Here is a 288358-nt window from a genome sequence, read left to right as displayed (position 1 = left end):
ACTGACGAGCCGCGGTTTTGTCTCACCAGGGGTGATGGTCGGATTCGCGTTTATCGTCGAAGGAATGAGCATTACACCCGGCCCCCGGATCTCTGGTGCGGGATCAATTTGGAGGTGGAGGGTCCGTCATGGTCTGGGGCGGTGTGTCACTGCATCATCGGACTGAGCTTGTTGTCATTGCAGGCAATCTCAATGCTGTGCGTTACAGGGCAGACATCCTCCTCCCTCATGTGGTACCCTTCCTGCAGGCTCATCCTGACATGACCCTCCAGCATGACAATGCCACCAGGCATACTGCTCGTTCTGTGTGTGATTTCCTGCAAGACAGGAATGTCAGTGTTCTGCCATGGCCAGCGAAGAGCCCGGATCTCAATCCCATTGAGCACGTCTGGGACCTGTTGGATCGGAGGGTGAGGGCTAGGGCCATTCCCCACAGAAATGTCCGGGAACTTGCAGGTGCTTTGGTGGAAGAGTGGGGTAACATCTCAAAACTGGCAAATCTGGTGCAGTCCATGAAGAGGAGATGCACAGTAGTACTTAATGCAGTACTTAATGCAGCTGGTGGCCACACCAGATACTGACTGTTACTTTTGATTTTGACCCCCCCCCCCCCTTTGTTCAGGGACACATTATTCCATTTCTGTTAGTCACATGTCTGTGGAACTTGTTCAGTTTATGTCTCAGTTGTTGAATCTTGTTATGTTCATACAAATATTTACACATGTTAAGTTTGCTGAAAATAAACGCAGTTGACAGTGAGAGGACGTTTCTTTTATATGGACAGTGCATCATAAATAAGTCATAAACAACGAATTGGCATACCCCTAAATCAGTAAATATGCATATCAATGTAGTTAGTGATAGAAGACGTCGTTTGTAATTAGCATAGTTGGAGCTTTGCCTTAGTGAAAGGATATCTTGACTGCTAGATAATGCTTTGCATGCTTGTCCAAAAATATTGTTGCTCTTTTGATGTTGTTGCTAATGGAAAATTATATCAACTTCAGTTCTGTTAATACAATATAAAAAATGAGGAAATGAAATGGAACACATTCATTTTTTTTTGTTTGTTTCCTGATAAGAACCTTTTCTTTTTAAGCAGGACCAGTCAAGTTCTCATCGGAATGTAGAACACATTTTCATAGACTCTATCACAACACAAGGGATTGTTCAAAACCAGCATGTATGTATTCATTTTTAATATCATAATACTGTGTGTATCTATATTTGCGATCAGTAACGTTGGTTTCTGATAGTCATATACACCATGTTTCTGGCTGCCTTACGACACTTTATTGTAGCCTGGTCCCAGATCTGTTTGAGCTAGAACCCAAATACTCATTATGAATGAATTGAATGTCTAGGTGCCTTAACATGGTGTCTTGCTCTAACGTTACTCTCTTCGATGACCTCACATTCACCGTTTTTTTTACACCAACTTAACAATAGATTCACTTGTCTTTGAATAGAAGCAATAAGTGGACACTTGAATCAAAGCCTATAACATGTCAGTGTTCCACAGCATGTGCCATTATGTAAATATTAATTTTAGCGGATCTACTGAACAATCATGTTGTCATTGTAGTTTTATTGGAAAAGGGACAGATGACATCAGACAGTAAGTAGTGAATGACCTCAGTATGTTCCCAGATTGTGTGTTAGTTTCTCAGATGGCTGCCTGAACGGAGCTGTCTGAGCAGCAGCCCCGCCACCATTGTGGACCAGTGAATAAGAGCACGGAGTTTTGCTCTCCTCTTTTTCGTTTTGTCAATAAAGCAAAACGCAACCACAACAGCCTCGTAGACTACTGAAACTCAGTTTGGTGAAACACTGGTCGTACGTTACAGTGTGTTGGCTTTGTTCACCAACAACCCCTTTGCTATTGAAAAAAAAGATAAATGTATCATAGAAGGCCCTCTCTCTTTAGCCCCCCCTATTCCCCTGGCCTCCAGGGTGGTGCTCAGGCCAGGGAGGGAGAAATTGTGAAATACTCTGACGCTTTTTAAGTTCAACAGCGTTATGAACTTTACCAAGTACCAGGACATTTTAGCCAAAAACCTGGTTGCCTCTGCCAGCAGGTTGACACTTGTCCGCAAGTGGATCTTCTAGCAAGACAGTAACCTCAAGCACTCAAAATCCACAAAGAAATGGTTAATTGACAACTAAATCAACATTTTGCAATGGCCATCTCAGTAGACCCTGGTTTGATTCCAGGCTGTATCACAACCGGCCATGATTGGGAGTCCCATAGGGCGGCGCACAATTGGCCCAGCGTCGTTAGGGTTTGGCCGGGGTAGGCCGTCATTGTAAATAATAATTTGTTCTTAACTGACTTGCCTAGTTAAATAAAGGTTAAATAAAATGAATGAATTAAAGTCTCTGGATTTGAAACCCATTGAAAACTTGTGGTTTGAATTGAAGAGGGCAATCCATAACGGCAGATGAAGGATATCAAGGATCTTGAAAGATTCTGTATGGAGGAATGGTCTAAGATCCCTCCCAATGTCTTCTCCAATCAATTTTTTTTTATAAAGGTTCAGTGTCGTTATCCTTGCAAGAATAGAGTGCTGGAGTACTGAAAACGGGTGGCAATCATTTTGACCCCCTTTGGAGATTTTTTAAAATGAATTGAAAAAATAAAAATATTTCTCTGAGAAATTGTATTAGTATAAAATAATAGAATTTCCAAATTTCTTTGAGCATACAATATAGCTCAGTATTTGTATTATTTTGTGATTAACTGTTTTCTTTATCATTTTACAGATTACAAAAGATGTGCAAGATTGCTAACACGGCTAGCAATGAGTCCACTCTGCACACAATTGTAGACTTTGCATGTGAGTATACTTTCTTTTTAGGCATTAAACTGTCACAGGGGTTAGATTAGCATATTTAGGCTTTATGTTGATTCATACACTTGGTCTAGCATTGTATGACTCCTTGCTTGACAAGTAAAGATACATATACATTATTGACAATATCATATTTATATTGTGAATATTTAACTGTGAAGATTGACAAGGAGCAATCCTGTAATATTTTCCTCGTAACTAAAAACGGTTCCAAAAGGGTTCTGTGGCTGTCCACTTAGAAGAAGAAGCCTTTTTGGTTCTAGATAGCACCCTTTTTTTTGTGCGTATGTATTGAAAATACATGTATAGTGTGGATGGAGATTCACATGCTGTACAGCTCCACCAGAGTATAGTTATTATTTGTGATACTAATCACAGGAAGAGAGAGCTATGTTGTTGGTGTGTCAACGTTATTGTAATTTGTGTCTGTAACATCTGCAAGTGATCTGTAGTAAGGCTTGAAAATAACTCATGTTCACATAATCAGATCCATGTGTTCCCAGAGTTTCTGTCCTACATTCATATGTTCTTAAAGATAATGCTACTAGGCCCTTTTGTCATTCCAACTGTATTCCATCGAAGAGCAGGTCCTAATGTAATATACGTTCGGCAAAATACATTTATGCTTGATTATTTATAGTCTGGCTTATTCTTTTGGAAAACGAAAAGATGAGAGCAAGTATTTGTCTAGCTGAAATAATTTTACGTTGACAGTCATGACAAAGTTACATGTGAGCGATAAGTTAGGGCCTGCATATGTACAATGAGCATTGTCCTAGATGAAAAAAGTTCAACCGTGAAAAGAGGATAATTTTGAAGCGCGACCAAGTGTGTTAACAAGCTGTCAGTCACACAATGTAAGCTACTCACCACTTGGTCAGACAATGAAAAAGGAAGGACCCGATTGTCTTGGTCCAGCTAATTTGCTAGATTGTCATTGTTGTTAAGTTGATAACCCTTTGTTACACTTGTCTATTGCCTCCACCTGACGAGGCTGACGACAGCAGGGATGATGATATCTGTGGCCTACATTTGTGTTCAGGCTCACTTAGAACTGACTCCATGTCAGTTGATGGAATCTAAGGGCCTTTAGATGGTCTAACATGAATGAAGCACCCATTACAAGCGCCGCTTTAGTTGGAGTGTCATTGGAGTTCATTTGATTGGAAAATTGAGGGGGCTGGCACATTAGCAGTTTTTCAGTCTCTCCAGTCATTGTTGTTTTTGACTCGGAGAATGTGTTCTAGTCAGAACCATAATGAGAGGCCTACTGCCACTGGGGTGTCATGAGGGACTTATTAGGTGAATCATCAATTGATTCATCCAGCTCTTTAGGAAATAAGTCATGAAGTGCCCTTTAACATTTAGTCCCTAATAAGGAAATACGGAACGGCAGCTCAAACTCTTCATATTCTACCTCATAAAAAATATATATATATATATATTTTTTTTTAATCAATGTCATCACTCATAGGAGCAGAATGTCACAGGACACAGGTTGTGTCTTTCTGCTAGACGGGAGATCCCGTTGCCTATTTTATAAACTGAGAATGTAAAGAATAAAAAATGACATTACAAAAATATGTAAATGTTTGTAATTTGATTTTGCTGTGTGTTTCAGGTTCAAAATGTTGAGAGGGATCTATGTTTTGCCAAGGAAGTGCCTTCAATTTGCAGCAGTCACATTAAGAACATAGTATTGTAATTGTTTATAGTATTTTTATTTTTGTTGATACTGTATGTATATGAAAATGCTGACAGACTTTATTGGTTTTATGAAATATTTTAGCATTTTATTTTCATGTATCATGTATTTTTAAGAAAACCTTAATTTAATATTGAATACACCTATTTATTGAAATGTATATAATTATTCACAATAATTATGAAAATATTCAATTATTTTTCTTAAAGTTCTCATCTGATGAAGTGTGTGAATTCATCTCACTAAATATTATTTGCTTTGTCAATATTACATTTTGAGACGGTCCTACCATGGTCGTTTAGATATGTCTTTCACTGTCATTGTCTACATTGCATTTAATTTGGCACTTGAATGATTTCACACAATGAAAACATATTGAATGATGATGATGGCAATAATGCAATGCAGTAGTGAACAATAAAAAAATATTCAAGCTCAGCCTATTTGCAATTATTATAGAAGAGCATGTTGAGGGAAACATTTCTGAGGTTTCTGCTGTTAGGACACTCAATAGGGAAGCTGCAAGCAGTACTGTATCCCAAATGGCATCCTATTCCCTATGTAGTCTACTTCTTTTGACCAGAACCTCATGGGCCCTGGTCAAAAGTAGTGCACGACAAAGGAAACGTCTACCAATAGGATGATACACCATAATCCAAACATCAGCATGTGACACACACAACTATATTTCACTCAAGAGTATGCTGTTGGGAAGACCATGAGGGTGGAGAAAAGCAATTGTTCAGAGGGTTATTTCAATTCTGTCTGCACTTCATAACCCCTACAATTTTGAAAACAACACAAGTTTTAGGAAAAAGAGTGCATGCAAAATCCTTTCCTCAATGTCTTAGCAAAGCCTATATTGAATTTCCCAATCTGTAGCTGACTTGGTTTCAAAATCGCTGGCAAACTTAGTTTGTCCCTTGAGAACCCAAACGCATTCCAATCTTGGACTATTGGACAACAGAACGTGAAGCAATTCAAACTCGACAAAACCAAATGGACTGGAAAAGAGTCTCTTTTTGATCCTGTTCTGTTTCAAATTTTAGGATTCTTGACAGAATTGTTTACTTGGTCTTTGGGCCAGGATGCATCTGACCTTTATTTGAGCGTGTCTTTCACATTGACCTGCATGCACCTGGTATTAAACCTCCAGTGATATATCTGGCAGTTACAATAACTTGACAAGTGAGATCAGTGAACAAAAAAAACCTTTATATTATTATGGCTCAGCAATCCATAAGTTCAGTTATCGTAGAAACATGCAACACCCCTCCCTTTTGGTGCATTGTGGACAATGACTTGATCGCTGGTATAACATGCTCTTGCAGTTGCCTGCTCAGACGTCACAAGAACATTAGAAAGAACATTAGTGTTTATTTTCTGGAGTTATCCAGGATGTGGCCTCTGTAAAGGTCCTACATGTTGGTATTGTCATTTAAGACTCTTGCACAAGAACGACAAACAACAAATAAAAGGAATAGCTAGAGACTTTAGCAATTGAAGAAAAAACAAGCTGAGACTTGTTGTCATTAGAATTTTGAATATAAATACATCTAGAAATGAAAGGGACATTACACCCCAAAACCAAGTTTGTCTGGTATTGCTGAGGAATTAAAACATATTTATAGCATCTATAACAGAAATATCTTTACAAAATAAACAGTATGATTACTTTTTTATATATTCCTATTGCTATCGTCTCCTATCGTCTCGTTCAGACACGCCTGGGGAATAGTTGATCGTCCATTGTTTTTATTTTGGAGAGTGATAAAAACAAACAAATTTAACCCCTCACATATAAGGAGGACTGGAATAACTTAATCTTAACCCAATGAGTCCCACTGTAACACCGGCGCCTTTTGGACTTCTAAACATTGTGTTTTTAAACATGTTTTTAGCCCCCTTTTAAACATTGTGTGTTTGTGCTACAGACCAACCATTAGTCTGTGTGATTAACGCGGGATGAGCTAGAGCGGTGTTTGTGAGATGATCCCGGAGGGGCCCAGGCCGGGTCTTTTATACAAAAACATCCGAATGGAGTCCGAATGGAACCTTTCCAACAAGTCAGTTCAGTTTGTCAAATTTCTGCCTTGCTAGAGCTGCCCCAGTCAACTGTAAGTATTGTTATTGTGAAGTGGAAACGTCTAAGAGCAACAACGGCTCAGCCGCCAAGTGGTAGGCCACACAAGCTCACAGAACAGGACCGCCGAGTGCTGAAGCGCGTAGCGAGTAAAAATTGTCTGTCCTCGTTTGCAACACTCCAAACTGCCTCTGGAAGCAACGTCAGCACAATAACAGTTCGTCGGGAGCTTCATGAAATGGGTTTCCATGGCCGAGCAGCCGCACACAAGCCTAGGATCACCATGGGCAATGCCAAGCGTCGGCTGGAGTGGTGTAAAGCTTGCAGCCATTGGACTCTGGAGCAGTGGAAACGCATTCTATGAAGTGATGAATCACTCTTCACCATCTGGCAGTCCGACGGACGATTCCGGGTTTGGCGGATGCCAGGAGAACGCTACCTGCCCCAATGTATAGTGCCAACTGTAAAGTTTGGTGGATGAGGAAGAATGGTCTCGGGCTGTTTTTCGGGGTTCGGGCTAGGCCCCTTAGTTCCAATGAAGGGAATACTTAACGCTACAGCATACAATTACATTCTAGATGATTCTGTGCTTCCAACTTTGTGGCAACAGTTTGAGGAAGGCCTTTTCCTGTTTCAGCATGACAATGTCCCCATGCACAAAGTGAGGTCCATACAGAAATTGTTTGTTGAGATCGGTGTGGAAGAACTTGACTGGCCTGCACAGAGCCCTGACCTCAACCCCACCTTTGGAATGAATTGGATCGCTGACTGCGAGCTAGGCCTAATCGCCAAACATCAGTGCCCGAACTCACTATTGCTCTTGTGGCTGAATGGAAGCAAGTCCCCGCAGCAATGTTCCAACATCTAGTGGAAAGCCTTCCCAGAAGAGGGAAGGCTGTTATAGCAGAAAAGGGGGGGACCAACTCCATATTAATGCCCATGATTTTGGAATGAGATGTTCGACTAGCAGGTGTCCACATACTTTTGGTCATTAAGTGTATTAAAAGCTATCTATGAAAAGCTGAGAACGAACACGTAACATGTTCGGCTCTATGACGCTCACAAGCTACACAAGAGTCATTAGAAGGTAAGGGGTTCTTCGACATAAAAGATCATAGGAAATCCCAAGACATAGTGTCTATTGTACTGTAATAAGCTCACATAGTTGGATTTTCATTTCTCAGTGAGCAAATAATTTCTCGACTTACAGCATTCATATAACTTAATTTGTTTCCGTTTTTTTGCTCTGGCCGACCTTATTTTGTCGTTGACATTTGTCAATAAAACACACGAATGCAACTGTTTATGTCAAATTGTTTTGTGTTCTACTTGTAGCCCTGGTTGTCCTGAAAAGAAAATGGTAAAACACTTCACTGTGAGGCTAAATATAAGGGCTGGACATGCAGATAAATGGAAGTCAGATACATGAAAAGCCCATTTTTGCTGGAATCTCGGGACTGATGGGATTAAACAAACATTTACTTGGCCAAAGATTACAACACTACAGTTCTCACGCCAGCATGTCTCTATAGAAGGTTCATAATGATTTGGAACATTAGCTGAAGAAAACCAAGACGAATCACTAGGCTCTCTTATGAGCAATCTCCCCTTTTTCACTATTAGATAAAGAGATATCAAACCTCTCCATCAATGACAGACGTGAAAAGAAGCCGTTCTACCACTTCACCGTAGTTTCACAACAATGAATGTATCATGTGATATGGCTCATGTTTCCTGACTGCGTTACACCCCACTCTGAAAGCTGGCCTCCACTTCTAAAGCTTTGAAAGTGGAGAACAATGCGACCACTGCAACTTAGATCTGAATGTAGCAATGCTTTTAGGACGACATTTCATACAGACACATTTCCCATTCTCCAGAAGCGTGGATCGTACAATATTTACACGTCCATATAAAATGGATGTCATTTTCATTGGTCCTGAGGGCTCATAAGCCTCCGTCATACCACTGCCTTTTCACAAATCACACCCCCATCACGAAACACACCATCAATACACACTCTTTGGAAAGAAGGACACAAAAATCAAACTACGGAAATTATGCTTCCACACGATTTATCATCAGAGCTCTTTATGTATATATTTTTTATCATAAATGGCACTATCGATGATAATGATCTTTATATGGCTCATCGTCATTGTATCATGATTACCCGGGACAATTAACACAGGAGTGGTCCGGTGTTTTTTCCAACACTATAAAAAGATTAGGGTGCTATAAATAAGGGGTCCGTCCTCACGGGGGTAAGGTGGGGGATCCCTTTCTCAGCGGGTGGGTGGGCAGAGACACTGGATCCTTATATGAGGAGGATATCACATCTGGAGACAAACAGTGCAGATTAAGGAAAGAGACAGAAGATGCACTGGGGATGGAGTGTGGGAGGGCCCTAACACAATTACACACAACCCTACTGAATGCCCCAGCGCCTCTTCTAAGAGGCCCTGAGATAAATAGAGCCAAAGCCAGGTCATTTCCCATACATCTGAAGAGCCAGAAGCAGCAGTCAGCTGAGAGACAGTGGCGGCATCCCAAATGATGCACTATTCCCTACATGGAGCACTACTTTTGACCAGAGCCCTTATGGGCCGTGGTCAAAAGTAATGCACTATATAAGGAATAGGGTGCCATTTGGGACACAGGCACAGAGGGGAACAACAAGGCCCAATAGGTTTATGATGCTGCCTCAAAGTCTTTCTGATTCTATTTGTGATGGCTTTCCATTCAATTGGTCTGTATGGTACCCCAGTATGGTCACTAATGATATAGAATAGTAAAAACACACTTTATTAGTCCCTGCGAAGACAGAGATCATTTTTTTAATTCTCAGCAGGGAGTGATACATTTTCATTTTCAAGCCTGGTCTCATAGAATAGACATAGTAAATGTAAATCCGGGACACTGGATTACATAAGACAGAAGGCTACTTAAGGCAAAAATTCAAGTAGCGTGGTTGGTCAGGGTGGATGGGTTGTCGTATAACACAAACGTCTAGCAACCCAAAAGTTGCGTGTTCGAATCTCATTAGGGACAACGTTAGCATTTTAGCTAATTAGCAACTTTGCAATTACTTACAACTTTTAGCTACTTTATATCTACTTAGCATGTTAGCTAACCCTTCACCTAACCCTTTAACCTAACTCCTAACCCTAAACTTAACCCTAACCTTAAACCCCAACCCCTAGCTTAACATCAGCAACCTAGCTAACGTTATTAGCCCACTAGCTAATGTTAGCCAAATTGGAAATTTATAACATATTGTATGAATTGCAAATTCATAACATTTCATACGAATTGTAATTTGTAAAATATCATACGAAATTGATGATGGACATCCAGAAATTAATATCATACTAATTGGGGTGTCACGGATTTACATTTTTACTATGTTAAGTCTACCCCTGAGTCCAGGTTGCATTTTCTGTATCAACCCTATGGCAATGGTGATACAGAATGGAGAAACTGACGCACCATATATTCTGTAAGAGATTCTGAATAACTCAAAACATGGCTCCATGTGACGTGCATTAGAAACCAGCCAAAATGATTTTTTTGCATCAAAAGTAAACACTTTAATCCAATTAAATAATCCTTGTGTAAGCAAACTACCTTTATTTATAGCTAATGCTATAATTATGTAGATGGCTGCATGACATTCTCTTACTGAGGTGCCCACACACGTTTCTGTAATAGAGGGCCCTCGATTCATTTTGTGTGGTCTTATGATTAATTCATTGGTCTCGTATCTCGTTTTGTGAATGCACACATCCCTACATGATGATGACTAATACGTCAAGCATTTTCAGTAGAACCTACATCAAATTCCTTGAGAAAGAGATGTAAACCTTGGTTCCTCACAGTATGTCTTTGTTTTTTTCGAAAGGAGAGCGGAAAACCACTCTACCTTTAGTATTGTTATGCTTTTTAGGGATTGAACCCTGGTGCATGTACAGTGCCTTCAGAAAGTGTTCACACCCCTTGACTTTTTCCACATTTTGTTATTACAGTTTGAATTTAAAATGGATTAAGTTGAGATTTTGTGTCACTGGCCTACACATAATACCCCTTAATGTCGAAGTGGATTTTGTTTTTGATTTTAACAAATGAATTAAAAATGAAAAGCTGAAATGTCTTGAGTCAATAAGTACTCAACCCCTTTGTTATGGCAAGCTTGAATAAGTTCGGGAGTAAAAAATGTCCATAACAAGTCAAATAATAACTTGCATGGACTCACTCTGCGTGCAATAATAGTTTAACATGCTTTTTAAATGACTACCTCATCTCTGTACCCCACACATACAGTGACAAAGTATTTCAGATTTTTTTCCTCTCTATTTTTGCATATTTTTTATACTGAATGTTATCAGATTTTCAACCAAAACCTAATATTAGATAAAAGGAACCTGAGTTCACAAATAACATAAAAATATATATACTTATTTTATTTAACAAAGTTAGCCAAATGCTTCCTGTAGTTGATCAGTCTCTCACATCACTGTGGAAGAATTTTGGCTGGCTCTTTCATGCAGAACTGCTTTAACTCAGCAACATTTGTGGGTTTTCAAGAATGAACTGCTCGTTTCAAGTCCTGCCACAACATCTCGATTGGGATTAGGTCTGAACTTTCACTAGGCCATGGCAAAACTTCAAATTGTTTGCTTTTTTTATCATTTTCATTTAGACTTGATTATGTGTTTTGGATTACTGTCTTGTTGCATGACCCGGCTGCGTTTCAGCTTCAGCTCACAGACGGATGGCCTGACATTCCGCTGTAGAATTCTCTGATACAGAGCAGAATTCATGGTTCTTTCTATTAAGGCAAGTCGTCCAGGTCCTGAGGCAGCAAAGCATCCCCAAACCATCACACTAGCACCACCATGCTTGACCATTGGTATGAGGTTCTTACTGTGGAATGCAGAGTTTGGTTTTTGCCAGACATAATGTGACCCATCTTGTCCAAAACGTGGACTCAAGTTTGCAAAAAGCACCTGAAAGCACATGGATGATCATCAACTCTTGAAAGAATGTTCTATGTAAAGATGAGTCAAAAGCATAACTTTTTGGACGACATGGGTCCCATTATGGCTGGTGAAAACCAAACAATACATTCCACAGTTGGAACCTTATACCAACGATCAAGCATGGTGGTGGTAGTGTGATAACATGGGTTGCTACCCAAGCCGGCTGGTCGTTTGTTCTATCGGTTCGGTTGCCTGAGACGCAAGCCAGTCGTTCAGTCTTTTTGTTCTGTATCTATGGACATGACCAAGTCGTTCGTTCTAAATGTTCCATTGCCATACTGTCTGGCAACATTCTTAACCCTTGCTTGCTAGCTAGCCAACTACGGCTAACTTAAAGTCACATCAAAAACTGCAGCAAGAATAAAAGCAAAGTAGCTGCATTTGCATAAGCTGTTTTCTAGTGACATTTATTTGGATACATCCATAACAATGAGCTAATAAAGCGCGATTTCGCCTGGCATAGAAAATGTGCTCATTCATCAGGACACTGTTGTTCAGAGGAGCTAGCCAACAACACGGCTAAAACAATCACATCAAATTGAAGCTGGAAAGACTGCAAACTAGCTGCACTTTGTTTCATTTCAACTTTTTTCAATTGACATTTCTTTGTATATATCCACAAAAATGGTGCCAGCTGATTCATGATTTCGACTGGCTGAGAAACATCTGTCTGTCTCATCCCGACACGTTCATTACTATGGAACAGCTATAGTTGAATATTGAAACAATGTTGCAAATGTAGGAGAGACAGATAGCAAGGTTTATACAAATCTCCACTGTTGAAAACAAAATGTTAGTCTAAAAGAATTGTGAGAATGTCTAGATGCTTTTTATAGTGGATATCAAGTTTATAAGTTGCCTGGCTGGGCTGATGAGACAGTGGATTGCGCAGTCAGATGGAAAAGAGTAAATAGGCATTTTAGCCGGTGGTAAATTGTGGAATAGACACCCGCTGCATCGCGGTTTTAGCCAATCAGCATTAGACCCACCTGTTGTATAATTCACAATAACAGCACTTACAGTTGACCGGGGCGGCTTTAGCAGTGCAGAAATTTGATGAACTGACTTGCTGTAAAGGTGGCATCCTATGTCGGTGCCACGACGAAAGTCACTGAGCTCTTCAGTAAGGCCATTCTACTGCCAATCCACTAATTTGACGGGGTGTCCTCATACCTTTGTATATATAGTGTATTTTCAAGCATAGTGGTGGCTGCATCATGTTATGGGTATGCTTGTCATCTGCAAGGACTAGGGAATTTTTTAGGATAAAAATGCATGTAATAGAGCTAAGCAAAGGCAAAATCCTAGAGGAAAACTTGGTTCAGTCTGTGGGAGACAAATTCACCTTTCAGCAGGGCGATAACCTAAAACACAAGGACAAATCTACACTAGAGTTGCTTACCAAGACGACATTGAATGGTCCTGAGTGGCCTAGTTACAGTTTGACTTAAATCAGCTTGAGAATCTATGGCAAGACATGAAAATAGCTGTCTAGCAATGATCAACAACCAACTTGACAAAGCTTGAAGAATTTAAATATTGTACAATCCAGGTGTGCACAGCTTTTAGACACTTACCCAGAAAGACTCATAAGACACTTACCCAGAAAGACTCATAGCTGTAATCGCTGCCAAAGGTGATTCTAACATGTATTGACTCAGGGGTTTGACTACTTACACTTCCGGTCAAAAGTTTTAGAGCACCTACTCATTGCTGCATTGTAAAATAATAGTGAAGACATCACAACTATGAAAAAACACATATGGAATCATGTAGTAACCAAAATAGTGTTAAACAAATCAAAATATATTTTATATTTGAGATTCTTCAAATAGCCACCCTTTGCCTTGATGACAGCTTTGCACACTCTCACACGCTTAAAAATAAAATTAAAACTCTTGAATTAGTAGTGTATGTAAATTAGATATTTCTGTATTTCATTTTCAATAAATGTGCAAACATTTCAAAAAACATGTTTTCACTTTGTCATTATGGGATATTGTGTGAAGATTGGTAAAGAAAAAATCGATTTAATCCGAATTTAATCCGGCCTGAAACACAACAAAATGTGGAATATGTCAAGGGGTATGAATAGTTTCTGAAGGCACTGTATATGTACTGGCCAGGAGTTTTAACCACTCGACCACAGCTCTGCACACAGTAGGTCTTTCTATATACCAGCTGCAAGTGAGCAAAGAAGTAAAATGACTACATTTTAGAGAGCTAAAATCAGATACTTAATACTTTGACTGACATAGTCAAGAAATGCCTTCCTGTTCCACCCACTTCCATTGCCAAGAGTGTTTTGGCACGGTATTGACCCTTCCACTCAAAATGGCTACTCTGATAACACAACGGTCTGTTGGGTTCTTAAAGGACAGGAGCCCAGGGATGCAGCATAATACAGTTGAAGTCAGAAGTTTACATACACTTAGGTTGGAGTCATTAAAACTTGTTTTTCAACCACTCCACAAATTTCTTGTTAACAAGCTATAGTTTTGGCAAGTCGGTTAGGACATCTACTTTGTGCATGACAAAAGTCATTTTTCCAACAATTGTTTACAGCCAGATTATTTCACTTATTATTCACTGTATCACAATTCCAGTGGGTCAGAAGTTTACATACACTATGCCTTTAAACAGCTTGGAAAATTCCAGAAAATGATGTCATGGCTTTAGAAGCTTCTGATAGGCTAATTGACATAATTTGAGTCAATTGGAGGTGTACCTGTGGATGAATTTCAAGGCCTACCTTCAAACTCATTGCCTCTTTGCTTGACATCATGGGAAAATCAAAAGAAATCAGCCAAGACCTCCACAAGTCTGGTTCATTCTTGGGAGGAATTTCCAAATGCCTGAAGGTACCACGTTCATCTGTACAAACAATAGTACGCAAGTATAAACACCATGGGACCACGCAGCCGTCATACCGCTCAGGAAGGAGACGCCGTATGTCTCCTAGAGATGAACGTACTTTGTGCGAAAAGTGCAAATGAATCCCACAACAACAGCAAAGGACCTTGTGAAGATGCTGGAGGAAACAGATACAAAAGTATCTATATCCACAGTAAAACGAGTCCTATATCGACATAACCTGAAAGGCCGCTCAGCAAGGAAGAAGCCACCGCGCCAAAACCAACATAAAAAAGCCAGACTACGGTTTGCAACTGCACATGGGGACAAAGATCGTAGTTTTTGGAGAAATGTCCTCTGGTCTGATGAAACAAAAATAGAACTGTTTGGCCATAATGACCATCGTTATGTTTGGAGGAAAAAGGGGGAGGCTTGCAAGCCGAAGAACACCATCCCAAACGTGAAGCACAGGGGTGGCAGCATCATGTTGTGGGGGTGCTTTGCTGCAGGAGGGGCTGGTGCACTTCACAAAAGATGGCATCATGAGGGAGGAAAATGATGTGGATATATTGAAGCAACATCTCAAGACATCAGTCAGGAAGTTAAAGCTAATGGGTCTTCCAAATGGACAATGGCCCCAAGCATACCTCCAAAGTTGTTGCAAAATGGCTTAAGGACAACAAAGTCAAGGTTTTGGAGTGGCCATCACAAAGCCCTGACCTCAATTCTATAGAAAATTTGTGGGCAGAACTGAAAAAGCGTGTGCGAGCAAGTAGGCCTACAAACCTGACTCAGTTACTCCAACTCTGTCAGGAGGAATGGGCCAGAATTCACCCAACTTATTGTGGGAAGCTTGTGGAAGGCTACCCGAAACATTTGACCCAAGTTAAACAATTTAAAGGCAAAGCTACCAAATACTAATTGAGTGTATGTAAACTTCTGACCCACTGGGAATGTGATGAAAGAAATAAAAGCTGAAATAAATCATTCTCTCTACTATTATTCTGACATTTCACATTCTTAAAATAAAGTGGTAATCCTAACTGACCTAAAACAGGGAATTGTTACTGGGATTAAATGTCAGGAATTGTGAAAAACTGAGTTTAAATGTATTCGGCTAAGGTGTATGTAAACTTCCGACTTCAACTGACTGTAGATATAAGTGGGTCTCACAGTAAATGAAGACGACATCGCTCTCTATCTTAGTGCCAGTTGCAGTGTCTTTGATCCTTGGTGCTTGAGGTGTTGGCATAGGGATCCTTCTTGCCACCCCCTCCCTGCCTGCATTACATCCCAGAACTGTGAACCCTAAAAAAAAAAAAGAGAGCAATGGATGATGTGATACAATAAAAAAGTATGTTATTTAAAGAAGAGAAATAGATACATTTGAAGATAAATCACTTCATACATTGACATGTTACTGTGAGAAAAATTATTTGAAGGGATTGAAAATGTCAAAGAAATGCCAAAAAACACAAAGGCATCACTCTCACATTTGCAATTCAATGACATTTTATCAGTGTGTGATATGGCTATGACCTTAAGTTGAGGAGACATCTACTCCAGCCAAAAGAATGAAATAAACGATTTGGCCCCGGCTAGAGGCCCATGCTCATATAGTATGTGACGTTATCATGAGTGGGTGGAGATGTTTCTGCAATCACTCAAGCTTCAAATACATACAATAAGACGACCACTACTAAACTGACTGGGCTCCACCTTTGTGTATAGTTCTTGCGAAATGAAGAAAGAAGTACCAACGTTCATAAATATTGTTGTATTTCTTTGAAATGCCACTATTTACTCAAATTCTGTACATAAACTACATAGATACATTATAGGTGTTACACAATCCACTGACGTCTGACTTATTTCGAGTAAAAAAACAACAACACTATTGTTGTAAATATTCTGGAAAAATAAACATTTCATATAGCTTCTCTTCTGTCACTGGAACCAGGAATGAGTAGTTGACTGCATTCAGGACACATTTACAACTCAACAGCGGCAGCGTGAGGACAGTCAAGGCATTGCATGTGTCCCATGAGCAGTAGTCCACAGAAGACAAAAGGCAAGGTACAGGTGATCCACAACATTTATCTTAATAAAAACAGATTACTCTGACCAGTCATATAAAATATTTACAGTCAAAAATACACACCACATATCATAATACATTATGGATATTGTAATACATTACGACTAATGGTCTTGAAAGCTGCATGTCATAGGCTATGACAAATCCAAGGCACTCCTATTTATCTTGGGCATGTCCATGTAAGATACAATGAGGTAATGACTCGTTTTAAGGCGTATGCATCAACACTTCCTGCACCACTTACTGTAACATCTTCAAAAACAATGAGGAAAATGATGTGGATATATTGACGCAACATCTCAAGACAGTGACATGGATAAAAATGGCTTCCATGATCGTGTCAAAACGTGTGGTTGTTGATAAAAGACAATACTATTAATACAATACAAATAATATACTTTATACAATACAAATATATACTTGTAAGTACATCTATTTAATAACAAAGCAGTATATTTTGTCTCCAGCCATGGGGAAGGCCTAATCTCATCTACTGTCATCACCTTCTATCCACCAGCCAATCAAAGTATGGGCTTGGTGTCATTCCAATCGACAATGGCATCTTTCTATATAGGAAAACAAAACACAATAAACTTAGTCAAAGAGCGGACTATAGTAAATGTTAACATTCATGATTATATTTCACTTAGTCCTGCATGTTGGAGCTCGAAGCCTAAGATTTTCACTGTACCCTTCAATCACACCTGCAACCCTGTACATGTGACTATTAAACATTCAATCGGAATCGGAATACTGTTACATAAAAATGTTGTACAACAAATGTTGTTCAAAGTATCACTTGAAATATCAATAGGCAGCAGTACAAATCCTTCAATAATAACACATTTGTATTTGACAGGCGCCTTTCAAGACACTCGCGGACACGTTACAAGTACATAATAATCTAAGTGGAAGTCAAATGAAATCCTAGTGCAATTCAAATAAACCAAACAGACCAAATGAAAACAGGACAGATTACATAGGGATACTGGCAAAGGCACACAAGTGGGAGTAGAACAGAGTCAATCATAGTGCATAGGCTCACTGAAAGGTGTGTTTTAAGGCGTTTTTTTAACAAGAAAAATGTGTTCACTCACTTTGTCCGTATACAGTGTTCAAGAGGAGGAATGAGATCAGTGTTGATATCTTGGCAGCCGGCAGATATTCCTGTGGTACCTCCAGCTGGAAATAAACACAAGAATACAAACTCTTCATTAACTTGATATGCTTTATGATTAGCACCGCAAGTCATTCATTTGTGATATGTGAAGAATGAATGGGGCTGATCATTTCACATCAATAACCAAATAAATCAAATCAAGAAGCAAATAGCCACATACAAAAGGGATGCATTTGTGTCTGGTTCTCTAGCAGATCAAACCAACCCATCATCAGTGTTCTATACGTACAGTGAGGCAGATTTCCTCCTGCTGATTGGCTAGGCCATCGTAGTAGTATAGGTCAAACTCCCCGAGCCCACACTGGTCACTCAACAGCTCCTCCTGCACACCAAAGAGCACGCTGAAATGGCTCTCGCTGCACACCACCCAGAGAGGGAACTTGGGAGTCTTCAGGTTGGAACCAGCCTTCAAAACATATCAAACCATATATGATCATAAAAACAAAAGGTATCTGGAACTGGAGCACCTTGGTTGACGAGATTAGACATGGGCATTGGTTAAGTCAAAAAGACTAAAAACGAAAACTCATTTGGTTGTTAGTGTTTCTCTATGCGGCACGTGTTACTAACTAATTAGTCGTGATTTTAAAATAGTGCAGGATTGATTAGAGGTAGACTCAGCGAGATGACGTTGCAACGAGCAGCATGGCAGATATTGAGGTGAGTGCGTTGCAAGACTTTGCTCTCACACAGTCGCACAGAGTATCTGCACATGTGCACTGGTCCGCTTCACGCTACTACAATGTGGTAGCTACAGGACCAAAACAGAGGAGAAGTTTAGCTTCGCGCTTTAACGCTCTTAGTTGTTGCGGTAATTGACCCACCATGTGTTTACTTCGTGCACGCAACATCATCCCGTTGAGTCTACCTTTAAAGGCGCAATCTGTAGAATGTACAGTTGATCTATGGCAATTTCAATAGCAGAAGATGTGTCATGTAACCATGTGTTTTAACCTTGCAGATATTACAACGTTCAAATAAAGACAGCATTCTAATGTCACTGCGACCTCTTGTTCCCTTGAGACGGTTCAGGTTTCCAGTGCCTGAATCGAGCTCCTTGTGGTTGTTGAAGACATTCAATACAGCCCGTCCACACCGCAATAAATTGGCAAGCTCCTATAGAACAATAACCACAATAAATGTCACAGTTGATAATGTTGAAATTATTACACTGAACATATAAAGTAATATAATATTCCCCTTGCGCAAAGAAAAACATTGTCCAAGCTTAATACAACAACACAGCCATTGGATCTCAGCAGTGGCCAACTTGAGGCACCTTGTTCTCGCAGCACCGGAGGGTCTTAATCTTCTGGTGACAAAATGCCATGTGAAGTCAAGACGGAATTAAATACTGGAACTTACAGAACATTCTATGACTTAATACTCACTGATGTAAATCAAGAAAGCACTCCTAATGTTAATTAATGGTTGGTGAAGAACGTTTAATTCACCATAATAAGTACTACGTCCCAAATAGCACCCTATTTGTATAGTGCACTACTTTTGACATATAGGCCCTGGTCAAAAGTAGTGCACTATATCGGGAATATGGTGACATTTGGGATGCACTTCTGTCTGATTGATGTGTTATCTCTATGCAGGGTGGTATAACTATACCATTACAAAGGTGATCCAATCCTACCTTCTTCTGTACAATCCCATATCCCAGATCCGGTGTATCTGAGAATGTGAAACTCTGACACCTCCACTCGGCACTGCAAAAAACTGCTGCTAGATCCAAGAATGAGCTCTTCAGGGTAGAAAACACAGAAAGACATCATCACTAAACATCACGGCATTTTAACTCAAACCAGGCCAAATATTTGAGCTCCTGTCCAGTAATCAAAAACGAGTCAAAAGTAGCGACCATGTAAGGAATAGGGTGCCATTTGGGATGCAAACCATGGGTTGACTATCAGAACTGGGCTGAGGCAAACTGGAGGAGTGGAAGGACACTCTGGAGAGCTCACTTGACTCGTCCTCATCATCATCAATGTCTGCAATCAAATATATGGTTCACGTCATCCAATACTGCAACAGAAGTATCATAATGATAACAATGGACATTGAATGAATGTTGCATTCAGCTTGATAAAATTGTATAATTACCCAAAATCTTCTCCGACATGTGCAGATCATCATTTTGATTGGTCATTGATCTTGTTTTTGAAAATAAATAAATACAAATATATTAAATAGGCAACAGTAAGAAATGTGAAATTCTCTGATCATGAAAACAGTTGAAGGAAACTCAGAGCTCCTTACTTGTTTTTTTCCTACTCTCTCAAACCCATGTCCATCTTCATCACTTCCTTTCCCCGGTGTGCTACGTGGCTGTTGGCTTTCTCTCAGCAGGGGAGAGCTCGGTCAGCCCCGTAACCATTCTCTGTGACTGGACAAGCAATGGAGGCCCATCTCTGCTGTTTTTGCTGTCTTCGTCATTTACCAGAAGAAGATTAGGGTGTTGAGTCTGGCATTATCTATTGGATTCCTTAGAGAAAACACAATTCAAATCACCAAATAAGGGAATAAAGTGAGCTTTCATCAGTTGTATGTATCACAAGTGTCAGTTCAGTGAAGATGCTGTATCCATGATTATGAATATACAAATCCCTTATACCAATACAGGGTTGTATTCACAAGGCACCAAACTGAAGAAAACAGCCAAACAGGGAGGGACTGAACTTCTCCAATAAAAAAACACTCCTTTTTGTTTTCCGTTGTGAACCGTTTTACTACAGTGTGCACTAATGAATACGACCCAGGTTTCATTTAGTCAAACACTGTACCTGGGAAAAACTAGCTATGGGACCTGCAATCGTGCCTTGTCTGAGGCGGCTTGTTTTCTTCTTATGAGTACTCTCTGAGGTGACAACAGTATTTTTGTCTGAAAGGGATTCCCTCTTAGTGGAGATGTCATTATCTAGGAAGGAATGTAGAGGCTGTTGGTGCTGCTGGCTCTGGCTACGTTTATGGCTCCAGATACTTCTCTGGGTAATTGTGGGGTGAGTATCTGATGCTTCAAATGATGATAATGTACAATGTGATGGACAGACAACCTCTGTAAGCGACCTGTGACAGAAACAAATCACAAAGAAGACATCAACACAGAACCCTTGCAAATAATCTAACTAACATGTTGCCTAGTTCCTTATGACAGCTGAGATCTAGTTATGGTTGCTGAGAGGATCTAATAAAATGCCTTTAGTTTATGATGAATACCTTGACATTTCAGTTTTGTTGAAAATCAATTTAGTAGTGTTTTTCTGTGCTGGAGTTGTCATCATACACTGTTTGTGTCACTGTTGGAAACTTCTGTATAACGTTAGTTGATTTGGTCTGGATGGCATCGCTGTTGAAGCCTGTCCTGTCATCTTTATGTCTAATATGATGTCTTACAATGATCTCCAACATTGATTTTAAGGGACTGTCTTTAACATTGAATAAATATATTACAATCAGCATATTAGTTAATACATAGTTATGTTCCATTTTCACTCTCAATACATTCAAACGCATCTTTGTTTTATTAGCTAGCTAGCTAGATTACCTTGTTTTTCTTAGATAGACCGCTCAGGTAAAACATTTGTTGCAAGTCGGATCTATTGCTGATGCTGGCATCTGATGCTCTTGACTTTCTCCATGCAAGCAATCGTTTGCTCCCCGTAACTTAGTGTGTGCAGGTAAACAAACATGGACGGAGCCTGTTGTTAGCTAGCATAACTGTAACGTTACCCGTTCAAATTATGGCTAATAATGACTGTCTAGCTACATTATCTAATATTATCTGTTTGTAAGCACACTTTACACAAATCCAGATGATATGGTGGTGTTGTTTAGACGGGCTAACGCGTTAGCCAGCTGAGAGATAGCGTTTGCATTTTATTCCTATTTCAAATGTGCACATATCTCCACCTACCTTCCGACAGAGAAATTCCCGCACAAGCGATGCAGCAATTTGTTCAACTCCTACACACATAATTTGTCATGGATTACAAATTCCTACGCGAAAATGTTGCTAGCTAAACAGCTACACTAAACAACAGTGTTTCTATGGTAACAGGCCATGCGTGATGCTGGCTGGGCCAAATGAGGCTGGCTTTGCCATAGTCTTTATAACTTTTTGATAGAATGGTTAAATACAGCAAAGACCCTGGTAGGCTTATGTTTATGTTGTGTCAAAAGCAGCAAGAAAACCAAATAATGTTGCTCAAACAGAAAGGGGAACTAACAAAAAGTCACTGACAACAACCAAAACGAAACAGGTGGGGTTTTAGGAGGGGTTCTGAAAGACACTCATGGGATGTCCACTGAAAGTTGTCTAGCAACAACTGGGACCTAAAAGACAGTCACCACGGGCTAGGGTCAGTCTGTTATATCTGGAGTACTTCTCCTGTCTTATCCGGTGTCCTGTGTGAATTTAAGTATGCTCTTTCTAATTCTCTCTTTCTTTCTCTCTCTCGGAGGACCTGAGCCCTAGGACCATGCCTCAGGACTACCTGGCATGATGACTCCTTGCTGTCCCCAGTCCACCTGGCCGTGCTGCTGCTCCAGTTTCAACTGTTCTGCCTGCGGCTATGGAACCCTGACCTGTTCACCGGACATGCTACCTGTCCCAGACCTGCTGTTTTCAACTCTCTAGAGACAGCAGGAGCGGTAGAGATACTCTCAATGATCGGCAATGAAAAGCCAACTGAAATTTACTCCTGAGGTGCTGACTTGCTGCACCCTCGACAACTACTGTGATTATTATTATTTGACCATGCTGGTCATTTATGAACATTTGAACATCTTGGCCATGTTCTGTTATAATCTCCACCTAGCACAGCCAGAAGAGGACTGGCCACCCCTCATAGCCTGGTTCCTCTCTAGGTTTCTTCCTAGGTTTTGGCCTTTCTAGGGAGTTTTTCCTAGCCACCGTGCTTCTAAACCTGCATTGCTTGCTGTTTGGGGTTTTAGGCTGGGTTTCTGTACAGCACTTTGAGATATCAGCTGATGTACGAAGGGCTATATAAATAAATTTGATTTGATTTGATGTGCGAATGTATATACAGTTGCAGCTGTTTGAGAAGGCATGCAACATTTAGCAAAAATGGGGAGATTTGATTAACCAATTTCTAGTCCTAGCTGAAGGAAATCAGATACACCTCCTTCCCCTGAAACACACACACACTGGTTCCCCTTGTGACCATTTTCCCAAGCATAATTTGCCCCCTCTCTGATTGTCCGAGTGTGACCACCTCCCCATGGGTTACTGCAGCTAGTGTTGCCAGCACTGCCACTTACTGGGTGGGGGCACCCCACCGGAATCCCCACCGGCTAGGTAAAAGGTTGTCAAGGTTCTCCTTAACAGCTTTGAGAAATTCCTTGTATATTATTCTCACCCATCAGGGGGCTTTGGCTTTGTAGGACCAACTCTACTTACAGTAAACCGATAAAACATAATTCCACTTTGAGATTATGGGTTATTGTGTGTAGGCCAGTGACAAAAGAAATCTAAATTTGATAAATTTTAAGTTCAGGCTGTAACACAACAAAATGTGGAAAAAGTTAAGGGCTGAATGCACTGTATCTAGACCATCAACATTCATTTGACATACAGTGCCTTCAGAAAGTATTCATACCCATTTTGTTGTGTTACAGCTTGAATTCAAAATGGATAAATGTATATATTTTTTCTCACCCATCTACACACAATACCCCATAATGACAAAGTGAAACCATGTTTTTAGAAACTTTTTCCAATGTATTGAAACACACCTGGCTGGTGTGTTTACGGACATACTCAATCGCTCCCTATCCCAGTCTGTTGTCCCCACATGCTTCAAGATGGCCACCATTGGTCCTGTACCCAAGAAGGCAAAGATAACTGAACTAAATTACTACTGCCCCGTAGCACTCACTTCTGTCATCTTGAAGTTCTTTGAGAGACTAGTCAAGGATCATGCTTCTCTCTACCACATCACCGGATTCCTGCCGCTCTGGAGCATTACACCGGATCATCGCAGCTAGCTAGCTGCAAACAAGTGGCTACTGTTAGCTAACGCCTCTGTTCCGAAGAAAGCACCAGCTAGCCTTGAGCTAGCCTCGAGCTAGGCCCACCAGCTAATTCTAGGGCTACAATACCTCCTTTGCCAATTGGCCTGGACCCTTTATTGTCAACACGGAGCCCCGCCGATCCATCACGACTGGACAGCCGGCATGATCGCCCGATGTGGTCTCAACAGGCTATTCTGTTACGATGTCACTGAAGAACCATTTAATAGCCCCGGGCCGCTAGCTTTTCTGAATGCTGTGTCCCCTGCTCGCCTAGCGTAGTAGTGACTACCGAACGGCACCCTGACTCACCTATTGCTGCTCTTTTGACCCTATGATCACTCGGCTACACAGCTGATGCCCCCTGGACTGTTTCAATAACACAGTACCTCATTTTGTTTACCTGTCGGCCCCAGCCTCGAACTCAGGTCCTGCATATACCTAACTGATCCGCTCTGCCCATTCATTTACCAGTTGTTGTCTTAGCTCTCCTGATCAACACCTGTGATTGCTTTATGCCTCTCTCTAATGTCAATATGCCTTGTCTACTGCGGTCTCGGCTAGTTCTTATTGTTTTATTTCACTGTAGAGCCCTCAGTCCCGCTCAAAATGCCTTAGATAGCTCTTTTGTCCCATCCCACACACATGCGGAGACCTCACCTGGCTTAATTGGTGCCTCCAGAGACGAAACCTCTCTCATCATCACTCAACGCCTAGGTTTACCTCCACTGTACTCAAATCATACCATACCATTGTCTATACATTATGCCCTGAATCTATTCTACCACGCCCAGAAATCTGCTCATTTTATTCTCTGTCCCCAACGCACTAGACGGCCAGTTTTTATAGCCTTTAGCCGTACCCTTATCCTACTTCTCCTTATCCTACTCCTCCTGGTTAACCCAGGCCCTGTAGCCCCCAGTTCCACTACTCCCCAGGCGCTATCATTTGTTGACTTCTGTAACCGTAAAAGCCTTGGTTTCATGCATGTTAACATCAGAAGCCTCCTCCCTAAGTTTGTTTTATTCACTGCTTTAGCACACTCTGCCAACCCTGGTGTCCTAGCCGTGTCTGAATCCTGGCTTAGGAAGCCCACCAATAATTCTGAAATTTCCATCCCCAACTACAACATTTTCCGCCAAGATAGAACTACCAAAGGGGGTGGAGTTGCAATCTACTGCAGAGAGTGAGTTGCAGAGTTCTGTAATGCAATCCAGGTCTGTGCCCAAACAGTTCGAGCTTCTACTTTTAAAAATCCACCTTTCCAGAAATAAGTCTCTCACTGTTGCCACTTGTTATAGACCCCCCTCAGCTCCCAGCTGTGCCCTGGACACCATATGTGAAGTAATTGCCCCCCATTTATCTTCAGAGTTTGTACTGTTAGGTGACCTAAACTGGGATATGCTTAACACCCCGGCCGTCCTACAATCTAAGCTAGATGCCCTCAATCTCACACAAATTATCAAGAAAACTACCAGGTACAACCCTAAATCCGTAAATACGGGCACCCTCATAGATATTCCTGACCAACCTGCCCTCTAAATACACCTCTGCTGTCTTCAACCAGGATCTCAGCGATCACTGCCTCATTGCCTGCGTCCGTAATGGGTCCGCGGTCAAACGACCACCCCTCATCACTGTCAAACGCTCCCTAAAACACTTCAGCGAGCAGGCCTTTCTAATCGACCTGGCCCGTGTAACCTGGAAGGATATTGACCTCATTCCATCAGTAGAGAATGCCTGGTTATTCTTTAAAAGTGCTTTCCTCAACATCTTAAATAAGCATGCCCCATTCAAAAAATGTAGAACTAAGAACAGATATAGCCCTTGGTTCACTCCAGATTTGACTGCCCTTGACCAGCACAAAGACATCCTGTGGCGTACATCTGTAAATAGCCCACCCAACTACTTCATCCCCATATTGTTATTTTTTTTTCTCCTTTGCACCCCGGTATCTCTACTTGCACATTCATCTTCTGCACATCCATCACTCAAGTGTTTAATTGCTAAATTGTAATTATTTCGCCACTATGGCCTAGTTATTGCCTAACCTCCATAATCTTACTACATTTGCACACACTGTATATAGATTTTTCCATTGTGTTATTGATTGTACGTTTGTTTATCCCATGTGTAACTCTGTGTTGTTTGTGTCGGACTGCTTTGCTTTATCTTGGCCAGGTCGCAGTTGTAAATGAGAACTTGTTCTCAACTGGCCTACCTGGTTAAATAAAGGTGAAATAAAAAAATAAAAAAATGTAAGAATGCTGTTCATTGACTACAGCACATCATTCAACACCATAGTACCCTCCAAGTTCATTATCAAGCTGGAGGTCCTGGGTCTCAACCCTGCCCTGTGCAATTGGGTCCTGGACTTTCTGACAGGCCGCCCCCAGTTGGTGAAGGTAGGAACCAACATCTCCACTTCGCTGACCCTCAACACTGGGGCCCCACAAGGGTGCGTGCTCAGCCCCCTCCTGTACTCCCTGTTCACCCACGACTGCGTGGCTATGCACGCCTCCAACTCAATCATCAAGTTTTCAGATGACACAACAGTAGTGGACTTGATTACCAACAACGACGACACAGCCTATAGGGAGGAGGTGAGGGCACTCGGAGTGTGGTGTCAGGAAAACAACCTCTCACTCAACGTCAACAAAACAAAGAAGATGATCGTGGACTTCAGGAAACAGCAGAGGGAGCACCCCCCTATCCACATCGAAGGGACAGCATTGGAGAAGGTGGAAAGTTTTAATTTCCTAGGCGTACACATCACAGACAAACTGAAATGTTCCACCCACACAGACAGTGCGGTGAAGAAGGCGCAACAGCTCCTCTTCAACCTCAGGAGGCTGAAGAAATTTGCCTTGTCACTCAAAACCCTGACAAACTTTTACAGATGCACAATCGAGAGCATCCTGTCGGGCTGTATCACAGCCTGGTACGGCAACTGTACCGCCCTCAACCGCAAGGCTCTCCAGAGGATGGTGTGGTCTGCACAATGCATCACCGGGGGCAAACTACCTGCCCTCCATGACACCTACAGCACCCGATGTCACAGGAAGGCCAAAAAGATCATCAAGGACATCAACCACCTGAGCCACTGCCTGTTCACACCGCTACCATCCAGAAGCCGAGATCAGTACAGGCGCATCAAAGCTGGGACCGAGAGACTGAAAAACAGCTTCTATCTCAAGGCCATCAGATTGCGAAACAGCGATCACTAACACAGAGAGGCTGCTGCCTACATTGAGACCCAATCACTGGCCACTTTAATAAATTGATCACTAGTCACTTTATACAATGCCACTCTAAATAATGGCACTTTAAAAAATGTTTACATATCTTACATTACTCATACCACATGTATATACTGTATTTTATACCATCTATTGCACCTCGCCTATGCCACTCGACCATCGCTCATCCATATACTTATATGTACATATTCTCATTCACCCCTTTAGATTTGTGTGTAGCAGGTTGTTGTTGGGGAATCGTTACTGTTAGATATTACTGCACTGTCAGAAATAGAAGCAAAAGAATCTCGCTACACTCGCATTAACATCTGCTAACCATATGTATGTGACAAATAACATTTTATTTGATTTGAAAATGGAATGGAATGCAGAAATATCTCATTTACATAAGTATCCACAACCCTCAGTCAATACAAGTTATCATCACCTTTGACAGCAATTACAGCAGTCTTTCTGGCTACATCTCTAGGGGCTTTGCACACATTGATTGTACAATATATATACACTACCTTTCAAAAGTTTGGGGTTATTTAGAAATGTCCTTGTTTTTGAAAGAAAAGGGAAAAAATGTGTCCATTAAAATAACATCAAATTGGTCAGAAATACAGTGTAGACATTGTTAATGTTGTAAATGACGATTGTAGCTGGAAACGGCTGATTTTTAATGGAATATCTACATAGGCGTACAGAGGCCCATTATCAGCAACCATCACTCCTGTGTTCCAATGGCACGTTGTGTTAGCTAATCCAAGTTGATCATTTTAGAAGGCTAATTGATCATTAGAAAACCCTTTTGCAATTATGTTAGCACAGCTGAAAACGGTTGTGCTGATTAAAAAAGCAATACAACTGTCCTTCTTTAGACTAGTTGAGTATCTGGAGCATCAGCATTTGTGGATTCGATTACAGGCTCAAAATGGCCAGAAACAAATAACTTTCTTCTGAAACTTGTCAATCTATTCTTGTTCTGAGAAATGAAGGCTATTCCATGCGAGAAATTGCCAAGAAACTGAAGATCTCGTACAACGCTGTGTACTCCTCCCTTCACAGAACAGCGCAAACTGGCTCTAACCAGAATAGAAAGAGGAGTGGGCAAGAGCAAGAGGACAAGTACATTAGAGTGTCTAACAAGGACTTAGAAATGTCCTTGTTTTTTAAACAATAGTTTGAGAAGAAGTCCTCAACTGGCAGATTTGTTAAATAGTATCTGCAAAACACCAGTCTCAACGTCAGCAGTGAAGAGACGACTCTGGGATGCTGGCCTTCTAGACAGAGTTGCAAAGAAAAAGTCATATCTCAGACTGGCCAATAAAAAGAAAAGATTAAGATGGGCAAAAGAACACAGACACTGGACAGAGGAACTCTGCTTAGAAAGCCTGCATCCCGGAGTCGCCTCTTCACTGTTGACGTTGAGACTGGTGTTTTGCTGGTACTATTTAATGAAGCTGCCAGTTGAGGCGTCTGTTTCTCAAACTATTGTTTCAAAAACAAGGACATTTCTAAGTGACCCCAAACTTTTGAACGGTTGTGTATATTTTTCATATATATATAATTCTTACGTAACTGTTGATCAATGTACATCAAAATATATGCACCTTGATAAAGGTGCAACTGAAAATAGGATCTGTCTTACAACATTGTAATAAACTACAAATGCCCTAGAATAGAATGGAATAAGTAGAAACCCTCCTCCCCATCCATCCCTCCATCCATACATTAACATTACTGTAATTACTGTAAAAAATTATAGAACAGTTGCACAGAGACTGGTATTTAGCACATTTTATTAAAACTTTTAATAAACGTATCACAAATATTTAGGCTAGCATAAAACCAATTGTGTCATTATATTTCAAACCATACAACTATATAATGCATATCATGTAGAGTTGTATTTTAGCTCAACATGAAAAAAAACTTCTGGGATATGAAAAATCTTTATGTACCTTTTTAGATTAACAAAATATTAAAAAAGAAAAACAAAAATCCTAAATAGATCATTATTTTTATTAGTAACCAATGTTTCAGATAGATTGTGCATACTGCTGTATCTATTTCACAGGGATATCGAAAGGCTTTAAATTGGGTTGCACCATATTTTCAAATGAAACTTTCTGAAATTTGACCTTTGAAGGGACAATTTCCCAGATGCACAGGCGTTGTGATCTATGATATGATCACAAAATCAATCTGAACGTCATTCATGGCAGCAATCACTCATGGGACCAATATGTGATTTGGCACAGATTTCATCCTAAACATAATAATGAAAGGGATGAATGATGAATGATGAGCAATACATAAACAACATGATCTTGCACTTTTCATTTTGTGTGTATCCATAGAAGGAATGGCTAGCATACTGCTGTTTCCTCCTCTTTTTGGCTCTAACATGAGATATTACGTTATACAAAAAAGAGTGAGAGAGACAGGGAAAGTTCCAGAAAAAGGAAAGCATCAGTAGTCCTCAGCTGGAAGAGAGAAACAGAAAAGTGAGGTGTTACCCATGTATGAACCAGCTGAACCAAGCCAATGAGGAAGAGGAGCATGCGATCCCATCCAATCATAGGAAGATCAAAAAACTAAAACAGGAAGTGGTATCATGCAGGCATGCAGTGGCAGTCAGACGGACGATTGCTTACTTTCTATCGTTAGGATACAGGTGCTGGCAGCGGTGCCTCTGCTGTTGACAGCTTTGCACATGTACTCTCCCTCATCCTCAGGGAAGGTCTCTGGCAGGTAGAGGCAGAATGTCTCCCCTCTCTCTATGTACTGATAGTCCTCACAGTCCTGGAGCATCTCCCCCTCAAACCACCAGGTCACCTCCGGCTTGGGCTCCCCGGTGATCTTCACCGTGAACCGCACTGGCTCGGCATCCACCACCGATTGGTTCTTCAGGGGCTTCTTAAACCACGGAGCCCCCGACCTGGCGTGGTCCTCCTCATCCTCATAGGCTGCCGAGCCATTGATGATGCTTCCCTCTTCCTCCTCCTCATCTTCCCTTTTCTGCCAAAGACATGACACGTGATATCACATTTTAGATTTGTGGAACCCCTCCCCCTCTCACATTACCACTTCGGGCTGAACTGAACTGTCATGCGTTTTTAGAATGTCATGCGTGTCAAGGATGCCCACAGTTTAACAACGAGAAACCCGATGATTGAACCCGATGAAAGAGGGATTTACTTTTTGGAGAGCGGCGTCAATCTCTTGCTGCTCGAACTGCATCCTCTGCAGCTTCTGTTCCTCCACCCTTTTCCTCTCCTCCTCCTCTCTGGCTTTGGCCATTTGTTCGAACCGTGCACGCATGTCCACCTTCTGTCTGAACGGAGCCTCCTCAGCCCCCTTCTCTGTGTCCTTTTTGCCTTCATCATCCTCCTGAAAAAACAGCCCTCACAAGTAAGTGATTTCAGAAGAACATGATACAGACCAACACGTTGGCGTTCCTAAGCGATTCTGAAGGACCATGCTCAAATGTATACCTCCTGGATCCGCTCTTCTTCCCTCTCTTTGATTTCCTCGTCTACGGCCTTTCTCTTTGCTCTCACGTCCTCAATCTTTTTCTGGATCTCCTCGTCTTTCAACTGCTTGATCTTCTCAAACTTGGACTTGAGGTTCTTGGCCTGGATGGAGCCGGTCCTCTTGAGTTTCTTCAGCTCCTCATACTCCTTACTCACTGTATCAGAGCACTCATTCACTTCATCCTTTGGGAAGAAGCACATTGAACTGATTAGTGATGAGGATACGATCACAATAGAAGCATACAGTAAGCTCCAAAAGTATTGGGACAGTGACATCTTTTTTTTGTGTTGGCTCTGTAGTCCAAACACTTTGGATTTGAAATGGTACAATGACTATGAGGTTAGTGCAGCCTGTTTTTAATTTGAGGGTATTTTCATCCATATCGGTTGAACCATTTAGAAATTACAGCACTTTTAGTACATTTTAGGGGATCAAAAGTCTTGGGACAAATTCACCAATATGTGTATTACAGTAGTCAAAACTTTAGTATTTGGTCCCATATTCCTAGCACACAATGATTACATTAAGCTTGTGACTCTACAAACTTGTTGGATTCATTTGCTGTTTGTTTAGATTGTATTTCAGATTATTTTGTGCCCAATTAAAATTAATGGTCAATAATGTATTGTGTCATTTTGGAGTTTATTTAACTTTTATTGTTAATAAGAATAGAATATGTTTCTAAACACTTATACATTAATGTCAATTCTACCATGATTACGGAAAGTCACAAGCTTGTGGTAATCATTGCTGCTAGGAATATGGCACCAAATACTCAACTTTTGACTACTTTAATAAACATATAAGGGAATTTGTCCAAATAGTTTTGGTCCCTAAAATGGGGGGACTACGTACAAAAAGTGCTGTACTTTCTAAACAGTTCACCCAGTATGGATGAGAATACTCTCAAATTAAACAGTCTGCACATTAACCTGATTTTATCATTCAAATCCAAAGTGCTGGAGTACAGAACCAAAACAACAAAACAACTGCTACTGTCTCAAGACTTTTGGAGCTCATTGTAGGTCTCATGGTTTAAACTGTATGTACCAAGCGTCTCAGAGTAGGAGGGCTGATCTAGGATCAGTTCCCACCTGTCCATGTAATCTTGGGATTGTGATCTAAAAGGCAAAACTGATCATAAATCAACACTCCTACTCTGAGACGCTTGATAAATACGGTCCCTGGTTCTCCTCGTCTTGTCATCAATCTCTGCAGTTGGTAGTTCCATGCCAATATCCATGAGACTTCCCATGTGGGTTTTAGTTAACAGCATTGTGAGACTGATACCATGTTGATGACTGACCTCTCCCATCTCTTGTCTGAGCTGCTCAAACTCCAGTTTCTCCTGCTCCATTTTCATTTTGCGCGCCTCCACCTTGCGCTTCCTATCGGCTTCCTCCTTCTGCTTCAGCAGCTCCTCGAAGTTCATCTCTAGTTTCCCAGGGTGCAACGCTTCCTGGGACTCACTCTTGAACATCCCTTCCTCGTCCTCGTCTAGCACCTGGCGGAATACAAACACAGAGCATGGTGTCATTTGACATTTCACTCGAAACCAATCAGAATCAAATAGCACAAATAATCTTTAATCACAAATCAATCGTCATATCAGCTTCCAAAAGCAATTTAATCCACCGGTTTAACCCTCCCAGAATGATTCACAAACAGTGAAGCACCCAATGAAAAGCAAAGCTAAGCAACATAGTCACATTGAACAGCAAAGCTAAGAGAACCAAATCACATTGATCTTCTCATCAGATACTGTAAAAAGCCCTAGAATGAGATGAAGATTTTGAATCTCGTTCTAGTAAGTCTTTCAACATCATTGTAGAATCAGCCCAAGTAACCAGGACACACTATTACACACTGACGGGGAGCCACTTTTAAAGCAAGCCAGCAGTGTTAGTATGCCTACGGAATATCCCATTCATACAGACCATTCACATCCATGCATAACCTTTGACTTACAATAAGAACTTACAGTATTAGCAGTTCATGGGAAACACTGTGTTATTTCTTCTCAGTCAGTGTACAAATACAATTGTCATTTGAAAGTGAAAATATCTTACTTCTCCATCTTGATATGAAGTCTTAGATTTTTCTCGATCCAGGGGGCTCTTTAAGAAGATAATTTGAAAGTAGGAACAGCAGTGGCAAGTGTGGTGTTTCAGTAACGTTACATCATCATGTAGGATTAATCCATGTCCTATTATAGACCAATTAGAGATTGAGTTCTTACATTAAATATAGGCTACCTCAAATGTTAATGTTGGGGTTAGTTTTCAGTAGATTGGTCACACTTGAAACAAACTATAACTTAAAATTAACTATGGGGTCATACTAAAGCCTTCGTAAGGCCTACACAAATCATTTATTAGCAAATGTCATTTGTAGTTTGTTTAAAGTGCGAGCATCACATTGGATGTGTGCTCAGATGACACGGCTCAAGCAGGGTTCAAAATATCGCACAGCGTGAGAAACTGTAGGTATTCATCTGTGACATACACACGCAAAACAAGTTACAAAAAGTAACTCACTGTGGCTCTAATCATGATGAAAAAACAGGAATAAATGATTCATCAAAATAATTTCAATCTTTTCACATGCTCCTTCTGAACCTAGCCTACTATAACATACATGTTAGCGCAGGGCTTCATAAGCAACATGCTGGTGCTGCCTGCAGAGGTATGTTCATAGAGATCCTATGATTCACAAATGTATTGTTTTATACCATAGTTATACCATATTTGATCTGTTTCTAAAAAAAAAAAATCCTGGCAAGATGGCAGATTTTTTATCATGTTGCTAAGATGCCAAATTCCTCTAGTGAATTGTAGGATCTCTATGGGTATGTTACCCAGTCCTACCATATTCTTGCGGGCCTCTGCGAAGAGCCTCTTCTCCTCCTCCAGCCTCCTCTTGGCCTCCTCCTCTGCTTTCTTCTCCTCCACCTCTCTCCTCTGACGCTCCTTGTCCTCGAAGCTGATGCACAGCTTCCCTGGCTTGCTGCCCTCCAGGTTCAGCATGGCCAGCAACACCTCATCGTCATCATCCACTATCTGGAGAAGGGGACAACAACGAAAGAGCTCAAACTAGTGTCTGACATCTCTGGGTGGGATCAGTATGAAAAAGGAACTCTAAACACAATGACCAGGCTAGGGGCTCTGCCTGGTCCCACATCAGTTTGTGCTGTATAGCCATCTCCTATGACAAGGCAATGACCATAGGAGATGGCAAGACGGCACAAACAGATCTGGGATCAGGTGAAGTGACCATTATATTACTCTCACTGACCATGCTTTTCCTGGCCTCGGCGAAAGCCCTCCTCTCCTCTTCCATTCGTCTCTTGTACTCCGCCTCTGCTGCCTTACGCTCATTCTCTACCCTCTGTTTCTCAAGCTCCTCGAAGCTCAGCCTTAGTTTACCAGGCTGGATCACCTCTCTCTCGCCCTGAGCTCCTTGTGAGTCCTCCTCATCGTCTCCCTGCAAGCACATCAACTTCCAAAATCACACAAGGCACAAGGCTGGGAAGTATAGCTCAGTTGGTTAGAACACAGCGCTAACAACAACAACAGCACAGGTTCAATCCGGGAAGAGCCTCAAAGCACCTTATCGAAGCTTGATTGTACGTAGCGCTAAATAAATGCTACTGTTAAGAATGCATTGGCTGTTTTATACAGGTTTTTTTCCCGGGGTGTTTTCTTGTTCAGAAAAGGTGGATCGTTTTAGGCCTCATCCCATGTTTACGAGATTATGTTCACCTTTATAACTACATTATACACACCAACATGCAAGCTCTGACAGATTGAGATTGCTTCTTTAAAAGTCTTATCAAGACCTAAAGACGGCACAAGTCAACTTGACACTTCAAAAGCACAAGAGAAAAGCTCTGCAGGACGTATGAAGGGGATATGCAGGGTTGGTACAGAATGGCCACGCTGATAATTTACCTCCAAGGTTTACAGTATCTAGCAAGTCGGAAATATCTCAGCTCTCACAAGGAAAGTACAGGACATTGAAACGTAATGTGCTAATAAGCTAATAAGGAATGAGCTAATAATGTTTTATAAGATCAGTCACCATTTCCAGCTTGGCCACTTCGAAGGCTTTCTTCTCCTCTTGCAGACGTCGTTTAGCTTCCCTCTCAGCCTGCTTCCTCAGCCTTTCCTGCCTCTCCTTCTCCGCCTCCTCAAACGTCATCTTCAGCTTCCCAGGAATCACCTGTTCCTTCTCCGTGAGTTGCTCCTCATCCTCATCCTGCGTTGACAAAGACAGTCTACCTTAGAGACCACCATATCCACATGAAGTATTGACACAGACAGAACAGAACGGCTGTCATGAAAGATGAGATTTTCCTATTTTCCTAGAAACACCTACAGTGTCTTGCAAAAGTATTCATCCCCCTTGGCGTTTTTCCTATTTTGTTGCATTATAACCTGCAATTTAAATAGATTTTTATTTGGATTTCATGTAATGGACATAAACAAAATAGTCCAACTTGGTGAAGTTATATGAAAAAAATTACTTGTTTCAAAAATGAAAAAATAATTACAAACGGAAAAGTGGTGCGTGCATATGTACTCGCCCCTTTGCTATGAAGCCCCTAAATAAGATCTGGCGCAACCAATTACCTTCAGAAGTCATATAATTAGTTGAATAAAGTCCACCTGTGTGCAATCTAAGTGTCACATGATCTCAGTATATATACATCTGTTCTGAAAGGCCCCAGAGTCTGCAACACCACTAAGCAAAGGGTACCACCAAGCAAGCGGCACCATGAAGACCAAGGAGCTCTCCAAACAGGTCAGGGACAAAGTTGTGGAGAAGTACAGATCAGGGTTGGGTTATAAAAAAAGATCTGAAACTTTGAACATCCCACGGAGCACCATTAAATCCATTATTAAACAATTGAAAGAATATGGCACCATAACAAACCTGCCAAGAGAGGTCCGCCCACCAAAACTCATGGACCAGGCAAGGAGGGCATTAATCAGAGAGGCAACAAAGAGACCAAAGATAACCCTGAAGGTGCTGCAAAGCTCCACAGCGGAGATTGGAGTATCTGTTCATAGGACCACTTTAAGCCGTACACTCCACAGAGCTGGGCTTTACGGAAGCGTGGTCAGAAAGAGCCATTGCTTAAAGAAAAAAATAAGAAAACACGTTTGGTATTCGCCAAAAGGCATGTGGGAGACTCCCCAAACATATGGAAGAAGGTACTCTGGTCAGATGAAACAAAAAATGTTCCCTTTTTGGCCATTTGAAAACGCTATGTCTGGCGCAAACCCAACACCTCTCATCACCCCGAGAACACCATCCCCACAGTGAAGCATGGTGGTGGCAGCATCATGCTGTGGGGATGTTTTTCATCGGCAGGAACTGGGAAACTGGTCAGAATTGAAGGAATGATGGATGGCGCTAAATACAGGGAAATTCTTGAGGGAAACCTGTTTCAGTCTTCCAGAGATTTGAGACTGGGACGGAGGTTCTCCTTCCAGCAGGACAATGACCCTAAGCATACTGCTACAGCAACACTTGAGTGGTTTAAGGGGAAACATTTAAATGTCTTGGAATGGCCTCGTCAAAGCCCAGACCTCAATCCAATTGAGAATCTGTGGTATGACTTAAAGATTGCTGTACCCCAAGAGACTTGCACCTGTAGTTGCTGCAAAGGGTGGCTCTACACAATATTGACTTTGGGGGGGGGTGAATAGTTACGCACGCTCAAGTTTTTAGTTTTTTTGTCTTATTTCTTGTTTGTTTTACAATAAAAAATATTTTGTATCTTCAAAATGGTAGGCATGTTGTGTAAATCAAATGAAACAAACCCCCAAAAAATCTATTTTAATTCCAGGTTGTTTGGCAATAAAATAGGAAAAATGCCAAGGGGGGTGAATACTTTCGCAAGCCACTGTAAGCTGTTCCTTTGTCCTACCAAAGCTACTTCTCTGTGGGCTGCTCCTCATCCTGCTTTGATATAAACAATCTACACTTAGACCCCCATATTACCACAAAGTATTGACACAGACAGAATAGATTTCATTAAAGATTTTCCTTGAAACACTTAAGCTCATTCTTTGTCCTGTGGGCTGACATAGACCACCATATTCCCATGAAGTATTGTATTGAAGTATTGACACAGATTGACATGGATATAATGGCTTCCATGAAATATTCGATTTTCCTAGATTTCCTCCTAAAACAGCGACGCTGCCAGTCCTGCCAAAGCCTATTGGAGAGGTCCTCCTCAGCTCACCTGTACAACCGAGCGCCGCTTGGCCTCGCGGAAGGACTGCTTGTTCTCGTCGTAGCGCTTCTTCTTCTCCTCCTCAGTCCTCCTCTTCAGCTCTTCCTCACGGTTCTTCTCCAGGTCCTCAAAGTTCATCTTGATCCTGCCTGGAGGTCGCGACGGCTTCGATGGCACCACGCGGACCAGGATGCTGTCATCTCCCTCCTGACATAAGTGGACAAAAGCCATTGTGAGAAAAGGAAATTACATTTAACATGAGATAAGATATGATAAGACAGTACTTTATTGATTCCCAAAGAGGGTTTAGCACATAAAACATCAGCAACACAAACCATTTCCTGGTCTGTGAACTTGACAAATGCAGAAGTGGTTGTGTATAACCAAGTAATGGGCTAAAGCTATGTTATACATTATGAAATTACTAGTTGATACCTGCCTATGTTATGTCAAAATAGAGAGAAAAATCCCCACTAACAAAACACACAGAGAGAGAGAGAGAGAGAGAGAGAGAGAGAGAGAGAGAGAGAGAGAGAGAAGCTAACAGCCCATAAAAGAGAACATTCTTTCGCCTAATGGCCACCATTTTCAATGGGTCAGTCTGTGAATGTCAGTCCTAAAATAGGAGGGGGGGGGGGGATAGGGGCTAATTTAGTCAGTGGTGTGGGAAACAGTTGCCAGTCACATGTTGTCTACACCTGGCAGTGTATGTGGCTCATGCAGCAGCAGAACTTGTAAGCCCGGTGGCCCAATTGTTTATAGCTCATTCGGTCAGTACTGGCTCAGGTTAAAGCTACCTCCCACCCTCAATAAAGACTTCCCCAAGTTTTTCCTCACTACTATACAGTAAAGGTACATGCAGTAGGTTGCAGTGAAAGGAGACAATGAAGATTGAAGTCTATATAGCTTTCACCATGTTCAAGAAACAAATAGATCACTGGAGTAGAACTAAGATCAACAACGTGTGTACAGTAAGCACTGAATACAAGCAGTAGGCATAATGCTTCCTAGTACTTCCTAGTGTGTGTTGTCACTTTATCGTATCTAGGTCAACATAAATTTGGAGAACTGGCTTCGGTCCAGTTTGGCATGGTTATAGCTACAGCTAGCGTCAATGCATAACACGCCATTGCAACTAGCGCTGAATGCCTTCGAAGCAGCAATTTTGTTTGTGATCCATTCTAAGGGTACTAAAGCCACTACGTGATGACTAGTGAGGAAAACCTTGTTCAACTTGACAGATACACCGAAAATTCATAGCATATGACCTGAATATGTGTTCTCAGAGCTGCTGTGGCTTGCAGCTCCACTGGACTCCACTGCAGGATTTCCCTCCAACCTGCACCAACTGTTAGCCTTTCAAATGGCACTTAAAATAACTCATCTGGGTGGCAGCTGAGGATTACCTGACTGATTACACATAGATGGAGGCCAGTCCCTCAATAGAGGCAGCGACTGAACAATCCAGCCCTACTGTCCCACTTCCCCTATAGGCTACACTACAGTATACCTGGAAGGAATCCCACAAGTTTACCTCTGCAGCTTTCTTGGCCAGCTCCTTCTGCATCTTCGCTTTCTCCATGATGTCCTGGGTGGCGCGCTTCTTCCTCTCCTCCTCCATCCTCTTCCTCTCCTCCTCCTGTCTCTGCTTCTCCATCTCAGCAAACTTCCCCTTCACGCTACCTGTAGAGTGTAGAACCCACATGTAGATGATGATGAAGATGAGACCACAGCACAAACAACAGGGCCGTGTTCATTAGGCATGCAACGTTTTAAAACGTTTTGCAACTGGAATTGAAAAGGAGCGTTCCTTATTGGATGAGTCCAGGTAGTCCCTCCCTGTTTCAGTCCGTATCCTTAAGTTTGTTGCCAAATGAATTTGCCCCATGGGGTGAGATGAGAATTAGAACAGAGCCCTCTTCCTCAGCCCTCTCCCAGCCCACCTGCCCTCCTCTACACCCTCAACAATACCCCCATTTCCTACCTGTGATCTTGGGGACGTAGGATTTCTCTACCTTGGCTGGCTTCACCTCCTCCTCCTCATCACTGGAGGCGAGTAGTTCTTTTATCTGTGGTGAATCAGAGGGAAAGCTTTGTTGAGAGGTTATCGGTTTATCTGGGATCATCTGCTTTGCACGCTCAGGAGCCATGCTGGTCCCAGCAAGTTCTCAAGCCCCTAATCCTGTGTAATTGCACATGCATGTGACCTGCAGGGAGGCCTCTGATTGGATCATGTGGTTGTGACATGGGGGGAGATCAGCATGTAGGCATCCCGTCTCAGAGAGTTGCCTACGATAGTACAGGGTGTTTTCTTCCCCCCTCCTGAGTATCAATGTGTTAATCCCTCGTATCGGACACTGTTTGTTTTACCACGCTGCATCCTGTGATACAGCTTGTGATAAAGGACAACATGCATAAAATGCACAATTGATTTAGTACATTATCAGTAAAAAAAAATATATAATAATCACTCTAGATGGATAAAAGCACAACCCAAACACAACTATAAGGTATTTCAATTAAATAGGTGTGATTTTTCTGCACACTGTGGTTGTTGAGGCTAGTGCTCCATACCATGCAGGTCACAGTTAGTTGGGGTTATCTCTGTCTTGTTTGACCTCCGACCTGTTGCTTCCTGCGATTGTATTCCCTCTCCTTGACATACTGCTCCTTCCTCTTTTGGTGCTCCTCCTGGCTCCTCCTACTGTTGCGCTCCTCCCTGGCCTTCTGCATGGCCTCAAACTTGTTCTTCACGTCAGCCTTACCAATCTGGGGCACGTAGCTCCTGGCCACCGGCTTTTTGAAGCGCAGGAGTCTCTGGAGAAAGATGAAGATACAAGTGTCAACGTAACATTTTTGTAAAGAATTGGGAGGTGTGCTAAGGGAAAGCTTCATAGGAGTGAGATCCATAGGGCTGAGAGTCTAAGAACTCAAACACATTTTGAATAGTGCTATTCAGTTGAACGTTGCAGAAACTTTATGAGCGATCTACAGGCACACTCCCTAATGTAACATCAGTAATTGTCTCAACCACCTACTATATTTCATATTGAACATGTCCAGAAGTAAACCTTATTATTAAGTAAGCTATTACATCAACTCCAACAGGATAAACTCACAGATATGGCCGTGCCTCACCTCTTGTTTCAGTGCCACTTCAGATATGTTCTGTAACTGGTCTTCCTCTTCTTCCTCTTTTTCATTGTCCATGTCATGAGCCACACCATTTTGTGCCACCTCATTCTTGTCCTTCCTCGATCTTGACCTTTGCATTGGCTCGTCCTTTGCCGTATCATTTTCTCTGTGCTCCACCTCACTCATGTTGTGTGCCTCGTCTTCCTCATCCACCTCGGGCTCTGTGTGAACCTCGTCCTCTTCGGTGTGAACCTCTTCCTCATTCTCGCTAAGTGCCTCATCATGCTTGTCATGTGGGGCATCGTCCTCTTTGTGTGCCCCAAGCCCGTGCCACTCGGTCGCGACGTCGCCATGCGCTTTAGCATTCATATCGGGTGCCACGTCACTCATGTCGCGTGCCACATCAGTCATGTCGTATGCGACATCAGCAACATTCTGTGCCACCTCAGTCATGTTTGCGCCACTCTGACAAATTGACAAGGTCCTCTTCAAATGTTACCTGTCAAAAAAAGAAAGGTAACATTACGGTATCGTACAATAACAACCTATTAATCTTCACATAATCATTTTATGATTTTTTATGCATATCGCTTTAACAATTTTATTAAGCTCCTCTGCCCCATATTCAAACTTAGTCCACCAAAAAATGCTAACTAAATGTAGTCTCATTCTCCTCAACCATCATCAAAGATGTAATGGTATGACAGATCTACCAATGATGGACTTCAGATTGAGCTAATTGAACAAACTATATTGAATAGGCAACAATTTTACAGGTAAACATTACAAATTGCCCTTTCTGAAATGTGGTGTGGTAAATGACTAGCCTATATGGACTTCAAGAATGTGTGTAACTTTGAATATCTGTAATTGTTTTACTACCCCACATATTACACTGTAAAGCACTTTGTGGCAACTACTGTAAAAGGGCTCTATAAATTACATTAGATTGATTAATTAATACTCTCCCTGCACAATATCACATTATAAATAAGCACATTTGCTGAGCATCTGAAGTCTTGCGAGTGTCTGTTTGGGGAGGCAGGCACCTCATGTCTGCTGCAGTTTAGGGGAGGAAAGGGTTGCCCCCCCCCCCCCCCCCCCCCCCAGTATGCTGAGCCACAGCACAATGTGCAGGGTCAGAACGCTAAGTATAGCCCACTTGTATGTCCAGGCCATGTGATCATGGCTATTTCTGATGAGTGATATGCGGTGGGACAGAGCTAGCGTCGGCAGCCGCATGTCGCCCAACAGACCCTTGACAAAACGGCCAGACTTAGTCCCAGACAATCGGATGAGCAAGAGATGTTTGGGCCATAGAGTCATCAGACACTAAAAAGGTTACTGTTGCGCCGTGTGTTAGAAATCTAAGCTTGGCATCCAGCATGGCTATACATTTTGAATCTGTTCTCATCAATTCACTTGGTAATAATAGTGAAGTAAACAGTCAGGGGTTTGCGGTGAACAAAGTGCAGTGCAAAGTACTGCTAAACATGTACGTGACCAATACGATTTGATTTGATTTGAATAAAAAGAGATGGGCCAACAAACACAGTGTCATTGATTTGACTGATTGGTGGATTGAACGCTTGAAAGGTAGGCCTAAATGTACCAAATGTTGATTATGTGTTGTACAACATTTTGTCAAAAGGACCACCTGTTGCAAATTTGACTTTGAGTTCAAGTTCAGATCGATTTGCCATTACACACCTGATAGACAGCTGTGTTGGCACATATCACATCAACTACGGTGAGTACGACAACTACTATGACGTTGATGGTATGGATTACCGGTTTGAGAGTAACAGGTAATTAACCGGATTCTAACAATATATGAATAACCCAAGGCTTCTTTCTAAAAACCGTATCTCAACCAACGCACCATTAGACTGGGATCAGTACATCTGTTACAGCTGTGGATTTGATCATCAGAATACACTGCCCTCTTCAATCCAGCTGTGATAACCAGGCATGATAATAAAGGTTGATGATTCATGTAAATGTAAAAACTTTTTTTTTTTAATTATACCCTTTTTATCGCAAAATTGTCTCTTTGCATATCACAAATGGACACTAATCCAAATGATACAATATTGGGATGCAGTAAGCAAACACAAAGCCCAAGTCACCATCTCTCTACAAAGAAGTTACAAGCCTTTGCTGAAACACAAATACCAATAGAAAAATATAATTCCAGGCATATTTATAGTATTGTTGAAGCACTTCCATATGGTATATAAACTTAAGTAGCCTATTGTATCAATCATGACCTCATATTTAATCATTTAGAGTATTACATATTGGCAAGAGGAATAAAAAGTTAATACCCTAAAAATGATCTACAGTCTATTGAATCACAGTTACACCCATGAATACTTTTCTTGACCCCACATTTCATGCAAGGATTTGCCTCGAATAACTTGAACTGCCATATCATAGTTAACCAACACATTTAGGCCTGGCAAGTGAAGTCCTATTTTGGTCTAACAGTATATACTCAGCTGCCACTAAATACCATGACAATGTGCTAGAAGAATCTGTGTGTTCAAATCAAAATAATCTGTGTTTTAAAAGAACATATCTGGGTTTCTTTGATGTTTGGTCATGTTAGACTGACATTAAAAAGTAAGAGTACCAAACTAACAGAATATTTTATTTTACAGCTAAACAAAACATGTTTTTGTGTATTTTTTTGATACCCAACAGCTGAATGACAAAGCAAAGTCAACTAGGCCTTACTGAAACATTACTTTCAATATTTCACCTTTTTTTAATACTAAATTATAGTTTGCCTAGCATTCTTTTTTTCATTTACATTACAAATCTCAATTTAAAGATCAACAATTGAGGGGCAAATTTGAAACTCTCCCCAACAGGTGAATTTTAACATCCACATAACACACATTATCTTCAACTAAAGTCTTGCAGGGAAAAAAACGTTTACCTGTTTCAGTGTAATATCCTCCGTATCATAGGAATTTTCTGTACAAATTGTGGATCAAAACAAAAGTAATGTCAAGATGAGAAATCCCAACTTGTCAAAGCACGGAGATGTGTGCGCCCTGTTCACTGTCAGACGACTCAAAGTCGAATGGGTGAGGTTACATATCCGTAACCAGCTTCCATAAAAGTACTACTTTTGCCGCCCAACGCATTCCGCGCGCGCCAGCTTCAGCTGTCGCCTCAAATACGCATGGTGCTTTCTGCTCCCTCGACGCAGATACAGCTGCAGTTCTCTCAGCCAGTCTCCCTGAATATGTTTTTATTTGTCAAATGATATATTCCCTGCCATTATAACAACATTGCGTGAGTTAAGGAAGGCTACATTTAATAAACGATTTACCATTTCTTGGCATGTTGTCTTTCAGCAATTAGGCTACTACTAGTCCTATGATTGACCCTTTTCCACCAGAACATACAGATTGTCTTTTTAAATTTTTTTTTACTGACAGTGTGGTAGGCTCGCTATTTGAACATGTCCAGTGGAGGCTGCTGAGGGGAGGACGGCTCATAATAATGTCTAGAACGGAGCGAATGGAATGGCATCAACTGATGAGTTTGTTGTATTTGATACCATTCCACCAATTCCACTCCAGCCATTACCACGAGCCCGTCCTCCCCAATTAAGGTGCCACCAACCTCCTGTGGTTTAGACATAAACATGTGTGAAACTTGCACAATACTGAACTCATCATTAGGCCTATGTCAAATGCAAAAAATGGTGTTTACATGAGAGACTGGCTCAAACTCATGATAGGATATGCCTACTTCTCAGGACGCCTTCCAAGTTCCACTGTTCATCCCTAACTTTTATATGGAATACATTCATAATCAGCTCAGGACACAGCCGAAGGTGGCAGGTATCCTGGTGGTTAGAGTGTTGGGCCAGTAATCAGAAGGTTGCTGGTTCAAATACCTGAGCTGACACAGTAAAAAAGCTTGAGCAAGTCACTTTTTTTTTTTTTTTCCAAGGTTGCCATACTACTATGTCTGACCCTGGAAAACAACACATTTCACTGCACCTATCTGCTTGTTGGTGTTGAGAGGCAGGGTGGCTTATCTGTTATGAGTGAAAGCAGGTTGCCTTTGTTTTCCCACTGCAGCCCAGCAATAACCCAAATATCACTGTCACTGTGCTATGCAATGACGACTAGCTGCCTAGGCTACATATCAGTGTCTCAAGGGCCATACAATAACAGGTTTACAGTCTTACTTTGTCATATAATAACCCACATATTCCATATACAGTATCAGTCATTTAGGGTCAAGCATTACCATTCTGTATGATATTACTAACCCCACTACTCCTCATAGTAGGCTGATGCCTCTGAAGTATGATGAGAAAGTAGTTTCACCAAGGGCAAAATTGTGGTGTAGATTTTGGGAGGGACGAACAGTAGCCGGGGGGTCCTCCCCTGGAATTGTTTTTGAGATTTCCTGCAATTTCCTGCCATCCTATACAGTTTGGCATGACTTATTAGGCTTCTATTGGGGTTTTTTGAGAGGGATATGGAGGGGTATTTTGAAAACACAGTATAAGTGGAAAAACCCCACCTCAAATCTCAACAGACTGTTTAAAAAGTGCTCGCTATGTCCTCATAGAGGATGATGTCAAATCAGATCAAATCAAGTCACATTTTATCGTGACATGCTTCGTAAACAACAGGTGTGGACTAACAGTGAAATGCTTGCTTAGAGAAATAATAGAAAAGTAAAACACGTAATAATAAAAGTAATAATAGATACACAATGAGTAACGATAACTTGGTTATATACAAGGGGTACCAGTACCGAGTCAATGTGCAGGGGTACAAGGTAATTGAGGTAGATATGTACATATAACTAGGAATAAAGTAACAGATAGTAAACAGTAGCAGCAGTGTTTGTGATGAGGAGGATGAGCTGGCCAATTAGCGGTCTACTCGCATGAATATCTTTTACGACCGGTATACCATTCTGTTGTTGGGGTAAGCCCACACCATTCCAACACAAAAAAGCTGCTTCATAACATACTTAACTACAATTTTTTGAAAGGAAAACTATTTCACCCATATTGGAATTAATTATAGGTCATCTTTCATAGAAACCTGGAAACACTGGACAGTTACTTTAAAGGTCGACTTGGGTCAAAAACACAAAAAGAACAGCTTTAAACTGTATAACTGATCAATCCACCATCATACCAGGTCATTTAATGCTTACATTTATTTTTTGATGAATAACATATTTGGCTACAGAAGTGCCATTTCTTACCGATCTCTACGGCTTCCGTCCAAAAACAAATCCTGTGAAATGACGTCAACACGTACTGGAGGAGTTACTGGCTGGCTAAAGTGGCTAACGAACTAGCTTCGTTCGTCACGGTGCGCATGACCAGAACGACACATCGATGAACGACCAAAGGCATACCTAATTTCTGTTTGAAAATTGAAAAAGAGAAGAGTTTGAATTTTTCTCTTTAAAGCAAATTTCCTGCAATTCTAAACATTTTGCCATTGCTTATGACGCGTTCATATACTATCTTTTGGGGGATTTTAAAGAAACTAACAGGGGGGGATTGACCTATTCTGAATATTGTAGCAATTTTAACCTATGGTGCTCACCATGGTGAAGGATGTAATAGAAACCCTGATTCAGACACATTTGTCAGCTCTTATTAGTCTCACTAATGGCAGTCTTACAGCTGCAGACTCACTGGCCAGTCTGGCCTCTTCTTCACACAGGGCATGGCACTGGAAATCATTAGTAGCATGTTTGTGAGCAGTACACTGGCCAATCACAGGAATGTATCATGTATCATGGCGCCGGAGAAGATGGCTGACGTTTTACTTGCTCCTAACCAATTGTGCTTTTAGTTCGTTTTTTTGTGTTGTTTGTAACTTATTATTGAACCCATTCTGTACATGATGTTGCTGCTACCGTCTCCTATGACCGAAAATAACTTCTGGACATCAGAACAGCGATTACTCACCACGAACTGGCAGAAGCTTTTTTTTCATTTAACAAGTCCGACGAGCCCGATGTGAAGGACATTCTGCTTTCCCGGGAACAGGCCCAAATCCCCGTCATTTGCGTGAAGAGAAGACGGAGAAAAAGAGGACAGAGGTCGGGCTACCTTCTGAGAATTCATAGGCGATCGAATAAACCCCCACTACAGTGGCTTGCGAAAGTATTCACGCACCTTGGCATTTTTCCTATTTTGTTGCCTTACAACCTGGAATTAAAATAGATTTTTGTGGGTTTGTATCATTTGATTTACACAACATGCCTACCACTTTGAAGATACAAAATATTTGTTGGGGTGAAACAAACAAGAAATACCACAAAAACACACAAAACTTGAGCGTGCATAACTATTCACCCCCTCAAAGTCAATACTTTGTACAGACACCTTTTGCAGCAATTACAGCTGCAAGTCTCTTGGGGTATGTCTCTATAAGCTTGGCACATCTAACCACTGGGTTTTTTTCCCCCCACTCTTCAAGGCAAAACTGCTCCAGCTCCTTCAAGTCGGATGGGTTCAGCTGGTGTTGTCACGACTTCAACCGAGGCAGGCTCTCCTTCCCGTTCGGGTGGCGCTCGGCGGTCGTCGTCACCGGCCTACTAGCTGCCACTGACTCTTTTTCCTCCCCCTCCTTATGTGTTTATTTGTATCACCTGGTTTGAGGGAATTGGTAATTAGTGTGGCTTTATTAGTCAGCCAGCCTGTCTGCTTCTTTGTGCGGGATTGTTCGTCTGTTACTTTGGATTTCGGGAGTGGTTCGGTTATTATGTACTGGTTTTGTCTCCGTGTTTGTAGACAGGTGTTTATGACACCCAGTAAGTCCGTGTTGGACATTTTGGTTTGCCGGTTGGGAATTAAAATCACCGTATTGAAGCTCTGCTGTTCCTGCGTCTGATTTCACACCCCCCGACACCTAGAGCGTTACAGGTGTACAGCAATCTTTAAGTCATACCACAGATTCTCAATTGGATTGAGGTCTGGGCTTTGACTAGGCCATTCCAAGACATTTAAATGTTTCCACTTAAACCACTCGAGTGTTGCTGTAGCAGTATGCTTAGGGTCATTGTCCTGCTGGAAGGTGAACCTCCGTCCCAGTCAAATCTCTGGAAGACTGAAACAGGTTTCCCTCAAGAATTTCCCTGTATTTATTCTTCTTCATTCTTTCAATTCTGACCAGTTTCCCAGTCCCTGCCATTGAAAAACATCCCCACAGCATGATGCTGCCACCACCATGCTTCACTGTGGGGATGGTGTTCTCGGGGTGATGAAAGGTTTTGGGTTTGTGCCAGACATAGTGTTTTCCTTGATGGCCAAAAAGCTACATTTTTGTACTTTCTTCCATATGTTTGGGGAGTCTCCCACATGCCTTTTGGCGAATACCAAACGTGTTTGCTTATTTTTTTCTTTAACTTCACTAGGGTAGGGGGCAGCATTCGGAATTTTGGATGAAATGCATACCCAAATTAAACTGCCTGCTTCTCGGGCCCAGAAGATATGATATGCATATAACTGGTAGATTTGGATAGAAAACACTCTAAAGTTTCCAAAACTGTTAAAATAGTGTCTGTAAGTATAACAGAACTGATTTGGCAGGCCAAAACCTGAGAAAAATCCATTCAGGAAGTCGTTTTTTTTGTTGGTTTTGTAGTTTTCTATTCAATGCCATTACAGTATCCATTGACTTAGGACTCAAATTGCAGTTTATATGCCTTCCACTAGATGTCAACAGTCTTTAGAAATTGTTTCAGGCTTGTATTCTGAAAAATGAAGAAGTAGGAACAGTCTGAATGAGTGGACCCTAAAGTGAGAGAGCTTTTGAATGCGCACGACCGAGAGAGTGCGTTTCTTGTTTACCTTTTAAATTGACAACGTTATTGTCCGGTTGAAATATTATAGATTATTTAGGCTAACAACAACCTGAGGTTTGAATATAAACATCGTTTGACATGTTTCTATGAACTTTACGAATACAATTTGAATTTTTTTGTCTTCCTGTTTTGACTGCGTTTGAGTCTGTGGATTACTGAAGAAAACGTGCGAACAAAACGGAGGTTTTTGGATATAAAGAGACTTTATCGAACAAAAGGAACATTTATTGAGTAAATGAATGTCTGCTGAGTGCAACCATATGAAGATCATCAAAGGTAAGGGATTAATTTTATCTCTATTTCTGACATTTGTAACTGTTCTACTTGGCTGGCTACTGTTTGTAATGATTTGTCTAGTGGGCTATGTTCTCAAATACTCGTACGGTATGCTTTCGCCGTAAAGCATTTTTTAAATCTGACACCGTGGTTGGATTCACAAGAAGTTAATCTTTAAATCTATGTAAAATATGTTTTGTTTTCTGAATTTTTATAATGAGTATTTCTGTATTTGAATTTGGCGCCCAGCAGTTTCACTGGCTGTTGAAGAGGTGGGACGCTACCGTCTCACGTGCCCAAGAGAGGTTAAGCAATGGCTTTTTTCTGGCCACTCTTCTGTAAAGCCCAGTTCTGTGGAGTGTATGGCTGAAAGTGGTCCTATGGACAGATACTCCAATCTCCGCTGTGGAGCTTTGCAGCACCAGGGTTATCTTTGGTCTCTTTGTTGCCTCTCTGATTAATGCCCTCCTTGCCTGGTCCGTGAGTTTTGGTGGGAGGCCCTCTCTTGGCAGGTTTGTTGTGGTGCCATATTCTTTCAATTTCTTTAGAATGGATTTAATGGTGCTCCGTGGGATGTTCAAAGTTTCAGATATTTTTTTATAACCCAACCCTGATCTGTACTTCTCCACAACTTTGTCCCTGACCTGTTAGGAGAGCTCCTTGGTCTTCATGGTGCCGCTTGCTTGGTGGTGCCCTTTGCTTAGTGGTGTTGCAGACTCTGGGGCCTTTCAGAACAGGTGTGTATATATACTGAGATCATGTGACAGATTACACACAGGTGGACTTTATTTAACTAATTATGTGACTTCTGATGGTAATTGGTTGCACCAGATCTTATTTAGGGGCTTCATAGTAAAGGGGGTGAATACATACGCACGCACCACTTTTCATTTTTTTTTTTCATTTTTTTTTTTTTAAACAAGATATTTTTTAAATTTCACTTCACCAATATGGACTATTTTGTTTATGTCCATCATATGAAATCCAAATGAAATCCATTTAAATTACAGGTTGTAATGCAACAAAATACAAAAAATGCCAAGGGGGATGAATACTTTTGCAAGGTACTGTACCTTCCATTCTACTAGCTAACATGCAATCATTGGAAAATAAATCAACAACCTACGAGGAAGATTAAACTACCAACAGGACATTACAAACTGTAATATCTTATTCTTCACGGAGTTGTGGCTGAACGGCGACATTATCAACATACAACTGGTTATACGCTGTATCGGCAGGATAGAACAGCAGCGTCTGGTAAGACAAGGGGGGAGGGGTGCGGACTATGTATATTTGTAAACAACAGCTGGTGCACGATATCTAAGGAAGTCTCAAGGTTTTGCTCGCCTGAGGTAGAGTATCTCATGGTCATCTGTAGACCACACTATCTACCTAGAGAGCATTCATCTGTATTTTTCATAGCTATCTACATACCACCACAGACCGATACTGGCAGTAAGACCGCACTCAATGAGCTGTATTCTGCAATAAGCAAACAGGAAAACACTCATCCAGAAGCGGCGCTCCTAGTGGCCGGGCACTTTAATGCAGGGAAACTTAAATCCGTTTCACCAAATTTCTATCAGCATGTTAAATGTGCAACCAGAGGGAAAAAAACTGTAGACCACTTTTACTCCACACACAGACGCATACAAAGCTCTCTCTCGCCCTCCATTTGGTAAATCTGACCATAATTCTATCCCCCTGATTCCTGCTTTCAAGCAAAAATTAAAGCAGGAAGCACCAGTGACTTGGTCAATAAAAAAGTGGTCAGATGAAGCAGATGCTAAGCTACAGGACTGTTTTGCTAGCACAGACTGGAATATGTTCCGTGATTCTTCCGATGGCATTGTGGAGTACACCACATCAGTCATTGGCTTCATCAATAAGTTGCTTCGATGACATCGTCCCCACAGTGACTGTACATACAGTGGGGCAAAAAAGTATTTAGTCAGCCACTAATTGTGCAAGTTCTCCCACTTAAAAAGATGAGAGAGGCCTGTAATTTTCATCATAGGTACACTTCAACTATGACAAACAAAATGAGAAAAAAAAAATCCAGAAAATCACATTGTAGGATTTTTAATGAATTTATTTGCAAATTATGGTGGAAAATAAGTATTTGGTCAATAACAAAAGTTTATCTCAATACTTTGTTATATACCCTTTGTTGGCAATGACAGAGGTCAAACGTTTTCTGTAAGTCTTCACAAGGTTTTCACACACCGTTGCTGGTATTTTGGCCCATTCCTCCATGCAGATCTCCTCTAGAGCAGTGATGTTTTGGGGCAACACAGACTTTCAACTCCCTCCAAAGATTTTCTATGGGGTTGAGATCTGGAGACTGGCTAGGCCACTCCAGGACCTTGAAATGCTTCTTACGAAGCCACTCCTTCGTTGCCCGGGCGGTGTGTTTGGGATCATTGTCATGCTGAAAGACCCAGCCACGTTTCATCTTCAATGCCCTTGCTGATGGAAGGAGGTTTTCACTCAAAATCTCACGATACATGGCCCCATTCATTCTTTCCTTTACACGGATCAGTCGTCCTGGTCCCTTTGCAGAAAAACAGCCCCAAAGCATGATGTTTCCACCCCCATGCTTCACAGTAGGTATGGTGTTCTTTGGATGCAACTCAGCATTCTTTGTCCTCCAAACACAACGAGTTGAGTTTTTACCAAAAAGCTCTATTTTGGTTTCATCTGACCATATGACATTCTCCCAATCTTCTTCTGGATCATCCCAATGCTCTCTAGCAAACTTCAGACGGGCCTGGACATGTACTGGCTTAAGCAGGGGGACACGTCTGGCACTGCAGGATTTGAGTCCCTGGCGGCGTAGTGTGTTACTGATGGTAGGCTTTGTTACTTTGGTCCCAGCTCTCTGCAGGTCATTCACTAGGTCCCCCCGTGTGGTTCTGGGATTTTTGCTCACCGTTCTTGTGATCATTTTGACCCCACGGGGTGAGATCTTGCGTGGAGCCCCAAATCGAGGGAGATTATCAGTGGTCTTGTATGTCTTCCATTTCCTAATAATTGCTCCTACAGTTGATTTATTCAAACCAAGCTGCTTACCTATTGCAGATTCAGTCTTCCCAGCCTGGTGCAGGTCTACAATTTTGTTTCTGGTGTCCTTTGACAGCTCTTTGGTCTTGGCCATAGTGGGGTTTGGAGTGTGACTGTTTGAGGTTGTGGACAGGTGTCTTTTATACTGATAACAAGTTCAAACAGGTGCCATTAATACAGGTAACGAGTGGAGGACAGAGGAGCCTCTTAAAGAAGAAGTTACAGGTCTGTGAGAGCCAGAAATCTTGCTTGTTTGTAGGTGACCAAATACTTATTTTCCACCATAATTTGCAAATAAATTCATTAAAAATCCTACAATGTGATTTTCTGGATTTTTTTTCTCGCATTTTGTCTGTCATAGTTGAAGTGTACCTATGATGAAAATTACAGGCCTCTCTCATTTTTTTAAGTGGGAGAACTTGCACAATTGGTGGCTGACTAAATACTTTTTTGCCCCACTGTACATACCCTAACCAGAAGCCATGGATTACAGGCAACATCCGCACTGAGCTAAAGGCTAGAGCTGCCACTTTCAAGGAGATGAACTCTAACCCGGAAGCTTATAAGAAATCCTGCTATGCCCTCCAACAAACCATCAAACAGGCAAAGCGTCAATACAGAACTAAGATCGAATCATACTACACCGGCTCCGACGCTCGTTGGATGTGGCAGAAAGCATAGCCGAGAGCTGCCCAGTGACACGAGCCTACTAGACGAGCTAAACTACTTCTATGCTCGCTTCGAGGAAAATAACACTGAAACATGCATGAGAGCACCAGCTGTTCCGACGACTGTGTCATCCCGCTCTCTGCAGCTAATGTGAGTAAGACCTTTAAACAGGTCAACATTCATAAGGCCGCAGGCCCAATGGATTACCAGGACGTGTACTGCGAGCATGCGCTGACCAACTGGCAAGTGTCTTCACTGACATTTTCAACCTCTCCCTGTCCGAGTCTGTGATACCAACATGTTTTAAGCAGACCACCATAGTCCCTGTGCCCAAGAACACTAAGGTAACCTGCCTAAATGACTACCGACCCGTAGCACTCACGTCTGTAGCCATGAAGTGCTTTGAAAGGCTGGTCATTGCTCATATCAACACCATTATCCCAGAAACCCTAGATCCATTCCAATTTGCCTACCGCCCTAACAGATCCACAGATGATGCAATCTCTATTGCACTCCACACTGCCCTTTCCCACCTGGACAAAAGGAGCACATACGTGAGAATGCTATTCATTGACTACAGCTCAGCGTTCAACACCATAGTGCCCTCAAAGCTCATCAATAAGCTACTCTAATTGGCCTACTGTATACTACGATGTAAGATTTGAAATCGTTGATTTGACAGATAGGACACAGTGAGACTTTGCTCAGGTTACAGAGAAGAAGGACACTGGGGAGTTGTGGAGATTGTCTTTGACACAGGTCCACTGAAGAAGTTATGTCATCAAAGCTAGGACAACACCAAATAGTGTTTCAAGAGCACGGATTACTATGATGTGAAAAAAGCAACGGGTGCCAGTGTCATACAGCTGCTCTCTAGTGTTCACCCCACCTCATCCATCCACCTCCTCTCTTGGGACAGAGGGTAGTGTGAACGGTGGAGTCAGTTCCTTGAATCCCAAGACTGAATGGTATTGGTCCCAACCAGAGACCCTCAAGCCATCAGGGACAACAAGAAGACTGCCTTAAATAGCCCCACAGCTGTGGGAACTAATCAAGTCTGGCGACAGGTCGTTTGAATCAGGCCAGGCCTGAGCCTCAGCTGCTGTGGCACGGCCAAACACCCCTTCGACCAGCCTCAGAATGGTACGGCCCACACACCCCTATGTCTGTCCAGCCCTGGAGTGGAACGTCTCGTCAGACTTTCACTATGCTGGGTCAGAGGCACTGGTCTAGTGATGGCCACTACCGTAATAATTCAATTAACTTTAATTGGTAAGTGTGATATAATATGATACCCCTGCCAAAAGGATACCCAAGCTAAGATACTACTTACTATATGTACATCGCTTTTCCCTCAAAATATTGGTATATCTTGTCTCACAAGATAGACCAATACATCAGAATGTCTTTATGTGAAAACAACATAAGAGAGATGTCTGTATCGATGAGTAGCTTGCCTATCTATAATTGGCTCATCTGCTGAAACAGACAACACATACACGTGTGTAAAACGAGATGAAAGTTGTGGATGAAAGCTGCCAACTGGTGGCAGGTCTGACTGCGGGGCAGCAGTATCAGACTGGACTAGTGTCTTGCGACACGGCCGGCATGTCACCCCCTGTGACCTGGTGGGGCCTCTCCTTTCCAGGAGCTGCCTTGTCCGTGCGGTTAACTGTGGTGGCACACAGACAAGTGTCTTGCTTTTGAAGTGGCAAGATAAGATCCCCCCCCCCAAACACAAACGTAGAGAGCAAATCAAGTCATTTCTGGTGAATTTTTGCTACTGGGATCGGGGACTTACTGTCATTAGACTTCTCCCTTTAAAGGGGTAACCTGAAGTTGCTACATCAATTTTTGGACTTGTAAATTAATAATATTACCCATTGATTCTTGAAGAATACGGCTCATTATAACTTGTTTTGCTCTAATGTTGTTATACACAGTAAATGTCAACGAACACTGTTTAGCCTCAAAACATATTTAAAACTAGAATTTCGATATCGTGGACGGTCAGTCATTGCATCCATAGCGCTGCCTATGAATTTGAGAGTGGATACATTTCTCCAGCCCTATCCCTCAGCTTTTTACCAAAATGGGAACGGGGAGAACGTTTTGTTATTGTTTCAACTGCTGATTGCCGCTTTAAAGGAAGGATGTGTAGAGGTCCACTGCTGTAGACCTTTATTTTTTACAGGAGTCCAGAGATTGGCGCTGTGCTCCACTGAACTACATTATGGCCACTACAACATCCATGGGAAGGTGCTGTTTCAGGGGAATGTCACAGAGTCCCAGCTGTGGTGTGTGTGAGCTCAGCTGCAGGGGGACTTGACAGGTGAGAGGCCACTATGACAGGTGTAAGTCTCTGGTTAAGTTGCTGCTAGCATAGAGAGCCTACAGGAGATCATTATAGCTATCATTCAAGGACTATCATTCAGCTATCATTCAAGGACTATAAACCTTTCCAACACAGAGTAACAAGTTATGGAATAGTTGCAATGGAATAGTATTTTTTATTTTATTATTAGTTTGTGCCTACATAGCCTTGTTAATTTAAACTATATTATTGAGAGACACGAAAAATGGGAATTCAAGATTATTTTTGAAAACTTTTTCTGCCATTCCAGATCCTTCCAGACAAATCTTGGGCACATTTTTGAACAGGGCACAAGGGTGAAATCTGGTTCCAATGATTTGCACGGTGGGACCAAAAATATCTCTGTTTCCTTTAGGTGTCTCTGTAAGTAGATGCAAAGCCTTCGGAAAGTATTCAGACCCCTTGACTTTTTCCAAATGTTGTTAGGTTACAGCCTTGTTCTAAAATTGATACAATTGTTTTTTCCCCTCATCAGTCTACACACAATACTCCATAATGACGAAGCAAAAACTGGATTTTAGAAATGTTTGTTAATTTATTACAAATAAAAAATGTAAACATTACATTTACATAAGTATTCAGACCCTTTAGTCAGTACTTTGTTGAAGCACCTTTGGCAGCGATTACAACCTTCTTGGGTATGACTCTGCAAGCTTGGCACACCAGTATTTGGGGAGTTTCCCCATTCTTCTCTGCAGATCCTTTCAAGCTCTGTCAGGTTGGATGGGGAGCGTTGCTGCACAGCTATTTTCAGGTCTCTCCAGAGAAGTTCGATCGGGTTCAAGTCCAGTCTTGGCTGTGTGCTTAGGATCGTTGTCCCGTTGGAAGGTGAAACTTTACCCCAGTCTGAGGTCCCGAGCGCTCTGGAGTAGGTTTTCATCAACGATTTCTCTGTACTTTGCTCTGTTCATCTTTGCCTCAATCCTGACAAGTCTCCCAGTCCCTGCCTCTGAAAAACATCCCCACAGCATGATGCTGCCAACACCATGCTTCACCGTGGGGATGGTGCCAGGTTTCCTCCAGAAGTGACGCTTGGCAGTCAGGCCAAAGAGTTCAATCTTGGTTTCATCAGACCAGAGAATCTTGTTTCTCATGGTCTTAGTCTTTAGGTGCCTTTTGGCAAACTCCAAGAGGGCTGTCATGTGCCTTTTACTGACAAATGGCTTCTGTCTGGCCACACCATAAAGGCCTGATTGGTGGAGTGCTGCAGAGATGGTTGTCCTTCTGGAAGGTTCTCCCATTTCCACAAAGGAACTCTCGAACTCTGTCAGAGTGACAATCGGATTCTTGGTCACCTCCCTGACCAAGGCCATTCTCCCCAATTGCTCAGTTTGGCCGGGCGGCCAGTTCTAGGAAGAGTCTTGGTGGTTCCAACCAAACGTCTTACATTTAAGAATGATGGAGGGCACTGTGTTCTTGGGGACCTTCAATGCTGTAGAAATGTTTTGGTACCCTTCCCCAGATCTGCGCCTCAACATAATCCTGTTTCAGAGCTCTACGGACAATTCCTTCGACCTCACAGCTTGGTTTCTGCTCTGCCATGCACTGTCAACTGTGGAACCTTATATAGATAGGTGTGTGTCTTTCCAAATCATGTCCAATCAATTGAATTTACCACAGGTGGACTCCAATCATGTTGTCGAAACATCTCAAGGATGATCAATGGAAACAGGATGCACCTGAGCTCAATTTCGAGTCTCATAGCAAAGGGTCTGAATACTTATTAAGTAAGGTATTTCTGTTTTTATTTTCATACATTTGCTAAAATTTCTAAAAAACTGTTTTTGCTTTGTCATTATGGGGTATTGTGTTTAGACTGCTGAGTTTTCCCCCCCCCCCCCTCCATTATAGAATAAGGCTGTAACGTAACAAATTGTGAAAAAATCAAGGGGTCTGAATACTTTCCAAAGGCACTGTATAATGTCAGCACTATCAGTTAACAGCCACTGGCTATATTTAGGCCCATGACAAGTGAGACCTGGCTCGGTGACCAAGTGCCCAGAAGCAGAGCAGTTGACTTATCAATTACAAATAACTTTTCCATGATCCACAGCTCTGATCTGGGTCAGCGATTGACTCTGGTTTACCCATTTGAAAAGCGTGAGCAATTTTGGTAACCTGAGATTCTGTCGCGATCTTATATTGTGGACCAGCTTCTTTTATTTATGTGCTGATATAATTCAGTAAACACTTGTCAACTTTGAACTCAATGACCAATACAGTGTAGTAGTAATATTATGCCAACATAGAAATCAGGTTCACCATTTATCAGTAAACTGGGATTGTTATGTTTTCACACCATTCTCCTGTTTAAATATATGCAAATCTTCTGTTCCATAATTGATCCATTCTCCTGTTTAAATATATGCAAATCTTCTGTTCCATAATTGATCCATTCTCCTGTTTAAATATATGCAAATCTTCTGTTCCATAATTGATCCATTCTCTTTGGAAATATACATATCAAAACAAATGTTGAGTTACTAATCTTCATATGTACCCCTCATTTTTTCGATTTGAGGGAAACAAGTGGATGTTCTTATTACCTACTGTAATAATTCATGATCCAAAGCTTTAGTAACAGTCACTGCTGCCCTCTAGTGGTGATGGATAAAGTTGGCAGTGCACCTGTTTTTTGTAAAGGGAATGAATTACACAGTACATAGAAGGTAACACAATTATAACTTTTCCTATGTATTAGTTTTAGTATGTAGTATTAGTATTTAGTATTAGTATGATACGAATTAGTGTAACCGATGTGCAATGGCTAGCTAGTTAGCAGGGTGCGCGCTAATAGCGCTTCAATCGGTGACGTCACTCGCTCTGAGACCTTGAAGTAGTTGTTCCACTTGCTCTGCAAGGGCCGTGGCTTTTGTGGAGCGATGGGTAACGATACTTCGTTGGAGGCAGTTGTTGATGTGTGCAGAGGGTCCCTGGTTCGAGCCCAGGTAGGGGCGAGGAGAGGGACGGAAGCTAAACTGTTACATTAGCATAGAAAATGTAAATGCATTTAATGTAATACCATTATCCTCTGTTTCAACAAAATCTCTGCAAAGCCAACCCTCTCACCATCTTGGAGAGGGCACCATCTGTGGAGAGAAAGACATTCAGGTTAATACAATACAACATACAGTCATCCACAATGTCAATGCAATCTATAATCTATAATGCTCACAAATGGCTGTTATTTAGTCACAATCATTATGAGATGATAATAAGATATTATAAGGGGGTCATACATACTCGTGACAAGTTACAATGCATTATAACCAGATCATAAGGTCTTATACCTGCATGCTTGAAGTAAGGTGTTCCTGAATTAAATCTCAATTTGGGATTTTCTGAATCAACATGAGTCAACATGATAGAAATAGCCTTGATCCTCAAACCCTGGTTATCAGGTCATAGTCTGGCTGTTACTTTGCATTGACATGACTGACCTCTTTTTCCTCTGCTGGACCACCAGGGGCTTAGTGGGTGCCAACTCTGGAGGGGTCAGGTAGCATGTAGAGCTGGACTTCCAGGGGTGCGATGGAGGTAGGGGGGTGGTGGAGGAGAGCTGGTTGCCTGGGGTGATGGATCTTCCCCTGGGAGGAGATGACTCGGGAAAGGAGCGGCCAAGCCTGGTCCCACTGCAACGTACCATACAGACCGACATATTCATCCTGCACATCAATTCTGTTCTCATAAAACTGAAGATCTAGGTTCCCCCACATAAACCACATCATAGACAAATCAATCACAGTCAATCAATCAATCAATCACTTCATTATCCCAGTTGGGAAAACAGTTTTTTTTAAATCAACTGATGAGCTTGACTCTAAGAGCTCAACTCTGGCGTTGTCCTTGCAGGACTTACTTCTGACTTGGAAGGGGCCTTCTCGACCCTTTGACCCTAAATGGATTAGCCTTATTGTTTCCTTTCTTTGATGAAGAACTGGGAACATCAGGGAGAGCGGCGGTCTGCATGGAAGAGGCCTCTCGATAGCCGTTACACCACACCACGTTGTTTTTGAATGTTGACAGGGAGATGCCCCCTAAGGTGGCACTCTTATTGGCTCGTGGGTGCCTCCTGGTGACAGCGCTGCTCCTGAGTCGCTGGTTCCTCCGCAAGGCGTCCAACGAGGTGTGTGTTTGTTGCACTGTCAGCAGCTTAATGCCCATGTTGTTGATAGGTGAGTAGACTGTGCCAATTGGCTCATAGTAGGACAGCTCCTTGTCTCCACAATTCTGAGATTAATGGAAAAAGAGATAAAGTATAGGTATAGGAATAGGACACCATTTGGGACGTAACCAAGGTCTCCAGATTCAATCTCGTGGTTCTACAGAGCATTCAAAGTGTTGTTGAGCAATATGAATCATTCTAGTGTGGAAGTAAACTGGGAAGGTAAAACTTAGATGTAGGTTAACTCACTTGAAATGACCTTAGCATAGCGTGGCAGGTAAAACAGAGCATTTCATCATCTTGAACACTGTTGGGAAATCAGAGTTTTTCCTGAACTCAGTAACAGTGGCATGTCTTTTAGTAATAAAACCTTACATAAGATTTCGCATGGACAGACTTTCGCTGGCTCTAATCTGTATCAACCAAAACTAGACATAATAGAATAGAAGAGAATGATATCAATTTTGGTGTGAAATTTACATCTGTCTTTTGCCTATGATATGTATTCCAGGGTTTCTAGAATAAAGTGTAGCCTATTGGAAATATCATTTTTGAGCACGCCTCTAAAAGTTCACATCATCAGACTGATAGTAGCCTTTTTGCTTACCATGCAGAAGATAACTTTTTACATTCATCCGTCTGTTTGTGTTTGGATAACGTGTCTCTTTTTTCAGATATAAGTGCATATTGTTGCTCCAAGTAGTCTCCAGTAGCGCTGTTGTTTTTACCTCTGATTTGTGGCATGGTAAAATCGAGGGGCTCTTCCTCGCAGCTTTTCAGCACCACCCATGTCCCCAGATGTGTAGGGATATGTGTGTGACAGGTGAAACGGCGCAATCTGTCACTTTTGTATTGTTCAATGAACCGCTCACGGTCGTTGTAATGGTGAGATTGCGATATGACATCACATTTATTCTCTGCACACTCTCTTCTCTGATACGACATTATTTTTCTGGACAGTTTGCCCTTGGTGCAAATATCAATCCTGTAACTACATGCATCTTGCGACCAGGCACCGACTCCGTCATTGCTCTCTGTTTGATCATAGTAATCAACACAGTCATCACCGACCTCCAATAAATGTGCAGTTGAAAGTCGCTCCTGTTCTTCTTTCGCACAACATTTAATATGTCGTTTCATGACACTTTGCTTTTATCATAGCCTATAACTTCATTAATTGTAGCGTGGGATTTTGTATGCCCATGTTCATGACATTGGTCCACATTGTTGCGTAAAAGACTCCAGTCCGGTTACATGGTAACCACCGCATCAGCCAACATGACGCCGTACAACTATGGACTTTTTAACTATAGTACCATTTTTTATTAGCTCGTTTTTAAAATTATTAATTCAACTTTTAAGCTATTTGATAACTGTCAATAAATGTGTCTTCAGGGCAGGCTATCAATTAGGCAATATTGCCTTAAAAAGAGGAGTGTCTTGCATAATTTGTTGCATTGAATTTTTATTGCATATTTGTAACACATAGACGGAACAACCTTTCCAATATGCAATCAATAGGCCTAAGAAATATAATGACCCAGGGCCTATATGCTATAGCCTACAATACTTGGGCAAGCTTGGCCTACACTGGCTGGACTGTGTCCGATAATAACCTAACTCGTCATGACGCCCTTCCCTTGGTCACATACACATATTTAACAGATGTTATTGCGGGTGTAACGAAATACGTGTGTCCCTTGTAAGAGGAAATTTCAAATGACACATAATAGGATTCGCCTCACAAACAGTTATTACAATTACTGTACTTAAACCACATCTACATATGTATTAAGGAAAGAAGGGAGGCTCAATTGGACGGGGCGCAAAAGACAAGCATGCGCAGTACCAACAACTTAGATTTATTCCACTTCCTGCTCCGAAAAGTTGACTTTTATCGCGATAGATCCAATTTCTTACGTTGTGTAGACGACGGCCTTGTCTTGGAATGAAACATAAATCGCTTTATCTATCAAGAGTTAAATACATATTCGTCTGCCACTTTCGGAAAATATCAGATCAATGGGCTTTCTCTGAAACTGTAGCTATAATGGTCCATGACAAGAGTGAGTAATCTCATGGTAAGTCGAAGTAACGCTAGCTAGCTAAATCTTGGTTTCGATACAATGTGAGCTGGCTAGCAAACTAGTGGTAGTCGGCTCACTAGCTAGCTAACATCTGTAGATTCGCTGGCTAGATACGTTAACGTTATTAGCTTCTCTATGTCAGATTACTTGTTGGTGTGTGCCTTTCTGGTCAACGGCGCTTTAGTAAGAAGTTGTCCGCTAACGTTATCGACGTTAACATTAGCTAATCTCTAACTCGATACTAAAGATTTGTTTTGTGTCGATACTTGATGGTTGCTAGCTAGCTAACGTTAGCAATCAACATACTTGCCTATTTGTCTAGTAAACGCGCTTATCCAAAAACGACAATAGTAGGTAGCCAACTAGTTTAGTTAGCCAGCTAGCTGGTCACTCTAGTTACTTAGCTAAATTAGTATGTGGACGGCGCGCTATTTTGTTTAGGTTGTTAGCTATTTAACGTTAGTTTTTTCCCCCCCGTGTAAGTAACGCTAGCTAGTTAACGTGCTAAGACCAATAAGAACAACTAACGTAACGTTTGTCAGTTGACGTTATAGCATGATTGACCAGAAATTGAGTCAGATCACTATTATCAACTGCAGCGGGATAATGTTAGGTAACTTAGATGGCTAAAATGCCACAGATGCTGATGCGAACGCTTTGTTCGTTTAGTTAGCTTGCAAACACGTTAGTGATCAGTATGAATTAGTTGGCTGACGTAGGTAACACTTGTCAATGTGACGTGCATGTCGTGTTATCTAGCTAGGTAGCAAGCTGTCTTGGATTTTAGGTCGTTGCTTGGTGCATTGAGATGACTAAACTAACACACGAGACAGATACCATGTCTGTCTGTTGCAGCCAACCCCGTCTGTTGTGTGAATTGTCGGATGGGGTTATTGACCAGTTTTAGCCCGGCTAACCTCTCCTTGCTGCTTTATCGGCCTGTCTGTCTGGTCATTAGGGCCCATAAACTGTCCGTAACATATGTGTCGCCTAATTACATTGTTTCTGCAGAGGAACCGCTGACCAAAGCTGCCAAAAATCCTCCTTCCGTTTGTAAGCACGTCTTCTAACCCATGTTGCTATTTAAAGCACTGATCTGGCGACAGACTTTCGTGGTGCAGACTTTTAATGGTGTCTGGCTGGGCTGATGTGATGCAATGACGACTGAAGATTGTTTTGAGCTTTTCATGATGACGTGTGTGTGTGTGTGTGTGTGTGTGTGTGTGTGTGTGTGTGTGTGTGTGTGTGTGTGTGTGTGTGTGTGTGTGTGTGTGTGTGTGTGTGTGTGTGTGTAGGGGATGAGAAGAGCACAGGTGCAGCAGCAGCGTTCAGGGCTGTGAGCTCAGTGACTCTCTCTGTGGGCTCAGGATGGCGCAGGGAGGCCCTCAGTTAGACTATCACATCCTGCAGGACCTCAAGCAGCGCTTCCCCGAGATCCCAGAGGGAGTAGTGTCCCAGTGCCTTCTGCAGGTATGCTACCGTAGCCAGACAGCTATGAGCACACACATTATAGTGTGTGTCCCAAATGACACCTTATTCCCTATAGTGTATTACTTGACCCTGGTCAAAAGTAACATTTAAGCCCTGTTGCCACTGGCTCTTAAAATTAGGGCCAAATTCGAACTGGCTCGAATGGAATTCTCAACTTCGAGCTGGGTCTAAGGAAATCCGAGTCAGCACAGCCCAGTTTCACAACTGACTGGTGCCAGCTCGATTAGAATTCGGGTTGGTGATGCTGTTACTATGCAACCACCAAGCTGATCACTGCTGGATGCGGACAAAAATAGCTAGCTCTTCTGGGCACATGGACCAGCAGTACTGCAGTAGTTAGACATGAAACAAATTACCACCATAGCTGGATCCTTGATTCATTTTTTTCACTAAACAATAACCTTTATGAGAACAGAGCCCTCAATGCTAGCTAGCTACCTAACATTAGCTAGCAAATCAGTCTAAACAAGCTAACGGGTATTTTAGCTGGCCAGGCTGTATCGAAAGCTAGCTAGCTGTCATCTGGTTTGCTTGGATAGCTAGCTAGCTAATAGACCATGGCATGCGAGGTAGGAATTAAGCTAGCTAGCCTTTTATGCTAACGACAACGCTAATGTCAGCTAGCTAAATACATGGCTCTGAGTCTGGCTGGCACTGGCAGGAGTATGGGGTAATGTTAGTTACAGCATGGTGAGGGTGAATTTCATTCTTCAACATCTCGCTAGCTAGAAGCCAGCTGCAGTCACATATTGGCTGCCTAGCAACATTATATAATTTTGCATTTCTGGAGGCAGTGGAAACGCTTTGAAGTCAACCTAGGTTGGGCCCATTAAGGCCAGTGGAAAGGGGCTTTAGTGTACTGCATAGGGGATTAGGGTGCCATTTGGGGCTCACACAGGCTACAAACATGCACTGATTCTCTCATTGAAATGCCTGTATGCTGCTTCACTGATCTAGGCTTACACATATATGCCTATATATGAAGTTGTCTTTGTACCCTGATGAAGACAGCTTGCCTGTCGAAACGTTGGTAATTAAATATTTTTGCATCTGAGCTCCTAGAGTGTGCGGCTCTCCTTTATTTTCTATATATGAAGTTGAACATCGCCTCCTGAGTGGCACACTGCATCGCAGTTCTAGCTGTGCCACTAGAGATCCTGGTTCGAGTCCAGGCTCTGTCGCAGTCGGCCGCGACCGGGAGACCCATGGGGTGGCGCACAATTGGCCCAGCGTCGTCCGGGTTAGGAGAGGGTTTGGCCGGCAGGGATGTTCTTGTCCCATCGCGCACTAGCGGCTCCTGTAGTGGGCTGGGCGCAGTGCACGCTGACACGGTCGCCAGGTGTACGGTGTTTCCTCCGACACATTTGTGCGGCTGGCTTCCGGGTTAAGCGAGGCATTGTGTCAAGAAGCGGTGCAGCTTGGCTGGGTTGTGTTTCGGAGGACACACGGCTCCAGACCTTCGCCTCTCCCGAGTCCATACGGGAGTTGCAGCGATGGGACGAGAAAGTAACTACCAATTTGGATACCATGAAATTGGGGAGAATAAAGAGTTGAACTTCTTTTTTTACATTGACAGTTGTTTGTGTGGTCTAGTTGATCTGTTATGACCCCAGGAAGTTAGTATGCCTCTGTAAATCCACAGAGCAGTGACCCCTATAGGGCTACAGCATCAGTCTGGGCCCCATCACTGAACCTTTTATGCTGTCTCCTGTCCTCCTCCAGAACAACAATAACCTGGATATATGCTGCCACCTGCTAGCTCAGGAGAGTAACAGATACCTCTATGGGGAGTACCAAAGTCCGGAAGAGGTCCGCCTGAGCCGGAACCACATGCTGCACATCCAGCTAGGGGGCTACCCCCCCTCGGAGGCGGGCAAGGCCAACGGAGGCGGGCGCTCCCTGGTGCACAGCTCCAGTGACGGTCACATCGAGCCCCAGCGCGTCGGCTTCACGGAGCCCCTCTCGGCCCCTGCCACCATAGCCCCCTCGCTGGGATACAACCCCTTCTTCATGAATGACCACGGGGGCCGCACGGCCAGCACCCCCACTCCGCCTCCCGTGCAGGGTATGTCCCCTACCTACTCGCCCGTTCCTCGCTACACCATGAACCCTATCACTGTCACTCTGTCACAGAACCTGCCCAACGCCCCCCAGGCCCTGCAGATCCCCGCCGGTCACTATGGCAACAGTGGTGGTAATGCCCTCTACATCCGGCCCTCCCCCTCCCAGAGCCCCCAGCCCTCCCCCTGGCCCTCGTCCGGGCAGCCTGTGTATCAGCCCTCGCCCTACACCACTCCCACCTACCAGTCCCCCTATAGCTCGCCCCAGCACCAACCCCAACAGCAGGTGCAGCCCCAACAGCAGGTGCAGCCCCAACAGCAGGTGCAGCCCCAACAGCAGGTGCAGCCCCAACAGCAGGTGCAGCCCCAACAGCAACCCCAGCACCAGCAGACCCATGTCTTCCTGCCCATCAGCCCTCCCACCCTGGCCAGCATGCCCTACCACCACCAGCAACAGCAGCAGCAGCAGCCCATCTACCGGCCGTACCTGCCCAAGAGCTCCCTGAAGAACCAGATTGAGATCACCCTGGAGGGCCCGCGCACCCGCAGCAACTCCCCCGTGCACTGCCCCCCGGGACAGACTCTCTACATGGCTACCAGCCCCTCGCCCAGCTCACCCCAGCGGGGCCTCAGCCTGAGCGGGGGGAGCTCTGCTGCCTTCCACCCCGGGGTCTACCTGCACCAGTGCCCCGTGCGGCCCCGGCCCACCTCCTCACCCCAGCCAGGCAGCCAGGCGGGCTACACCTTTAAGATCAAAGTGTCCCCAGGCCAGGCCCAGCAGCAGAGGCCCCTCTCAGGGTCCCCTCCAGTGGCCTCCCCTCCTGAATCTCTGCTCAACATGGTGGACCAGGGGGAGCATCATGCGCTGGCCCCGGCACCCATCCTGCCCATCTCAGCCCTGCCCGGTAACATCGTCAGCCACATCGCCAACCGCATGCCGCGCCGCTCCAGCTCGGGCTCCGACGACTACGCTTACACCCAGGGTAAGCACGGCTTATGAACGGATACGCTTGTGTGTGTGTGTGTGTGTGCCTGCGCTCACAGAACCACAGATGTATTCATTCCTGCACATCCGCCCGCCGTTTCCGGCCCACCTCCCAACCCGTCCCACCTGTTTGAAGCCCTGTCTTCCCACCACTGTGTCCCCCAGCTCTCCTGCTGCACCAGAGGGCCCGGATGGAGCGTCTGCTGAAGGAGCTGCTGATGGAGAGGCAGAAGCTGGAGCAGCTGAAGGCAGACGTCAACGACATGGAGTACGACGCCCTCCAGAGACGCTTCAGGCGAGTCAACAGCAGCAGCCTCATCCCCCGGGTAAGAGGGGGGGACACACACACACGGGGGGGAGCAACAAGCAGATGTGATTGCATAGGCACAAACACATCGGTGAAGTTTAAATGCACGATCACGTGCACACATACACACTCCTTTTGAAGGCATTGTACATAACATGTTTGTTTTTTTGCACATACACACACACCTTTGAATGCATAGGCACACAAACACGTTTGAAGGCACACATACAAACACACGCACATTAGCTACATACATGTAAAAAAATATATATATATATATATATTCTGTGAAATTTGTATACAAACAGTAAATCAATGCAGGGTATAGAGTTGTCTCAATGCAGAGTTGTCTACATTTTGTTGTCGTCTCATCCAACCCACCGGTGTTTTACGGCTGTTCCAGCCTGAAGAGATGACCCGATTGCGCAGTCTGAACAGACAGCTTCAGATTGATGTCGACTGCACCCTGAAGGAGACGGATCTGCTGCAGTCTATAGGTACACACACACAAACGGGCTTTTGAAGATGCAATGTACAAGAGCACACATTCAGGTGTCAAACAACAGGTGCTGTATGAGTTGTGTCATTTTTCACCAGGGAAGTTCGATCCACAAGCCGAGAACAACTTTTATAAGAACATTCAGACCGGTCCGGTGGTACCGCCCAAGCCAGGAAGAAAAGGTGAGAAACGTGATATCGTCTGTTTTACCACTGTAAACATTGGTAGGACTTTCTTGTGGTTGGTACATCAGTTTTTGGACTTAAATGAATTATATATACCCTCTGTTTCTTGAATAATATAAATTATAAATGCTTCATGATCTTAGTTAAACTGTCGTACCCCATCCAGAAGCCAAAATATAAGCTTGTTTTTCTTGTAAACCACGTAATTGTAAACCAACACTGTACAGCAGGGCTGCCCAACCCTCTTCCTGGAGGTCTACTGTCCTGTAGGATTTCAGTCCAACCCTCTCCCTGGAGGTCTACTGTCCTGTAGGTTTTCAGTCCAACCCTAATTTAGCAGTTTTGATTCAGCTAGTTAAGGTCTTGTTGAGCGGCTAATTAGTAGAATCGACAGGACGGTAGATCTCCAGGAAAAGGGTTGGGCAGCCCTGCTGTATAGCCTCAAAACATGGTTAAAACTATAATTTTGGTTTCATGGATGGTCAGTCCTTGCATCTATATCTCTTGAGTTTGAGAGTGGTTCCATTTCTCCAGCCCCGTACCTCAGCTGATTACCAAAACAGTGGTGGGGTGTCTGCTTTGTTATTGTTTGAACTGCAGATTTCCCCTGTGCGGTATAGCCTAGCGCTTTATAACTTGTTTTATGCATGTATGAGCCTTTTATAATGCCTTGTATTACATTTTACAGAATATTGCTTGTTTTAGTTTTTTCCTCAAATTTTCTCTGATCACTCCCCTTCAGCAGACCAAATGTGGTGAATGATCGAGTGACCATGGCTTTTGTTGATTTACTTTTGTGTTGCAGAGACTCCCTGTGTGGACATTCTCCAAATGTTTTTGAAAGCATTTCCTTCTCAGAAAGGTCTTTTAAAATGGTGCTGTGTATTTGTATGATTGGTGTGTGTGTGTGTGTGTGTGTGTGTGTGTGTGTGTGTGGTGTAATGACCTTAATTTAATTTTGTGCTTGATATTGTAATATTGGGTTAACTCGCCTTATTCACCACGAAATAGTCTCACCCTCATTGGTGATATACGACAGCCATTTTGCACCAGAAGGGTCACCACCACACACCAGCTATAGCAGTGGAAAGGGTGTGGCAATTTGATCCTGTATGTGACAGTAGTAGGATAAAGGAGCAGGTTATGAATTTAGCCATGACACCAGTGTGGACAGCACCCCTGCGCTTGCCATGAATGCCTATGGGATCCTTGCTGAACACAGTTAGGCCCTCTGTTAACATCCCATTGGAAGGACTTTTTCCCCCTGTTATGTTTGGTAGTGTGTTGATGAACCGGACACGCCAGTTTTGCAGAGGGCGAGACCCGCCTATTCATTTGGATGAAACCAGTGGGTAAGCAGCGCGGTTCCGTGCGAGGCTTGCGCTGCTCAGAGTAAAATTGCACTGGTTCAATTTCATTGCGCGGCTCATGGCCGAGAACACTTGATAAAGTGGCTTGCTGTCTACTCCTGCCGGCAAAAAGCGGTGTAGCGGCTAAAAAAACCTACTGTTTTCCCGACGCCCAATGTTTAGCTTGTAGTATCTGCTGTGTTTGTTGGTGCGATACTAAGTAGAGCTGGGAATTGCCAAGGACCTCACAAGACAATATTATCACCATACTTAGGCGCCGATACGATATGCATTACGATTCTCACGATTCTATATGTATTGTGATTTTTATATTGCAATTTGATGTTCTAAACATATTGCTGAGAGAACAAGTTTTGGTCAGTTAGGGAAATAAATGTGCTGAAAACATGTTGCCTCACGATTGAGAACAAGCTATAGGATGAAAAATCCAGGAGTTTTGGCGCAGGAACAGCTGATTAGCGCTAGTTAACGCTAAGTACTGAAGTAAAAAAACAAATATATATATATATATACTTGGAGTCGAATATCTAAATATTATCGTCCCAAAATAATATTGCGGTATGTACAGTGAAAAAATGTTTGCCGCAACGTGTAAAGTGTTGGTCCCATGTTTCATGAGGTGAAATAAAATATCTCAGACATTTTCCATATGCTCGAAAAGCGTATTTCTCTCAAATGTTTTTACGTCCCTGTTAGGGAGCATTTCTCCTTCGCCAAGATAATCCATCAACCTGATTGGTGTGGCCTATCAAGAAGCATGATCATTACACTAGTGCACCTTTTAGTGCGCCACTCTAAAATGTGCACTTTTGTCACACAACACAATGCCACAGCTGTCTCAAGTTTTGAGGGAGTGTGCAATTGGCATGCTGACTGCAGGAATGTCCACCAGAGCTGTTGCTAGAGAATTCAATGTTAATTTCTCTACCATAAGCCGCCTCTAATGTCGTTTTAGAGAATTTGGCTGTATGTCCAACCGGCCTCCCAACCCGCAAACCATGTGTATGGTGTCGTGTAGGAGAGTGGTTTGCTGATGAACCGAGTGCCCCATGGTGGCGGTGGGGTTATGATATGGGCAGGCATAAGCTACGAACAATGAACACCAATTGCATTTTATCGATGGCAATTTGAATGCACAGAAATACCGTGATGAGATCCTGAGGTCCATTGTGAGGCCCATTTTCTTTTAAGGTATCTGTAACCAAAAGATTCATATCTGTATTCCCAGTCATGTGAAATCATAGATTAGGGCCTAATGAATTTATTTAAATTGACTGATTTATGAACTGTAACTCAGTAAAATTTTTGAAATTGTTGCATGTTGCATATTTATATTTTTGTTTGGTATAACTATCGATCATTTTATCCCCCCCACCCATTACTAATGCTAAGACTGTATGCAGTGCATTCGGAAATGATTCAGACCACTTGACTTTTTCCACATTTTGTTACGATACAGCCTTATTCTAAAATGTATTAAATAAAACATTTTCCTCATCAATCTAAACACAATACCCCATAATGACAAAGCAAAAATAGGTTTTTAGAAATGTCTGCAAATTTATTAAAAGTAAAAAAGAGAACTGAGAAACTTCCAGAAGAACAACCATCTCTGCAGTACTCCACCAATCAGGCCTTAATGGTAGTGGCCAGACGGAAGCCATTTCTCAGTAAAAGGCACACGACAGCCGCTTGGAGTTTGCCAAAAGGCACCTATAGGCCTCAGATCATCAGAAACAAGATTCTCTGGTCTGATGGAACTCTTTGGCCTGAATGCCAAGCGTCACGTCTGTAGGAAACCTGGCACCATCCCTACGGTGAAGCATGGTGGTGGCAGCATCATGATGTGGGGATGTTTTTAAGTGGCAGGCACTGGGAGACTAGTCAGGATCAAGGTAAAGATGAACGGTGCAAAGTACAGAGAGATCCTTGATGAACACCTCAGTCTGAGGTCCTGAGCAGGTTAAGGTTCACCTTCCAACAAGACAATGACCCTAAGCACACAGCCAAGACAATGCAGGAGTGGCTTCGAGACAAGTCTCAATGTCTTTGAGTGAACCCGATCGAACATCTCTGGAGACCTGAAAATAGTTGTGCAGCGACGCTCCCTATCCAAGCTGACGGTGCTTGAGAGGATCTGCAGATTAGAATGGGAGAAGCTTCTCAAATACAGGTGTGCCAAGCTTGTAGCGTCATACCCAAGAAGACTCGAGGCTGTGAAAGGTGCTTCAACAACGTACTGATTAATGGGTCTGAATACTTATGTAAATGTGATGTTTTTTAAAAATGTTTTGTACACACATTTCTACGCCTGTTTTTGCTTTGTCATTATGGGGTATTGTGTGTAGATTGAGGGGGAAAAATACGATTTAATCCATTTTAGAACAAGGCTGTAAAGTAACAAAATGTGGGAAAAGCCAAGGGGTCTGAATACTTTCCGAATGCACTGCATGTTCTTTGTTAATGACGCTAAGCCTGTATGTGTGCCCCTCTCCCAGAGGGGGAGCGGAAACCCAAGCCTGCTGTCGCGGGGCCCCAGAGGGACGAGGACTTTGAGGGAGCCCAGTGGAGCTGTGAAGAATGCACCTTCCTCAACCACCCTGCACTCAACCGCTGTGAACAGTGTGAGATGCCGCGCTACACCTGAACCTTGCCCAGCCCACACCAACACTGTCCCGGACAGTAGTCCCCCCCCCCCCCTCATTACTTCCTTTTCCTGTAAACTCCTCTGCCCATGTTCCCTGTCAATCTATATATAAGCCCCTCCCACCTGTTGAGGAAGAGCCACTCCCTCATCCCCCCCCCATTCCTTTTTGTCTCATTAGAGGAACTCACCCATGCACTTTGACCCTTGTTTCCATTGGTGGGAAACATTTTCCCAGGATGAGGACAGCAGGAGACTATTTCCATGGCAACCCAAAGGGGAGGGACTAGCTGTGTGGACAGTGGCTGTGGCTACAGAACAGCCAATGGAGCGTTGTTTTTAGAATACGGAGGCGGCGTGGTTTATCCAGTGAACATTCCGTTGCAGAATGAATGAGATTGTCCTGTTTACACGACTGAGCCCATTCCCAAACCCCACCGACGGGCGGACGTTCTTTCCCTTCCAAATTACCAGGGCTGCACTCTCTGACAGTGGGACAATGCAATGGCAAAAAGAAAGGGTCTGATGAACTAACCCTGATGTAGATTATACACTGTATCAGCTCTGTACCAAGAGCTCCTTCTTTCATCGAATGAAGAACACTAAAGAGGCTTGCATACAAATATATTCCTGGTACTTTTATGCATATTATGCCCACACTGTATTCCATGTTAAAAAGATTTCCCCGTGCAAATGCCTCAAGTTGCTGTACTTAATAAAGGAGCTGATTCTATGTGACGGATGCTTACACCTGGAATATATATATATTTTTTGTGGCATTTCATTTAATGCACTACTGCTTGCTCTGACGTGGTTGCTCCCTTTTCGCAAATGAAAAGCACACACACACACTTGTCTTTTTCATTACCTGTTTTATTGTGTTAGTGAACAAACTAATAGGCGTCAGCCACGCAGCAGCAATCCATACTCATTCACTCCCGGCACACACACACCTCGCTACTCCTCTACGCACACACTTTCTACCTCAAGCACACATGCATTCCTACACTCTCCATTTTACCTGTATTGTTTTTAATATAAAGGACAACTAACTTTAGTTTTAAGATGTTATGGATCAGAAGCTATAGTATATTCTAGACAAATATACTCTTGTCTTGAATACAGAGTATATATTTAAGATGTTTTCTATAATACTGCGTAAGATCTTTTGTTTTATCCCAAGTACTGCCCTATTCCCTACATAGTGCACTAGCCCTATGGGCCCTGGTCTAAAGCGTTACATGAAATTGGGAATAGGGTGCCGTTTGGGATGCAGATCCCAACAGTTTGAACCAATAAGAGGCATCGAGTGTGTGAGTGACTGATCATATCGCTCCAGGGCCCACACACACAATGGTAATTTGCCTTCTTCACACACATCATTGGAGAAAGTGGCTCAACGTCAATGTGGGAACAACGGTAGCGATGTAATTCTCCACAAAACTAAACAAACAGGCTTACCCGGACATACTCGTCCACAGTTGAAATATTTGGGCATTGACCTAGACCCTACTTTGAACAACAAAAAACATTAAGGTGTCCAGCAAAATCGGATATGTCTTTCCAATTTCTGATACGTCAGGAACTCACTCTACAGAGGCAGCCAAGATGAATTTACATGCAATGATCTTCTCTCACCTATTGTATAACCAGCTGGCCCCAAGCCAATGAAACAAAAATTAAGCCCCTTCGATCTTTATGTAAACAAGCACTGAATATCCTTGACGGGAAATCACATTACCATCACCATAGTAATCACCCCAAATACAATCTGTTCAATTTGGACAACTTTGTTTTCTAAGTTGTCTGTAGTTTATAGGATTTATCAACTATGTTGCACCCCCACCTCTGAAAGATTGTGTCATATTAAGCTCTGAACACAGCCTGGTCTCAGACTAGGCATAACATAGTAACTATAAATCCGGGACACTGAAATGAATATGATATGTTATGTTTGGTATGGTTACATAAGACAGATGGTTACTTATGGCAAATACGAAAGTAGGGTGGGTGTTTAATGCGAACATCTAGCAACCCAAAGGTTGTGTGTTAGAATTTCATCACGGACCATTTTAGCTAATTAGCAACTTTTCAATTGCTTACAACTTATTTAGTTAGTTTGCAACTACTTAGCATGTTAGCTAACCCTTCCCCCAACTCTAACCTCAACCCTTTTAGCTAACCCTTCCCCTAACCTTTAACCTAACTCCTAAACTTAACCATAACCCTTTAACCTAACTCCTAAACTTAACCCAAACCCCTAGCCTAGCTAACGTTAGCCACCTAGCTAGAATTCGTAACATATTGTACGAAATGGGTGATGGACATTCACAAATTAATACATACCACACAAAACCCAACATATCAAACATATCAAATCAAATTTTATATGATACTAAATGGAGTGTCACGGATTTGCATATAGAATTAAGCAAAATGCTTTGAGACCAGGTTGCTGAACAAAACAGCAGCTACCTGAACCTCAACAAGAGGAGACTGTGTCATTCCTAAAAAGGAAAACCACCTTTGGAAAGTCAGCATTCTCCGCCTCAGGCATCAGAAGATGGAATTCCTGCACGTCTACCTTAAGAAGCACTAGCGACTTTAAATCCTTCTCCATGGAGGTCAAATCAAAGCTTGGATCAAGGTGCATCAATCCTGCACACATGGACTAATTCTTAATGCACAAAAGTCTCAATGTGTTTGATGTATTTATTCTATTAGTTGTATTTTATGTTTCCTGCATTTGTTTTAATCCGTTATATCACATATGTCAAACTCATTCCACAGAGTGCCGAGTGTACTTGATTGATGGATTAAGGTCACTAATTAGTAAGGAACTCCCCTCACCTGGTTGTCTAGGTCTTAAACCCAGACACTTGGCCCTCCGTGGAATGAGTTTGACACCCCTGTGTTATATCGTAGTATACCACTGTATGAGTGATGTGTGTGTGTATTTAGCTATGTTTATGTATTCCGTTATGCTTAGTTAGGGACTGTGGATTCAAATTAGCTGTGTTGAGCGTATTCTGGTGCAAGCATCATATTTCACTGTCTGAAACGTGTTTTTATTTGCACATTGTCCCTTTAAATAAACTACTACTACTTCTCTAATTTACTGTATTAGAAATGCATTTACCACACGAAAGCACGTCGAACTACTCTATTTACATATCATACAACTGCTGCTATTTGAAGCAGGCACAGATGGGGTTAGGCCGCAGGGTGCAGTTGGTTTTAGATTAGGATTGGGGGCCACAAAAAATCTGAACTCATCATGAGGGGCAGCAGTGGATCGCAGGTCTGCGTACCCAAATCCACACCCATACCCACACAGGCAGTCAGAGTCACCTTGCGAGCATTTTAGCGTCCCCTCTTGACAGTGGAGAGAAAAAATGTGACTTTTAGAGTCAATTTCCTGCAATTCGACAAATTTTGCCACGGGGCGTAGAGAAAATGTTGCAGTTATAAAGCAAGTTTGTTGCAATTCTACACATTTTGCCATGGCGCGGAGAGAAGATTTAGCAAATTTATAACAAATGTCATGCAATTCTACTCATTTTTCCATGGGTGGAGAGAAACAAGAGTTTTACAACTAATTTTCTGCAATTCTACACATTTTGCCTTCCCTTCATCTGCACTGATCTAGAGGAGCAGTATAGGTAAAAGGAAATTACTCTATGCTGCCTGCCTTAACCAATCCAATCTTCTTTTAGATTAAGGCACAAGCAAAGGTAATCACATATATGAGTGGGGGCGATGTCATGCATCCTTGATTCCTTTTCTTAGGTGAGTCACCTTCCTTTCCTCCTCAAGATCAATCTGTCCATCTGGCCCATCCCTCTGCTCTCTGATTGGTCTGTGTGTCCGTCACTCTCAGCTGTCCCTTCTCCTCCCTCTCGTCTCTGTATGAGATCAGCTAATCCATCTGTTCTCTGTGGTTTATTCATGACAAAGCATTGTGCTGCCAATTCCTACTGGAGTTCCTATATTAAAGGGGACCTACTGTTGGCTCAGAATGTGGACATGATTTCACTGATGAATCTGATTGGTAATTAGTATTCCATTGAACTGTCTGATTGGCTCTTTAGCCTCACCACTTAGCCTATGGCAGATGTCGGTCACAACACAGGCGGAGATGCCTGTGGAGACCACAAGCTCATACTGTGCTATACCGTGTCCCTTTAAGTCTGGTATAGTACAGTATTGTAAAGGTTTGAATGTATAGACAGACACTACTGTTGTTGATTCTCCAATCGATGTGTGTGAACATGTGTTTTCTCTACCAGTTCTATAAGGTTCAGTGTTTCAGCTGCTATCACAGCGAGCGTGGGGGAACATGAAGTTGTGTAGAGGCCTCTCCTCCTCTCTAATCTTGCAGGGTTTAGTAGTAGTCGTCATAGTTCTTGGGGTTGAGGCAGTAGAGAATGGCCCCTCCAAAAGAGAAGATGGTGGCCCCACAGGCGAGGCCATAGCCCCAGTTGAACTCGTGGTATATCCTCAGGCTGACCGTCTCAATGAACTTAACAGGGTAGAGGATCAAACTGCAGACCTGGAGCACCACTGTTAGGGAGAGAGGAGGAATGGGAGTGAAGGAGAGAAATGGAGCACATGAAATGACACAGAAAAGGAGAGAATAAGGCAGATTCAATAACGTACCTGCAGCGAACAGCATGACAGCGATGGGTCTGTAGCAGTGGCTCCTGGAGCCGACCCACACTGACACCAGGGCCACCAGGAAGGAGAACAGGATGAGGGCTGCACCACCCAGCAACAGGACCAGCGTGGCAATCTGCCAGTCTGAGAGAGGGAGAGAGAGAGAGAGAGAGAGAGAGCGAGAGAGAGAGATAGGGGGTTAAAAAAACATGTTCAGTTATGGGGGTGGTGGTTGGGGGGGGTCACACAGCCACAGTGAAAAATGCCACAGCCACCGACATGAAAGTCATGCAGGTGAAAAATCACATTGCACACACACCATCTGGTAACAGAGGGCTTCCTATTCCTCATGGGTATAGGAAGAGTATTCTGAGAATTTGACAGAGATTTACAAAGAAAATGTTTTCGTGGGGGTTATAAGCCTAGTGATCCATGTTTACAGTGTGGCGTATGGTTCAAGAATGTTAACCCGGCACTAAAATCAGATCTTTACCCAACACAGAAGAATGGACGAAAACGAACGCGCGCATACTTTCTCACACACGCACACACACACACGCACGCTCTCTCCGTCTCTTTCTCACACACTCTCACTGCTAGGCTTCTTAATGAATACCAGTGCAGCAGCAGAAGTAGACAAAGCAATTATCTGGGTGACTCCGGTAATAGGTATCCATCCTGCCTGCCCGATGCAAAATCAGCAGCAGTCTCAGCCTTTCATTCAGAAGAACTGCAAAACATTCAACTCAAGTAGAGACTAGAAATAGCACTCGCTGGAATGCTAACAGGGATAGGGGGCGGGCGAGAGGGAGAGCGAGCTACTAGCTAGGTCTACTATATTGATCCACTTCTCTGCATGTATGGAATGAAAAATAACCTCGGTAGAATAAAAATGTTGGTGGGTTGAGGAATAAGGGATAGAAATTCTCTAGAATGTAATAGGTGGTATTTGGGGAGAAAGCTGGGATACAATGTGCTCTGTGGTGAAGTTTCCCCTCTGTGCAGATCTAGGATCAGATCTACCATAAGTGGGGGAAATGCAAATTGACCCAATGACCCAAGATCAGCGTCTACTTGGGCCAACTTCACCCAGCGATAGAATGTTAAACAAGCTTAGTCTCACATAGCTAGCTGCTAGACACTCTTATCTAACAGGCTAGACTGTGTGGGGGGTGTACTGGCTTCTAGGCACATCATCTTAGTAGACTGAGTGGGCTATCAAGACTGATGGACTGCTGAGTGATATAACTATATAATTGTTAGGAGTAACAGTCTAGACTCTGGGTGGGGAAATGGTATATGTAAACAAACAAGGGATGTTATGATGGGGTTGTTGATTACCTATTACAAATATATGTTAACAAAGTAAATACCCTCACAGAAAGGGTTTGGTTTCTAATGATAAAATATGCTCATCGTTAGACATAAAAGAAAAAGGCAGATCTAATATGTAATCACACAATGTTCATTACAATCACAGCTAAACAGGTTGATGCATGGCAAATTATTTCCCCTCTATAGCAATACGAGAACCATCAAACCATTCGACAATGAGAGAATGTGACAGCGTGTAAGCCACTTAAACTACAGTTCCCGTCCTCGTCGGAGGGAAATTCATTCCATAGGCCGAGCTGCTCGAACATAAACAAACATTCACTTCAAATATGGCTTCTACGATTTAGAGTTTTAAAATGGTCCTGTCATCCATCACAGGAAGCTGGAGGGAACCCACAAAACGCAGAGCTCCCTGCGGCCTCAGTGCTTTCATAACATGCGGTACTGACTTGGAACGACCCTTGACCTCTCATTTGCAGCCACCTCACTGGCTGCCTCCCCGACCGCAGGAGCTACACTAACTCCTGTCCGTCTGTATCTAATCATTCTAGTCATCTTCTAGTCATTTCGGTCCTTTTTTCCCTATCAGACTGCAACTGAAATTGCAGGAGCTACTGAGGTTCTTATCAGTCTCTATCAGTTGTGTAACAGCAGGATACAGAAACTCATCTCAGCAGCTCAGAGATTTGGAACGGACCCACATGTTCTGTGCGAGAAATACAGCCAGAAGTCTCAGTGCTTGAAGGACAGGAAGGGCTAACTATTAATCTTGGGTCTGAGTCCCAAATGGCACCCTATTCCCTATGCAATGCACTACTTTTGAGCTCTGGTCAAAAGTAGTGCACTATGTAGGGTTATGGTCCCATTTAGGATGCAACCTAGGTCCTGTATGATGACAGATGGAAATGGTGATATGCAAGATCCAATCTGATCGGTAATTACATCTCCCTGTGTGTATTTCAGGAGCAGCCATCCCTGTTAATCGAAAAATCTGTATTGGCCTTCAGGGCCCATCTCAGCCTGAGACAGTAGAGGGAATGTGTCATTTTTGTTGTGGTCCCGGACAGGCACACCTGATTCTACTTGTCAACTAATCGTCAAGCCTTTGAGAAGTTGAATCAGATGTTTTTGTCGGGGGCTACAACTAAAATGTGTGCTGTCGGGGGTACTCGAGGACCGGAGTTTGGAAACACTGTCAAAGGAGAACCCTTTTTGGTTCCAGGTAGAACCCTTTCTTTCCCCTTCTGTGGTAAGGGTTATTTTAGTCGTTATTGTTATTCGTTATTCACTGTATTTATTTATTGTGTCACTATTTCTATTAAAAAAAAATATATATATTTATCTTTAACTCTGCATTGTTGGAAAATGAAATCAAATTTTATTTGTCACATGCACCAAATACAACAGGTCTAGACCTTACTGTAAATGTATTATTATAAAAAAATATAAGAATATTAAAAACATACAATATACTTGTAGTGAAGACGCTCAACAACTACATCACATTAGTCATCTAACAGACTCACATCCAGAGCAACCCACAGAAGCAACCAGGGTCAACGCCCTGCTCAAGGTCACATCGACAGATCTCCCACAAGGTCAAAAAAGGGGACCCGAACCAGCGATCCATCAGCCACCGGCCCTCCAAGACCCCCCCACAGTTCCCCAACAGCTGCCCCTCAACCATCCGAGACCCCCCACATTTTCTTCACGCACAACAGTATCTAGGGTTTACTGAGAATTGTGCGAGAAACAAAAAAACATCCAGTCAGGAGCAGTCCTGTGGCCGAAAACAGCTGGTTGATGAGAGAGGTCAAAGGAGAACGGCAAGAATCGTGCAAGCCAACAGGCGGCCCACAAAGAAGCAAATAGCGGTGCAGTACAACAGTGGTGTGCAGAACGGCATCTCGGAACACAAGACATGTCGGTCCTTGTCACGGATGGGCTATTGCAGCAGACGACCAGAACCGGGTTCCACGCCTATCAGCTATAAACAAGAAAAAGCAGCTCCAGTGGGCACGCGATCACCAACACTGGACAATTGAGGAGTGGAAAAACATTGCCTGGTCCGACAAATCCCGGTTCCTGTTGTGTCATTCTGATGACAGAGTCAGGATTTGGCATAAGCCCAATCCTGCCCGGCGTCAACGGTCCAGGCTGGTAGCGTTGGTGTAATTGTATGGGGAATGTTTTCCTGGCACACGTTAGCTCCCTTGATACCAACTGAGCAACGTTTGAATGCCACAGCATATCTGAACATTGTTGCTGACCAGGTGCATCCCTTCATGGTTACAGTTTACCCTTTGTCACATGGATACTTCCAGCAGGATAATGCGCCATGTCACAAAGCATGTATTGTCTCAGAATGGTTCCAGGAACATGACAGCGAGTTCAGTTTACTTAAGTGGCCTGCGCAGTCCCCAGACCTCAACCCAATAGAGTATCTTTGAGATGAGATGGAACGGGATGTTCGCAGCGTGAATGTACCGGAGTCAAATCTGCAGCAACTGCGTGATGCCATCGTGGCAGTATGGACCAACATCCCTGTGGAACGTTTCCGACACCTTGTCGAATCCATGCCCCGAATAATTCAGGATGTTCTGGAGACAAAGGGGGGTCCGACCCAGTACTAGATGGATGTACCTAATAAACTGGCCACTGAGTGTAGGCGATCATTTGCAAATGTAAGCAAGGTTTGAAATTATTATACAGTGTATGTGAGGAATAATATGGTGCCATTTGGGATGCAGCCTGAGTCTCATATTCCCCCATCATCACCTCTGACTGAACTAGAATCAGTGCTAATAATGATGAGTACTGCCTGCGTAGTGCTCACACACTCGGTCCACATTCGTTGCGTCCCTCTCACTGGACTGGCATCAGCACAAAACGTTCTCACAGAGACACTCCATATTCCTGAGACTGTGTCAACCCCTGCATGTTTTGTATCTGACCCGACCTCTGCCCTGTGTGTGTGTGTGTGTGTGTGTGTGTGTGTGTGTGTGTGTGTGTGTGTGTGTGTGTGTGTGTGTGTGTGTGTGTGTGTGTGTGCTTGAGTGTAAAAAAAAGAGAAAAAGCGTGGGTGCTTGAGTGTAATATCCAAACGTCACCCATTTCCATTTGTCATCTGCGTTAATAGAATGTTCTTTGGCACAGACATATAGGACGTCAACAAACATGCACAACAACCCTGCAGAACTCATTATTGAGTGTACCTACCTGGTCATTTCAACACTAACACAATTTGTTTAATGTCCTGGGCATGACACTGAGAGAACCTGGATATTGGGAGAAGAAACTGACTGATTACTGTGAGTCAAATCAATATGTAAGCCTAGTGCAAGGCCAGCCTGACAAAATGAGCAGTTTGCTGTGTGCAGTTAATGTGGTATGCTGGCTGCTGCTGACATGGAGACTCCATGTCTTTATAAGGAATCAAGCTGCACTTTGTGTCAGAGTGACAGTAGGAAGAAGCAGGGACAAAATGACCTCCAGTTACTCATCACAGAAACAAAACAGTGTTGTCAGACAAATAAACAAAAACGTACTTTCTGCCTGCACAACACACAGGACAACAATCAGCAAGCCAAAAATAACTAGATAAAAAGACACATTAAACACACGTGGTGGAATAATCGAAATACAGATTGTTTCTACAAAAGCTTCTGTGCTGGATGAAAAATAAGTCCCCTTTTCAGCGAGAAACACAGCATTTCTCGAATGCGGCACTTGTTGCCCTGGTTACACTTATCTTCCGGCAGGATATTTGGATCTCTGGGAAGTATTTGGATCTCGTTTCCCTTACTCCATGTCCGGCGGAGGAACCCCAACAATGGCTGATTTTGTCGGCAACAAAAGCCCAATAAAACACCAGCTGGACCACCGCTCACTCGCAAGGCAAAAATACCCACATCATTTAGCGGCATGCTCGGCAAATAGAAAATAGGGTAACTGAGAACTTTATAAAGTCTCATATAATTATATTATAAGTATTACGTTGAAATAAACTATTTTTAACTTAGAAAAGACAGCTGTTTTAGAGTGCACACATCTTAAATGGGGAATGAGGAAAATCTATATTAAGAAAATTATGCTCCTGCTATTTCCTTTTAGCCTCATCATAAATTGTTACTGAGCAGAGAAAAACAATGTTTGTGCTGATGCACCAGTGGACTCAGCAGCAGGGGGCCCATTGTCATTTCTGACTTAATATGCATCTCAATGGATGCTTTGAATATGACTGTGGGTACCAAAAATATCCCTAAATCCCCCAAAATAGAACCCTATCACATTTTCCCTAATCACAAACACAATATAGATGCATACGGGCAATTTGAACAGTTAAAACACTGTAATAACTGTTGACTTTAGTAAGCACGAGGAAGGTCTCTCTCACCAGTCTCGAGTGTGGTGTTGCACTGCCATGTGTCCGAGGTGACGGGCTTCCAGCAGGACTCCCACAGAGACAGGTAGTACTGGTTATCCGCCGTTACCCACGCGGGGCTCAACACAGCCCCGACATCCAGACAGAGCGCGAGGAAGACGCAAACCAAGCCCACCAACTTCAGGGGGGTCAACGCCGACACGCGCACTTCCTCCATTCCACTCCCGGATGAAGCCATGGATGGCGGATGATGGGGTGCTAAACAAAAGTATCTTTCTCCGAGGATCGTGGGTTTGCGGTTGGGTCGCAAACCAAGAATTTGGGGATTATCCCCCGCGGTATGGAGAGTGGGCAGCCTCTGCGCGTCAGGGACGCTGCTGCAGCCGTTCCACAACTGCTGATGTGACTGCACTGCACATTGCTGAAATATCACAGAGCGGCACCTGCAGGGTCACCCCCCCCTCCCATTTTCTCTCTCTCACTCTCTCTCGCTCTTTCTCCCTCCCTTTCTCTCACTCTCTCTCCCTTTCTCTCAGAAGAAAACAGGGGCTATGTAATCTTATTTTTTATAATTGAACCTAACCGATTCTTATTTCTTCAAGGAAGTTTCCAGTAATTTGGTATTATATATTTTTTTTTATATAGGGGAAAAAGTCTGTCCCACTCCTACACACATTTGATACTTTGAGGCCAGGCACCACACCCTAACAAGGTAATTTTCCTTTAGCCTAATTCTATCACAATCAACTTTTACCAGTTGAATGTAGATACAAATATAGCTTTTTTGTATTACAATATTCCTGAAATATTGTATTAAAATATGCAAATTAGGTGATCATTCCTTAAATATTCTCATATTTGCATATAATGCAAATAAAATTATGCTCATATTTGCATATTATGCCAACAGAAAATTGTAGACACTGGATGAAGTCAGCCTAAATATTTTCTTCCATTTTGTTAAAACACTCCAAGACCGGATTTATACATAGCAGATTGTGGATAAATACACGTTCATGTTTCTATATCTGTAAAACACTAAAGGCCTACCTAAAATCCATTTTTGGCAACAACAAAAAAATGAATAAATTGTATAAAAATTGTATGCCATATCAACAATTCCCGATGTCTAAGTCTGGAGAAAAAGTCTAAGGATACCCACACAACATTTGGTGAATGCAGATGCTTCTGAGGCTGAGAAAAATTTGTTGGAGTGTGGGAAGAGTCTGACTTTCGGGAAATGGCAGTTAAAGACAACTACCCTGAATTTAGACTACCAAACGCCAAACACCTGTTTAGCCCCAATCAGCATCTCTTCAAAGTAAGTTACTACATATAGTCCAGTTGGTAACATTCTCTATGAAATGGGCTTTAACATGGTGATTCAATGTAGTGAGCTTTGAAGCTTTGAAATTCATATGTCCATTTAAAAGTGGTTCGAATTCATTACATTTTGATGGCGTAGTATGATAAACTGACGAAAATATACATTTTCATCAACTCTTTGAAAGAAATACTGGCCCAACGCTCTAACCACGATGCTACCTGCCGCCCCATTCAATGAACATGGGGGTTTTCTGACATTTGATATGATTCATGGTTAATTTCAGTCTCATGTAGGCTGTTAGACCTATAGGTGATGTGTTCAGTGTTCATTTTAAACTACAGTCAAATCTGATCATAGACTGGAGTTTGATTAGACATTTTGAATTTGATATTTTGTGACAAGTAAAAAAAAACATCCCAAAATTCATTGGTTTCTCCTAAACTTGTATGCTGCATACGCATGGATGATACATCCCATATCTACTCAGTTCGTGGCTTGCTCTTCAACCGATCGCTGCCCGCACCTGCCCGCCCGTCTAGCATCACTACTCTGGACGGTTCTCACTTAGAATACGTAGACAACTACAAATACCTAGGTGTCTGGTTAGACTGTAAACTCTCCTTCCAGACTCACATTAAGCATCTCCAATCTAAAATTAAACCTATTTCGCAACAAAGCCTCCTTCACTCATGCTGCCAAACATACCCTCGTAAAACTGACTATCCTACCGATCCTTGACTTCGGCGATGTCATTTACAAAACAGCCTTCAACACTCTACTCAACAAATTGGATGCAGTCTATCACAGTGCCATCCGTTTTGTCACCAAAGCCCCATATACTACCCACCACTGCGACCTGTATGCTCTTGTTGGCTGGCCCCCGCTACATATTCGTCGCAAAACCCACTGGCTCCAGGTCACCTATAAATCTTAGCTAGGTAAAACCCCGCCTTATCTCATCTCACTGGTCACCATAGCAACACCCACCCGTAGCACGAGCTCCAGCAGGTATATTTCACTGGTCATCCCCAAAGCCAACACCTCCTTTGGCCGCCTTTCCTTCCAGTTCTCTGCTGCTAATGACTGGAACGAATTGCAAAAATCACTGAAGCTGGAGACTCATTTCTCCCTCACTAACTTTAAGCATCAGCTGTCAGAGCAGCTTACCGATCACCGCACCTGTACACAGCCCATCTGTAAATAGCCCACCCAACTACCTCATCCCCATATTGTTCTTTTTTTGCTCTTTTGCACCCCAGTATCTCTACTTGCACATCATCATCTGCACATCTATCACTCCAGTGTTTAATTGCTAAATTGTAATTACTTCGCCACTATGGCCTATTTATTGCCTTACCTCCCTAATCTTACCTCATTTGCACACACTGTATATATACTTTTCTATTGTGTTATTGACTGTACGTTTGTTTATTCCATGTGTAACTCTGTGTTGTTGTTTGCGTCTCACTGTTTTGCTTTATCTTGGCCAGGTCGCAGTTGTAAATGAGAACTTGTTCTCAACTGGCCTACCTGGTTAAAAAAAGGCGAAATAAAAATTTTAAAAATGAAAAAAAAAATTTTTTAAAGCCCCTAGCTGTACCTCTATTCCAATTATAATGCATAGGGGTATTGTTTTTAGGCCAACGAAAAGTTTCAACCAATACAACAGAAGTGGAAAGATGACTCGACAACAAAGAGGAGTTTATGTCGCTCTACATTTGGGTCATAGCAAGATAATAGGGTTTCAACCATCAAAGATCAAGCAGAAGTGTGCATCGGTGGGAAAAGTACTCAATTGTCATACTTGAGTAAAAGTAAAGATACCTTAATAGAAAATCACTCAAGTAAAAGTGAAAGTCACAAAGTAAAATACTACTTGAGTAAAATTCTAAAAGTATCTGGTTTTAAATGTACTTAAATACAGTGATGGAAAAAGTAGGCCTACCTGTCATACTTGAGTAAAAGTACAAAAGAAATGCTATACATCAAATTCCTTATATTAAGCAAGCCAGGCAGCACATTTTGTAATTTTTATTTATTTACGAACAACCATGGGCACACTCCAACACTCCAACATAATTGACAAAAAAACTCAGTATTTGTATTTAGTGAGTCCGTGTGTGTGCATGCGCGTTCACGCTTGTCTGTGTGTGTGTGTTCCTGCATCTCTGTGTGCATTTCTGTCTTTTAGGACTGTAGGACGACTGTGCCTCGTGGCAAAGTCTTTCTACATAATCACTGATGATTACAGATTCTAATCAAGAGGCTCTCAGGGGAACAAGAAGGCACCGAGTGGATCATCACACACTAACACAACACCCCCTGAGCCACACCAACACAATAGATCAATCACATCACTAAGAGACATCACACACTCACTCACACACACACATACACACACACATACACTGTGTACATTGCAGCAAATTTGCCAGTAAGCCTAAGCAAGATCCAAATCTACAATTGTGTGTGAATCAGTAAGTGGTGTAAAGTACTTAAGTAAAAATATTTTTAAGTACTACTTAAGTAGTTTTTTGGGGTATCTGTACTTTACTTTACTACGTATATTTTTCACAATTTTTACTTTTACTCCACTAATTTCCTAAAGAAAATAATGTACTTTTTACTTAGCAGGACAGGACAATTGTCTAATTCACCACACACTTATCAAGAGAACATCCCTTGTCATCCCTACTGCTTCTGATCTGGCAGACTCACTAAACACAAATGCTTATTTTGTAAATTGTGTCTGAGTGTTGAACTGTGACCCCGTAAATAAAAAAAAACAAGAAAAGTGTGTTGTCTGGTTTGCTCAATATAAGACATTTTAAATGATTTATACTTTTACTTTTGATACTTAAGTACATTTAAAACCAAATACTTTATTATTTTACTCAAGTAGTATTTTACTGGGTGACTTTTACTTGAGTAATTTTCTTTTAAGTTGTCTTTACTTTTACTCAAGTATGAAAATTGGGTACTTTTTCCACTTCTGGAATGAGTCCACCATCTAAGCCATGTATTCCAAGATATCTGAACCTCTTGATGAGCTGGTGTTGTAGTCCTACTAAGTGGATGGTGTTCTACTAAGGATCCTACATCTACACTACCTCCATCATCTGGGAAACATGCCTGGCCCAGCGCTCATCCCTATCTCTAGTTACTCATGTGACTCCTGGGCACGCCTCCAATGGCTTCAGGGAAGTGGCATCCTACTTCTGACACCAGTGCAGTGAGTTTAGGAGATAGGATTGAATAGGATTGAAACCCACAACCTTGGGTCTGTCAGTCAGACATCTAAGCTATTATACCAGTCAATATACAGTAAATGTGTTTGTCAATGGTGTTGTGCTATTGGATGTTATAATATTTTAGGGACCTTAACCCAGCACCTAGTGACATCGCCAAGAGGTTCGAACCTCTTGGCATAACGGTTAAGGTGTTGGCTTGACAGTCACTGGATCTGGGTTTGAATCCCGGTCAGGGGCACCCCCTGATTTCAACAAATTGGTGTCAGAAGTGGGATGGCGCAAAGGCGGCCATCTGAGAGGCGTGTACACGAGAGGGACATACTCTCCCGAAGGAGGGGAGTAATGTAGTGACCTTAACCCAACACCTAGCGACCTCCTCAAGTGGTTTCGAACCTCTTGCATAATGGTTAAGGTATTGGCTTGACAGCCGTTGGACCTTGATTCGAGTCCCGGTCAGGGCCACCCCCTGAATTTGTCACAATATTGTCAACTCTTCAGGTTAATTGTTTGATAGTCTGATGCTACTGAGTGATGAGACTAACAACCCATCTTAAATTGTACTGTGCTATCTATTCTTTTATCATTCAAGAGATAATTTAGATAATATGTAATTTCAGTGCACTGTGCAGCACACTTTTTTGTTAAATGACAAAATGCTTAGTGTCTAGGCCCTGGCCTAGACTATGGTAAGCTAAGTACCAGACCAAGTACAGACTGCAGTAATTACATTGGAACCTAAGGACCAAACTCCATGCATTGATTGCTATTGACTCACGAGTCAATGCCTTTGACAGGCAACGTTTCCTGATGCATTTAATCATTAACAAAATGTGGTCTACATATCTCCAGGATGCCTAACTGTGCACCGTTAGTAGCTTACACAGTCTCTTTAATTCTTGCTGCACACTCCCAATGATATAATGTGAAACAAATAATGATATTGTGTAGAAATAGCACATAGCCTTCTAGGGATTTGATGCCAGTCACCTGACTGTCCCTTTAAAATGGAAAAAAAGAGAAAACGCCTATCCAACAGGCTTTTGCGCGTGCGTAGAAACATTTTGGCCATTGAGGCGTTAGTGGAGCTTAGAGCGCGTTCGGGAAGGAAACAGGTAAATAAACTTAAATTATTTACCATTTTCATTTGAAAAATAAACGCTTTGAATCTTACGTTTATTCTTGAAGCGGTTAGCCAAAAAACCTTTGCTCATTGGAACGATAAGAGTCGCTCCTTAGCCTACAATGTAGCAAATCAGTCAGCGAAATTGTTACAAATCATCCGATTGTCAGCGAGCTAAACGTCAGCCAGCTTCAATCTCAGATGTCGTCCATCTCACTGTTCACACATATAGGCAGCTGTGATAATATCGCCAAAAATTAAAGCAGTTTTTATTGTTCTAATAACGGTTTCGCATCCTGTGCCGCTTTTGAAGAGATGGAAGGAACAGGGCAGGGCGGCGCTTTGTTTGTTTGTTACATTTCTGCTGGTGTTCTATTTCGGTCATAGCGGTAACATTCCTGTATAACCCTGGTCAGCGTTTGGTCATTCGGTTTTTAGCTGGCCACGGATGCCTGGAATTTACAGTACACTGTGTGTGACGGCCATTTCCGTTAATACGTCTGTCAGGAGTTCAATAGGAATGACAGGATTATGCGAACTCCGATGCTCTATGGGAAAAGTAACGTTAGCCTAAAACACTGTGGCAATTATGAGCCTAGGCCTACTTTATAGTTTGTATATTTAGAATGTCTGAATCACCTGTTTTTTTTTATGACTAGGACTACTATTGTCCTGTTTCCTCTCATTGACTTTGTCCCAGTTAAAAACATGGAACTGACTGTTTCTGGTGAATGTTTTTCTGCCAACAGACACCGTCACCCACCCCAAACAGACCAGCAGGAATCATGGGGAGTGGTACGTTTGTTCTCTAGGCTATTCATAGGCCTATGGCATGTGCTTTTCGGCATGTACATTTACGTAAATGCACTACCTGCAAGGCTGGTCCTTGTTTATTAAACAACTACTCAACACTGTGGTTTGTCTAGGAAAATGTTAGTCGACTCTCCCTTCTGTGAGTCTAATCAGATGTTTTTAAACACAATATGGTTCCTGTCCATGGAGTCCCAAATCAGTCCTACAGAGGGCTGCTCTGTGCCCCTCTCTTGATTCCCAGAGTTAGTTTAACTTATACTGGCCAGGATTGGCCGTTCTAATCAAAGAAGCTTTTGTTTTATACAGAAATGCAGTTAGTAGGCAGCTCCCTCTTTTCTGCTGGCTTTGTATTATCCTCTGCCTCTTTTTCTCTCTGCATCTCTCCCTCTCTCGCGTCTCTCTTTGTACTCTGTTCTCTCCCTACCATTTTTGAATCTTTCATCACTTTTTCTCTTTCTTCCTCCCCTTCTCGCTCTTTTCTCTTCCCTCCATCTCCCTCTCTGACAGTGTTCCTGCCGTCGGACCTGGCGAACTCAGTGTTGAGCCGGCAGCGCAGGGACAACAGCTACCTGCTAGAGGAGATCCGGCAGGGAAACATCCAGAGAGAGTGCAGGGAGGAGATCTGCACCTACGAGGAGGCCAGGGAGGCCTTTGAGAATGACGAGAAAACTGTGAGTGAGACACTCACGCAACACACGTGCGCAACCAGGTTTGGGGTCAATTCCATTTCAATTCAGTCTAATTAGGACGTAAACTGAAATTCAAATTCCTTTTTTATTTTTTATGTTTCTTATATGGGAAGCATTGAGGAAAATTTTACCTCGTTTGTTTACTTCTGGAATTGACCCCAAACCTGTATGCAACACTCGCACACACAATGCTCTTTGTCTCGCTATTGCTCCCTCATTGACACACACGCACTCGATAACAAAAACACTTGTAATCCTACTCCGAGTGTGCTGGCCTGTGGAATGTTCCTGCTTTTCAGGAAGTGATGATAATCAGCAGGAAGGGTAGCTGACTCTCTGAGTGCTGCTCAGTAGGGAGAGGGTCATTGCTGCGACTATTGTCAGGACAGGGAATGCACAGTCCGTCGCGCAGAGGGATGTGCAGCACGCACATGTGTGGACAGCTTTGTTTTTATTTTGTATGCGTGTGTGTGCTTTCTGGAGTATGGCATTCAGAATGTTGCAAATGGCATTTGTAGATTTCACATGTTTCTTTTACTTTAAATGTCCAGGAATTGATAATTCTGCCCAGTAATTGGTCTGATGTAGCTCTCTGATTGGCTGCAGCAACGGTTCTGGGAGGAGTATGTGCGGGAGAGCAGCCCAAGTGGCGGGCTGCCGTCGGTGGTTGGCGGAGTCCACTCCCTCTACCTGATCCTCCCCTTGCTCCTGGTTCTCCTCCTCATCGCAGCAGTGGCCATCACTGTGTGGCGCTGCCACTCCCGTAAGCGTTCGGAGCGCAGCCCCGCCCTGGGGGGCTCCCACCGGGACCCCACCCTATCGGTGGTCTCCATGGACCAGTGGGGACGGGACTTCCACGACCACTCCGAGCTCAGCGTCCACAGCAGCCCTGCCTACCCGGGTTCGGATGTCACGTCTGCGAGGGGAAACAGGGGAGAGCCACCGCCGTCTTATGAGGAGGCGGTTGGCCACACGGATGTGCACATAGAGACAGAGCCGCCGCCTCAGTATGAGGACATCATTGGCCATGGGAAGTGAAGTAACCCCCCCCATGCTCTGTCTTACCCGATGCTCCCCTCTCTCTCCAGCACCCATCCAGCTATATCATCCTCCTGGTCACAGCATACACCTCACCTCCCTTTAACTGTTACGTTACTGCACTAACAGAGAGTTGCTGGATGCAATAACGTCGAAGCTTGCACTGACCATCGGATAGGAGTTGAGTGATAGCAGAGACGATACCAAATGTTTGATCTCACAAAACCAAAAAAAAAATTTTTTTTTTTTTTTTTAGCTTCCTCCATACTACCATAAATTTATGTTATGACTACCCAGAAGGTTTTGGGCTGGCAAATAAACGGTGCATGACAATTGTGTGGTGTAAAGGAGATAACAATTCTAGAGTTGTTTTGAATGTGCAGGAAGTGAATTGTTAAAAAACAAGCAATTTTGCTGTCGTTTTAGCCATATGTTTGGGTAAGCCAGTATTGGCTATGTACACGTAGACTTACTGGATCTATGCCAGCGTCGTATGAATTGTGGAAGACTGTCCCAAATGGCACCCTCTTTATACAGTGCACTACTTTTAACCAGAGCCCTATGGGTAGTAGTGCACTAAATAGGGTAGTTTGGGATGCAAGCCTGTGTGTCTCTCGGAGTGACATTATCTGAGCTGTGCTGGCATGGAGCGCGGAGTGACCTGCAAGGGAATATGGGCCAGGAAGCAGCAGAATATGAAGCAGCAACGGCCCATTTTCACTCATGGTGATAAATGCCACTATGGACAGTGTGTGAGTGCACTTGAGTGCTTCTATTTTTTTTTTACTGCAGATAACAGCAGTGACTACATTGATACTAATGTAGTGGATATATGTGGCGTGACTGAAGGCACTTTCTATTAAGGCTCAAACTGAGCCGCTTGCTAATGAATTCTAAGGCAGAGTCTGTTTGGGTCTATTCAGCACAACTCCACAATAATGTCACAACGGTCTATTTTACATGCTAATTATGCAGCTGGGGGACTAATTGCAGACATCCTAAGCACCAACTATCTGCCTAATATTCATTATCATAATACGTCGATGGCCCTGTACACACTTTAGGATGTACAACTGATTTACAACGCATTTGACACCATGGTTATAATACAACACAGTTTGGCCGGGATTCAATCTTATCCACGTTATTTGCGCGCTTGCCCTTTGAAAGTAATTTCCATTAAGCCGTCATCTACAGTGTTTTGTTAATGCAGGAACATTGCCTTTTAAAAAGGTGCATTGTCGACTGCGTTTTACCGATTTTTGAATCCTGGCCTTTGTCTGCACAGTAATGTTTACACACTAATTGTGCAGTGTCTTGACAACGCTTGTAATAAAACATTTTTACAAGAACTTTCTATTGTGCCATATGTTGTAGAACTAATGTACGGGGCCTGTGTAATATGTACATTACAGATTGAGAGCACTTTTTCTGTTGACCTGTGGATCTCAGCACTTGTCCCAATGCTATATGACCGGGATGTGTTGATGGTCTATTGGTACGTCCAAGACAACTCGGAAACTCATAGGACGAGGCCCGAGTTTCCCACTTGGAAATGATCAGAATCAACAAACAAAAAGCTCCTACGCAAATAACTACTGTTAATTTCAACTTGAGGTTCCGAGTTGCCATGAATGCGCCATATGGCCGTGTCCAGAAATAACCCCTAGCCCCTACCCACTTGAAAATGATACAGTGTATGGTGACATACAGACGAGGTGGAATTGTTGCTAAATTGCTTCCACCTGTCCAATCATTTCAGGTCTACACATAGGGGGCAAGGAATTCTGGACAGGGCCAATTGTACTGTTACCTTTTGAAATCCAGTTTTACGCCTTAAGCAAATGTAAAAAAAACTTTGAATATGTACTGAGCTTGAATTGTAATTTATAATAAAATACTTAAACATGCGGGGTGGTTGTCAGTGCCTCAATTTATCCAAAACGGAAAAGCATGATGACTCTGTCCTTCTGGACATTCTATTTTAAACGGCTGTTCAAACTTGAATAGACCTTAACATTTTGTGAAAGAGACTTTATTTCTCTAAAGCCCTGTTGCTCTGACCGTGTCAACATTCAGGAAGTAGTCTGGCATAATTGATATAAGATCAGTGGGCATAGTGAGTGGAGTTTACAGGTGAGTCAAATAGAAAAATGCCTTTGAGGTGAATGGAGGGCATTAAAAACACAGGTTGCCAAACAATCACATTTATAACTGACATATGTGAAAAAACAACTGGTGCATTCCCCCTGTCTAGCGCAGTAGATGAGGTACTGGGTTTGAGACCAGAAAATCACAGGTGATGCTGACCCCCTCTCAATTTAATTTATAAATGTAGTATGACATGTACAAAGTGCTAGACATGCTAGGATATAACATCTTTAATTATATTTTACATCAATGGCTTATCACATACCCTGAGTGGTTCAGTCCACTTTCCCTTTGTGTCCTGGGTCGGTTTGAAACATGAATTCTCTTTCAAAGTGCCTTGCCTGGTGAACACAACCCTGGGTTGCGTTGGAGACCAGAGAGAAACAGATACTAGCAGAGCAAGCCAGTCTAGACCAGTTGGTACACAACATGTATCTGAAGCAGGCAAGTTAAAGCAATGCAGGCAGTTGGGCAGAAGGCAAAGGGGGAGCGTTGGGCCAGCTACCGAAAAGGTCACTAGTTCGAAACCCCCAAGCCGACTAGGTGAAGAATCAGTCTGTGCCCTTGAACAAGGCACTTAGCCCCAATTGCTCCTGTAAGTCGCTCTGGATAAAAATGTTAAATGGTAGTGTTAAGGCTTATCTGACAGACAATATTATATCAAGCAATAACAGACAGCAAAAGCAAGTGTGCATTTTCCAGTAACAAAAAACGAGCTAATCGCATCAGCGGCGAGTTGGCCAATGACAAAGCGACAGACGCCTGTTCCAGTCAACAGCTCATGGAGGCTCCTGTTCTGAAGGCTGAGTCAGGTTGGTATCTCCATGGTAACGGCCATTTCAGACCCACTCCTTGGGGTTTCGTAACACCTCCAGCGTATCGGCCTCCTGGGAACCTTTAGGAGGTTCATGCATGTACTCCCACCTGTGAAGAGAGTCAGCATGAATGAGGCGTCTGGGGCTATTTCAGTGAGTGCATATAGAAATGTACACAGCTGACATTAGATGACTCCACAGGGCTCTGGTTGATGCTGTGGTGCAGCTCGGTCATGCACAGTGTGTGTTCCACAGGGCTCTGCTCAATTGTTTTATTTAACTAGGCAATAAGAACAAATTCTTATTTACAATGACGGCCGAGGAACAGTGGGTTAACTGCCTTGTTCAGGGGCAGAACGACAGATTTTTACCTCGTCAGCTCGGGGATTTAATCTAGCAACCTTTCAGTTACTGGCCCAACGTTCTAACCACTAGGTTACCTGCCACCCCACGAACACAGGCTGTAAAACAGTGATCACTAAGGTCATTACAGAAATGTGGAGCACTATGTAGGGAATAGTGTGCCATTTGGGATGCAGCCTCTGAGCAATGTCTGCTTGTCTCAATGGAAGCAGCCAGCTCTCATTTCCCGCTAGCACTTTGATAATTTAGAAGACATTAGCGTTTCACTCTCCACACAAGTTGCTATGACTCAGGTATAACACCAGAGGTGACATGACTCCCTATTCTATGTGACAGTCAATTCAGTTCCACTCTACACATTTCTACCTGAACATATTAGAAGCCTTCTGAATAAGCTCTAGAGCATTCACTTCGATACAGGCTGTACACAGTACTACACACACACACACACGTACTACACACACAAACAGGCTGTACACAGTACTACACACACACACACAGGCCTTACGCAGTACTACACACACAAACCATAAGCAGTACTACACACACACAGGCCGTACGCGGTACTACACACACACAGGCCGTACGCGGTACTACACACACACACAGGCCGTACGCGGTACTACACACACACAGGCCGTACGCGGTACTACACACACACACAGGCCGTACGCGGTACTACACGTACGCGGTACCACTACACACACACTGTACGCGGTACCACTACACACAAACAGGCCGTACGCGGTACCGCAACACACACACAGGCCGTACACAGTACTACACACACACACACAGGCCGTACTACACACACACAGGCCGTACGCAGTACTACACACACACACACACAGGCCGTACGCAGTACTACACACACACACACACAGGCCGTACGCAGTACTACACACACACACACAGGCCGTACGCAGTACTACACACACAGGCCGTACGCAGTACTACACACACAGGCCGTACGCAGTACTACACACACACACACACACAGGCCGTACGCAGTACTACACACACACACACACACAGGCCGTACGCAGTACTACACACACACACACACACAGGCCGTACGCAGTACTACACACACACACAGGCCGTACGCAGTACTACACACACACACACACAGGCCGTACGCAGTACTACACACACACACACACAGGCCGTACGCAGTACTACACACACACACACACAGGCCGTACGCAGTACTACACACACACACACAGGCCGTACGCAGTACTACACACACACACACACACAGGCCGTACGTAGTACTACACACACACACACACACACACACAGGCCGTACGCAGTACTACACACACACACACACAGGCCGTACGCAGTACTACACACACACACAGGCCGTACGCAGTACTACACACACACAGGCCGTACGCAGTACTACACACACACACACAGGCCGTACGCAGTACTACACACACACACACACAGGCCGTACGCAGTACTACACACACACAGGCCGTACGCAGTACTACACACACACAGGCCGTACGCAGTACTACACACACACACACACACAGGCCGTACGCAGTACTACACACACACACACACACAGGCCGTACGCAGTACTACACACACACACACACACAGGCCGTACGCAGTACTACACACACACACACACAGGCCGTACGCAGTACTACACACACACACACACAGGCCGTACGCAGTACTACACACACACACAGGCCGTACGCAGTACTACACACACACAGGCCGTACGCAGTACTACACAACACACACAGGCCGTACGCAGTACTACACACACACACACACACAGGCCGTACGCAGTACTACACACACACACACACACAGGCCGTACGCAGTACTACACACACACACACACACACAGGCCGTACGCAGTACTACACACACACACACACACAGGCCGTACGCAGTACTACACACACACAGGCCGTACGCAGTACTACACACACACACAGGCCGTACGCAGTACTACACACACACACAGGCCGTACGCAGTACTACACACACACACACAGGCCGTACGCAGTACTACACACACACACACACAGGCCGTACGCAGTACTACACACACACACACAGGCCGTACGCAGTACTACACACACACACACACAGGCCGTACGCAGTACTACACACACACACACACAGGCCGTACGCAGTACTACACACACACACACAGGCCGTACGCAGTACTACACACACACACAGGCCGTACGCAGTACTACACACACACACACAGGCCGTACGCAGTACTACACACACACAGGCCGTACGCAGTACTACACACACACACACACAGGCCGTACGCAGTACTACACACACACACACACACAGGCCGCTACACACACACACACACACAGGCCGCTACACACACACACACACAGGCCGCTACACACACACACACAGGCCGCTACACACACACACAGGCCGCTACACACACACACACACAGGCCGTACGCAGTACTACACACACACACAGGCCGTACGCAGTACTACACACACACACACAGGCCGTACGCAGTACTACACACACACACACACAGGCCGTACGCAGTACTACACACACACACACACAGGCCGTACGCAGTACTACACACACACACACACAGGCCGTACGCAGTACTACACACACACACACACAGGCCGTACGCAGTACTACACACACACACACAGGCCGTACGCAGTACTACACACACACACACAGGCCGTACGCAGTACTACACACACACACACAGGCCGTACGCAGTACTACACACACACAGGCCGTACGCAGTACTACACACACACACACACAGGCCGTACGCAGTACTACACACACACACACAGGCCGTACGCAGTACTACACACACACACACAGGCCGTACGCAGTACTACACACACACACAGGCCGTACGCAGTACTACACACACACACACAGGCCGTACGCAGTACTACACACACACACACACACACACAGGCCGTACGCAGTACTACACACACACACACACACAGGCCGTACGCAGTACTACACACACACACACACACAGGCCGTACGCAGTACTACACACACACACACAGGCCGTACGCAGTACTACACACACACACACAGGCCATACGCAGTACTACACACACACAGGCCGTACGCAGTACTACACACACACAGGCCGTACTCAGTACTACACACACACAGGCCGTACGCAGTACTACACACACAGTCTTCACTTTAAGGTTGCGTCCCAATAATCTCTCACTTTTCCCCACAGTACTCACTTGGCTGTGAGGGGCAGGGACATGAGGATGCTCTCGATCCTGGAGCCTGGGGTGGCCAGTCCAAACTTCACCCCTCTGTCATACACCAGGTTAAATTCCACATACCTGAAAACACACACACACACCAAAGGCTTAATGGGACACAAGCACAGACACAGAACCAAACTGTTATTACACATGCACAAGCATGTAGGTACACCTAGGGCTGTTACGGTGACCGTATTACCGACACGTTGCCAGTCAAATTCCAAGTGATCGTTTTAGTCACGGTAATTAGGCTTCTCCAAGCTCTGATGCTGCTGATGGTCATTAGTACCCTACCAAACTTGCTAACTGCCTGGTACTCAGCACTCTATTGTCCCTCTAATCACTCTGACATCAATGCAAATTTAATCAAACACCTCATGAGCTCTTTTATTTATTAACTAGGCAAGTCAGTTAAGAACAAATTCTTATTTACAATGACGGCCTACCCCGGCCAAACCCTAAACCGGACGACGCTGGGCCAATGGTGCGCCGCCCTATGGGACTCCCAATCACGGCCGGTTGTGATACAGCCCCAGATCGAACCAGGGTCTGTAGTGATGCCTCTAGCAAAGATGCAGTGCCTTAGACCGCTGTGCCACTCGGGAAATGTTGCACAACATTTCTATAGGCTATGGAATTGCGATAGAAAACAGAGTGATGGCCTCTACTAAAAAGAGGATCCCATCAACTTTCTATTGGCTAGTCCTACTATATTTATTTCTCAACATTAAGCACATTGCTTGTCTTTACAACCGGAGTATAGCCTACCTGGCTGGCATGAAAAGGCCCCACGGGAAATGCGTCCTAGGTGACATGTGCATAGGTGACATGTTTTTTTTTTTTTTTCTCTCCCATTTCGAGGCGGGTGCATGATAATGGTCCATTCTAATTCAAACAAATTTCTCACATATACACAAAATAATGTATGTAAAGACAAGATTATATCAAGAACAGTCTGATGGGTGACTTATGAATTATATACTTTATTATCACTTGTGAATGATGCTTGTGTGCTAGAAACAGCGCATGCGTTTTGAAGTTGCACACCTCATGTAGCCTAGCCCATATGTCTATATGTTTTGTATCACAACTAAAGTGGCCAAATAACTTCTTAAAATTAAGCACAATCAGTTTTACAACAGTTGTAGCGCCTAACTGGCAAACATGCACAGCGTGTGAGTTTCCCGTTTGGGGAATATAATTTTTCACCATAAAAATGCACTTTTATAATAAAAGCACGACATGCATAATCACGTTTGAGAATGGTGTTTTCCCGCTAATTGATTGCATTTTGGAATATTCGCGCTTATAGCCTCCTGCTGTGTGCGCATTGCTGCGCTTATGTGAATAGTCTAATAGTTGATCAACATTTTAAGCTAAAAAAGTTCTGATATGTTGCGTCAGCCTCATTGCTTAAAAACGTATTTTTTTTATGCTAGTGGTTGTATTAATTTTGGATCTATCACATCCCACAACTGTCCCAGACTATGTTTGGAATATTTATTTCTCGCACAGAATAGGTCAACTTTTGTACTATGGTGGATAGTAGAATGACATAGGCAGCTTATGTCAATCTACTATCCCCCATAGTACAAAAGTTGATAGGCTAGTGCTTTTGCTGTTGGTTAGGCCCACTCATCTTGTTGGCTGACAAAGTACATGTGGACAGTTCTTCCAATATCTTCAATGTGCACCTTGGAATTGGATAAGGATGAGCACAGTTGCATCCCCGATGTGTTTGTCTTCACTTGTAGCCTGTGAGAAAGACCCGATCACGTGACGGGCATTGGCTAATAAGAATTGAGCCATCTGAGTGAGGTGCTTCGGAGCACGCAGCCGGGAGAAGGGAATTATAATTATTATATTCAGCCCAAGGGCACAACGGCCACTGGCCACAAAAGGCATGGATTTCTTTAGGGTACATTACGGCTACACAAAGGGGATGCCGCAGGCAAATTCGAGGTATTAGCAAGTGCATGTCAAATTGTGAATGACAGACTGATGAAGCGTGTGCAGCCTGCGCAAAAAAACAAAGCAGAGCTCATGCCTTTCATGCGACTTTTTTCAAATAATCAGAGTCACATCATGCAGCTTTTGATTATTTTATACATTCTAACGTTGGGCTATATTCTTTGATCACAACTAAAGTTGCATAAATAACTCTAAATTAAGCGTATAGGAAGACCTGTTTCTTTGTTAACCGCTCACAGAATAGCGGCATGTGCGCACTTCCTCAGAAGTCCTTTGGAGAAAACATCCTTTCTATTTTATTCAGGTATGTTCAATTTTATTCTTCATACTATAAAATAATATAAAACAATGCTATGGAATTCTAAGCAAATCTGCTCTGCTAAATTAACTAGTATAGCCCACAGCCATATTGCAGAGCCAGATCAGGGCCTAACATAAGGACAAGGAGTATACCATTCTGTTCTTCTGAAATAAGACTACATTTTCTTCATATCATGTTTCTTTAGACGTGTCTAAAATACATAATGGATTTATCGTGACGGTGCAGGTTATGGATTTATTAGATGTTCCAAAAGGTCTGCATCAGTGGCTTGTAGGTTATGCGTGGAAGCCAGGAGATGCTAAATGTGTTTATGTAATTAACAGTCAATTACCTTGAGACCGGCAGTTATTTGCTTGACAATCACACAACGTCATGACCGCCACAGCCCGAGGTACACCCACACCCTCTCATTTGCACCCACCTGCCTCTCCGCACCTGCTGCCAGTCCTTCTCCTCTGGGCTGAAGGGGTCATTGAGGTGTTTGTAGACGATGGGCAGGTAACAGGGCACCACGGTCTGGGCACAGCTCCTAACGAAGCTGAACGCCTCCTCCTGGCTGGGAGAGTCCAGGTCGTCAAAGAAGATGCCACCGATGCCCCGTGTCTCGCCACGATGGCGGATGTAGAAGTACCGGTCACACCTGCAGGCAGCAGGAGTGCTTTGAATTAAACTAAGCTTGAGGACAAAATTTTTTGCAGGTTATGGAAACAATTGAATTATACCTGCCCGCTGGTACTGTATATTGCTTTATAACTTGTTATACTCATGGTTTTATACCAGCAGGGTTTAATTCAAGTGTTACCAATGTTCATTTCCATAATTGCAGCATAACTAGTACAATGCAGTACTTTTACAGGTATTTTAAACACGGTAGAAATGTTGAGCTACTGGTTTCAATGACTAAACACAGAGTTAGTTATTAGATATGATTACGCTCAATGAAAATGTAACCCAATGTTCTTTAAAAATACAACTACTGTATGTTTGAGATATCAAGATAATCAAGATCAAGATGTCAATCTGGGGGGGGGGGGGGTGACCACTGTGTCAATGTGTAAAACGCAAACAGCTTATAGTGATTGTCAACACTAGCCATTAAAGTAACACGGGGACACACATCCATGTACAGTATCCAGACTCACTTACCCTCCCGTTCATTGACACAATGTCATTCACTAGCTCTGAACAAATGGCCATTCAGCAGCTGAAGATAATGACGAGAAACTCCTTATCCCCGTTGAACAGTAGAGACCCACCCAGTGTAGTCACCCACCCACCCAGTCATTACCACATGTTGTATGGAGTCACCGATATGGGTCGTACCACTTTTTGAAGTCGGGGTAGTACTTGGGGTGATGTTTTTCACAGGCCTCCTTCAGACTGTTGTGAAAGTGAGCACCATCCTCCTTATTGACATAGGTAGGAGTCAGGTCTGTACCGCCACCAAACCACCACTGTTTAGTGCCTGGGACAGACACACACACACACACACGAGAAGACAAGAGCCATCATTCATTATCTCAGCTCCAACACTTGAATGGTATGACGTCACAGCCTGACACTCACCATCTTCTTCTTCTATCTCAAAGTATCTGTAGTTGAAGTGCACTGTGGGAATGTGGGGGTTCTTGGGGTGGATGACTGAGCTCACGCCCATGGCACAGAATGGCAGGATGCCTAGGAGTAAACATAACAATACAATAGCGTAATATACATCTCAACCATAGTCTGATTCAAGGATCCTTGAACACATTAGGTTGTCGGAATGGCATGAATGGCTATTTCTGGTCTTGAGTGACACATGTAGCATGAGGTAACACACTGTACTGCAAGACAACATAAGGTATTGCTGAAATGAATGAGGTTGATATGAACCTAGGGCTGCCACTCACCATCTTTGCCTTTGAGGACCTTCCCTCTGCTGCGCATCTGCTTGGCGGCCTCCTCGGTCAGGTTCCCAAACACCACGGACACGTTGACCCCCGCCTTCTCAAACACCTTCCCATCCTGCAGCACACAGCTGATGCCCCCGCCACCTGATACAGACACAAGATGTTAAGACAGTAAAGAAAGAGCCAAACACTAAAAGCACCTTAATAATGCTATACAAAACAGACAGTGAGACAATGGCATGGGTGCCGAATGTTGCAAGGTGCTACTGTAGATGTTGGGCTCAGTTTAAAAACAAGGCCAGGGTGGATAACCTTTGGATTAGCCAGAATAGATTCCGACCTTAGTTTACAGCTGCACTGGGGTCGGACAGGCTTCCTGATTAGATTAAGACACCACGGAGAGGGCACAAACTATGGCTCCGGAAAACGTACCTCAATCCAGGGGTGAGAAATGTGTCGTACTCAGAATTGTACCATTATCTCAACTGTTACGGCAAGAAGATTGAACGACTGCAAAAATTCTAGCAATCGGCACAAGAAACTGTTCGTCGGGAGCTTCATGAAATGGGTTTCCATGGCCGGGCAGCCGCACACAAGCCTAAGATCACCGTGCGCAATGCCAAGCGTCGGCTGGAGTGGGGTAAAGCTCGCCACCATTGGACTCTGGAGCAGTGAATCACGCTTCACCATCTGGCAGTCCGGCGGATTAATCTAGGTTTTGTCGGATGCCTGAACGCTACCTGCCCCAATGCATAGTGCCAACTGTAAAGTTTGGTGGAGGAGGTATAATGTCCTGGGTTGTTTTTCATGGTTCCGGCTAGGCCTCTTTATTCCAGTGAAGGGAAATCTTAACACTACAGCATGCAATGACATTCTAGACAGTTCTGTGTGTCCAACTTTGTGGCAACAGTTTGGGGAAGGCTCTTTCCTGTTTCAGCATGACAATGCCCCTGTGTACAAAGCAAGGTCCATACAAAAAAACGGTTTGTCGAGATAGGCGTGGAAGAACTTGACTGGCATGCACAGAGCCCTGACCTCAACCCCATCGAACACCTTTGGGATGAATTGGAACGCAGTCTGCGAGCAAGGCCTAATTCCCCAACATCAGTGCCTGACCTCACTAACGCTCTTGTGACTGAATGGATGCATGTTCCCGCAGCAATGTTCAAACATCTAGTAAAGAGTGGAGGCTGTTATAGCAGCAAATCATTCCATGATTTTGGAATGAGATGTTAGATGAGCAGGTGTCCACATACTTTTGGTCTTATAGTGTAGGTCTACGTTGGCCTATAGGTAAGATGCTCTGGCCTTAGGTTGGGGTTCCTAACGGACTATCCACGCGCGTTGGTACTGGCTGTGTTTACCAAATGGCACGTGCCAAAGGGAGGGATACTTGCCTTCTTTCCGTTCCCACTTGTCCACTTTGAACTTTCCGCCGTCCACCTCCTCGAGCGCTCTGCAGAACTCCGCCTGAGTCTCCATGATCAGCATCTCCATCCTCGTGCACATTTCCTCTTTCTTCTGCTGCAGCACTTTGACGTCGGTACACGGCGGAGACATGAACTTCTTGCATTTCTCCGATATCTTCGTTTCCTCGGTTTTGGGGATCATGGTTGCCATTTCAGCCCGCTGAAAGTGACTAGCGCTGGCCACAAAACCCACCACTGCTCCAGCAACCAGCAGTGCGCCTCTCCTGGTTCGCCCGGTTGCCGTATTGCCTGCAGTCCCGTTGGACATGAACCGCGCTCCAGTAGCTTTGGGAACCCATCTCGCTCCCGGAAGCGGAGTTAACCTGCGGACCGAAGTGTTATGGAAGAAAGATATGCGCGAGTCCACTATGGAAGCTCGCGTTGAATACGGAAAAAAACATAGTCTCGCAGTGGTTTGCGCCGATCTGTTCATGGAATAAAGAACGATGGTCGCCATTATTTGTAAATGATCTAGCTGTCCTCTCCATGTAAAATGTGTTTGTTGACATCCATCTAGCAAAACTGAAAACTACAATCACAAGTAGACAGCCGTGCAGGCACGCTAAGGTCCGGGGGTGTGTCCTTGGTTTGAACCGAGCGAGGAGGCATGGGAAATGGTGTTCTCGAAGAGTCTTTGCAGGTTTGTTTTATTGATAGTAAATTACAGCAAACAGCAAGACCCACAAGCCAGTGCTTTTCTGTAGGCGTGTCGTTATTATCCAGAACGTGATAAGAGACCCCTTTCTTCTCTGCTTATCCGCTCTTTGGCAAGATAGTCCTTGAAAATAATAATTGTCGCATATTATTATTCACATATTATTAAAGCATGACGTAAAATATGCCACGTAAGTCTTCATTTATTTATGTCACTATTTCAAACAACACAAGGACAAGTCGTGCACTTAATTCCTTATAATAACATGTTCATAATACCATTTTAGAGCACATATTTAGAATGTAGCCTACACTAGTCTATAAAATTCTTCCCAGTACTCATGACTGCCAGTTTGATAGATTGATAGATGTGTCTGTGTGCAGTGAGATGAAGAAGTGTGTGTTTGCGCGAGTGTGAGAGACTGTTTTACGCATGTGCGTGTTGTAGGTCTCTATGACAACAGGACTATTAAACCCTTTAGTAGAGCAGGGGAGAGGGACACGCACAGGAGATTATCTGGACAGGTGCTCCGGCCGGCTGTATCACGAAAATGTAGGCCATTAAAACGAATAACGAGTTCCCATATAAGAGGATATAATACATATTATTTTATTTTTATTTGGAGTAAAAAGGAGACGCACAAGTATCTGGTAGTGGTGAGTTTATTTCGATGTTTTGGTAACGGTACTTCTAATTATTTCAGACTTGTGCCTTATAATAAAGTGTGTAGGTTATTGTTTGTGGAAATAGTAGCCTATTCTAATGTTACATCATCGTGTTAGGCATCTATGTTTCCTCTTGTATTGGAGCCTAGAAACCAGGCTATGTCTGTGTCTGTCACATCATGCTGTCCTGTTGTATCAGTAAAATTCTACAAGCTGCAATAAATCTGCCAGTAACTCCAATAACAGTTAAGACAAGTTAGCCTATTTCACAATACGATCCCATAATAAAAGTAATGCAAACAACTGCACCTGTCACAGGTTGAAGTGTTTATCCTGCGCTATGCGTCATTTGGCCATGGGAGGGCCACGGAGTCGTGAATACAGGTCCACTATAATATTGCGTGACTGATGATCTGTGAGTGTTCAGAATTTGTATGCTTGTGATGTGTGCGTAAACAGTCGGGAATTCTATTCTATTTTAGTTTTATGAGGGATTGTCAATGCGCAAACTTCCCTGAACTGGTGTGAATTAAATACAATGGACTTATGTATACCCTTGGAAGTATAATGTTGGGGCTATCATCACAAATGGCCCTGCATATACAATGCTCCGGTTGATCTTGTATTGTTCTTCATGCTATTCCTTTGGAGAAGATGAGTCTGGTGCCAACGAGCACTAGGACCCAGGAGGAGTATGAGGACGACTTTGAGAAGGACCTGGATTGGCTGATCAGTGAGGAGGGGACGAACGATGGCCAGGTAGGTCAGTGTGGATTGGCTGATCAGCGAGGACGGGTGGAGCGTCGACCAGGTAGGTCAGAGGGATTGGCTGATAAGCGAGGACGGGTGGAGCGTCGACCAGGTAGGTCAGCGGGGATTAGCTGATCAGTGAGGACCCAGGGCTGCGTTCAGTACGTTTTTATGTTCTGGAACGTTCCACTGAACGGAAACGGTGCTGTACTGAACGTCCAGTTGAACATAGGGGAGGGGTTGGATTGTGGGTTGGGCAACGCTGTCAGCATAGCCACTGCCTTTTAAATACTGTGTCACTCATTGCTTCAAGCCACACCTTGCCACACCCACTAAATGGGAGCAAACGTACCTCAAAGTCTCTATTCAAGAACGTACAACAACGTTTTGGGGAAACGTGTCGTTCAGTACAAACCGTTCTGCAACGTAACAAACGTTCAAGTGAACTGAATGCACCTCAGAAGCGACGGCCAAGTAGGTCAGTGAGCTGCTGGGTCGCCCGACTTGCCCACTTCCTGTGAAAATGTCACAGGGATCTTTTGAGTAGTAAGGCGAAAGCAACCGACTGTAAACAAAAGTTAAGGAGTGAAGTCGGGGAAAGTGCATCTGGGACAGCCGAAAGTCGGACACTGATGTGGTTTTCCAACAGCAAGGCTCAGTGCAACATGGCAGTGTTGCCAGTGTTTATAAAAGTTTTTCTTTGTAATGTCGAAGTAAACATGTCTCCAACCCCCATATCACACACTCACAAACTGTAAATATAGTTGTGTACATTGTACTATCAATTGGTGAAAGAGAGCCTCAAATATCACATTCAATTATACGTGAATGAAGGCAAAGTTGGTTCCTGTTTTAGTCAGGTCTTTGGTCATGATCACGTGAGTCAAACAAAAACACCCTAATGATTGGTTGACAATAGAGCCTCCCACAATGCAGGTAATGGCTGCAGGATGAAGTTGGTGAAGAGCAACTGCAGAAATAAATTTGCAGTCCAAATGTCATGACTTTTGATCTTTTATAAAGCTCACGCAGTCGTCATGTAAGCGCAAATCTGACTATTTTTATCCCCATAATACAACACACTTTGGAAGGCGGTGACCAACGATGGTCACCAACTTGACAAAAGTGATCTGCTCAAATGCGCCCACAGTTTGTGGTGTCACGTTACCGTGTGCCTGCATCTCAGTGTCTGTGTGTGAAATCCAACCCACTGACACACATCCAGACACTTTCATTGTGCCACAGCTATAGGGCCCTGGACTGGGTACATTGATAACCGCACACACATACACACAGTCGTCATGTCTCCCACAAAGTATCAAAGTACCTCATTAACATATCGTTTGCTGACACACTGTCTGCTGAGAGACTCAGGTGAATAGAACTCCGTCACTCCTCCTCAACAGGAACCTGACTACGAGGACATCGAGGCCGAAATAGACAAGGAGCTGAAGGAGGAGGGGAAGGAGGAAGAGAAGAAGCGAGGGAGGGAGGAGGACAAGAAAAGCCTGAAGGAGGAGAAGTGGGCGAGCGAGTCAGAGAAGGCAGAGGAGGAGGAGAGGTGGCCCTCGCCTATGGAACCTTTGGAGTTCGACTCCGACCGAGACAGTCCACATAAGGGTGGATCCCCCGTAGCACCGCCCCCTCCGGTGCTGGAAGACCAACCGGAAGAGGAGAAGAAGTACATCCTGGAGAAGATCCAGTTAGCCAATCGGCAGCTGCAGGACCAGGAAGCGCCGGACATGACTCGGCGCCGACGCCTTCACTTCAAAGAAACGCTGGTGGATTTGGTGGTGGCGCCGCTGGAGTACGAGAAAGACAGCAGCACCCCCCAAAAGACGGGGGTGGTAGAGCAGGTGAGCAGCACGGCCAGCGGCAAGGAAATGTTGGTAGAGAGTGAGGTGTCAGGGAAGCTCTCTGAGCTGAAGATCACCCCATGGGAAGGGGAAGGAGGAGGGCAGGGGATCAAGGATGGGGGTCGTGGTGGAGGTGGAGAGGCTGGCCAGAGTGGACCGGGGAAAGAGGGAAAAGTCCTGGTGGAGAAAGATGGCAAGTTTGACCTTGTTAGCCTGAAGGAGGTAGAGAGCCGCGGCCTGATGCTGCCACCTTTAGCGAGCTTCCCCAGCGACAACACACGCTCGTCCTCCCGTCCAAGTGACCTGAGCCCGAACAAGACCCCCACATCCTCCCCGCTGCGTCCCATCTCTAGCACTATGTCCATAGGGTTCGAGCACCACCGCGCCCCCAGACCTCCGGCCCAGCCCAGGAACCGGCCCAACTCAGCCAGTCACAGCCAGAGGGGCAGCGGGGGGAGGGGCACCAAGCGCAGGGTGCAGTCGGCCAACAGTACCCCTACCCAGCAGGCCACCTTCACTCTCTCGCCCCAACAGAAGGAGCTACTGAACAAAATACAGGAGAGGAGAGAGAGGCTCGCCAGAGAGGTGGGGAGCACAGGAAGTCCCAATGCTTATCATGAAAGATAAATCCCCTTGTCTGTTTTCCTGTGTAACTCTTTCTACCTCTCCCTCTTCTGCTTTTACATGATCCTCCTTGCCCCCCCTCTCTCTTTATCTCCCCGACCTCTCTCTCTCTCTCTCTCTCTCTCTCTCTCTCTCTCCCCCTGCCCCTTCTCTCAGGAGGAGCAGAGGAAGAGGGAGGAGGATGAGCAGAAGCGTCAGGAGAACGAGCTGGCGTTCCGGGCATGGCTGGTGAGGAAGAGGGAGCAGTTGCAGGAGGAGAAGAGGATCTACAGAGCCCAGGAGATGGAGAGAAGTAATGGCAGGGTACGCACAGGCCACTAGAGGGCGACAAGCACAGGCTGTAGTAGTACTGTAATTGTACTGTAGTAGTACTTTGCAGAAATCAGTGCTTCCAGCTAAATGTACATGCTATTTGCTTAAATAATTTAATAAATAAAGGGAAGGAAGTTATTTTCTGATACGTATTATAAAGAAATGAAAAAGTTGTTATTGGGTATCTGTATGCCAAACTGCTATAGTCTTTAGTGCAATCATAGAATATACTGCACCAGAAAGCTTGTGAAAAGCCAGTCCAAGAAAGTAGGATAGTGAATGAAAGCCATTTTGACTAGATTTTTCCCTGTCCCCTGCCTCCCTCAGAGGGAGCACAGTGACCCAGACGAGGCCTTTAAGTCGTGGCTGCAGAGGAAACACGAACAACAGCAGAGAGACAGACAGCTGGAGGAGATGAAGAGGCTGGAGGAGGAGAGTGGATTCTACCTGCACAACCGAGAAGAGTGTGAACGAGCCTTCAAACTGTGAGTCCCTACTCGGCTTGGTGAATGTCTGTTTACTGTCGAAGGGCCTTGGAGATAGTCTGGACCATGGCTTTCCAAACCTGTTCCTGGAGAGCTACCATCCTGTAGGTTTTTTCGCTCCAACCCTAATCTAGCGCTCCTGATTCTAATAATTAGCTGGTTGATAAGCTGAATCATGTTAGTTACAACTGGGGTTGGAGTTAAAACCTATAGCAGGGTAGCACTTCAGGAACCGGGTTGGATAGCCCTGGTCTGGACACTCAAGATCTTTCAAATAATTTGTCCGGTTCTCTCTCTCTCTCTCCTCAGGTGGCTGAAGAGGAAGCGGGCAGAGAAGCGGGCGGAGCAGCAGGCGGCCAGAGAGCGCTCCCGCAGGCTGGTGTTTGAGGAGCGGCGCGCCCGGCGCATGCAGGACCTCCTGTGCACCGTCAACGAGACCAAGCCTTTCCGCTTCACTGAGCACCTGGCGTACCGCTTCTGAACCCACCATTCGCAACATCATACCTCGAGAGGAAATAGTCGAGATCTGGGCAAAGCTAAGGGTACGGGTACACAGAGACACATGAACACGGATGAAATTGTATACGACTTAGTTGTCAATATTTGCTCTATAAAAGTACAACTAATCTTCACTTTTTCACAAGGATTTCACAAGGAAAAAATACTTTTTTGGGGGGACAATCAGCTCCGTTGTCATTCATCCTGCATTGGATGACTCCCATTGAAAAATCATCGTCTCCACCCGAAAAAACGAAATCTCAGTGTGGGCGAGGCCTGAGGGAGAGGGGAATCACCAAAGAAATCTAGGCTCTGTTCCAGTATCAACTAGCATACAACTTTAAATGAGGCATTTTTACTGAAAGTGAATCTTTAGATGGGATCAGCACTGTTGAAAGAAGGGTTTTATTCTCTACCTTTTCATTTGTCACAGATGATCCGTTTAGGACCTCCGAAGTTCTGTTTTCTTCGACGTTACTTCATAAAACATGCACAACTCCTAAGGGTCCCGAATTGATCAGGCGTCGGGGATCTATCCTGTGCTCACTGTGTACAGTACATAAAGAGATTATTTCATCAAATGAATGATTATAACCAAGGTGACTGGTTCAATAGCTGTGTGACAACAAATATTTATACAGAATGTGATTATAGGCCTACTGGCACTTGTTCTCTACATAGTCAACAGCCTCCTCTCTGTTGCTGATGCACTTTAACCTAGCCTACTAGAAAACATTGAGCTCACCAATGCCTGCAGTGCTAGTAGGTAGTCTGGGTGTGGGTAGCCATATTGCCAGTTACCATAATGCCTTTATAAATCGTTTGTCACTGAGTGTTTTTAGGTTTATCCTTAAATCTATCTTAAGTTAGGTCCTTTGTAGTAGTGGCATCTACACTGACCACATTGTCTTCCGTCAGAGGGCGTCATTCTAAGGCTTCATTCAAGATGTTTGAGAGTGGGGGTGCTGCAAAGTTTTTTTGTGTGTGCCTGCGCTACAGACGGCTGTATCGGTCCGCTAATACAGGACTAGTAAAAGGCCCAGTGCACTAATTTTGTGAGATTTTTCTCTTCTTCTTCTAAACAAATGTAAAATAATTTATTAATATTGCATTTTTTCCCGATTTTTCAGTGGGTGTTGCAGCACCCTCAACACCCCTACTTCCCGCGGCTATCTGATTTGAGACAATGCACTGACTATAGATGCTAAGAGATTTAAAAGGAAAGATGGTTTGATACTGTATATATCATTTGTATTGAGAAAATCCGGAGTTGGAACAGTCAGTACTATAAATAATTCACCTCTATGTTTATCTTGATATTTAAGATCCATTTCGTTATAGTCGTATTCATGTATAGATTTTCAAATACATTTTTGTAAAACCACTTCATCAAATGTTGGTTACAACTGAACCAATAGACAATGTGTTCCCAAATGTTAAACAATTTACACATTCCCAAATAATAAAGGACACGGTTTAAGTTATTTTATGAAATATTGTCTTTTTAATTTATAAGTACACATTAACAACAAAAGAGATGGATACAACAATTTGTTTGTGCTACAGCAATTTATATTTAAATATTAGTCAGTGGCCATCCTCCCTCTCAAAAGATAAGATTAAAACCCTAATCTAACTTAAAATGGATAAGTTACGTATAGTTAGCAGTTGTATCATTGAAATATCATAGTACACAAGGCACTTTCTTTCCATTGGATTTTAACAGTGTGTGTGCCTGTCTGTCTATTTTGACCCATGAAATGAGGAAGTTTCGAAAGGAAAGGACACCTATAAGAATTCCTTTAAACAGGAATAAATGACATCTTTTATTAAAAAGCTTCTAATATCAAATGCCGACAATTGCAATAGCAGCTGTCTATCTTTAAAACAGACACATAAAACACACAACAACAAAAAAACACACACTCCATGCCCGTGTGTCAGCTAACTTGTAAACACTTATCTTGCCCTGCGTTTGATTACAATTGACGGGAGGCATTAGCTCTGGTCCAAGGCTTGCTAACGCCATGGACCAGAGCTAGGGAGGGAACGTGAGTCATGAAGACGGTGTCTCTTTCTCACACTACAAACAAGAAGAAAGTGCACAATAAAATAGTGACAGACCAGTTCAATCATTATTGTCAGTCACTAAAAGGGATTATAGCTCCCTGTTTGTAAAGAAATGCCTGACCTCTTTCTCTCGGTGAATGTATATATTCCAGCCAATGTTTCAATGACTAAATAGATGAAACATATTAACTGTGTTTACACCGCCCGAAAGAGATAATCCCACTACCGATGGTTTTATGAGTGCATGTTTTAAACGTTATAAACAGCCCGTTTCTTTTTTCTATAACAGAGAAACGACAATGTCAACTGCTGTTCTTCTCTGTCGCTTGTTCACAGTGCAGTAAGAACTGTACATACGTATGACAGGTCTGTATTGCAACAATCTTGTGTGCAAACCCGCACACTACACAAAGTCATCACAAAGGGAACTGAGCATTTTAAGTCATCACAAAGTGAACTGGTCCTTATAAAGTCATCACAAAGTGAACTGGACCTTATAAAGTCATCACAAAGGGAACTGGTCCTTATAAAGTCATCACAAAGTGAACTGGACCTTATAAAGTGTGAGGCACAATGACTGGGTTTCACCCCAACAGAGAGAGAGAGTCAATGGAAAGAAAAACAAAGACCCAAACGTGAACTCAAGTACTGGTATGTACAGAAGAAGAAAAAGAATCACAACAACAGACTAAAAGCCACGACGACAACACAAACAACTATATAACCTTGCACTTCAAACAGTACAAAAATAAAATTGTTCTGATCCAAACTTCATTAAATAAATAGATAGATATAAAGATTTGGGGGGTGCTGGGCTTGGGCGCCGGCTGACTACTACAGCTCGTCTTTGGGGTTGATGTTGAGGCTTGTGTCCCACTGTGATTGGCTGCTCTGGTTGTCCAGTGCCTGCATCACCTCATCTGCCTGCAGGCGCTCCTAGAGGAGAAAGAGAGAGGGAGAAAAGAGAGGAGGAGTTATGTATCGTGATATAAACATCTTCCCGAAATAATCATCTTCCTAACTAAATAGCAATAAATATATTCCTAAATCAATAGCCATTATAAACATCTTGTACATAACATGATGTACTATACTCTATACATGTGTCTCTATGAAAGACATAATCATAGAAGACATTATGATAGGGCCATGGCTGTAGTGTTTACCAGTTCTCTGAAGAGGGGGTCCAGGGTGAACCACAGGGCCACTGCACACCTCTGCCCCCTGGTGACAGCCCTCACTCCATGGGGGTTCTCTCCGCCAGACGAGAACCCCACCATACGACCACACTTTGGCTTCACCTGTGCCTAGGGGAGGAGGGGACGGAGGAGGGGGGAGACCAGGGTCAGTACCTGACTGTCGTGGTGGAAACGGGATCACATTGGACGTGGGAAATTCCAACTTTATTTAGACGACGCTCCAAACGACAGAAAAGTGCCATGCAAAGGTACGAAGAAAGGGTAAGACGGTAAGACTAATAAAAAACGTCCGAAAAGACGGGCAATAACAATGATATGCGACATTTTGATCACTTCACTCTTCCAAAAAAAAAGAAGATTTCCCTTCTCAGGAGAGGACTCACTGTGACTGTTTTGGCGTCCATTTCTGTGAAGATGAACTCCCCTCCCTCAAAGTCTCCATTCAGGTACAGCAGAGCACTTAGGACACAATGAGAACCATTGAAAATGTGTTCTAGCCATGACTATTTAACACTAGGTAACGGTAATAATATGGTGCCATTGATAGCACAAATATGTTTCAATGTTGTTAGGAGGCAGCGTAGCCATGGACCAGAGCTTGTGCCCTAAGCTGCTTCGTAACTGCATTTGAAATATATATTCATCACGGAAAAATGAAGGACCAGAGCTAGGTGGTAACCTGTAGTCTCTGTAGGTGTAGGCTGGTGGTTCTTTCCAGCACTCGTTGGCCTCTGGGTCTAACAGACAGTTGTCAGCGTGGATGGGATGGCTCAGGTCATTTCTATGGTCCTGTTGCCCTATACCAAACAGACATAAAACTTATATTAAACCCAAACAGAGACCAACTTTATTAACCCCAAAACAGCACAAAACAGAGATGAACTTTACTAAAGCAACAAAGAGGCAAACTAAACCAAATTTGACTAAACCTACATGCTCAAACTCTGTCACATAATGCTCAATTTTGTATGACACTATAAGGAAAGGTTGATAATGATATAATGATGCCATAACTCCATTTAAATTAAGTCAATTCAGGAAGTAAATTGGTGACTTGGCTCACCTTTGATTGCGGTCCGGCACACCAGGTGTGTGTAGGAGAAGTGGAGCGTTGAGTTGAGCAGGAAGTAGGACTCGATGATGCGTCTGGCCCTCTCACTGGCATCATAGAACAGACGAGCGCTCCTCAATGGGACACGGCCCTCGTAGCCGTACTGCAGGGTAACACACAGTATGGTTAAATATTCCCCCAGCATGTTTCCAAGGATAGAATGGCAGTGGCCAGCCGGGCTAGTAGACTGCAACTTCTACTAGCCCGGGTGACACTCGCCACTTTTTCCAAAGTCTGTTTGGAAAAAAATTCTACTAGCCCAGTCTGAAAAATACTAGCCTCAGGCTAGCAGGGTATTTTAATTTGCATCCCTGCTTATAAGGAACCAAAAATATGATGTAGTTGCCTACTAAGGTACTGAAAGAGTGACTTTTGATAACTTTGAGACGAGCAATACTGAGAGATTGTTATGTGAAAAGGGCAATACGAATCAAGCGGTTTCAAACAGACGTTCATTTAATCTTCTCCATTGTGTCTATGTATAGGCGCTTTGCTTACCTGCAGTGTTTTCAGCACAGTGGCTCCCTCAAACCTCTCGTTGGGAGTGTGAGGAGACATCTTCCCTCGATATCCGTCTCCTGCCATAGTGACAGTCTGTAGACCAAACAAGAGAACTGAACCCCCGGCTCTCATATTCTAGAAATGCATTTATCAAGTACCAAACAATGGCCGTGTTCACAAAGTGCACGAAGGGCCAGTTTTCTGGACACGGATTAAGCCTCGTCCTGGACTAAAAAACATACTTGATGGAGAATACTCCATTGAAAGCGCTTTTCAGTCCAGGATTAGGCCTAATATGTGTCTGGGGACCCGGCCCATAGTGTTCACTGTAAACCTGTAACAACACACTAAACAGCGATCAATTGAAATGCATGTTTATACACAGTACAATTCATGATAGTGAATATTTGGATGTCGTTCTGTCCTTGAGCTGTTCTTGTCTATTAATGTTCTGTATTTTGTCATGTTTCATGTGTACCCCAGGAAGAGTAGCTGCTGCATTCGCAACAGCTAATGGGGATCCTAATAAAATACCAAAAATACCAAATATAAGATGCAGCCGACTTACATGGGCCAGGTTTGTGAGCTCGGCACACTCGTCCACAGATATGACATCATCCAGAAGAACCCTCTGAGTTCCGTTCAGGGACTTTGAGTTCTGGACCAGCTGCACACTGTCATACACCAAGGGCCCTCCTACGGTACACACGCAGACAAACACACACACCAGTACAGAGGATGAGGGCAAAGTGTTAACTCATCTATGCTGGAACACATTCATCTGTCAAGTTGTTTACACATCACATCATGGGTTAGTTCAATCAAAATTCGCTTTTATTTGCAGTCCTACAAACCTCTCCTCAGAGTCAAGCCATTCCATGTATTTCAACTCATCTAGAGCTAGCACACATTGTCAACCGATCAAGTGTGCTAGTTCAGGTCTACCACGAAATTGTGAAACGTCTGGTGGTCCCCGAGGAGAGGTTGGAAAAGCATTGGTGTCGAGAACAGAGGATGTCCTACCTTCTCTGAGCTCCTGTGGTGGGGCCAGAGTGAAGTTCTTCTTCTCTGAGATGGGTACGTACTCCATCCATCCATCTGTACCAGAGGGGATCCTGGGGGAATGCAAGAACAGAGCATGGAGCCACATAAACAGGCAGACAGTAAATGCTTATAACAAGGCAGAGACAATCATTCGGGCTGCGGTAGGGCTTCAGTGTCTTGTTATGTTACATCTACGGAAGTGGCTAGCAGACAAATACATGTGTATTTAAGTCTTTGTATTTGAAATACTTATTTTCTGTCTGAGTATTTTTCAAATAATGTGGCCGAATCGCCTACTTCTATATTCGGATATTCAACTTACTTGTATACTTGTATTTTACTTGTATTTAAAAAAAAATATACATATAAAAATACTTTCTCTGAAATGTCTTTGAAAGTAATTGAAATACCCAAAATAATATTTATTGGGAGCATATATAGTGTGCAACTATTTTTATATATTTTTTCTTTCCACAACAGATTATACAAGATGCACGCCATACTGAAAGTATCCCATAGATGTCAGTGGTGTATACCACACAAAGCAGAGGTACTACAGTCAAATACGACACAGGATATAATAGCGTTTTCATTCATTTATTATTGTCTATAAGTGAAAAGAATCACTTGAGTCTAAACTATCTACCTGACACAGTGTTGTCCTTGTGAACTACACATCTGATATTCATTAATATACAGGACATTCCATGGGACAACTATTGAACACTTTAACATTTCCAAGAGGATATTTCTGGGTTTTGCTCACCTGTTCGAATCCTCTCTTCCACCTGTGCTGGTCCAGTAATGCTACAAGACAAGGTAAAACACTGACAGATCAGAATTTGACATTTTAGTCATTTAGCGGATGCTCTTGTTCGGAGCAACTTACAGTTAGAGCGCTCATCTTAAGGTATCTAGGTAAGACAACCACATATTACAGGCATAGTAAGGAAACCTACACTGAGTGGACAAAACATTAGGAACACCTTCCTGATATTGAGTTGCACCCCCTTTTGCCCTCAGAAAAGTCTCAATTCGTCGGGACATGGACTCTACAAGTTGTCGAAAGAGTTCCACAGGGATACTGGCCCATGTTGACTACAATGCTTCCCACAATTGTGTCGAGTTGGCTGGATGTCCTTTGGGTGGTGGACCATTCCTGATACACACGGGAAACTGTTGAGCATGAAAAACCCTGCAGTGTTGAAGTTTTTGACACACCCCGTTCAAAGGCACTTAAATATTTTGCCTTGCCAATTCACCCTCTGAATGGGACACATACACAATCCATGTCTCAATTGTCTGAATCAGGGATGGGCTGCCCCCTTTTGTTGGCCCACGTACCAATTTCACCAATATATACAGTACCTGTCAAAAGTTTGGACACACCTACTCATTCAAGGGTTGTTCTTTATTTTTAGTATTTTCTACATTGTAGAATAATAGTGAAGACTTAAACTATGAAATAACAAATGAAGATCAGTCAATCCGGAAAATGTCAAGAACTTTGAAAGTTTCTTCAAGTGCAGTCGCAAACACCATCAAGCGCTATGATGAAACTGGCTCTCATGACGGGAAAGGAAGACCCAGAGTTACCTCTGCTGCAGAGGATACGTTCATTAGAGTTACCAGCCTCAGAAATTGCAGCCCAAATAAATTCTTCACAGAGTTCAAGTAACAGACACATCTCAACATCAACTCTTCAGAAGAGACTGCGTGAATCAGGCCTTCATGGTCAAATTGCTGCAAGGAAACCACTACAAAAGGACACCAATAAGAAGAAGAAGACTGGCTTGGGCCAAGAAACATGAGCAATGGACAGTAGACTGGTGGAAATCTGTCCTTTGGTCTGATTAATCCAATTTGAGATTTTTGGTTCCAACCGCCATGTCTTTGTGAGACGCAGAGTAGGTGAACGGATGATCTCTGCATGTGTGGTTCCCACCATGAACTATGGAGGAGGTGTGATGGTGTGAGGGTGCTTTGCTGGTGACACTGTCAGTGATTTATTTATTTTTATTTTCCAAGGCACACTTAACCAGCATGGCTACTACATTATTCTGCAGCAATACGCCATCCCATCTGGTTTACGCTTAGCGGGATGTCTGTTAGTTTTGATGTCTTCAATATAATTCTACAAAGTAGAAAATAGTCAAAATAAAGAAAAACTCTTGAATGAGTAGGTGTGTCCAAACCTTTGACTGGTACTGTATGTTGATATGTTTAACACTTTTTTGGTTACTACATGATTCCATATGTGTTATTTCATAGTTTTGATGTCTTCACTATTATTCTACAATGTAGAAAATAGTAAAAATAAAGAAAAACTCTAGAATGAGTAGGTGTGTCGAAACTTTTGACTGGTACTGTCTATATATTTTTTAGGAATTCAGTCTGGGTCTCAGCTTCCTGCTGAGAGTTAAAATAGTAGAATACACCAGGTACCATTTTGAAATTTGGTTGTGCATCAGCAGTCACCAATTAGCCCATGTCAGCTTAATTGTTTTCGATTGGTAAATTAGTCTAGTGGCCAGCTATCTAAACTTGTAGTTAGCATAATGTGGGCGGGGCCCATTGACCATCAGTTATCATATTAAAAAGGATATCATATGCAAACGTTTGCCTCCATCCTATGGCAAAATGTGTAGAATTGCAGGAGATTACCTGTGAAACTGCTAATTGTTACCTTCACTGTCAAGAGAGGGGCCGCTAAAATGACTTGAAGTGGATTTAACAAGTGTCATCAAAAGGGGTCATAACCGTCACCTGGATTCAACCGGTCAGTCTATGTCACAGGTGTCAAACTCATTCCACGGAGGGCCGAGTGTCTGCGGGTTTTCGCTCCTCCCTTGTACTTGATTGATGAATTAACATCACTAATTAGTTAGGAACTCCCCACACCTGGTTGTCTAGGGCTTTATTGAAAGGAAAAACCAAAAACCTGCAGACACTAGGCCCTCCGTGGAATGAGTTTGACACCCCTGGACTATGTCATGTTCCTAATGTTTCGTACACTCAGTGTATATACTATATACAACACTCCTTATATAATAATATATATACTAATCTATACTACAACTATGTGGAACAGATGTAGATCCAGAAGGATTAAAGTGCAAAAAGTACATGAATGAAAAGCTGGAGCACCAATGGTTTTCCATCATCGCCTCAAGGTGGTGCTGTGTACTGCGGACGTAACGGTGTAACTACCAGGCACCTGTTACTGTCCTACAGACAGTATGCATCAACAAGTGTCACAGAGTAGGAGTGCTGATCTAGGATCAGACCCCCCCCCCCCTTCAATTGAATCTTATTAATTGTGATCTAAAAAGCAAAACTGATCCTAAATCAGTAATCTGGCCCCAGCGCTGGCTCTCGTTTTTGTGCCCTGTTTCAAAAATGACTTGTTCCAGTAACAGGACCAGAAATGCCGCCCCCAATTGACCTTTCAGTAGTCATGGAAGCCATTCACAAGTATCAGAGACAGCCCAACAAAGTTCAAATAAGAGGCTAAGTTTCCATTTGTCATCAATGTACTGTACTCACCCCCTCTGTAAATTCCACGTGCATGTTCTCACTGCCAATCACCAGTAGCTCCAGCTCCTGCTTATGGCGCCTCAGGTACCACTCAGCTTTCTATAGACACACAGAGATATCGGGCAGCCATGTTAATCTCCACAGGTAAAAACTGTTTTTTTTTATGACATCACTTCAGCACATTACCGAGCTACTGAATCTCCCAAAATTGACCCCTTGAAGCGGAACGTTTAGGAAGACTATTTTTTATAACCACTGTGCCTCTTCATATCTTATTTACTGTCCCAACCCTAACACCTCTTCCTCTTTAACAGTCAAGCCCCCCTCCAGCCCTCTCTTCGCCTCGTTGCTGGGCCAAATGGACTGTGCTATATTGCCCTCTCTCTTGGGTTGTTCTACCTCAGAAAGCACAAGAGGATTTCGACACCCATTCAAGGCTTAACCAGATTGTTCTGAACTCGTTTCTGCAGTTAGAAACAGATAAGATTAGCATTCCTGCGTCATTATTTTACTTAAATATCATTTGATCTCTGAAAAATTTAGTGAATTGATTGTATACAAATTGGCTATTTTAATGAATAGGATTCATATATTATTCAATAAAAGAGTACCTGACATCCGAGTTGTACAAACTTTTTTTTCTAACAAGGAGTTAGACATGAGGAATCCAATGAAATTGACAAAAGCCAACCACGTACACCACACACCAATCCATCCCCAACAATGTGTAGATATACGGAACAAAAATATAAACGCAACATGTAAAGTGTCGGTCCCATACTTCATGAGCTGAAATAAAAGATCCCAGAAATGTTCCATGAGCACAAAAAGCTTATTCCTCTCAAATTTTGTGCACACATTTGTTTACATCCCTGTTTGTGAGCATTTCTCCTTCGCCAAGATAATCCATCCACCTTAGTGGGCATATCTGATTAGACAGCATGATCATTACACAGGTGCACCTTGTACTGGGGACAATAAAAGGCCACTCTAAAATGTGCAGTTTTTTCACACAACACAATGCCACAGATGTCTCAAGTTTTGCAATTGTCATACTCACTGCAGGAATGTCCACCAGAGCTGTTGCCAGAGAATGTAATGTTCATTTCTCTACCATAAGCTAGAGAAAGTCGTTTTAGAGAATTTGGCAGTACGTCCAACCGGCCTCACAACCGCAGACCACGTGTAACCATGCCAGCCCAAGACCTCCACATCCCACTTCTTCACCTGTGGGATCGTCTGAGACCAGTCACCCATAGAGCTGATGAAACTGTGGGTTTGCACAACTGAAACCGTCTCAGGGAAGCTCATCTGCATGCTCGTCGTTCTCACCAGGGTCTTGACCTGACAGCAGTTTGGCGTTGTAAACAATTGCAGTGGGCAAATGCTCACCTTCGATGGCCACTGGCACGCTGGAGAAGTGTGCTCTTCACAGATGAATCCCGGTTTCAACTGTACCGGGCACATGGCAGACTGAATGGCGTGGTGTGGGTGAGCAGTTTACTAATGTCTACGTTGTGAAAAGAGTGCCCCATGGTGGAGGTGGGGTTATGGTATGGGCAGGCATAAGCTACGGACAACGAACACAATTGCATTTTATCGATGGCAATTTCAATGCACAGAGATACCGTTACGAGATCCTGAGGCCCATTGTCGTGCCTTTCATCTGCCGCCATCACCTCATGTTTCAGCATGATAATGCACGGCCCCATGTCGCAATAATCTGTACACAATTCCTGGAAGCTGAAAATGTCCCAGTTTTTCCATGGCCTGCATACTCACCAGACATGTCACCCATTGAGTGAGCATGTTTGGAATGCTCTGGATCGACGTGTTCCAGTTCCAGCCAATATCCGGCAACTTTGCACAGCCATTGAAGAGGAGTGGGACAACATTCCACAGACGACAATCAACAGCCTGATCAACTCTATGCGAAGGAGATGTGTCACGCTGCATGAGGCAAATGGTGGTCACACCAGATACTGACTGGTTTTCTGATCCACGCCCTTACCTTTTTTTTAAGGTATCTGTGACGAACAGATGCATATCTGTATTACCAGTCATGTGAAATCCATAGATTAGGGCCTAATGAATTTATTTACATTTACTGATTTCCTTATATGAACTGTAACTCAGTAAAATATTTTAAATTGTTGCATGTTGTGTTTATATTTTTGTTCAGTGTAGTATCAGTTCTCTAGTACAAGTACTATGGAGCTGCGGCTCGGAGTATTGATTCTTCATCCTATGCAATGTATTCCCAGTGAATTTGTGTATATTTATTTTGGCCCTGTTCAGAAAAATGTATCATTGAAGTTGTTAGGTTTATGTCCCTACATCCTGATATTACCATGTTCTGACCACTAGATGGTGCTGTTCCTGCTTTTAGGTGAAAAACGTTGGAAGATTTGTTTCAAGTTTAATTAGTTGTATGTACGGGATACGCATAGTATACATCGTCCAACGAAATGCTTACTTGCAGGTTACTTCTCGACAATGCAATAACAATAAGAAATAATATACGAATACGAACATAAAGTAAATGGCTCAGTAGAATAGAATAAACACTTTAGCATAAGTTTAATACAGGATGGCACAATTTATAGTCCAACATTTACATGTGTATTTTGGGAAGGGGATGATGGGGGCAGTGTATAAACTGAGCAGTATAATAAGAGTAAAAAAATAATCACCTGACAGCAACAACAGCACCGTCTAGTGGTCAGAACCTGGTAATATAAGGATGTAGGGTGGGACATAAACCTAACAACTTCAGTGACTAATTTCTTTGAACAAGGGAAAAAAAAAATCACCAAATTCACTGAGAATACAGGATGAAGAAACAATACTCCAAGCCGCAGCCCCATACTACTTGTCAGACATAGAGAACTGATACTGTATATTTAATGTTGGGTTGGGAATGGCGTGGGGTGTCCATGAGTGTCTCTTGACCATTTCTTTGGATTCCTTATGTCTTACTCATTGTTAGAAACAAGTTTGGTCCAAATCGGATGTTAGGTACTATTAGGTACTATATTTATTGAATATTATATGAATCCTATAAATTAAAATATTTCAACAAAATATTGTTGCAGGAATGCTAATCTTATCTGTTTCTAACTACAGAAACGATTTCGGAACAATCTGAGATGGTTGGTGTCAAATGGCATGTAACAACCCTCTTTTTACTAGTCCTTCCTGGCAAGGCCTTAAAGAGGGCTGGTGTGACTGTAGTGTCTTGGACTTACATTATAGGGGTTGGGAGTAGGAGAGGAGAGGAGGAATGAGGGAAAGAACGGGTGATCATCTGCAATAGATAAGAAGTGGCGACGCTGTTTTGAAACCTGAGCAGCCAGTGGCGTTTGTGGTGGGCGAAAAAAATCCTCTTTCCACCTGTAATGTAAACAGCTCCTAAATTGTTTCTGTGGGCATTGATGCATGATATAAGCCCTCCTCCCTGTTCCTGAAGGACAGGAGGCCTTGCCAGGAAGGCAGGCAGGCAGACCACAGCTCTCTACTGCTCTATATGCTGGCTAAATTAAGTCCCTGAAGCCGCAGCGAGAGAAGGACGAGAAAGAAAGAGAGAGGAATGGAGAGGAGAGAAGAGGGGCTGAGACGGAGAGAAAGATGGAATGGAGGAAAGGAGAGTCGAGGGGCCAAGAGGAGAGAGCCAGAGGGACTGAGATGGTTGATGTCAGAGTCCTAACCACAGTCATTAGCTGCACCGGTTTGTCCGCTGGCATACACACACACACACACACACACGCACACACACACGCAAACCCTCTCTCTCACACACACCCTGGCCCTACTGGGAGAATTCACGTTCACTCTAATAGGTTCCAGGCTTTCCAGGAAAATGGGCCTGCAAGGGAGGGATTGCAGAACAAGAGACCCCATGGCTGTACAGAGAGTGGAGCAGGTTTGAGGGTTTAAAGTCGACCGTTTTTGGGGGGACAAGTTCTTCGGGGCAAACCGGCTGCTAGTTTGCCAGTTCGAGATAGTTCTCCAGGCAAACTGACTACGGATGCACCCCAAATAGTACCCTATTCCCTACACCCTCTTCCAAACGTCAGCTCTGAATTATTAGCACATTTACATTCCCAATAACCTGGTAATTAGGAACACCTAGGGGATATAGTTGCCGGTGAACACAAATGATGAGTCACTCAAAAATATCTGGCATTAAATTCACGCAGCAATAACAGGCTTATAAAACCTATTGGGCAGTGAATCTGTAGGAATTAAAACTAAACCCTGGGCCCCAACTATTTGGCAATACAACGTAGAAAGAGAAACAGTAACTGATTAAAGTACCCTCCAACGTCAACAAAGTAAATAACAGGGTGCGTGTCAGAAATGGCACTCTATTCCTTATAGTGCACTATTTATTACTGCCGAAAGTAGTGCACTATACCAAATAGGGAATAGCTAGCCTGGGTACCAGTCTTTTTGTGCTCCTTGCCAGTCATTATCATGCCAAACAGTTTGGGTTGACAAGGAGTTGAAATTATAGCACAAAAATATCCGGGACCAGGCTAGGGAATAGCCCACGAGGGTCCGGATCAAAAGTGGTGCACTATATAGGGAATAGGGTGCCATTTTGGATGCAACCCAAGGTCTTACCTCCCGGGGTTTGACGTCGTGGCCCACGGCCTCTCTGTAGTACTCCACGTTCTCCGTCATAAACTCCTCCCCCTCGTGGAACAGCAGGTAGGACTTGGCACACTCCATCGCCTCCTCCACCATGTTCACTGGAGAGACAGAGAGAGAGAGAAAGAAGACGTTATAAAATGGACGTCAGTGTTACGTTCTGTGGTATTGCTTTGACAACATCGGGTTGTTCTTGGGTTGACGAAGCCTGTTTGAATTGAAAATGGAATTGAATATTGAAATTGAAAGAAAGGGGCTAGAGAGGGAGACGATAGAGTGAGAGAAAGAAAGAGAGCGAGAGGAACAGAGAGCGAGAGAAAGAGAAACAGAGTGTGAGAGAGAGAGAGATAAATGAATAGAAATAGGGTTCAGGCAAGGTGGTGTTTAATTAGTCTGTTGACAAGTAGAGAGGTTAAAAGACATCCATCCATCCTTCTGAGCCCCGCCTAAACAAGAGGAACTGTCATCACACCTCCGTTACAGACTCCCTCCCTGAACTCCCCTGTAAGAAGGCTGCATCCCAAATAGCATCCATGGGGCTCTGGTCAAAAGTAGTGCACTATGTAGGGAATAGGGTGCCATTTGGGATGAAGCCAGTATAACGGACACTTCCTATAGGTTTCGACTCAAAGTTCGGCACAGGTCCACATGTAATAAAGCAACCCCTAGGTCTAAATGAGATTTGAAGTCTATCGCGGCTGAACATTCCAGGGGCATGACCACAACGGAGCAAGCAGCAGTAGCGCTACAACAGTGAGAGGCAGTCAGAGGCTAGGTGAGGTACTGGAAACACACGCACACGCACACGCACACACACACAGCTGCTCCAGGCTCGGGCAGTATCTCCTGTGCCTAAAGTGCTTACAGCGAGTGGTGAATTGCAAGTAACACATACACACATGCCCACGGCACACACATACATCCACCCTGACACGTGCGCTTTACTGTCTTGTAAATTAGTTGGGCTCACATATCACTTCCTGGTGGGGCGGCCAGGCCTTAGGCAGCAGCATTTCTGCGGTCAGCGCGTCTCCCCCGGTTCCCCTGGTTCCCAGGTCGTAAACAGTGAGGGGCTTTGAGGCCATAAAAAAACGACAATGTCACCGAACGGATCATTGAGGAAACAGCTTCCCGCAGAGAGCAATGTGAGGCTGCTGAGTGATGGGGAGACTTGACTTGACAGGCGACTCAAGACTTGTAGACTTGCAGTCATTGCACGAACGCTAGTTAGCATTGGCCTGCGAAACTAACTCACTTCCCTCATACTGGACACAGATACATAAAAAGGGCATCCATGAGTTCATCAGACTCTGGGGAAGGACATAAAGGGCATCATTGCCAAAATCCTGAACTATTGCTTTAAGTGCTGCTGCTGGGAATGATTCATTGAGCTCTGTGTTTTTCCTAGGATCCCATGAGCCAATTGGGTTTATTAGACATATTCTGATGAGCTCATTGGCTTTTCCTTCCTTCTCTCCTTTCCTATGTTGTCCTGCCAACCCCCTCCCCCCTCTAGTGTCTGATCCCCAAACAGCGCAGACTACACAAATGCTGGTGGCCCATTATGAACAACACCAGACCAGATATTGGATAAATGTTGCTGAATCAGTTTGAGTGGAACAGTGTGTGCTTCTCTATTGAGGTGTGGTCCTGGTCTGTTTGGTGTTGATTGTCTGGGCCTGTATTCACAAAGTGTCTCAGATTAGGAATGCTGATCTTGGATCAGGTCCACCCTGTCCATTCATCACAATCTAAAAGGTAGAGCTGATCCTAGACCAGCACTCCTACTCTGAGAAGCTTTATGAACACGAGTTCTGGCCTTTCTCCACGGCTCTTTGTGATTTGCCCTAATCCCTGCCTTTTCAGATGCCTGCGACCAGGTGTTCCTCAGCTCTCTGTCTCTCTGAGTCAACAGGGGAATACTGATCTAATTAGTGATCATTTGATATAGGTGTGTTATTGTTAGTGAATAAAAGTCTGTACACACCACATCTCTCCAAGATCAGGGTTGGCCATGGCTTTAGTCTGAACACCACACCCTGTGGTTTGGAAAGTCTGCAAGCAGTGTCAAGTAGGGTGAAGTAAGGTGCGGTTAGGTAAGACTTGGGGCTGGATTCAATCCGTATGGCGGAAGTATCTCGGAAGATCCACATTCAACTGCGAAGGTCATATCCGATTGAGCCGACACATGTCAGCGTGTACCGTGAATGTGGTCTCCGCGAACGCAGAAACATTGCATTTATATGTCAATCGAGCTTTAGCGCGGATCTTCGGCGATACTTCCAGCCCTTACTCTGGGAGTGGGTGAACTGCAGGCAGTCGAAGCGTAGAGGTAAGCCTAGGTGACAGTAGGGTGCAGTAGGGTAATGTTGCTCACTCTGGAAGTAGGCAAACTGCAGGTAGTCGTAGTGTAGAGGCAGGTAGTTCTCCATGGGAGACAGACGGCCGGGCCGGGTAGACAGGTCTCTCACACACTCGTGTTCACAGTGCAGCGCCTGGGTGAAGTGGTCTGAAACACACACAGGAGGGTGGGTGAGGATACAGGTGAAGTCATATATTCATAAGCATTTTTAAAGCAGAGTAATGTCCTCCTGAGGAAAAGCATTGAGTCGTTGTGATAATGATGAGGAACCATTCGCAATGCCTACCGTAATGTCTCATGCAGTACTGTCATCCGACTGATTACCATACATTCTTTATTGCGATCGCAAAGGTTTCTTTTCAGCCAGGTCGCCACTGATTTAGTGTAGATATCGCGCTTTGCATTCTCCGTACTAGATTTGTAATCACTCTAGACACGTCAGTCCAACACTTGGTTCTATCAGAGATTCAGTGGATAATAGAGCCAATTCAAAGGTGTTTCCATTTTATTTGTCCTACATTTAGCTTCACGCCCTGAGACTCTCAGGTCTACTGAGGAATAATATCCTAAAGCCACACACACACCGTAGCTTTCAACACAGTTTTCACCACCTTCCACACACAGTGGGTAACATTAGTGGGTGAATGAAACATTTAGCACAGGAATACATTGACCCATTGACATGTATGTATAAAATATCGTCATCCTTTCTCTATGACAAACAAAAAAAGAAAGAGATGACCGAGGTGGGATTCAGGTTAACCAATGTCCCTCGGTGACATGCTCCAGTGAGGTCAACCACTGTGAAATCACAGGTCAGAGCGGTCCCAGACAACCGGATACTCCTGTATCTCTATGACTATAGAACACCAACAATAATCTCTTCTCTCGTTGCTAGTCTTTGTATTTGTTGATTCGTTGCCCAGACCAGGTCTGTATTTGTTGCTCTCACACATGGATGGAGAAAAGAACACCTAAGGTTACCAACAAATATTTCCATTCTTTAGGAGAGTCAGTCATGTTGATTTCATGGCGCCGTTGTGTAAGGTTGCTGTGTCGTTCCGTGATGTCAGGCTGGAGGGGCTGGAGGCAGGAGTTGGAGAGGAGGAGGGGACAGGAGCCAGAGTTTTTGTGTGTTTGTGGCCAGTGAGGTTGAGCGTTGTCACAGAACCACACTCATTGAGGAGAGAGGAGAATGGAGGCACACGCTCTCCAAGAAAGAGATGTCCCCTTATATTGGGTGAATTTAGAATTCTCAAACCATGTGGCTGGACAACTTTATTTGTATTGCTTTTAAGTCTTTCAATACATTTTTATCTGGTTAATAACACATTATTCTAGCTATTGGTGTAGGTAGCTAACAAGTAAACAAAAGAGGGTTCAATTTGATTAGCTGTCACAAGCACAACTGTAAATAAAATTGCACGAAAACTGCTTTGTGTAACCCCTTATATTGTGCCACCCCCATAACCACGGAAGAAAGTACGTCGGAAGACAGTAAACCACTACAGGATCACATAAATATATAACAAATGTGAATACTGTAGTGTAAAGGAAAACTATTCCTTTCTATTCACATGTACACTACATGACCAAAAGTATGTGGACACTCGTTGAACATCTCATTCCAAAACCATGGGCATTAATATGGAGTTGGCCCCCCATTTGCTGCTATAACAGCCTCCACTCTTCTGGGAAGGCTTTCCACTAGAAGTTGGAACATTGCTGCGGGGACTTGCTTCCATTCAGCATTCAGCCACAAGAGCATTAGTGATGTCAGGCACCGATGTCGGACAATTAGGCCTGGCTCGCAGTCCGGCATTCCAATTTATCCCAAACGTTTATGATGGGGTTGAGGTCAGGGCTCTGTGCAGGCCAGTCAAGTTCTTCCACACTGATCTCCAAAAAACATTTCTGTATGGACCTTGCTTTGTGCATGCGGGCATTGCAAAGCTGAAACAGGAAAGGGCCTTCCTGAAACTGTTGCCACAAAGTTGGGAGTACAGAATCATCTAGAATGTCATTGTATGCTGCAGCGTTTAGATTTCCCTTCAATGGAACTAAGGGGCCCGAACCATGAAAAACAGCTCCAGACCATTATTCCTCCTCCACCAAACTTTACAGTTGCCCTATGCATTGGGGCAGGTAGCATTCTCTTGGCATCCGCCATACCCAGATTCGTCCGTCGGACTGCCAGATGGTGAAGCGTGATTCATCACTCCAGAGAACGTGTTTCCACTGCTCCAGAGTCCAATGGCGGCAAGCTTTACACCACTCCCAGCCGACGCTTGGCATTGCGCATGGTGATCTTAGGCTTGTGTGCGGCTGCTCGCCTATGGAAACCCATTTCATGAAGCTCCCGACAAACAGTTCTTGTGCTGACGTTGCTTCCAGAGGCAGTTTGGAACTCGGTAGTGAGTGGTGCAACCGAGGATAGACGGTTTTTAAGCGTTGCGTGCTTCAGTACTCTGCAGTCCTGTTTTGTGAGCTTGTGTGGCCTACCACTTCGTGGCTGAGCCGTTGTTGCCCCTAGATGTTTCCAATTCACAATAACAACACTTACAGTGGACCGGGGAAGCTCTAGCAGGGCAGAAATTTGACGAACTGACTTGTTGGAAAGGTGCCACGTGGAAAGTCACTGAGCTCTTTAGTAAGGCCCTTCTACTGCCAATGTTTGTCTATGGAGATTGCAGGGCTGTGTGCTAGATTGTGTACACCTGTCAGCAATCCACTAATTTAAAGGGGTGTCCACATATTTTTGTATATACTGTATAGTGTATGTATGTGTAACCGATCCACACACTACACATTCATGTTTTCAAATGTATGTCAATTATAAAGTATTTTGTCTGTAACGTCTTTTCCATTACGCGTCGGAACCCAGTAAGACTAGCCGTCGCCATTGGGGATCCTAATAAATCAAGTCAAATCAAATGCCTTTCCATGTAACGTTACTTCTCCATCAAGATCAAATAGCACTTTAGACGTGATTCATTCACCACTTGAGGTGCATAGTCCCACGGTCAAAGAAACTACAACTGCGCTGCTTCTACGGTTGTTGAAGCCCTACGGAAAAAGAACTCTTGGCATGATTAGACATTGAGAAAAGCCTCATCAAAGCCAAGACGGTACGCTTTCGGCATGTTTGCGCAATGTGTGATTGAGACAAAGCACGCTTGCCATCGACTCAGCTTAGCTTCAAGACCACCACAATACCGCTAGCAGCAGTGCGTTCTGTGAGGGGAAATACGCAACTGGCTAATGTCAACACAAACACAGCTGACTAAGCTTGTGTGTGTGTGTGTATAATTGCATAATCACATGACTATTTTCCAGTGCTATGAGAGGCCTGACACCCCTGTCACCACAGGAGGTTGGTGGCACCTTAATTTGGGAGGACGGGCTTGTGGTACTGGCTGGAGCGGAATGGTATCAGATACATCAAACCCATGGGTTGATGCCATTCCATTCGCTCCGTTCCAGGCATTATTATGAGCCGTCCTCCCCTCAGCAGCCTCCATTGCCTGTTACACATCCTTCCACATCAGAACATCCAACATTATCCAGCTGTGATGCTTCTGGGCCCATATTCATAAAGCCTCTCAGAGCAGGATCAGTTTCCTTTTAACACATAATGAATAAGATTCCATTAAGAAGGGAGGACCTGATCCTAGATCAGCATTCATGATCTTTATGAATATGGGCCCTGGAGTCTATGGACTCACAGCTAGGCCTGACGCAATGACTAACAAAAATGCAACAATAAGACAGTATGTTAACCGAATGCTTTCCCTCAATGGAGCATTAATGCCAGACTGTACACTGAGTGCTCACTGACAAGACCTTATGGAGAAATTATGAAACTGAAGTAGTAAAAACGGAAACAAATCTGAAACAACTCTCTCTCTTCTCTCTCTCTCTCAGTTCAACGGTTGTAGACTTAGGGCTGGATAAGTGGGGCTCTAACTGACCAATGAGGTCACCGAACATTGACCAGACCTGCTCTGGATGACTTTGGGGTCAGAACTTTATGACCATGGCTGATGAGGAGAGGTGATGCAGAGAGAGAGGGTGGGGAAAGAGAAAGAGAGACAGTGAAGAAAGAGAGAGAGGGTGGGGAAAGAGAAGGAGAGACGGTGAAGAAAGAGAGAGAGGGTGGGGAAAGAGAAAGAGAGACGGTGAAGAAAGAGAGAGAGGGTGGGGAAAGAGAGAGAGAGGATGAAGAAAGAGAGAGAGGGTGGGGAAAGAGAAGGAGAGACAGTGAAGAAAGAGAGAGAGGGTGGGGAAAGAGAAAGAGAGACGGTGAAGAAAGAGAGAGAGGGTGGGGAAAGAGAGAGAGAGGATGAAGAAAGAGAGAGAGGGTGGGGAAAGAGAAGGAGAGACAGTGAAGAAAGAGAGAGAGGGTGGGGAAAGAGAAGGAGAGACGGTGAAGAAAGAGAGAGAGGATGGGGAAAGAGAAAGAGAGATGATGAAGAAAGAGAGAGAGGGTGGAGAAAGAGAGAGAGAGGTCCTGGGGCTCACAAACAGACCCCCAGGACAGCAACACAATTCGACCCAACCACATCATGAGAAAACAAAAAGATAATTACTTGACCCATTGGAAAGAATTAATAAAAAAACAAAACAAAGTAGGCAGACCTGGCTCTCAAGAGAAGACAGGATGTGTGCACACTGCCCACAAAATATGAGAGAGAGAGAGAGAGAGAGAGAGAGAGAGAGAGAGAGAGAGAGAGAGAGAGATTTACAAGCAGGGCTCACTATGGCTGTGTCTTTAGGCAATAGCTAGGCACTCATGCTGGCCCAGTTTCAGACTGTTGGCTTTTTGGATCATCTAAGATGGTAACAGAGCAAGTCAAAAAGATCTCAAAAAGGCTTTGCACGTGAACACACACAGAGACAGCCAGAGGAAAGAGTAAAGTATATCTACACCATATACATTTGTCTCCAACTGTGTTGGACTTCACACAATCAATACACTGCTCATTGCTTTTCCTGCACTCATCTCCACCCGTTTAGAAGTTCTTTCAAGATGTTCAGTGGTCTGTTGGACCGCTTAGCCAAAGACGGACTCATGGCCACAACAATGTTTTGAAATTACAATACCAGGACATTACAGAGGAAATGCCAAGAACCAAAATATGTGTGAGGAGTCATTGGTGTTTCGAGCCTTGTCGGCCATTTTCCTTGAGTGGCCAAAAGAGATGAAGGGAGGTAGTTTTAAAATGAACTGTCCCATGAAGTAGTCCAGGTGGAAAAGTAATTTATCTGAAAAAAAGTATCCTCGAGGAGGTAACTTACGGTAAGTAGCTCTCTCTAAAAATTAATGGCAGAACCACATGAGATATAGCGTAGGGGTATTTGCTGTTAAGTAGAGTGTACCAGTACTCCCTTCATAGTGAAAAAACAGTCTATTTATTTTAACATTCATGTTGTTTTAAACTATTAATATGAACAAAACATGAGACCATTTCCAAACTGAGGGATTTGTTTTCGTCAAAGCAATAAAGATTCAGTTTGCAAGAACGATTTGGCTAAAACTTCTTAAGCTGTAACAAATATTGACCAAATCACGGCAGCCATCTCAAACTTCACCTCATTCAATTATCCTCATTCAAATATGTTCTAAGCAATGACTAATCTTCGACACAAAAGTGTGACATCGAAAACAAGTCATCATAATCATGTGTGCGCTGTCAGGCCCTGTGAAAGAGAGACATTGGGCTGTTTACACAACAGTTTGTGATTTCTTGGCATTTGGCAACCTAGCGGTCCAGAACGCCCTCTCTCTCTCTCTCTGCATATTTTCCCTCGTCTGCCTTTTGACCAGAGCTTGAGAGTCACAGATTACATGTAAGGGATTACAAAAAAAACGGTAACTGTAATCCGTTATGTTACCAGCAAAAATATTGTAATCAGATTACAGATACTTCTGAAAAACTAGATGATTACTTCGAGGATTACTTTTCAATTCAGAAAGGATGTTTGTCGGGAGAAAATATTTGACAATTCTCCATTTTCTCAGTGACGTTCAAATCAGCATTGAAAAAAGGCGCAAATTTAAGTTTAAGACCACAAGTCAGAGACCACTATGATGACACACCAAATGTGTTTGATGGATCGCGGGAAAAGAACAGGAATAGACTTTTGTAGGCTGCAGTCCAAGCGGTGTCTTCCAATGGTGCGACTGCTGTCGGCATCCAAAGATTATCCAACTTGAATAAACGCTTGGAGGTAAGGATGACAGCAGTGTAGTCTACGGCGATACGGATGTCACTTATATATATATATATATATCTACATAGCGCATTGATGTAAATCACACTGCTGCTCTCTCATTTAGCTATTTGCGCCTTACGGATTGTGGTTGTTGTGGATTGCTGTTCACAAATCTAAATGTGTATTTGAACCCAAAAATGGTTGAATTCAAGAAGTTTAAGCTGCATATCAATCATTGATTTTGAAACCAGTGCACAGCCAGTGAAAAATGTGCTCTTGCAACAGCTGCATAGTGCGGATCCCAGCCTATGGAATAAAAGTAGGGCTTTTATTGCTCAATCTAATTCAAGCTGATAAATTATTTTTTTCCTAATGGACACATGCTGAAACTCGCACACTTTTGATAGACTTAAAGGGGCAATCTGTAGTTGCTACATCAATTTTGGGATTTATAAATGATATATACTGTATATCCATTGATTCTTGAGGAATATAACTTAATAAATGCCTCATGAAGTTAGTTCAACTGTCACACTCCATGAGAAACCAAAATATAAGCTTGTTTTTCTCCAATGTTTGTAAACAATGTAAATGTAAACAAACACTGTATAGCCTCATAACACGGTTAAAACAATCATTTTGATATCATGGATGGTCAGTCCTTGCAGCCATAGCTCTGTCTGTTCATCTGAGAGTGGTTACATTTCTCCAGGCCCATCCCTCAGCTTTTTACTAAAACAGAGGCGGGGCCTCCGTTTTGTTATTGTTTCATCTGTGGATTTGCCCTTTAAACAGCTGCATATTATCAAGACGTCTAAGTGTCACCAACAGGTAAACAATAGGCCTATAGCAAATGCAGCATATGGCATTAATTCTTCACATGTAAATAGCACTTTTCAGTAGTGCTGAAAGCATGCCATTCCATGAGCACAGCATTTATTTTCCAACTTGAATCAATGAGCGCAATCAGTCCTCCTTGACAACAAATCATAAACAACAGAGTAGGGCTGGCTAATAAGTCCTTCGTTTTGGGGTCATGCTCAGGTAAAACAATTTGGCAAATCTATACTTCCATATTTCCAAGTCCTATTCTTGAATATTTCAGGGGTATAACATTAATTGGAATGACTGGAATTCTGATAGACTTTGTTTTTTTATGTAAATATATAATTTAATCGTATTATTACATGTAGTAAAAAGCGACGAGTTAGAGGAAGCCTACATAAACAACCCATAAAGTAAAATTGAACATCCATATATGGCCAGCTATGTAAACTTTAACATTGATTTATCCTGCAATAGATGTCGTTCAACTGGTAACATCAATTTTTGTCTTCTGCTAATGCCTGTTAAGGGAAAGTAATCTAAAAGTAACTGAATGTAATCAGATTACATTAATGAGTTTGCGTAATCCAAAAGTGACATTACCGATTACAATTTTGGACAGGTAACTAGTAACTGCAACAGATTACATTTAGAAAGTAACCTACCCAACCCTGCCTTTGACCCTGTGCCAAGTACCCCACCATGCACCAGCCCACTGCCAGTGAGCATGGCATAGCCGTATGCCATATCAAAACATCTGAAAGCAAGCGAAGTTTCCCATCCCACATTAAACCTCCACTTCATAACATGATAAATGGCTGTGTTTCGCAAGGCTATGTTTCTCAGGAGGGGGCGGGGGGGGGGGGGGGGGGGGGGGGGGGGGGGGGGACATTTTGCACCAGGGGGTTGTAAGCAATGTGAACCATCACTCAAAGTAGAAAGCTCTGTTTTTTTAAATTAAAAATACTACCCCTGGCTGCTGAGAGACTCCTCACTGCAGTAAAGTAGCTGTGAACACAGAGCAATCAAGTACCAAGGTCTTCTGGTCAGTCAGCATACAGCATACAATACAAGCAGCTCACACCCACGCGGCGCATATTACACATCCATCTATGTCTATTCACAGAGGTCAACAAACTCAAAATCCACCAAGCAATCAATCAGCGAGTCACAAAGGAACAGAGTACAACAAGAGTTGAATCCGCTCGGCGACAGCAAACTGCGATTTGGGTAAAACAAACGATATACAACCAGATGACTTACGTAGGAGGTGTTAGACACTACATAGACTGACTATACCAAACATTAGGTATACCAAAGAACCCCCCCCCCCCCTTTTTGCCCTCAATTCGTTGGGGCATGGACTCTACAAGGTGTCAAAAGCATTCCACAAGGATGCTGGCCCATGCTGATTCCAATGCTTCCCACAGTTGTGTCAAGTAGGCTGGATGTCATTTTGGTGGTGGACCAACAGGAAACTGTTGAGCGTGAAGAACCCAGCAGCGTTGCAGTTGACACAAACCTACTACCATAACCTGTTCAAAGACACTTCAATATTTTGTCTTGCCCGTTCACCCTCCGAAAGGCACACCTACACAATCCATGTCTCAAGTGACATCAATAAGGGATCATAGCTGTCACCGGAATTCACCTGGTCAGTCTATGTCATGGTGTTCTTAATGTTTTGAATACTCAGTGTATATGTGTTAAAGGCACTACATAGGCACCACATAGGAGCTGTTATGAACACTACATACATACCCAGCCATCACGTGTCTTAAGACGTCTCAAGACATGGTGACGTCTGTGTACGTGGCCATTACATAGGAGGTGTTATAGATACACAGACACCCCACAGAACTACATAGTGACTGACCTGAGACCAGTTCGTATAGGCTGTAGCGGTAGAGGACATGGTCCTGCTCCTCGAACCTTTGGGGCCCCTGGCAGAGGGCCCGACACGCCACGTCGGCCCTGTAGTACTCCCGGAGGGCCTCCTCGAACAGGGCGATGGCCCCCTTGTAGTCTGCACTGTCATACAGCTTCACCCCAGCTGAGAAGGATCTCTGTGGGGAGAGAGGGGGAGGGATGGAGAGAGGGAGGGTGGGTGGGAATAGGAGAGGAGGAGAGAGGCAGGGAGATATAGGGAGACAAAGGCATAGGAAGAGAGAGGATGAGAGAGAGAAAGCGGATAAAGAATTTAGCTCAGCTTGTGACCACGTCTATACACATAGAGCTGTAGTATAGACAATCGTAGACAGTTGCAGCTGCCTGCTAAAATACAAGTTGCAGCTGCCTGCTAAATGAGGAAAACATTGAGTAAACAGTGCAGTGTAGTCTGTCTGTGTGGAGAGACAGACAGGCAGTCGGGCACCACTGCAGCCCTACAATGAATGTGACAGTGTGTGAGCATTGACACATCCCTCCACAATCAAACCTCAATGGGCTTCAGTGCTCTCCACAAGCAGCAGTCGTTTACCTAAACTCGTCTCCACGCATGAAATTGCACTGGCCACTGTCAGCCAGAAGACTTGGATCACGGATAACCGCCAACACAAAGAACCATTTACATAGAGCAGTCACACAATGCACTTTATTTAGAATGGTAATAGATGGAAATATGTTAAAAACAGACAGTGGTTTCAGCTAATGCGAACTGGCACTCAATGCTCTGGCTAGGTACTTACTGTTTTGTAGGCACGACACATACGGTACTCAAACAAACACCAAGACCTGGCAACACCAAAATGTTCAATTGAAAGACTGTACACCTATTTCTGTTTGGCAGAAAGAGGCAAGAGAGTTTAAGAGAGAAAGCCCCAGTCTGGTCCTGCCAAATAGGCTTGGGCGGTATACCGTATATACCATATGCCAGGGTATTTGGAAAAAGCCACGGAATGATTTTTCAATACCGTCAAAACTATTTCTTTGAAGTTTTTAAATAAATGTGAATGTTCTCGAGCTACTTTTTAAGTTAATATCCGCAATAACCTTGTGCAATACTTCAGGAGATAAAGCAGATTGCGTTCTTCATTTCACCTGTCACATTATTTTCCATTATGAAGCTTAGCGTAGTTACCCAGAACAGTGGAGCCAGTCACATGTTTGTTTGTAAATAGCACAACGGGAGAAAGCAGGAGCTGGCGAGTCCATAGCGTTCAATATCTGTCGGCGAGTCTCTGTTGTGCAGCGCACATGAGGTGATAAAGTTACACTTGTATGCAATTCACTACTAAATGTTAGCCAGATAGCTTAAAAAGGCTTTCTGCTGTGTTTGAGTGGTCCAAGAGCTCTTGGTGAGTTATCTGTACAGCTGACATTTTTTCACTGGGTTTCCTACTGGTGTTTATTTTATCCTTCGTTCTTCTCCCCTCTTCTAGAAAAGGCTCTACAGCTGCACCATCGAGAGCATCCTGACTGGTTGCATCACCGCCTGGTATGGCAACTGCTCGGCCTCCGACCGCAAGGCACAACAGAGGGTAGTGCGTATGGCCCAGTACATTACTGGGGCCAAGCTTCCTGCCACCCAGGACCTATATGACAGGCGGTGTCAAAGGAAGGCCCTAAAAATTGTCAAAGACTCCAGCCATCCCTAGTCATAGACTGTTCTCTCTGCTACTACATGGCAAGCGGTACCGGAGCACCAAGTCTACCCTGACTATTTGCATTGCCCCCCCCCCCCCCCGTGTTTTAATATAACTGAAATAACTGTTTGATACATGGAACTAGGAAGCACTGAATTGAGTGATTTGCCATTAAGTAGTATGCGTTACTTGAGTTTAACCTGTAGCTGTTGGCTCTCTTCAAAACTCTTTAGTTTTACTTGCATTTATGAGCAGTTGGAGGCAACGGAAGGAGAGTTGTGTGGCATTGAAGCTCATCTGGAGGTTAGTCAACACAGTGTCCAAAGAAGGGCCAGAAGTATACAGAATGGTGTCGTCTGCATAGAGGTGGATCAGAGACTCACCAGCAGCAAGAGCGACCTCGTTGATGTATACAGAGAAGAGAGTCGGCCCGAGAATTGAACCCTGTGGCACCCCTATAGAGACTGCCAGAGGTCCAGACAACAGGCCCTCCGATTTGACACACTGAACTCTGTCTGAGAAGTAGTTGGTGAACCAGGCGAGGCAGTCATTTGAGAAACCAAGGTTGTGTAGTCTGCCGATAAGAATGTGGTGATTGACAGAGTCGAAAGCCTTGGCCAGGTCGATGAATACGGCTGCACAGTAATGTCTCTTATCGATGGCGGTTTGCACCGTGTTTTGTGCTGCTACCATGTTGTGCTGCTGCCAAGTTGTGTTGCTACCATGTTGTTGTCATGTTGTGTTGCTACCATGCTGTGTTGTCATGTGTTGCTGCCATTCTATGTTATTGTCTTGCTGTAGGTCTCTCTTTATGTAGTGTTGTGTTGTCTCTCTTGTCATGTGTGTTTTGTCCTATATTTTATTTCATTTATTTTCATGTTTAATCCCAGTAGGAGGCCTTTTGCCTTTTGGTAGTCCGTCAAGTAAATCAAATCAAATGTATTTATATAGCCCTTCTTACATCAGCTGATATCTCAAAGTGCTGTACAGAAACCCAGCCTAAAACCCCAAACAGCAAGCAATGCAGGTGTAGAACTGACTTGCCTAGTTAAATAATGGTTAAATAAATAAAAATGAAATTGCTAGACAACCTTTTTCAATTCTTGCCATAGATGTTAAATTAGATTTAAGTCAAAACTGTAACTCGACCATTCAGGAACATTCACTGTCTTCTTGGTAAGCAACTCCAGTGTAGATTTGGTCTTGTGATTTAGGTCATTGTCCTGCTGAAAGGTGAATGAATAATTAATAATAACATCACCATGCTCAAAGGGATATTTGTCTGCTTTAAAAAAAAAAAATCCCCATCTACCAATAGGTGCCATTCTTTGCGAGGCATTAGAAAACCTCCCTGGTCTTTGTGGTTGAATCTGTGTTTGAAATGTAATGCTCGACTGAGGGTCCTTACAGATAATTGTATGTGCGGGGCACAGAGAAGGTAGTCATTCAAAAATCATGTTAAACACTATTAATGCACACAGAGTGAGTCCATGCAACTTATTATGTGACTTAAGACATTTTTTACATCAGAAATGATTTAGGCTTGCCATAAAAAAAAGGGGTTGAATACTTATTGACTCAAGACATTTCAGCTTTTCATTTTATATTAATTTGTAAACATTTAGAAAAAACATAATTCCTCTTTGGCATTATGGGGTATTGTGTGTAGGCCAGTGACAAAAACAAATCAATTTAATCTATTTTAAATCCAAGCTTTAACGAAACAAAATGTGGAAAAAGTAAAGAGGTGTGAATACATTCTGAAGGCATAAATACTATTTAAAAACACCCGATTGCCCAGAGTGGGATATTCAGTACAATGAAATCAGTGTATTTTTCACCATATAAGATACAATACAACATTAGAAAACTGCCTTCTTGGTCCATGTACTGGGATATAAGGGAAAATGGTGTATTCTTATTTATCAGGATGCCTACACCTCTACTGTTACTACAGTAGGCGGCAGCATAGGCCTCTCCAACACAGCTCCTCTATACATAGTCACATGTATCTCTTGCAGTAAAACCACATGACAATCTCTTTAACTCTCCTGTTGTGTTTGTTTCATGTTAATTAATTCTGTGTTCCCGATCCAAAATGACCTCCCCCATTATAGCTGATTATAAATCCATAATAATACATATATTATCATGTTGTGTTGGATCTTTTTATCAACTTAAGTTCTTGTGAACATTACAAGTTTCAAACTTCTATTTGCTATTTATGGCCTGTACGCCTTATTGACCTGAGCTCAAACAACTCGTTTTTGAGTAAAAAAAGCATAATGTACGGATTATTTTGACTATAACAAATACTCAGATGAAATATATTGGGCTATTTATCACAGACTACTTTGTGTCAAAGTTTAACAAGGACTCTCTCCTCCTCACCAGTGTCATGATCAAAGATATGATTAAGAGCCTCACATACAGTATTGTTTGGTCATTGTGCTGCCACAGAATGAATTGTGAGCAAGGCCTCGAAAAAGCTTTATATACCAGAGCTGCAAGAAAAGTTCTATATATTATTGAAACAATGTTGCGATTGTTTGTGAGAATGCCAAACAGGTGTGGTTCCCATGGGGGAAAGATTCTATTGGGGAAAGGTTCCCGTGGGGGTTGCCATGGAAGCCAAGAAGGGGAGTGAGGTGTGTGTGTGTGTGTGCGTGTGTGTGCTCAAACAAACATGCATGTGAGGGTCTGGGAGAGGAAGTGTGTCCATCTGATGAATGGGCATGTGTCTGAACTCAATTTTATACACTAATTGTAGTCTCACCCATTCATTTCTAAAGACCTGTCATTTTTGACTGGGAACACAAGTCCTCAACTGGCAGCTTCATTAAATAGTACCCGCAAAACACCAGTCTCAACGTCAACAGTGAAGAGGCGACTCAGGGATGCTGGCCTTCAAGGCAGAGTTGCAAAGAAAAAGCCATATCTCAGACTGGCCAATAAAAAGAAAAGATTAAGATTGGCAAAAGAACATAGACACTGGACAGAGGAACTCTGCCTAGAAGGCCGGCATCCCGGAGTCGCCTCTTCACTGTTGACGTTGAGACTGGTGTTTTGGTGGGTACGATTTAATGAAGCTGCCAGTTGAGGACTTGGTGAGGCATCTGTTTCTCAAACTAGACACTCTAATGTACTTGTCCTCTTGCTCAGTTGTGCACCGGGGCCTCCCACTCCTCTTTCTATTCTGATTAGAGCCAGTTTGCGCTGTTCTGTGCTGGGAGTAGTACATAGCGTTGTACGAGATCTTCAGTTTCTTGGCAATTTCTCACATGGAATAGTCTTCATTTCTCAGAACAAGAAGAGACCGACAAGTTTCAGAAGGAAGTTATTTGTTTCTGGACATTTTGAGCCTGTAATCGAACCCACAAATGCTGATGCTCCAGATACTCAACTAGTCTAAAGAAGGCCAGTTTTATTGCTTCTTTAATCAGAACAATCGTTTTCAGCTGTGCTAACATAATTGCAAAATGGTTTTCTAATGATCAATTAGCCTTTTAAAATAATCAACTTGGATTAGCTAACACAACGTGCCATTGGTGTCACGTCTGCTCCCGCTCTTTCCCTCCCCCTGGTGCTTGATGGCGCCAGAATGCCTTGCATCACTCACTCCTGCCATCCATCACGTACACCTGCCTTTCCTTGTCACGCGCATCAACGTTATTGGACTCACCTGGACTCTCTTATCACCTGTTCATTTCCTCCCCTATATGTGTCAGTTCCCCAGCTCTGTTCCCTGCTTCTGCATTGATTGTTTTTCTGTTTGCTAAGCTGTTTATGTCTCGTTCCATGTCCGTTATTTATTAAATGTTACTCCCCGTACCTGCTTCGTCTCTCCAGCGTCATCCTTGTGATAGATCGTGACAGAATGCAGAAGCCTTCACACGAAGCATCGGGGAGTACTGGCGTTCTGGTTGGTATAGTGGCATCGGCTCTGGGTCACCACCGATGGAACCGGGGGTGCCTAGCCTGCTCGTCGGGCTTCCACGCCCTAGCAGGCTCGAGAGGTTTCCTTGCCCCGGTTGGCTCGGATGGCGCCCATCCCACGTCGGGCCTCAGCTGGATCGTCAGTTCTTGTCTGCCCAGCCGGTCCAGGAGTTTTTTGTTTGTTTGTTTTTTGTTTTGTCGGTGACGTCGGGGGTGGATTCTGCCGCCGATGGAACCGGGGGTGCCTAAGCCAGCCCGTCGAGCTTTCATGCCCTGGCTGGCTCGAGAGGTTTCATTGCCTCGGTTGGCTCGGTGGCTTCCCATCCCACGTCACACTCCACCGGATCATCGGGTTTCCTCAGCCGGATCGTCAGGCTCCCATGCCTCAGCCGGCTCGCCAGGCTCTCACGCTCCTGCCGGTTCGTCGGGCTTCCACGCCTCAACCGGCTTGCCCAGCGCCCATGTCTCGGCCGGTTCGCCCAGGTGGGACGCCGGGTGGCGCCCCTAGAGGGGGGGTACTGTCAGGCTCCCATGCCTCAGCCGGCTCGCCAGGCTCTCACGCTCCAGCCGGTTCGTCGGGCTTCCACGCCTCAACCGGCTTGTCCAGCGCCCATGTCTCGGCCGGTTTGCCCAGGTGGGACGCCGGGTGGCGCCCCTAGTGGGGGGGTACTGTCACGTCTGCTCCCGCTCTTTCCCTCCCCCTGGCGCTTGAGGGCGCCAGAATGCCTTGCATCACTCACTCCTGCCATCCATCACGTACACCTGCCTTTCCTTGTCACGCGCATCAGCGTTATTGGACTCACCTGGACTCTCTTATCACCTGTTCATTTCCTCCCCTATATGTGTCAGTTCCCCAGCTCTGTTCCCTGCTTCTGCATTGATTGTTTTTCTGTTTGCTAAGCTGTTTATGTCTCGTTCCATGTCCGTTATTTATTAAATGTTACTCCCCGTACCTGCTTCGTCTCTCCAGCGTCATCCTTGTGATAGATCGTGACAATTGGAACACAGGAGTGATGGTTGCTGATAATGGGCCTCTGTACGCCTATGTAGATATTCCATTAAAAATCAGCCGTTTCCAGCTACAATAGTCATTTACAACATTAACAATGTCTGCACTGTATTTCTGATCAATTTGATGTTATTTTAATGGACACAAAATGTGCTTTTCTTTCAAAAACAAGGCCATTTCTAAGTGACCCCAAACTTTTGAACGGTAGTGTACATTACATATATAGAGCGTGTGATTATGTGGACTGAGCAGACATTGAACAGAGAACACACAAAAAACATAAAGCAAAGAACATCTTTGTACTTTGAGGCACTATGCCTTCTTAGAGCTTTTAAGCACCAACTCCTCTCCTAATGAACCGAAAGACTGTAGATTATGTCATTATACACACATTGGAGGAAGACTGCCACTTAATAAGTTCTGTCGTCAGTTTGTATTACCTTGTAAATTAAATTAACGTACAGTGGCTGGTGGGGGTCAACTTGGGGAGAGTGGGTCCACCGAGAGAGTGGGATGAAGTCCCCACACACACTTCAGAGAAGTCTCCACTCTCACCAATAACCACCATTGGATCATAACTACAATGACAAACAAGAACTCGACATCCTCTCCTAATCTGTCCAGAACTCTGATTCATTTTACCGCAGGTTTGCAAGTCACAAAATCAAATGCAACTACATTATAGTATAGCATATAGTATAGTTAAATTGTTCCTTCTCCCTCGCCCATGCCAAACCTCTCCGCCTTCCCCTCACAGTTTTCTTCCCCCTTTCCCACACCCAAGCCAAGCTTATCATCCCCTGCTATCCTTGCCCTCCCTTACCCACCCAGGCAAAGTTTATCATCCATATATCGACTTACTCATCCATTCTCCTTCATTCACATACAGCATATACCCCATGCAGCCACCCACCCATTCTCTCCCACCCTCCTACACATATTCACCCTCCTTCACACTCCCATTCATATGCACAGACACATACAGACACATACACACACATACACCCACTCACACCCAGTGGTGTAAAGTACTTAAGTAAAAATACTTTAAAGTACTACTTACGTCGTTTTTTGCGGTATCTGTTCTTTACTATTTATATTTTTGACTTAGACTTTTACTCCACTACATTCCTAAAGAGTATAATTGTCACGTTCTGACCTTAGTTTATTTTTATGTCTTTGTGTTAGGTTGGTCAGGGCGTGAGTTGGGGTGGGTAGTCTATGTTCTGTTTTCTATGTTGTTGTATTTCTATGTCTGGCCTGATATGGTTCTCAATCAGAGGCAGCTGTCGATCGTTGTCTCTGATTGAGAATCATATTTAGGTAGCCTGTTTTCCCCATTTTGGTTGTGGGTGGTTGTTTTCTGTTTAGTGTATGTTCACCTGGCAGAACTGTTTTATTTTCGTTTTTTCCTCGTTGTTGTTTTGTGTAGTGTTCAGTTTTAATTAAATATGACGAACACTAACCACGCTGCATTTTGGTCCTCTTCTCCTTCCACCAACGAGAATCGTTACAATAATGTACTTTTTACTCGTTACATTTTCCCTGACACCCAAAAGTACTAGTCCCATTTTCAATGCTTTGCAGGACAGAAAAATGGTCTAATTCACACACTTATAAAGAGAACATCCCTGGTCATCCCTACTACCTCCGATCTGGCGGACTCACTAAACACAAATGCTTAGTTTGTAAATGATGTCTGAGTGTTGAACTGTGCCCCTGGCTATCCGTAAATTAAAATAACAAGAAAATAGTGTCATCTGGTTTGCTTAATATAAGCCATTTGAAATGATTTATACTTTTACTTTTGATACTTAAGTACATTTCGAAGTAGTATTTTACTGGGTGACTTTCACTTTTACTTGAGTCATTTTCTTTTAAGGTATATTTACTTTTACTCAAGTATGACAATTGGGTACTTTTTCCACCACTGCTCACACCCATAGAACAATTATTGACATACATGCTATATTTAAGCAAAAAGGCACGAGGGGGTGTGGTATATGGCTTTTCTTATGCACGACGCAACGCGGAGTGCCTAGACACAGCCCTTACCCGTGGTATATTGGCTATATACCACAAACAAACAAAGGTGCCTTATTGCTATTATAAACTGGCTACCAACGTAATTAGAGCAGTAAAAATAAATGTTTTGTCATACCCCTGGTATACGGTTTGATATACCACGGCTGTCAGTCAATCAGCATTCAGGGCTCGAACCACCCAGTTTATAATTTCTCTGTTGTATTGTCTTTTCAGTGTACATGTAGCTCATTGGCATCGGCTACTTCTATCGTTACTTCCTAGAGAAGAGCAATTACTTGGGGACAGTAGAGTTTAGAATGTATTGCGGGAAGGGGAAAATAATATTGTCTCAACTTAGACATCACCATGTCTGATTATCGATTAGTACGTCATGGAAGTTAGAAAGGAAGGATGCCATTTAAAGGTAATAAAACAGGCCCTGAATTTTTACACTAATCAAACAAGTTGTGTAAAGATGGATTATAATCATTCTCAATGGAAAATCCCCATTGAGAGTACTTTGGGTAGGGTTGCAAACTTTCTCCAAACTTTCCCAAAATTCCCATAAATGCTGTTTGGAGGATTCCTGGGATTTCTGGAAAACCAGGGAATTTGCGGGAAAAGATACAAGAATGTTGTAACCCTATCCTCGAGAAACAGTTACACACTCTTACCTGATGAGGCCGGGCCTCTCTGTCCACAAAGTGGTCCTGATCGGTTCCCTCCAGAGCCTTGTACTGCTCTAAGTTCTGATCCATTTCCACATGCTCTGGGTTGGCCTGGAAATAGGTGTGGGCCGCCGCCGCTGCCTTGTCCAACTGCTTCAGCTATACAGGAGAGGGGGAGAGAGAGAGCGAAAGACAGCGAGAGAGAGCGAGAGAGAAAGAAAGAGAGCGAGAGAGAGAGAGAGAGAGCGAGAGAGAGAGAAAGAAAGAAAGAGAGCGAGAGAGAGAGAGCGAGAGAGAGAGAAAGAAAGAGAGCGAGAGAGCGAGAGAGAGAGAAAGAAAGAGAGAGAGAGAGAGAGAAAGGAAGAAAGAGAGCGAGAGAGAGAAAGAAAGAGAGCGAGAGAGCGAGAGAGAAAGAGAGTAAGAAAGCGAGAGCGAGAGAGAGAGGTATTAGCACAGATATCCATGAAAACCACTACACATGAGCCAGCTGCACCGGGCTGACAAATAACTGCTTTTAGCCAAACATAGCCTTTCCCAGGGTCAAATTCATTGCGCCACAGTTGGAGAAATAAACCACACACAGATAATATAGTCCTGTAGTCCAGCTGTCTCGAGCAGGGCAGTGTGGCCATGTGGAATACTTTGGTGTGGCCGAGGTAAGTACAGGACAGTGGAGTATATTAATGACAGTGTTCACCTCAGGAAGTGGAAGTGGAGACACACCCTAACCCGCCTCCTCATCACCACTCCCTTCACATGGAATATAGAGGATGGCACAGGTCTCACACCAAGATGATAACACCGTCTCATTAGAGACGAGATCGAGATCTAAGGACATGATCACTTCTACTGAAGTGGCCCCTTCAATTACCTGTAATCATCCCCCAGGCACTGACCACAAAGTCTTTGACGACATTTATGCTGACAGGGCAGAGACTGCAGAAGCAATCAAATGAAGTAAATGTGGCATATACCGTGCCATTCACAGTTTGGGTTAAGGCCATGACCTGACCTCACACATTTATTTGTACAAAATATAGTGTTAAGATTTAGGGTTGCCGTGGAATCTACTGCACTAACAGAGAGTGGCATATCACAAGCCACAGTTCGAAGAAGACCTTAAAACCAGTGCTGCCTTGAGCATAAAAATACTCTTTCATTAAGTTATCTAGTTTGCAATATTAATGCTGAGCAGGAGACGAGCAGGAGAGAAGAAGCGTGACTTTTAGAAGGACACATTGTTCCCGTTTACTTCCCGTCGGCATGGAAACTCACCATCCATTCCATCAATGTCACCCCAAATGATGGATTTGCTTCCTTCATCTGGAAACGTGGGAGTCATACATTTGGGCACATTAGCATGAAATAATTATCCCAATCCCAAGGATTTTCTTCCATTACAGAAAAAAATGCATCAAGAATAAACACAGAAGGATACAACTGGGCCTGTCTAGCATCTTTGACTCCTATCAGAGGCCTCCCGAACAAGACAACACAGACGTGGGGGTGTTTGAGGAGAAGTGCTGTGGATACTGTACAGACCTCGGGGCTGCTGGTCTAAATGAGCTCATGGTAAAAATGGTAAAAGCCAGCTGCTGCTATTTCTCAGGCTTGGCAGCCTGCCGACGCTGTCTCCGCTAAGAAGTGCTCTGAACTCTCACTTGGGTTCCATGTTTTTAACGAGTCAATGACCTGTGTGACATTCGTTGAGGGATCATTGACTACAAGTAGGTCTGCTTGACGCACATATTTACCCAGAAATGTAGTGGTCTTCTAATGGTTCTGGAAGACAGTAGCTCTTAAAATGTTAGGGCCAAAACCCTAAAGCTTTAAGAATGTTCTTGAAAACATGCTATTTCCATTGTTCTTTTGACAAATGGAAAAAGCCAAAGTTTCTTTCCTCTGAAATAGCCATGACACACTAGTAGGTCCCACACCACCATTTGGGAAACTGACTCAAAGGCTCCACAGCTGTTGAATATAACCAGACTAACAGCACCATTCACTAACAGCCCACTCTAATAGGCTAGCTGCAGACTGAGCGCATTCCCACGTGCCGTGAAATGTGAGGTCTTAATTCTGCCTTCACAAGCACCGCTGTACTTAGGACGCAATGTTTTCCCCTTGGCTCTACAGTTAAGAAGCCCATATCTCCCTCCCTCCATCCCTCCCTCTCTCCCTTCACAATAAAGGGTCGTAAAACCTCCAATGTCACTTTTTAATTCCACTTTTTCGAACGTTTAACCTACCTGCCCGTGTCAGATAAGGAAACGCAGCTTAAGAGATTGGATCACATCAAAAGGGAAAGGTATGGTTTTGCTCCAGCTCCTGCTGCGGCCTGTGTTGGTTGCGTGAAGAGCTCTCCGGGTGCTATCAGATCTGATCAAATCGCTGTCAAGTCCTGACAAAGCAAGATCTTTGCCAATCTTTCCATAGGACAAAACAACCACCTTTCACAATAGCTCACATCAAGATGTGGCATGTCATGGCCTGAGAAACATGCCCAGGACAGAGATGGACAGACCCTCAACATCGCAGGGATACAACAACACACTCCCAAGAGATTAGAAATGCTTCACAGACCTCTGTCTGTGTGGGAGCGAGGGTAAGCGAGAGAAAGAGAGAGAGACAGAGAGAGAGCGAGAAAGAGAGAGATTATGGTCAGTGGCAGCGGGCGAGCAAGCAGCAGAGGTGGCTTCCTGCTTAGCGTCCAAGGAATAAGTGTACGAGACAGTGAGCTCTGTCTAGCTGAGGATCTCACGTGGTGCAACGCTAGCTCCGTCTCGTAAGAAGGGAGGTGACTATAGGACCCTGCTCATTTTAAATCCTTCCTATACTCGTTAGAAACAGGTGCTGGTTTGAATATTCTGAGACCAAAGACCAGGCTCCAAGCTTGTAACTCCACTGTCAGCTCTAGGCTCTTTCCTGACTAGGAAGGTTGGCCGCAAAGTCCTTATCTGGGTGCTATGCTGATCAACAATCTCCTCTCTTTTTTTCCTTCTCTTTTTGTGACGCAGCCACGGAGAGGAGCAGGGGAAAGAAAAGCTGTGTGGACATGCTTGGTTACCTCTGAAAGGCCAAAGAGCAAACTGGTTTCGACTACATTCCTGCACTGTCCACCTCTCCCCCGTGCTGCCCAGGCTGAGGCTAAGGACCTATCGGCAAGAGGACAGCCAGAGGGACGGTGGAGGCATTTTTGTGTCCCATCCAAATGCTGACCTCTCCACTTTTCCGGTAATCATGATGAATTCCGCCGGACTTCTCTCCGTCCGAGAGCTAGAGCCAAGGATGGGGCTGTGATGTTCAGGAGAGGGGCTGGGTGGAATCCAGCCACCTGTGGAGTGTCTAGGCCCACCTGCCGTTCTGCTCCACGACTCTCCCCAGTCCTCCCCCTAACGCCTCAGAAAGGCAGGGTCAGGAGAAAGGGGTATTAAGTCCAGCTGCAGCACAAACACAGCTGCGTCTCAGCACTGCCAGATCTATTGTCCCGAGACATGAGAGAGACTAGAGAGAGAAAGCGGAGGAGGATACTCAATCTGACGCATGACAGCAGCACACTGCCATCCTGCTTTGATCATGAGAAGCCACAATACCATCGTAAATCTGTGATCACAATTCTGCACAACCGTTAACGTTAGCAAAGTACCAAAAGTAACGTTTTTACATAGTTTTAAATCTACCTTGTGTGAAGTAGTTTCCTCTAAGAAAAACACAGTTTCAGAAAATTGTGCAATTAAATAGAACATAGCAAAGTGAGGGTGAAGGTTCGCTATGAAAACTGCAATATAAGGACCTCAGGGGTATTCCATAGGCAACATACAGGACTGGGCAGCCGTGCTGAGAGACTCATTCTCTATAGTGATAATAGATTTACAGTGATACTCCGCAGTGCTGACCTCAAACATCCAGTGATGTCACTGGTTTATGGAAAGAGAAAATATCTGTGATGCTGGAGGGGCTAAGAGGAGACTGCCAGGAGTACAGTATCACACTGTATACTGAACAAAATTAGAAACACAACATGTAAAGTGTTGATCCCATGTTTCATGACCTGAAATAAAAGATAGCAGAAATGTTCCATACTCACAAAACACTTATTTCTCTCAAATTATGTGCACATCCCTGTTAGTGAGCATTTCTCCTTTGCCAAGATAATCCATCCACCTGACGGGTGTGGCATATCAAGAAGCTGATTAAACAGCATGATCATTACACAGGTTCACCTCGTTCTGGGGACAATAAAAGGCCACTTTAAAATGTGCAGTTTTGTCACATAACACAATGCCACAGTCTCAAGTTTTGAGGGAGAGTGCAATTGTCATGCTGACTGCAGGACTGTCCACCAGAGCTGTTGCCAGGGATTTAATGTTAATTTCTCTACCATAAACTGCCTCCATTGTCATTTTAGAGAATACGTCAGTACGTCCAACCGGCCTCACAACCGCAGACCACGTGTAATCTCGCCAGCCCAGGACCTCCACATCCGGCTTCTTCACCTGCAGGATCGTCTTTGACCAGCCACCCGGACAGCTGATGAAACTCAGGAGTATTTCTGTCTGTAATAAAGCCCTTTTGTGGGGAAAAACTAATTTTGATTGGCTGGGCCTGGCTCCCCAGTGGGTGGGCCGCGCTCCCAAGTGGGTGTGCCTATGCCCTCCCAGGCCCACCCAAAGACTGCACCCCTTTCCCAGTCATGTGAAATCCATCGATTAGGGCCTAATGAATGTATTTCAATTGACTGATTTCCTTACACGAATTGTAATTCCGTAAAACCATTGAAATGGTTGCATGTTGTGTTGATATTTTTGTTCAGTATAGTAAAGCATGATGCACCCACTCAGATATTTCACAAAAAACATCTGCACACAAATCAAACCTCGAAATTAGTCAAAATATCCCCCCGAGGATGACATTGCAGGCCCAGTGCGAATAGATCAACTTTTTAAAGAGGGATTACAGCACTACCAAATAGCACTATGGAATAACATGATCAAATACTGCCAAGCATATCACAATTATTTCCATTATCAAGCAGGGAGACTCGTATGGAAGAGTGATGTTAGAATAGCCACATCGTTAGTTTTTTTTGTGACAACTCCTAGATCACAATCTCTACTACATGCTGATATAGACAGTCTACTTGTAGTAAGTTATGCAAAATAGATCAATTACTTTCAGCCAACCTTTCAATTTACTTCCCGATCTTTGTTATCAACAGCTCCTTAAGACAGTAAGACTTTTCCCACAACTGTCACGCCCTGACCATAGTTTGCGTTGTATGTTTCTATGTTTTGTTTGGTCAGGGTGTGATATGAGTGGGCATTCTATGTTGTATGTCTAGTTTGTCTGTTTCTATGTGTTTGGCCTGATATGGTTCTCAATCAGAGGCAGGTGTTAGTCGTTGTCTCTGATTGGGAGCCATATTTAGGTAGCCTGTTTTGTCTTTGTGGGTTGTGGGTGATTGTTCCTGTTCCTCTGTGTTTACTATTACGGGACTGTTACGTTTTCGTTCATTTGTCGGTTTATTGTTTTGTTCGTTGTTTAAGTATTCTTATTAAAATGAATACTCACCACGCTGCATCTTGGTCCTCCTCTCTTTCGCCCGACGAAGAACGTTACAACAAAATATTTGATTTTCCCTTTCATATTTAAAAAAAATCAATCAATCAATACACACCAGCATCACCTGTTTACGCTTCAAAGCTAACAACCGTAACAACCTTACCACTAACCATCAGGCATCGAACACAGAGTCCTTGTATAGTAACCACATGTTTGTCCCTTCATGAATTTCAAAGGTGCACCTGTAATGGGGAAATAACTAGTGCCCAGTATGCGCCCTCACTCTGTCCTCCCTACAGAAAACGAACCTGTGTTTTAGCCCTAGTCGGGCCGCCCTGCCATTCTCGCTGAGTAAAAACCTATTGATGTGGGATCGGCGAGAAGCCAAGTCAAACGGCCATTTGCATGTTTCTCTCCCCATGAGCCTCACACTCACTTCAGAAATATGTAAATAGTGCAGTAGCCAGGTCAAAGACACAGCGGGGCTGTGATGACGAGCACGTATCCCTCCGACACAAATTGACCAGAGACAAGAGACAGGGGTCGGCGTCAAGACTAGAGTCAGCAGTAATCACCAACCAGGCAACCAGCAACCACTGTCTTCCCACAAACTTGGAAGAACTGGGGAAATCTGGCAGTGACTGGCCTGCACACATATGAATAAAATCCCTAAGTAAGCTGCTTTCTAAAACACAGAAAATACCTTAGACTAGAAGACTCTAGGTCAGGTTCCCCAACTGGCAGGGTTCCCCCAATTTGGCCCATGGGTGGTTTTATTTGGCCCCCCCCCCAAGATTTCTGAGCAAAGAGAATAATAATAATAATAATTTTAAAAAATTGTTGAGAATTTTAATAACTGTTGGACATAAAATAATGTAAAAACACCAGGAAATCATTTTAATTTTGGAAATCTGTTCCCAAGAATCCCCACACATAATATAGAGACACATACAAATGTAAGCAAGGTTTGAAATAATTACGTTTTAGGCAAATATTATATCTGTTTGGGCTTCTTGCAGTCAATTTATTTGCAGTCTACAAATTATTTGTAGTTACTGTATGTTCCGGCCTTCCGACCATCCTCTCCAGAAAAAAATTGTCCCTTGACTGAATCTAGTTGATGATCCCTGCTCTAGGTCATTGGCAGGTTATAGGGTCATGGTTTGAGTTTTAGTACCCTGGACTCTAGAACAGAAGGCCAGAATCAAAGAGTGCCTTAAGCCTTAACTCTTGGAGACTGCTGGGGGTTTACGGCCTACCGGAGTTCTAGAGTAGAGCTTGTGGGTCTATAAAAGTCTAAGGTTTTGGATGCACACATACCATCACCTCTATGGATCTCTTCATTTCTGGCATGGAGATTGACCCCATTGAGAAAATGTACTTGTCTTCTACTTGTTTTATCGGGGGAATCATGCCGGGAATTACCGTATGCCAAAAGTCCACAGTACTGTATGCTAGGTCAGGACACAAATGGAAACAGCCAGCTTCCATCCTCATTCAGGCTAACAATTCAGGCTTCAATGGGGACCAGTAGAATAACAACACCCTAACTACGCGCTAATAGCATTTAGCACCTGTAGTGCTTGGGGTGTCAAATGTATGCCCGTGGCTATTACACGTTGAAACATTTCTCACTGCTGCTATTAAACACCCGGCCTAGTCTGCTAAGCCTCCACTGACAGACGTTTGACCGTCGCGAAAAAGGTCTTTAAAACGATTACGGTTTCTCTCAAAGAAGTACTGTCCAGTGAGTTCCTTGGCCCCAGTACTTAGCATAGTACACATTCCAGCAGCAGATATGTCTGTACGATAACAACAGCCCTACAACAGCAGCCAATAATGGTTTAAGGCCTCGTAAGGGAATAGCTGCCAAGCACTGCTAACTAGGGTCAAGTTAGAAGTCAAACATCTCTGCCAGAGAACGTGTCTAAGAGGAAACGCCGCTTCGATGATATGCATTGTTTGATTTGATTTGATTGTTTTTTTTGGATGATATCCGTTGATGTAAAAGATGTAATGACCTGTGTTTATACATGGCCAGGCATAACCAGTAGGGCTATTCCATGTGTTTATATCGCTGAAGGACCTAGACTTTCTGGTATTGTTCTTGAGAACCTGCTGGCCTCGAAATTATAACATACACTACCATTCAAAAGTTTGGGGTCACTTAGAAATGGCCTTGTTTTTGAAAGAAAAGCGCATTTTGTGTCCATTAAAATAACATCAAATTGATCAGAAATACAGTGTAGACATTGTTAATGTTGTAAATGACTATTGTTGAAGGAAACAGCAGATTTTTTTATGGAATATAGGCGTACCTATATAAAAGATTAAGATTAAGATTAAAATAAAAGATTAAGATGGGCAAAAGAACACAGACACTGGACAGAGGAACTCTGCCTAGAAGGCCGGCATCCCGGAGTCGCCTCTTCACTGTTGACGTTGAGACTGGTGTTTTGCTGGTACTATTTAATGAAGCTGCCAGTTGAGGACTTGTGAGCTCATTTCAGTTCAAAAGTAGGGGAGACTGTAACGGGGGGCAATTGTCAAACCTTGAAAAAAGCTAGAGTGATGAAACTCACAGTACATGCACATTTAGGATTTCTCCCTGCTTGAAAAGGTACAGTCAAATATCTCACTATTTTCAAATTTTATGGGCAAATGTTTGTTTTTTAGGGTTGAAAGTAGTCACAACTTTGGAAGTATGCTTGGGGGCGTTGTCCATTTGGAAGACCCATTTGTGACCAAGCTTTAACTTCCTGACTGATGTCTTGAGATGTTGCTTCAATATGTCCACATCATTTTCCTTCCTCATGATGCCATCTATTTTGTGAAGTACACCAGTCCCTCCTGCAGCAAAGCACCCCCATGCTTCATGGTTGGGATGGTGTTCTACGGCTTGCAAGCCTCCCCCTTTTTCCTCCAAACATAATGATGGTCATTATGGCCAAACAGTTATATTTTTGTTTCATCAGACCAGAGGACATTTCTCCAAAAAGTACAGTCTTTGTCCCCATGTGCAGTTGCAAACCATAGTCTGACTTTTTTATGGAGCAGTGGCTTCTTCCTTGCTGAGTGGCCTTTCAGGTTATGTCGATATAGGACTCGTTTTACTGTGGATATACATACTTTTGTACCCGTTTCCTCCAGCATCTTCCCACGGTTGTCACATTCTGACCTTAGTTCCTTTGTTTTGTTTTTTGTTTTAGTATGGTCAGGGCGTGAGTTGGGGTGGGCAGTCTATGTTAGTTTTTCTATGATTTTCTATTTCTGTGTTTGGCCTGATATGGTTCTCAATCAGAGGCAGCTGTCAATCGTTATCCCTGATTGGGAACCATATTTAGGTAGCCTGTTTTCTGTTGGGTTTTGAGGGTGGTTATTTTCAGTCTTTGTGTGTCTGCACCAGACAGAACTGTTTTCGGTTGTTTCTTTGTTGTTTTGTTATTCAGTGTTCAGTTTTGATTATTATTAAATATCATGAACACTTACCACGCTGCACCTTGGTCCTCACCTTCTTCCACCGACGACAGCCGTTACAACGGTCCTTTGCTGTTGTTCTGGGATTGATTTGCACTTTTCGCAACAAAGTACGTTCATCTCTAGGAGACAGAACGCGTCTCCTTCCTGAGCAGTATGACGGCTGCGTGGTCCCACGGTGTTTATACTTGCGTACTATTGTTTGTACAGATGAACGTGGTACCTTCAGACGTTTGGAAATTGCTCCCAAGAATGAACCAGACTTGTGGAGGTCTACAAAATATTTATGAGGTCTTGGCTGATTTCTTTTGATTTTCCCATGATGTCTAGCAAAGAGACACTGCGTTTGAAGGTAGGCCTGAAATACATCCACAGGTACACCTCCAATTGACTCAAATAGTGTCAATTAGCATATCAGAAGCTTCTAAAGCCATGACATCATTTTCTGGAATTTTCCAAGCTGTTTAAAGGCACAGTCAACTTAGTGTATGTAAACTTCTGACCTACTGGAATTGTGATACAGTGAATTATAAGTGAAATAATCTGTCTGTAAACAATTGTTGGAAAAATGACTTGTGTCATGCACAAAGTAGATGTCCTAACTGACTTGCCAAAACTATAGTTTGTTTACAAGAAATTTGTGAAGTGGTTGAAAAACAAGTTTTAATGACTCCAACCTAAGTGTATGTAAACTTCCGACTTCCAACTGTATGTCTATGATAAGATTATAATTCATAATAATGAATGTTTTTGAAGTTAAGTGAATTTGGTTTATTTTTTAGGTGTTTCATTTGACCCCAGCTCTTGTGACAATTGCCCGTGGCACAAATTTAACCGTCCGGACTTAAAATCAATATTCAATAAAATCAATATCTTATGTACAGACATATAAATGGTATGAATGATTTGAAGACATATGTACGTTTCTTATATCAAAAAATGTCTGGCCTCGTTCGAGCAATGGAGTAAAATACAAAAACGGTTACAATTGCCCCCAGTCTCCCCTACATTGTGTCGATCCAGATCCACTGTTTGAGGAATGCTTTAAAATTCCTACGAACCTGGAAAACAACTTATGTGCCTTGTCACAGATGCAGCGAAGGGTGTTTCCACCTGTAGATCGCTCATTCCCTGGCTATCAATTTATATCAAGTCTGTGTCGGATCAGTTGTTCAGCTCACTTAGACAGGGGTCAAAGAGAAATCTCTCTCTCACACCCATGCACACATAGTACATACAGTACACGGGGCTAAAGAGTGCTTGTTGTGACGTGAGTATGACGCTAACAAGGCGCCTTTTAAAACAGTGATTTTCATTAAGTCCGTCCGTTAAGCTAATGAATTAAAGCACTTTCATGGTACAACTTCACAAGGAGCACAGAACGTCAGTAGGCTACTGTACATTGAGTCTGAATAAGGCGCTTGATCACCTCTGCTGACTGGTTAAACTAACCAGACGCGGGCTTGTTTTTCCTCAGCCGCTAAAGCACACAACACTTTAAGACACTGGCTCTCCACTATAACTCACACCAACACCGACCAGGAAACCAGCCAGCCAGCTGCAGTGTATATTTCATAGGCTGCAACACGGCTAGCGCATATAACAAGTCTCAATGAAAAACACGTTTGTGCTGCTAAGAAGGGGGAGTGTGTGAGGGGAACTTTCCTATGTGATGTCATAGGTGAGCTTTCTGGCCTACCTTGAGCTTTCAGCCCCCCCCTCCATCGCTTCTTACCTCACCCTACCCTTCTCTTCCTCGCTATGTCCCCTCCCTGTTGACAGCTCTGCACATTGCTCCCATTCTGGTTATCTGCGCCCCACCCTGGGCCCAATGTGTGGTCATCCAATAAGGTAATGTCTGAGGAATTCCTAAAAAAGCCTTGTCGGCCGCCTGCCACATACACAGCCTCTTTCATTAAGACAAGACCGCTTGAGGACACGGGAGACGGCAAAAGAGGCTGCAGCGGCTGGAAAATAATCCAACAAGACTGTATGTTGAAAAGAAAAGAAAACAATGGTGGGATAATCTTGCCGCTGTACACAGGAGCAGGGTGGACTTCCACTGGGTAGTGTAGAGCTTCCCTGGCTGTGTGGTCTGGGCCGGCTGGTTTTGATTAGAGAACACGGAGGCTCCCTCACAGTGGTCGGAACGCAGAAGGGACCCAGAGTGGGAACAGCGGGCCGTGGCGGAGAACGTATTAGCAAACTAAACACAATTCGTGCCCATTATGATGAATCTCAGATGCCAGTCCCCTGATGGAAATCTGTGTTCGGACAGATCTAAAATGGAGATGCTTATTATGCAGTGCAGTAGTACTCTGTAACTGGAACTGGTCATGTGGGTGACATCCTTTTCCTCAGGAAGGTGATTGGACATGACAGACCATTCACTCCGCTTCTTAGGACTCTTGAGTGAAGCCTCCTTGGAGTGGTTGTCAAATCAGTGACAGTGAAAGACTATCCCTTTCTCCTCAACCATCCTGAGGCAACACCAGCTACTGTATCCTCAGCCAACCATCACTCACTGCCTGCAGTCTGCCCCCTTCTCCTGCACCGCGCTGACACACAAGGCCTGCTTTGTGCTGGCACCCTGAAAACAGAGGGTGTGTGAGGCGTGAGACGAAAATGGGGCTTCAAACGTCCTCCTCGCACTTCTCTCACGTGCCCTCCTTCCCTCCTTCCCCATGTACAATAACACTCTCTCCTTTCTCCCAGGAGCGTCTAAAAACAGGCCTGGTCGCCCCCAGTGTTATTTTTAAACCGCTCTTGCCCGCAATTTCAAACACCTGCGGTTTCCACTGGAATAAAGCAGCCCTTTCTGTGGAAAACGTAAAACATCGTAAAACGTAAAACATTCCCCCCCCAAACTTGCCAATATATGCATTTTGTCCCTGTTGGGCTGTGTGTGTGTGTGTTATACAAAAATCATGAAAAACCTTTAAGCAAAATCCCTGAAGTAATTATACACTCAATTGTACAGTCCCATTTCATCGAAACAATTACGGACGGACCCCTCCGAGACGTGTGTGCGTGCGTGCCCAGACAATGCCAACATTCATCCAGCTACCCGGCGTTCGCTCTATCCCTCCCAACCCCTCTCCAGAGAAATATCAAATGCAAAATGTATTTGTCCATGTTGAAATCAATCTGCTCACGTAGTTATGAAGGAGTTCTTAAAAAGACAGACGGGACACAGCCTGCAGTATTAGGCATATCCATGGGAAAAGCTTCACTGAAAGGAAACGCATTCAAGACACATTTGGAATCCTAGATGAATTTGAGGCATATCTGACATGAATGGGTCATTCACATGGACCAGCTGTGCAAATTGTTCCTATTTTAAAGGGAGAGCAGATCTTCGAGACCCTCGGTTACAGTATGCAACACATGCGTGATTTGCATGAGACACAACGTTTTCTGTAACTTTTCTCCTACTTCCCTGAACGTTGTAAGTGGATCTGCACCTAAGTATATTACCATTAACAGTTCAAGCAAGAATGATCTTTGCTTGGGACTTGCGTCAGCATCCAGTCATCGCGTCAGCATCCTCAAACTCACCAAAGCAGTGTGCTACTGGGCACCACAAGTCACAACCATATCAGAGCAGAAAATGTATTTAATGAGATGGTCAAGACTCCTACAGGCACAGCTCCTAATTCAAAACTCAATATCCATACTGTGACGAAGATCTGTGTCCATCCTCAGGGTTAGGTTCAGGACAAGACCTGTCTGCTCCTCCCTTAATCCTTAACACAGCCCCCCGCGCCTCTCTGATTCAGAAGGGTTGGGTTAAATGCGGAAGACACACTTCGGTTGAACGTATTCAGTTGTACAACTGACTAGGTACCCGTTTTCCCCTCCCCGTTCCCTACAGCAAATCCCTCAATAGATCCAATCTCATTTGTACATGTATAACCTTTCACTAAATGTCACGGAACACTCAACAATGAAATCTAGACATGCCTAACCTTTTTCCAAATGTCATGGAACACTCAACAGTGAAATATAGACTTGTCTTCCAAGAAAGTTTGCCCTATGGCAACAGAAAAGAAAGGTTGGGTGGTTAGTGAATGGGTAGAGATAGACACCATCCAAGGACTGGATGTCAATCAATCGTCTCAGAGTAGGAGCGCTGATTTAGGATCAGTTTTGCCTTCTAGACCACAATGAATAAGATAACATGGACAGGGGTGAACCTGATCCTAGGTTGCTCCCCAGCTGCACCATTCTCAGTAGCTTAACCCACGACAAGACAATTCCTGAAGTGAGAGAACTATTAGACTCCTGTTAGAAGTAAAGAGAGGGGGCTATTAGCCTGTCAGTCAGAGTCGCTCACTCACACACACACACACACACACACACACACAGAGAACACCACAAGAGCACGGAGGAGGCAATAGGAAACAGACCAACCTGCCTGAGGGGCATCAACAGCCTGGGAGGCCAGAAATACATTTAACCAGGAAGACAGCCGAGGAGGGCTTAACTCCTCCTGTCAAATGTCTTAGCCAACAAGACACAGGGATGAAGTTAGCTTTCTGAAAGCTCCGGGGGAGGCAGAGGAGATAGCAGTTTATCAAAACATTCAAAAGATAAAACTCATCCAACATGGGTAGGCTTAGTTAGATAGTTGAACTTTGGGCTCTCACAGTACAGCGGTGGACTTAAATCATCATATGATGCAAGATGCTCTGTACAATTTTAGCTCTGCACCGAACGTGTACCATCTTGAAAACGCAACAGCTGACATGCACTATTTTGGGGGATTGTACCAACAGCGGAGGAATGATCGTTTTGGAGTGAACTATCCCTTTAAGTGTTCGTGTGCTTGACGTTTCTCTTCATGACCATATACACAGATCAGTGAAATGGAAGAAGTCCATTATCTTCCGAGACCCTTGGCTGTGTTTAATAGCTGTGGAAACACAGCAGGGCTATCCTCTCCTCATATCTTATTTCACATCCTCCCCCGACATCTTGTAAAACCAGGACAGTGCTGGGAAGGTTTATGTGGAGGAGTGTCCTTAATAAAAGGCCATCTCCAGCCTGGACTCGTGCCCAGTTGTCTGAGAACTCCAGCACCTACTGTGCAAAGGAAGCATCTCAAGTGGCACCTTATTCCCTATATTTTGCTATATAGCATCTACAGATTCAATAATATGGCGTCTTAAAGGAGGCCTGGGTAAGGCCAAAATGTCATAAATATGCCAACTTTTAGTAATTATTTCTCAATTATGCTTTTAGATACAAATGTCAAAATATATGTCAACAATCCGTCCTCCAAAGGACTATTCTATGGATTACATTACACGAAAAAACCCAAAATCAATATTTTGGCCAGGGCCCATAGTAGTACACTATGTAGGGAATAGGGGACCATTTGGCACTCCGCTCAGGTCACATACACCAGGACTGGTTTGACTGACGATAGGATTCTCAGTACACACTGAACAACATCCGTATACTACACGACGGGGTAAGAGACTGCGGCGAAAGGGGCAAAAGGGGGAGAAACGGTTAAGGTCACACCAATATATCACCTTCATCTCTCGGGTGTCTCTCTCCATTGACATTCACCAAGGAATGACAGGAGGGATGGTTCAGCTGATGTAACTGTGGAAAGAATGTCTTCCTGAGGGGCATTAAACATCATCAACATCAGCAGCTCTAAGGCAGTGGTTCTCGAACTCCTCGGGGACCTCCAGACGTTTCACAGCCCTGAACTAGCTCCGCGCTTGCTCACCTTAAGGGCTTGATAATTAGTTGAGCTACTGACACAGCATGTTAGCAAGAATCCAGGCCAACTAATAGCACAGAGGATGGTTGACATGGGTTAGACCTGTCAGTTTGACGGTCAGCATTAGCACTGTACCAACAGGAGATGATCCAGTTTTAAGTTTTGCCGAGGTACAGATGTAGGATCAGCTTCCCCTCCCCAATCCTAACCCTAACCATTTGTGGGGGAAATGCCAAACTGACCCAAGATCAGCGTCTAGGGGCAACTTCCCCCTACACGACAGGAGAGGGGGCCATGTGTATCACATGAAAAGGAATTGACCAGCCACCCTCGACACCCACAATAGTACAACAAAACTAAAATGGCCACCCTTGCTTAGAGGGAAATTATGTAGGCCAAAGATCACGTGTTTAAGACAATAACACATCCTGGGTCAAGGATTATGTCTTAAAATAAGGTAAACCCTCACAGTGCTGTAGGAGAAATGGGCTTTCACTGAGAGTCCAGAATATAGGTGTGTCTTGGAATGCGCAAGTGCATGTGTTTCCTTCTGTGCGTGCAATTAGGTGCATATGTGCTTCGCAAGGTCAGGAGCTCACATTGGCCCTTTCCCTTTGATGTGACATTGATGTGATTGGCCGGGAGCAGTTGGACAGTCCAAGGTCAGGGGTCGTGTCAGTGGCTGGCTGACGGCCTCATGGTGAGATGTCCCGGGCTGTTACTCTGTGGTCTGCTCTGCATTCCAAATGCAGTCAGGGGGCCAGAAGGGGAAGCCCCACAAGGGGTTACGATTCCCTCCCCCAATCCTCACCTTAACCATTAGTGGGGAAAATGCAAAACGGACCCAAGATCAACGTCTTGACTCTGGAACAAGTCTCTGCGAAAGGAGCTCAAGGCCACATGGAATGGACGGTGTTATAGATATGTGGTAGTAGAGCAGACGCCCGAGGACACACACTTAATATGTTGTGAAATCTGTTATGAATGTATTGTAATGTTTTTAAAATGTATAACTGCCTTAATTGACAAGGTCAAGAAAGGCACCTTAGATTATTGAGGTGCACCCACTAACACTGACAGACGTCATCATTGAAGCAGCAGCGGAGGAGATTGACAACCACCCAAGAGCAAGCTGGCATTTTTATTTTACCTTCATTTAAACAGGGAGTCACCATTGAGACCAGAGTCTCTTTCGCAAGGGAGCCCAGCATATACAATTCATAAGTCAAAATCGAATCAACATCAGATACAATGTAAAACAAACTAAAATACAGCACAACACAAATATTCAAGAAAAACAGTTACATTCCTCAGTAAGAAGTTTCCTAACCAATTTTTTTAATTGCCAAGCGGCACCAGAACATCCAATTGTAATGTATTCTGTAGTTGGTTCCAGCAACAAGGTGCATTAAAACTAAAAAGCGGATTTACCTAGTTCGGTGGACACCCGAGGAACCCCGAAGTGATCTACGGGACTTAATGAGGACCAGCCAACCTTTTGATACACGATGCAATGTTGAGTATTAAAACTGTCACCAGTGATAAAAACAAAATGGCGCTATGGTAGACGACATCTCCTAGCAGCAGCACCCTCCTTAAACCACTAGCCTAGCCGTAGTTCCATCCGTCTGCCTAAGGGGCAGCTTCCTATTTTAGACCTGCATATCTAAAAGGATGATGTCATGGCCCTCGCATCGCTTGACGACTAGTTACAGGGTCTTGGTGTTGGTTTGGGCCTGTTATAGAAAAGGGAAGGGTGATTATTTCTCTCTTCGTGATGAAGGGAAAGTGCTAGCAAGTCTAGGAGGGGATGGTGAGAGCGCTCAGTCATTAAGTTGTTTGTGGTTGTGTCGTAGGACATGGACGGAATGCGAACGTGATGCTCTGGCTCAAACTTGTCATTTCGGTGACATCGCTTCCGCTTGTCATTGTTTCCATGGTTAAGTTTGTCACGGGGTTTTAAATGTATACAGTAGGGTCCTTGATTTAAAAAAAGATGGAATAAAATAAATAATACAAATACTGAGTTATATTGCATGTTCCAAAAAATTGGGAAATTATATTATTTTATACTAATTCAACTGCTCAGAGAAATAGATTGTAATAAAATAAAAATCTCCAAAAGATATTGTCACCCCAATTTTCAATACTATGTTTAATGAGATTGGAGAACACAATTCAAACCACAGGTTTTCAATGGTGTTTCAAGTCCAGACACAGAGATGGCCATTGCAAAATGTTGATTTTGTGGTCAATTAACAGGATGTCACATATCTCAGGGTATCGAATGAGTCCATATCCGGCCATAGTAAATGTCCAAAAGAGATCTCTCTCTCTCTCTCTCTCTCTCTCTCTCTCTCACCGTTTGGGTTGTTCGTTTGAAACTGGAAACATGAGTCGCTGTGCTTTGTGAGATTAGTCAAACACCGTTATCAAACTCTCCTCCCTTCGTGGTCGAATTGATGCAAAGAAACCACGGCTGAACAGCTTGTTTGTGTGTTTAACTCCGCCTGTAATCACGCTGGATGATTCAGAATCCATTGAAGAGCTTGAACGATTCATTGACGAGAGATACTTACAAACTCAAAGAAACATGTCGCTGGTTTTGGGAGGATTCAAACATTGTGAAGGACAACCAACCCAATCAACAAAACAAACCAAAACCAGGTTGGCCAATAGGTATCAACGATGGAACCAAACCATCCCCTAGTAAGAGGGCGTGTGTGGCGAGTGGGGAGATGTTTACTGATATGGATGTGGACTTGTTAAAATCCATCAATGAAAGGCTTGCCAAACTTGATATCTTGGATATATTACGAGAGGACTTCAATGCATTATGACAGTCTAAAATTCAGCCAACGTCAGATTGATGATCTAAGGTAAGAGAACACGGCGCTGAAAGGTTCTGTAGACTCTATTCATAGCAAGGTGGAGGTGGTGCAAAGGGAGAACAAACAACTTAAAAGAAACCTTGCTTGATGTACAGTGTCGATCAATGCGGAACAATCTAATATTTTCAGGGATAACGGAGAATGACAACAGCAGAGGCTGTGAGGACACAGTCCGAGACTTTATGTCAACTCAACTAAAACTGCCCACTGATGTTGTGCGTAATGTCACTTTCTCCAGAGTCCATAGAATAGGTAAGGCCTCTGGAAATAGGCCACGGGCTATTATTGCATGTTTTGACCAATTTAAGCAAAAGGAAATGACGAAGAACATGGGCAAAGAACTCAGAAACACTGATTTTGGAATGAATGATCACTTCCCCACCGAGATCAATGAAAGGAGAAAAAAACTATATCCCATCATGAAAGAAAAGTTTATCCATGGTGATGGATAAACTTTATATCAACGGGCAATTGTATGGGGACTCTGGAGTAACTCCCTGGCTATTTTAATTTAATGTTCAAATCTGAGTTTGTGTTGTAATGTATCATGACAACTTCAACTATAATGAATACATACTCTATTGATCTCCACTTGATAAGGAAATGGTTGCATATAGCTCAGGTTAATGTATGTAGCCTTCCTAACAAAATACATGAGGTTTTTAACTTGGTCAACATAAATAATATTCATATTTTGGCTTTGACCGAAACACATTTAGATGCATCTGTAAATGATGGGCAAATTAACATTCATGGATATAGTCTACTGAGAAGAGATATGAATGGTGGGGGTGTAGCACTGTACATTCAGAATCATATACCTTTTAAGAGAAGGGATGACCTTAATGTATGTCAAGTAGAGGCACTATGGGCTCAGGTACATCTGCCTCACCAGGCACCCATATTGGTAGGATGTGTGTATAGACCTCCTAGCTCTAAGGTGTCCTATCTGGATGACTTATGTACTGGGTTTGACCAGGCCACAGATAGCAACAGAGATGTATTTATCTTGGGTGTTTTTGATATAAATTGGAAGGATCACAATAATTCAAATAGAACAAAATTGATGAGATATGCCAAGAACTGTGGTTTGAAACAAATGGTTAATGATACTACTAGATCATTAATTAAGTTGGGTCATCGTTCAGATACATGCATTGATCTGATTTTCTGTAATATACCATTGCAATGCTTAAAAGCCAGATCAATGCCAGTGGGCTGGACAGACCATAATAGTGTGACCATAACCATGAACACCAAGGTTCCAAAGAAACCCCCTAGGATTGTGGTTACGAGAAATTTTAAAACATTTAATCATGAGCTATTTCTAAATGATTTGGCTGCTGCACCCTGGGAGCTGATTTATCTAGAGGATGATTTAAATCACGCCACAAAATGTTTTATTGATTTGCTCACTGAGGTAATGGACCATCATGCCCCTATAAGAAAGAGTACAGTTGGTGCCCGTCCATCTCCATGGATTGATGATGAACTGGGTGAGGCTTTTTCTCAAAGAAATATGGCAAAAGTCTTAGCAGCCAAGTCAAAATTAGAAATTGATGAACATAATTATAGAACATTACGTAATTATGCAGTTAAATTGAATCGAAAGAAAAAAAAAGTTATTTTACAACAATGCTTTTATTGATTCTAAAAAGGTATGGAATACAGTTAAGGGCTTCCTTGGTACATCTATCTCATCAAGCCCATCTAGTGTGGAGGTTGACGGGAGAATAATAACAAAACCAGTTGATATTGCCAATCATTTTGCAGTTTTTTTTACAAAGAAAATGTATATACTGAGCAACAATGTAAACATACATTCTTCCAAACAAGCTATTGTCCAATGGATTGATGATCATATTATGAGCAACAAGATCTGCTCTTTTAGTCTGCAAACGGTGTCAGTGGAGGAGGTGTTAAACCTATTGAAGTCATTACCTGATGGTAAATCTACAGGTTATGGTCTTATGGACAATTTTTTGCTTCGCTGTGCTGCTCCCCAGATTGCAGTTCCACTGAGATACATATTTAATTGGTCACTGGAAAAGGGGATGTTTGCAAATGTATGGAAGCATGCGAAACTGTGTCCTATTCCGAAAGACTGCAAAGAACCCATTACTCCTGCCAATAGTCGACCAATTAGTCTACTCCCTACACTCAGTAAGATATTGGAGGGTATTGTGAGTAGACAAAAATGGGAGTACATGGAAAAGAATGATCTGATTACAGCCAATCAGCATGATTATCGCAAAAACCATTCCACTACCACTGCATTGGTTGACATGACTGACCAGTGGCTCAATGCTATGGATAATGGCAAGTTTGTGGGTGTACTATTTTTAGATTTCAGTGCAGCATTTGATTTAGAGGATCATGTAATCATTTTGACAAAATTAATGCATTATGGTTTTAACTTCTTATGGCTGCAAGGGGCAGTATTGAGTAGCCAGTTAAATCGTGCCCATTTCAAACGGCCTCGTACTCAATTCTTGCTCGTACAATATGCATATTATTATTACTATTGGATAGAAAACACTCTCTAGTTTCTAAAACCGTTTGAATTATTTCTCTGAGTGAAACAGAACTCATTCTGCAGCACATTTCCTGACCAGGAAGTGGAATGTCAGAAATCGATGCTCTGTTCAACTTCCTGCCTATACATGGGCATGATACGTAAGAGTCTACGTACACTTCATACACCTTCCCCTGGTTGTCAAGAGGCGGTGAGAGAAGAAATTTCGTGTTTATCTTGGTCTGAGGTGGAATTAAAGCTCTTTGTATGACGTGACCGTCCATTTCCTGTTTCTGGAGCGCGCGAAAGGGGACATGGATTTGCCTTCTGTTTAGCTGTCGTTATGGACGACTAACATCTCCGGTTTAGATTTTATTTGATACATGTGACCATATCATCGTAAAGTATGTTTTTTCAATATAGTTTAATCAGATTATTGAAATTTTTTCGGGAGTTTTGCCGTGTTCCGTTCTCTGACTTTGTTGACGTTGGAGAGATCCGTGCCACTTGGCAAGTGCCCATGCTAAATCAAGAGGGAAATTTGCCGTTCCAGATCCAAACAACGATTGTTCTGGACAAAGGACACCTTGTCCAACATTCTGACGGAAGATCACCAAAAGTAAGAAACATTTTATGATGCTATTTCTAATATCTGTCGTGCATGTGAACTGGTCGTCGGCGCCCAAGTGTTTCTGGCTATTGTGGCTACGCTAATATAACGCTATATTGTGTTTTCGCTGTAAAACACTTGATCGGAAATATTGTCTGGAATCACAAGATGCCTGTCTTTCAATTGCTGTACACTATGTATTTTTCAGAAATGTTTTATGATGAGTATTTAGTTATTTGGCGTTGGTGTCTGTAATTTTTCTGTCTGCTTTCGGTGCAATTTCTGACTGTAGCTGCAATGTAAACTATGATTTATACCTGAAATATGCACATTTTTCTAACAAAAATACAATGCTATACAATAAATATGTTATCAGACTGTCATCTGATGAAGTTGTTTCTTGGTTAGTGGCTATTTATATCTTTATTTGGTCGAATTTGTGATAGCTACTGATGGAGTAAAAAACTGATGGAGTAAGAAAAGTGGTGTCTTTTGCTAACGTGGTTAGCTAATAGATTTACATATTGTGTCTTCCCTGTAAAACATTTTAAAAATCGGACATGTTGGCTTGATTCACAAGATGTGTACCTTTCATATGCTGTATTGGACTTGTTAATGTGTGAAAGTTAAATATTTAAAAAAAAATATCTTTTGAATTTCGCGCCCTGCACTTGAGCTGGATGTTGTCATAAGTGTACCGGTGTCGGGCTGCACCCCAAACAGGTTAAGGAGGTAGCATTGAATTGGGTACAGTCATATCTAACTGACAGGAAACAGTCCACCTATATATCAATGATTCATTTTCTTCCCCTCATGTGTTAAACTGTGGAATACCACAGGGCAGCTGCCTTGGGCCCCTTCTCTATTTAATATACCAACGACCTTCCCTATGCCTTAGCTGAAACTCAAGCTACTATATTTGCAGATGATACTACAATTTATGCAGCAAGACAATCGGTTCAACAGGTACAGCAAGCTTTACAAGGAGATTTGGAGAATATCAGGGAGTGGGTTTGCCAAAACAAACTTGTTTTAAACACCAAGAAAACCAAAGTTATGTTGGTCTGTTCCACTAGAAAAAGGCCAAAACAGCATGGGATACAATTAAGTATGGGAGGAGTACAAATTGAAGAAGTGGCAGAAACCAAACTATTGGGAGTGCAGCTAGACAACTGCTTATCATGGTCGTCTCAAATAACTAATCTATGTAAAAAAAATATTAAAACAGCATGCATTATCAGAAGGATAGCTAAATATTTACCAGGAAAAATTCTTCAGCAAATAACACAAGCATTAATTGAGAGTCAGGTGAACTACTGTTCTGTGGTCTGGGGAAATGCATCATCAAGTGAAGTTAGGAGTCTGCAAAATGCACAGAACAAAGCAGCAAGGATTGTTTAAAGGTGGAGATATGGTTCTTCTGTTGCAGTCATGCGCAATGTTCTTGGTTGGTCATCAATCGATAAGATAATTGAAAGGAACATGCTTATTTTATTTCATAATATACATCATTTAAAACGGCCAAGTTCTATTCACAACGGTATTCAGTTGGTAAGAGACAGACATTCCGTAAATACTAGGAATAGATTGTCCACCATCTATGCGTTGTCCAGACAGAAAAGAGAAATAGGCAAAAGAACATTTCGATTTAGAGCAATAAAGAAATTGAATAAATTAACTGAGCAAACCAGAAACCTTTCAATATATAAATGTAAACATTATTTTAAAAAGATTTAAATATAATAAAATGGAAATGTTGTGGGACTATAGTAGATGAAGAACCAATATTTTTTTAGATTGAGTATTTATTGGGTCATTATGTTAGTATATTATGTATGTTTGTAATAGTGTGTTATATGTGGAAATGTGTTCCTATTATAAATTGTATTTTAATGTTTAAGGACTCTTGGAAGATAAGTCCAAATGAGGACTAAAAGAGATCCAAATCAAATCAAAATCAAATCTGGATTAAGAATATCAAATATGCATTAGAAATGGCCTGTATTCTCTAGAATATCTAAAACATGTAAACATATCCGCCGATATGGACCCTTTTCGCCCAGTGTTAGTTAGATGTAAAATTGTGCGACTAAGTGTCACGTTCCTGACCTTATTTCCTTTGTTTAGTCTTGTTTAGTTGGTCAGGACGTGAGCTGGGTGGGCATTCTATGTTATGTGTTTCTATGTTTGGTTTAGGGTTGTCAACTAGCCTGATATGGTTCTCAATCAGGGGCAGGTGTTTTACGTTTCCTCTGATTGGGAATCATATTTAGGTAGGCTGTTCTCACTGTTTGTTTGTGGGTGATTGTTCCTGTTCATTGCGTTCTTCGTTGTCTGTATGTTCACATGTTCAGGTCTGTGGCGTCGTTAGTTTCATTTTCTGTTTATTGTTTTTGTTCGTGTTAAGTGTTTCCAATAAATATGGAAACATACCACACTGCGCTTTGGTCCTCCTCTCTTCCACCTAACGACGAGCGTTACACTAAGACCTCCTAGGTAAAAACGTCATTTTATTACAGATTTCTTGATTTATCTTATATTAATTCGGACTATTTTGAGGAAGTGTATACTGTCTATGTTTTTGCTACGGCGTCTCAAGAGGAACTAACAGTAATATTGCTGCTTTTTTCTTGTTTTCAAGCAAAGGTAGTATGCGAGGCATAGACATTTGCTTCGCCTAGTCGAGTTCCGCTAGGAGCAAAACGAACCTAGTATGCAGGCACCTTAATAGGGAAAGGGAATGGTAGGTGTGTCTGATTAAATGTGTGTGTGCATGTATGCATCAGTGGAAGCTACTCAGAGGAGGAAGGGGAGGACCATCCTCCTCAGTGAATTTCAGAAAAATTTTAAGTGAAAATTTTTAGAAAGTTATCAATTTTAGATAAAACTATACTAAATATATTAATGTCACCCAATAATTTTTTAAAACACACTGTTTTGTACCGAAGGTCTACAGTAGCCTCAACATCCCTCTGTAGGGTAGCACCATGGTATACAGTGCATTTGTAAAGTATTCAGACCCCTTCGCTTTTTCCACATTTTGTTACGTTACAGCCTTATTCTAAAACGGATTAAATAAAAAACATTCCTCATCAATATACACACAATTCCCCACAATGACAAAGTGAAAGCATGTTTTTAGAAATTGTTGCAAATTTATGAAAAAATTAAAAACAGAAATACCTCCAACTGTTCTTAAATGCAAGTAAAACTAAATGCATGCTCTTCAACCGATCGCTGCCTGCACCTGCACGCCCGTCCAGCATCACTACTCTGGACGGTTCTGACTTAGAATATGTGGACAATTACAAATATCTAGGTGTCTGGTTAGACTGTAAACTCTCCTTCCAGACTCACATTAAGCATCTCCAATCCATAATTAAATCGAGAATCAGCTTCCTATTTCGCAACAAAGCCTCTTTCACTCATGCTGCCAAACATACCCTCGTAAAACTGACCATCCTACCGATCCTTGACTTCGGCGATGTCATTTATAAAATAGCCTCCAACACTCTACTCAGCAAATTAGATGCAGTCTATCACAGTGCCATCCGTTTTGTCACCAAAGCCCCATATACTACCAACGAATGCGACCTGTATGCTCTCGTTGGCTGGCCCTCGCTTCATATTCGTCGCCAAACCCACTGGCTCCAGGTCATCTATAATCTTTTCTAGGTAAAGCCCCGCCTTATCTCAGCTCACTGGTCACCATAGCAGCACCCCACCCGTAGCACGTGCTTTGGTCACCCCCAAAGCCTATTCCTCCTTTGTCCCCCTTTCCTTCCAGGACTCTGCTGCCAATGACTGGAATGAATTGCAAAAATCACTGAAGCTGGAGACTCATATCTCCCTCACTAACTTGAAGCATCAGCTGTCAGAGCAGCTCACAGATTATTGCACCTGTACATAGCCCATCTGTAAATAGCCCATCCAACTACCTCATCCCCATATTGTTATTTTTTTTTCTCCTTTGCACCCCAGTATCTCTACTTGCACATTCATCTTCTGCACACCTATCACTCCAGTGTTTAATTGCTAAATTGTAATTACTTCGCCACTACGGCCTATTTATTGCCTTACCTCCCTAATCTTACCTCATTTGCACACACTGTATATGATGTTTTTATATTGTGTTATTGACTGTACGTTTGTTTATTCCATGTGTAACTCTGTGTTGTTGTTTGTGTCGCACTGCTTTGCTTTATCATGGCCAGGTTGCAGTTGTAAATGAGAACTTGTTCTCAACTGGCCTTAAAAAAAAAAAAAATAGACAAACATTGGCAGTAGAATGGACTTACTGAAGAGTTCAGTGACTTTCAATGTGGCACCGTCATAGAATGCCACCTTTCTAACAAATCAGTTTGTTAAATTTCTGCCCTGTTAGACCTGTTCCGGTAAAATGTAAGTTTTGTTATTGTGAATTACACAACGGGTGGGTTTAATCTTGGATGCTTATTGGTTAAAACCGTGTTCCAACCGGTGTCTATTCCACAAGTTACCACTGGCTAAATCTATGATGTTGAAATTCCCTCCATCTCACTGCGCAATCCACTGTCTCATCAGCCCAGCCAGGCAATTTATACACTATATCTCCACTATAAAAAACTTCTAGACATTATCTCCCATTTCTTTTAGACTAGCATTTGATTTTCAACAGTGGAGATTTGTAAAAACCTTGCTGTGTGTCTCTGACATTTGCAACATTGTTTCGATAGTGAAATTCGATCTCCAGCTGTCCCATAGTAATGAATGTGTAGGGGTTGGGAGTCGGGACGAGACAAACAGGCAGGCAGCTTTCCTCAGCCAGTCGAAATCATGAATCAGCTGGCATAATTTTTATGGATACATACAAAGAAATGTCAATAGAAAACAGTTAAAACAAAACGAAATGCAGCTAGTTTGCAGTCTTTCCAGCTTCAGTTTGAAGTGACTGTTGTTCAGAGGAGCTAGCCAACAACACAGCTAACACAGTGTCCTGACGAAAGAGCACATTTTCTATTCCAGGCGAAAATGCGCATAATTAGCTCATTGTTATGGATAAATAAATGTCACTAGAAAACAGCTTAAAAAAACACAAATGAAGCTACTTTGCTGTTATTCTGGCTGCACTGTTTGAAGTAAATGTAAGTTAGTCATAGTTGGATGAGATAGTATGAATAAATTCATCCAAATTATGTTTCTAATGACAATATGTCAATCATTATCGGAATATTTTGGTAACCGTTGTATAAAAGTGATAATGCCCTCATAGGATATATTGGAGGATATATTGTCACGGTTTGCCGGCCCTCGGCGAACACCCGTACCAATATATCCTCCAAACACCGGTTTCTCTGGCATTATCACTTAAGTGGAAACATCTAGGAGCAACAACAGCTCAGCCGCATTTTGGTAGGTCACACAAGCTCACAGAACGGGACAGCGGAGTGCTTAAGCGCGTAAAAATGGTCTGTCCTCGGTTGCAACAGTCACTACCGAGTTCCAAACTGCCTCTGGAAGCAATGTCGGCACAGGAACTGTTCGTCGGGAGCTTCATGAAATGGGTTTCCATTGCCGAGCAGCCGCACACAAGCCTAAGATCACCATGCACAATGCTAAGCATCGGCTGGAGTGGTGTAAAGCTCACTGCCATTGGACTCTGGAGCAGTAGAAACACGTTCTCTGGAATTATGATTCACGCTTCACCATCTGGCAGTCCGACAGACGAATCTGGGTTTGGCGGATGCCAGGAGAACGCTACTTGCCCGAATGCATAGTGCTAACTGTAATAATTGAGTGGACGAGGAATAATGGTCTGGGGCTGTTTTTCATGGTTCGGGCTAGGCCCCTTAGTTCCAGTGAAGAGAAATCTTAACGCTACAGCATACCATTACATTCTAGACGATTCTGTGCTTCCAACTTTGTGGCAACAGTTTGGGGAACGTCCTTTCCTGTTTCAGCATGACAATGCCCCCGTGAACAAAGCAAGGTCCATACAGAAACGGTTTGTCGAGATCGGTATGGAAGAACTTGACTGGCCTGCACAGAGCCTTGATCTCAACCCCATCGAACACCTCTGGAATGAATTGGAACGCCGACTGCGAGCCATGCAAAATGGCCCAACATCAGTGCACGACCTCACTAATGCTCTTGTGGCTGAATGGAAGCAAGTCCCCACAAGCAATGTTCCAATATCTAGTGGAAAGCCTTCACAGAAGAGCGGAGGCTGTTATAGCAGCAAAGGGGGGACCAACTCCATATTAATGCCCATGATTTTGGAATGAGATGTTCGACGAGCAGGTGCCAACATACTTTTGGTCATGTCATTTATTTCCACCAGACTTGTAGAGCTATTTTTTTTAGGTGAAGGAGTGCTTTCTTTTATTGTTATGACATCATCATTTCTCTAATCAAAGTTTGTAGCCTACTGACAGATGTAGCCTATTGAATATAATTGTAGAATAGGGCTATGCATAAAATTCATCATTCAACCGCAACATCTGTCTATGCCCACACATATTGCCTCAATAAATATATGTTTAATACCCTCAAACACCAAGTGAGGCATAACCTAATTTCAAAACAGGCCATCATCATTGTTAATCGTGAATGATAATTCTTTACGTTTTACCCGGTGAAATGTCCGAACTGCATGTCATCTATTTGATCTCAATCAGTTTCATGGCAATATGCATTTAGGTCTCCTCGAATGACTGTTTCGTGAACGAATTAAAGCGGCTGGTGTTAACTAACTAGTAGCTTTTATCGAAGGCCTATTTTGTTTCAGTCAAAGCGTATATCCTGCCTAGTGGCGTGTACGCTGTTGAGTTTTGGCCTCAGGAGGAATTTCTGGGACTAATCAGCTTCAGATAAGAAATGACTGGGGAGGTGTTTTTGGTGTAACATATTATCGACCTACTATGTTACAGCATATGCTATTATACTCAGTTTGGTTATGTAAAATACGAATGAATCATTGTGACCTGGCGAGACATTGTTTCAGCTCTGAGCTAACTTTACTAAACGAGCATCATTGTGAGAAGTGATAATCTTCTATTTGTAATAATAATAATAAGTGATGAGTAGGACTATTTGGTGTAGGCAACAGATCTTTATGAGGGTTATCTAAATTGATCTGAGTGCCATTAGAATCGTGGTGTAGGAAAGGACAGCTCTGTAACCAAGTGGTCACATATCGTTCTAGGTTCCACTGCGCTAGAGGTTGTCCATGGTGTTTTCGGAACATCAAGGCAGACACGCGGTGAATTTGGATCCTAGATGTCATTGGTGTGATGATAAGGTTCATGCGGGGGATCTGTTTGTCTGCATACGCAATAGAGGTGGTTTCTGTAAGCTTAGCACTCGGACGGTAGGGCGAGTTCAAGTGTGTCGTACATGAGCCCCAAGTCCATAACAAACTGTTTTGAGGACAGCCGTTTTACATTAGCAACCCCTGGTAGACTTTTCTGTCTGTGGCCCGCTCAAATGTCGGATTTGGCCCGCTCAAAGCCTCTGCACACACGCCTAGTTATTCATAATTTGCGCCACCGCCAGAGAGAGAGAAGACGGGGAAGAAACCACCATTTACCTACATATAGGCTGCTATAGCCTACATATTTATTCAGTTTGTTATTCTATAGTTTTCATGGAATTTTTGTGGTAATTAAATATAATTGATTCATATTTTTACCAGCTCTGTGTATTTTCGAATTGAAAAAAAGCGAGGGAGTGCCGTTCCCCCCGCGTGACAGCAGCACCACATCCCTGATTTGCACCCTATGAGGTTGGAATAATACTGTGACATTTTGAAAATGATGATAATGCCCTTTTAGTGTAAGAGCTGTTTGAAAAGACTGCCTGAAATTTCAGCCTGTTTTGGTGGGAAATTAGTTACTAGAACAATAAGAAGGAGAGTTACAAACCGATCTGCCAATAACAGTTTTCCACACCCAGAGAGTCCTAGCAAAATGTTTATATATATATATAGTTTTCTTTTGTCTAAGCAAAATTCATGCTTGAGAAATTTCTCTTTGCTAAGAAGCTGTTTAAAAACATTGCTACCCAGAAATGATTTGATATTGAGATAAAGAGTACTGCATTGGACCTTTATCCTTCTATTACAGATGAGATGGTCTTTACATATGTGACGATTGTCCTACAGTATGTCCTCTGTCACAAGCTAAAGTCTTCCCTGATTATGCACGTCCAGACATTGATTTAACACACGTCTATTAATGGGAAGCACATTTTATTGAATGTTATCGATGAGGGGATATTTATAAATATCATTTATATTTATCATGTGGAATATAATACCTGAATGTGTTTGTATGGCCTTTTCATACCTGTATTGAAGTTGATTGTCAATTAGGTAATTGGTAGGGTTTGTGATGCATTCTGTGTAATGGGTATTGCTACAAAAAGCATGTAATTTCTTTGTTTGTTTGACAAGACAGTCAGATAGCGTGCATGGTCTTATATCTATATCTATCTATTTTTTTAATCCCAGCCCCCATCCTCGCAGGAGGCCTTTTTGCCTTTTGGTAGGCCGTCATTGTAAAAAATAATTTGTTTAACTGACTTGCTTAGTTAAATAAATTTTAAAAAATTAAACTGTAAACAAATATTTGAAGCCTGTGGTTTGTTTTCAGAGATCTCTGTGGTAATTTGATCCAGTTTGCTGACCCTAAAACATGGCACGAATGCTTTCTAACTATTTGGACGTTCTCTCTTCAAATGTGTCTCCCTCCTCAGCAACCAGCTCTCCCTCTCGGGTGGTTTACTGCCAAATCTCACAATACTCCTTGGGATCTGTTCCTCCAAGAATCAGACAATGGAAACTCTGGCACTCGCCTCTCCTCCTTAAAAGCATTCCCAGAGCTATGAATGTGTCTATAAACAATGGCCATCGCCATTTTTAAGATAGTTTACAGCGTCAGCTTTGGCCATAAGGGACTATAAAAGTATTACAGGAATTTTGATATTTTCCGTGAGAGAGAGGTCTCAGTTTCAGCTCCAGCCCTTGCCCCAGAATATACAGGGGTATATGAGGAAGTGGTTTGGCATTACATGGCAAACAGGAGGTTGGCAATGACACATCTGTTCAGTGTAAAACAAGGCCTGCGTCCCAAATGGCACCCTATTCCCTATTCAGTTCACTTAGTGCTTTGGTCAAAAGTGGTGCATTATGAAGGGAATAGGGTGTGATTGGGGAAGCAGCCTCTTTCTGGCTGCTGATGTGGCAAATGTATAGACCCCAAACATTCCCCACTGTTTTACATTCAGGCTTTTAAAATGGCATGCAAAATCCTTGCATATAACAACCCGACTTAACACAAGGCTGTGTGGCAGGACGAAAACAGGACGACTTCAAGTTGATGAATGTCGCTTAAATATTTATATTCACCTGATCCAATTGGAGCATAACACACTTTCCCTCTGAACATCCACCGCTAAGACTGCACAGAACGTGCTCCATCATTTAAAAAAGTCTCTCTCGGCGACACACGAGGAATGTTATGGCTCTTGAGGTAGCACCCTGAAACAACAACTGCATGTGTCATGTTCTCACTAGATCGCTTAAATTAAAGACATTTTCCACCTGACCAAAAGGATGAAATGCAAAATAGCGGTCATAAAAATGCTGAAAACAAACATCTCGACTACTGAGATGGCTGAGGCCTGTTGCCAGGGCTATTTATACGGTCATTAAATGAGTGTGTGAGGCCTGGTGCCAGCACCACAGGGAGAAAAACCAGTCAAAGGCTTGCTTTCACCAGCAAAGTCTGTCGTTCCCAAAAGCAATGTTGCGGTGAAGTAGTGATTCATCATTAAACAACATTAAGGGGTTTCCTGAAAGGCCCAACTTTTCTCTGATCCTGAAAACCCCAGCCCCCGGTCCTTCTGGTAACTTTGAAAGTCTTTTTCTGTGTCTTTGTGTTTAAATAGCTCTCTGACAGACATATTGGACACTGGGGAATTGAACGGGACAAGCATGATTACTGATATCCTAAAATACATTTCAAGCTTTGATGTGCTTACAGGCGACAACACTTTCAAACACTTTATAAATAATGGAAGGCAAAATCCTCCATTTTGACAGTTGCAATTATCATCAGCCAAATTAGGATCTGTGCTTATACACGTGTCTATTCTGAGTGTATTACAAAAACACCATGACATGAGCTGAACTTGAAGACAGAACAGTGGGCAGTAATTGCTATCCCAGACTAAATGATGACACACACAGTCATTCACAAGCATCAAAGAGAGAGTAACCATCCGCCACAGTCATGTGATCCCAAAACTTTTTCCTTTGTCGCTACCGTGATGTGACGCGTGTCTGTGATGTAAAGTAACAGTGTACACGCGTGTCTGGTCTTACTTTGTACTTAACAACAAACGTCTGGGGAAGACACGTTGTCTAGCAAGCCAGCAAGACTTCCTCGCTCGGCTTCCATGTGCTATCATCAAGCAGGCCCTCCTGACTACAAGGTGCGAGACCGTGTGACCCAGACGAGAACACTCTCGCCCACATGTGACTTCCTTTTCTGTCAGAGAGCGAGAGAAAAAGAGAGAGAGAAAGAGACAGACAGACAGAGACAGCGAGGCAGAGAATGTGAGAATGAAAGAGAAATATTCTGAATAGTTTGTTCAAAAGTTCAGCATCCATCGTCATCCACCATAGAGTCCCAGACTGGTATTAAACATGGTAAAAGTCTCAGTTTGATGGTGAGTCTGGAACACTGTCCACCCAAAGCTGTTTAACCATAAAACCCATAGTTGAGAGCGTGACTCAGCGAGTGGGTTAGACTCGGCTGGGATGGGCAGACATAAACAAACTAAGAGAAGAGACTTCTCTAGGTCTGACAAATAGAAATGGTCCAACAACTCCCAGCAGAGAGGAGGGAAAGATGACAACTACAGGTCAGGGAGGTCAGAGTTCACTACGCCCAGCTGTTTAACAAGCAGCTGTGAAGCAGAAGGACTTTCTCTTCTCATGTGCCCTACGGGCAAGTAGTTCTCCAATACACTGTGCTCAAAGGTGTTAATTGCTCCCAAGAAAGGCCTGCCTGGTTTATGCAAAGCAGAGCCGCCCCCCAATGTCATCGCTGTGCTAATAACCTGAGCCATTGCTAACTGAAAGGCGAACTGAACAGCAGTCTTTTAATAGTGCCTATTTGACCTGCCTCGAGGGAGGGAGCACCCCCGAAGACACGTTTTTAATTGAGGTGATAAACGATGGTAAGATCACTGAAACAAAACACTTAGTCTAAATCATCGGGCAGCATTGTCTAATGGCCATATGGAAACCAATTTTGGGGGCATTGAGCAAGGCCATTCAAGTCTTCGTCTGAACTAGCAGGCAGAGGTCAATGTCAGAGAGAGTTTACGGGACGAGATGCCAAAATACACTCATCAGTTAAGGTTTACATCCGCCGTTCTGTCATAAGTAAAGGGTTTTTGTTGGAAAAAATGTGCCAACTTGGAAAAAACACTTTTTTGATTGAAGACCCTGAGTTCGTTTGTCATCAAGCCCACCAAGTCCAGGGTTTTCCTCATCCGTCACCGGTAGAAGCTGGAAGCGATTGACTTCAGGCGTGGCCTTACAACAGCGTTAACATAAATCACTCCCCCTTTTAACGAGATGTGCCAGAGAAGACACACACTCTCGCGGCAAATAACTCTTCCCCTTTTCGACTGAGGAACCAATCCAAGAGAAATGTCCAACTCTATAACATCAAGAAGAGTCTGGCAATAAAATCAAACCCAAGTGAAATAATCCACAAGATTTATGATCCTATACGACCATAGGCAATAGTTTAGTATTAAAGAAAAATATATCGGTTTAAGGCCTATTGTGAAAACTATTAACCAGACAAAACGAGGACTGAGTGAAACCTCTGTTTCTTTCAGCTACTGTATTGATCTCTCAGATCTACGAGTAAAAGAAAAACAGAGCGAAAGGAGTGAGATATGCAGATGGGATCCTCCCGCTAAGTCATGACAAGGAGAGTTGTCCGTCCCCAGGGGTCGAAAGGAAATCTCCAGCAATCCCAGGCAGGCTGGAGGGAAAAACTACCAGGCCGTCTCACACAAAGCAGTCTGGGTCTGGGAATCTCACACCACCACCGCCATAGCATCGCCACCACCTGGCTTGCAGCTTGAGGAGGCAGAGCCAGTAACAGGGTTCCTGAAGGGAGATTCTCCATAGTTTCTCCATACAATAACAGGCAGGGGAGGACATAGAGAGTAAATTAACAACTCAACTGTGACTATTATTTGTGATGGGATTGAGGCACCGGTGGCTTTGGAAGAAAATGTATCCCCTTAACTCCTTGAGTAGTGATTGACCTCACTTCCTCTTCGGGCAACAAGGGAGTGGGTCAAACGTTCGCCTGAGCATGAACCCATCAGGTGGCTCCACTCGGATCTTCAGTTCTTGCCTCCCGTCACAACTCGAGAGGAGGGGAAGAGGCGCCCGACAGCCACACATGCAGCTACCTCCATTAGGTCCATTCGATATGCTCCTGACCAGTAATCATACACAATATCCTGGGATGTCAGAGCTACATTTCTAAAAAACAAGTTTTCACTTTGTCATTATGGGGTTTTGTGTGTAAATGGGTGAGAAAACAAATATATTTAGTCCATTTTGAATTCAGGCTGTAACACAACTAAAAAGTCAGTATTCATACCCCTTGATTTATTCCACATTTTGTTGTGTTACAGATAGAATTTTATTTAATTAGAATTACCATTTACACACAATACCCCATAATGACAAAGTGAAAACATGTTTTTAAAAATGTTAGCAAATGTATTGGAAAATAAATACAGAAATATCTTATGTTCTTGAGTCAATACATGTTAGAATCACCTTTGGCAGCGATTACAGCTGTGAGTTTTTCTGGGGTATGTCTCTAAGAGCTTTGGATTGTACAGGCTTCCTTATTTTCACTCTGTCAATTAGGTTATTATTGTGGAGTAACTAAAATGTTGGTGATCCATCCACAGTTTTCTCCAATCACTGCCATTAAACTCTGTAACTGTTTTAAAGTCACCATTGGCCTCATGGTGAAATCCCTGAGCAGTTACCTTCCTCTCCGTTAACTGAGTTAGGAAGGACGCCTGTATCTTTGTAGTGACCAAAGTGTAATTAATACCATGCTCAAAGGGATGTTTAATGTCTGCTTTTTTACCCATCTACCAATAGGTGCCCTTCTTTGCGAGGTATTGGAAAACCTCCCTGGTCTTTGTGGTTGAATCTGTGTTTTGAAATACACTGCTCGAATGAGGGACCTTACAGATTATTGCATGTATGGGGTACAGAGAAGGCAGTCATTTGAAATCATGTCAAACACTGTTATTGCACACAGCGTAAGTAAATGCAACTTATTACGTGACTTGTTAAGCAAATGTGTACTCCTGAACTTATGTAGGCTTGCCATAACAAAGAGATTGAATACTTATTGACTCAAGACATTTCAGCTTTTCATTGTTAATTAATTAGTAAAACTGTCAAAAAACATAATTCCACTTTGACATTATGGTGTATCGTGTGTAGGCCAGTGACCAAAATCTGAATTGAATCCATTTTAAATCCACAAGAAAATGTGGAAAAAGTCTATGGGTGTGAAGGGTTTCTGAAAGCACCGTACGTCTCCCCACAGCTTTCAGTGCCAAGCAGTAAGCAGTCCTGGGGTCCTGATCGTGTGTGGCACAGAGAACTAATAGCAGGGAGCAGCGCAGTCTAAATTAAATAATCACAGCAATAAAACTATGCGGCTTCGCATTCCGCAGCTAACGTCATTGGAAAGAAACGGTCACAATGGGAAATGCTATGTGACAGACTGGGGAGTATGTACGGCCTATGTGCTGGGAGCAAGGTGAGTTAATGACTAGCGAGAAGTGTACAGTAAGAACAGAATTTTCCAAAAGGGGGGTAATTCCCAAAGAGCATGTTTAATTAGAGGGAAAGGCTGACAGATAAGTGCCCTACCTGTCTGCATCCTCAACTTTCACCAGGCACTCCACACAGCCGTGTCGGGAGTAAGCTATAGTTACAACCTTCCATAATATCTGCCCTTTGTCCTGGGGCCCTGGGGCGGAGATAGCTGTTTGTTTTGAATGTGAGTTTTCCATACAGAGCCGCGAAAGCTGTAAGTGGTGGGGCTGACAAAAGAAACCTGAAGACACTCCTGAGCCCTTCAAAGCTTTACCTTCATTTCTAAATCTCAACCAGGTGATGGTAAGCGATACTCACCCTTGGCAGCTTAGAGGGCACAATATAATAGAGGAACCGATCTCAGATGTATAGGCAAGAGCTTTCCCACTGAGTTGTAACACTGCTTTGTGTTCTTGTACGAAGGGAGTGTTCTTAGTTATGAAAAGACCCACACAAAAAAAGAGACATACCCCTCCACCCTCATCCAAAAAAAGCTTAGCCAGATGGTGGTGTTGGTTTCTAAACCTTGTCCAAGCCCAATTGAGTCGCAGTAAGCTGAAGGGCACTGGGAAAAGAGGGTGAACTGAAGGAGAGGGCTATTATACCATCCAGAAGAGCATTCCCAATGGACAGGGTGCCCTGATTGAAAACACACAGGTCATAAATTATACAGGACATAAGTTACTTTCCCAACACTCTGGTCATTTTCACTTAGGATGTGGTGGGTAGAGAGAGTTCCTGATGCATTGCTCTGGGGTCAGATTTGTTTTGTGGCTCACGGCTGTACTTGGATTCAGAACCAGGTCTTAAGGGGGGTCTTTTCATCCGGAGCCTCTCCCTAAAGCCCTCAAGTATCAAATTCCTCACTCACATAATCCCGGCTAACCTATGGCACATGTCATACTGTAGGCTAGGTGTGTGAAAATACTCGATCAATATTGCAACAGAAACCTCTGCGAATTCAGTTGCCCAGTCAAGTGAATACAAATATTCTTACATTTTAGTCAAGACTCATGTGCCATTCATTTCCTTTTACAGGACCGTCCGATCCTATTACAGCACCACTCAGTCTTTCTGAGGTCAGATGATACTGAGTGTGACTTTGCTTGGTGCATGGACTTCCCATTACAGAGGCTTTCTGCTTGGCTTCCCACCACAGGCAGCCTGAGCCCAGGCAACCTGCTTGCCTGTAGCCTTAAGGCAGGTCACTGCCTTTTCAGTGAGCTCAGAGGATACAGAGAGAGAAAGAGCACATAGATGTTCCTCCAGGCAGCACTGTCTTGACATTTAAAGTAATGTGATTGATCATTTTTTCTCCTTTACAATTAATTTGGCTGAAACTCAGGCGCATTCGCATGTTTTTATGCACATAAAAATTCTGGTGATTTTCCACGACTCAAATGAAAAATGGAGCTTATATTGACACAACAGGGGCTGTTAACAGGTGAGGATGTAATTGTAAGTTTCGGGGTTCCTCAAGGTTCCGTTTTAGGACCACTATTGTTTTCACTATATATTCTACCTCTTGGTGATGTCATTCGGAAACACAATGTCAACTTTCACTGCTATGCGGACAACACACAGCTCTACATTTCGAAGAAACATGGTGAAGCTGTCACGCCCTGACCATAGTTTGCTTTGTATGTTTTATGTTTTGTTTAGTCAGGGTGTGATCTGAGTGGGCAAAAAAAAAAGCCCCAACTTTTTTCCATCTTCGTAACATTGCAAAAATCAGAACATTTTTGTCCTTGCTTTTGTCACTTCTAGATTAGACTACAGCAATGCTCTACTCTCTGGCTACCCGGATAAAGCACTAAATAAACTTCAGTTAGTGCTAAACACGGCTGCCAGAACCCTGACTAGAACCAAAACTTTTTTCTTTTTTTTCAATTTAAAGTTTTATTAAGTGTTCTTGTTTTTCAATCAACCAACAAAACACATTCCACATTCACAGATGTGAAGAACCAAAACATTTGATCATATTACTCCAGTACTAGCCTCTCTACATTGGCTTCCTGTTAAGGTTAGGGCTGATTTCAAGGTTTTACTGCTAACCTACAAAGCATTCCATGGGCTTGCTCCTACCTATCTCTCCGATTTGGTCCTGCCGTACATACCTACACGTACGCTACGGTCACAAGACGCAAGCCTCCTAATTGTCCCTCGAATTTCTAAGTAAACAGCTGGAGGCAGGACTTTCTCCTATAGAGCTCCATTTTCATGGAATGGTCTGCCTATCCATGTGAGAGACTGTCTCAACCTTTAAGTCCTTACTGAAGACTCATCACTTCAGTAGGTCCTATGATTGAGTGTAGTCTGGCCCAGGGGTGCGAAGGTCAACGGCAAGGCACTGGAGCGACGAACCGCCCTTGCTGTCTGCCCCCGAGGGCTCGTGTGGTGGAGGAGATATTTGTGGGCTTTACTCAGCCTTGTCTCAGGGTAGTAAGTTGATGGTTTGTTGATGTCCCTCTAGTGGTGTGGGGGCTATGTTTTGGCAAAGTGGGTGGGGTTATATCCTGCCTGGTTGGCCCTGTCCGGGGGTATCTGCAGACAGGGCCACAGTGTCCCGCGACCCACCCCTGTCTCAGTCTCCAGTATCTATACTGCAGTAGTCTATGTGCCAGGGGGCTAGAGTCAGTATGTTATATCTGGCGGAATTATCCTGTCTTATCTGGTGTCCTGTGTGAATTTAAGTATGCTCTCTCTAAATCTCTCTCTCTCTCCCTTCCTCCCCTCCAGGAGGACCTGAGCCCTAGGATCATGCCTCAGGACTACCTGGCCTGATGACTCCTGACTGTCCCCAGTCCACCTGGTCATGCTGCTACTCCAGTTTCAACTGTTCTGCCTGTGGCTAGGGAACCCTGACCTGTTCACTGGACGTGCTACCTGGACCTACTGTTTTTGTCTCTCTCTCTACCGCACCTGCAGTCTCAACCTCTGCATGCTTGGCTATGAAAAGCCAACTGACATTTACCCCTGAGGTACTGACATGTTGCACCCTCTACAACAACTGATTATTATTTGACCCTGCTGGTCCTCTATGAACGTTTGAACATCTTAAAGAACAATCTGCCCTTAAATGGACATGTACTCTTATAATCTCTACCCGGCACAGCCAGAAGAGGACTGGCCACCCCTCAGAGCCTGGTTCCTCTCCAGGTTTCTTCCTAGGTTCCTGCCTTTCTAGCCACCGTACTTCTACATCTGCATTGCTTTCTGTTTGTGGTTTGAGGCTGGGTTTCTGTATAGCACTTATAAATACATTTGATTGATTGATCAGGAGTTAGCCATCTGCTCGAGGCCACAAGGAAAAAGGTGAAGTAAGCCTTACCACCAGCTCAGCCAATACATTTCTCCCTGATGAAGAGCTGCCTGCAGTCCCCACACAGTGAACCAGATTTCTCATTGGTCCTTCTGTTTGTTTCATCGCTGCTTAGCAACCAGCCTCAAACAGTTGACTTGTGACTACATCCTACCATGTAGACCTCATTAATAAGTATTTATTCACTCTTGGTAATAACTAAGCAGAAAGCCATTCCAGAAACATCGCTCAGAGATCACTCAAAGCATCTATCTGGCCATGGAATGATTTGGTTTAGGGTTCCTCTCAGAAAATCCTATAGCATTGCTATCCTTCAGATTACAGAGTACCAATGGGGTTTGAAAACAACGCCCCTTGTGTTGAGAACCAGTATTAAGGAATATCCCGGTATGGCACAAGATCGGTATGATGGTATGACAATCTGGATACCACCCAAGCCTGGATACCGCCCAATCTGTGACCCCATCAAATATCTAAGATGTCAGGTTTCTATGGAACAGTAGTTCTCCCCAAAAACATTTAGCCCTCCAAGTAAGTTGTAGTTGATGTTTAACTTGGCTTTGTATACATCTATATATAATAATAATATATTAGTAATATAACAATTACTAATATAACAATTATAGCTCTGCTTTCGGTAATTTACCGTCATGTAAAAACCCTCCTTTCTTACACTGCCATTGTTGATTCCTTGTTAGCAAACATGCTAGTCATTAGCCTACTCTGCTATTGAATAGATGCTTATTAGACACAGTCCTTGTTATGGAGTATTGCTGTGTAATAGCTTACTGTTTATTGCTGCAATGTATTATCATAGAGGCTTTCGTATTGTGCCATTACATGGTTATAGCTCATTCACTACTCTATCTATTGTAGCCTATATGTGAATGTTCATTATTCATGCTGCCAAACATACCCTCGTAAAACTGACCATCCTACCAATCCTCGACTTCGGTGATGTCATCTATGAAATAGCCTCCAACACTCTACTCAACAAATTGGATGCAGTCTATCACAGTGCCATCCGTTTTGTCACCAAAGCCCCATACACTACCCACCACTGCGACCCGTACGCTCTCGTTGGTTGGCCCTCGCTTCATACTCGTCGCCAAACCCACTGGCTACAGGTCATCTACAAGTCTTTGCTAGGGAAAGCCCCGTCTTATCTCAGCTCACTGGTCACCATAGCAGCACCCACTCGTAGCACGCGCTCCAGCAGGTATATCTCACTGGACACCCCCAAAGCCAATTCCTCCTTTGGTCGTCTTTCCTTCCAGTTCTCTGCTGCCAATGACTGGAACGAACTGCAAAAATCTCTGAAGCTGAAGACTCATAACTCCCTCACTGGCTTTAAGCACCAGCTGTCAGAGCAGCTCACAGATCACTGCACCTGTACATAGCCCATCTGTAAACAGCCCATCTACCTACCTCATCCCCATACTGTATTTATTTATTTATCTTGTTCCTTTGCACCCCAGTATCTCTACTTCCACATTCATCTTCTGCACATCTACCATTCCAGTGTTTAATTGCTATATTGTAATTACTCCGCCACCATGGCCTATTTATTGCCTTAACCCCCTTATCTTACCTCATTTGCACTCACTGTATATAGACTTTTTGTTTTCTTTTGTTCTACTGTATTATTGACTGTATGTTTTGTTTATTCCCTGTGTAACTCTGTGTTGTTGTATGTGTCGAACTGCTATGCTTTATCTTGGCCAGGTCGCAGTTGCAAATGAGAACTTGTTCTCAACGAGCCTACCTGGTTAAATAAAGGTGAAGTAAAATACAATAAAAAAAAAATCCTTTCTCTGTACCTTCCAGAAGCATCCCCATGCGCATCCCCATGTTCATCTTCCTCAGTGTGTTTAAATAAAGTTTCTGTGTGTTATCTATTGGGATGCTTTATCACTGAGTCACAAACCAGTAAAATACGTTGAGCCGGGTTGATCTCTTCCACACATATATATACTTACAAGCCAATTGAGATGGAAAGACTGAGAAGTAGGGAGAGCAGATCTGTGTAGACACATCTGACAGGTCTGTTCAGACGAGGACATGCTGTGACGAGGTGAACCCCCAGAAAAACAGCTGAGAGAACTCTAAACAATATCTTGCCAAAGAAGGAAAACAATCTCTTTCCAAAGTGAAAAACTAGGACAAACATTTTCCATGTTTTTGGAGTGTGTGCTGACAGAGAGAGATGGATTTCCAACAGAAAAATTACCCTACTTCCTGTGGCCTTGAGAGCCTCAAGAAGTTCTTTACTCAAGGCATAGTTACAGTGAATCTCAATGCTGTGGTAAATTGAACCCAAACAAAACAAAGCAGCTTCAGAAATAAAACAATACATAAATGTAAACATTAGGGTTGAGCAGTATCCAGATTTTCATATCGTCCTACTCGTCCTACTCTCATCCAGAGATTTACAGTATTTCCGGCTTAGTACACAAAAACACAAAAAAAGCCCATTGGACTATTACTAGAATGCTAAAACAATTAGCACAAGGAATAGTACATTTCCATGGAGGCTTCCAACTAAATATACTAATGAGCGCAAACAGGCAGTCCAGATCATAAAGTTATACAATTACTTCGCCACCACGGCCTATTTATTGCCTTAACTTACCTAATTTACACACACTGTATATAGACTTTTTTGTTTTCTTTTGTTCTACTGTATTATTGACTGTATGTTTTGTTTATTCCATGTGTAACTCTGTGTTGTTGTATGTGTCGAACTGCTATGCTTTATCTTGGCCAGGTCGCAGTTGCAAATGAGAACTTGTTCTCAACTAGCCTACCTGGTTAAATAAAAAAGGAAGATTACATACACTTAGGTTGGTGTCATTAAAACTCGTTTTTCAACCACTCCACAAATTTCTTGTACCTAACGAGTCACAAACCCGGATCCGGGATCCCCCCCATCAAAAAAGCTGACTAGCATAGCCTAGCCTAAAGCGACAGGGATATCATATAATAAAATGTTTATGAAATCACAAGTCCAAGACACCAAATGAAAGATACACATCTTGTGAATCCAGCCATCATTTCATTTTTTAAATGTTTTACAGGGAAGACACAATATGTATTTCTATTAGCTAACCACGATAGCAAAAGACACAACTTTTTTTTCTCCACCATTTTTTTCCTGCATAGGTAGCTATCACAAATTCGACCAAATAAAGATATAAATAGTCACTAACCAAGAAACAACTTCATCAGATGACAGTCCTATAACAGATTTATTGTATAGCATATGTTTTGTTAGAAAAATGTGCATATTTCAGGTATAAATCATAGTTTTACATTGCAGCCACCATCACAACTCTCACCAAAGCAGCTAGAATAACTACAGAAACCAACATGAAATACCTAAATACTCATCATAAAACATTTATGAAAAATACACGGTGTACAGCAAATTAAAGACAAACATCTTGTGAATCCAGCCAATATTTCAGATTTTTTAAGTGTTTTACAGCGAAAACACAATATAGCATTATATTAGCTTACTACAATAGCCTACCACACAGCCCCATTCATTCAACATAACGTTAGCGATAGCAAATAAACCAGCAAAATATATTAATTTTTTCACTAACCTTCTCAAACTTCTTCAGATGACAGTCCTATAACATCATATTACACAATACATATAGAGTTTGTTCGAAAATGTGCATATTTAGCGGCACAAATCGTGGTTATACAATGTGAATAGTAGCCAAACTTCAAACAAAATGTCGGGAGAAATCTTGGGAGAGGCACCTAATCTAATCAATAACTAATCATAAACTTGACTAAAAAATACAGGTTGGACAGCAAATTAAAGATACATTAGTTCTTAATGCAATCGCTGTGTTAGATTTTTAAAATTAACGTTACTACGACATACAGCGTGCGTTACAGCGAGACCGTGCCGAAATTAATGGCGGAATTATAGTTTAACATTTTTCAACAGAAATACGAATTAACAGCATAAATAGTTCTTACTATTTGATGAGCTTCCATCAGAATCTTGTGCAAGTTGTCCTTTGTCCAGAATCATCGTTGCTCGGTTGTAGATTGTCGTCTTCAACTTAGGAATTAGCAGCAAACATTAGCTATGTGGCCCAGACGTGTCCAACTCTTCATAGCGCAGCACAAAGAAAATTCCGAAAATCGCAATATACTGATATAAACTGATATAACTCGGTTTAAAATAACTACATTATGATGTTTTTAACACCTATATCGAATAAAATCAGAGCCGGATATATCTAAGGCCTATAACGAGAGCTTTTCAGAATGCCATCCTGAGGTCTGTCTCGCGTCATGACGAACGTTGAAAAGAGTGCACCCCCCGTTCCAAGAGCCTTTATACGGCCTCAGATCTACCTAGCAACCCCATTCCAATTCTCACTGCTTACTGACATCTAGGGGAAATCGTATGCAGTGCATGTCGACTCATAGATTACATGCAAATTAATAAACTGACCCTGGAACAGAGTGCCCGATTTCAGATTTCTCACTTCCTGACAGGAAGTTTGCTGCAACTTGAGTTATATATAATTCAAACGGTTTTAGAAACTAGAGAGTGTTTTCTATCCAATAGTAAAAATAATATGCATATTGTACGAGCAAGAATTGAGTACGAGGCAGTTTAATTTGGGAACGAATTTTTACAAAGTGAAAACAGCGCCCCCATATTGACAAGAAGTTAACAAACTATAGTTTTGGCAAGTCGGTTAGGACATCTACTTTGTGCATGACACAAGTAATGGTTCATCCTTGGGAGCAATTTCCTTGGTAAGTCTGGTTCATTCTTGGGAGCAATTTCCAAATGCCTGAAGGTACCACGTTCATCTGTAAAAACAATAGTACACAAGTATAAACACCATGGGACCACGCAGCGTGGTAGCCTGGGAACCCAAAACAGAGGAGAAGTTGAGCCTCGAGCTAAAACGTTCTTAGTTGTTGCGGAAACTGACTCACGTTGCCGTTCACTTCAACGTCACATCGTCAAGTCTAACTTTAAAGAGAGAGTGAAGGAGTTACCCCATCCCTCCTCCCTATCCTTCTTTCTCCAAGTAAGCCTTCTGTACTAAACACAAAGAACAGATGATGCTGCCTGGTTCTCTAGGAAGACATCCACGCAGAGTCTGTTCTAGCTGTGTACATACCACAGCATCCATCTGGCAATGTCTTGATCATGAAGAACTACTGCGAATAGACTTGCTCATTCATTTCAAATGCACACGACACAATCTAGCCGTTTGTTCTGTACAATGCTTCCACTGATCTCAGCGGCTAGCCGCCGACGTTGATTTTACGCCGCCTTCGCTGCTCTTCAAACAGTTCATTGACAGCTCATCTCCTCCCAGCACACAGGGGCGCCCCAGCGTCCTGTCATCTGTGCTGGTCCGATCTGTTCTCACCAGGAACGGAGTCATTCATATGAGGAATCTCCACATCAAGTTGAAAGACTCCACTTAAACAAGACAGGACTCTGACATAAGGGAAACGTTGATAGGTTGACCTGGGGGTTAAGCTTGTTCAGTGTCTTTTATACAGCTAAGACAACAACAAAAAGTCCTGTACAAACAGGGACCATGAGTGGCCCAAGTCAGGGCCTGACACTGATCTCCAAGCTGTTACACTCATCGGAGATGAAGAGAAGGAGATGGAACACTTTTACATCTAGGTACCTCAGAAGGGAAGTCTCATGTTTCCTTCCGTAAAGGCCAGGGGAGTTTAAGACAAAAATGATCTGGCATCTCCAACCCAAACCCCCAGTGTGGGATCTTCCCAGGGTTACGACCTTGTCAGGAAGCAGTCAGAGGCATTTGATTGAATCCCAACCAAGAATGCTCATTGCTCATCGACCCAATCCTTCTCTCACTATGCGTTATTCCAAGACAACGCTATTACTCGGGTTTATTGCACAAGAAAAGCTTCACTTTCCAAAGGCATGAACACAAGTGACCGCGGCTATTGTCATCACGTCTTGCCAGATCAATGTCATCTATTTCCCTAGTTCTAATTCACTAGTCGTTATTAAATTCCGAAACTTTCTCCACACATCCCATTCATCAACCGAGCTAATCTGCTTGGGGTGCTGTGGAAGCCAGCGGGAGATCTTCTCGCGGAATAACTCCCACTCTTTCTGTGAGGATAATGACATACTTCCCCCGTGAATTTTGGGGGAAGCCCCAGGATGTACGGTCAAGGTTCTGTGAGGACATCTGTCCCGGGTCCACTGATAAAAGGATAACGTGGTGGACAACGCCAACATACACACTCTCCCTCAGCACTTTGCTTAGTCATAATAATCTAGTGGAAGTCAAGAGTTGTGACCCTGGCACATGTAGGACTTTAACTTTATATTTCAGCAGGGCTGTCTGGGGAGGAAGGAGGACAACGAGGCACTTTTCGTCAAATGTGTGTCAAATAAACCCCTAACCACTGCAATCGAGTAGGCAGGGAGTCCGTTAGCCATCACGGCTGGTTAAAGCTGTGTTTAGCTGTAATTCGCAGAGGTGGCACACAATCTGAACCAGATGTGGAGATGGTGCCTGCCTCGAAGGTCGGCTTTGGGTCGCAGCCAGGTCACCGCAGGGTCTTGAAAATGACCCCCCTCCCCCAGATAAACACTGAAGAGGAGTGGAGAAGAGGTTATCACTTGGAAGCCCAGCATCATGTGGAATGTGAATCTGGGGTGGCAGTGGTGTGTTGTAAAAATCTCCACATCGAGAGGCTTAAGTGTTCTGTGTCCAAACCTCATGGTCCTGTTAGGATATTCACATTTTTCCAAGATTTATAAAGCTCAGCATGTCAGAAATAAAGTATTTTTGGGCTATTAGCTTATGCTTACACATGTGTGTCTCTGTCTCTCTATTTCACACGCACACGCACACGCACACACACACACACACACACACACACACACACAATCACGTGTTTGTTATACTGCCACCCTGGGACTCACAGGGTTAATGACAGCAGAGAGACTCTTGGTAAACAATCAACACCTCAAATTGAATTTCACCAGGAAATAGCCTCATAGTCTCGGGGTGAGAGAGTGAGAGAGTGAGAGCTGAGAGCGACCGGAATATCCGGAATCCTCCAAAACAGGATTTCTGGAAAAAACAGGGGTTCTGGGGAAGTTAGCAACATTTTTCAACCCTATTCAGCACATTGTGAGACATTAAAAGAGACATGTAAACATGTCACAAGCCTGCCATCTCAAAAGGCCGCACACAATTCTAACATGGCCACTAGATTGGACGCAGTCATGCATCACAACGTAGATCGCTGGCATCGCTATTACGTTCGACCTTACTGCACCCCAGTCTGATTAGACACGGCTTGCACAACACAGACCCCCGATCAGTTCCTGCAGCCTGGCTGTGTTGTTTGAACCCCAGTGTGTTGATCGAATCGCGGTGGGTAATCAGAAACGTATGGATCTGCCGTGACATCTGAGGACCAGACCGCCGCCTGCTATATTATCGCAGGCACATCCAAAAGCCCCATAGATTCTCTGTTTCCACAGAGGACTTCAGTCAAGTTTAATTCAATTCACAAGGACAGAGTTCAATTCATTGCATGACTGGGCCGTACAAGCTAGCTAAACTAATCTCCTTAACTGGGTGGGCCAATCAAGCAATGGTCCAGGCTTTACTGAAAGAAGATAACATCTAGATGTTGGTTGAAATCCGTCCTTATTTGGGAAAAGACCAGAGGACGATTTCAAAGTCCTTTTTCGCCACCCACCCACTCAGTTGCTCCCACCCTAAACACATCAGGGGCCTCATTTATAAACGTTGCGTACACACAATAATATGCCCCAAAACATGGTTGCGCCAGTTTTCAAAGAAAAGGTTGGAATTGATCAAAACTGAACCTGACGTGAGAATGTGCTTCTCCTCCCGCAAACTTCAGACCACAGTTTCTAGTGGTTGAAGTCTGAAGCATTGCAAGAAGGCAAAAGCAGCTTAGTAGTAGCCTTGTGCAGGAATATATGATGACACTCTTATTCATAACAAAAAAAACAGGTAGCTAAATATAATAACAAGACGCAATCATTTGCTGTTAGTGAGAAGAGCGAAAATCAAAAAATAAATTCTAACAGGCATCTATTTTTTATTATTTATTTAATTTCCATGATCCTTGGCAGAATAAATTCCTCCGCTTTTCTGACTGTGATGCCAAATAGCCTATAGGCCTACAACATGTTGTGATAAAGCTGCCATTTCATTTAATTGGACCCAGTTCACTGTAGTAGAAGTGAATAGATAAGATATTTCAAGTATTTTTGCTCTATTTGATCTGGGCTGAAGCACAGTTTAACGGTAGAACAGACGGTTCATATTTTCCATTGACTTTTGTAGTAGAGAATGACAGATACGGATTTTTTTTAGGGCCGATATCGATTTTTGGGGGTCAAGGAGGCCGACGGCCGATATTTTAGGCCGATATTCGAATACCATTACATTTGAAAATGTTGATGACAAAATTTCCCAGAAACAATCAAATTTACTTTGTTTTTTACCAACCTAACTACATAACATAATGGTAATAATTGTATTTTAATGGTAAATCTCTTGATGAACTGGGTAAGTTAAGATGGCATAGGCCTACTCACAATACAGGTGAATGCATATTCAATGTGTGTGCAAGCATTGAGTTATTGAGCTCATTTTGACTGATCAGTGGAGTCTATGGTGCTACAGATGAAAAACAACCTGTTTTCCTTCGATGTGGGACTTATATTAGCCTACTGATCAACAACATTTGCATAGAAGCATCACCGCAGCATTTCTTTATCTTTATTTAACAAGGCATGTCAGTTAAGATCAAATTCTTATTTACAATGATGGCATACCCCGGCCAAACCCGGACGACGCTGGGCCAATTGTGCAATGCCCTATGGGACTCCCAATCATGGCCGGATGTGATACAGCCTGGATTTGAACCAGGGACTCTTGCAATGAGATGCAGTGCCTTAGACCGCTGCGCCACTCGTGAGCCCTATATCACGCCTGTATGGAAGGACATCATATAGGCACTGCTGTTAGTTTAACGGAATAAAATAACATCTATTTAATGCAAATGGTCCAACGTAACGTCCTTATTTATAGAAACATTTTTTTTCAGCTGTCAGGACGATCTCTAAAAATAGATCTCTAAAAAACTCAGGTGCAAGGACGAAATTCGAAACAACTAAATTGGCTAGTTCAGCTATCTGTCAAGAAATGGACGGGTTGTAATTTGATCTCACTGCTACGATTGGATAGAGCGAGGCTGTAACTCCGCTCCCTTTCACATGTCTCTCGATCACTCATATCACTTGCTGGCTGCTGTTTACTGCCACTATGTTAGCTAGTTCAATGCCGTTGACATTTGCTACTAAGCCATAAATGTGAATTATATTTAATAAGGAGAGGGTAGAAAAAAATATTTAACAACGATGCACGTTCTGTCTGAATGACTTAGTTTGAGAAGTGAGAACACGGGAACATCTTTCTTGGCCATAAACATGCAGGAATTTTCTTAGGTAGCTAAACCTATTGCCAACCTTTATTTAGGCATTCCAAAACACTTCCTTCTTTCCCTATTACGAAAATCATCTAATCCGACTATCAACTGTCAATTTACGGATATGATGGCAGCTGGTCAGATCAGCACACCAGTACATTGCTAACGTTACACCAAAGAGGTTTAGGAATTCTGTGGTTACACCGCAAGTCAGATGGCTCGTTGTCGAAAATGGTGCATGTTCAAAATGATAAACAGCTAACATTAGCTAGCTACGTTGGCTAATAACTCCTATTTGATATCTTAGCACCATATTTATCTAGCTAGCTAGCATAGTAGCTAATATAGGTAGATAACACCACAGATGAAAGGGTTAGTTATACATAATCTTTGCTAACAGGTCACATAGCTATCTGCTTAGCTAGCTAGCTAGCTTGCATGTCCGGGCACGTCGACACAAGTATTTTTATTCGTGAATTAAACCTAAACTAATATTTGCAACAGGAGTTAGATTTTGGTCACTGTGTCAATTCATCCGTTTCTCATTACTGCACCTTTCTGTTGGAGAATGAGCTAGCTTGATGCTGATGATGTTTTTTCGCCGCTTGACATTCCTTGGCATTGTGCAGTTCTCGTGGCTGAAGCACTGAGTGGCGGCTGGCATAGCAGCAGTTTTGCTATGTAGAGGGACTATCGGCAATACTGCAATGACAAATTTATCGAGTAAACCATATTTGATTTTTCAATTTCAAAACACACTTAAGAGTATCATAACCATTACAGAACAGATTCCTCACCTTTTCTGGTCATGATCAGTTCATATTCCCAAAGTAGCCATACAACAAATTACCATGCACATCTCTAATTGTGCCTATTAGATATTATAATTTCAACTTTTTGCATCCGAAAGGGAATGCGGTTTATAACATACAGTAGAATTTACCAAGTGAACAGACAGTAGATCTTTTCCATTGAAGTATGTAGGCTACTGTAACTAGGCCTACTGTAGGCTAATTATACAAAAAAATCAGAGTAGACAGTGGGGAGTGCAGTATATTTTGCTTAGTGAAAAAGTAAAAGCAAAACATTACTGAATTCAAACTATCTTTTTACAGGTCCACAACAATGTGCAATTGTTTTTGTCTTTCAGACACGGTCAGATACAGAAAATGTCAATGCAAAAGAAGACATTCTACCAACCCCTCCAAAGACATTTGATCAAGTTCGCCATACATTGCTATTTCCTTATAGTGTCTTGGCCTAATTCCAATACTTCCAAAGTATACAGCAAATAAGGGTGTTATGGTCAGCAATGTTCCCTCTAAGCTGCGCCAAGTCGCGCGCCCCTCGGACTGCCGAAGAAATATCAGCCCATGCAGAGAAGCACGAGATTGAACTTCACTCAACATTCTAGAGTTTTCCCCTTTAGTTAACATTATCAAGGTTCCGCTCTACTCTGGGAAGTGTGATCGACTCAACGCAATATTAGCCACTTTCATTGTAACATACCGAAACAAAATGAACTATGCAAGACTTAGTATGCAAAACTAACTGTGCAAGAGATTTTCTTGTAGGAGTTGGTTTCTGTTGCATTGACAGGCACGACTCAGGCCCGTACTCTACACAGACCAGTGTGCCATAACCCGTTAGAGCTGCAGTAGGCCTATAAGCAAATAGCCATTGCCATTTATGGATCTGCGCCATTCACTTTGAACTGGACTGTGTTTACAGCATGAGCGGTCGTGAGTAGATGCGCTTGTTTTGAGATCAAAGCGAGAGCTACATGTAGCGACCTGTGCACATTGGTTCATATTCTTTACTAGTTAGTGAGTTATTAGCCCAGATGTAGTTCATTTCTAGTCAACAATGGGGGAGTGGTTGCTTTCTACAAGAGCACAAACTGTGTGCATTTCTAGTAGAGCTGAACCCATTTAGTCGACTGGACGATTCGCGCCTGTCTCAGTGGAATTATCAATTTCGAATGCCACACGGATGGCACAGTGCATCACTGTAAGAGATGTGGTACTGAAATTGTATATGGTTATATTATGCTAAAATAATGGTGCAACACTAATAAATCTGATATTATTTTATAACAAATGTGCTTTCTGCCGCGTTGGATACGGTCGCTGTCCGCGGTTCTGAAACATAATCTTCAGTGCGCCGTAGAATTGGCGCCTTCCCCTAAATTGCTATGTGCATGATAGCAAAGTCAACCAGCATATTGGGATTGAGAACAATGCGACAGAGGGAGCAGCAGCAGAGATGAGGAAACAGCCCTTGCCTCTAAGAAAATTGAGGAGAGAGGAAACCCCAACTTAATTAGGTCTATAATCAAGACCCTAACTGTTAAATGTGCGTGGCTTTATAAATCATCCATACATATCTACGGAAATAAGATAGATCTTGCATCTGTTTCCTGTTTGAGTGTTTGTTTAATAGTCTACTGATTCCGCGAGCACAAAGCCTCATGCAACGGCAAAATGTTGGATAAAGCAATTTCACAGATTCGGCTGTTTTGAATCTTTGCTATGCTGTAATAAAGACTTTATTTTTCCCCCAGTTAGAACAGACTGGCATTACTTATAATTAATTTTGTGATGTTTACACTGCTCCAAACAGACAGAAAAATAACATTGTAATCTAACAGCACCTGTTTGTCACATATAATATGCGCACAGTTCTCACTCCTGTACCCTCCTCTTTCTTGATTTCCTTCTTATTGTTATTATTACAATTGTTATTATGATCATCATTGTAATAAGTAATGTTGTTATCATTAGTATTTTGGTTAAAAATTAAATAACAAAGGGATCTTTAAATAATTAGCCTAAACAATAAATAAACCGCAATTCACGATTTTTTTGTTATTGTTATTGTCATTTAACCTTTATTTAACACCACAACACTACAGAAAGAGAGACCTAAGACAACAGCATAGCATGGCAGCAACACAAGACAACACAGCATGCCAGCAACACAACATGACAACTACATGGTAGCAACACAGCATGGCAGCAGCACAACATGGTAGCAGCCCTAAAACATGGTACAAACATTATTGGGCACAGACAACAGCACAAAGGGCAAGAAGGTAGAGACAACAATACATCACGCGAAGCAGCCACAACTGAGTGTTTGTTGCAGCTTGTTCCTGTCGCTAGCTGCAGCGACCTGAAAAGAGGAGTGACCCACGGATGTGTGTGCTTTGAGGACCTTTAACAGAATGTGACTGTCAGAACGGGTGTATGTGGAGGATGAGGGCTGCAGTAGGTATCTCAGATAGGGGGGGTGAGGCCTAAGAGGGTTTTATAAATAAGCATCAACCAGTGGGTCTTGCGACGAGTATACAGAGATGACCAGTTCACAGAGTGTAGAGTGCAGTGATGTGTCCTATAAGGAGCATTGGTGGCAAATCTGATGGCCGAATGGTAAAGAACATCTCGAGAGCACCCTTACCTGCCGATCTATAAATTATGTCTCCATAATCTAGCATGGGTAGGATGGTCATCTGAATCAGGGTTAGTTTGGCAGCTGGGGTGAAAGAGGAGCGATTACGATAGAGGAAACCAAGTCTAGATTTAACCTTAGCCTGCAGCTTTGAAATGTGCTGACAGAAGGTTAGTGTACCGTCCAGCCATACATTTTTTTAATTGTACCTTTATTTAACTAGGCAAGTCAGTTAAGAACAAATTCTTATTTACAATGACGGCCTACCGGGGAAAGGTGGGTTAACTGCCTTGTTCAGGGGCAGAACTACAGATGTTTACATTGTCAGCTCGGGGTTTCAAACCAGCAACCTTTCGGTTACTGGCCCAATGCTCTAACCACTAGGTTTCCTGCTGCCCCAAAATGATGATGTGACTACTTCAAACTCTAAACCCTCCGAGGTAGTAATCACAGTGGTGGGGAGAGGGGCATTCTTCTTACCAAACCGCATGACCTTTGCTTTGGAGGTGTTCAGTACAAGGTTAAAGGCAGAGAAAGCTTATTGGACTAAGAAAGCTTTGTTGTAGAGCGTTTAACACAAAATCCGGGGAGGGGCCAGCTGAGTATAAGACTGTATCATCTGCATATAAATAGATGAGAGCTTCCTACTGCATGCCACTGTTTTTAGTCTGCTGTAATAAAGGCTTTATATATTGTTTTATTTTGTTAGAACAGACTCTCTGGTACACTTATTAATTTAGTGTTGCTTACACTGTTCAAAACGGTCAGGAATATTGTAATCAATTTTTTTTTAAATCTCCAGTAGTTTCCACAACTTAAGTCAAATGTCTTCCACAGATCTGACTTCCCCTTTCCCTCCTGAGCAACCAGTAAACATTTGCCTGTTTCGAGATACTTTTTCACGTTCTCCGCATCCATTTTGCTGTCACGTGTTGCTGTTTTCGGAGTTTGTTATAACCAATTTATTGATGTCATTATGATAGGCTACAGGTTAGGCCCTATTGGTCACATGCATGCGATGCTTACATGTTTCACGTAAAGAGAGTAAGGGTTGAGGGAATAGGGAATGTTTTTCCTTAACATATAAGGGATTTCGGTAACAGAACTTTTCAGTCAGAAACAAGTAAGAAACTAAAATGGCTGAAATGATGTCACAGCTTCAGCACGGACAGCGTAATAAACACTTGCTGTGCTGTGGTGACTTTTAGCTGCAGTAGGGAGGAGAATGAGACAACTTGCGCCAGTCACACAAGCACTTGATGTTGTTGTTTTTTAAAACAGTGTGACCATTTGGCTCTTTCTTGAGTGATTTGTGTGTCTTCATTATTTAATCAAACAGTGTGCTTAAAGCATCAGACAAGCTCAGTGCATATGAAGTGGATTTTTTTCAAACACATAGGTTGTCTGTCTATATATGGAAAAACAAGTTGAAACATTTCGACCAATCGATTGATCGAAAGTACAGGACGATTCTCGTTCTACCAAAAAAAAAAATCTTAGTCCAACAGCCCTAATTTCTAGCCATCTTTGAAAAGCGAGTCAGGTAAAGAGCATTTTTTTATGTCTTAAAGGGGCAGTGTTATATTTTGAGACAGTCTTGAATAAGCTAAGTAGCCAATAGGCAGAGGGTAGTATAATCTGGGAATAATAATTAAATTGATATTGTAAAGTGGTTTCTTGCATCAAACAACACAACATTTTCAGTCACCTCCTTGTCTGAAGGACAAGTGGATAAACAGGTTAATGTCAATGCCCTGCATGTTTTTCCCCCCAAAAGTCTCATGGAATGGAGGTCTACATTGAACACCACACATTTTCTGCTACTGTAGGCTGAATGATAGAAGAGCTATTTTCATGTTAAAATGTTATGGGATGCATTTTTCTCCATTGTTTTTGATGGTAGGAGAGTCTGGTAGACCTACATTATGATCAAGTAGCCACAGTAGCCTACTTGGCAACTGTTAAAACTGTAACTTAAAGCGGATACAGCCTCAGTGTCCACAGTAAACGTGAGCTGGTACTTCCACTTCATTTTCACAATGTTCAAGTTTGCGCTCGGCAGAGCAAAAATGTGCTCAGTGACGAAAAAAATGTGTGAACATTGATTGTCACCATAAAAGGTGAATGATGAGCGTTTTTTTTTAGGTGGAGTTATAATGCTTGTTCACACAGTTTCAGGACAGGTCAGATATATACTGGGAAACATGCATATGTATGATGTGCGGTAAGTTTATAAATCTCAATAGTTTTGTGTGTGCGCAGTCTATTCAGGAGTGGCACACGCATATATTTAGTGTTACATTTATGCAACAGTTATAAATGAAGGCCCAGCTCTCCAGAACTTCCAGGGAAGCAATATGAGAGCCTAGAGGAATGTATAGCACATGGTCAGGCAGAATGAGTTACGGTATAGGCCGACATACAGTGGCAAGAAAAAGTATGTGAACCCTTTGGAATTACCTGGATTTCTGCATAAATTGGTCATAAAATTTGATCTGATCTTCATCTAAGTCACAACAATAGACAAACACAGTCTGCTTAAGCTAATAACACACAAACAAGTATACGTTTTCATGTCTTTATTGAACACACCGTGTAAACATTCAGTGTATTGTGGGAAAAGTACCTGAGGAAAATGTCACTTTCCATGTGGAAACTTCTCAAACAAGGACTTTGTTCATGCTAAAACTGACTCTTTCTTACGACAGAGAACCATTCAAGAAAATAAGAACACATCATCAGCCAGTGGCTGACTGTGGACAATATCACCTCAGTCAAAAAACCAAACCTGTGGTGACCAATTGTGTCCTGCCCTTAGTGTACATTACCCCCTTCCCATTTCTCCCCACTGTGAAAGACCGGACGGTGCGACACACCATGGAAGACCCAGGAATAAGTCCACCACAGTTTGTCTTTCCCCTCAAAATCATCCCCCTCCTCCCCAACCCCAACTCAGATATCTCCCTCTAGGCCCATAGCGTAGCTCTGTGGGATTTGCAGCAAACTGTCAGTTCATAGACAAATGTCCCTTTGGTCTCTATGGATGTTCTCTCTGGCCTCGCACACCTGACAGCAGTTCATCCTCAAAGCTGCCAAAGTTTCACTTTCCTGTTTTTGTGTGAACATGCACATAGACCCACATAGATAAGCAAAACGGTAGACAACATGTTTGCATGTGCACACCACACACCTTCATGGTTTTTCCTCTGGTCATTCAAAAGAGCCAGGCATTCTGCTATACTGACAGGGGACAAAAGCAGATCAGTCAAAACTGCGAAGGTGGAGGGTCCCACAAGTTTGCTGATCCAAACCTTCAGCAGCACATAATCATTAATCAAGCCTAACAGATTCTGGGCCTGGCAAGACACTCCACCTTTTTCCGCAGGCAGGATCCTTCCCAAGGAGACACCCAAGGGTTCATTCCCTCACAGGCCACACAATAATTCACATCACATTCTCACACAGCACACAGTACACAGTCAATGCCAACCCCTGAGCCTTCCGCTCAAACTGATGAATGCCTCTTTAATTGAAACAAGAGTAACTGAGAAAGACATGCTCTCTGATCACTGGCTGGTTGGATCAGGCTACCGCATCTCCATCCAACTGCTTACTTCCACGACGAGGGATATTGTGATCTATGGCAAGGAACTGAAACCGATATCAAATAAACAGCAGAAGCTTGATTTCTCTCAGTTCCTGGATTCAGAAACAAGAGCACGGGCAATTTCTCTCTGTCGATTGATTACGGCTTTACACTGTGTCAACACTTGACAACGCCACTTCCTGGCCAGGTCTTTCTCTTTCTTCTCTCTCCAGAGTCTGCAGCCTCATCTCCCCTTGCAAACACGGCAGTCTTCTAGGAAGTCGTTCTCAGCATCCTCCCTTCTTTCCCCTAGCCTTCTGATCGTTAATAAGGTAGTGTAATGCAGTAATACAGCACGGACCATTAGAGAAAGTTCACCCACATTCCTGCTGTGCTGTTATCCGCTCAGAGGTAGTCATGCAGAAGGTCTTTGGCAGAGCCGAGTGCCACTCTGTCTAGGCCCAGCCACGCTAACCGTGGGCAGAGTGCAGGAAGTTAGTTATAGCATGCTTCAGAGTCAACCAGGGGAGGATTTAGGATTGGCACATGAGCAGAAACGAAGGTGCACCGTAAGGAGAGTTTTACCGACTCTGCGAAAGGTTTGACGAAAGCAACACGGCAGAGTACGTTGAGAAACTTTTCTAAAACATTTCAATCGTGTACAAATTAAGAAGGGTCGCAAAGAGATGAGAAACAACACCAACAGAACAGCTCTCTCCGAGGTGAAACCCTTTCCCGAAAGACGTGGCAAGAAAGCCCTGTCTTTAGCCTTGCATAGAGTGACAACATTCTGGCAACTTTCCCTAAATCCCCATGTCTCCAACCTGGATTACTTAGAACCTGGGAATTTTAGGAAAGTTATCAGAATTGTGCGAGCCTTGCATCACCGTTCCACATGACATCTATCTCTCCAGGTCCTTCATCTGTAGGCTAGAGCTGGCCCTCAAAACACAGGAAGACGGAGAAGGTTTTTTTCTGGGCCTCTCACCCTATGTATTCCCTGTCTCTATCCTAAGCCTCTATCCTTTATCCTAGGTCCTATCCTTCATCAGTGAGTAATATCCCTTATCGAAAGGTTCCAGAGGAAATAAACGTAGGACATAATTGCTCTCTATCCTGGAGTCACCCTGACTCTCTGTTTGGTGTAAATAATATTCATCCCCTCGACCCCTTCCTTCTTCTCAGCTCTTCAATCCTCCACTATCAGTAACAGACGACAATAACAGGATCTACTCCCCCCATGCCAGACACATACTGTGCTGGAGTACTATGAGTAATAGAAACGTCGTGGAGAGAGAGAGAACCTTTTTCCACTCTGAAAAAAAAACAGCTTCAAACTCCAGCATTCCTAGAAACAGACATCTCCTCCTTCTCCTGCCCTTGTTGGCTGGTTAGCTAACTGTATCAGCGTGGTGACAGCGCTTTGACTGAGACAGACGCGACGATGATCAATGCACGGTTGCGTAGTGTAAAAGGAGTCCTTGTAATTGGTTAGGGTCACGAACCTCCCCTATCCCTCCATACCTAAACTTCCTTTACACACATCCACTCTGATCAAGGCAGGGGTTTCAGTTAAACAGAAGTCCCGTCCAAGTCCCGATCTCAGAGGAGATCTACGCTGGAGACAGTTGGAGCTGAACGACAACAAGTAGCCTGCTGAGTGGCTATCAAATCATCAAGTTATTCACAGTGGAAAACACAAGACCTAGAGTCCTCATGATGTGGCAGGGTTTCCCAAACTCAGTTCTCAGGACCTCAGGGGATGCACGTTTTGGTTTTGGCCCGAGCACTACACAGCTGATTCAAATAATCAACTCATCATCAAGCTTTGATCATTTGAATCAGCTGTGTAGTGTTAGGGCAAAAACCAAAACGTGCACTTCTTGTGGTCCAGAGTACCGAGTTTGGGAAACGCTGATGTAGAGTCTTGAGATAGACGTGTAATATACGAGGCATTCCGGACAGAGAGAGCAGGGAACAAGAACAGCAGGATTCATAAAGTCACGCTGGGAGAGGGGGGAAAGTTTCCAAAACAAAGCAACAATGGGAAATCAGTTCGTCCACAATGAGATACAGAGCGACGTGCAGGCCAATGTGTCACATGGTGGGCAGACGGAATTTGTGAAAGCAGATTATCCTCATATGTCAAGTAATAAATTAATTCATTATAAATTAAACCGTTGTGCCATCTGGCCCTAGTCAAAGCCATATATAACCTCTGGCCCCAGTCGTATCCCCCAAAAATACAGCTGTTCAAGTGATCAAATTGAATTGTTCCTTTGTCTCTTCAAATATGTTTCAGTTAATTGGCAATACATGGCAAACACTTGAATACAGTAACTAATCTAGCCACAAACAAACTTCACAACAAGGGAAATAAGTATTTAAAGAGAGGCAGCCCTATTACAAACGGCACCTACAGGGCCTTGCTGCACTGTGGTTAGGACCTCTGGTTCACACCAGTTCAAACTCCCCTCAGAATGGTCGACCAGTGGCCCTCCCCCAGATGGGTTGGAGATTACAGGGATTGTTCAGCCATCGAAATCCTTGGACGGGCCCGCCTAAGCATTTTTTCAAACAGTGCAACAGTCAAATTTTTGGGATTGAAACGCTTTCTTTGTAAACTTAAACTACTAACTCTGCTCCTGTTCTCCAGGACCTCGGGGTTCTGCCCAACACTCAGACGTGGATCCACCTGATGTCCTCCATTCCCAACCACCCTCCAACCTTTCATTACATCCTCTCCAGCTACTGTTGTTGTCATGTTGTCATTATCTGCTAAGAAGCTTTTCTTGCTCTATCATATCGGGCTTATAATATGTGAGATACACAGATTAACTGAAAACACTAGCACTGCAAACACTCAGAACAAAGAGAGCAGCAGTGCCTGGACTTTGCAGTCTCCCTCTTCACGTCCCCCTTCCGAGACTGGCTGCCTGTTGAGAACAAGTGACAGGCAGAACCTTCCACCCACACAGCAACCACCTCCTCTATATTCCACACACCAGAATTCAGTATTTTAGACTTTGATTGCCATGGGAGTGCCCAAAAACAAAAAAAAACTGTGAAAATAAATGAACGGCACAATTGTACCAAAAACGATCAAAGTTTATGTATTAAAATCTTAAATATTGCCAGGTTGGTTTTCACAGCTGTTTCACAAGGTGTTCATTATTGTAAGGTATCCTTTGATGGTATTTATAAATTCCACATTATTCAATTCAATTCAAGGGGCTTTATTGGCATTATTCATTGATGTATCCTAGGACCTACAATAGATATATATATTCCACCACCAGGGTGTACTAATGAGCTATGTGAGACAGATTAAAAAAAAAAATCATAACAGGACTACTGAAATTATATTATTTCAGTGTAGATAAGAGAAAGGCAGGTTAAAATAAAAACATGACAGCCAGACAAGGCAGTGTAGAAATCAAATGGATTTGCATGTAAATGGAGTGGAAATTAGCATGTCTTCCTGATCTGTAAGGGAAGCAGATGACACGTTTTCTTTAACATTTCCAAAACGCAGCAATGTTTAAGACATGGATTTTCATGTTGTAATGTTAACAAGGTACCCAAAAGTAGTTCAAATTAATGTTTTCATTTTATTAGCTAAACAAAACTTGCCCTGGAAACCAGCCTTGTTTGCATAGCGATGATGAAAAGAACGTAATTTAGGCTATAATGACCTCCAAAATTCTAATCATTAGGTCATCACACTGTTGATATAGCAACGGACGCTAATAGTTTATCGAATCCCATGGTGACGTAAAGGGGGACACTATTTGGCATGACAGGACCTCTAAAATGTTCTCTTAAATTCAGCCGTGCCGACCCATTGCCATGCCCACCACCTAGGACCCTTTTTGATCCAGAAAAAAAACTGGAATAGCATCGAGCCCTGGGGCCAGTGAGACCAGGTCCTGGGAGTCCAGGGGCTGCTGAGGGCCTTTGATCCTGCTGTGGCTTTAGGCTGTGGAGCCAGCCTAAAGCTGGCCAACCACCAGGTACTACTGCAGTCTACCTGGGTCAGGCCCACGGGCCGTACAAGAGTCTCCCTTTACCTCATGCACAAGCATACCGTGTCTCTCCTTTTAGCAAAGCAAACAGGCCACAAAAGGAAAAAAAAGATTTGCTCAGCTATGACGGGCGAATTGGGGACACACGTACCAGCCTTAATAGGGCAGAACAGTTAGTGTCTGTGTTGGTGTCTATGGGCCCCTCTGCCAGGCCGAAAGGGGTCATTATGCCAGAGGCTTGGTCCAGAGGTGGAATGTTAAATAGTGTAGGAATGTTGTTTATTTTCACAATCACCAGTACGCGCCCCCACCTCGATGCACACCGACACGCATTCACAGAGCCTGCTCTTACTAATATAGTCGTATTAAGCCAACCAATAGGAATGCCTCAGATCTCCCCCTCTACCTGTTGTGAGGTCAACACAGGACCTCTAGGCCTTGATGTGCTGCCATGTCAGTCAGTTCATAAAGACATCAACATGCTGGGAGACATGCAGAGACACGGAGGAGGAAATCTATTAAACAGCCATGGCGCTATTAGTTACTGCCTTTGTCTTTTGCTTATTATTCCGTTTGAAAATATCATAATATAATGCCACCATACTCTGTTGTGCAGATGGTGGTAAAATAATTTCCCCTTTGCAGCACAGATGAGTAATATTTACAGGGCTGGGCCAAGGTCTTGCCTCAGAGGATGTCTGTCCCAAATGTCTAGACTTGTACATTGTTATTTTATGGGCTGCAGCACCCCCCAGTCTATGAAGCATTGGGCCGATCCAAAAAAAGAGGGAAACAGAACCATCTATGCCCGCAGACAGTGACTTCCCCACCAATTCTAAGATGGGGGACCTGTGTCAGCGGGTTGGCATTGGATCCCCCATGACTCACATGGGCGGCAGACGAATATGTCTGTAGGCAGTGGGGAAGTGTAGCCAGGTGTCCACTAGGCTCTTTGATGAGCCGCAATGCCCACCCTGAGTTCAAAGTTCAGGGACATCAGGGGCTTCTGATAGCATCTCAATTACACATTTAGTTCATGTAAAGGATTAATGAGACATGGATGTCTCAATGCATGCATTAATTAGGAACAAACTAAATAATTGTCCTTCTAAAGCTAAACACATGCAATTGTGAATTACATGCCCTAAATGAACCCCTATTATTATAGACCTTAAAGCTTCAATATGCAGAAATCACTTTGCCATTAGCTGGTTGCAAACATTCTAATATTTCGCCTAATTTCAGTTTATGTGACAAAACAAGCAATGCATAGTGTAGAGAATCATTATACCACCTAAACCGCTGTGAAATATACAGTATATATAAATGTATTTTTTTTTACCTCCCCTTTTTCTCCACAATTTCATGATATCCAATTGCGATCTCATCGCTGCAACTCCCCAACGGGCTCGGCGAAGGTCGAGTCATGCGTCCTCCGAAACATGACCCATCTAACCGCGCTTCTTAACATCCGCCTGCGTAACCCAGAAGCCAGCTGCACCAATGTGTCGGTGGAAACACCATTCAACTGACAACTGAAGTCAACCTGCAGGCACCCTGCCCGCCACAAGGAGTCACTAGAGCGCAATGAGCCAAGTAAAGAGCCCCCCGGGCCAAACCCTCCCCCAACCCAGACGACGCTGGGCCAATTGTGCACCGCCCTATGGGACTCCAGGTCATGCCACAGCCTGGGATCGAACCTGGGTATGCACTGACACCTCAAGCAATGCGATGCAGTGCCGTAGACCGCTGCGCCACTAGGGAGGCCGTGAAATATATTTTCAATAACCAAACATATTGTATTTCCAGCTGTTTTAAGCTGGGGTAAAATACGCAAAAATTCAAAGAAATAATGGGAAACATAGAAACAGCGCATATAGAAAAGATATACCGCTTCTTAGACTTGCTTTCAATGGGAATGATAGATCTATAACTCACAATTCTATGTTAATTTGGTCGGGTCGCCCCGATTACTGCCATTAGGGTATGTGAACGATTAACTGGGCACTTGAGCCTATAAAAAAGGGAAGGATATTTCTTCTACAAATCAAATAGATATTCTCATTGTTCCCACACCCATCTGCCAGCAGCACAGTAAAATCTAAGAGCTCTGAGGAAAAAGTTGATCTCAGTGTCAATGTCGGCTAAGCTATTCGAGACAATTTGAGGCAGTGATGATGATTCTGTTAACTTGTGGGTATTTCTGCATTATTTCACAATCAAGATGCTGTATTCGATGTTGTTGGTGCTTAATTACTGGGGAGATCACGATCATTCACCCGCTCTGTGATGTTGTTAGGCGTATGCACGAGTTTTTAGACAGTCCAATGTCATACAAAGTGCTGCAGATCTGGGTTTGAGAAGCACCCTGCAATCAGGCACCATTCGTTTCTGTGGGATGGGCTGGAAATCAAGGAGTAACTGGCAGCCAAAGCAACAACACACTTCAGCAGTTGCTGCCAGCAGTTGGCATGGCACAGGAAACCATCAGGCTGTAAAAACGCATACAATTCTCTAAAATGGAAAACAAGTGCACAGATGTGTGTACCTGTTTCGCTTCAATGGCAGAGGCATGTCTGGAAAACTTTATGAATGAGTGCAGGCAGAGACTGGTAGAGGGGCTATTACTAAATCGTCCAATTACATAACCGGCGATGTGTGTAGAATGTTCAGTGACATGCGGTCTGCCTACCCTGTGATAATTATTGAACAATAACTAATGAAAAATACATCAATCTTTTTTTTTTTTTAAATCAATAATACTTTTGTACATTGTATACATAGCATCGAGGCAAAGTTGCTTCCTGTTTCAGTCAAGTCTTTGGTCCCGTTCGCGTGGGTCAAACAAAAACACTAATGATTGGTTGACAATGCAGGTGATGGCTACAAGTTGCAGCTGGTGAGGAGCAACTGTAGAAAATTGCAGTCGACCGCAGTTTAAACTTCATGACCTTTGATCACATGGTTGTGGTAAAGTTCATGTGACATGTAGGCCCTAGTCGAACATTTTTATCCCCATAATGCAACTCATTTTGAAAGGCGGCGACTTGACAAAGTGATCTACTAAAACGCCCAATATGTCCCATTCATTTTCATTGCGCTCAAATAATAAATGCGCATGGGTATTGGCGTGAAAAAAGTTATGGGAAAGGCAGTGTTCTCACCTACCAACGGACGTCACACGTAGTCTGCCTTTTGGCTGTTACATCCGTTTTACTGCTAACTAAAAGTAAACTGATCAGGGTGGCTAACATATTGCATCCGAAACAGTTTTAAACGTGTGATTTTCTAGCGTAACGGGGTGATAAGGGATGGAAGACCACTTCAAAGGAAGGGACAGAAAATAGCACGATCATTTCAATCTCAGTGCTATCGTCGGAAAGACTGACCTCATGATGGTTTCAAGACATTGGGAAAATGACGAGGTCAAATCATGACGTCAGTGATCTTCAAGTCAGAAAGTCGGAGTTCTAGAAAGATGCCAAAGGTACCGATTTGCAATTCCGGGTTAGATGACCTTTCAAAACGAATTTTCCCAGTCATAGATCGTTTTAATTTTGGGGGAGTTACCAGTTGTCTTGAACGCACTTAAGTCAGAGATGTCCGAGTTCCCAGTTGTTCTGAGCGCGGCATCAGACCTCACCGCATGTCACTGGTATTGATGTATATGTGCGTGTGTGAGTACGTCGTGTTAGCGTTAAATTATAAAGATAGAACGTTTTGTGACCACACTTCATGTGAGTGATGGAAATTCCTTCCTCCCTCAGCCTCGAACCTGCGCACATAACTCTGAGTTTGCTTCCTTTTCACGCAGGTCTATATTACAATAGACACACAACATATCACAGAACTAAAACGCACAGAAATAGAAGCACAACGCTGCTTATCATTGGCTACAATAGCCCTTTGTGTAAGGGCTATAAATAGGCTAATAACAGAGCTGGGAAGGAGAACACGCCTGAAAAACGGAAACAAAGTTCCACTCAAGTCCCAAAAATGATTTGCAACAAAAACTGATACAGTAGGTAGGCTATATCAGAGACGTATGTAACATTGTATCTTTTCTTGCGTCGACCCAGAAACAGCAACACCGACGGCTTCACGTTGCTCAGCAGCAGCAACAGCTGTGAAAATCCAGCTGCGCACGAGTTTATTGCAGTAGCCTTTGTAGGTAAGTCAGCGAATGATACGCTGTAGCCTAATAAAGGTGGGTGACTAATATCCAGAACTTTCCTATCAAACGTTGATTGTCAGATATATTAAAAAGCATCTTACCTTCTGATACGCCAACTGAAGATAGTTGTACGGGATTCGTCTCTGGAAATCCTGGATGACATCCTCGCTGACTTTGTGCATGGACTGCGTTCCAACCTTCTCTTCAATGCACTCGTTTTGACAATTTGATCGTCGGAGAACCACGTCAAAGAACTGCAGGTCCATGGAAACAGAATCAAACGGGTGCTGGTCCTGGCACCTCAGTCGACATCGGACTTTAGTCTGGCGGACCTCTGCGTAGCTGCTGAGCGCTCCCTCCATGTATCGCACTACATCTTTATAGTCACTTCTGTAAAAGGCGTCGACGGCATTATTGTATAAAAGGTCGTAGGGCTCCAACGAACCATATGAGGAAGACAACAAGAGCGCTTGAAGGACAATTGACAAGATACTACTAATGGAAAAGTGCACATCCATCTTTTTGTCGTTAGTTATCTTTGGTGGGACACTACTCACGCGCACTAGCTTGCAGTTTGTACAAAATCCTCAGTCATATAATACAATTACCATGGGCGGCTTGCGGAGTCCAGATAGAATGTGACAGTCACGTAGGAGTTGAAAATGAAGATTTGTGTCCCATTAAATGCGTCCTTTGGTAGATGTTGCGGGCGGCGGTGGGGCGGAAATTGGACTACTTCAGTCAGGGACACATTTTCTGTAATGACCCCCCTCACACACACACACACACACTAACTCCTCCCCCTCTGCTATGAAATGAATGGTCATAACATCTCACTGAGTTCTTATGATATTTGCCGTGTCATTAGACACAATTGTAAAGCGACTACGTTTATGAATTGCGCTATGGTACTACACGAATAACAGTTGTATCATAGCAACAATCAGCCTAAATCTATAGGCTAGGCTACTTCACAAGAAAAAGTATAAATCCTATCTGGATGAAATGTTTGAAGTGTAGTCTATACTAGTAAACACACAGGGTAGAGTGTAACTAACTACTGTTCAGTTTTAGAGGTGTTATAGTACTGTTGTAATTGTTAGCTTATTAGGCTACACTGCAGGCCTACCCTCTAGATAGTACCATACACAATTTTGGAAATGTTAAATGGGACTCACATTTTTTTTATATTTTTTTTTTACATAAATCATTTTCTTTGAGAGATCGAAGGATGCCTGGAGTACCTCATATCACCTTTCGCAACCCTCTCAAAATGCCCAATCACTGGATATTGTCTCCCCCTGCAGGCCCCAAATAGTCATTCTAGTACTTTCTGGTACTTTCTGCAGAGCGTCATTACTTGCTCTTTTGAGAAATACTTAAATTATATTATTTTCCCCTTTCAACACTTTCTTACTAAACAGCATATTATGTGAATCAAATCAAACATGTTTGGTATGGGAAATAATAACTTAACATACCACAACATGAGCCATTGTGATACACTACATGACCAAAAGTATGTGGACACCTGCTCGTCGAACATCTCATTCCAAAATCATGGGCATTAATATGGAGTTGGTCCCCCCTTTGCTGTAATAGCAGCTTCCAGTCTTCTGGGGAGGATTTCCACTTGGAACATTGCTGCTGGGACTTGCTTCCATTCAGCCACAAGAGCGTTAGTGAAGTCGGGCACTGATGTTGGGCGATTAGGCCTGGCTCGCAGTCGACGTTCCAATTCATCTCAAAGGTGTCCGATGGGTGTAAAGTCAGGGCTCTGTGCAGGCCTGTCAAATTCTTCCACACTGATCTCAACAAACCATTTCTGTATGTACCTCACTTTGTGCAAGGTGGCATTGTCATGCTGGAACAGGAAAGAGCCTTCCCCAAACTGTTGCCACAAAGTTGGAAGCACAGAATCATCTACAATGTAATTGTATGCTGTAGTGTTAAGATTTCCCTTCACTGGAACTAAGGGGCCTAACCCGAACCATGAAAAACATCCACAGACCATTATTCCTCCTCCACCAAACTTTCCAGTTGGCACTATGCATTGGGGCAGGTAGCGCACTACTGGCATCGGCCAAACCCAGATTTGACTGTTGGACTGCCAGATGGTGAAGGGTGATTCATCACTCCAGCGAACGCGTTTCCACTGCTCCAGAGTCCAATGGCGGTGAGATTTACACCACTCCAGCCAACGCTTGGTATTGTGCATGGTGATCTTAGGCTTGTGTGCGGCTGCTCAGCCATGGAAACCCATTTCATGAAGCTCCAGACAAACTGTTCTTGTGCTGACGTTGCTTCCAGAGGCAGTTTGGAACTCGGTAGTGAGTGTTGCAACCGAGGACAGGCGATTTTTACTCGCTATGGGTCCCGTTCCGTGAGCTTGTGTGGATTACCACTTCGCGGCTGAGCCGTTGTTGTTCCTAGACGTTTTTACTTCACAATTACAGCACTTACAGTTGACCGTGGCAGCTCTTGCAGGGCAGAAATTTGATAAACTGGCTTGTTGGAAAGGTGGCATCCTATGACAGTGCCACATTGAAAGTCACTGTGCTATTCAGTAAGACCATTCTACTGCTGTTTGTCTATGGAGATTGCATGGCTATGTGCTCGATTTTATACACCTGTCAGCAACGGGTGTGGCTGAAATAACAGAATCCAATAATTTTAAGGAGTGTCCACATACTTTTGTATATATAGTGTATAAACTGTCCCATGGGCTGGGTTATATACCATATTTTACTATAAAGCCCTTTTTTCATCAGCAGATGTCACACAGTGCTTATACAGAAACCCAGCCCAAAACCCCCAAAGAGCAAGCAATGCAGCTGTAGAAGCACAGTGGCTAGGAAACACTCCCTAGAAAGGAAGGAACCTAGGAAGAAACCTAGAGAGGAACCAGGTTCTGAGGCGTGGCCAGTCCTCTTCTGACTGTGCCAGGTGGAGATTATAAGAGTACATGGTCATTACGGCCAGGATGTTCTTTAAGATGTTCAAATGTTCATAGATGACCAGCAGGGTCAAAGAATAATCACAGTACTTGTAGAGGGTGCAACATGTCAGCACCTCAGGAGTAAATGTCAGTTGGCTTTTCATAGCCGACTATTCAGAGGTCGAGACAGCAGGTGCGGTAGAGGGGAAGCAGTGGCGCCGTGATATTTTGCATGTTATTTTGGAATTAATTTGCAAACAATGTTTAAAGATAATAAAGCCGCATACCAACATGGTCTCTTTTTTGTTTTCTTAAGTAAGGCAGCTCCAAAATGCAGGTGTTTCAGCCTAGCTCAGTACTTTCTGTTGTGGTGGGGCAGCCGGCAGAAAATACGGAGCACAGGGGTTGGTAATGTTCTCTAGTTGCACCGTGATTGGCTCAGTGTTCTGTCACTCATGGGGACACGACATCACTGAAAAATCTACGGGAGAGCTCGAAAATTCAACCCCCTTGGGTGCTACCATAGACTTACCTCATAAGTTGCCATCCAAGAAGGCTCAAGGTCATTGGCCACAGATAAAACGACGTCAAATCACGTTATATCTACCGTGGCTTTGATTGGACGGATCATGTCAACACCATACTTTCAAAATCTTAGCTAGCAAGCTAGACAAGTAGTCATGATCATGCATCAAGTCGGCAATCTACTGGCAAATCCTTTTCAATATTTTTCATATGAAGATACATTATAGATAAAACATATAGGTGCTCATCAGCCATTGGACATAAACATTACACAACAAGTTGGAAATCTCAAATTCAGCAATGAGTGCTAAGGTGCCACTGCAGCCCTGGGACATGTCCCCCCACATTCTTAAGTTGTATTTTTATCTCCCCCAGTTTAGCATTGGAATGTGATACAAAACGAGGCAACAGTGTGCTTTAGGACCATGCGGACGCCTCCGAGCGGTCGAGTAGGCTGTTTGGAGTGTTTATCCAACTGGATAAAAAAATAAAAATAATTATGTCCCCCCCACTTCTAAAACCAAAGTTGCACCCCACCAAGATTACATGATAAAATCGCCACTGAGAGGGAGAAAGATACATCCCTCTGTCAATTCAATGAATATTACATTTCAATTTAAGGGGCTTTATTGGCATGGGATACATATGTTTACATTGCCAAAGCAATTGAAATAGATAATAAACAAAAGTAAAATAAACAATAAAAATGTACAGTAAACGTTACACTCACAGAAGTTGCAAAAGAATAAAGACATTTCAAATGTCATAGTATGTCTATATACAGTGTTGTAACAATGTGCAAATAGTTTTAGTACAAAAGGGAACATAAACATAAATATGGGGTTTGTTCTTCACTGGTTGCCCTTTTCTTTTGGCAACAGGTCACAAATATTGCTGCTGTGATGGCACATTGTGGTATTTCACCCAGTAGATATGGGAGTTTATCAAAATTGGGTTTGTTTTTTAAATTCTTTGTGGATCTGTGTAATCTGAGGGAAATATGTGTCTCTAATATGGTCATACATTTGGCAGGAGGTTAGGAAGTGCAGCTCAGTTTCCACCTCATTTTGTGGGCAGTGTGCACATAGGCTGTCTTCTCTTGAGAGCTAGGTTTGCCTACGGCCACCTTTCTCAATAGCAAGGCTATGCTCACTGAGTCTGTACATAGTCAAAGCTTTCCTTAAGTTTGGTCAGTCACAGTGGTCAGGTATTCTGCCACTGTGTACTCTCTGTCTTTTTTCTTAATTCTTTCCAATGTGTCAAGTAATTATTTTTTTTATTTTCGCATGATTTGGTTGGGTCTAATTGTGTTCCAGTCCTGTGGCTCTGTGGGGTCTGTTTGTGAACAGAGCCCCAGGACCAGCTTGCTTAGGGGACTATTCTCCAGGTTAATCTCTCTGTAGGTGATGGCTTTGTTATGGAAGGTTTGAGAATCACTTCCTTTTAGGTGGTTGTAGAATTTAATGTATCTTTTCTGAATTTTGATAATTAGCGGGTGTCGGCCTAATTCTGTTCTGCATGCATTATTTGGTGTTCTACATTGTACACAGAGGATATTTTTGCCCAATTCTGCATGCAGAGTCTCAATTTGGTGTTTGTTCCATTTTGTGAATTCTTGGTTGGTGAGCTGACCTCAGACCTCACAACCATAAAGGGCATTGGGTTCTATAACTGATTCAAGTATTTTTAGCCAGATCCTAATTGGTATGTCGAATCTTATGTTCCTTTTGATGGCATAGAAGGCCCATTTTGCCTTGTCTCTCAGCTCGTTCACAGCTTTGTGGAAGTTACCTGTGGCGCTAATGTTTAGGCCAAGGTGTCACGATCGTCGTAATGTGGAAGAGAGGAGGACCGAGGCGCAGCGTGAAGTGAATACATTCTTCTATTTATTTAAGAAGAAACACTAAACCAAACTAATACAAAACGAACGTGACGCTATATATAATAGTGCAGACACAAGAAACTAACACATAGACAATAACCCACAACCCACAATACAAAACAGACTACCTAAATATGGTTCCCAATCAGAGACAACGCAAAACACCTGTCTCTGATTGAGAACCATATCAGGCCAAACACATAGAAATAGACAAACCAGACATACAACATAGAATGCCCACTCAGATCACACCCTGACCAAACAAAACATAAAACATACAAAGCAAACTATGGTCAGGGCGTGACATAAGGTATGTATAGTTTTTAGTGTGCTCTATGGCAACGGTGCCGACATGGAATTTTATTTGTGGTCCTGGCGACTGGACCTTTTTTGGAACGCCATTATTTTTGTCTTACTGAGATTTACTGTCAGGGCCCAGGTCTGGCAGAATCTGTGCAGAAGATCTAGGTGCTGCTGTAGGCCCTCCTTGGTTGGTAACGGAAGCACCAGATCATCAGCAAACAGAAGACATTTGATTTCAGATTCTAGTAGGGTGAGGCCGGATGCTGCAGACTGTTCAAGTGCCCTCGCCAATTCGTTGATATATATGTTGAAGAGGGTGGGGCTTAAGCTGCATCCGTGTCTCATCCCACGACCCTGTGGAAAGAAATGTGTGTTTTTTGCCAATTTTAACCGCACACTTGCTGTTTGTGTACATGGATTTTATAATGACGTATGTTTTTCCCCCAACACCACTTTCCATCAATTTGTATAGCAGACCCTTATGCCAAATTGAGTCAAAGGCTTTTTTGAAATCAACAAAACATGAGAAGACTTTGCCTTTGTTTTGGTTTGTTTGTTTGTCAATTAGGGTGTGCAGGGTGAACATGTGATCTGTTGTATGGTAATTTGGTAAAAAGCCAATTTTACATTTGCTCAGTACATTGTTTTCACTGAGGAAATGTACAAGTCTGCTGTTAATGATAATGCAGAGGATTTCCCCAAGGTTGCTGTTGACGCATATCCCACGGTAGTTATTGGGGTCACATTTGTCTCCACTTTTGTGGATTGGGGTGATCAGGCCTTGGATCCAAATATTGGGGAAGATGCCAGAGCTAAGGATGATGTTAAAGAGTTTAAGAATAGCCAATTGGAATTTGTTGTCGGTATATTTTATCATTTCATTGAGGATACCATCAACACCACAGGCCTTTTTGGGTTGGAGGGTTTGTATTTTGTCATGTAGTTCATTCAATGTAATTGGAGAATCCAGTGCGATCTGGTAGTCTTTAATAGTTGATTCTAAGATTTGTGTTTGATCATGTATATGTTTTTGCTGTTTGTTCTTTGTTATAGGGCCAAAAAGATTGGAGAAGTGGTTTACCCATACATCTCCATTTTGGATAGATAACTCTTCGTGTTGTTGTTTGTTTAGTGTTTTCCAATTTTCCCAGAAGTGGTTAGAGTCTATGGATTCTTCAATTACACTGAGCTGATTTCAGATGTGCTGTTCCTTCTTTTTCCATAGTGTATTTCTGTATTGTTTTAGTGATTCACCATAGTGAAGGTGTGGACTCAGGTTTTCTGGGTCACTATGTTTTAGGTTGGATAGGTTTCTCAAATTCATCAATCCATTTGTCAGTGTTGTTAATTTTCTTAGGTTTTCTGTTTGACCTTTTCAGATTTAATAGGGAAGCTGAGAGGTCAAATATACTGTTTAAGTTTTCTACTGCCAAGTTTACACCTTCACTATTACGGTGGAACGTTTTGTCCAGGAAGTTGTCTAAAAGGGATTGAATTTGTTGTTGTCTAATTGTTTTTTTGGTAGGTTTCCACACTACATTCCTTCCATCTATAGCATTTCTTAATATTATTCAGTTCCTTTGGCTTTGATGCCTCATGATTGAGTATTGCTCTGTTCAAGTAGACTGTGATCTTGCTGTTGTCTGATAGGGGTGTCAGTGGGCTGACTGTGAACGCTCTGAGAGACTCTGGGTTGAGGTCAGTGATAAAGTAGTCTACAGTGCTACTGCCAAGAGATGAGCTATAGGTGTACCTACCATAGGAGTCCCCTTGAAGCCTACCATTGATTATGTACATACCCAACGTGCGACAGAGCTGCAGGAGTTGTGACCCGTTTTTGTTGATTATGTTGTCGTAGTTGTGTCTAGGGGGGCATATGGGGGAGGGAATGCTGTCACCTCCAGGCAGGTGTTTTTACCCCCTGTGTGCTGAGGGTGTCAGGTTCTTGTCCAGTTCTGGCATTTAGGTCGCCACAGACTAGTACATGTCCCTGGGCCTGGAAATGATTGATTTCCCCCTCCAGGATGGAGAAGCTGTCTGGGGATTCTAGTGGGGGGATATAGGTAGCACACAGGAGGACATTTATCTCTGTTAAGATTTCCTTTTGAATTTCTAGCCAAATGTAAAATGTTCCTGTTTTGATTAATTTTATAGAATGAGTTAGGTCTGGTTTATACCAAATTAGCATACCCCCTGAGTCCCTTCCCTGTTTCACACCTGGTAGTTTGGTGGATGGGACTACCAGCTCTCTGTAACCTAGAGGGCAACCAGTGGGTCTCCTCTATATCATGTTTCTTGCAGGATGACAATGTCTGTATTTTTCTGATTTCTTTGGTGAAGTCCAGGTTCCTGCTCTTCAGGCCAAAGACAGATGACCTCAGGAGTCCGATATTCCAGGATGAGATAGTGAAGGCTTTGTGTTCCATAATGTGTCCAATGTTGTTGGTCGTGTGGTTTGGCCTCAGACCAGTAAGTGTGAGCAGAGCCTGCTGAGCATCTGGTACCTGCCATTGGCTAGGGCTAGTGTCAGAGTTGGGGATGGGCCTGTTTGCCTGCTCATGGCCTGGGCGTATGTGTGACTACCATGTTGAGGCCCTCTTTGTGGGAGTGTGGGGCATGGGTTGGGCAGGAGGGGTATAAGTCTTATCTGAGGGGGCCTAAATGGGGTGGGGGCATAGTTGACTTGGGGGTGTGTTGATTGGTTGGGGTGGGGGTGTGGATGTGGCTGGTGGTGCTGTGGTCTGGATGTAAGTCCTCTTGGCGTGGGTCCTCTATGAGTAGGACCGGTGCGGGGGAGTCCCGCAGGTCTGGGAGAGTGTCTCGCTGGTCTGGTTGAGGTGTGTATTGATCTGTTGCTCCTGTGTGACGTGTTGGGGCTGCTTTTGAGGGTGATATCCTTTAGGGTCCGGGCGAAGGTGGGCACTGCTGCCTTGTACAGGTGGACCTGGTCGTAAAGGCTGTTGAAGTCCAGGGTGGAGTGGTGAGCCAGGTAAACATTTGGTTTTGAGGCACAGTCACGGGAAATACTTGCGTTTACCCGCTGTATGGTAGTAGGGTGGAAGTCTTTTCGTGGGAACAAGGTGGAGATAACCACTTGTAGAAGAAGCTTTTTCAATCACTCCTTTGAGTGCTGTGGCCACCCTTTCCTGCTGTGCTCTCAGGTCCTTTGTGCCTGTGTATTATTATGTGGCTGGGTGACCCTAGTTGGTCCATCAGACAGAAGCCTAGTTGGTCCATCAGACAGAAGGTCTAGGGCGCACTGGGTGTTTGGACACCAGAGTTTAGACACTCTGTGTTTGGGAAAAAGTTTATTTTCTTGTATATATTTCCCGTTTGAGTCCATAAGGGGAGTCTCTCTCTCTCTCTCTCTCTCTCTCTCTCTCTCTCTCTCTCTCTCTCTCTCTCTCTCTCTCTCTCTCTCTCTCTCTCTCTCTCTCTCTCTCTCTCTCTCTCTCTCTCTCTCTCTCTCTCTCTCTCTCTCTCTCTCTCTCTCTCTCTCTCTCTCTCTCTCTCTCTCTCTCTCTCTCTCTCTCTCTCTCTCTCTCTCTCTCTCTCTCTCTCTCTCTCTCTCTCTCTCTCTCTCTCTCTCTCTCTCTCTCTCTCTCTCTCTCTCTCTCTCTCTCTCTCTCTCTCTCTCTCTAGACCCACCCCGCCCCCTGTCACTCAAGGAGCGCAGTTGTTGTTTCTCAACCACGAGACCATGCGTCCGAGTCTTTCTGATGAGCCCCATCATTTGGCTCCGTTCACGTAAAATAGCCGCATCATTTGGCTCCCAGCCAGCTCCTCATTCAAAATGCTTGAAAATCTCTCATGTAAAGGCCAGAAAGTAGGCTACCATTATGCTAGATTGTGATATACACGTTCAAATATATATTTTTTTACCTGACCAAATTATTAGAATGGCTGCAAAAAAAAAGGAATATGTTATGCACTGCAAAAATTAGCGTGGACCACAATCCCATGCTCTCCCTACTCCCTACTATTTATTGTTTCTACAGTGAGGTTTACCATCTTGAGATCACGATTTTGTCATTTATTTGTAGATAATCGTTGTTTGAATATCAAAAGGCAGCAGTAGCAGTACCGTACGTAAATCAGCGAGCCCGGTGAACGAGCCGTCCGTCCGCCAAGCGGCCGCAGCAGTCCAACCTGCTACAAGATGAAGCGGCCCGACCAGAGGTACCTGCTGCAGAAAGGTGACATTCTTACATGACTTTCTGTAGCTAACTTAGCTAGATCTTCTGTCTGGCTGGTGCGTATTGACTGAGTAGGCTAATAATGAACTACAGTTACTCTAAATGGTTACCTATCTGGCTCTTTGTATAGCTATTTCTTATACATTCAAGACAACAATATCCAGCTAAGCTATAGCCAATGCTGATATTGTGTGTGGGTTCAGAATGTTCCCGCAGGAGAAGGACACAGTGTGGCATCTGTGCAGATCATCATGAACTTCATCCAGTTACACCAGCCAATAGAGTAAGTTACAATCAGACTTTTTATTGGCGTGGGTGTAACTCATGAACCTATTTCCCTGCTTACCGAAAGGCAGATGTAGAAAAAGCATAATGGTGAGGATACTACATTGAATTGCTACAACAATTGGCCTACTTTTCTGAATGCAAACCTAACACCTTTTCAGGGGGGCTGATCAATGATACGGGGAAAGTCTGACATTACTTGTTTACTGATCCCCCACCCCACCACTCTCTCTCCCTCGCTCTCATTCACAGGACCATTCACACATTCCAGTCACTCAGCCCTATCCAGAAGCTCTCAAGGTCCTACACTACTTCCTCCTACAACACCCTAATGAGAAGCAATACGCCTGGCCCCATGACTGTGTGTTTGCATATCTCTCTAACTCTACCCTACCGTGCTGAGACAATCTGACTCTGGAACAGTATTACACCCTTTTTAAAAATTGAATGCTCAACATTGATAATTCATCTCTCTCTCTTTCTGCCGCCCTCACAGTTCACTCACTCAGATGGTATGTCGGCTGGTTGATGGCACCCGCAGGCCTGTTTGAGGGACAACTGGACAGAACATATCAGAACGCGTGAACCTCAGCAGAGACCCTCCTCTCTGTCCCTGTATTTCAAGGAAAGACCCTTCTTTACACTTCCTGTTTGGCATGATGCTCTCAAGGTGTGTCTCTTTCTCGTGTTGAGTGGTATTACCTATAGATGACTCCTTGACACTTGCATAGTTTCCCTCGGAATTGGTGTCCACATCAGGCTATTTTCTTATTACCTGTGTGTTAGAATACTGAATCCCTTTCACATCATTTGAATGATCCCTCCACTGTCACCTGTTCTCTTTCTCTCCAGGGGAAGTTGCTTTGCTGTTGGCACCAATCCCACGCTGCCCGACAACATCAACGACTTTATCCCCTTCATCCTGAACTCTGCCAACTCTTGTTCAACTTTGATTCAATCAGTTTAATTAAATGTTTACAGTCGCTTCAAGTGTGCTTTTTTTTACTGAAAGTTGACAGATGACACTTGTATGGAGTTTGACATTTCAAAGGGTAACTTGAAGCATAAACCCCATTTTTCAGTTGGTTTTGGCTCAGTAAAACACATCAAACCCTGTCCTAATTTCAACAATGTGTATGTACCACGTGGTATATCTGGTATTTTTTTGTAGCTCATTTAGCTCATTTGTGCCCTTGGTCTGGAAACTCTCCTATTTTCAGACCGATTTTCAACTTCAGTATCCAAAATGTTCTGGCTGCTCCCATAGGATATAGTAATTCCAAAAGTGTACAAGGCTAGAAGGGCTTAGGTATAAAAGCCATAGTATGGTATTTGTCATCAGAATTTATATGGGCACTATGCTGGCCCAAAGGCTCCATGGCCACAAAAAAAGCTACATTATGAATCCGAATGTGATGTGAATTTTCTACCACAATTCATTTGACCAGGATAACAGAGGACCTACTGCCTGACGCCTCTGGATCTGCAAATAGATACAGAGAGGATATTGTCTCAACACTCACCCTCCAATCGGTGCTGGCAACTCAATAGCATTGGAAATTACACCCTTCATGTACTGAGCAAATGTCAAAATTAATGAAATGCCCTTCATTTCCATTGCAAATGTTACTTTGATGTTTGTGATCAACATTACGAATGTAAGAGTGGTAATGAAATGTATTAATGGCAGTATCTTTATGATCCAGCAGATGGCAGTAATTCACCTTCAATAACTGAGCAGCCCAAATGAGTAAGGGCAGAGAGCAGGAGGTTTAGGCTTGAGATTCAAAGGCCTTAAGTTCACACAAAATGTGCCTATTATCCAGGGTTTCCCAAACTTGGTCCTCGGGACCTCAAGGAGTGCACGTTTTGGTTTTTGCCCTAATAATACACAGCTGATTCAAATAATCAACTAATCATGTGGAAGACTACTGGATATGTAGCTTCTTCCAACTCACTGCAGTTAGCCAGTAAATTAGTCTAGGTTACATTTTGCTGGCATTGTTTCAAAGCACTTTTAACCTGATTTGATGTTTAACTCTGGTACAATAATACACCGAGTCCACCGTGATATGGAATAAGGGTTTATTCGACACATACATGATGTCACGTATACTCCCTCTCCGGCCTCTAGGTCATCAGGCTGCTGATTATCCCGCACACCTGTCACCATCGTCAAGCGCACCAGCGCCTCATGACACTCACCTGGACTCCATCACCTCCTTGATTATCTTCCCTGTATCTGTCACTCCCCTTGGTTCTTTCCTCAGGTGTTATTGACTCTGTTTCGTATCGGTGCGTTGTTTATTTATTAAAACACTCACTCCCTGTACTTGCTTCCCGACTCTCAGCGCACTCGTTACACATGAACAGGTACACTACCAATCAAAAGTTTGGACACACCTACTCATTCAAGGGTTTTTCTTTATTTGACTATTTTCTACATTGTAGAATAATAGTGAAAACATCAAAACTGTGAAATAACACATATGGAATCATATAGTAACCAAAACAAGTGTTAAACAAATCAAAATATATTTGAGATTCTTCAAAGTAGCCACCCTGTGCCTTGATGACAGCTTTGCACACTCTTGGCATCCTCTCAATCAGCTTCATGAGTAATGCTTTTCCCACAGTCTTAAATGAGTTCTCACATATGCTGAGCACTGCTTTTCCTTCACTCTGCGGTCCAACTCATCCCAAACCATCTCAATTGGGTTGAGGTCGGGTAATTGTGGAGGCCAGGTCATCTGATGCAGCACTCCATCACTCTCCTTCTTGGTCAAATAGCCCTTACACAGCCTGGAGGTGTGTTTTGGGTCATTGTCCTGATGAAAAACAAGTGATAGTCCCACTAAGCACAAACCAGATGGGATGGTGTATTGCTGCAGAATGCTGTGGTAGCCATGCTGGTTAAGTGTGCCTTGAATTCTAAATAAAGCATAGACGGTGTCACCAGCAAAGCACCCCCACACCATAACACCTCCTCCTCCATGCCTCACACATGCAGAGATCATCCGTTCACCTACTCTGCGTCTCACAAAGACACGGCGGTTGGAACAAAAAAATCTCAAATCTCAGATTTCTACCGGTCTAATGTCCATTGCTCCTATTTCTTGGCCCAAGAAAGTCTCTTCTTATTGGTGTTCTTTAGTAGTGGTTTCTTTGCAGCAATTCGACCATGAAGCCTTGATTCAAGCAGTCTCTTCTGAACAGTTGATGTTGAGACGTGTTTGTTACTTGAACTCTGTGAAGCATTTATTTGGGCTGAAATCTGAGGTGCAGTTAACTCTAATGAACTTATCCTCTGCAGCAGAGGTAACTCTGGGTCTTCCTTTCCTGTGGCGGTCCTCGTGAGAGCCAGTTTCATCATAGTGCTTGATGGGTTTTGCGACTGCACTTGAATAAACCTTCAAAGTTCTTGAAATTTTCTGTATTGACTGACCTTCATGTCTTAAAGTAATGATGGAGGCCTGTTGGCGTGTAGGCCTGTTGTAAGGCAGGTCCTCACCAGACATCACCGACAACAACGTTGCCTATGGGCACATATTCACCGTCGCTGGACCAGACAGGACTGGCAAAAAGTGCTCTTCACTGACGAGTCGCGGTTTTGTCTCAACAGGGGTAATGGACGGATTCGCGTTTATCGTCGAAGGAATGAGCGTTACACCGAAGCCTGTACTCTGGAGCGGGATCGATTTGGAGGTAGAGGGTCCGTCATGGTCTGGGGCGGTGTGTCACAGCATCATCGGACTGAGCTTGTTGTCATTGCAGGCAATCTCAACGTTGTGCTTTACAGGGAAGACATCCTCCTTGCTCATGTGGTACCCTTCCTGCAGGCTCATCCTGACATGACCCTCCAGCGTGACAATGCCACCAGCCATACTGCTCATTCTGTGCGTGATTTCCTGCAAGACAGGAATGTCAGTGTTCTGCCATGGCCAGCGAAGAGCCATTGAGCAAGTCTGGGACCTGTTGGATCGGAGTGTGAGGGCTAGAGCCATTCCCCCCAGAAATGTCCGGGAACTTGCAGGTGCCTTGGTGGAAGAGTGGGGTAACATCTCACAGCAAGAACTGGCAAATCTGGTGCAGTCCACGAGGAGAAGATGCACTGCAGTACTTAATGCAGCTGGTGGCCACACCAGATACTGACTGTGATTTTGACCCCCTCTTTGTTCAGGGACACATTATTCAATTTCTGTGAGTCACATGTCTGTGGAACTTGTTCAGTTTATGTCTCAGTTGTTGAATCTTGTTATGTTCATAAAAATATTTACACATGTTCAATTTGCTGAAAATCAACACAGTTGACAGTAAGAGGACGCTTCTTTTTTTGCTGAGTTTAGTAACCCCAGGTGTAAAATAGTAAATAATGGCTACTTCTCAAAAAGTATTACATTGTCAAGAGTAGTTAAACAAGGTTGTCCACTATCGGCATATATATTTATTATGGCCATCGAAATGTTTAAAATCAGATCCAACAATAATATCAAGGGGCTAGAAATCCAGGGGCTTAAAAACAAAGGTGTCATTGTACGCTGGCGATTCAGGTTTTCTTTAAAATCCGCAATTTGGATCCCTGCACAGCCTCATAGAGGATTGAGATAATTTTTCTAACCTCTCTGCTTTATACCGAATTATGATAAGTGCACCATTTTATGTATTGGATAAGTACACCATATTATGTACAACTTTTACATTACCGTGTAGTTTACCAATAAAATAGTCCGACGGTGAAGTGGACAAGTGGACTCAGTATTCATATCCCGAAATAAATAAATGATGTCACTCCAATTCATTTCAATAGAATTTTTCCCAAATTAGATAATATGCTGCTACCATGGAAGGGAAAACACCTATTTGTGGAAAAATCACCCTGATTAATTATTTTGTCATATCCCAGTTTACCTATTTTCTTATGGCCCTGGCTAGACCTGTTTAAAAAAAATTATATGATCAAAAAAGATTCCACTTTATTTGGAACAATGTTGACTTTAAAACAGTTATAGTTGATAGGAAAAAATTAGGATGGATCAACAACATTGTAGTTACTCCACAATACTAACCTAATTGACAGAGTGAAAAGAAGGAAGCTTGTAGAGAATAAAAATATTCCAAAACATCTATCCTGTTTGCAACAAGACACTAAAGTAATACTGTAAAAAATGTGGCAAAGCAATTTACTTTTGTCAAGAAAACAAAGTGTTACATTACTGAGTACCACTCTCCATATTTTCAAGCATAGTGGTGGCTGCATCATGTTATGGGTATGCTTGTATTCGTTAAGGACTGGGGAGTTTTTCAGGATAAAAAAGAAACGGAATGGAACTAAGAACCGGCAACATTTTTAGGAAAACCTGGTTCAGTCTGCTTTCCACCAGGCACTGGATGTCACACCGTGATCTGTTTCACCTGTCTTGTGCTTGTCTTCACCCCTCCCCACCAGGTGTATCCCATTTGTCCCCATTATCTCCTGTGTATTTATACCTGCGTTTTCTGTTGCCAGGTCGTTTTGTCCAGTCAAGACCTACTAGCATGTTCCGTGTTTCCTGTGCTCTAGTTTTAGTTTTTCTTAGTCTTCCCAGTTCTGAAATTTCTGCCTGTCCTGACCCTGATCTCGCCTGCCATCCTATACCTGCCTGACTCTGATTGCCTGCCTTGACTAACCTTTTGGCTGCCCCTTCTACTATAATAAAGTCGGAGACTCATACCATCCGCCTCCTGTGTCTGCATCTGGGTCTTAACCTGAGTACTGATAGTACGAACTGAACATGACTGACCCAGCAGACTCGGACCAGCTTCGCAACACCGTCTCCTCCCAAAAAGCCACCATTGGAAGACATAAGGAGTTACTTCAAGGTCTTATGGAAGGATACCAGACCATGGCGGAACGCCATGACCGTGCATTCAATACATTGCTGGAGCAATTCCGCGGATTGTCTGTTAGGCAGCCCGCCACTACAGTAACCCCCCAGACTGTCAGTTACCTCACTCTCTTCTCCCCAATCTACTCCGGCTTCCCAAGAACTTCCCAAGAACATAGCAAGAATATGCTGGAGATCCAGGATCCTGCCAGGCATTTCTCTCCCAGTGTTCTCTCATCTTTGAGCTGCAGCCATCTTAATTTCCCTCAGATCGCTCGAGGATAGCATACTTGATAACTCTGATGTCTGGGAGGGCTCTCGCCTGGGCTACGGCGGCGTGGAAGCAACAATCCACCATTTGCCTCAGTCTGGAGGAGTTTGTGGCAGAGGTACCTAAAGTGTTAGATTTAACGGCTCGTAAGCTGCTCCAACTACGTCAGGACTCCCGTAGTGTGGCAGACTATGCAGTGTATTTAAACCGTCTGTAGGGCAGCTCACTTGGCCTGCAGGTAGTTATACATAGTTAGAAACTGGGTGATTCGAGCCCTGAATGCTGTTTGGCTGACAGCCTTGGTATATCAGATCGTATACCATGTGTATGACAAAAAAAATATTTTTACTGCTCTAATTATGTTGGTAACCCGTTTATAATAGCAATATACCACAGGCTAAGGGCTGTATCCACATTGCTTCGTGGTTTCAGAGCTGGTCATGGTGCATCTCAGCCACACTTAAGGTCCTAAACGATATCATAACCGCCATCGATAAGAGACATTACTGTCCAGCTGTATTCATCGACCTGGCTAAGGCTTTCGACAAAGTCAATCAAAAACATTCTTATTGGCAGACTCAACAGCCTTGGTTTCTCAAATGATTACCTCGCCTGGTTCACCAACTACTTTTCTGATAACCAACTACTTCTCCGGCCTGTTGTCCGGACCTCTGGCAGTCTCTATGGGGGTGCCACAGGGTTCAATTCTCGGGCCAACTCTCTTCTCTGTATACATCAATGATGTCGCTCTTGCTGCCGGTGATTCTTTGATCCACCTCTACGCAGACGACACCATTCTGTATACTTCTGGCCCTTCTTTGGACACTGTGTTAACTAACCTCCAGATGAGCTTCAATGCCATGCAAGTAAAACTAAATGCATGCTCTTCAACCGATCGCTGCCCGCACCTGCCAGCATCACTACTCTGGACGGTTCTGACTTAGAATGTGGACATCTACAAATACCTAGGTGTCTGGTTAGACTGTAAACTCTCCTTCCTGACTCACATTAAACATCTCCAATCCAAAATTAAATCTAGAATCGGCTTCCTATTTCGCAACAAAGCATCCTTCACTCATGCTGCCAAACATACCCTCGTAAAACTGACCATCCTACCGATCCTCGACTTCGGCGGTGTCATTTAAGGAATACCTAGGATAGGATAAAGTAATCCTTCTAACCCCCCCCCCCCTTAAAAGAGTTAGATGCACTATTGTAAAGTGGTTGTTCCACTGGATATCATAAGGTGAATGCACCAATTTGTAAGTCGCTCTGGATAAGAGCGTCTGCTAAATGACTTAAATGTAAATGTAAATGTAATTTACAAAATAGCCTCCAACACTCTTACTCAACAAATTGGATGTAGTCTATCACAGTGCCATCTGTTTTGTCACCAAAGCCCCATATACTACCCACCACTGCGACCTGTACGCTCTCGTTGGCTGGCCCTCGCTTCATACTCGTCGCCAAACCCACTGGCTCCAGGTCATCTACAAGTCTCTGCTAGGTAAAGCCCTGCCTTATCTCAGCTCACTGGTCACCATAGCAGCACCCACCCATAGCACGCGCTCCAGTAGGTATATCTCACTGGTTACCCCCAAAGCCAATTCTTCATTTAGCCGCCTCTCCTTCCAGTTCTCTGCGGCCAATGACTGGAACGAACTGCAAAAATCACTAAAGCTGGAGACTCTTACCTCCTTCACTAGCTTTAAGCACCAGCTGTCAGAGCAGCTCACAGATCACTGCACCTGTACATAGCTCATCTGTAAATAGCCCATCCAATCTACCTCATCCCCATACTGTATTTATTTATTTATCTTGCTCCTTTGCACCCCAGTATCTCTACTTGCAGATTCATCTTCTGCACATTCTACCATTCCAGTGTTTAATTGCTATATTGTAATTACTTCGCCACCATGGCCTATTTATTGCCTTACCTCTCTTATCCTACCTCATTTGCACATGCTGTATATAGATTTTTCTACTGTATTATTGATTGTATGTTTATTCCATGTGTAACTCTGTGTTGTTGTATGTGTCGAACTGCTTTGCTTTATCTTGGCCAGGTCGCAGTTGCAAATGAGAACTTGTTCTCAACGAGTCTACCTGGTTAAATAAAGGTGAAATAATAAAAAAAAAATAAGAACTGCCCTTAGACGTGGTATGTTGGCCATATACCACACCCCCCCCAGGAGTTTTTGCTTGAATGAAAAGGTTGGCAATTTCTCAAAATGGGTGTGTTAGAAAGGGAAAGGTAACTTGTGTATTCATTTCTTAATAACTAAGAGGAGATCAATTCAAATTAATTCACTCACCACTCTACAAAACTGAAGTTGTAATACAGTACCAGTCAAAAGTTTGGACACACCTACTCATACCAGGGTTTTTCTTCATTTTTACTATTCTACATTGTAGAATAATAGTGAAGACATCAAAACTAAGAAATAATACATATGGAATCATGTAGTAACCAAAAAAGTATTAAACAAATCAAAATATATTTTACATTTGAGATTCTTCAAAGTAGCCACCCTTTGCCTTGATGACAGCTTCGCACACTCTTGGCATTCTCTCAACCAGCTTCACCTGTAACGTTTTTCCAACGGTCTTGAAGGAGTTCCCACATATGCTGAGCACTTGTTGGCTGCTTTTCCTTCACTCTGCGCTCCAACTGATCCCAAACCATCTCAATTGGGTTGAGGTCGGGTGATTGTGGAGGTCAGGTCATCTGATCCATCACATAGTCTGAACTATTAAATTCATTTTCTTAATAAACGTAACTTTTTCTAACCCATATAAAATTCAAACCGAGGGATTTTGATCCTTATTTTGACACAAAATCTAACCCAGTTTAAATTCTACCAATGCAGATTGTAGGCTTACATGATGGACTTGATTGACATTTCAGGATTGCCACATTTGATGCAATGTATTGGAGATAAGCGTTACATGTACGGGAGGCCTACATCTGTTAGAATATTCCAACCAGGTTAACAATACTAAATACATCCAGTTCTGTTTACATACCTGTGTACAGGTTCATAAAATGGGACAACTTAACGAGGCTTAGTGATACACACCTAAAAGATCATGTTAGTCTGTGAGGGAACTGAGGTCCTTTTCTTCCACTATTTGTATGAGTTTGTATGAGAGCACAAGGAAATAGCTGTTCATAAGGCCAGTCCTGAGATGGGAAAAAGATAATTATCCTATAACGTTCCTTGGTCTTGGAACGACCTGCAAAATACCTTAAATCTAGAGAGGGTTGTTTTTAGTGTATTGTTCCTGTATGTTATTTTGTACTTTATCTACATGCTGAATACTCCCTGCTGACCTCTTGCCAGGTATCCCTCGCAAAAGAGGTTTCTAAACTCAAGGGTCTTTTGGTTAAATAAATAATCAAATATGTGGTAAAAATGACTGCCAGGTAAAGGGGCAGTACACACAAACATTTGAAATTATCTTGATTTTATTGACAAAAAGTGAGTCATCTATTAATTCGAGACAATTACCATATCATATGGCATAGTTCACTTTATGTACTTAGTCTACCCGTAAACTTGCAAAGCACAACCAATTAAAATAATGTTTAAAATGACGTACAATATTAACATGGGTGCATTTCAACAAAAGGACGTTTATTTTTAGCACTCAAAGACCATACGTTGCACCACAGAACTAGAATGGGATTCTATTTAGGGTAGCACCCCCCTATCCTAAAAAAACAGCAGGATAACTACAATACTTAAAACAGGCCTCTAATTTCTTATCATATTACTTGGATACTGTCATCTCATCACAGGTTTGAGGCTGTAACCTTACAATCAATGAATGCAAGGCTACTCACTGTGTCAGGGAAGGTCATACTAGCTAAAACACAATACGTGGTTAATTAAAATTGTTTCCAGGTCAATTCTTTTGCAAGTCATTTTGAATTATTGGGACTATCTGAACAATGGTGATTTAAAGTAATGGATAATTTCAGCCAATAGTTTTGAAAGTGGAGCCCACAAACCAAAAGGGGTCTTCGTCCATTTCATAAAATATGTTACGTCCCGCAAAAAACTTTAACTCCCAGATCTATAAGAGAAGCCAGCTTAGTGAGGGTCTATTGTATATTTACACATCTGTGGAGGAGGAGAGTGCTGTCCATTGTCATTCTATTGGGTTAAGGTCGCCATCTAGTGGACAATCTAAGTAGCACATCTAAGACACTACAAGTGACAAGTTGCGATAAGATCTGTAAAAATGAATATCCGTCTATGTTAATTAAGCGTATGTTCCCTTGTCTGTGTATTTCCTTTTTTGTATTTCCCCTTTTTCAGAAATGTAGTGTTTCAAAACAATCTGTGACACTATTTACCTTCTTACTCATTGGGTCAGTTTCCCAGACAGATTATGCTCGTCTTGGACTAAAAAGCGCTCTCAATTGAGAATTTTCATTGAGAAGCTCCACTGAGAAGGCGTTTTAGTCCAGGAAAGTATCTTATCTGCAGTTACAGACTAGCTGAGTAAGTTTAACTACCTGGTGTACGAGTGATATAATGTCAGGTAAAATGACAATGAGTTCAACACTGCCAGTAGATCAGTACAACAAAAAGTCCCTTTGTGGTAGAGTGATTATAAACTATGCCTTAAAACAGATATGTGACTGAACACATGCAGACTGTCTTGGCATGTATTAGAGGTGACTCCCTCTTAGCACAGGGCCCAGGACTGCTGTTGTCAAACCAGTTCGATATCATTCCTGCATCAGGCACAGCACAGAGTGCCCTGGGCCAAACAGCCTGTTGCCTATTTTTAACTAACACCCAATGATGGGAATGTTTGCTTTTTATCTCTCTCTACCCGCATACCAGCATTCAGGGTGCCGATGCAGCTTAAATCACTATACAGGCAAATGCTTTATTTATTTAACTAGTCAAGTCAGTTAAGAACAATTCTTATTTACAATGACGGCCTGCCCCGGCCAAACCCTAAACCGGACGATGCTGGGCCAATTGTGCGCCGCCCTATGGAACTCCCAATCACAGTCAGGTGTGATACAGCCTGGAATCGAACCAGGGTCTGTAGTGATGCCTCTAGCACTGAGATACAGTGGCTTAAACCGCTGCGCCACTCAGGAGCCCAAATAATATGTTTCTGATTCACCACTTTTAGTAAGGGGGTAGCCGAAATGAGATTATACTGAGTGTCAAATAGTTTTTGCAAATGGAAATCATAACATCTATGACAAATGTTTGTTAGTCAAAGTCGTTGCCGTTTTTAATCTTGTCCTCATGCAGAAACCAAAAGGTGTGGCACCACACAACCACACCGGCTTTAGTTTAATGTAAAGGGAAACTCTCAGATTGAGAGAGAACTCTCACACCAACCTAGTCAGAGAAAAGGGGACTCACATGGAATATGTTACTCAAGTTCCATAATCTTTCCCTCCTTCCTTATGATCTCACTGTTATCAACTGAAAAAAGAATAACTTCATCATTTAGCATGACACCTAATATTTCGACTGACACTTCATGGTATACTGCATGAGATGAAACACTACAATGAAATAAGTCATGAATCTTTCTTCGTAGCCTACACATGAGGTTTCAGCTAGAAATGGACAAACATTGACAAAATGGCACTTAATTGCAGAATAGTAGAAAAAAGGTAAACAATGCATATGTGTCAATGGTAATTGATAACCATAACGTTTTAAGGGGAAATAGCAGACTAGGGGGAACTAATAACTAATTTCACACATTTTGAGTCAACACTCAAAGGCTGGTTTAAATTAGGTACAGAGGTGCTTGTCTGCCTGACACATCCTCTGCCTTTGACCACCCTTATCTGAAGATGTGCCCAAGGCGTATTAACTCAAGTTAAGAAAAACCCGTAAAAGGCATGAATTAAAGGAATGGCATTTGGAATGGCAAAATAATTTGGTAAAAAATACATTTTGGTCTCGCCGTCAACAATACAAGCGCCACCCCCTTACCAAAAAAAAGATTTCAGTCAGAGTGAAGTATGAGGCAAATACTGCGTCCAAAATAAGTATTTTTACTGCAGTAATTTTGGTGTATAACTGCAGTAGACTGCAGCTATTCTGCAATTACTGCGTCAAAAATGCCACAGTCGACTGCAGTTACTGCACTTTCAAAACTCAATTCAAAAAGTGTCTCGGGTGACTGTTTGAGTTGGCTGTCCTCTCCAATGATGAATGCGCAAAAGTTGCGCTGATTCAACTGGGCGTGTGTCTTTTCCATGTCTCAACAAGGCATGTTCTAGTTTCGGGACGGCTGCATTTACTTTCAATTCTCAGGTAAGGCAAGCCATACAGTGAGTGACTGCTCTTCATAAACATTCTCGCTGCCTAGTTGGCATTTACTTGACCATCTCGACTTCATTATTTACATGATTATTAAATGGAACATTTGACGACACCGAGGCCACGGCAGGTGAGTTAGCCTAGGCACACCTTGAACTGTCAGCATGTTATATTCATTGCCATACGTCGTGTTGCTTGACAATTTTCGCTCACTAGCCTGTGTATTCCTAGTGTTTTAATAGTAATTTCAAGTGTATGACTCTGATTAAAAGTTTAATCGGCACAGGTAAACCTTTTTGTGGGCTAACAACTGAATAACCTGTTACTAACCTACACATGACTGAAGCAATGGCTCCTTCAAAACGCTAAACTGTCGTAAATGTTTTAGCCTAGATGGCCTCATTAGATTTTATGAATTAAACAGGCTAACATACTTAATATGTAACTATTATAGTCATTACATAGATAATGCCACATGGAATTACTTATTGCTTCAAGATAACGTTTATACTGTAGGCCTACATGTATTTGATAATAGCAATGAACCATGATATTGTTGTATTGCAATGGTGGCAACCACAATGCATGATAAGGCATGCACTAATGATACGGCATGCACTAATGATACAAATATCCACCTAGGACTGTAATAAAATGTACAACAGTAGTTTACCTCTCACAGAGTCCTTTCCAAGTGTTACAAGTTGCCCACACAGCTAGAAACCTTGCCTGAGATGTGCCAACAGATTTCAGTCATTGTTTCTGGTAGTGTGTGTAGCAGGTACGTCAACAGGTGTCAAGGCCTCCGGTTATAAGTTGGAGAATGGAGACAAAGTCCTAATAACCTGACGAGTTTGAGTGTGATTGGGCAGGTTACCCGGACACAGAATAAACCTAGTTCTAGACTAAAAAGCATTGTCAATGGAGAATGGTTTAATCCATGTCTGGGAAACCGGCCCTTACTGTGTTTTTAAGACTCATACATACTGTTGTAGCCAGGGGGCAGTGGCGTGTCTCAATCAAAACAAAAAAAACTTGACAAAGTACTGTGTTCTCAGTGGGAGAATCTCAATTGCATACTCTACACATCCTCTCCCCATCTCCTTCTCAAAACCCATTGGAGGGGGAAGGTCAGACGGACCTCTGTCTTCCTCATCCAATGGGTTTTGAGGTGCCGAGGAGAGCGGACGCGAGAAGTACACCATTGACATTCTCCCACAGACTGCCCACAGTAGGTTGTCAAGGGTTTGTTTCTCCCCCTGATGTTGCAACATGCAAGCAAACCATCACTACAGGATCATCTCAATTGCGTACTCCTCGTGTCCTCTCCTTGCTTCCTTCTCAAAACCCATTGGATTAGAAAGCCAGTCCCTCCCCTCTGACCTTCTCTTCTAATGGGTTTTGATAAGGAGGCGAGGAGAGAGGACGCGAAGAGTATGCAATTGAGAAAATTCTAATGTCTGGTATGTTGGTGAACCAGCTCTACTGAAGCACTCAACCCTCCTTCCTCATTAAACTCACAGGGAAGAGCTAAATGGGTCAATGTACTTTCCCTGATGACCGCAACCCAGCATGACTCACTTTTATATTTGATCAAATTGCTATGAACTCGCCGCAAGGTTGCTCCTCTCAACATTATCATGAAAACCAAATGAGTAAATACAACTTGAAACAGATTTTAGGCTATTTGATTTGTTAATCTGGAGATGGACAATGATAGTTTTTGCATTTTTTTATTTATTTTGCTGACAATTTATTGTAGGATACTGTGGCAAAACATTAAGGCCACCTGCTCTTTCCATGACATAGATTGTGTGTGCCATTCAGAGGGTGAAAGATTGAAGTGCCTTTGAACAGGGTATGGTAGAAGGTGCACCGGTTTATGACAAGAACTACCACGCTGCTGGGGTTTTCTCCACACTCAACAGTTTCCTGTGTGTATCAAAAAAGGTCCACCACCCAAAGAAAGTCCATCCAACTTGACACAACTCTGGGAAGCATTTCAGTCAACATGGGCCAGCATTCCTGTGGAGCGCTTGACACCTAGTCGAGTTCATGCCCCGTAAAAATGTAGGATGCTCTGAAGAAGAAAGTTCCCCCCCGTCAATGAACATTGACGGGGGGGAAAAGTGAGCAAATGTCACTGTTCAAACAAGGGAAAATGATGTGCTAGTTTTTAGTCATTTCAATCCATAATGATTTGAGTACCATTTTACCTCCGTGCCCAACCAGACTTCGTATATGCAAACAGTTGCAGGCCTAACAGTGAAAACAGGTTACACTTGTAACGAACTGGTGATGCTCATTTGGTACAGTTGCCTTGTAATGCAAATATTGATCAGGAGTCAAGCAAGTCATTACTGGTGAATATCTCGTAACAGCTTAGTTAGAACAAACAAGTGTGAACAGAGATTACAATTAGACTAGGCCTACATAAGACGTGGCTTTGTAACATTTGCCTCTTTCTTTTAACCTGGTCGGTGTTACAGGATTAATGAGGGGCGCATTAAGCAGGGCACAACGTTGCGGAATGTTCAGATAGCGTTATTTAGAACAAACGGAATCTTTTCTTCAACGTTTGCCTAGTGAACATGACCGAGGTCTTAACTTGTAGGCTAAATACATGGAATTGGCCTTGGATAGTACTGTGTGTTGGAGACGGCCTTCCTCTATTCCACATTGTGGTGCAGGCAAAACCAGGGCATCAACAGAATGCTGCAATAAGTGTATACATGTCCTCTCTCTCTAAAGGTAAGTGGGGAATCCTACCCAGACCAACCCTTTTCCCTGACAAGAGACTGAAAAGATGGAATGTGGCACGACACGTTCTCTGTGTAGCGTTGAGAGAGTATGGTTGACTTTACACTGACATATGTATTACTTGTGCTTTGATTGTCAACTCTTCTGCGATACGATTTTCCGGTCATGTGTTGGACAATATCTGTAACTCACTGAATAAATACCGTAAGCAAATTCCTCGGAGTCTGAATCCCGATTGATTCTTTTCGAGGGGAGCTACAGTAATAGCACCCACATGCACCTCAAAATATTTAGGCTAGTTGAGGCCATACATAAACCATTCACTTGTGCCTTGCATCATGTTTTAATCTGGATAGAAATGTGATAGAATCCGGGCCTGAAGTTAGAATACAAGCGACGCCACAGAATTGGACATGCGTTTAGTGAATAAGACACATGCAAAATATTGTTTTGAGATGGTAAAAGCAAAACCTTTATTCAGTTCATGATACAAAACAGTCTCTGTTACAGTAAGCGCCAACACACGTCGTAGTCTTTATGATTTGTAGACCGCATACAGGCCCTGGATCGCGAAACCGTTACTCGATTTCAGTTCCTTTTGCACTCACAGCATATAGCACATCAGTATAGAGCAAATCACCAATATGCACTCACTATCTGTACAGATAATGCACGTGTTCTGATTTGATATTCAACATGTCCACAAGGCGATCCTATTATCAGACGAAAGGATATATACACATCCCTTAGTTCTGGGAGTTTTACGCCGATCCTCCTCCACTGTCATGAACTTAAAAAGAGCAGCGATTTCCCCGTTATCTACAAGTCCCTGACAATAATCATCCTTATGGCACAAATCTCATCCAGAACATCTGACGTGTCCAGAAGAGTCTCGGGGCATGCCACCAACACCATTGGATGTGGATCATAATTAAACATTTCATGTCGATCAAACTGAGAACAGTGTCTGATTACTCTTTCCGCCTGTGCAATAAACAATTATTAGAACATGGTGACACCGTGTCCCAAATGGCACCCTATTCCCTACATAGTGCACACATTTCCCCCCCAGAGCCATATGGGTCCTGGTCAAAAGTAGTGCACTACATAGAGAATAGGGTGCAATTTGGGAGGCATTCTATATCCAAAAAGTCCCTATAGTCTCCCGTAACCCCTTTGATACATGCATCTATATTACAGTACGACGTCTGATAAGCATGGCCTCTATTCCCACTGCCCACCATTGTGATCTTTATTCAATATGAAAAGAAAATGACTCAACTGGCCACGGAGCAGTAAACCCTATCAACACAGCTGTCTGAGTCAATAGGTTCCTTTGAGTAGGATGAAATCATGTTCTCACTTTCCCTGTTAATTCTGTGGATGACTGAAACTTCCCTCCACACTCTCATGCATGTCTACCCTGGGAATGCTTACTCATGTGACACACACAGGAAGTGACACAACCCTCTCAGTCAGAGGAGTGGTGTGTGTGTGTGAGAGAAAGAGACAGAATGCATTTTTATTATGGAATGTACAGAAAACAAGATTTTGCAACGGAAAATGTTTTGCAACAAAAATCAAGAGTTTCTATTTCTACGAATTCAGTTAGGTCCCTCCTTGTTTTGTCCCGTTTGGGTCCAAGTGAATACAGCCCTGCCAAGACCACCACAATTTTATGTTTGGCACACAGGTGCAATATACATGCATTCAATTCTTACTGGTCCACTTGTCTTAGCGCTGAGAGCATGTAAACAGATGAGACTATCAAATACTGATGGAACATACAACCAAATATATTAGGGCAACATTTAAAAGAGCATTTTGTTCATCCACAAAACAAAATGGATGGAGTTTTCAGTGGCTTGGGCTCTCGTTGACTAAAGGAGTGTCAAAGAGTTTCGCAGAGAGGATAGAAATTCAGCCCACAAGAGAGCACACAGTCAGTAAGCATGCACATAAAACACTTAACCATGGCAGTATGTCCCATAAAACCCCACTTCCACCTCCAAGTCTTTAATCCAAGTAGGGAAATACACCAGCCCCTTAAAGACACAGGAAAAATACACGCATATGGAAACGGCTTATAGCCGGCAACAAGTCAGAAGTCCACATACGATCACCATCCGCTTCTGGACTGGAAAGCATTAAAACACAAAGCCAAAGACCCAGCATCCTGATATAGTAGGTTTTCTTTTTTTCCTGTGAAGAAAATGCTAAAAATGTGTCTTTCAAAAGGAGTATTATATGCAGCGCAGCACGTATGACTGGGCCTGTCATGTTGTTCATCCTAGACGCGCAGCACAATACGAGGACGGGAGAACTGGAGCCTGGGAGTGTAAAAAGCTGCGCCGCCGCCATTTTGCCTCAAACGAGCTTCAGCAGCCATCTTGGCTCAAAGGCGTACAATGGCGGCCATTTCGGCTCAACACAGGCACATCCCATAGACAGCGATGGAGATTGAACAGTTATACAGTATATCCAGCAAAGGCTTGATTCACCATGATGAGCATGATCCACAGACGGACGGAAACACCAGCAAACGACAACTACAGCAAAACAGAAATGCTTTCATACCCCCCCCCCCATTTTCAACAGTTAAAAGCCAGCAAGAGGATAAATGTCACAAGGCATCTCCTTTGAGTCGTCTTGGCTGTTGCGCCAATTGAAAGAAGAAAACCGGGAAAAAAAAGAAAGATAAAAGCGTGTATGTTTCAGCTCTCAGCAGCACGCTTCCCAAACTCTCGGCCAACTGCACACGCTGGAGAATCGCACCGCCAACGACTAGGTGACATTGTCCCAAGGCTCTTGGTCAACAAAGTGATGGGCGTTTTTACAAATACAGCAACGACGAGTAAAAAAAAATATTTAAAAAAGGAACAACAAAGTCACGGATGGATAACTTAGGGAGCCTGGGTCACTGCCTGTAATAGGTACCTGGAAGAGACGGACATAAAGAGACAGCAGACATAAGCTTCAACTTTTCATTGCAACCACAACTGTGTGTGTGTGTGTGTGTGTGTGTACGGTAGAGAATCCAAAAGTGGAATATCTCTTTTAGGAAATTAACTAATCCATTTAGCGCATGTCAACAATGTGGTATATGCTGGATAGTTAGCTCCATTGGAAAGAGGGTTAAATCTGCACTAAAACGATCACGTGACAATAGGAGTCCTATTGAACCAGTCTAACGTTGCACTCAATGTACACACTGATCTAGTCAGGTAATGGAAGTTAAGGCCCAAACACAGCCAGGGGCCTCCAGTAGCTAGACTGACCTTTGTAAGCAGCCTCAGGTCTGGCTGGAGTGCGGGAAGAGTAGTGGCTCTCTGAGTAGCTGTAGCTGGTCTCCACATTCTCGTAGTCATGTGGAAGAGGTTGAGGAGGTCTGAAAGACGAGAGAGAAAGAACAAATCATGTTGTAAGGGCATTATATTGGTGTAATAAGTGTTTATGTAACAAGGGGTGCATTAATAATAGGTGTTGTAAGGGGGGGGGGGGTAGATCAGCTTTAATACTGCATATATATGTGTGTGTGTGGTACTGTGTGTGATATATATCACACACAGTACCACACACATCTATATATCACACACAGTACCAGTCAATTTGGACACACCTACTCATTCAAGGGTTTTTCTTTATTTTTACTATTTTCTACATTGTGGAATAATAGTGAAGACTTCAAAACTATGAAATAACACATGGAATCGTGTAGTAAGCAAAAAGAAAAGTGTTAAACAAATCCAAATATATTTGATGTGGGATTCTTCAAAGTAGCCACCCTTTGCCTTGACAGCTTTGCACACTCTTGGCATTCTCTCAACCAGCTTCATGAGGCGGTCACCTGGAATGCATTTCAATTAACAGATGCGCCTTGCTAAAAATTTTATTTGTGGAATTAATGCGTTTGAGCCAATCAGTTGTGTTGTGACAAGGTAGGTGTAGTATACAGAAGATAGCCCTATTTGGTAAAAGACCAAGTCCATATTATGGCAAGAAGAGCTAAAATAAGCAAAGAGAAATGACAGTCCATCATTACTTTAAGACATGAAGGTCAGTCAATGTAAAATTCCCAAAACTTTTAAATTTTCATCAAGTGCAGTCGCAAAAACCATCAAGCTCTATGATGAAACTGGCTCTCATGAGGACCACCACAGGAAAGGAAGACCCAGAGGAAAAGGATAAGTTCAGAGTAACCAGTCTCAGAAATTGCAGCCCAAATAAATGCTTCAGAGTTCAAGTAACAGACACATCTCAACATCAATTGTTCAGAGGAGAATGCGTGAAACAGGCCTTGATGGTCGAATTGCGGCAAAGAAACCACTACTAAAAGGAAACCAATAATAAGAAGAAACTTGCTCAGGCCAAGAAACACGAGCAATGGACATTAGACCGATTGGAAATCTGTCCTTTGGTCTGATGAGTTTGCGCTTAGTGGGACTATCATTTGTTTTTCAACAGGACAAAGACCCCAAACAAACCTCCAGGCTGTGTAAGGGCTATTTGCCCAAGGAGAGTGATGGAGTGCTGCATCAGATGACCTGGCCTCCACAATCGCCCGACCTCAACAAAATTGAGATGGTTTGGGATGAGTAGGACCGCAGAGTTTAGGAAAAGCAGCCAACAAGTGCTCAGCATATGTGGGAACTCCTTCAAGACTGTTGGAAAAGTATTCCTCATTAGCTGGTTGATAGAATGAAAGTGTGCAAAGCTGTCAAAGTAAAGGGTGGCTACTTTGAAGAATCTAAAATCTACATGATTCCATAGTTTTGACATCTTCACTATTATTCTACAGTGTAGACAATTGTAAAAATAAAAACCCTTGAATGTGTAGGTGTCAACTTTTGACTTGCACTCTATCTAGGTATCTATCTATGGATGTATATAATATTTTTTGTAAACAAACTCCCTTTTCAAGACCCTGTCTTTCAAAGATCATTTGTAAAAATCCAAATAACTTCACAGATCTTCATTGTAAAGGGTTTAAACAATGTTTCCCATGCTTGTTCAAAGAACCATAAACAATTAATGAACATGCACCTGTGGATCGGTTGTTAAGACACTAACAGCTTACAGACGGTAGGCAATTAAGGTCACAGTTATGAAAACTTAGGAAACTAAAGAGGCCTTTCTACTGACTCAGAAAACACCAAAAGAAAGATCCCCAGAGTCCCTGCTCATCTGCGTGAACGTGCCTTAGGCATGCTGCAAGGAGGCATGAGGACTGCAGATGTGGCCAGGGCAATAAATTGCAATGTCTGTACTGTGAGACGCCTAAGACAGAGCTACAGAGAGACAGGACGGACAGCTGATCGTCCTCACAGTGGCAGACCACATGTCACACCTGCACAGGAACGGTACATCCGAACATCACACCTGCGGGACAGGCACAGGATGGAAACAACTGCCCGAGTTACACCAGGAACGCACAATCCTTCCATCAGTGCTCAGACTGTCCACAATAGGCTGAGAGAGGCTGGACTGAGGGCTTGTAGGCCTGTTGTAAGGCAGGTCCTCACCAGACATCACCGGCAACAACGTCACCTATGGGCACAAACCCACTGTCGCTGGACCAGACAGGACTGGCAAAAAGTGCTTTTCACTGACGAGTCGCGGTTTTTTCTCACCAGGGGTGATGGTCGGATTCGCGTTTATTGTCGAAGGAATGAGCGTTACACTGAGGCCTGTACTTTGGAGTGGGATTGATTTGGAGGTGGAGGGTCCGTCATGGTCTGGAGCGGTGTGTCACTGCATCATCGGACTGAGCCTTGTTGTCATTGCAGACATCCTCCTCCCTCATGTGGTACCCTTCCTGCAGGCTCATCCTGACATGACCCTCCAGCATGACAATGCCACCAGCCATACTGCTCGTTCTGTGCGTGACAGGAATGTCAGTGTTCTGCCATGGCCAGCGAAGAGCCCAGATCTCAATCCCATTGAACACGTCTGGGACCTGTTGGATCGGAGTGTGAGGGCTAGGGACATTCCCCCCAGAAATGTCTGGGAACTTGCAGGTGCCTTGGTGGAAGAGTGGGGTAACATCTCACAGCAATAACTGGCAAATCTGGTGCAGTCCATGAAGAGGAGATTTAATGCAGCTGGTGGCCACACCAGATACTGACTGTTACTTTTGATTTTGAACCCCCCCTTTATTCAGGGACACATTATTCAATTTCTGTGAGTCACTTGTTCAGTTCATGTCTCAGTTGTTGAATCTTGTTATGTTCAGACAAATATTTACACATGTTAAGTTTGCTGAAAATAAACGCAGTTGACAGTGAGAGGATGTTTCTTTTTTTGCTGAGTTTACATGCACACACACACACAATCGGTGCTACAACGTTGTTACAAGTTGTTGTAGCTAATAGAGTGAGACAAATACCTGGCAGGCTTTTGGTGGTTCCTGTGCCTCTGGTACTCCTCCTCTCGGGACCTGGGACGCACTACCTCCTCCGAGTTTGACTGGAACACACATACAGGAATCCATTATCAACAAGTTGACAAAAAAACAGGCACCCTAAACTGTGCCAATACACCGTGGTTCTCTCACTACAGCACTCTTATGTCAAAACCAGATCATAATCAGCACAACAGTTAAAATACATGCATCTATACGAGGGACAAACATTACAGTATTGAACACATACCATCTTGACAACTATCAAAATACTGTACATGTAGTGCTAAAGTCAAAGTGTTACTAATCATAAAGTCATCTCGTCCAGAAAAACGATGCGAAGAAGTCCAGTCACCTTGAATTCTCCTCCCTCTGGCCGCCTCCTTTCTTCCGGCCTCATCCCCCTCTCTTCTGGCCTCATCCCCTGCTTCTCCTTCTCCCTGGACTTCTTGTACTCCTTCTTTTCCTGCTCCATCAGCAGGCGGGCTATCTCCTGACAGCGCCAACACAACCTGGTTTACTAAACAGCTCTAGTACAAAACAGACGCACTCCTTGTCCCAATGAATTTGAGAGCGGTAACATTTTCTCCAGCCCCATCCCTCAGCGGTTTACCTAAACAAGTGGCTTGGTACCCACTGTTGGGTACCAAGATTTGAACTTTTCAGGCACATACAGTAGTGCTGCTTCATATGTTATCTGGCAGTATACACTGATAGGAGCTATGTATACACTGATAGGTGCTATAACCCATGATGTGGTGAAATGTGATAACCCCAGATTAAAACTGACCAAAGAGAATAAATGGACCACGGGGACATCATTTATTTAACAAAGGCAAACCACTGTCACACTCAATAGCTGGCTTTATTGATGAGGTGAAAGTCGAGACTTCAGTGACCGTGAGAGACAGGGCAAGACAGTGAGAGAAAATGAGAGAGAGAGACAAGAGAGCGCGATAAAGTGAGCGAGAGAGAGAGAGATTTTGGAGTGAAGTCAGTCTGTAAAGACGGAAGTTTCCAGACCGAGAGAAGCGGCCACATCCTTACCTCATCCTGAGCCACTTGGGCTGCGCGCTTGTCCATCTTGCTCGCCTGGAACCCGGAAAAAAACTATTAGAAGCCAAGTTTGAGTCACATCCCCCCCCCCCCCCCCCCCCGTCGGTACTGAACATTATTATCCCTAGGCATTATCATGACAACATAGGAGGTGACCGTGTCGAGACGAAGACCTTCCTCAAAGACTTCTGAGACATGAAGCTACACAGCACAATACAAAGCTGAGGTCTACTGAATGTAGACTGGTCAGGATATCACCAATACATAAATTCTGTTGTTAAATTGACAATGAACCCCCAAAAACACAGCACAATGACAACTATACATGTATCTATGATGATGCTGCTGTAACTAAATGCATCTAAAATAGGGGGCGAAGACAGAGGCTAACGATGGCGAGAGGGAGTATTACAGTACACGGCTGTGACATGGATGATCTCTTAATAAAAGGGTGTTTTTTTTTTATGTGTGGGGGGGGGGGGTCGTCATTCACTCGCTGACCAGTCCTCTCACCTTGACCTCCTCCTCCTGTAGTTTCCGGGCCACCTCCATGTCCAGGATCTCCTGCTCCCTCAGATCCAGCTTGGCGATGCCCTGGGTGGCCTCGCCCATCCCGTACTCCCCTCCGACCACCACTGCGCCGCGACCCCCTGGTCCTCCTTGCACGATACGACCTGCAGGGGGCGCCACATACAAGTTAATACAGATGTATGTCGAGTCGACATAACCACAGTATCCCCGACTCTGATTCCTCCAGGGCTGTAGTGCAGTGTCTACTAGATTAAGTCACTGGCATGTTTTAATTTATGGTCCGAGACAGTAGATTTGCGTTTGGACAAATTGATGCCAGTACTTGGATCAGTTGTGGAGAGTAGGGCTATAAACACTGCACACCGACGGAAGCCCTTGAGGACTAGAATTAGAAGGTTCAAGACAGAAATGTAATGTATACAAGCTGACAAATAATGGAATCATATCTGTTCTACACAGTACATTTCTATCTGGACCATCTGTCATGTTGCGTTTCCCGATTTTGTAACTGGATCCATTGAGCTCAAATCACGACTCCCCCCCCTAGATTCAGCCATCAACACCAGCAGCTGATTCACATCAGTTTCCCACCATAGGAATTTTATTGTGAATCAGAGACTTTTATTGTGAACTACAGTGGAATCGTCACCATAATGATAATCAGATACGGGAAGGAGTGAAACCCGCCACACCAAGGAGAGGAAGAAGATGATGAAGAGGAAGATAAGTGTATGATTAGTAAGTATTGTGTTAGGGAGCCAAAACCACCACCAGCAGCTCTCAGCAATGGGCCAAGGCTGCACATGCACACACCACACACGGTTGACCATGGGCCCGGCGCTGCGCCGTACCTGGCTCCCTGGGAGCGGGGTGCGTGTAGGAGCGCTCCGTGCCCATGCTGGGCCCCTCCCCAGGGTCCCTGTGACCTCTCCTCTCCCCCCTCATCACGCGGGGGCTCCTGGCCTCCTCCTCACACAGCTCACTGGGGCCAGAGTGGAGCCTGGCCATGGGCCCCCACTCCCCCTCATCCCCAGGGCCCTCCTCCCCACCAACAGTCCAGGCTCGGCTGTGGCTGCTGGGTATGGGCTCGTAATAGTCTTCATCCAGACCTCGCTCCCTGCTCTTGGTTCTCTCTCGGCGTCTGTCTTTTTCTCTGTGTTTGTCTCGGCTATGCTCTTGGTCTTGCGATCGCTGCCCATGTCTCTGTCCGTCTCGCGATCTCTCCTCGTGTCTCGGGGCGTCCCTCTCCCTCTCCTCGTCTCTCCTGGGTTCTCTTTGCCGGTCTTTCTCCCACTCCCGCTCTCTTTCTCTCTCCCAGGCCTCGTCTCCCTCCACAGGGTTGTGGGACTGCGGAGGCGGCCGGGCGGGCCTCTCCTTCCTCCTCACCACCACCCGCTCTCCCTCATCCCCTCTCTCCTCCCTGTGTCTCCTGGGCTCACGGCTGTCTGGGTAGGTGGACTGGGACCCCTGGGGGTCTCGGCCCCTCTGGCCCCCCTTCCCTCTACTTCTACCCTCGGTGGGGTGGTGGTAGTCTGGGTAACTGCCCCCATGTTTCCCCCTGCTATTGGAGAGGTGGTCCTCGGGGTATGGGTCTCCATGCTTGCCCCTACTACCCCCTCCCCTACTCTCTAAATGGTGCTCGGGGGATCGGGAACGTCCGCTGGTGCTAGGCTCCACAGAGTCGTATAGGGGGTATCTGGTCCTGCTAGGCTCAAAAGAAACGTACTTGGGGGAGAGGTCGCGTCGTGAGCCCGGGGTAAGGGGATGTGACTCAGGGGAGTGGGAGTTTGAACCAGGTCGCCTGGGTTTGTCATCCAGGTCCAGAGGGGCTCGGATGGCTGGGTTGAGGGAGGGGATGAGGGGGTCGATGTGGAAGGAAGACATGGATGGATGGAACAAGACAATGGCAGATGTGAGCAAAACTGGGTTGGTTAGTGAACACACAGGGTTAGTTAAGTCACAGCACCTGCATGTAAGGACAGTGAGGGTTCATCATGGACAATGTTTAAATGTTGAGCCATGGATATTTCGTACAGTTTCGGCAAACCTTAAGTTTGATAATTAAATGGGTGCCATTTTGGCTCCAAATATTCCCAGACAATCGGATCCGAGTTAGAATGCAGAGTGGGATGTTATGATCATGGGAAGTTTGAAGCCAACGTGGAGGGCTAGTTAGCCGATCCCTGTACATCTATAGCCGAGGTAAAACCAAGCTACTGCTCCAAGCACCTCAGGCAGGGAGAAGGGATGACATGCAGGCATTCATGTTATGACAATCAGTGAGTGACATCCACGAGAAAGTAATGGAACAATATGGACATAGTATAGTAATACGTGACAGACAAACCTCTTGGAGTGCGTCGTACCGAAGAGATGCAAATCAATAGCTTCGTATTGAACTGTGGTCAGAGGCACTTGAAATTGAACAGTCAAAAATATCTATATATTTTTTTTAAAGCTATAAAAAAATAAAATCAGCCGATTTATTGGGGGGTGGGGTTATCTGATTTGAAAAAATATATATAAATCAAATTCATGCTTGGTTCATAGAACCAGTAGCCGCTAGATGAGGTTGTAACAGATCCGTTTCTGTTTTCTTCCTACACGTGGCTATCTTTTGAACATTTAAGCTACAAAATATTATAACCCCATCACTGAAAGAAAAGACCGTTTCCCCTCAAGCCGCGCAGGACAGCACGGACAAGACCAGGCACGGAAATCAGACGAGGGGGGAAGAACATCAACGATGCTGTTCTTATCTACACGGAATATCACCAGACACTTTCCTTTCTGATGCAATTCAGTCACTTCAAACCATACTTCCTTCAGATTGCAATACTGTCAGACCGATTTCTCATAGCCCCCCCCCAAATTAAAAAAGTAAACAATGGCCTTTGATTACATCACTTTTTTATATGGTGGGGGTCGCCGGCCCAAAAAAAGCCTGTCAGCTGAATGGAATGTCGGTCATCCTGCAGCTGTTGGTGAAGCTAATCTCGTCAACTGAAACAACTGTTTATGTTTAACTTTTGAAATGAGAGCGAGGCGAGGGAATATAGAAACCTACGTCAACACATTTTAAAGTCCTAATGTTTCCTTAAAATGACGCTGAAGTGAAGTCATCGTTGAAAAAAGTTCCACCCTCAACCCGGGCTGCTCTCCAACGGTATCTTGAGGACCTAGCCTACTTTTCTGTCACAGTCATCTGCCGAAGATGTATTAGCCAACTAAGTCGGTACTGAGTATCCTGAAAAAGGTGAACAGTTGTCATGCTCGAAAACGCAACATTTTGGAAATTATTCTCCCTAGCCTATTTCTGTGGCTTAATAAAAAAAACAGCGGCAAAGCCTGGATATCTCGTCTTCCTTCCTTCGTCTCCTCTCCCTCTCTTCCCACTTCTCTCCCCTCCTCTCTTTCCAATGGCTTATCTGCGTAGAAGAGGCTGAGCATTAAACCAACCGTTTATCTCCCGATTTTGGAGGATTAAGACAAACACAGCATCGCCCCCTCCTTCCCTCACTTCCTGAGAGGGGCAAGCCAATCACACGACCCGCCAGAGATAAGACATGGCAGAGTGTGTGTGTGTGTGTATGTATGGATATTTGAGATTTTAAAATGCTCAGCCAGACAGCATGTACACACAATGTAGTAGTGTATACGAGGCTTTAGTTCTTGGCCCATACTCACAAAGCATCTCAGAGAGCAGGAGTGCTGATCTAGGATCAGGTCTCCCTCCTGTCCATGTAATCTTATTCATTGTAATCTAAAATCGGGAGAAAAGATCAGCACGGAAACTCTGACGGTTTATGGATACAGAAAAATGCCTCGCACTAGGAAAGTAGAGATCTGTGTGGGATGACGAGACAGCAGAAAATTCCTGACAGCAGTGACCGTCCCTTCAACCCTGTTCATGTCAACACAGAGACGGAGGGAAAACCTGTGTGTGTGTCGTCCACACCTAACCTACATACTGTAACCACAGCCTTAGCTTTGTGTAGATTAGTACGAAATCCCTGACTATTGTTTCTTTAAGAAGACGAAAAAAATCGCTTTGGAGAGAAGATTTAATCCAATCGTTAGGTGAAATAGAGAGCGGTCCTGGGCAAATATTCCTCGTCTTCTGTCTAAATAAACGGCGCTAGGTGGGGCTGGGCCTGCAGAAAACCTCAGCCTACCGGGCCCCACTGTGAGCTGGGTTTTACGGGGTGTTGAAGAACATTAAAGAAACCAATTAAAAATACCCCCTGCACACACACACCGCCTGCTCATCCACACACACACACACACCTGTGCATCTAGCTGTGAGGCCTGAAAGAGCTTCCACCACTAAGGCCTCCGTGAATAAGGTAAAATGCCCAAATCCCACCAACACTTCCCAATGAGACATATTAAAATGATTAACGACAAATGTCTTACTGTTTTAAGACAGGGGGATGAGGAGGCTGGAACCCACTATGAAAGAAACATTAACTGCCAAAAAGACCCTTCAAGTCTCTTGATTATTCTGACAGTAGGCAAGCTTCGAACTGTTTAAAATGGAGCCTTGCAGTCAAGTCAAAGCTGCTCTCGCAGCCCTGCAAAGCACCGTCTCAGCTCACTAAGGAGCAAAACCACAGTGTGTGTGTGTGTGTGTGTGTGTGCGAACAAGAGAGAGAAAGCGAGCGATGACAAACGACTCCTTTTTACCTTAGTACCTACGCAGTACGCACCCTCAAGGTCAACTATGAAACAGCCCTCCTAAATCCTCGTCCTAAAAATCAACCCTACAGTAACTCACGCACCTCTCCAAACACACCTCCTGCATCTCCATCCCTGACCAAGAACACACACACACACACACACACACACACTGTATGACCTTTCCAATCCACCCCTCGCCATAATGACCCACCCCACCCTGACACACATGCACGTGTGAATGACTGCACGTGTGCACGTACCCCAGCCATATCCGTCCCTCCAACAACAGAGGAATAGAACCCTGGATCCCTGAGACAGACAGGGGGCGCTCTACCCACCTCCTTTATCCTCGTAGTACTCCTCCTCAAAGTTGGCCTCCAGCTGCTTCTGTCGCTTCCTCTCCTCCTTCATCTCCTTCTCCTGCAGCTTACGAGCGATGGCCTGGAAACGCACACACACACACAAATCAAAACAAACACCTTCAAAACTGCTGACACCTCGCTTGTTATTTTTATCCTGGATTTCTCACACAGATGAGCTGCTTTTCACTGAGGATTACAATTGCAAGGAGAGGGGTTTTAAGAAGTAGCCTATGAGAAATCAGAGGTATGGCCCTGTACATGCACAGTGCCAGTCAGACCTGGATTCAAATACAGGTCTGTTAGCTTTAGCCTGCCGGGGCTAGCGCCGGATGGGCAGGGTGACGTTTTGGGACTATTCTATTGGTTCCATTGAACCAGATAAGCTAAATCAAGCACATATGAAGTATTTCAAATGACTCAAAGTAGTATTTGAACCCAGGTCGGATGCCAACAGGGCAATAATGAGGTCGCCATTAGGTTAGACATGCTTTGCTAACTGTCAAGTGGAATAAACAAGTACAAGGTGCAACACCAGTAGTGGATTTGAATAGGCCAATCCGGTGACCCGCCTGTGGTGACCTGTCGATACTACAGTAGTGGTAGGGTGGAGGAGGTACACCCATGTTGATTGGGTGCAGGTTGACGTTTCCCCTAGACCCTGATCTTGGGTCAGCTTAGCATTTTCCCCACTAACGGTTAAATGGTTAGGATTGGGGGAAGCTGATCCTAGATCTGTACCTAGGGACACTTCACCTCAGAGCTGTTGATTGGGTGTGTTGTCACTTACCGCATCCTTCTCCTCCTGCTTGCGCTGCTGCTCCGCCTGTCGGACCAATTCCTCCTGTATCTCCTGGGCAATCTCATTGTCGCTGCGCTCACTAGGTGTGTGTGTCGGGAGTGAAGGAGACAAAACATTAGACGCAAATACAGAACAGTCAACTACCCCAAAACCTGTACCCTGCCCAAAGTTCTTGTATGGATAGTAGGCCTATTTGTATATTATCCACACTACCCCACTCCATAACACTAGTGGCAATAACAAGGGCTTTCACAGAACACAAGGACGCTAGTGCTTCTATATCTGCATTGCTTGCTGTCTGGGCTTTTTCCGGCTGTGTTCCTGTATAGGCACTTTGAAAAAAGAAAAAGGGGCTTTATAGAACTTGATTGAGTAATCAAGCGCGAACTCGATAGCGTCTCTCCGTTTCAGTCTTCCTCCTTTCGGTCTGTTCAGGATTAACGAAAGACCGATTTTATCCCGTGTAATAAAGTTGTGATGAGACATCCTATCACACTGTAGCGGCGATAGCTAGGCTAATACAGTCGGGCTGTGATAGTCGATGCACTGAACTGTAGCCGTGTTGGCTCAGGGTGCCGGGGCAGACTACAACGGGTCAGAGATTAGGCAGATGGGACGTCTCGCCACCGATCTGTCACGCATATAGCCTCCACTCCATTGACCTGCGTGTGTGTCGTCAACTGACCGATTCAGAAGCACAGCATCTGTGAGACTCAGGCTGATCATACCCAAGCTGACTGATTATTAGGGAGAATATGCCAGTATGCAAATATGTAGGCTATTTTCTTTTCTGTTTTATAATGCCTGCTCCCTTTGAAAACAGTGGAGATTGCCAATAACAGTATGCGTGCATTACCAAAATTAATAGACTTCCATTTTAATTTCAGAAAACGCCTCTCATTTGAATTTCAGGTACCCTGCTTGAAATGCACATATTGGAACTAGATGCTATGAATTACACTGTCACGGTGGCAGCCAGGCTGCGGGCCAAAAAAATGGTATTACCAGCACCTGTGGCGTGCTCTCCCCAGATCACCCTCTCGAAGCCAGCAGTGATGTTGAGAGGCCATCCCCTCACACACCCACAGCTAGCCGTGTGGCTAAAGGAGCTAAGCGAGGCATGGGGTAAAGAGAGCGAGCGAGAAAATAGGGCTGGGAATTTCCAGGGACTTTACTATACGATATTATTGCGATACTTAGATGCCGATATAATATGTATTGCGATTCTATGTGCATTGTGATTCGATACTGTAATTTGATGTTCCAAACATATTGCTCACCATATGTCTGCTACGTTTTGATGCGGACATAAATTGTCTCCCTATTTAAAAAGAAGTAACTATGAAAGAAAAATACTAGTTTTGGTGCAGGTACAGCCAACTAGCGCAAAAAATATTGCGGGTCAAAATTATATGGTATAAAAATAATATAATGTTATGTAACTGTATTGATTTTATCCCACATCACCACAAAACAGCCTACATGAAAAAAGTGGGGGGAGGGGGGCGAGAGAAAGAGGGACAGACAGACACACACACACTGGGCAAGGGCAGAGAAGATGGCAGCAGGAGCTCCCAGCATGCCAAGCAGCATTAGCTGGGCTGTATGGGCGGCAGAGCATCTGGCCTCTCTCTTGGGGGCGCTGCCCTGCTGCTAGCGAGCGTGTGAGGAAGGCTCACTTTGGAGCACAACTTTCACTGCGGCGTGAGCCAGTATATTTGGCGAAAAGAAAGAAGTGGAACACTTTCTTCCACATCTGACACCCTAAATGTGGCTGTGGCAGGGTGTTTAGCATAATGTAAATGGTGTGTATAATACAGTATGTGTGTGTGTGACTCATGCGTACCTGTGGCGTCTATGACTTTAGGGTTAATGTGTGGGTTAGATCATGGTTCTCTAGGAGTGTCTCTAGAACCTTCGGTTAGGTTAAGATGGCAGTAGTGAACTAAATGTTTGTGTGGATGCGAGTGTGTTTTCCTACATTTAACACGGCAGCAGACATTTGGGTGTCATTGTCGTCGTAGAGTCCGTGGTAGAACGATATATAATTAAGCAATAAGGCCCGAGGGGGGTGTGGTATATGGCCAATATACCACGGCTAAGGGCTGTTCTTAGGAACAACGCAGTGGTGCTTGATTGCTATATAAACTGGTTACCAATGTAATTAGAGCGGTAAAAATAATGTTTGATCACACCGTTGGTATACGGTCTGATATACAGTGCAATAGGAAAGTATTCAGACCCCTTCTCCACATTTTGTGACGTTACAGCCTCATTCTAAAATGGATTAAAGAAAAACATTTCCTCATCAATCTACACACAATACCCCACAATGACAAAGCGAAAACAACTTTTTTGAAATTTGGGGAAATGTATTAAAACTATAAAACAAATACCTTATTTAAACAAATATTCAGACCCTTTGCTATGAGACTCGAAATTGAGCTCAGGTGCATCCTGTTTCCATTGACGATCCTTGATGTTTCAACAACTTGATTGGAGTCCACCTGTGGTAAATTCAATTGATTGGACATGATTTGGAAAGGCACACACCTGTCTATCAGGTCTCACAGTTGACAGTGCTTGTAGGGGCAAAATTCAAGCTATGAGGTTGAAGGAATTGTCTGTAGACCTTAGGACATCCATCTCTGCAGCACTCCACCAATCAGGCCTCTATGGTAGAGTAGCCAGACAGAAGCTACTCCTCAGGAAAATGTACGACAGCCAACTTGGAGTTTGCCAAAAGGAACCTAAAGGACTCTGACCATGAGAAACAAGATTCTCTGGTCTGATGAAACCCAGATTGAACTATTTGGCCTGAATACCAAGTGTCACATCTAGAAGGAACCTGGCACCATCCCTACAGTGAAGCATGGTGGTGACAGCATCATGCTGTGGGGATGTTTTTCAGTAGCAGGGACTAGAAGACTAGTCAGGATCGAGGGAAAGATGAACAGAGCAAAGTACAGCAAGATCTTTGACGAAAACCTGGTTCACCTTCCAACAGGACAACGACCCTAAGCACACAGCCAAGAAAATGCAGGAGTGGCTTCGGGACAAGTCTTAGAATGTCCTAGAATGGCCCAGCCAGAGCCCGGACAAACATCTCTGGAGAGACCTGAAAATAGCTGTGCAGTGACGCTCCCCATCCAACCTGACAGAGCTTGAGGATCTGCAGAGACGAAAATACAAGTGTGCCAAGCGTCATACCCAAGAAGACTCGAGGTTGTAATCGCTGCCAAAGGTGCTTCAATAAAGTACAGGTTCTGAATACTTATGTAAATGTGACCCGTTTAAAAAATATATATATATATACACACATTTACAAAAAAATCTAAACCTGTTTTTGCTTTGTCATTATGGGATAGTGTGTGTAGATTGATGGATTTTTTTTAATCAATGTTAGAATAATGCTGTAATGTAACAAAATGTGGAAAAAGTCAAAAGGTCTGAATATTTTCCGAATGCATGGTATACCATGGCTGTCAGCCAATCAGCATTCAGGGCTGGAACCACCCAGTTTATAATGTCTGATATACCACAGCTTTCAGCCAATCAGCATCCAAGACCCAAACTACCCGGTTTATAATAGTATCTGTGTCACTCACATGTCCCGGTGTTGTCTCTTGGCCTTGGCTTGGGCCCTCCGGTCCTCCTCCTCCTGCAGCTGCTTGGCCAACGCTACGTCCTGCTGCACTAGACGGCTCTTGTGGACGTTGGATGCCAAGTGGCTCTCGACTACAAGGACAAAAAACAACAAACACCATGCTCAGAACTAGTACACAATCAAGGCATGAACATGAATCGCTCTCACAAGCTGCCTCCTAAACAGCACCCTCTTAGGACTCTGGTCAAAAGTAGTGCACTATGTAGGGAATAAGGTGCCATTTGAGACAGTCAGTTTATCTGGCCAAACCGCAACGCTGAGGAACAAGATGGACGACGTCAATCAGAACCCTCAGGTTTATTTGTTTTGGTGCCTTTTAAACCGCAGGACTGGGACGCAAGTACTTGGAGTTGAGGGTGTTTATTTAGCAAAACAGTTTGAACATACATTTTGAAAACTAGAATGGCTGTTTAGAGTTCACTCTGTGGATGAGACGAGAGGGAAAAAACACACGCTTTGGCCCTGAAGTTACCTGACTCACTGAGCTTGGCTATGACGAACTAGCCCACTTTGATCAACTTGATGAGGAGCTGCCAATTCCAAGGCTGAGTGGCGAGACAGGGCCGTGGACTCGAACAGGGCAGGCTCTAAATCCTCGTTGCCGACGCACTCCCAGCCCAAAACGCGTGAAGGAGTGTCGCTCACTCCCGTGCTACTCATTCAGCTCCACTGGACTGGCTATTGATCCACTCGTAGGCTTCACGTGAAAAAGACCAAATTACGCCACTATTTACTAGAGGCTCCATGAAGTTGCTGCGGTGAGATGACAAGATGGGAAGCAGTGTATCACAGAGAAATAGACTGACATTGATGTTTAGGACCATTCTGATCGATTTGTGTGGTGGGTTTACGGTGCCTCAATTTTTTAAGGCGAACATACGACATCAGAGAACAAAATATATTATGACTTTCAATGCTATTTTTTTTTCCGGGGGGAAAACTACAGTTTGCTGTTATCTTGAATTTCTAAAAACACATGATAAAGGTTTCTTGTTAATTCAACTTGAGAGATCTGATATCCTCCTAATCAGTGGGCCACAATCTGGTCTAAGACACTACAACTAGCTTCAGTCTATACACAGCGTAGCCTGGGAAATTACGTTTCTGTATGGACTACTTCTACCAGTTCTCTGTGGCTGGCTTCCAAGAGGACCAGACAGCATTGGACAAAGAACGCATGGGACAGTGATGCTGGACAATGAAAAGGGGAATCATTCAGAGGCGTAACAAAGCTTAGTTTATAGCACTAATGTGATGGAGAGACAAATGTCAGGCCCATCTGGCTTCTGCCTGGGTTAAGAGGCATGACGGATGCTTTTAGAATGCAGCCTATTTATTATCTCAACCCAAGGCCATGCATGTCTTTTGGTGCATGACGGTTCGACCGGGGTTTTAAAGCAGTAGGCCCTATATCCTACCATGACAGCCATGCACTCAGCAGTTCTTCTGTCGAGTGAACCAAGCCTCGCGTGCAACAATCCCTCCCGAGTCAAAATAACCGTTATTTGAGTTCCTCTCACAGCAGATGCAAATATGCCAAATGTTTTGGTTAAGCAGAGCTGGTCGTCAGGCAGTAGCCATCTGTTGGTTAGAGTGAGGATGACACTGTGCAACGTAGGGGACAGCCAGGCTGCGTAAGAGTAATTCCCAGTGACCTCCAGGACAAAGGCCACGCAGACTGACTGGCTGCTAAAACCAGAACTGTTGCTGTGGCAAAGAGGGGACCCGCCCTGTCGTGACGCACTATAGCAGTGGAGGGCAGAAGACTGATACAAGGACAGACCCAAACAGAATCCATAGGCTCTTCACATTGAGGTATGGATAGATAACAGACCTATCATCCAGTGAAGAATTTCTCTTACAAGATAAAGTTTGTGTTGAAAAGCCATGGATTTTTTTGCAACTTTCCAGATTGAAAGACATTATTGCTGGAGTGCTACATTCTGTCCTCATTGGGCACTGGGAAAGCAACGGGCTCCCAACTAAATAGTCTGAGGTCCAGATCCATAGATCTTAAAATCTCCCTCGACTTTTCATGGGAGTAGTTATGGTTGAGGGATAGAGCTGGGACGATAAAGCGAAAATGATTTACATCAACCATACAGATCACTCATCGCAGTCATTTTGCTGACATCGTTCATTACAATAGCCTATAGTCGAGAAATGGTACATTTGAAAATGTGTGTGATTGTTAAATGGGACAATTGACGGCTACAACCATGGTTGTCGTCGTAGTAGTTTAAACAGGGCCGGTCCTGGCCGTACTGTGACTCTAAGCAAGACCAAAAATTGCCTGCCCCTACAAGAATAGTCCCTGTATGCAAAATGCTGTTGAAAAGACGTCTAAAATATGTATTTTTCCAGACGTTGAATGAAAAGGTGAAGATGCGTATTTTCTGAACGTTAAATTAAGTTCATTTTCTGTTCTGAATGAAAGTTGAAAATATGTCCATTTATAGATGTCCATGTTTGGGCCAAATCAAGGCTGGTCCAGACCTGGCACAAAATATGAACCAAAAATAATGTCTATGACTGTTCCAGATTTGGTCTGGACTGGAAATCAAGGCTGGTCCCGACTGCACCAAAATAAATAAGGCCAGTCCAGATAAGACCCAAAAAGGCATCAGCATCGGTCTGTGATTACTGAAGTATAGCCTACAGCAGGGATAGGCAACTCCAGTCCTCGGGGGCTGGAGTGGTGTCACTTTCCCCCCCCCCCCCCCATCCCTAATCAACACAGCTGATGAAACTAATTGCATTCTAAACTGAAGATCATGATTAGTTGATTATTGGTGTCAGATGTGTTAGCTGGGGCAAATATGTGACACCAATCAGGCCCGAGAGGACTGGAGTTTCACCACAGTGTTGCCTGAAATGTAATTTTAGGAATGTCCATCTGTGGTAGGCCTACCATTTTATTTTTTTTGAAACACACACGACTACCGATCCGGACCAAAAAAAAACATTGCCTACGGACCGTGCTTACTGGGGTGTTCACTGGGGTTTACTGGGGTGTTCAAAGACTACCCTGTCAGCCTGTTATGGAATTTCATGAATGCCCATCCATATTAGGCCCACTGTTTGTAAAACAGGCTGTTGTAAATGGCTTTATTAGTCCTGATCCCTGTGACTAATCAATTTGGCAGAATGTCTGCTACCAACTTTATCAGGAGTTATCCTGCGCCTATTTGTAATGTGTTTACATAGCGGGAAATACAGAAATGTTTTCTTTTTCGCTATGATCAGCTTGTAAAATATTTACAGATACAAACTAAATGACAATTTAGCCCACGGGATGAAACTCATGGACAACAGTTTTGAGTAGCCTGATTGTCCATTTTACTTTGACCTGTCCTGTTTTTAGGATATGTTGTTTGTTAACATGTCAGCACATTTTTTTATTTGATTGGGCGCTATTTAGGTTAGGCTATTTGATCGGAGAAACCTGCATGATGTAAAAAGTGTCCGTCTCATTACATTGTCATACAGTTTATCTCCAGCCTGTAGGCTACAGAAAAGGCCACATACTCTTTCTACCATATACTATATCTGCGGCCGCCTAATCCTGCCTAATGAGCGGGCCGGCCATGAGTTTAAAGGACGTTATCATGTTTTAAACTGAGGTGCACATTGTTATAAACTTATCGTTATCGAATCAATTCAGGCAATTTATCACAATATGGATTTTTGTCCATATTTCCCAGCTCTACTGAGGGATACGAGGGCTGTAATCCCTGGCCATCTGGGGGATAATGTTTATTTGTGTGAGTAAGTAGGAAGTAGTAGTTATGTCTGGCCTGGACTTTAATCTATTCTGGGAAGGGTGACTTTTTGACCTCAGGGCCTAATGAATACTGGGAGGCAGCCAATGACAGTGCTTACAGTAAGATAGAAACCTAGGCTTTGAGTGAAACTGTGTGAAAAAGGGGCGACACCGAAAGATGAACGACATTACATTCCGAACCCAATTATGATTAGACACACACAGACAAGTACACACCCACGGGCAGACACAAAGAAACTGAAATGTCAAAGATGACACATTCATCTAAAAATCACGAACACGCAGGCAAGAATTTGGTTTCTCAGGACAAATTCTAGAATCTATGAGATTCAGATAGTCACATGTACAGGGTTTCAGGTGTCGTTGCAGGGTACAGTGAAAATCTTAGGCTTCGAGCTCCAACACGCAGAACGAGTGAAATATAATAAATGGTAATAAAAACAATATAAAATAGCACTATATACAGTGCATTCGGAAAGTATTCAGACCCCTCGACTTAAAAAAAAGAAATACGTTACAGACTTACTCTAAAATGGATTAAAATTGTCCCCCCCCCCCTCAATCTACACACAATACCCCATAATGACAAAGTGAAAACAGGTTTAGAAATGTTTGCAAATTTATAAAACATAAATAATTTATTTACATCAGTATTCAGACTCTTTGCTATGAGACATGAAATTGAGGTCAGGTGCATCCTGTTTCCATTGATCATCCTTGAGATGTTTCTACAACTTGATTGGAGTCCACCTGTGGTAAATTCAATTGATTGGACATGATTTGGAAAAGCACACACCTGTCTATACAAGGCCCCACAGTTGACAGTGCATGTCAGAGCAGAAACCAAGCAATGAGGTCGAAAGAACTGCCCGTGGAGCTCCGAGACCCGAATGTGTCGAGGCACAGATCTGGGGAAGGGTATCAAAAAATGTCTGCAGCATTGAAGGTCCCCAAGAACACAGTGGCCATCATTCTTAAAATGGAAGAAGTTTGGAACCACCAAGACTCTTCCTAGAGCTGGCTGCCTGGCCAAACTGAGCAATCAGGGGAGAAGAGCCTTTGTTAAGGAGGTGACCAAGAACCCTATGGTCACTCTGACAGAGCTCCAGAGTTCCTCTATGGAGACGGGAGAACCTTCCAGAAGGACAACCATCTCTGCAGCACTCTACCTTTCAGACCTTTATGGTATCGGCCAGACGGAAGCCACTCCTCAGTAAAATGCACATGACAGCCTGCTTGGAGTTTGCTGAAAGGCACCTAAAGACTCTGACCATGAGAAACAAGATTCTCTGGTCTGATGAAACCAAGATTGAACTCTTTGGCCTGATTGCCAAGCGTCACGTCTGGAAGAAACCTGCCACCATCTCTACGGTGAAGCATGGTGGTGGCAGTATCATGCTGTGGGGATGTTTTTCCAGAGGCAGGGACTGGGAGACTAGTCAGGATCGAGGCAAAGATGAATAGAGCAAAGTACAGAGAGATCCTTGATGAAAACCTGCTCCAGAGCGCGCAAGACCTCAGACTGGGGCGAAGGTTCACCTTCCAACAGGACAACAACCCTAAGCACACGTCCCAAAGCCACTCCTGCATTGTGTTGGCTAAGTCTCAATGTCCTCGAGTGGCCCAGCCAGAGCCCAGACTTGAACCCGATCTAATATATCTCTAGAGAAACCTGAAAATAGCTGTGCAGCGACGCTCCCCATCCAACCTGACAGAGCTTGAGAGGATCTGCAGAGAAGAATGGGAGAAACTCCCCAAATACAGGTGTGCCAAACTTGTAGTGTCATACCAAAGACGAGGCTATAATCGCTGCCGAAGGTGCTTCAACAAGGTACTGAGCAAAGGGTCTGAATACTTATGTTAATGTAATATTTCAGTTTTATATTTTTATACATTTGCGCACATTTCTAAAAACCTGTTTTTGCTTTGTCATTATAGGATATTGTGTGTAGATTAATGAGGAAAATAAACAATTGAATACATTTTAGAATAAGGCTGTAACGTAACAAAATGTGGAAAAAGTCAAGGGGTCTGAATACTTCCAAATGGACTGAACATAACTGTGGCAGTGATGAATTAAAAAAATGTAATAAATAAAACACTTCCTTGTGGTAGAGTCAAAACTGTTGCAGGGCTGGAATGACCATAGGGGGAGCATCAGCATGATCATTGAGTAAAATAAAACCCCAAAAGTAAAAAATATGCATATTAACAACTGCAACAGTGATGAATGTCATTGGGGGTGGGGGCAGCAGGAGAAAGAATGTCCATAGGGGGAGTAACAGGTAAGATAGGTGAGAGTTGACGGTGTGTGTGTTTTGGGGGGAGGGGTGGGATGTCCGTGGTGGGGGAATGTCCATAGCAGGGGGGAGAAGGTAGCCCAATGGTCTGAGGGTAGAAACTATTGGCCAGTCTTTCAGTTTTTGCCATGATGCTCCTGCACTGCCCGCATCGGAGTGATTGACGCGGAGGAGACGTTCCCCCCCGATGACATCACAATCCCTGCTAATCTGATTGTGCTGGCCTAACGTCCACCCAGACTAGACTGTATTGTCGTCCTACAGTAGATGGGCATTAATGTGATCCAGACACAGTGTGCAAACATTAAGCTCACTAACACCTACCAAAGCGCTATTGTTGTGGTTGCAGCCTAGCAGGAGTCCTGCAGTGCCAGCCTGCTGGGTGAAGCATACTCAGTGGCTTGGCTTGTGTTTTATGGCTGCTTACTGCCTGCTTCCACTGACGCTGCGGTTTACGCTGTCAGACGTGACAGATTTTCTGAGGGAAAACTTGGAGTCATTAGACCTCTCTAAATTCTAAATATTTGGAAAAATGTTCGATAGTCTGCATTCTCGTAAAGAAGACAAAATGGGAGCTTGGAATACTGTATATCAAATATGCTGCAAAGGAAGCTCAAAGTGCTTTTTCTAGACCAGAGGAGCAGTTTGCATGAAATAGTTGCGGCTATTACGGACAATATATTGTAATGGCTTGGACGTAAATGAGACTTCAAATGTGCATGAAGCCGACTGTCTGCATCCAGATTTAAAGTAAAATAATGCCCTGAACAGATCCCAGCCCAAAGCACTCAGCCTTTTCTTGACACATTCGAAAATAGGGGTCTGCTCTCTGTTGCACTGAGAGCGCTGCTTTGGGAACAGCCAGGACAAGCTGAAACCATAAGGGACGGGAGGGAGAAGCGGATGTCCAGGTCAGCCTGAAGTGTAGTGGTAGTATACTTACTTTCCTGCTCCTGGAGATTATGGGCCAGGCAGTGGTCCTCCAGCACAGCAAAGTCTCGACACACTGTAGACAGAGAGACAGGAAGACAAGGTTAGGGAGCTCTTATGAAGGATTATAAAAAATGTAAAAAAATCGGTCAACTTTAAAAATGAACGTTTGTAGTGAAAATAGACAACACATTCTTGCTACAACAAAAGTTGTCTCTTGTTTTGCGATACAGCTGAAGGACTTATGGAAACAGTTTTTGGTCGTGTTCCGTGTTACGACACATGATGTTCTACTACAGCAAACACTGAACAGTCGCCCCAATCAAGGGCAGGAAACTTGGAACAGAGCACGCAAGACTAAACAAGCTCCCCCGGTTTAACCTTAAGCTAATCAGATGGAGGCTATTGTGACTAAACTACAGCATGAAATGGAGCAGTGGCAAGGCCATTGGAATGATCCCACAACGCCGACAGAGAGGAAGTCATTGTCTGCTTGGTGGCCAAAAAGGATGATTGCTGCACTACAAGCCTTATCTGCCTGATATCTGTTCTGAGCTAAAAATATACAAAATAAAAGCTAAACTAGACTGTCTCAAGCAGGGCCCCTGAAAGACAAGCGGTCTGTAAATAAAGAGAACAGCGTGAAGTATAACTGTGGTTGAGTAAGCGGCGGCACCAAGATTTTGGTTTGAGTCAACAACAGCGTAGCTCATTTTGAAATAGGCTCCGCACATCCCTTTTCTGGGCCGTATAGCCTAAGCTTGCTGTGGTAAATCAACGTATATATATATATATATTTATTTATTTATTATTATTTATTTTTAAACAATACATCAAAATACAGAAAAGCGCACGGGACAGCCAGTAACAACTTATCAAATCTTCTAAGAACATGAAAGTCACAGTAGCGAGACGCTAATAAGCTCACTTCCAATGCACAGCAGCATGGCAAAGTCAAGTGTCTGCTATGCTGAACCTTCCTAGATGTCACTCAGTCAGAATAGCAATGCTCTTTATTGGCAGTATCTGGCATACGTTGAGCCACTTCCGCACAAGCTTTTGCTGAGGACATGCAAACCGTTTAATGAGCTTATGGGGAAGAGGAGAGAAGCAGTAGCTTCCAAATAAATAGTCAGCGGAAGGCTAACAAAAACCATTCAGACCGAGGCAAAGCAGTTGTTGAAACGGCAAAGTGCTACAGTTTAAGGCAAATCAGATAGAGAACAAGAAGAATCACAGGGGTAGAAATTACAGAGAGAGTGGAACTAATGGAGGAAATCTGGGGCTGTGTCCCGATTTGCACTGTACTCCCTATATAGCGCACTACTTTTATATATATTTATTTATTATTTTTTAAAACAGGGCCCATGAGGCTCTGGTCAAAAGTAGTACACTATGTAGGAAAATGATCAACTAGATTCAGCTGCAGGCCGATTTTTTTTCTTTTCTTTTCTTGAGCGGATGGTCAGGGGGCCGGAACATATTTGCAAATTGACCCAAACATACAGTGCCTTCGGGAAGTATTCTGCCCTTGACTTTTTCCACATTGTTACATTACTTCCTTATTCTAAAATTGACTAAGAAAAAAAAGAAGAATCCCTCAATCTACACAAAATACCCCATAAAGACAAAGCACAAATGTTAATTTATCATTGAATCACAGCCTACTTCGCCAAACGGGTGATTTAACAAGTGCATTCACGAAAAAAGCACTGTCGTTGCACCAATGTGTACCCAACCATAAACATCAACGCCCTTCTTAAAATCAATACACAAGTATATATTTTTAAACCTGCATATTTAGTTAATATTGCCTGCTAACATTAATTTCTTTTAACTAGTGAAATTGTGTCACTTCTCTTGCGTTCTGTGCAAGCAGAGTCAGGGTTACGTTATATGCAGAAGTTTGGGCCGCCTGGCTCGTTGCGAACTGTGTGAAGACCATTTCTTCCTAACAAAGACAGCCAACTTCGCCAAACGGGGGATGATTTAACAAAAGCGCATTTGCGAAAAAAAATCAATCGTTGAACGACTGTACCTAACCATAATCAATGTCTTTCTTAAAATCAATACACAGAAGTATATTTTTTTTAAACCTGCATATTTAGTTAAAAGAAATTCATGTTAGCAGGCAATATTAAACTAGGTAAATTGTGTCACTACTCTTGCGTTCATTGCACGCAGAGTCAGGGTATATGCAACAGTTTGAGCCGCCTGTCTCGTTGCGAACTAAGCGGTGGTAGGCAGCAGCATGCTCGTAAGCATTCATTCAAACAGCACTTTCCTGCGTTTTCCAGCAGCTCTTCGCAATGCTTCAAGCATTGCGCTGTTTATGACTTCAAGCCTATCAAATCCCGAGATTAGGCTGGCAATACTAAAGTACCTATTAGAACATCCAATAGTCAAAGATACATGAAATACAAGTGGAAGAGAGAAATAGTCCTATAATAACTACAACCTAAAACTTATTACCTGGGAATATTGAAGACTCATGTTAAAAGGAACCACCAGCTTTTAATATGTTCTCATGTTCTGAGCAAGGAACTTAAACGTTAGCTTTTTTACATGGCACATATTGCACTTTTACTTTCTTCTCCAACACTTTGTATTTGCATTATTTAAACCAAATTGAACAGGTTTAATTATTTATTTGAGACTAAATTGATTTTATTGATGTATTATATTAAGTTAAAATAAGTGTTCATTCAGTTGTTGTAATTGTCATTATTACAAATGTATATAAAAATCTGCCGATTTTAAATCGGTATTGGCGTTGAAAAATCCTATTCGGTCGACCTCTAGCTAACACCCCTGGGAATCTAGTGGATTAGCTGCTCGAGCATCAAAGGACAGTTGGAAAGAAGATGTAGAAATGTTATTAAAAAACAGACTAAGCTAGCAAAACAATTGCTTATAAATCATTAGTAAACACTCCCGTTATTAGCTCAAGTTTATCTACGTGAAAAGAAAGGTCTACATTCATTTTAGGATTAAAAAATATATATATTTAAAATGGTTTTGACGGCTATTTTACATTTTCATGACGGTCTTCATCCATAATCGTCAGTTCCACGGTTATACAATTACTGTCAAAGCCCTAATAAAATTACTTGGAGCTGATTTTCTGGTGTTTAAGTCTTATGTCCAACATAACATTTAGGGGAGGCAACAAATAAAATGATGCACACGGGCCGCCAGTTGGGGAACCCTGACGTAGGGAATAGGGTCCCATTTGAGACACATCCTAAATGTCCGACAGGTGGATGGATGTCTTTGGGAGACATGCACTGTAGCATGTTTTCCCTTGCGCATGACTTGAACAAGAATTTAACTAACGGTCCTCATTCAAGCTAGTGTTTACAGTAATGCTGATATGATATTCATATGATAACCATCATTATTTTAATCACAAGGGGGAGGATCAGACAGATTACGTAGGCTAACCCTAATCCCGAAAAGTCTGTCCTAGCAAACAAACAAACCCATAATAGGCATTAGGCCTACTGAACGGCAAATTAACTACAGGGAACAACGTCCTAATCACTTACATACACCTGTATGCACCAGCCATCTCAAATCAGTTGACATTCAAAAAGCAAATGATGATTCTAAACAGACGTGCTAATATCTTTTAGCATTTTAACTCCATGAGTCCAATAGACCTGTACAGAGCCATGCTACCGTAGGGTCTGTTTTGATCTAGAACATTCTCAGGGTGAGCGCAGCAAATGTTTGCTGAGGAACATTCACGTGTGTTTCATAAGCTGGGTAAACTGTACTTAAGCCCCTTCTGTTATTCTGTGGTGGACATCTTTTCTCCCTGCACTGTGACTATGTTAGAGGATACAAGTAAGCTGTGATTATAAATGTGTAATTAACCATGTCCCCATCTGCTACTGGCAGTGGGTGGCTGACGTCTAGCCTAATTTTATCACCAGATCATAAGTTCAGATGTTTTATACACCGAAATGTGCAGCAGTTGCACGTCTAGCAGCACTTAGCCCACACAGTTGCTTTCAAAACTAGGCCTAACTGAGGATGTAAATAAGTTATTTTCCCCGTGAATATGAATCCTTGTCATTTCTAAACCGAGAGGTTAACGAATGGGGGGGCTGGAACCATCTCCGATGACCATAATGAATCACTTGGATGGAGACCGCCGCAGAGCAGTGGAAAGGCACATTCTCCCATCATGCACTTTTCTAGACCAACATCTCAAATATTCCATGGAGCTGGATTGGAGCAGCTGTTTCGCACACGCAGGAAGAGTTCGTTACACTTCTCCATTCCGATCAGATTGAAAGCATACAGAGGAACAGGAAACGTGCACGAGATATCCAAACCGGGATCTGTCCAGTGTCCACACATATATCAACAGCTGTAACGTACTATTGTTTTAGGGAAGAGGTGCTTTCTGATTTCTCCACCACTCAATATCTGAATAACATTTAGGCCATTTTGAGGAAACATTGATTGTGAGGAAAGGGAAATTTGTTTGGGATTGTTTTGCACACTGACATGGAATATTTCTGTCAACATACCGCTATTAAAATAAATGTTTTGCTCCATGAAGTAACTCAACAATGTGTATGCTGCCATCTTGTCTAGGCTAGTGATAACCGGGATCCTTCGGACGTCCCTACCCTAAAACCTAACCCAGTGGTATTCAAAGTCGGGGTCATGAGCTCGAAGGGTTGCGGGGGAACAAAAAAATTAAGAGAACAGATTGTATGAGACAACATACAACATTTGAGAAAGACTTTAAAAATATATAATTTTGAATAAATGTATTTATTGGCTTCTTTTCATAAAAAAAAACAAGGGGTCCCCAGAAATTCTGGTAGAAAACAAAATGGGGCCCTCGCTGAAAAAGTTTGAATAGCACTGCCCTAACCCTCAACCATAATCCTTAACCGTTTTAAATGTCAACTTCAACAGGGGTGATGTAAGAGTTGGGATGTCCCAAGGATCCCTTGTCCATCTTCTATTTCAAATCTTCTTATTGACTGAAACAGGTGGGACTTAGGTATATATACACAGTACCAATCAAAAGTTTGGACACACCTACTCATTTAAGGGTTTTTCTTTATTTTATATATTGTAGTATAATAGTGAAGACATCAAAACTATGAAATAACACCTATGGAATCATGTTGTAACCAAAAAGTGTAACAAATCAAATTATATTTTAGATTCTTCAAAGTAGCCACCCTTTGCCTTGACAGCTTTGCGCACTCTTGGCATTCTCTCAACCAGCTTCACCTGGAATGCTTTTCCAACAGTCTTGGAGTTCCCACATACGCTGAATACTTGTTCACTGCTATTCCTTCACTCTGCGGTCCAACTCATCCCAAACCATCTCAATTGGGTTGAGGTCAGGTGATTGTGGAGGCCAGTTCATCTGATGCAGCACTCCACTCTCCTTGGTCAAATAGCCCTTACACAGCCTGGAGGTGTGTTGGGTCATTGTCCTGTTGAAAAACAAATGATAGTCCCACTAAGCGCAAACCAGATGGGATGGCGTATCGCTGTAGAATGCTGTGGTAGCCATGCTGGTTAAGTATGCCTTTAATTCTAAATAAAATCACTGAGTGTCACCATCAAAGCACCCCCACACCTCCTCCTCCATGCTTCATGGTGGGAACTACACATGCAGAGATCATCCGTTCACCTACTCTACGTCTCACAAAGACACGGCGGTTCGAACCAAAAATATCAAATTTGGAATCATCAGACAAAAGGACAGATTTCCACCGGTCTAATGTCTATTGCTCCTGTTTCTTGGCCCAAGCAAGTCTCTTCTTATTGGTGTTCTTTAGTAGTGGTTTCATTGCAGCATTTCGACCATGAAGGCCTGATTCACGCAGTCTCCTCTGAACAGTTGATGAGATATGTCTGTTACTTGACCTCTATGAAGCATTTATTTTGGCTGCAATTTCTGATGCTGGTAACTCTAATGAACTTATCCTTTGCAGCAGAGGTAACTCTGGGTCTTCCTTTCCTGTGGCGGTCCTCATGAGAGCCAGTTTCATCATAGCGCTTGACGGTTTTTGCGACTGCACTTGAATAAACTTTTGTAATGGTGAGAGGCTAGCATGTCTTGGGGGTATGATATTTGTGGGTCTGCAACTTTCGCACTCATTATTCATGATTAATTAACTCAGAATTATCATGGTCGCATCCACATTAATGTAGAAGTGTTTATTAACATTCTATTCTTAGACTCCAAAATTATAATACATTATTTACCATTCATTTCTACTAGGCACACAATCTGAAACACAACCAAAACAAACAGCAAATTCATCCACCAAGTTTGTACAGTCACAAGCGTAATGTAGTCATTGCGTGCTAGGAATATGTGACCAAATACTTCACTTGTTTACACTTAATACACGTGTGAATTTGTCCCTATACTTTGTCCTCTAAAAATCGGTTCACCCGATATGGATGAAAATACACTCAAATTAAAGCTGAGTCTGCACTTTAACTTCACAGTCCATGTATCATTTAAAATCCAAAGTGCTGGAGTACAGAGCCACAACAAAAATAATGTGTCACCGTCCAAATACTTTGAGCTCACATTCACACAGTTTATTAGGTACACCCATCTGGTACCGGGTCGGACCCCCCTTTGCCTCCAGAACAGCTAAAGATATGCTGTAACGTTCAAACATTGCTCAATAGGTATCAAGGGACCTAACGTGTGCCAGGAAAACATTCCCCACACGTTGACACCAAACAGGATGGGGCCATGGACTCACGTTGCTTACTCTACTTCCTGTCTCTGCCATTAGCATGACGCAACAGGAACTGGAATTTGTCACACCAGGCGATGTTTTTCCACTCCTCAGTTGTCCAGTGTTGGTGACAGCGTGCCCACTGGAGCCTCTTCTTGTTTTTAGCTGATAGGAGTGGAACCTCGTGTGGTTGTCTGCTGCAACAGCCCATCCGTGACAAGGACAAACAAGTTATGCGTTCCAAGATGCTGTTCTGCACACCACTGTTGTACTGCAAGTTATTTGCCTGTGTGGCCCACTTGTTAGCTTGTATGATTCTTGCCATTCTCCATCGACCTCTCTCATCAACAAGCTGTTTTCGCCCACAGGACTGCTGCTGACTGGATGGTTTTTGCACCATTCTTGGTAAACCGTAGACACCTGTGCATGAAAAGACCAGGAGGCCAGCCATTTCTGTGATACTGGAACCGGCGCACCTGGCACCGACAATCATACCACGCTCAAAGTTGCTTAAGTCACTCATTTTGCACATTCTAACGTTCAACCGAACAGTAACTGAATGCCTCGATGCCTGTCTGCCTGCTTTATATAGCAAGCCATTTGTGTAAACTGGCCACTGAGTGTATATCAATGTAGAGCTAATGCAACCGTGATTGACCACACACTGCAGCACAGTAGGTGGCGGCATGTACCTTAAACGTTTGTTTGCGGACCGCCACCATAGAAGAAGAAAAAAAGACAAAGGTGGGTCCACCCCAAACGCTGCATGTCTTGATGACACTCATCTGTCTACTCTCGATCAATGAGAGAATATTTGAAATAGACAAGAGGACACATTGTTGTATTAGCTACTTAATGGAGAGAAGAAAATCTCGATAAAAAAATAAAATCTATATTTTATTAACATTACATTTTCTAAATTCAAACGAACCACCTGCAACTGAACATATGCATTTTAGAAGATACGTGTTTGGCCAAATCTAGAATGAAGACACTATCGCCAAGTTAATAAGGTTGGTCGAAAATTCAGTACCTATCCTGCCCTAATGGAGCGTCACATTAGCCCGCGTTACAATCTGCTAGCTAGGTTGGTTGCCAGGCAGGCAGCTAAAAGCTCACGCTGACAAACGTGTGATACCTACAGTAGCTTTATAAATCATTCCGGATTCACGTAAAAAAAATCTGCACCAGGCTAGCTAGCAAATACAATATAACGAACGTTAGCTAGTTACACTGGCACACATGATTTGAACAGTAACATTACTGGTGTTATGAGGGTGAGTTCACCCTCATAACATCAGTACAGTACAAGTACTGTAAACGAGGTACTGTAACGTTACCTGGCTAACAAAACAAACAGCTGCACGCACTTGACACCTGAAATGTTGAAAACAACCACCTGTCACAAGTAGGTCTAAACACGAGGCTAGTTCTACAGATGAACGTTGAATAGAGAACGTTCGCTAGCAAACGTTACCTTCTTTTACTCCGGGCAGTTTGTTTTGATCGATGGGAAATTCAGCCATGTTGTCAGCGACGTGTCAAAGCCGTTCACGTTGAATTATGCTTCCGCGATGTGCGGAAGGTTACCAGAGCAGAGTCTGATTGTTTGTTGTCATAAAAACGATTGATGATTCAGGTACTAACATTACGGGTGTCCCTTTTATTATTGTCGGCACTGTAGCTAGCTAGCAGCTTCGCCAGTCAGATTGTGTGAGCAACCCTCCCTCTTCCTCCGTTCTGCAGCTGTGCGTTTGATTAGCGAGCTAGCTAGCTGAGGGAAGAAAAAAAGAGCCCAGCTACGGATAGCAGGCGGGCCACTGTTAAATATGTAAGGAATGAAAGAGTATAGAGGAGATATTGCGTTCGCGCAACATACACACACACACACCAAATTACACAAGCATAACCACTATTAAATCCCTGGCTGTATATCAGGAGTAAAAGTAATGCGGTACGGTACGGGCAAAACGTAAGCCTATCACAATTATTACAACATGCCCAAAAAACTATAGGTTATAACACCATTATTTAACATTGCTGCATGGAAAATGTGCGAATTGACAGGAAACCGGGTGGCATATGCTCCAAATTGTTATGGTTTGAAGAGAACAATTACATTTTGTCAAGGCTGATCATTGAATGTATTAATTTAACCTTTATTTAACTAGGCAAGTGGTTTAAGAACGCATTCTTATTTACAATGACGGCCTGCCAAAAGGCCTTCTGCAGGATGGGGGCTGGGATTAAAAATAAAAGTATAGGACAAGACAGACACCACAACACTACATAAAGATAGACCTAAGACAACAACATAGCATGGCAGCAACACCACATGACAACAACATGGTAGAAACACAACATGGCAGCAGCACAACATGGTAGCAGCACAAAACATGGCACAAAATTATTGGACACAGACAACAGCACAAAGGGCAAGAAGGTAGAGACAACCATACATCACGTGAAGCAGCCACAACTGTCAGTAAGAGTGTCCATGATTGAGTCTTTGAATGAAGAGATCGAGATAAAACTGTCCAGTTTGAGTGTTTTTTTGCAGCTCGTTCCAGTCTCTAGCTACAGCGAACTGAAAAGAGGAGCAACCCAGGGATGTGTGTGCTTTGGGGACCTTTGACAGAATGTGACTGTCAGAACGGGTGTTAGATGTGGAGGATTAGGGCTGCTGTAGGTATCTCATATAGGGGAAGTGAGGCCTACGAGGGTTTTATAAATAAGCATCAACCAGTTGGTCTTGCGACGGGAATACAGAGATGACCAGTTTACAGAGAAGCTCCAGACAAGGGAGGATGAGTTGCCCAGACCGAGGCGTGCGTGTAAATGCATCCATTTAGGCTACAAGTGTAGGCCTAATAACAATCGCATAATGTTATTTTTTTGTGGGGTTGCCTGTTTTGCATGTTATTTTCGCATTAAGACGTGTCACATATCAGTTTGCAAACAATGTAAAAAATCATAAAAATCCTTGAGTTAATAAAGCTGCATACAAACATGGTCTCTTTTTTGCCTAGGACGGCTTTATGTAGGTCCTAACAGTTTGTGGGCACCGTTTGTCACCGTTATAGTGCAATTAATATATTGTTTAGTGTTGTGTAGTGGCTTTGCTGGAATGTATATTAAAAAGAAATTGGGGAGTTTGCCCCAACAAGATTTACATTCTAAAATTGCGACTTTTTCATAAGACTATTGGAAGACAAGCTTTCCCTAAAGTAAATTATATTACACTGAACAAAAATATAAACGCAATATCTAAAGTGTTGGTCCCAAGTTTCATGAGTTGAAATAAAAGACCCCAGAAATGTTGCATACGCACAAAAAGCTTATTTCTCTAAAATATTTGTTTACGTCCCTGTTAGTGAGCATTTCTCCTTTGCCAAGATAATCCATCCACCTGACAGATGTGGCATATCAAGAAGCTGATTAAACTATAAGCATTACACAGGTGTGCCTTGTGCTGGGGACAAAAGTTTTGTCACACAACACAATGCCACAGATGTCTCAGGTTTTTAGGGCGCGTGCAATTGGCAATCTGACTGCAGGAGTGTCCATCAGAGCTGTTGCCAGATAATTGAATGTTAATTTCTCTACCATAAGCCGCCTTGGTAGAATTTGGCAGTACGTCCAACCGGCTTCACAACCGCAGACCACGTGTAACCACGCCAGCCGAGAACCTCCACATCTGGTGTCTTTTGCAGGATCGTCTGAGACCAGCCACACGGACAGCTGTTGAATCTGTGGGTTTGCACAACCGTCTCAGGGAAAGCTCATCTGCCGCCATTAGGGTTCAGAGGTGGAAACTTTCAGTGGGAATTAACAGGAATATATGGGAATTCAATTAAATATATGCACGCCTCCCGGGTGGTGCAGTGGTCTAAGGCACTGTGCTTAGACCACTGTGCTAACTGTGCCACCAGAGACTCTGGGTTCGAGCCAGAGCCCAGCATCATCCGGGTTAGGGAGGGTTTGGCCGGCAGGGATATCCTTGTCTCATCGCACACTAGCGACTCCTGTGGCGGGCCGGGCGCAGTGCACGCTGACCAGGTCGCTAGGTGTATGGTGTTTCCTCCGACACATTGGTGCGCCTGGCTTCCTGGTTGGATGTGCGTTGTGTCAAGAAGCAGTGCGGCTTGGTTGGGTTGTTTTTCGGAGGACGCATGACTCTCGACCTTCGCCTCTCCCGAGTCCGTACGGGAGTTGCAGCGATGAGACAAGACAGTAACTACTACCAATTGGATCCCACGACATTGGGGAGAAAAAGGGGTAAAATTAAAAAATAAATATATGCAAATTAATATTAATATCATTTAAATGTTGATGTTTTTTTGCATTGGATATATTTACAAATGGTAATATGGACATCAGACTCTGAGGCCTCATCTTCACTGTCTGTGCAATGGCTACTGCTCTAGGTTTCAGGAGTTTAAGGCTGCTTACCACTCTCTCCCAAAATACCAGGAGGATCCTCTTGATGGGGCTGTCCATATCGGCAGACTGTGATATGGCCATTTCTTGGAGAGACTCCTTCCCCTCCAGGAGACTGTCAAACATGATGACAACACTACCCCAACGGGTGTTGCAGGGCAGCTTCAATGTGGTGCTCTTATTCTTCTCACTTTGCTTGGTGAGGTAGATTGCTGCTATAACTTGATGACCCTTCACATACCTAACCATTTCCTTGGCTCTCTTGTAGAGTGTATCCATTGTTTTCAGTGCCATGATGTCCTTGAAGAGCATATTCAATGCATGAGCAGCACTGCCAATGGGTGTGATGTGAGGGTAGGACTCCTACACTTTAGACCAAGCAGCCTTCATGTTCACAGCATTGTCTGTCACCAGTGCAAATAACTTCTGTGGTCCAAGGTCATTGATGCCTGCCTTCAGCTCATCTGCAATGTAGAGATCGGTGTGTCTGTTGTCCCTTGTGTCTGTGCTCTTGTAGAAAACTGGTTGAGGGGTGGAGATGATGTAGTTAATTATTCCTTGCCCACGAACATTCGACCACCCATCAGAGATGATTGCAAAACAGTCTGCTTTTTCTATGATTTGCTTGATCTTCACTTGAACTCTGCATCCAGCAAATTAGTAGATAAAGCATGTCTGGTTGGAGGGGTGTATGCTGGGCGAAGAACATTCAGAAATCTCTTCCAATACACATTGCCTCTGAGAATCAGATGTGAACCAGTTGCATACACAGCTCGAGCAAGACATTCATCAGCATTTCTCTGACTACGTTCCTCAATTGAGTCAAAAAAACTTCTGATTCCAGGAGGACCATGAGCTGTTGCTATCGATAAGGTGTCTGATTCATAATTTCCACCTCGAATAGAAGTAGAGGGAATTTTGACAGAGGTTGCTTTTTGTGAGCGCTGAGGGAACTTTATGCACTTGGCCAAATGATTCTGCATCTTTGTTGCATTCTTCACATGATTTTCCACATTATTTGCAAATGTACACAGCTTTTCCTTCTACATTAGCTGCAGTGAAATGTCTCCACACATCAGATAGTGCCAGTGGCATTTTCCTGTAAAGATTAGAACAAAATGTGTAAAAAAAAACAAATACAATTCCATGTACAGATAAATAGTTAAGCAGTTAGATTAAACAACTCCTTTGTAAGATAAATGTTTCAAAATGAAACATATATGGAAACAGGTGAATTAACAATCCTCAGTTAGCAGGCTCAAGCAAGCTAAAACCCACATGGTAGCAAAAACTAACTAGCAGAAATTGTTAGCAAGTTAGAAATGATTTCAACACACTTTGCTGTAGGCTACTATTTACTAGTTAACAAAAGAATAATGTATGTCATAACAAATATATTCGGCTCACCCAGTATTGTAATCAGAATTTACCAGAAAGCACGTAGTCCTTGGCTCAGACAGTGTAGTAGTGTGGGCTCAATAGCATCTTATTAGTGTGCAAGATCTTGAGAATCAGCTGTACATATGATGGAAGTGTGCACTGCAGATGTGATAGAAGACTGCACTGTGCATGCAGAGGGTTGCAATTCCATTGAATTGGGGATAGTTTAACCAAAATATGCCACAAGACCTAGAATTGCCTTATGTATCCCACAAAAAAAAGCTCACTTTTTTTGATGAATTTAAGCAAAATTCCCCAAATTCCCAGGCTTAACTTCCCATGCAACATTTCAGGAAGATTTCCGGAAGGTTTCCGATCCTTTGCAACCCTAGCCGCCATCACCTTCATCTGTCGCCATCACCTCATGTTTCAGCATGATATTGCACGGCTCCATGTCGCAAGGACCTGTACACAATTTCTGGAAGCTGAAAATGATTCCATGGCCTGCATACTCACCAGACATGTCACCCATTGAGCATGTTTGGGATGCTCTGGATTGACGTGTATGACAGCATGTTCCAGTTTCTGCCAATATCCAGCAACTTCGCACAGCCATTGAAGATGAGTGGGACAACAATCCACAGGCCATAGTCAACAGCCTGACCAACTCTATGCCAAGGAGATGTCACACCAGATACTGATTGGTTTTCTGATCCATGCCCTACTTTTTTTTAAGGTATCTGTGACCAACAGACGCATACAGTGGCAAGAAAAAGTATGTGAACCCTTTGGAAATACCTGGATTTCTGCATAAATTGGTCATAAAATTTGATCTGACCTTCATCTAGGTCATAATAGACAAACACAGTCTGCTTAAACTAATAATACAAACAATTATACGTTTTCATGTTTTTATTGAACACACTGTATAAACATTCACAGTGCAGGGTGGAAAAGGTATGTGAACCATTGGATTTAATAACTGGCTGACCCTCCTTCGGCAGCAATAACCTCAACCAAACATTTTCTGTAGTTGAGGATCAGACCTGCACAACGGTCAGGAGGAATTTTGGACCATTCCTCTTTACAAAACTAATTCAGTTCAGCAATATTCTTTGGATGTCTGGTCATGCCACTCTCTTGAGGTCATGCCACAGCATCTCAATCTGGTTGAGGTCAGGACTGACTGGGCCACTCCAGAAGGTGTATTTTCTTCTGTTGAAGCCATTCTGTTGTTGATTTTACTTCTGTGTTTTGGGTCATTGTCCTGTTGCATCACCCAACTTCTGTTGAGCTTCAATTGGCGGACAGATAGCCTAACATTCTCCTGCAAAATGTCTTGATAAACTTGGGAATTCATTTTTCCGTCGATGATAGCAAGCTGTCTAGGCCCTGAGGCAGCAAAGCAGCCCCAAACCATGATGAGTCATCTTTGCAGGACGGCCACTCCTAGGGAGAGTAGAAACAGTGCTGAACTTTCTCCATTTATAGACAATTTGTCTCACCGTGTACTGATGAACATCAAGGCTTTTAGAGATACTTTTGTAACCCTTTCCAGCTCTATGCAAGTCAACAATTCTTAATCTTAGGTCTTCTGAGATCTTTTGTTCGAGGCATGGTTCACATCAGGCAATGCTACTTGTGAATAGCAAACTCAAATTTTATAGGGCAAGGCAGCTCTAACCAACATCTCCAATCTCGTCTCATTGATTGGACTCCAGGTTAGCTGACTCCTAACTCCAATTAGCTTTTGGAGAAGTCATCACATCCGGCCGTGATTGTGAGTCCCATAAGGTGGCGTACAATTGGCCCGTCGTCGTCCGTGTTTGGCCGGAGTAGGCTGTCATTGTAAATAAAAATTTGTTGTCTTGCCTAGTTAAATAAAGGTTAAATAAAAAAAATACAATTTGTGTTTTGTTAGTTTAAGCACACTATGTTTGCCTATTGTTGTGACTTAGATAAATATCAGATGACATTTGATGACCAATTTATGCAGAAATCCAGGTAATTCCAAAGTGTTCACATACTTTTTCTTACCACTGTATCTGTATTCCCAATCATGTGAAATCCATAGATTAGGGCCTCATTTATTTATTTCAATTGACTGATTTCCTAATATGAACTGTAACTCAGTAAATTCTTTGAAATTGTTGCATGTTGTGTTTATATTAAGTGTACATTACTTACATTATTATGAAGAGGCAGCCGCAGAGATGAAAAGCGCATGGGTTCTGAAAGTAGGCTTTCAGGTATTTCGAGGCCTATAATTCATCTAAACAGTCTTCATTTTAATTTGACTTTAGGCTACTAACAACAAGAGGGCTTTGTGTTGGAGCCTATTGATACCTTTTCAAGAAATAAGAAATAGGCCTACCTGTTTGACAGACTCAATTATATTCTACTATCCATAGATTTTGTCAGCCAATTCCTTCAGTTACCATGCACTCCTTAAATATCTCAGTGTCTGTAAAGGGCTTGTTGTGAAAACTTGTTGTAAAACTAGAGCTTGAATTGAGAGGTTAGGTGAGGGATTTGTGGCTTTTGTTAAAGAAAATGGCTAAAAGCATAGGCCTACCCCTTGTTAGCTTAAGATTTCGATTCTTTCATGGACCTGATTTATATAAAGCAATCTAAAATTATGCTTTATTCCACAATGGTAGAAACAAGCTGTAAAATGCCGGGGAAAAACGTGACTCCGATGCATATGGGATATCTTTGGTTTGTCTTTATGACATTCAGAGGCAGCGCTACAACCTTCCAAAGCCGACGAGACAAACATTTTTACTTTGCTTGGGAACTAATGTGTGATTCTGTCACTATCAATTGACGTTCAGCGTTCATTTGTTTTGTAAAAAAAATGTTACCCGCTTTTTCTCCCCAGTTTCGATCTTGTCTCATTGCTGCAACTCCCCAACGGGCACGGGAGGCGAAGGCCGAGTCATGCGTCGTCCGAAACATGACCCTCCAAACCGCGCTTCTTATCACCCGCCCGCTTAACCCGGAAGCCAGCCGCACCACTGTGTCGGAGGAAACACCGTTCAACTGACGACGGAGGTCAGCCTGCAGGCGCCCGGCCCGCCACAAGGAGTCACTAGAGTGCGATGAGCCAAGTAAAGCCCCCCCGGCCAAACCTTCCCCTAACCCGGACGATGCTGAGCCAATTGTGTGCCGCCCTATGGGACTCCCAATCACGGCCGGTTGTGATACAGCCCGGGATCGAACCCAGGTCTGTAGCCTTAGATCGCTGCGCCTTAGATCGCTGCGCCACTCAGGAGGCCTACGTTCAACATTTCAACAGGCTATTAAACAACATACGGTACTAACTTTTAATCAGTCAGGAGCAAGCCAGGTAGCCTAAGAAAGAACAAAAATGAATTATTTAGGCTATATAATTATTATTTCAAGACTATAGCCTGCAATTTAAGAAATAAGCATTTCAACAACAAATCAACAACAGCACTTTAACAACATGCCTATAAATTTCACATTCAGGAGGTATACAATGACATTAAAAAAATATTGCTTACAAATATATAATAACGAAATGAAAAAATGCCTTATTAGACTATAGTCAGTGCCTTTTGAATTAACTTGTATTAACACGAGTTTGGCCAGTCTTTGATTTCAGGATCCTGTGGCGAGCTACAGTATGCATGCCTAGTTAGCTCATTTTGATTACATTCCTTAAATTCCCATGGCTTAATCACAGTCAACAGAAATATATTTTGCAACAACAATATCATGGAGTAGAATAAATGAGAAGATTATAGTTTCCCAAATGAAATAAAGTTACAAATGCATTTAGGCCTAACTGATGATATGAGGCTGCTGTGTTAAAAAAAACTATGGATTTTTCTCGAATTCATTGATGATCAGATACTTCAGTTGTAACTGGTTCTGTTGCGCTCAATTCTTACAGTTGATAGACAACTTTAGGCCTGTTCCAAACTTAGACTATCCTCTTTTTTTAACAAAAGAATATAGATCAATACATCTCCGGAGCTGCAACACGCGCTCATTCATTGTCATCCTCCATTGTGGTATTACAAAATATTCTGCTTGTCTCCAGTAATGTAAAATGACACACATTACGTAAATGAAATGAGTTTATAAAATCTAGATTTGTTTTCAGACCACAAATAAATGATAGATTCATGCAGTGCTTTTTTTATTATGGAGATCTTTCCACACCTACCCTTGTCTGCGGTGGTCTGCGAATCCACAACCTTCTGGTTACTTTGCCATGTAATGCTTACAAAGTGAAGAACAGTTTGTAAAACTGCATATCTAAGAATCTGGTCTGTCCTCAGAGTGAGAGTCAAATGTTAGGCATGTTCTCTGCTATCCACTTTGTTTTAATTATTCTTTTGGGTATACGAGAGGGTAAAGTTTTTTTTTCAAGCGGTCAGGGATGGTCTGGTAAAACATATTTTACTGAAGGGAGGACCATCCATTTTACTTTCAGAGAGGTACGATTTTCTCAAGGTATCCCTCATTATAAAAAACATCTGGTCCCTTAGTCTTTGTCATACCCTTATCTGTTTCACCTGTCTTTGTGCTTGTCTCCACCCCCCTTGAGGTGTCGCCCATCTTCCCCATTATCCCCAGTGTACTTATCAAATTTTATTAGTCACATGCGCCGAGTACAACAGTGAAATGCTTACTTACGAGCCCCTAACCAAACAATGCAGTTTAAAAAAAATACGAATAAGAAATAAAAGTAACAAGTAATTAAAGAGCATCAGTAAAATAACTATAGCGAGACTATATACAGGGGGGTACCGGTACAGGATCAATGTGTGTGGGCACCAGTTAGTTGAGGTAATATGTACATGTAGGTAGAGTTATTAAAGTGACTATGCATAGATGATAACAACAGAGAGTAGCAGCAGAGTAAAAGAGGAAGAGGGTGTTCAGCAGTCTTATGGCTTGGGGGTAGTAGCTGTTTAGAAGCCTCTTGGACCTAGACCTGGTGCTCCGGTTCCACTTGCCGTGCGGTAGCATAGAGAACTCTCTATGACTAGGGTGGCTGGAGTCTTTTTAAATGTTTAATAAAAAATAAAAAAATGTATCCCCTTTTTCGTGGCATCCAATTGTTAGAAGTTACTGTCTTGTACGGGCTCGGGAGAGACGAAGGTCGAGAGCCATGCGTTCTCCGAAACACAACCCAACCAAGCCGCACTGCTTCTTAACACAGCGCGCATCCAACCCGGAAGCCAGGCGCACCAATGTGTCGGAGGAAACGCCGTACACCTAGCGACCTGGTCAGCGCGCACTGCGCCCTGCCCACCACAGGAGTCACTACTGCGAGATGAGACAAGGATATCCCTACCAGCCAAACCCTCCCTAACCCGGACGACGCTAGGCCAATTGTGCGTCGCCACATGGACCTCCCGGCCGCGTCCGGCTGCGACAGAGCCTGGGCTCGAACCCAGAGTCTCTGGTGGCACAGCTAGCACTGCGATGCAGTGCCTTAGACCACTGCGCCACCTGGGAGGCCCGGTGGCTGGAGTCTTTGACAATTTCTAGGGCCTTCCTCTGACACTGCCTGGTATAGAGGTCCTGGGTGGCAGGGAGCTTGGCCCCAGTGATGTACTGGGCTGTTCGCACTACCTTCTGTAGTGCCTTGCAGTCGGAGGCTGAGCAGTTGCCATACCAGGCAGTGATGCAACCATTCTCAATGGTGCAGGTGTAGATCCTTTAGAGGGTCTGAGAACCCATGCCAAATCTTTTCAGTCTCCTGAGGGGGAATAGGTTTTGTCGTGCCCTCTTCACGACTGTCTTGGTGTGCTTGGACCATGTTAGATTGTTGGTGATGTGGACACCAAGGAACTTGAAGCTCTCAACCTGCTCCACTGCAGCCCCGTCGATGAGAATGGGGGCGTGCTCGATCCTCTTTTTCCTGAAGTCCACAATCATCTCCATTGTCTTGATCATGTTAAGGGAGAGGTTGTTGTCCTGGCACCACACGGCCAGGTCTCTGACCTCTTCCCTATAGGCTGTCTTGTCGTTGTCGGTGATCAGGTCTACCACCGTTGTGTCGTTGGCAAACTTAATGATGGTGTTGGAGTCGTGCCTGGCCTTGCAGTCATGAGTGAACAGGGAGTACAGGAGGGGGCTGCGCATGCACCCCTGAGGGGCCCCTGTGTTGAGGATCAGCGTGGTGGATGTGTTGTTACCTACCCTTACCACCTGAGGGCGGCCCGTCAGGAAGTACGGGATCCAGTTGCAGAGGGAGTAGTTTAGTCCCTGTGTCCTTAGCTTATTGATGAGCTTTGAAGGCACTATGGTGTTGAACGCTGAGCTGTAGTCAATGAATAGCATTCTCACATAGGTGTTCCTTCTGTATAGGTGGGAAAGGGCAGTGTGGAGTGCAATAGAGATTGCATCATCTGGGGATCTGTTGGGGCGGGCATGCAAATTGGAGTGGGCCTAGGGTTTCTGGGGTAATGGTGTTGTTGTGAGCCATGACCAGCCTTTCAAAGCACTTCATGGCTACAGACGTGAGTGCTACGGGTCGGTAGTCATTTAGGCAGGTTACCTTAGTGTTCTTGGGTACAGGGACTATGGTGGTCTGCTTAAAACTTGTTGGTATTACAGACTCGGACAGGGAGTGGTTGAAAATGTCAGTGAAGACATTTGCCAGTTGGTCAGCGCATGCTCGCAGTACACATCCTGGTAATCCGTCTGGCCCTGCGGCCTTGTGAATTTACCTCGAAGCGAGCATAGAAGTAGTTTAGCTCGTCTGGTAGGCTTGTGTCACTTGGCAGCTCTCGGCTGTGCTTCCCTTTGTAGTCTGTAATGGTTTGCAAGCCCTGCCACATCCGACGAGCGTCAGAGCCGGTGTAGTACGATTCGATCTTAGTCCTGTATTGAAGCTTTGCCTGTTTGATGGTTCGTCAAAGGGCATTTCAGGATTTCTTATAAGCGTCCGGGTTAGAGTCCCGCTCCTTGAAAGCGGCAGCTCTAGCCTTTAGCTCAGTGTGGATGTTGCCTGTAATCCATGGCTTCTGGTTGGGGTATGTACGTATGGTCACTGTGGGGACAACGTTATCGATGCACTTATTGATGAAGCCAATGACTGATGTGGTGTACTGCTCAATACCATCGGAGGATTTTTCCGGAACAAATTCCAGTCTGTGCTAGCAAAACAGTCCTGTAGCTTAGCATCTGCTTCATCTGACCACTTTTTTATTGATTTATACCTGTGTTCTTATACACTTATACCTGTGTTCTCTGAATGTCTGTTGCCAGTTCGTTTTGTTTCGTCAAGCCTACCAGTGTTTCTTCCCGTGCTCCTGTCTGTCTCTAGTTCCTGTTTTCTAGCTTTCCCGGTTTTGACCATTCTGCCTGCCCTGACCCTGAGCCTAACTGTTGTTCTGTACCTTGCCATACCACCCTGGATTACTGACCTCTGCCTGTCCTGACCTTGAACCTGCCTGCCGTTCTGTAGCTTTCGGACTCTGCTCTGGACTACTGACCTTTGCCTGCCCTTGACCTGTCGTTTGCCTGCCCCCCTGTTTGAGTAATACACTTTTGTTACTTCGAAGCTGTCTGCATCTGGGTCTTTCCCTGAGCCTTGGCAGTCTTAACATATAGATGTTGGTTGTTCCTCCTAAAAAAGCACAAGAAAGAGGATTTCTACACCCACCATCTCAGATTGTTCTGAAATCGTTTCTGTTGTTAGAAACAGATACGATTATCATTCCTGCAACATTTTTTTTCCAGAAATATAATTTAATCTCTGAGAATTTAAGCTAATTGATGGCACCCATACGCTGCTGCTACTCTGTTTATTATGTATCCTGATTGCCTAGTCACTTTAACCCCTGCCTACATGTACATATTACCCCAACTACCTCGTACCCTTGCACATTGACTCGGTACCGATACTCTTGTATATAGCCTCGTTATTGTTATTTTATTAATAAAGTATTTCTTTTTTTTCTTTGCTAATCTTTTCTTCCTTTTTACTCTGCATTGTTGGGAAAGGGAGGTAAAGTCTACGGTGAAGTCCACACCTGTTGTATTTGGCGCATGTGACAAATAAAATTGTATTTGAGTTCAAAAATGGATTGTCAAATTACTTCTTATCACAATAGAAGGAAACAAATGATTCCCTATAGATGTACTACTTCAAGGATATCAGATATGGCTTTCATCAGAGCAATCTGTCAGGACATAACACCATCTGCTTTGACAGTTGACACTATTATAGAACTTCATTTATTGAATGATTCCAAAAGTACACCATACAGCCAGAGGTACAGACAGTGTCTAGGAACGTTTTGCTCTGCAATGTGAGTCATGCCTGGAGATCCATCAAGTTATTGACTATATTTTCCACAAGAGGACCGGACTGTTTCACAAGATGCAATATATCCTTGATGTTACACGGTTAATTCACTGTGACTCACTCAACCAGGTTCTCTAAATCCTCAAGCCCCGAAATCCGTATTATAAGGATATGTGATGTTTATTTGGGATGAGAGGCACAACTACACGTCAATAACTTCCTCAGAGGAAGACAAAGGTGTCAATGAAACAGCACTCAAGAAGCTTTATGACAGAAACAGGCCAATCAAAATGGGTGCCAGGCATTTCATTTAACTAAAACTGCCGTACATAAACACAGCAGCCATTATACTGACAGAGTTGTGAGTCCGGCTACAACAGCCGGGGTCACGTGGTTTGACCTCGGTGATGGATGTTCAATCAGCCCCACATTGGTGCCGATGCTCAGACCTGGAGCCAAGATTGAAGAGCTCATCTCTGGGCATGGTGCACTTTATAGGGACAGAATCAATTCACTTCTCCCCCTCTTCTCCCCGTCCAAGATTCTCCCTCTATATTCTTAAGGAAGTAATTCATGTAAAAGAAAAGGACAAAGTGCCAAGAACATCTGACTGTCATCTCCCGTAAATAACAGGTGATATACGACTTTCTCACTCTGCTGGCTTTGTATCTGTCGTGTTGATGAAGAGCCGCTGGCCACGGATCCAGATCGTCATATTTCTGTCAGCCACTACATGGTCCCTCTTGCAAAGGACGGTGGTCCATTGACGAAAGCCATGGTTACTACCTATTGATTGAGTGCACTGGGGGGGCTGACTGCCTGTCCCCCCCTCCCTCCTTCTTCCACATCTGACAGGATAAAAGTATAGCTGGGATGGACCAAAGGCAGTGGATTGCTGGGGCAGGTTGAGAACGAGTTGATACTACAGTAAGCACTTCTTTGGGACCGTTGCTTCGTTGACATGGACAGTTTTGTCTCTGTGAACTACTGGCTGGGACTGCTAGCTTTTCTGCTTCTACAAGGGGTAGTCAGTGTGGAGGGCAGAAGCATCTTCAACCCTGGTGAGTCTGCTGGTTTGGTGAATGAATGTGTACTAGATGCTGGCCTATTTGAGGCATAGACTACCTGAAGATGTAGGCAGTCTGAGGACGCTGGTTACAACTATGGGTTAATTCCCAGCTGTTTGCATGCATTGTCAGTTGTTATACTGTGAGCATGCAAAAGCATATGAATAATTGTTTTGTTGGTATTCTATGGCGAAGTCATTTAGTGTTTGCTTGGCAATTCAATTGTGTTCGTCTAACAATACTGTTAATACTACACTGTGAATGTGGCTCAGTTTAAAGGGGATATTGTGTAATTATATATTTATGTACACTAGGTGCTTTTGAAGTTGTTTACAGTAAATCAGATGTACTGCCGTTTTTTCCACATATTCAGGAAACCATGTATATCCCCAAAGAGGAGACACAGATGCCCAGAACAAGATTCTAGCATTGTTACTACATAGAAGCTTAGAACCTATTGAAAGAAGCGACGCTTTAGGTAAGGTTTTTACAGTATATCACACACACACACACACTACAGTGTTTGTCAATGTAAAAAATAGAAGGATGTGTATATATAATATTACATGGACTGTTCCTCAGGTTTGCCGTTTACGCTAACACATTTTTTCTTCTCTGCAGGTTTAGAGTTTGCCAACAAGCTAGCGGAGCTGAAGGAGGTAGGTCATTCAAGTGTTTCGTACACACAGAGTGCAACAGTTTAAGCAATTGGTGTGTTCTGTGCAGTCATATATTTCATCCAGCTGAGAAGACGGCATGCTTCTTAAGCAGGGTTTATGAGATGAACAGGTAAACATAGTTCTCCTTGACTGAGACACTGAAAATTCCCCTGGGATTTAGCCTTTACATCAAGCAAATCTACCTATTGTCTGACGGAGTTCAAATGAGAGCTCTAGCAGCATAATCTCTCATGGCCTTGGATAGGGATTACCTTACCTGAGAGACGGCACCTTCCATAAAGACCGACACGGGGATCCTTTGGCCGTCTGTAACCACTGTGTTCTCTCCTTACAGATAGAGGCTTTGAAGGTGGACTTAGAGCTGGAAAGGGAGATCTCATCAAACACACTAGCAGAGGACGAGTCCATACCGAGGAAAAGGGCTGAGCGTAAGTTTCTTATTGCTTATTGTCGCCGATGGCACTGATTTCAGTCATAACACATTTCATTTCCTATAGTGGTCTTCATTTTACAACAAAATTATTCTCCTCCTTGTAATAGAGCAAGAGACTGAACGGTGTTTTCTCTGTGTCCACAGCCTGTTTCTGGAAGTACTGTGTATGACAGCCTAAGGGAGAGAAGAACCTCTGAGTCCTGCTGCATTGCCCTAACGCTCCAAAGACTCAACACGCTCACAGACATCAACACAACTCACCCATTACCAAATGTTTAAATGTTGTAACATAACTAATATACTACTACTATAATGTACTCATCACTGTGCTGTAACCTCTGTGCTGATGTCGCAGTATCGGGCGTCTACAGGTATTTATAATAGGTTCAATGACTGTTGGGTCTAAATCAGGGTGGGCATAAGGTGACATTTTATTTGTGTTGTTTTGCATAATTACCTTGTAGTGCATAATTACCTCAAACGACTGAAACTACTTGATGGACAGTTCTGTATTGGATGTAATGTTTCAGATGCTTCTCTACAGGACTCCAACTTTTGCGATGACAAGGAGTTATCAGCATTTCTCTAAGAATGGAACGTATTGTTGTCCCAACCTAACATATTAGTCTGCTGACAAAGGACTTGGTCCATGTTTCCACGCCCAGAGTAAGTGTCCTCTTCTCAACATGTTGACTTTGTCTTCCTCTAGTGGTAAATGGGTGCAGTGACGCAATTCATGTACTTTCCATTGTCAAATATCAGTATTGTTTTGATGAAATATCAGTATTGCTTTGATGAATGTGTTACCGTTTCCTTCATTTAATAAACTATATATTATCATGCTAGCTTGTGTCTTGGCTACCAGTGATTATGTCACTCCAGGAATAGAGAAATAAATGGTTAGATCAACCCCTGAATTGTAAATCACTGGATAAGAGCGTCTGCTAAATGACAAAAATGTGAAATGTAAGGACCAGGGCTGTTTTGGAAATGTTTGGCTATCTTTAGGCTATATCTTTTGCCTGAATGAAACACCTTTACGACTCAGTCGCAAAGACAAGATCTGGCAATAATCGTGTCCAGTATGAGAGTGAGAAAGTCCATTGAGGTGCACACGCCTTATAAGTACATTTTTGGGGGGGTACCTGTATAGCCTCAAAACATGGTTAAAACTATCATTTTGATATCATGGATGGTCAGTCCTTGCATCCATACCTCTGTCTACAGATGTAGGATCTTAATTTGAGCCAGTTTGAGCCAGTGCAGTAACATCCTCATGAGCAAAAGAGTGACCAAATGAAGATCCTACATCTGTATGAATTTGAGAGTGGTTACATTTCTCCAACTCCATCCCTCAGCTTTTTTTACAGAGACAGGGGCGGTGAGGACACTTTGTTATTGTCTCAACTGCTGATTACCACCTTAAATACAGTATTATTTACACATTGTTATGTAAATAATACATATTATTTAGGCTATTCAATCTTGCACCAAAAATGTATTGTTTTAATTACATTTTACCAGTTTTGTTTTAGTCGTGGTAAAACTATGTAATTTACAGTTCTACAATTTTGGCTCAGCTGAGAATTATTGCTCTGCCCATGACTTTGTTTTTCTGCCATGGTCTCTGCCTCTCTTCCCTCATTGTCACTTTGGTGGTGCATTTGGGAGCCGAGTCATTGGCTAGGTCTGAACATTGGGCAGTTGCACCAATGATAGGGCTCTCTGAACCCTACAGAGAGATAGATGGGAGTGGAGGGACATCTGAGAAACCAGTAAGCCTGTGCAATCAGCTGCCCTGTCTGAAAACCACAATGGAATATTGGAGAGAAACGTGTGGCTATGAAGCACCACTGACTTACCTGAAGCGGTAGAAGTGTAGACCTGACTACAACAGGATAGGGTGAATTATTCATCACTCATGGCCTAATCAAAACAAAAAACGCAGACAAACAGCTAAGCTCGCAACCATACACAAATGCACGCAAGCACACCAAAATAGAACAGAGAAAACCATTTAAACCTACTCCATGAGAATGTTACGGGGAACAGGAAGCAGCAGCATTGGCAACCGTCCAGTCTATAACTGATATATTGTAATGTGGGTCTTATCTCGCCATGTTCAGCGGCCTGTTGACCGGAACACGGGCTTGCATGTGGTCTGAGCATCCTGCTAAGATAAATTATACGGAAATGGAGACGCATCCTATTAAGTCTCTCAATTACCAGGCATATAAGGAACAAGAGCAACACAACAAGTCTGCTGTGGTGCGTCTCGTTTGAAAGGTAGGCAGAATTCATTGCATCAGTCTACTACTGCATTCCTTTTCTGTTTATTATAAAGTACAGAAACTCTAGTACTGTGCATTGATTATTTGTTTGGTTAAATAAAGAGAGAAAAAAATGCCTCAAGTCCATAAACGTATCATTCTTGTGCAGTTTATATTTATAGGCTACATTGAGGATTTTATTGAATTATTTTAGGCTATCTGGCATTAGTGCGTAAGCCTAAGCTTCAGGGCCTAACTGTACAGGCGCCAAGTAGCTTACACGCCAATCGCCAAATGCTTTTGGGAACAGGCAAAAAAAAAAAGGACAATGTCGAGTTTAATTCAATAAGAGAAAAGCTGCGAAATGGAGAGTTGAAGATAAAGAGAAGGGAGGGCCTGAAAAGTACTGTTTGGGAAAGAATTGGTGAAATGGTAAAAGAGGATGATGGATGATTGTGAGGTGCTATAGAAATTCGACAGTCACAAGATGTCACGCCTAGGGAACTGTAGCCTACTGTTCAGACGGGTTGAATTGAAACTGAAATCTATAACCTATAATCTATAATCTAGAGCCCCGTGTGGCTCAGTTGGTAGAGCATGGCGCTTGCAACGCCAGGGTTGTGGGTTCGATTCCCACGGGGGGCCAGTACAAAAAAAAGTATGAATGTATGTACTTGTAAGTCGCTCTGGATAAGAGCATCTGCTAAATGACTTAAAATGTAACCTCTCTGGGAGCAAAACTCATCACTATGATAACGTTTCCATTATTAGCAGCATCTAGACTGTCCACTTTGAAGTGCTGAGACAGAATGGCTATATAAAGGAATGGAACATATATGACCAGGGCCCCGCCACCATTATAACCTAGACAGCGTCAGATGTGGGCGTTAACAAGCAAGAACTGAGACGGAAAGATAATGGTGGAGAAAGGTCAAGGGAAGTTATTTTCATATAGAGGGAGGGGATTCTATACGTTATGCAAAGACGGAATACTATAAAGGCAGGGCTCTGTGATAAGAGAATTCAGCTGTTCCATAAAATTGCTCGGCTCTGTTACTTTGTAATAAAGTCTAACTGAATCTACAGGTTCCGGTATCTGTGCAAATATTTGACTCAATATTTTCCACAACACCTCTCACATAACCATAATGTTAACTCCTGAAGAATTAAGCACTTCTTGCAGTAAAATTATACACCAAATGTAGGCTAAATTTTGACTCGGGAATAGGAGTGGAGAAATAGGATTTCTTTCTTTCAGCATCTTGAGAGAATGTGAATGCGCAGTTAGATAGCACCTCTACAGACGGTATCTTTATCAGCATCATAAAAACCGATAGTATTTCAACCACATAAAATATGCATCCGAGCCAAATTGAAATCTTATCAGAAAAATGTTGGGTCGTTTTCACAGCTTTCTATTTCCTCACAACCGGTCAAACTGAAGTCATTTTTAGAATCTTTTTTACAGAACATATTTCCCGTATTTTTTTTATACAGCTGACCCACGCACCACTAATAGGGGCAACCAAGCAATGTTTTTTGGCCCATAGACTACTTTCAAGGTGAGGAACCATCTAACAAGAAGTTGGAAAACACTGAGCTTCACCTTTAATCTAGCAACTTGTCATATACAGTACTAGCCTAATATTGATGATCAGCAGATTTTGATCTTAACACATTTTTCCCTTCAATAGGCACCATGTGGAGCGTATTACTCTTTCTCCTGGTCCAGCCTTTGCTCACCGACAGCATGGTCTGCCCTAGCAGCTGCATGTGCAACCTAGAGGGGGCCGTCAAATGTGTGGGCAACATCAGGGACGTGCCCAAAGGCATGCCCACCAACATGTACCTACTTCAGCTGAATGGCACCAACATGAAGGTTCTGAACGAACAGAGTCTGGCCATGTTGCCCCTTATGCTGCGTTTAGGCATCAGCCAAAGCCCTCTGGACACCATCCACCCTGAGGCCTTCCATGTGGCCCCGCAGCTCCTCTCCATCAAGCTGTCATCCAACGCCCTCTCCAGCCTCCCTTCCCGGGTGTTCAGCCGCTTGGTCAGCCTGGAGCAGCTGCATCTGGATGACAATCGTCTGGAGTCCATCGCTCCCGTGTTGTTTGAGGGTCTGGCCAACCTGCACGAACTGGACGTCAGTAACAACGCCATCGCTCACCTCGCCCCCAATGTTTTCCACGGACTGAGTAGCCTGCGCTATCTCAACTTGGGGAGAAACTCCCTGCAGCAGCTGCCCCCCACCTTGTTCCACTCATTGACGCGGTTGCAGTTCCTCATGCTCTACAACAACAAGCTAGAGCGGCTGGAGGTAGGCGCCTTCGATGAGCTGGCCAACCTCCTGGAGCTCAAACTGCACAACAACCAGATCGCCCACATCCCCCCCGAGGTGTTCTGGGCCCTAGGCAACCTCATGACCCTCACCATGTCCTCCAACCAGCTCCAGGGCGTCCCGAATGAAAGCTTCTACCACCTTCCCAAACTCACCAAGCTCACCATCTACAAAAACCCTCTGCTGTCACTGCCTGATAAGTTGATGGGCCAAATGCCCGGGATGAAGGAATTCTACCTGTATGCCACCAACCTCAGCACCGTGCCCTGGAGCCTGTTTGCCAACATGAGCGGGATGGAGAGGCTCTCCCTGCACCTCAACAACAAGCTGAGGGAGCTGCCCCCTGACCTCTTTTGCTGCCTGCCCAACCTCCAGAAGCTTTCCCTCAAGTCCAACGACATCCAGGATCTACATCCAGATATCTTCTCCAAGCTGGCCAATATGAACACTCTGCTCCTGAATGACAACAAGCTTCGCTCCCTTTCTGAGGACATATTTAAGGGCAACCCCAGTTTGGCCAGCATCGAGCTGAAGAACAACCAGCTGCGGACCCTTCCGGGGGAGGTCTTCTCTACTGCAGAGGGTTTAAGGGTTGTTACTCTGAGTGGCAACCCATGGGACTGCAGGTGTGGCATCAGAGACATTGCAAGTTGGATAAAGCTTAATGAAGGCATGGTTAGTGATCTGACGGATGTGATATGTCGTAATCCGTACCCTCTACTTCTCCGCCCACTTGGTTCCCTACTCGACGAAGAGTTTAAGTGTGACGTTACCACACCCTCGAGCAGCCGCACCACCCGCTCTTCGATTGAACTCATCCATGTCGTTTCCACTACAGCTCTTGAGGAGCAAGAGGCTGTAGAATTCACACCCACAACTACTGCACCCGAGGCTCCATCAACCCAACAAACAGAAAATCCTACTGAGAGTGTCAGGTTCACCACACCTGGGTTGAGGCGCACAACAGCTGCTACACCGACCGCCGACGTTCTCGACATTCTTGACGACGACTATATATTCAAGCCTATGGGCACTGAATCGCTCCCCGTCCATTTCCTATCCCCGCCCTTTCACGACAGGCTGGTGTTTGAGAACGGGCTCGAGTTTGTGCACAACATCCGCCTAAAGGGCTGGGTTTACCTGTGGACGCTGCCACCCAATGGGGCTTACGTTGGGTTCCTCATGGCTCTCCATATCCTTCTAGTGGCCACAGGCGTGGCCCTGATTCTGGCTGCCATGTACGGGATGTACCGTCTCCACCAGGCCACGGAAGACCTAGGAGCAATACTCACAAACAGGAAACACACCATCATATCAGAGAGGAAGCAGAAAGACCCAGATGAACTGTAGCTTCACCAAATGCGAAGATACAGCACAGTATGTGTCGAGAGTATCGTTGTGGTGAAACAGTTTTTAAAAGAATAGTGGAACAAAACCTTGGAAATCTGTCAATGTAAAGCACAAGCCAACGTTGTCTGCATTGTGTGAAGTTCTTTAGTATTAGAAGAGTGTAGCTGACGATTTATTCATTAGGCATATCTCGTCTCCTCCCAGTGGTAGAAGCTTTGAACAACAGGACCAAATAATGATCCTCTCAGGGGGAGAGGACAGTCACAACATTGGTCCAAAGAGCCAGACCATTATAGAGTTAGGCTAGCTCTTTTTTATTATTATTGTGAAAATAACGGATGTCGGTATTGATGACTACACGGACCTAGCGAACAGTTTCTCAATTGTATTGGGTGAACCATATGTCCACTAAGCAGTGGGTAAAATTCACCTCTGGAGTACAAGCTAAGCAACCTTGTATTACTCCTAGGAATTTGCCAGTCTCTATCATAGGGTAAAGTCAAAGCATATGCTTAAATTAATGGCCATATGGTGACAGTATGCATTCTTTCAGCGATACAAAGATTGGCAACATCTAACCAGTGGAAAATAACGTTGTCGTGGCTTATTAGTTAGACAGAAACGTGTCAGTTGATAGAGGTCATACTGTTTCTGCAGCTGGGGAAAGTAAGCCTAACCGCATGAATAAAAATGTCCTGATGTCATAGGATTATCTTATTCCTGCCTTTCCCACTAGCAGCTATGAGGGATCCTAATATGCCTGCATATTACACACACACACACACACACACACACACACACACACACACACACACACACACACACACACACACACACACACACACACACACACACACACACACACACACACACACACACACACACACACACACACTTACAGAGAGACAAAAATGTAAGTGAGGTACTGATATCTTACTATTTAACTGCTCAGAGACATCTTGGTAGGCCGACAGGTGTGAATTCTGAAAATTAGGTGACTTTTGGATGACCCCCACACATCACAAGACCAATTGCAGTCATTTAAATGTATTAACACATTGAAAAAAAGCAGAAACAAGGTGTTAAGCTTCATGTATTGTAGGTGAGCTGATGCTTTTCTTTTGACTCACGGGACACTACGAAACAGATACGATGAGGCTCCTATCTCAGTCCTAAAAATGGGAAGCTCAAGTACACCATTTCTCAATATCATAGTGTAGTAAGACATTTTTCGTTTGGAAATGTTCACTGCAATGTTTCCTTCCAAAACAAAAACAAGCATCCACATGAAAAACTGTATCAGGCATTGGCATTCATTTATCACCATGTACAAAGTTGCCTATAAAACATTTGTTTTATTCCATTACTCTTGTGATGGCAGATCATTCTCATGTAGGCTATTTGAGAACTACACTGTTAAAATAGAAAGACTCAAAACACCATCATTGTGTTGTGAAACCATGAAAAGTAGTTCACGTAAGCTGAGATCTGGTGTTTGGAGGGTGTTTGAATGTAAACCCAATGCCAGTGTTATAATACGGTGAATGTATTTGAAAACAGAATGGAGATTCAGAAAGTGGTTCTTCAATTTGAATATTGGTGTTAAGATTGTCTTGTGAAAACCATTTCTGGTGTTTCAGTGCATGTAAAAGGCAGCATCTAAACACAAAAAGCATGTTTTGGCAGACTGTCTCTCATACAATCAAATGATTTTGAAATGACAATGGTTTATAGCGTAAATATTGATTGGGGATGATTTTATTTGAGTTAAAAAATGTAAGAAAATACTGGGAATTGAATACTTTTCCTAGGGTAGACAATGGCACTAATTATAGGCTACTGTTGCCAGGCCCATTGTGAGATTATAATGACGTTACAAATCAAAATGACAACTCTTTATGTTGTCAAAACATTGTCTTAGTCCACTCAGTCAGTCTTCAGGACTAAACTGTTGTGCTGAACCACCCTTCGTATACTGAGCACACCGGGCCCGATTCAGACTTGCGATAGACTTAACATGGACTCAATAAAATAATAACTCAAAAATGTTAAAGTCCATGTTAAATCAACTTATCTTAATTTTTTCTGTGCTTTGTTTAGAAAGATTAGCAACAGGAGACTGATTAAATAGTGAATTCTACCCACTCAACCACACAGCCACGTACCGTGTGAAGAACTTGGGCCCCCATATCAGAATGTTTAGATTAAAGGCAAAATTTGAACTTCAGACATTGTGCTGCTTTACTGTTTAGAATTCCTCCAGTCTGGGGCATGGAGGTGGAGAGAGGGCATTCGTGTCTGGTGTGCCCTCTAAGCAAACTCTATGGTCAAGTATAAAAACAGGCAAGTATGCGGGCACCTCCCCTTTATTCAGGTCCTTCACGAACTCATACAGGAAAGAGCACAACAAACTCTAAGGTGAAACTCTCCAAAATAATCCAAGAAAGTATGCGTCAATGACAATGCGAGTACAAAACGTTATTACATTGAAGAAAGAAACAGAAAAGGAATTCACTCAACAAGAACTAGCCAGCAGATCTGACCCACTTGCTTACAGCTAGTGATGTTACGTTTGATACCGGCGCTCCAAGGTATGCGCCGAAATCGCTAAGCAGCTAACCTCTAAGATGTCTGCCGATGCGTGTATGACTTTATCAGCAGTACGTTATCAATGACCTCTGAAGCTTTGTTTGATCACGTGCTTTTTCAAACCGTATGCTGCCAAACGCAAGATCCCACTGATCACGCCGTTGTTCCGGTGCCTTTTCCGATTCCAAGCTGATTTCAAACACTGACCTCTACTGGACACCGTACATACAAATACAGTTAGGATTTTGTACAAAAAGTTTCACCTAACCGGTAGCTTAGCAGATAGACGAGGGAACTATGTAACAGTCATGGACGTGAGGGTTCGGGTCGAATCCCGTTGAAGGCACACTATTTAGAAAAGTATTCTTTCTGCACTGTTGCTCAAATTTGTTTTATATAGTATAGTATAAGCTTCTGTCTTATGCATCCTAAATAGTGCCATAGATTAAGTTTTTGCAAAATAGTCAAGCATGATGTAAGATGTGAACCTAGTATTCCAACTGATTAGGCTACTAAAGCCAACGACATACCGCTGTGCCACGATGCTATAATGAAAACAATGGGGGGGAAAATATCTCTGATAATCACACACTGCTATTTATTGCTGACCAGCAGAGGTCACTAATGTGCATTGTGAACATAATAAAGCTCTGCGTAATTAACCGTTTTTCGGCACAATTTGGTGAAAGCGCCGAAGCCTTAAGAAAGCCTCGGTTTCCCATCACTACTTATAGCTGCACTAGGGTCAGACAGGCTTCCTGTGTAGATTAAGACACCCCGGAGCTGGCGCGAGATATGGCTCGGAAAACGCACCTCAATTCAGAGATGAGAAATGTGTTGTATTCCGAATTGTCCTCTTATCCCAGCTGTTACACCGAAAAGATTGAAAACTGTTGTTTTTATCCTCATGCTAGCTAGTAGCCACAGCAGCCATTGTGGAACGGCATGTCGCATTGAACAACAAAGGAGCTGATTTGTTGACACTGCCATTCCTAAATGGCTGCTGTTGCTTCGGCTACCTAATATTAGGACGAAAAGGACTGTTTTCTGGAAAAACTAGCATTCGTTAAATCTTCTATGCGTAACAGTTGGGATAATGGGACAATTTGGAGTACAAGGCATTTCTCATGCCTGGATTGAGGTACGTTTTCCGAGCAATATCACGCAGGCTCTGCAGTGTCTTAATCTACACAGGAAGTCTGTCCGACTCTTGTACAGCTGTAAGCAAGCGGGTCGGATCTGCTAAACAAGGGCATTTGTTTTGAGTAGCATTTCGGCTGCTAATGGTTGCTGTATGCTTATAGTTCAAGTCAAACAGACATTTTGATTCATTGATTCGTTTTCTTAATGCTACATTGTAGTTAGCTGACACGTCATGCAGATGTTTTTATGCAAATGGAGGCCTGTTTTTTGCATGCCAAGTATTTTTTTTGTTTGGCTTGCCTACTAGCTTTATATATTGTTTGATGCCTGCACCACATGCTATATTTTACACTAAATAGCCACTGCCAATTTAGCCTGCTCTAGCGTTGGCCTGCCTCACCACATGTTACTGCATCCCACTTTTGGCATTCATATTGTTCTGTTGTTGCTATATTTACAAAGCTTCATTAATTGTATATGCATTTTGCTATTGATGTTTAATAATTGTATATTCGTATAGCAATTTATGAATATTATAGCAGTTAATAACTTCATTATGCATTCATGCACGATCATTATTGCTTGTTATTATTATTTGCCTGCAGATAAACATACATACTACGTTACCAACAGGCTGGCCATACCTAACCAAAGGAATCAAGACAATGATCACAGACTAATGCCATCTGACCTGTCAACTGTCAATCATATCGTTAAACTCAACTGTACTGTGATTCAATACATCTGAACAACCTTCCATGTACCATCTTCTGAATATAAAGACTCGGGTCAAGTACATTAGCCTAATGGATGACTGGTGTATCGCATTGAGCCCTGGGCTGAATTTTTGTATTAGTAGTCATTGCCTGTATTTTTGTCCATGAATCTGAAATATAATGCCATATTTCCCTTGATTTAGAAGAATATGATTAACACCTTACAGATCTTTGAACTGTCTTAATCAATAAAAAAATGTAAGACCTGTCAATGTTTTGTCGTCATTTGATGATTTGCAAAGAAAAGATAAAGCATTTGAAACTTCGTCTTGAAAAAGTAAATGTTGTACTCGTGAATTACCCTGGACAAACGTATTCATTTGTATTATCACAAAACGATACTCTCGTATCATTTCTTTGAGCATAATACCGTACATTTGACCTTTTTGGAGTTTATTATATAAGAGCAGGGAACGTACAATGAGAGGAGGTATTTCCATTTACAGTATATGGAAATTACAGAAGAAGGGATGTAATTCTGCCATAAGTGTTTACAACCTTTTCCAGGTTAGTGCGCCCAGTCTCTTGCAATGTGTTGCACAACTCTTGATTAAGTGATGTTACAACACACCATGTCATGTTTCAGAACACCTTAAATCTGTCCCAAAGTCCCTTACACCCATGTGTTTCAAAACTCCAGCAAAGTTAAGGTTTTGTGTCCTTAACGTTGGTGGCAGCT

General features: G+C 43.3%; 11 protein-coding genes across 12 annotated transcripts; 5 read left to right on the top strand and 6 right to left on the bottom strand.

The window, feature by feature from the left end:
* Positions 1-29566: 29566 nt before the first annotated feature.
* LOC120055135 (nexilin-like) lies at positions 29567-40466 on the bottom strand. The gene is made up of 13 exons (XM_039003061.1): positions 40017-40466; positions 39504-39695; positions 38863-38947; positions 38413-38561; positions 36888-37085; positions 34712-34888; positions 33926-34114; positions 33499-33690; positions 31938-32135; positions 30637-30813; positions 30296-30487; positions 29752-30115; positions 29567-29580 (listed from the first exon to the last, which is right to left on the bottom strand). The coding sequence occupies exons 1-13, from the start codon at positions 40464-40466 to the stop codon at positions 29567-29569; spliced, it is 2577 nt and encodes an 858-aa protein (XP_038858989.1).
* A 16717-nt stretch (positions 40467-57183) lies between these two features.
* On the bottom strand, positions 57184-58520 carry LOC120054629. The gene is made up of 3 exons (XM_039002118.1): positions 58130-58520; positions 57711-57902; positions 57184-57359 (listed from the first exon to the last, which is right to left on the bottom strand). The coding sequence occupies exons 1-3, from the start codon at positions 58432-58434 to the stop codon at positions 57281-57283; spliced, it is 576 nt and encodes a 191-aa protein (XP_038858046.1). The 5' UTR covers positions 58435-58520; the 3' UTR covers positions 57184-57280.
* Positions 58521-60316: 1796 nt separating this feature from the next.
* On the top strand, positions 60317-70824 carry LOC120054628 (TGF-beta-activated kinase 1 and MAP3K7-binding protein 3-like). Its single transcript, XM_039002117.1, has 7 exons — positions 60317-60516; positions 61818-61992; positions 63736-65056; positions 65224-65384; positions 65769-65862; positions 65963-66046; positions 69918-70824. Exons 2-7 carry the CDS (start codon positions 61891-61893, stop codon positions 70064-70066), a joined length of 1911 nt encoding a protein of 636 aa, XP_038858045.1. The 5' UTR covers positions 60317-60516; positions 61818-61890; the 3' UTR covers positions 70067-70824.
* Positions 70825-73458: 2634 nt separating this feature from the next.
* Positions 73459-80676, bottom strand: LOC120054399 (transmembrane protein 47-like). Its single transcript, XM_039001813.1, has 3 exons — positions 80451-80676; positions 74723-74863; positions 73459-74626 (listed from the first exon to the last, which is right to left on the bottom strand). Exons 1-3 carry the CDS (start codon positions 80674-80676, stop codon positions 74448-74450), a joined length of 546 nt encoding a protein of 181 aa, XP_038857741.1. The 3' UTR covers positions 73459-74447.
* Positions 80677-86075: 5399 nt separating this feature from the next.
* Positions 86076-90589, top strand: LOC120054627 (transmembrane gamma-carboxyglutamic acid protein 1-like). The gene is made up of 4 exons (XM_039002116.1): positions 86076-86128; positions 86886-86931; positions 87457-87620; positions 88245-90589. Exons 2-4 carry the CDS (start codon positions 86922-86924, stop codon positions 88674-88676), a joined length of 606 nt encoding a protein of 201 aa, XP_038858044.1. The 5' UTR covers positions 86076-86128; positions 86886-86921; the 3' UTR covers positions 88677-90589.
* A 453-nt stretch (positions 90590-91042) lies between these two features.
* On the bottom strand, positions 91043-101531 carry LOC120054625 (oxygen-dependent coproporphyrinogen-III oxidase, mitochondrial-like). Its single transcript, XM_039002115.1, has 7 exons — positions 100873-101531; positions 99476-99619; positions 99150-99260; positions 98907-99048; positions 98005-98223; positions 95264-95368; positions 91043-91751 (listed from the first exon to the last, which is right to left on the bottom strand). The coding sequence occupies exons 1-7, from the start codon at positions 101399-101401 to the stop codon at positions 91667-91669; spliced, it is 1335 nt and encodes a 444-aa protein (XP_038858043.1). The 5' UTR covers positions 101402-101531; the 3' UTR covers positions 91043-91666.
* Positions 101532-102918: 1387 nt separating this feature from the next.
* On the top strand, positions 102919-108264 carry ccdc181 (coiled-coil domain containing 181). Its single transcript, XM_039003060.1, has 5 exons — positions 102919-103023; positions 104511-105455; positions 105651-105797; positions 106134-106291; positions 106601-108264. Exons 1-5 carry the CDS (start codon positions 102919-102921, stop codon positions 106770-106772), a joined length of 1527 nt encoding a protein of 508 aa, XP_038858988.1. The 3' UTR covers positions 106773-108264.
* Positions 108265-108270: 6 nt separating this feature from the next.
* LOC120054624 (prolyl 3-hydroxylase 2-like) lies at positions 108271-205097 on the bottom strand. The gene is made up of 15 exons (XM_039002114.1): positions 204429-205097; positions 141536-141688; positions 132184-132373; positions 123282-123413; positions 120878-121005; positions 116261-116350; positions 113481-113521; positions 112694-112785; positions 112239-112366; positions 111668-111763; positions 111122-111272; positions 110738-110855; positions 110442-110517; positions 110026-110166; positions 108271-109795 (listed from the first exon to the last, which is right to left on the bottom strand). The coding sequence occupies exons 1-15, from the start codon at positions 204843-204845 to the stop codon at positions 109694-109696; spliced, it is 2055 nt and encodes a 684-aa protein (XP_038858042.1). The 5' UTR covers positions 204846-205097; the 3' UTR covers positions 108271-109693.
* A 26063-nt stretch (positions 205098-231160) lies between these two features.
* On the bottom strand, positions 231161-262661 carry ccdc50a (coiled-coil domain containing 50a). 2 transcript variants are annotated; one of them, XM_039002112.1, is made up of 12 exons: positions 262392-262661; positions 254188-254250; positions 247102-247231; positions 243482-243572; positions 242671-242773; positions 238504-239490; positions 237635-237795; positions 237113-237157; positions 236421-236558; positions 236051-236130; positions 232944-233053; positions 231161-232602 (listed from the first exon to the last, which is right to left on the bottom strand). In XM_039002112.1, the coding sequence occupies exons 1-12, from the start codon at positions 262438-262440 to the stop codon at positions 232583-232585; spliced, it is 1977 nt and encodes a 658-aa protein (XP_038858040.1). In that variant the 5' UTR covers positions 262441-262661; the 3' UTR covers positions 231161-232582. The 2 variants fall into 2 exon arrangements, with proteins under 2 accessions (XP_038858040.1, XP_038858041.1); XM_039002113.1 differs by lacking the exon at positions 238504-239490.
* Positions 262662-275991: 13330 nt separating this feature from the next.
* LOC120055133 (urotensin-2B-like) lies at positions 275992-277380 on the top strand. Its single transcript, XM_039003059.1, has 5 exons — positions 275992-276091; positions 276471-276575; positions 276719-276756; positions 277112-277205; positions 277355-277380. The coding sequence occupies exons 1-5, from the start codon at positions 275992-275994 to the stop codon at positions 277378-277380; spliced, it is 363 nt and encodes a 120-aa protein (XP_038858987.1).
* A 2077-nt stretch (positions 277381-279457) lies between these two features.
* LOC120054622 (platelet glycoprotein V) lies at positions 279458-287891 on the top strand. Its single transcript, XM_039002111.1, has 2 exons — positions 279458-279496; positions 281175-287891. The coding sequence occupies exon 2, from the start codon at positions 281180-281182 to the stop codon at positions 283169-283171; it is 1992 nt and encodes a 663-aa protein (XP_038858039.1). The 5' UTR covers positions 279458-279496; positions 281175-281179; the 3' UTR covers positions 283172-287891.
* Positions 287892-288358: the final 467 nt, after the last annotated feature.

The sequence above is a fragment of the Salvelinus namaycush genome, chromosome 10, assembly GCF_016432855.1.
Source record: "Salvelinus namaycush isolate Seneca chromosome 10, SaNama_1.0, whole genome shotgun sequence".
Taxonomy (NCBI): domain Eukaryota; kingdom Metazoa; phylum Chordata; class Actinopteri; order Salmoniformes; family Salmonidae; genus Salvelinus; species Salvelinus namaycush.
The sequence above is the reverse complement of the archived record's forward strand: the minus strand, read 5'-3'. Positions and strand labels throughout refer to the sequence as shown.

What these genes read in the sequence shown, in the direction of transcription:
- LOC120055135 (XM_039003061.1), bottom strand. Translation starts at nt 40,466, where the DNA reads ATGACTGAGGTGGCACAGAATGTTGCTGATGTCGCATACGACATGACT. An exon ending in CTACGTCCCCAAGATCACAG is followed by an intron (nt 38,562 to 38,862) that starts GTAGGAAATGGG and finishes TACACTCTACAG; the next exon opens with GTAGCGTGAAGGGGAAGTTT. An exon ending in AGCGGCGCTCGGTTGTACAG is followed by an intron (nt 34,889 to 36,887) that starts GTGAGCTGAGGA and finishes TTGTCAACGCAG; the next exon opens with GATGAGGATGAGGAGCAACT.
- LOC120054629 (XM_039002118.1), bottom strand. Translation starts at nt 58,434, where the DNA reads ATGGGCATTAAGCTGCTGACAGTGCAACAAACACACACCTCGTTGGAC. An exon ending in AGGCCCCTTCCAAGTCAGAA is followed by an intron (nt 57,903 to 58,129) that starts GTAAGTCCTGCA and finishes GGTACGTTGCAG; the next exon opens with TGGGACCAGGCTTGGCCGCT. An exon ending in GTCCAGCAGAGGAAAAAGAG is followed by an intron (nt 57,360 to 57,710) that starts GTCAGTCATGTC and finishes TTCTCTCCACAG; the next exon opens with ATGGTGCCCTCTCCAAGATG.
- LOC120054628 (XM_039002117.1), top strand. Translation starts at nt 61,891, where the DNA reads ATGGCGCAGGGAGGCCCTCAGTTAGACTATCACATCCTGCAGGACCTC. An exon ending in TGTCCCAGTGCCTTCTGCAG is followed by an intron (nt 61,993 to 63,735) that starts GTATGCTACCGT and finishes GTCCTCCTCCAG; the next exon opens with AACAACAATAACCTGGATAT. An exon ending in GCCCAAGCCAGGAAGAAAAG is followed by an intron (nt 66,047 to 69,917) that starts GTGAGAAACGTG and finishes CCCCTCTCCCAG; the next exon opens with AGGGGGAGCGGAAACCCAAG.
- LOC120054399 (XM_039001813.1), bottom strand. Translation starts at nt 80,676, where the DNA reads ATGGCTTCATCCGGGAGTGGAATGGAGGAAGTGCGCGTGTCGGCGTTG. An exon ending in CAACACCACACTCGAGACTG is followed by an intron (nt 74,864 to 80,450) that starts GTGAGAGAGACC and finishes TCCCTCTCTCAG; the next exon opens with ACTGGCAGATTGCCACGCTG. An exon ending in TGTCATGCTGTTCGCTGCAG is followed by an intron (nt 74,627 to 74,722) that starts GTACGTTATTGA and finishes TCTCCCTAACAG; the next exon opens with TGGTGCTCCAGGTCTGCAGT.
- LOC120054627 (XM_039002116.1), top strand. An exon ending in TTGAGAATGACGAGAAAACT is followed by an intron (nt 87,621 to 88,244) that starts GTGAGTGAGACA and finishes GATTGGCTGCAG; the next exon opens with CAACGGTTCTGGGAGGAGTA.
- LOC120054625 (XM_039002115.1), bottom strand. Translation starts at nt 101,401, where the DNA reads ATGGCGACCATCGTTCTTTATTCCATGAACAGATCGGCGCAAACCACT. An exon ending in GGTCCTCAAAGGCAAAGATG is followed by an intron (nt 99,261 to 99,475) that starts GTGAGTGGCAGC and finishes GTTTACTCCTAG; the next exon opens with GCATCCTGCCATTCTGTGCC. An exon ending in TACCCCGACTTCAAAAAGTG is followed by an intron (nt 98,224 to 98,906) that starts GTACGACCCATA and finishes TGCTGCCTGCAG; the next exon opens with GTGTGACCGGTACTTCTACA.
- ccdc181 (XM_039003060.1), top strand. Translation starts at nt 102,919, where the DNA reads ATGAGTCTGGTGCCAACGAGCACTAGGACCCAGGAGGAGTATGAGGAC. An exon ending in AGGGGACGAACGATGGCCAG is followed by an intron (nt 103,024 to 104,510) that starts GTAGGTCAGTGT and finishes GGGAGGGAGGAG; the next exon opens with GACAAGAAAAGCCTGAAGGA. An exon ending in TGGAGAGAAGTAATGGCAGG is followed by an intron (nt 105,798 to 106,133) that starts GTACGCACAGGC and finishes TGCCTCCCTCAG; the next exon opens with AGGGAGCACAGTGACCCAGA.
- LOC120054624 (XM_039002114.1), bottom strand. Translation starts at nt 204,845, where the DNA reads ATGGATGTGCACTTTTCCATTAGTAGTATCTTGTCAATTGTCCTTCAA. An exon ending in ACGACGTCAAACCCCGGGAG is followed by an intron (nt 116,351 to 120,877) that starts GTAAGACCTTGG and finishes GTGTGTCTATAG; the next exon opens with AAAGCTGAGTGGTACCTGAG. An exon ending in CTGTGCTGAAAACACTGCAG is followed by an intron (nt 111,273 to 111,667) that starts GTAAGCAAAGCG and finishes GTTACCCTGCAG; the next exon opens with TACGGCTACGAGGGCCGTGT.
- ccdc50a (XM_039002112.1), bottom strand. Translation starts at nt 262,440, where the DNA reads ATGGCTGAATTTCCCATCGATCAAAACAAACTGCCCGGAGTAAAAGAA. An exon ending in GTACTACGAGGATAAAGGAG is followed by an intron (nt 239,491 to 242,670) that starts GTGGGTAGAGCG and finishes CCCTCAACCCAG; the next exon opens with CCATCCGAGCCCCTCTGGAC. An exon ending in CCCAAGTGGCTCAGGATGAG is followed by an intron (nt 236,559 to 237,112) that starts GTAAGGATGTGG and finishes TGGCGCTGTCAG; the next exon opens with GAGATAGCCCGCCTGCTGAT.
- LOC120055133 (XM_039003059.1), top strand. Translation starts at nt 275,992, where the DNA reads ATGGACAGTTTTGTCTCTGTGAACTACTGGCTGGGACTGCTAGCTTTT. An exon ending in CAGAAGCATCTTCAACCCTG is followed by an intron (nt 276,092 to 276,470) that starts GTGAGTCTGCTG and finishes CCACATATTCAG; the next exon opens with GAAACCATGTATATCCCCAA. An exon ending in ACCGAGGAAAAGGGCTGAGC is followed by an intron (nt 277,206 to 277,354) that starts GTAAGTTTCTTA and finishes CTGTGTCCACAG; the next exon opens with CCTGTTTCTGGAAGTACTGT.
- LOC120054622 (XM_039002111.1), top strand. Translation starts at nt 281,180, where the DNA reads ATGTGGAGCGTATTACTCTTTCTCCTGGTCCAGCCTTTGCTCACCGAC.